This window comes from Saimiri boliviensis, chromosome 7, assembly GCF_048565385.1.
Source record: "Saimiri boliviensis isolate mSaiBol1 chromosome 7, mSaiBol1.pri, whole genome shotgun sequence".
Taxonomy (NCBI): Eukaryota; Metazoa; Chordata; class Mammalia; order Primates; family Cebidae; genus Saimiri; species Saimiri boliviensis.
The window spans coordinates 29640352-29928709 of NC_133455.1; the positions used below are offsets into that span (position 1 = coordinate 29640352).

Consider the following 288358-nt stretch of genomic DNA (forward strand, 5'->3'; position numbering starts at 1 on the left):
CTTACAATTTTTTTTAAAGAAATGCAGAAAATGGGTTTGAGTTGCTAAGTCAGAGAAGACTGTTGGTTTCCCAAGAGTTGCCAGACCTTTTAATGAGACGTAACAAGACTCAGAGTCTTTAAAAACAAGCTGGGTTTTTTCCTGGCTAGAGACATTTTAGATGTGGGTTTGCGGGGTAGGGTGTCCATTTTCTGCTGAACCTGTGATTCTGCAGAAGAGTGTCCAGTAATTTAGCTAGCCCAGAAAAAATATTTATATATTACGGGTTGTGATGAAACCTCAACAACTCTTCGGTTCTGTGCAGTCTATGGACAGCTTATGGGCAGGGTGTGGGGGTATTAAGCATTCCCATTGTTGAGCCCTGTAGACTCCTAGAGAACATTAGAACGACTTTTGTTGGAGCAGCTAAATGTCCTTGACCAGTCGGGGATAGAGATGGGGAAGAGCAGAGAAAAAATTGCTCTGAAGTTTCTAAACCAGAGGGCATGACTTTGGATTAAACGTGTCCCCAAATGGCCACCGTCCCCATCTACAGCCTCGCTCCGCCCCCTGCTGTTGGCTTGCATTACTCCTGGATGGGCTTCTCTATCGAAAATGGTTTAGAATTTCATGACGACCAGTAGGTGGAAGGGGAATTTCAGGATTTCTGGGTTCTATTACCTCCAGAACTACCCCTCCGTAGTTCCGTGGAAAATCAACCCGTTTTGATAAGCACTGGGCTCCCCCTGCCAGCCCCCCGAAGAACAGGCGCCACCCGTATTCTGACGTCGAAGAGTTCCCTAGCGCTTGGCTCCGCGGACAGGCCACAGTGTCAGACGCGAGGTGTGAAAGTTTTCTGTGGCTTTGGTGGCAGGCGCGGGGGAGGGTCTGGCGGCGAGGCGGCCCCATTGTGGTTGCCTGGCGACCGCGGGGCACTCAGAACCGCGCCGCGCCGCGTCCCCAGAACCCGGCAGAATGCGCCAGCTCCCTCGGAGGAGGCTGCGCGCGGCGCGTCGGGACAGGGCCCTCGCAGCTCCAGGTAGACGCGGGGAGCGCGGGACTCGCCTCCCGGCGGGGTGAGGCAAGGTCGGACCCTTTGCTGTCTGCTCCTCCCCGAGACTCCAGCCGCTCCCGCGAGAACAGGCGGCCGGGGAGCAAAGGCGGAGGAGCGGCGGCGAGCGGCAGAGCCGCGGTGGTCGCCGCCCCCTTGAGCTGGCCGACCCGTCCTGGGGCAGGGGGATGAGGGGCCGAGGAGCGCTTCGCCCCGCCCCAACCCCCACCCCGCCGCCTCGGCCCAGACCGAGACGCACACGCTCCTTAATCCCCCGCCCCCGGTTGCCCAGGCGACGGCCCAGACGAGCAGGTGATGCATTGACAGCGAGCAGATGGTCCCCCGCGGAGGCGAGCGCGGCCCACAATGCGCCCCGCGCGGCGTTGCCACCGCCGCCCTCCCTGCCCGGCCGGCCCGCCGCCGCCCGCATGCTAATATGGACAGGGGGAGGGGTGTGAGGAGGGGCCGGACAGGGGAGGGGCCGGGCGGAGCGGCGGGGGGCGGTGGAGGGCGCGCCCCGCCTTGCTCTTTGCAGCCTTGCTCACCTCATTTTACTGAATGCCCTGCCCAGATCTCCGCACCAGGAAAGTTTCTTTCTTTACACCAGAGACACTCTCCCTGTCCCGCTTCTCCCCCCACTTCCCCCGCCCGCTGCAGCTCGTTCCTAATTCTCCCCAAGTGGTTAATTTCTATTGAGATAAACGCTTAACCCCTCCTTCCGCGCTCCTTACCCCTATTCTGCAGCCCCTGCCCACATCTGCTCCCTGCTGGCATTTAATATTGAATCTTGGAAGACCAGAGGAATGGATTTACCACCGCCGCCCCCACCCCGTCCCTACCTCTAGAGCTGGCCTTGACACTTGCTAAATGTGTGTAGACATATTATTTATCTCACCCCCACCCCACCCCCCCACCCCCGCGCTTCAGGATCTTTTAGGCAACTTCTTTTGGTCTTCCTTTCTGGAATTTCAAAAATAAATCACTCTTCTCCCCTTGACAACTGTGCTGCCCCCTCCCGGGAAACCCTCCCATTCACATAACCTCCTCCTCTCATTCATTCGACACCCCCCTCCCTTCTTTACCCTATTCACCGCTGTGTGGCAAATTGAGGCGATCTTATACTAAGGGCATGAAAACTGCTAGGCACTATTCACAATTTTAATACTAACTTCATAGCTGTCACATAAATTCATTGCCGGGCCTACTCTATAATGGCCAAGAAGGAACTTTAAGAGAAGAAAAAAATTCTGAAGACACTGCCGTGGTGTCTTTCTTTGATTTGCAGGTGTTTTTTGAAACCATTACTACAGTAACTGCAGATAGTGTTTTCTTTATCTGCCACATAGAGTACTTAAAAAAAAAAAACAAGACCCATCCTCCTTCTTTTTATTTTACAGTAGATAGAAAATGCCAATAAAAGCTTAAAAGAAGGAGTGCAGAGAGAGAAAAAGAGACTAGTGAATAAAGTTGGGACAATACGGGGTCACAGAGCTGTCGAAACTAATGTCATAGTGTGGCTGTTGGGCAGGCATACAGAAAACTTCTTGTTTCTTGATTTTTATGGAGATTTGGTCTCAGGCATGGAGCACTCTCTGAACAGGTTTAGAACAAGTGGCAAAGAAAGAACTCTTCACAATAAACTCCCTTCTGATGGGCTTTATGCCCACAAACACCTGTGATTTACAAAGAGGCATTGCGGAGGACAAAGGGAGGCGAGAGGGCCAGGCTATTGTGGAGAAATGATGCCTCATGTACACATGGCCTTAAAAGAGTGTTGTTTTGTTTTAAAACTTGTCTTAGATCCTTGCTATGCAAACTTAGAGAAAAGAAGCATTAGACTCTCTTAGGGGCTATAATGACTTTTTCAAATGTTTCTAACTCATTTTGAGCCTTCATTTCGATAAATTCTTACACTAGTGAATATTGTACTTACTGGAATTCAAGGAAAGATGACTTATCTTGAAGGTGAAGTTAGAAAAAATTATCCAAGACTTAGAAATAAGTAGTAAGAATGTTTGCTTTGGGGGTGTATAACATTTACACTTATTTAAAAATTTTATGAACTTATTTTTTTCATAAATGCTAGTACTTTCATGCCTATTTCCTCTTAATTTATTGTTTTTTTCCTCCGTTTTAATGGTTTTTTGTGTGTGCCTCTCTTTTTAGCTTTTGCTTTTTTGTGTGTGTTTTTTTTATAGTTTTCTCCCCAATAATGTAGAGCCGTGGGCAAAAATATGAAGATATAAGGGGATAAAATAAAGAGCTGCAAGTTGGAGGTGATTCCCTTTGGTTAGTGGCCAGTCCTCTCTGAGGAAATCACATTTCAGCCGGGACCTAAAGCAAGTGAGAGCAGGAGAACACCAAGCAAGCAGAGGCATATGCAAAGGCCCTGAGGCAGAAAAGAACTCAGGGATCCTGAGTCACTGAAGCAAGGCAGGTGTGGCTGGAACATTGTGAGTGTGGAGAAAATACTGCAAGATGAGGTTTCAGAGATTAGCCGGAATCAGATCATCCAAAGCTGTGTCAGATGAGGGAAAAGACTGGATCTTATTCTAAGAGAAATAGGAAGCTCCTGAAGGATTTTGAGTGAGGGATCTATGTGATTGTATTTATATTTTAAGATCATTACCTCTGCTGTGTAGAATATGAATTGAATAATGGAAAGAAAAGGAAGTGCCACAAGTAGTTAGGAAGCTGTTAGAAGGTCGTCGTAATCCAGACAAGAAATAGCAGTATCCTGGATTAAGGTGGTATTCATGGAAATGAAGATGGATTTCGTATCTTTAGAGAAAGAACTGATGAGAGTTGATGGATGAGAGTGCTTGCATGGGGTGATGAGAGAAAAGGAGGAACTGAGGATACCACATCAGGCTGAACAACTTGGCAGATGGTGGTACACGTTGCTGAGATGGTGAAGACAATCAAGAGGGGGGTGCGGATCAAGAATTCAACTTGTTAATTTTGAGCGGTTGTTGAGTTGGCCAAATGGAGATGGCGGGCCTGGGGACAGACGCTTGACTTACCTTGTGCCCTTGTCCTTTCCCAGGCTTCTGGGGATCTATGATGTGGCGTGGCATGAAAGGATGAGCTGGGCTGTTAAGATTTCCCACTTCCTGAGTCCCAACTGGAAATATTGAGATAATCTGGCAGTTTGCCTCAGGGAAGGAATTGAAAAGTCCTGAGCTGGAGAAAGAACCATTAAAGATGGTTCTTTATGGGCTGGGTGTGGTGACTCACGCCTGTGATCGCAACACTTTGGGAGGCCGAGATGGGTGGATCACCTGAGGTCAGGAGGTTGAGACCAACCTGGCCAACATGGTGAAACCCTGTCTCTACTAAAAATACAAAAAATTAGCCTGGCGTGGTGGCAGGTGCCTGTAATCCCAGCTACTTGGGTGGCTGAGGCAGGAGAATCACTCGAACCTGGGAGGTGGAGATTGTAGTGAGCAGAGATCGTGCCACTGCACTCCAGCCTGCGTGACAGAGTGAGACTTTGTCTCAAAAAAAAAAAAAAAGAAAGTAAAGAAAAACTAAAGAAAATGATCAAATGGATGAAATGGATAAACAGAAGCCTATGAAACACTGTTGAGGGAGAGGAAATTTTTGTTAAAGGTTAAAGAAGCTAAGCAGAAAGGGGCAAGTTTATGGAAAGAAGATATTTTATGTGACTAGAGGAACATTAGGAAGAACACCTGTAAAATTAGGCAGTTGAGGTCTTTACAATTGCTTTTGACCCAGACTGCATCTCCTTTTTCAAACTATGAAACAATAACATGCAAATTGCTGGATAGTGTACCTTACCATAAAGATAAACCACAAACACATAAAAGGGCCTGGGGCGGTGGCTCACGCCCGTAATTGGAGCACTTTGGGAGGCTCAAGTGCCTGGATCACTTGAGCTCAGGAGTTCAAGACCAGCTTGGCTAACAGGATGAAACCCCATCTCTATTAAAAGATACAAAAATTAGCCAGGCATAGTGGCACACACCCTTAATCCCAGGTACTCTGAAAGCTAAGGCTTGAGAATCACTTGAGCCTGGGAGGTGGGGTTGCAGTGAGCTGAGATCGCACCACTGCACTCCAGCCTGGGCTACAGAGTGCGACTTGGTCTCAAAAAGAAAAAAAAAAAAAAAAAAAAAATCGAGAACAAGGAGTTTCTAACACTAACAAATTGGGGAGATTATGTTTGGGAAGTCAGGAATTCCTTTTTCCCTTCAGAGTCCTAGCTCATAGAATAAGGCCTATTTTGAATCAGCTTATCAGCTTTATTAATGTCCACTAAAATGACTCTGAATAAAGGGCTCCCTGATAAAGATTAAAGTTAGAAATGAGGCATGAATTTTAAGCTAGGGTGAGTTTTTCATTCTCTCCAGTTGAATTGACTGAAGATAACTTACACATTACATTGGAGAATCTGGGAGTAGAAAGAACAGTGAATGACATTTGCCAAGGTTTACAAGGTCTGATTGCCATGTAGAAACCAAGAGCTCAAGGCCTGCCATGTCTGTGCACAGGGAAGCAACAATAGAGTATGAGAGGGGAACACTTATGACTAACTCCTGCTAAATTTGGTCCATTAGATGCTAGTCTTTCTTTAATCTCACCAATTATCTCTTGAGGCAAGGAGTATTTGTTTCTATATTTTTTCTGGAGAGTACAGCAGGAGCTACTGTACCTATAATTCCAAGAAAATGGAATGGATGAACTAGAATTTCCTCTTGTTATAGTACATATAGAGATTTAAACATAAAAACTGCTCGGTACAATTCAGTGGTAAACTATGCAGTTAAAAGGCTCAAGAAATATTATTATATTGGTTGGAAAAAATAACTAAAATTAACTAAAGGAGAGATGGATGACCTGATTAGAACAAAAGTAATAACAAAGATGAAAAGTGCTTTCAAATAATTAACTTCCAAAAAAGTTCTGAGCCCAGATAGCTTTACGAGTCAGTTCTTCCAATCTTTTAAGGAAACAGAAGTTCCACATTTTAGAAATTTAAGACATAACACTGGTGAAATTTTTTTCCAATTTATATGATTGCCAAACTGGACTAAGAGAGTACAATAAAACAAAATCAACAATTTTATGCATGCATATAGATGCTAATGTTCTAAAACCCCCATGTACACATCTAATTCATCAGTGCAAGATATACTACTGTCCAGTAGATATCATTTCAGAATAGTTTAATGTTAGAAATTCTAGGAATATATTACAATAATATGGTAAACAAGGAAAATCATATGAAAATCCTATTAAATACCAAATTTATTATAAAACTACTTGTAACATTTTATAAATTAGAAACAGATAGATATTTAACATAATAAACAATTTTAATATGAAAGCCATGATAATACTTAATGAAAAACACTAGAGGACTTTAAAATTAAAGTTACAAATAAGACAAAGATACCTATCATGCCATTATTTTTTTAGATTGTTATAAAAATTCTAGAAAATTAAATAACATGTAAAACAGAAATAAGTCGTATAGCCAGTTGAAAAGAAAAGAAGAAAAATATCACTAATTGCAAATAACATTGCTCACTGATATGTGAAAATAAAATCAATGGATAAATAATCATATTGAATAAACTGATTGAATACCAAATAAATGTAAAATTCAGTAATTTAAAAATTAATAAAGATAAATAAGAAAATAAAATGGGGATTTTGTATTTTTAAGAGAATTTCAGACCAGTTATCCTATATGACTCTCTAAATTGACTAAAAACTGGATAAAATATTTTTAAAACATTGTAAGATACATTTATGAGCTGGCATAAAGGTAGAAATCCTGAGAAATAGCTGAATGCCAGAACTTAAAGGATTTCTTCTAATTGTCAGAAGCTAAGTTTTAAATTTTAATGGCAATACAGAAGATAGGCTGTTAGAAATAAAGTGGGGAGCTTAGTTGAAACATAAAGCTGGGATCTTAGTGTAAGAATGAACAATATATAAACCTGACATGAAGAATTCAGCAAAAAAGCTGCTTGATTCAACTTTCACTGTGGGTGAAGAAAAATTGTAACCATCATTTTCATAACTACAAGTCAGCTCTCATAAATGTTTGAGTCCTTATTCATGCCATGTATTTGAGGGTCTGAAAACAAAATTTCAATTGGAGAATTTAATTTAAAATGGCCAGAGGCTGGATGCTTCCTGGAAAACTGTGAGTTAAACACAGGCCTGCTGGGTGCAGTGGCTCATGCCTGTAATCCCAGTACTTTGGGAGGCCAAGGTGGGTGGATCACAAGGTCAGAAGTTTGAGACCAGCCTGGCTAACATGGTGAAACCCTGTCTCTACTAAAATGCTAAATATTAGCCGGGCATGATGGTGCACACCTGTAATCCCAGCTGCTTAGGAGAGGGCAGCAGGAGAATCGCTTGAACCCGGGAAGTGGAGGTTGCAGTGAGCCAAGATGGTGCCATTGTACTCCAGCCTGGGCGACAGGGCAAGACTCCATCTCACAAAAAACAAAACAGAACAATAATAAAACAAACAAACAAAAAACCCTCAGGCTTTTAAGAATTTAAAAAAAAATTTTTTTAGAGCTGTTTTAGGTTCAACGCAAAATTGAGAGGATAGAGATATCCCTTATACTCTATGTCCCAACAATCCAATCAGAGTGGTACATTTGCCACAATTGGTAAACCTACATACACATCACCCAAAGTCCATAGTTCACATTAGCATTCACTCTTGGTGTTTGGAATTTTACATGTAAGGTTCGAACTAAAATGAGAAACTCACTGGCCAAACTCACAATACCCACAAGCTAAGAAGTAGATGACTGAGAGAAAACAGAAATAACAGACACCAATTTTAGACCTGCATAGATTTTTGATATCATCAGAAACTATATTTAGAGGAAAAATAGGCTTGAAAATATGAGCAAGAAACAGATGCAATAAAATAAAATCAGTCATATTGGAAAAATAAACATAGAAATAGAATTTAAATTAAAAATTCAATAGGCAAATTAAATAGTAGATTAGAAACAAACTGAAGAAGAGTTTAATGAACTGGAATGTAAGTCTAAGAGATTATCCAGTGACTAGAAAGATGGGAGATAAAAAACAAAAAATAAAAAGAATGAGTTGGCTGGGTGAGGTGGCTCATGCATGTAATCCTAGCACTTTGGGAGGCTGAGTCGGGTGGGCTCAGGAGTTTGAGACCAGCCTGGCCAATATGGTGAAACCCCATTTCTACTAAAAAAGAAACTACAAAAATTAGCTGGACATGGTGGTGCACACCTGTAATCCCAGTTATTCAGGAGGCTAAGGCAGAAGAATCGCCTGATCCCGGGAGGCAGATGTTGTAGTGAGCCAAAATTGCCCCACTGCACTCCAGCCCCAGTGATAAAGCGAGACTCCATCTCAACAATAATAATAATGATAATAATAATAAAAAGGTCTAGCAAATTTAATCAGAATTCCATAAGGAATTCTGATTAAACATAAGAGGTAATATTTAAGGTGATAACGACTGAAACCCTCCTCAGAATTATTCAAAGATATATATCTTAACATACAGGAAGTCCAGCAAATCACAGACAGGATACATAAAAACAATTCACATCTAGATTCACCAAAGAGAAATTAAAAATCCACATTCATATACACACAAAAGATCTTAAGCCACAGAAGGGACAAGCAAGACTAGAAACAAAACAAAATAAAGCAAAATGCAAAACAAAACCCAACACACTGTAGAGAATAGACATTGGCAAGAGACTGACCACTATCTTTACAACAGAAATAATGAAAACTATAAGATGGTGGAAAATAACTTAAGTGGACTGAGAGAAAATAATTGTCAACCTAGAACTGCACATCCAGCAAAACTATATTCAAGCACAAGGATAAAATAAAGACATTTTCTTTTTTTTTTTTTTTTTTTTTTTTTTTTTTTTTTTTTTTTTAAGAAGAGGAAGAAAGAGAAAGAGGAAGAGGGAGAGAGGATGGGGGTATTGCTTTATTGCCCAGGCTAGAATGCAGTCTAAATATGGGTATGCCTACAATTGTCCTCAATAATGGTGACATGAAAGAAAATGAGGGAAGAGAATAACAAACAAGGAGCCAACCAAGATTTCATTTAAACCTCTAAATTGATATGATGTGGTACTGATGAGAGTGTATATTTTGTATATTTAAAGTGGAGAGTTCTATAAATGTTAATTACATTTACTTGTTCCAGATCTGAGTTCAAGACCTAAATATCGTTGTTAATTTTCTGTCTCATTGATCTGTCTAATATTAATGTTGAAGTCTCCCACTATTATTATGTGGGAGTCTAAGTCTCTTTATAAGTCCTGTATGTCTAGGTATTCCTGTACTGGGTGCGTATATATTTAGGATCTTTAGCTCTTCTTGTTGTTGCATTGATCCTTTTATCATTATGTAATGTCCTTCTTTGCTTCTTTTGATCTTTGTTGCTTAATTGTAACTTCTATTTTTTATTTATTTATTTTAGCTCTCTGTTTGGTTGGTAAATCTTTCTCCATCCCTTGTTTAGAGTCTTTGTGTATCCTTGAATGTGAGATGGATCTGGATGCAGCATACTGATGGGTTTTAGTTTTTTATTCAAATTGCCTGTCTTTGGATTGGGGGATTTAGTCAATTTAAATTTGGAATTAATAATAATATATGTGAGTTTAATACTGTCATTAGCTGGCTATTTTGTCCATTAGTTGATATAAATTCTTCATTATATTGATGCTCTTTTTGATAATTTTTTTAGAAAGGCTGATACTGTTTGTTCCTTTCATATGTGTAGTGGTTCTTTCAGAAGCTCTTGCAAAGCAGGCCTGGTGGTGATGAAATCTCTGAGTGCTTGCTTATTCACAAAAAACTTTATTTTTCCTTCGCATGTGAAGCTTAGCTTGGCTGGATGTGATATTCTGGGTTGAAAGTTCTTTTCTTTAAGGATGTTGAATATTGGCCCCAAATAAAGACATTTTCAAACAGACCTGAGAGTTTACCACCAGTTGACCCTCACTAAAGGTTATTCTAAAGGATTTTCTTTAAGAAGGAAAAGTGTAATCCCAGACAGATCTGAGATGCAAAAAAGAGTGATTATGAAGGATATTGATAAGTATGTGCATAAATCAAAATAACGGCTGCATAAAATAAGAACACTAATAATGACAATGTCTAACTTGTGGAGGGAAAGAACAGCAATTTAGAGATCTAAAATATTGGACAACAACAACTTTCAGTTTGGCAGAGAGATGGTCAGTATGAAAGATCCTTGTTTTATTTACAAGTGTTAAATTTATTAAATATTTAGATTTTAAGTTAGTATACATGTTTTAGTATAAAGGTAAAATTGTATGAATCACTTCTTTTAAAAAAAATTATTATTATTTTTTTGTTAAAAGAAAATGAGATGGGGTGTTACCATGTTGGCCAGGCTGGTCTTGAACTCATGACCTCAGGTGATCAACCCATCTCGGCCTCCCAAAGTGCTGGGATTACAGGTGTGAGCCACCACACCCGGCCTCTATGAATAGCTTCTAAGACATAGAGGGGAGAAACTAGAAAAAGAAAAAGAAAAAATAATTTAGTCAGTTATAAAAGTGTAGTCGGGGGAAAAAGAAGAACCCAAACAAAAAGTAGAAGAACCAGGACAAATAGGTAACTAGAAAGCACATATAAGATGGTAGAAGTAAATCCAAATATATCCATTATCATAATAAACAGAAAAGGGCTAACCTTTTCAGTTAAAAGAAGATTGTCAGATTGTACTTTTTTTTTTTTTTAAAGCAATTAGCTTTATGTTGATTTTAAGAAACACACCCCAAACCATAAGGCACAAAAATGTTAAAAGTTCAAGTACAGAAGAAATATGTAGTAAACCCCCAGGAAATGTAGCCCACAAAAATAGCAGTAAAAAGAGAGTTTAGAATGAATGTCTTCAGCATTTGACTTCTGTACTTCCCTTTATTCTTAAATAGAGACAGGCTAAATTTCTTTTCTTCTGTTGAGATATGAGTAGGATTAGGAAGTGACAGCCTCTTGATTATTTAAGATTTTTCCAGTATGGTATACATTTCTTCAGTTTCATAGAGAATAAGGTTTTCCTTACTTACTTTTGGGATTTTTTCATGACAGAACAGAGTAACTAAAAATACTTTTTTAGTCAAATACATAATACCATATTTTATTTTTGGACATTACTTATCACATAATGGTATAGGTTTTACCAAAACTAACAAGAAGAGCTGCTATAGCTGTAGTAACATCAGACTAAACACTTCCTTTTCTTTTTTTTTTCTTTTTCTTTTTTTTGAGATAGAGTCTTGTTCTGTTGCCCAGGCTGAAGTACAATGGAGCGATTTCGGCTCACTGCAACCTCCAACCCCTCGGTTCAAGTGATTTTCCTGCCTCAGCCTCCCGAGTAGTTGGGATTACAGGCACCTGCGAACGCACCCAGCTAATTTTTGTATTTTTAGTAGAGATGGGGTTTCACCATCTTGGCCAGGCTAGTCTTGAACTCCTGACCTCAGGCAATCCACCCACCTCGGTCCCCCAAAGTGCTGGGATTACAGGTGTGAGCCATGGTGCCTGGCCCAGACTAAACACTTTCTAAGGAAAAACATTGGTAGAGATAAAGAAGAGAGCTATATAATACAATGATTTATTAAGAAGATGTAACTCTGAACTTTGATGCAGCTGATTATAAACCCTCAAAACTATAAAAATTGACTGAACTACAGAAGAAAAATAGAAAGACCCAATACATTAGTGGGAGATTTTAATATATCTCTGTCAGAAATTAATAGACCAAGCAGATAAAAAATCAAGAATATAGATGATTTGAACATAATTAATAGGCTTGATCTAATGAACAGTTATAGATTACATCCAATAATTCAAAAATATTGAATCTAAGCATATATGAAATATTTATTTAAATTGGCTACATGGAGACTGTAAAATTCTCCTCAATAAATTTCAGAGAATTGATGTCAAACAAAGCTTATTTTTGGACCAAAATATAACCAATTTAGAAATTAATAGCCAAAAGATAATTGGGAAATATTATACGTTTAAACAACATATGGGTTAAGAAATTAAAATTCAAAAGCATTAGAAATGAGTGATAATAAAAGTGTTATATTTCACAACATTGGAAGCAGGCAATGTAATATTAGAAGAAAATACAATTATTTAAATATGTTAGTAAAGAAGACTAGATAGTAAATTAAAAACACAAGAATAGCAGAATAAGCCCCCAAAACGTATAGGAAAGAAAATAAATAATTTAAAAACACCACCCGCACACAAGAAACACTAATAAATTAGAAAATAAACATACAAAAAGAATCAACAAAGGTAAAAGTTTGTGCTTTGAAAACAGTTAATGAAATTGACAAGCCTCTGACAATATTTGTCAAGAGAAAAATGAGAAATGCATTATAAATAATATTAAGAATTAAAACAGGGACATAATGGAATAGAATTTTTTATGCTGACTAGATTAAAATATCTGTGTATTATATACATTTTAAAGTCAATAAATCTGGACATCTAGAAAATATAACTTCTTTGAAAAATGCAGTTTACTAAAACTGACTCAAAAAGAAATGAAAATATAACCCTATAATCATTAAATAAATTGAATTAATAGTTTAAAGTTTTCCCACAAAGATAACATCAGAATAAGGTGACTTTTACCAATACAGTTATTCAGTGGGGGCAAGTAATTTAAATCCTATGCAGATTCTGTCAGTGATTAGAAAAAGAGAATATTCCCCAAGTGTTTTTATGAAGCTAGCATAACTTTGACACTAGAATAAGGTAAGGACATTATCAATTGGAAAAAGGGAATTTCACTTGTGATCATTGAAGAAGAAAAAAAGCTAAATTAAATATTAACAAACAAAATTCAGCAGTATCCTGTACTATACTAAAAACAAAATACATTATGACCAAGTTGCTTTTTAATCTCATAAATGCCTGGTTCATTTAATAGTGGAAATTCTATTAATGTAGCATCACGTCAGCATCACTGAAAGGAAATGTAGTCTTCTTAATAGCTGCAGAGGAGATAATTAATAGAATTTACTATCTGTCTCTAATTTAAAACCAAAAACTTTTACAAACTAGGAATAGAAGAAAAATTGTTTCACTTGATAAATGTATCTGCAAAAATACTAAAATATGGCAAATATCATACTTGATGGGGAAATGTATGAATTTCTGTTACCATCAGGAACAACCAAGCATATCCAGCTTCTGTTAAGACTGAAGCTTACACTATTTTGGGGGCTCTGATTCATGAGTATTAGCATCTACTTACCTGTTGATATCATCTCCTCTTATGTTTGCAACTCCACACCTAATCTTTTTTTTTTTCCTTTTTCAAACCTTTAACACATCTGTAAGCAATATTCCTTGCCTTAACTTCCCTTTGGTTGAACTATCTGAAAACTCAAGCTTCAGAACTACAAATAAGAAATTATGTATTAAAATGAGTATGAAGAAAAAAATGCACAAAAAATATTGGAGACTTCGATATTTAGGTCTTTCTATTCTGAGATCTTTTAAAACAATTTATTGGAAATGCTTCCCAATTTCGCTAGACTTCCCTTTCTGTACCTAGAATACTGCAAATTCTAACTCCTTTAACTCACAGAGGCCTATGCAAATGAGGGTCTAAGCTTTATTTGCTTCCCAGGAACCTAAGCTTTATGTCTTAGAGATGTAAACTAGTACAATAAGACAAAAATTTAAAGTTCAAAAATTTGAAAAAAAAAAAAAAAAAAAAGAAAAAAGAAAGAAACAAAGCCATTACTATTACTAGGCGATACAATTGTTCACATCAAAACCCCGAAATAATCAACAGACATTTTTTTTTGGAATTAATATGAGAACTTAGCTAGCTTGCTGTTTTAAAACAATGTATAAAATTAATTTGCATGTCTGTACTTTGGAAATGATTAGAAAGATGATTTAAAAGACATCATTACAACACCCCCCCCCCCCCCCCCACTTACCCCAACCAACCAACCAACCAATCAACCAAACCAAGCACCACCTAGGATTATATCTTGCAATAGATGGTCAAGAACTTTACATAGAAAAGTATAGAGTTTTATTGAGGCCCAGATGGGAGGATTGCTTGAGTCCAGGAGTTCAAGACCAGCCTGGGCAACATAATGAGACCCTGTCCCCACACACACACACACACACAAAATTGAAAGTCACTAGCAAGAAATACTATGTTCATGGATAGGATGATTCTGTGTCTTAAAGATGTCAGTTTTTCTCTATCATTATTATCATTGCGTTGTAAACCTGCTCTTCTTTCTACATTCATTGTTTATAGGGAGTTGAACTTGTCAGATGAATATCTACTGTGATATGTATGAAGCAAAGGAAAGAAGCATTCTTGCTGACTGACTATCAGACCTCTTGCAAACAGTATGCAGGTAATGAATAAGAGATACTACATTTTCTTACCTTTTTTAGGTTAATAGGCTTGCTCCATTTCAGCCACTAATTTTTATTCTTGATTCAGTGTCACTGATATAGTTCAGCTGTTCCTCTTAGTTTCCATATTTATCCATATTCACATCATTGTAAATTACAGCATAATTTTACATACTTTCATAAATTATTATTTTTTGCCATTATTAGGGACATGTTACGTTTATGTTAGGAAAATCTGGAAATGTGTTTCCTTTGCTATTATTTATATCTTATCTTACTAAGGTAAACCCACACCATTGTGGCTGAGGCATATGTGCTCACTTTAAAGCAGCTGGTATTGTTCCTAAGAAGTTGCACAAGCCCAGGCTTTTAACTAAAGTCAGAAACTTTTCACTGACAAAAAAACTACAAATGCCCTTGTAATGGTAAGAATGATTCTGTGTTAGTTCTCTTTTGCTGCTGTAACACATTACCGCAAACTTAGTGGCTTAAAACAGTACAAATTTATTATCTTCCAGTTAGTTCTGTAGGTTCAGAAGTCTGACACGTGTCTCACTGGGTCAAAATCTAGGTGTTGGCAAGTTTGCATTCCCTTCTGTAGACTTTAGAGGAGCTTCTGTTTCTTTTCCTTTCTAGCTTCTGAAGACTGTCTGAATTCCTTGACTTTTGTTTCTTTTACTCCATCTTCAAAACAAGTAACAGAGGGTTTAGTCTTCCTCACATCACATCATTCCAACCTCCTCTTCTGCCTCCCTCTTCAACCACTATGTTGGATTTTATTATGTTGGATCCCGGATAATCCAGGATGATCTCCCTTTCTCAAAGTTCTTAATCACATTTGCAACATTCCTTTTGCCACCTGAGGTAACCTTCACAAGTTCTAGGCATTAGGACATGGACATCTGGCCAGGAATGAGGGCAAGTTCTCTAACTTCCTGTTCCTTCCCCCTGCTCACTCTTCTCTGGCCACATTGCCCCACTCCAGACTTGGTGTTCGCTTACTCTTCCCTTGCAGTAAAATGCTTTCACTCAGAGATTCTTATGGCTTACTCCCATACTTTGTTCATTTCTCTGTTCAGAAATCCTGCCATGAGCACTATACCTGAAATTTATCCTATGCTTTCTAAACTCTTACCATGTATTGTTTTTCTTCATAACACTTCCCACTTCTGTGGCTCCCCTTCTGAAAATTCATCTCCCTTAGGGTAGAAACTTGGTCAGCTTTGTTCCTCAGTGTTACTCAGGGTCTAGCTCGGTGTCTGGTACATAAGATCTATGATGCATGCATGAATCAATTTTTTAATTTCATCCCTTAACAGCACACTTTTCTTTTCAGGAAGCTGGATCACAGTGAAATCTCTATAATTTGAATTAGAGTTGAATTTCAAATTGAAGTATGAGAGCTATTGCCATTTTACTTTGTTATTTCACTGAGAGTGCTATTTGAGTAGCCAGATTTTCAACTGACATCAGTAATACTCAGTGAGATATATTAAGTATCCTTCTGTGAATACCCTACTATTGGTTGTATTCTTTTGGAGTAGGGATTGATAATAATAGTGATAAAGACAATTAGCATCATCTTTGCTAGCATTTATGGAATACTTGCTATGTGCCATTAGTAAGTCCTTTACTTACATTATTTTATTTAATTTTCTCACTCCATGAGGTCATAAAATACACATTTACTCTTTTGTCTGCCCAAGAAAACTTACCCCCTTACCCAACACTTTCTTTAGGAAACTGCTTATCTCTATTCCAACCAAATGGTTTTGGGAACATCCCAAGAACAATCCTTTGGCCTCTTGGCTGTCAGGATGGATATATGAACCAGTCTGGATCAATCAATCCTTTAGTGGGAATACTATAGTTAACACATAATCCATATCAAGCCAGAGTTCTTCCTCTCAGTTTTTGGGCTCACTATGGGAAGAGAGACTTTCTTTTCCTCTTGGGTCCAAAAATGGCAAGGATATGGCCTGGAGCTACTATGGCGAAGTAGACAGAGGAAATGGATCAGGGACAGGAGTCAGATGCCCTGACTTATACAGTACGTGGTCACATTTTCTCCACTTGATAGATGAACAAACATGTCTCAGAGCTGTTATTTTCCACAGGACAGATAGCTTGTAAATAGCTAGTGAATGGGGGGATTTGACCCCACATCAGCCTGATTTCATTATCTGTATTTTCTTTTACTTTGCTGTATGCCCTGATATCTTAGCCACTTACCCTTTCCATTCTTCCTGTTTTCTGAAAACACATGGCAAAGAAATGCATACTCTTTATTTCTAAAAATGTGGTTCTCGGACAGTTGTTGTTCATCTGTACATCTTATACTTGATGAATATGTTCACTTGTGGGCCTAGGGCTGGAATGACAAACAGGCCCCATCTTCTGTGTTAATTCCAGTGGAATAAAAGTGATTATTTACAGCTTTGTGTTGAGAAGGATTCTGAGGCTTCATCTGGCCTAGCAGAATAGGAGGAAAGTGATCTTAACTATTAAATTTGTTCAAAATGTTTCATAACTCAGATTGTACTTTGGAAATACAGAGGTATACTTTTCAGCATCCAAGAAGTGTTCAGCTTGTTTTTCAGCTCAAAAATATTTTGTTAGCTAGAAACTCAACTTGTGCACCAAACCAAATTCCTCAATAGTCTCTTCACTGTGGAATGATGACATCTTCTAATAATCATCTTCCTTTGCAAAATGCCCAGACGGTTATATGCTACAATGATAGGAACAGCAACATGACCTGAATTTAGATTCTGGAACGGAATGTCATTTATTGGGACCACTCTTTTTTTGGTGAGAGAGATGCTAAATCACAGCCACCCTGAGAAAATTGTCATGCACTGGTATTGTTGAACATTTTCTAACAATCAAATTGGGCCTCACATTTTGTTGGTTGGAAGTTCCATTTCTTCATCTTTGGTCCAAGTTACTTAGCAATGACCAATCAAACTATGTGCCCACCATATTGTTTTGCGTGTTTGACTAGAACATTGACAGATTAATAGGAAGGGTAAATAGCAGAGCACAACTGTCGGGGCCCAGTGTGGGGCAGCAGGATTGACTGCTCCGGACTTTGTTGTGTTTGCTCAGAGGAAGCCGCAGCAAAAGCCTGCTGGGATGAGGTGACCTGGGTCATGGGCATTTGTTTTTTGTCTCTATAGAAAACAATTGTTTTCTCAATGGAAGATGGCTTTTTTCTGAATCTACATGGTTCCACCGATGAGGAAGCATTTGCCATTCCAGGGTGCTTGCTAAAACATAGACATACACATAAAAAGGCCACACAAAAGTTCAAATTTACTGTATTTTTCAGAGAATCCTTTGACTTATGTTAACTAGGAGAGAAGCCTAACTCTGGAAAATTTATCTTGAGAATCTCTGAACCTTCATCTATTTACTGCTAATTCCCAATATTTGATGCTTAGAAAATTATGAAATTTCAAAATCCAGCCACGTTTTCTTCCCCCACAGGTCATGAAGGTAGAACCCATTAACGTGTAGTACTGTTGATTTTGTAAACCCTGGCTTTGGTAAAAAAATTATTTTGATTTCAAAATTGCTCTAATCTGAATTGATATGGATGAAATACATTAATAATAAAGGAAAACCTACTTTAGGTAAGATTTAATTAATCAAAAGTGGTGGCTTGATTTAAAAGCCAGAACTATATTTTTGGTTGATAGATTTATTTGAGCATGACCATTTTATATTTACAAATTTATCATAGTTCTTTAGAAAAAGGTTTCCTTTAAATAAAAGACTCCAAAGGGTTCCATATGGATTTTTGATGAATTACCATTGATCATTCTTGATGTATTTTATACATATGTATACACACACACACATACATACATGTATACATACATGCAGACATACATAGAGATAGAGACAGAGAATAGAGCTAGCTAGAGAGGGATCAAGAATATAAATACACATGTATGTGTGTATATATGTGTTATATACACACATTCCTATATATATGTGTGTGTATATGTATATTCAATCAGCCAGACTCTCTTTCTGATCTGGTAGGAAAGAATAGGGGGTCAAATGGCACTCTACGATTTTCTGTTTAGCAGAATTAAATTACCAAACAGAAAATCATAGAGTACTATTTTCCAACCTTTTCTTCCTCTTCACCTTCTCTTCTCTTTACTCCTTTCCTTTTTTGTCCTTACCTTTCCAGAGCTTAGGGCTTAGGAAGAGCATAAGAGTGTTATTGATGGTGGTTGTGTGAATCATTTTAGTTTCTGGCTGCCTACTTCAAGTCCTGTTGAGCATTTTGCATTTCTAAAACTGAGAGACCACCGTGGGATCGGGTGGTAGATGTTGGTGTACTCTAAACAAATGAAGGAAATCCCCCCTCCAAAAATCAAGGAATGAAAACCTCATTGACATTGAAAACTAAGACTGATCTGAGTATTAAGAAACATCAAGACATCTGCACTAATATTATATCCTTTTTATTCATTTAAAATTAACCAGTATTTATTATGCACATCCTCTCTGCTACTCAGAGGCTACTTTCTGCCCTCACGGACCTGATAGTCTTGGGTTGAGGCATGGGGAAAGCTAATCATCCAAAGAATTACGATATACTATTCCCAATTCCCCATAGTATTAATTACAATATAGAGAGAGGGAGTGAGACCAAGAGACTGGCACTAACTCTGTTTTTTCAAGACACAGGAAGATGCATGCCTCTGTGGTTCTGTGGCTCTTTATTTAGGCTAATTTAATCTCATTTGCAAGCCATAAAACAAATAATGATTGTCTAGTTGACACCTGTACTATAGAAACATGGTAAGATTTGGGAAAGAGCATTGGTCTATAAGTTTTGTAGGGCAGAAATTGCACCTGTCACATTCACTGTATGGAATGAGACTGGAACTCCATGAATATCTGTGGAATGAATGGATAGATGAGAAGCCCGAAGACTGAAGTTGCCACTTATTAGCTGTGTAACTTTTAGCATGGCCTGGGGTCTGAGTATCTGTTTCTTCACTTATCAAATGGCTCTGCAATACTTGCCCATGCCACAGTATTATCATAGGATCAAAGCGTATTTCTTTAGCATCTATTATATGGGAGGCAGTAGTCTTAAGGATTTTACACGTGTTGACTAATTTCATCTCTGTAACAAAAATATGAGCCAGGTACTATTATAATTATTATTCCCATTTTACAGATGATTATGTGTCATTGGTTCTTTTGTCAACCATAAAGTACTGTATTAATCAAAGAAAGGGCATTGCAATTATTATTTCTAATATTCCAAAACACGGAAGCATGCAGATACCCTCTATGAAGTTCAGTTTCTTGTCTGACTCTTGTGTCTGTCTTACACTGCAGTTCTCTGAGATTTATAGTATGAGAATATTTTGGGCATCCATTTTAATTAAGGAACTTTGAATGATATAGAATTAAAAGCCTTGCAAATCTCCTCCAGAAAGAAAGATATATCTTCATTTTGAATATGTATGCCCTGGAATTGGAACCAAAAAGCCACCAGGACCTGCTGCCATGCAACAGATGAGCTTCTCTTTGACTCCGTTTTCCCCATGGGCACAGGGCCTCTCCCTGCTTTTCTCTGAGTGTGTGTTCCATCCTTTTTTTGCTTCCACATGGCTTCTTCTGTTTCTTCATCATGTGGTTTGTCCATAATTACTATGGCCTTTCCATGCCCAATGCTGTCTCGTGCACTTATAGTTCTACTCTCACAGTTCTTTCATAAATAAATGAAAGAAAATGATGGGAAAATAATCCCATCATTCTAATTGCTGAGATTGGTCTAGCTGATTTTCTCATGCTCTGCCACATCACAGTTCTCTGGTCAGCTGATGTTATAAACATCTGGAGCAAGGAGGACAGACAGTGTCCTGAACTGTGAGCCTGGTGGGGTTTGTGACGGGTTGTTCCATCCACCAACTGAATGTAAAATATGATTGAGGAATCAATTTTATTGTTTGCTAAATGTACCAAATAGGGCTTTTTATTAAATAGTCTCATATTAGAAAGAGAATTTGTGAATAGAGATTATAAGACTTCTTTCTAATTTTAAAAATTGAGTTGTATTAAAACTTTTTGTTTTTAACTTGTAGGTAGTGACCTTCAGTTTATAAGAAGAAAAGAGTTTTGAAATAATGACCTCTCAGATTTTAAGTCAAATGGGAGAAGGTAGTGAAGTGAAGTTTTAGTCTCTGTGTTGTGATCAATTTGCAGCAGGTTACACAATCAATTTCATGGGTTACTATGTACATTTTTAGAAAAGAGAAATGGATTGGAAAAATAGAGAGGTCAATGTGCTATATACATTGTAAGATGTTCTTGTTTCTTGATACTTTTATTTCAGTTATATACATGTGGATATTTATTGGCCATGATGTAAGATGCATTTCTTACCATGGGTTATAGACCAAAAGCTTTTAAGTTACCAGTGTAGAAGTTAAGACCTGGGTTTGGGGTCCTATGACCCTGGGTCCAAATGGCTCTCTCATTTAGGGACTGTGTTACCTTACAATTCCAAACTACAGCTTCCTCTTCAACAAAATAAGTTAATGTGACTTACCTCATACAATTAAGATGCCAAATCAATGTGAGCACAGTGCTTAGCATACAATTCAACATAGCTTTTATTGTTATTTTAAACGAAATTGACCTCTGTTGGCTATTTAGGTTAAGTATGTGAAGTTTCTGGAAATGCTTTACATCAGAGATGTGGATAGGAATTATGAACTGGGATAGGAAGTAGAGGAAAAATAAAGAGCAGAGAAAACATCTCAGACATTTTCATGGCAACAGGAAAATCCATTTCTAGGTCTTTTCATGTGTTCTAGGTGACATTCAAGTCTCTTTTTCAATGCATCCGTGAAACACATTAATATTATATGTTGTTATGAATGCACTGATTCAATCCACAGAGATTCTTGAAAGAATGATGGGGACATTGGTATCTCACAAGTTGAGTAAGGAAAGGAAAAAGTGGAGAGTAATGCAGTGAGACACCATTCGTTTCACCTCTTTTTTTGCGGCACAACAAATGCTCCAGAACATAGTAGTGTAAAACAACAATTTCATTATGCTCATTAATTGTGGGAGTCAGGAATTCAGACAGAGCACAGTAAGGATGACTTGCTTCTGCTCCATGATGTCTGAGGCATTCACTGGGCAATCACAGAGGCTAAGGTTGACTCAGATGGCTGGGGACTGGAATGATCTGGAAGCTTCTTCACTCACATGCTTGGCACCTGGGCTGGGGTGATTCGAAGGCTGTGTTCAGCTGGAACTGCAAATCAGCACGACTACTCAGGGCCTCTCTATGTGGTATGAACTTCTTCATAGTACAATGGCCTCAGGGTATTGGTGCTTCTCACAGGATGGCTAGCATCTCCAAGAACAAGTGTTCCCAAAAGACAAAGAGGAAGATGCATTGCCTTTAATCACCTAGCCTCACAAATCACATAGCATCAGGTCCATAGTCAGTTGGTCAAAGCAGTCACAAACTCGCCCAGATTCAAGGGGTGGGGACAAAGATCCTTTTTCTCATCAGGAAGAATTGAGAATTGAATATAAAAATTAAAAGGGTGGTAACAAGTGAAATCTTTAGTTGTATGCTTTATACCTTCACATTCTCACCATGATTGAACCACAGATGACTCGGGTAAATAGAGAGAGACCATGAGGAGTCATTTATGTTTGATTGTAGATGGTCTCTTGAGATATCTTCAGAATGGACTGAGCTTCCTAATGATACTTTGCTTTGGTTAATTCTGAAACAACTTCATATTTGACTTCTTCCTTCCAAAAGTTAAAATTAAAAAGCTACCAGATGTCAGGAGCACCAGCCTGGGACGGTGTAAAAGCCTTGAAAAATCAGTGGGGCAAACAGCTTTACCAAACCACAGTTAAAAGTCTCCTCTGTCTCTCTATTCTTTCTACATTTCTTCTTAAAGCAGGTTCTATCTTTAAAAATCTCTAGTTAGGGACACTGGGATGAGAAATAGAAGAATTTTTGGATTTTATTCCTGAGTTCATCACTACAGAGTGGCCTGGGTAAACCATTTCACCTTCAGTATGTTCCATGCTCTTTGAGGTCACTTTCAGTATTCAGCGACTCATTTTATGGCTTTCCAAATGGCCCAAATATGTTAATTTTATGAGCAAAGTAAGCTATACATAATGCATTTTATACACATAAGCTGAAAATGTGACTTTTGATCTGTTGTTTTACCTGTCAAATTAGCACAGATTAAAAACTCAATGTTGGTGAAAGTGCATTAATAAAGGCCTCTTCTATCATGCAGCTGAACACACTATCTAATTGATGTGGCTTTTCCGCAAAGCAATTTGACTTGATATCAAATACGTTGAAACATCCATGCCTGTTGATTCCACTCCTCCTTTCTGAGAATCTATCTTGAAAACCTAATTAGAGTGGGAGACCAAGATTTCTGTATAAGGATGTTCACTGCTATGTTACTAATAGTTAGGCAATAATGGAAACCACCTATATTGTCTAATAATCTGAACCTTTTATAACTTACAGTACATACAAATAATGATATTATGTGGCCAGAAAATCAGATTTTCTTTAAAAAAGTATTCATACAAAATAAATTTGCATAAAGTAAAGTCTGTATAGAGAAAAACTGTAAGGAACTGCATCAAGATGTCTAGATACAATTACTGCTGATTTTGTCTGTGTTTGGAGGTCTTTCTGTTTTTCAAAAATCTATAATGAATGTGTATTTTTTTGTGTGTGTGATTTTTTTTTTCCACTCTGTTGCCAGGCTGGAGTGCAGTGGCGCAATCTTGGTTTACTGCAACCTCTACCTCCTGGGTTCAAATGATTCTCCTGCCTCAGCCTCCTGAGTAGCTGGGACTTCAAGTGCCCACCACCACGCCTGGCTAATTTTTGTATTTTTTAGGAGAGATGGGGTTTCACCATGTTGGCCAGGATGGTCTTGATCTCCTGACCTCGTGTTCTGCCCTCCTCAGCCTCCTAAAGTGCTGGGATTACAGGGGTGAGCCACTGCACTGGACTGCCTTCCTGAGTTTAACACTCACAAATGCTATGCCTTCTGCCCCGCACCTTCCCAAGCTCCCTGCTCCCTTGAACACCACAATTGGACGTCCCATACTGGGAACTGGATCTGAGATGTGAAGGTGCTCTGGGGATGAGAAACGAAGTCAGCTAGGAGGTCAGGTGTGAGATCTTCCATGGTTATGCACTGCACAGGCACTAGGCCACCCAAGGCCTGCATGTGGCCCCTGGTTGAAGGCTTCAAATCTACAAGGCTACTAGCTAGATTTTACTGGAGTAAATTACCCCTGCTTTGCAAGAACATTAACAAGTTACCATGAAAATGCTATCATGAGCAGCACAAATGTCTCTCAAAGGCTCACTTCAGCCAGCTTTTTTTGTCCCAACTCGTAAGATTCACTTGTTAGTTCTACAAAAAGGGAAAACTGAATCTTGAGGTAATTTGCACTTTGGGTGAATTCATCAATTCGTCTTTTTCCCATAGGGTTTGGTTTGTATCCAGGCTTATGAACAACTTTTGTAAGAAGCAATAGCAGTTGCGTGGGCACTTGAAATGGGAGAGAATTCTAAAGTCACTGCCTCCTGTTAAACAACAAGAAGGGGGAGGATTGCCTCTTAGTCCAGAGTAAAAGAGATCTGAATTAAAAACAATGAGAATTTTAACTTTAAAAGTCTGATTCTGGAAGCAACTACAGGCTACTACAACTTGTATGTATTATAGTTTGCATTTTGAAACTTACTAGTCTGGTTAATAAAATTGCATAGCAATCCCATGAATGTAACTATCATATGCATTACATTTAGGGTCCTTGGATGATACACACCCAGTGAATCCTAAGAAACCATGCACAGGTACATTTGGAATCCAGAATGACAGGTCCCAATTATGAGGATGAAAACTATATACATCAATTCCTCTTTGAATGCAAGCATTCTATAATTGTCTGATCATTACATCTAATTAAAATTTAAATGCAGGCTCAATAAAATCAAGAAGGTGATTAAGAAGTTTATTAAATAATGATATTTAACATAAATTTGTATAGGCTGAATTTACATTATCAATGAGAGTTTGTTCTTAGATTGACTCACATTCAGAAATGTTATTTTCCAAAGCACTAGAGTCTGAAACTTTATCTATTTTGTATATTTTAATTAAAGTTTGGTATTGGTACAAATTATTTCCATTCTGAAATAGATTCACCTGGTTAGGACAACCAGAGACCTAGGTAGAAAAAAAATCTAGCTTTCTAATCTGCATATAGGTAGAATACCCCGCAGGAGGGCTAAATATGTAAAGAAGGGAGAAAAACAACCCCCCAAAAATGGATACATAGAAATTCACTAAAATACAAAGAAGTTTGGTTTTTAGTAATGTCAGGAAGTTCCCCAAATTAGAATAGCTAGACCACAGCATACATGAAGTTTTGTGTCATTGAAAATCAAATCTTTTAAATTACATATGGCAATGGGCACCATAATCTTGTTAATGCTTTGAATCTCAGGATATCCTAGCCTATCCCTGCTCAAATGAAAAGGATAAGCTTAAGCTCTCTTGATATTTGGGCTTTTAAAATAGAAGTGTACTGAAGTGCATTGGCCCAAGAGAAAAAACAGTAGACATCAGCCCACCTGTTCCACCCTCCAGTGGGTCCTGAGGACGAGACCCTCACTCTTACCATCAGGACTCTTCAGGCTCATGGTTTGACATGGGATGGGTCATTGCTTTCCTTTAATTGTGTTTGGAGGTGGGAACAGTCCCAAAATGCACTGTGTGCAAAGATTTATATCCATCAGATCATTTTGCAGCCATCTCCCGTTTTTCAACAGGGGTCTTTGCCTTTCTGTCTAGTCCCCATTCTCCCCATTAATACAATAAGGATATTCTAAGTTGTAATATACAATGGTTATATAATGATTAGGTTAATATATACATATTTTATAATTCTAGTAAATAGCAAATCTTAATTTTATAAATAAAATTCTGGTAAATACATGGGTTCTCATCAGTGATATGCACAGAGAAGGAGAATGCTTTCTTATATCATATTATCTGATATGTAACAGACAATTTACGGTGGTAAACATTTGTTTTGCTCAGGTGTTTGAGAGGTTCAGCTACTTTGGTCTGGTTCTCAGCATGGCTCCCTCACATGCTTTTGGTCAGCTGTGGATTCACTAGGCAGCAAGGTTGATTTTGGCTTGGGATTGGTTGGCTGTTGGCTGATCTAGAGGGCATTGTCTGGGAAGACTGGGTGACTTAGCTCTGCTCTGTCTATCATCCTCTAGCAGGCTAGCCAGGGAATATTCTCATGGCAATGGCAGAGGGCAGGACTGAACAACTCCAATAGTGCCTCCCCTTGAAGTCTGTGCTTGTGTTTGCATTCACTAGCATCACATTGGCCAAAGCAAGTCACATGGCTGAGCCTAGATTCCAGTGGGAGGTGCCACAACGTTATATGGCAAAGGGATATGGATGCAGAGACAGGTGAATGACCCCAGCCCTAAATGCAATCAGTGTACCACATGGGGTTACATTTTAAAACATTATATGATTTATTTTGCAACCAAAAAGTGAAAGAAAGGAAGATGAAGAAAGGGAGAGACAGAAGTCTGTTTCTTTTTATAACTTATTATTAAAAGTGGTAAGTACTTTTGCTGAATTTATTCATTAGAAGTGAGGTGCAACTTTCAGCTCATACTTAAGGAAAAGTGTTATATAGGGTGTGAATCATAGGAGTGAGAGATGGATCAGTAAGGAGTATCTTAGAGGCTGCCACGACAAAACCTTCTGGAAGACTCGATGTGCACCAAGGTTTGGGAAATATTGAATTACTGTACGAAGATGAAGGAAATATTCAGGTCCTTCATCTTTGTACCTTGAGTATGTATAAAATTCTACTCACGAGGTAATAATAAATAGCCAATCAATCAAACAAACAAAAAAGTCCAGGATCAGACACATTTATAACTGAATTCTACCAGAGGGACGGAAGAGCTGGTACCATTTCTTCTGAAACTATTCCAAACAATTGAAAAAGAGAGACTCCTCCCTAAGTCATTTTATCAGGCCCGCATCATCCTGATACCAAAACCTGGCAGAATGCAACAACAAAAAAGAAAACTTCAGGTCAATATTCCTGATGAACATTGATGCAAAAATCCTCAATAAAATACTGACAAACCGAATCCAGCAGCACACAAAAAGCTTATCCACCACAATCAAGTCAACTTCATCCCTGGGATGCAAGTCTTATTCAACATGCACAAATCAATATATGTAACTTGTTACATAAACAGAACTGAAGACAAAAACCATGATTATCTCAATACATGCAGAAAAGTCCTTCAATAAAATTTAACATCCCTTCATGCTAAAAACTCTTGATAAACTAGGTATTAATGAAACATACCTCAAAATAAAAGCCATTTATGACAAACCCACAGCCAATATCATAATGAATGGACAAAAGTTGGAAGCATTCCCCTTGGAAAGCAGCGTAAGCAAGGATATCCTCTCTCACCCCTCCTATTCAACAGAGTATTGGAAGTTCTTGCCAGGACTATCAGGCAAGAGAAAGAAATAAACAGTATTCAAATATGAAGAGAGGAAGTCAAATGGTCACTGTTTGCAGATGACATGATTCTATATCTAGAAAACTCCATCATTTTAGCCCAAAATCTTCTTAAGTTGATAAGCAATTCAGCAAAGTCTCAGGATACAAAATCAATGTGCAAAAATCAAAAGCATTGCTATACACCAACAATTGATAAGCAGAGAGCCAAATTATAAATGAACTCCCATTCACAATTGTTACAAAGGGAATAAAATACTTAGGAATGCAGCTAACAAGGGAAGTGAAGGATCTGTTCAAGGAGAACTACAAACCACTGCTCAAGGAAATCAGAGAGGACACAAACAAATGGAGAAACATTCCATGCTCATAGATAGGAAGAATCAATATCATGAAAATGGCCATACTACTCAAATTAATTTATAGATTCAATCCTCTTCCCATTAAACTACCATTGACAGTCTTCACAGAATTAGAAAAAATTACTTTAAAATTCATATGGAACACAAAAAAAGAGCTCTTATAGCCAAGAGAATTGCAAGTAAAAAGAGTAAAGTAAAAAGAACAAAGCTGGAGGCATCATGCCACCTGATTTCAAACTATGCTACAAGGCTACAGTAACCAAAATAGCATGGTACTGGTACAAAAACAGACACATAGACCAATGGAACAGAATAGGGAACTCAGGAATAAGACTGCATATTTACAACCATCTGATCTTTAACAAACCTGACAAAAACAAGCAATGGGGAAAGGATTCCCTATTTAATAAATGGTGCTGGGAGAACTGGCTAGCAATATGCAGAAAACTGAAACTGGACCCCTTCCTTATACCTTATACAAAAATTAAATCTAGATGGACTAAAAATCCAAAACTATAAAAACACTAGAAGGAAATCTAGACAATACCATTCGAGACATAGGCACTGGCAAATATTTTACTATGAAAACATCAAAAGCAATTGCAACAAAAGCAAAAATTGACAAATGGGAATTAATTAAACTAAAGAGCTTATGCCCAGCAACAGAAACTATCATCAGAGTGAACAGACAACCTACAGACTGGGAGAAAATTTTTGTAGTCTATCCATCTGACAAAGGTCTAATATCCAGAATCTATAAGGAACTTAAAGTTACAAGAAAAAAGAAAACATTAAAAAGTGGGCAAGGACGTGAACAGACACTTACCAAAAGAAGACATTTTTTGACCAATAAACATATGAAAAAAAGTTCAATATACTGATCATTAGAAAAATGAAACTCAAAACCACCATGAGATACCATCTCATGCCTGTCAGAATGGCAATTATTAAAAGTCAAAAAATACCAGATGCTGATGAGGCTCTGGGGAAATAGAAAGGTTTTTACACTGTTGATGGGAAATCAAATTAGTTTAACCATTGTGGAAGACAGTGTGGCAATTCCTCAAAGACCTAAAACCAGAAATGCCATTTGACCCAGCAATCTCATTACAGGGTATATACCCAAAGGAATATAAATAATTCTATTGCAAAGGTACATGCATGTGTATGTTCATTGCAGCACTATTTGTAATAGCAAAGAGATGGAATCAACCCAAATACCTATCAATGATAGACTAGATAAAGAAAATGTGGTACATATACACCATGGGATACTATGCAGCCACAAAAAGGAATGAGATCATGTCCTCTGCAGGGACATGGATGGAGCAGGAAGCCAATATCCTCATATCCTCAGCAAACTAACACAGGAACAGAAAATTAAATACCACATGTTCTCATTGATAAGTGGGAGCTGAAAGTGAGAACACATGAACACAGGAAGGTGCCTTTTTGGGGTCGGGAGAAGCGGAGTATCAGGACAAACAGCTAATGCATGTGGGGCTTAATACCTAGGTGATGGGTTATTAGGTGCAGCAAACCACCATGACACATGTTTACCTATGTAACAAACCTGCATGTCCTGCACATGTATTCTGACACTTAAAAGAAAAAAATTTACTGATGAGGTACTGTGGATTCTAGAAGGTACAATGGAAAGTTTTAGGTCTGTGGCTCTGAAACACTTTCTTTTTTTTTTTTTTTTTTTTTTTTTTTTTTTTTTTTTTTTTGAGACGGAGTTTCGCTCTTGTTACCCAGGCTGGAGTGCAATGGCGTGATCTCGGCTCACCGCAACCTCCGCCTCCTGGGTTCAGGCAATTCTCCTGCCTCAGCCTCCTGAGTAGCTGGGATTACAGGCACGCGCCACCACGCCCAGCTAGTTTTTTGTATTTTTAGTAGAGACGGGGTTTCACTATGTTGACCAGGATGGTCTCGATCTCTCGACCTCGTGATCCACCCGCCTCGGCCTCCCAAAGTGCTGGGATTACAGGCTTGAGCCACCGCGCCCGGCTGAAACACTTTCGATAGCATTCCACATTTGGAAATATAGTTTCCATCCCATTGTAGTAACACCTCCACCCAAACTGCTTATAATGATATTTATCTCACTACATGTGATATATGTGGATATTAAATTTCCTGTTCTAGTCTATTCTACTCCATTTGATTCCATTCTAGTCTATTTACATAACTGGTATTTGTGTCTGGCTAAATTGACCTCACAACTAGTAGTTATAAAATGTTTATTTAGGGAAGTTAAGGAGAACTAGAAGAGGAAGGGTTCAAATAGTGAGACAGAAAAATCTTAACTCCTCAGTGAGTCTTGATAATCCTGGTCAGGTAATAATCCAATAGCTACCAGTTACTAAACACTTACTGTGTGCCAGGCACTGCATTAAACTTTTATGTCTGCACTTTGTTTTCTGTTTAATTTTCACAGCGATCCCAATATATATAAGTCTCGTTTTCAGTTGGAAATAATGGAACAGTTTCGTTAGCACAAGGGAAACTGGGGCTCAAATGACTTAAGTACTTTGCCGAATTTCACAAAGATAGCAAGCAACACAACCTGAATTTAAACCTGCCAGGAGTAGCTCTAAAAGCACAGCTCTTAGTCATTGCTGTGATCTTTTCCAGGATACTGCCCAGACCATGGATAAGCAATAAACAAAAGATATAAATGCATTGTTTTTATTCTGCACTGATAGGGCTTAATGAGTAATCAAAGCAATGACCCTGTCACTTCTTGAATATTTAGCCAACATACTGATGGTGCAGATATGCCTAGATTTTAACTGATGTGCAGACATGCCTAGATTTTCTATTCCTTTTTTGGTTTTACTCCTTAAACTTTAAAGGTCTGGTTGTCTTATCGAAAATGATGTATTTCTCCAATGCAGTAATGCTTTGCTTTTACGTAAAAAGCTTACTTTACTATACATTTAGTGTTTACACACATATATATTTTGTGTGTGACTTTTTGGGGGCATTCTGGTTTGGGTTGGTAAAGAAGGTGGGCTACAGCAACTGCTTATGATATATTAAGATATCATAAACATTTCAATCAAATTCTTTGGATTTAGGCTATCTTTTATAGCTTATAAAAATGGAAATGGGCTGGGCGTGGTGGCTTACACCTGTAATCCCAGCACTTTAGGAAGCCAAGGTTGGTAGATTGCCTGAGGTCAGGAGTTCGAGACCAGCCTGGCCAATATGGTGAAACCCATCTCTATTAAAAAATAATAATAAAATAATAGCCAGTTGTGATGGTACATGCCTGTAATCCCAGTTATTGAGGAGGCTGAGGCAGGAGAATTGCTTGAACCTGGCTTTTGGAAGTTGCAGTGAGCGGAGATTGCACCATTGCACTCCATCCTGGGCAACAAGAGCGAAACTCTGTCTCAAAAAACAAAACAAAACACAAAACAAAAATGGAAATAACATTCAGCTTTCTGTACTATCTTTAGATGGATTAGCATACCTGAGTCTTAAACTCCACTGTATCTGCCCTTGAGTAGACATGCCAAAGAGTCAGATATTATGAATGTGATTATTTTTCTTTGAAATGTATTATATTTCTATGGCACTTTGCCACTGACAAAGCTCTTTTCTAGATATTTTTCTTCTTTAGATCCTTAAGATAACCCTGGGATGAAAAAGGGGTAGATAGTTTTATGAACAGTTTTCTAGCTGTAGAAATGGAGATTCTGCACGGTTAAATGCAGCATATAGAATAGTTGGTATGCACTAAGTCATTTAATCCAAATCTCAGTGTTACAAAGGAGGAAACCAAAACTCAGAGAAGTTAGGTGACTTATTCCAGGTCACACAGCTAGTGTGTGTCAAGAAGTCAGTCAAGAATTCAAGTCTCTACATTTCTATATCAGCACTCTTTCTACTGCACTCTGCCACCCCATTCCAGTTTGTAAGTATAAATGTAGACATCACAAATGCAATATCATTTATGTCCACATGTCTGTAAGTGTTAATGGAAATATTTTATAATGCAAAATGGGTCTGGAAGATACTCTATGTATTTTTTTTCTTCTCATCAGAAATGTGTTATTCAACTTCTTAGCAGACCTAAAATTTCCTGACTTAAATTTCAAAGCCCATGATATTGTCTGTCCTTTAAAATGGACAATGTAATGCAGGATTATGTTGTTAGGGGATTATAAAAAGCTATTTGTCATTTTCAAAAGTGAGAGGGAGCTCTGATGTAGCTTAAAAAAAGTGAAGTTTTTTGCCTGAGCTAAGTGATTAGACTGCCAGCAGTCTTTTTGCATTCTCTTCAAGCATATGTTTCAAATGGCATATTTGCATATGTGTAACAATATAAAATAAAATTTCACCACAATTCAATAAATGGGGTTCACAAATTTTATTCTCATAAACATTGTGTTGCTTTATTGAAGGTTAATAGAAGACAGTATTTTTAACCAGTCTGTACTGCCCTAAAGCCCACAGACATAGAGATTCAACTGAATGATGTTAAGTTGTTCTACAACAAGTCTGCAACAGACTATAGATTGCACAGAGAACATCCCAGATGATTATGGTCAGTTGCTTCCTAACTTGCCTCCGACCCACTCCTCCATAACAACAGGAACTGAAGCTTGTTAGAGGATAGGAGTCAATCACCAGTGACCTTACACAGTATCCAAATTCACACCCTCTCAAAATTTTGAAAAATATGACATATGCATTTATGCTCACATATATATTTAGTTCCCAACTTACAGATGGGGTTTCTTACTAAAGTGTGTTTATAAATAGGTTGTTTATAACTCAAAACCATTTTCTGATAGAAATTCTCTGTCCAAAAACATTTACCAAGTGCCCAAAGCTGATCCCTCAAGCAGCTCCCATTCTTCTGGTTAGCTTCTGAAGCCAACTTCAGAAACCTTTAAGGGCAAAACTGCAGGTCCCATCGCACAGAAAGATAGAACTGTGGAGTGCGTCCAAGACTTCACCCTCAGGCCTCAGTACTGGACCCCACTCGGCAGAGATAGGGAGGTGCTGACTAAATCTGCTTACTTTTGCTCCTGTGCGGTCAGCTGGACTGCATTTCCCAATGCCTCTTGCAGTTTGATGTGACCATGCAGTTTGTTCTTGTCCAAAAATACATGTGGAAGTGATGATTTCCATGTGCCGACCTGGCCTGTAGTATTTTTTTGTTGTTGTTCTGTCCAATGTTTGGAAGAGAATGTCCCCAAGACCCTAGAGGTTGACCAAGCAAAGGTCCTTGAATCGTTGTGTAAAGGTTACCTGCTATGTACCCATGTGGACGGTTGGATATACAAAAATAGATTTCAAGGTGTAAAGTCACTGAGCTTTTGGGATTTATCCATCAGAACAGCAAGCCTTAATTAATACTCATTTTAATTTTAATTAATTAATTAATTTTTGAGACAGAATCCCACTCTGTCACCCAGGCTGGAGTGCAGTGGCATGATCTCGGCTCAGTGCAACCTCTGTCTCCTGGGTTCAAGGAACTCCCCTGCCTCAGCCTCCTGAATAGTTGGGATTACAGGTGCGTGCCACCATGCCTGGCTATTTTTTTGGGGGGTGGTTTAGTAGAGACCATATTTATCAGGCTGATCTTGAACTCCTGATCTCATGATCTGCCAGCCTTGGCCTCCCAAAGTGTTGGGATTACAGGCGTGAGCCACTGCACTACCTCAATTAATACTGTTTACAAGTCCTGTGCCCTTGGAGTTAAGCCACTTTGGATTGAACTTTTCAGAAAGATGTGGATGGCGGTAAAAAGGTGCAATATAGGAGGAGGCTCTGGGTGAAGGACAGCTTTCAAGGTTACTGAGGAGGCAGGCATTTTGCAGTAGAGGTTATGGAGAATGACAGGGGAAAAGGCTTCTCAGAAGTGGATAATGACTCAGCCATGAGTAAAGCCAAGCTGTGGCAAGAGCTCCAGATAGAGCAAAGCCAGTGTCCAGAAGCTCTACCTACAGTGTGCTTCATATAAAGACCCTGTTAATTTGTGGCTTTATCTAAGTGTTCCTTTTTGAAATATCTAAGTTTTCATTGAAAGTTGTATCTACAACTGTAGAAAATTGCAGCCTATTTGTGTTAGGCCATTTTTGCATTGCTATGAAGAAATATTTGAAGTGGGGCAATTTATTAAAAAGAAAGGTTTAATTGTCTCATGTTCTGCATGGTGTACAGGAAGCATGGTACCAGCATCTGCTTCTGGTGAGGCCTCAGGAAGCTTACAATCATGGCAGAAGGTGAAGCAGGGGCAGTCATCTCATGTGGTGAGAGGGGAAGCAAAAGCAGGGGGAGGTGCCACACACTTAAAACGACCAGGTCTCCAGTGAACGCATTCATCACAAAGAGGATGACACTTAGCCATTCATGAGGGATATACTCCGAGGATCTAAACACCTCCTGCAAGACTCCATGTGCAAAACTGGGATTATATTTAAACATGAGATTTGGAGGGGACAAATGTCCAAACTATATCACTAATTAAAAAGCAGTGGCAGCTATGATAATTCACTTTTTAGATCTGTGGTAAGGCCATGCTTTCCAAGGGCTGCTCTCAGCTAGTGACCAAGTATGGCAGACAGACTGAGATGAGCCTTTCCTGGGAAACATGGGATCCCTTTTATGGCCAACTTTAGCTTCAGGACTCCCTCAAGTTCTAGATACTTTCTTAGACTGCATGCCAGTCTCAGAAGCTTTAACCCACCCTTTCTTCTTCCTTTCCTCTCTCCTTCCCTCAGGCTCAGATTTGTCTTTTCTCACATCTCCCACAGATGTTTCCCCTAATAAGCTTTTTTTTTTTTGAGCGTTTAATCCATCTTGGTGTCTCCTTCTCAGAGGATCTGAACTTAACCAGAAGTCATTCTGTTATTCTAATCTTTCTGTTTGTGATTGTAAAAAGGGACAAATTCTCCTAAATTGTGAGAGATCCTGTGGTCACCTGTATAGTTCTCTGACTAGCTGAGATTCACTTACAGACCATGAGTGTTAGCCCTTGAGCAGTGCTTAGCATTTTAGCAAAGGTGTGGTTACATAGGCCCCTGCAATCCATCCAAGAAACCAGACAAGTTGCAAGAGCACTGGAAGACAGAACTTCTTGCTTTAAAACACAGGGATTCATGATGGGGATGACAGAGCAAAAATGAATGAACATTTACTAAGATCTAGCTGAGCTCGATGTTTTTCATAAGGGATCTCACTGGATTATTAAATGAGGTGCAGAGACCGTGAGGAAGGTGCCTGGCATCACACCCTGGGTAAGAGGCAGAGCTGCTATTTGAATTAGTTTTACCTATTCTATAACTCATCATACTTGTTCTGTTTCACCACACGCCTTTTCAGGGAACAGTCTTGCAGGGAATTCTTAGAAAAGTACTATTTTTTTTTTTCTGCAAAGAAGGTAGAAACCTCCTAGTTTCAGAGGCTGTGGCGAGGGTAAGTTCTCCTCTGGTTTGTTGGATTTGTTCCTGCCCCCAAAGTCTTCTTTATGTGAAATGTCTCATAATTAAAAAGTGCAGATTCTATACAGACACAGAGTCTTTTCAGTATAGACCACATTTCCAAAAGTGGTGATTATGCATGGATGTGCTTGGAGAATTAGATTTCTGTGGTCTTGACTTTAATTGCCCTGTCTAGATATGTGATTAAGTTTTTGTTCTTTGTTTCAAGATGACCAGTCAATGGAGTTGTGTAGTTTTAATTTTATCTGAAGTGCAGTTGGAGGACAGGCAACAGAGCCTAATGCTTTTCTTTTCCTCTCCTTCTCAGTTACAATGACCATTATTTCAATATTTTCAGGTCTTATATGAAATAACATTCTGTTATGGCCAAACCGTTTTAGTCCAATGTGAAGATTTTAACTTTAAAAATGTTGTAATATAAAGGGGTAAAAAAGATTGAATTTTGCTTATGCCTTGATAGCCGCCCCCCACCCCCACCCCCAAGAGGACAGAGCATATAAACATGAAGTTTCTGGGAAGTGGAGAAAAACAGTTTAATACAAAATTGTACGTCCCTGTTTTTGAACATCTGTTACTATGGCAACTGATTCAAATGCTTGAAAGTCAAGCTGCTATTTAGGCAACTTAACTAGATGTTTTTGACAGTATGGGAACTAAATGTAATTTAAAAACAGACACATGTAGATCCCCGTTTAGCTGACCTGGCTGACACAGCAGTAAGACATTGCTGTGACAACTGAAGGAACTGCCGAAAGGAATGTAGTTAAGAAACAACAGCTTTGGCCAGGAAAGCAGGACCGAGGCTGTCACTCTCCCTGGGTTCAGGAAGACGGTCCGCAAGATGGAGCTTACAGCATCCCAGCTGAACAAGTGCAGGGCATTATTACCTCGTCTTTTCTGCACTTTTAAGCCACAGATGAAGGGGCAGACTAGCAGTTTTTGATGTATGAACATGGAAAAAGAAGAGTTAATTTCTAAGAGAAACACAGTATATACCCTGCCGGTGGCTTCTTTTACTAACTGCCTTAAAAGCTACTTTCTTTCCCCTTGGGAAAATGATTTAGAAATTCAGTCGTCTCTTCATGTTTAGTTCAAATGATACACTTTCAGAATTATTCCCTTATTATCATATGCTTTAGACTGAAAGTAGAAAAGCAAACAAATAAATAAATGTTTCCAGTGTTTTAAAGTAACAAAGTCAAAGTTCTGTGAACAGAGCAGATCTTCAGTTTACATTTGTGAACTGAGAAAAGATCACAAAAAAGGAGAGGAAACATTAGATTCAAGTGGGTTGTTTTCTCTGCATTATGAATTGCTATTTAAGCATCTTAGAAATTGCATTTTTAGAACTGTTTGGGTTTAATCATCAGCATCCTGATGAAAGTTTCAAAGCGATTATTTTAAAAATCAGACAAAGAAAACATAAAGAATAAATGGCTGCATAGAGGATTTTCCTAGATTGTTTATTTATTTGATTTAATAAAGTAATACATAGGAAATGCCCTTGGATATGTGGGGAATTTCCTAAAGAAAGAAGATAGATGGGTTCAGATGAAAGAGGAAAACCACAGTGCAGTTTCTAAGGTCTACATATAAGCCTCAGCCTTTAAGCAACAATTGATTGGTTGATCTGGGTACCACATACTCAGGCAGACATCAGAGGATATATTCAATGTTAGTTTTTAAAAATATTTTGCTAATCATTGTTTTATCATGTGTGCTATGTGCTGTTTTCATAACTAGAATGGTAAACAATGAGTTAAAAGGTTCCTTTTCCTGGTGCAGCAAATGTGGTGATTTTAGCGCACTAAGACAGGCATGGAAGGTTTTATATTGACTTTTGACAAATTTCAAGAAGCCAGTTTTGCTTCCAGAAAATGTCTTATAAATGTCAAAAACCTTTATATTCTAAGGGGCTCTGTTTTAGAGACATAAGTGACAACATCTCAAGCAGACAAGGAAGAGCAGGACAGGTCTCTGAATAGACCTTGGTGACTCAGCTTTTCCCCCTTTCTTGCTTGTAGTTCTCAAGAATAACGGTAGAATATGCTAGAAATGCAACATTCGGAGATAAAGAGGAACTGGCTGGGCTTCAGTCTGTCCCTCCTAGCACAGAATGACCTGCAATGCTTTAGCTCAGTGAGTGCAGTTGTCCCCGGATATAAAACCCAGGGTATTGGGTTTTCAGGGTCCCTTAGCTGTAGTGAGATGTAGGGTATTTGCGGACAAGACTTTATCCACCCTCAGAAACTTTTCTGAGCCTTGGGGGATCATCTTGCTTAAATCCTGTGCTTCTGTTTTCCCCTGCTGCCTGTTTATGAGTAATGAAGTTGCCTCACTTAACTTGTTCTGTGAGTGTTCTGTCTCGTTGAACTCAGGTGGGAGATAGAGTAATTGGTATGCGGTGAATCTAATTCTCAGGAAAAATGTAGGTCCAGGATTCTTAGTAAGTGAAGTTTATCCTTGGTCCAGCAAAAAGGAATATTGTACAAGTGGCTGTTTTGAGTAGAAAACAAGCAACTGTTTTAGAAATCTCTAATATATCTCAGAAATACTTATTCTAAGCTTGACAAGATAAAAATTAACAAACAAGTTCACTTATTTCTTCTTCTCCTGCTCTTTAAGAAAAGGACAAAAAGGTACATGGGTTTATTCTTAAGTTAAAATCAATGAAAGTAGAAGAGGAGCCTCACACCCTCTTGTGGTAAAGTGATAAGACTTCTTGGACTGCGTTGAGAGGAACAGAGAGGAAGTGGTGACCAGGATGGTGACATCAGACCAGGATGTTGTGTATGAGAGTTTATTTGTGGTAGAAGAACAAAACAAACCTAGGAGATTAGAGAAGATATGAAAATTTAAATGAACATTGCTTTGGACCACGTTTTTCAGCCCCATTGAAACTTGGAGAGTGTTATAAAGATAGACATTTCTGCTTTTGTCACTCTTCTTTAAAAACAGTATCACTCCAGAGCTGGAATACAAGAGCCATGGCTTTATAAGCTTTATGCAAATCTCAGATTAATTCAATTGAGGAAACATTTGAAAGTGTGGGAGACTGCAGCACGTCCTCAGGTGCAGTGTCATCTCGAGTAGAAGTCTCTATGACTTCCTTTTGCATTGATTCTCTGTGTAGCCACTTTGCTATATTATCTGAAGGCTCTAAAGTTGAGAAAGACAGAATTATTTCCTCTGAGGGTAGCAATATAGTAGAAAGACTTACATATTTTCAGGGATGCTACTCCTATTACTAATAACTTATATTCAAGTGCTTGCTAACTGCTGTACATGTGCTAACTCATTTAATCTTCATGAAAACCTGTGAAGTAAAGTAACTCATTGTATCCCCATTTATGGATGAGAAAGTGAAACACTGAAAGGTGAAGGCACTGGCTAAAAGTCACTGAATCTAGTAAGAGATAATGCTGGGGAAGTACATACAGGAGTGTGAGACATATGCTGTTCAAAGTCTCAAGGCTGTTGTGACATGCTGTGAACGCAAAGAGGAAAAGCTACTGATCCTAACTGATTGATAAGAATTACCAGTGGAAATGAAGATGTAATGAAATAAACCAAAAAGCAAGCTGATGGTTTTGGCAACTGGGCAGTTTTTAATGACATTTAAGACAAGTTTCAGTAAGACAATAGAAGCAGAAACCAACATTCGCTGGGCTAGGGATAGAATTGTGAAGTAACTTTCTGCAATGCTTATGAAGTCTGGTGGTGGTGATAGGAGAGAAAGAACTGGGGACAGAAATCTGAGGAAAAAGTAGATAAGGTCTTTTTTGGATACAGAGATTTGAGTATGTTTTTGGCTGATGGGAATAGGGAAGATGGAAATATCACAAATAAAAAGAGAAATAGGATGCTTTCCAAGATGTATTACACAGTTTCCTGTCTTTCTTGGCAGAATATAAGAAAGGTTTAAAACATTTTTTGTAATGACTTAAGATTATTATCATGAATTTTCATTGCTATTCCCTGTTCTAATTCTGAAATGAGATTTTCAAGTCCTATTGAGATGTTGGTCACTCCACTTTAGTGAAGCTCTGGCTTTCCTAGGAGAGCTGTGGTGACTTGTGTTTCAAGATGGTGAACTGAGTACAAACTATAGACTTCTCCTCCTAAAATAAATCCCTAGAAATTTAAGAAGCAACATAAATATGTAACCATCTTCAAAAATAAGGAGAATAAATTACAGAGGGGCAGAGCAGAGAATTCTAAAAAAAGCAAAGCAGATGGGATCAGATTAAGGAAATTGCAGCTCAGGACCTTGTACGATGGATTGTGGCTACAGAAAGTGGGTGCAGGGTTGATGGTAGGGTGGTTAGATGAGATATCATAGTAACAACATCCGGGTGTTTAAAATTGGTGTTTTCTCTCTTTTTATTGGGTTTGTCCTGCCTCTAAGTGCTTACATTGAGTAAAGGAGTTTTGCTAGAGAGACAAGGTGGTGACCAAGACAGAAGAAAGAATCTGTGTGTTTAAGAGACAAGCTATTGTATGGAACAAGCATAGAAGGTAATTTAACAGGAAATCTGATTTATTAAGATGAGTGAAAAAAATCAAAAGTCATTCAGCCTTTAAAGAAAATTGTAATCAAGTAGAAGAGTTAAAAAGCTTAATTAATATTAGAAGAATTTACATCCAAGGAAGGAGCTAATAAAGCCACGACAGCAAGGCTTGACAACATATATAATTAATATTATCAGCGAGATAAGGAACAAAAGGTTATTAGGGAGAAATAAAGGTAAGAGCAGAAATTAATAACATAGAAAATAAACAGAAAAGCTCACTAAACCAAAAGTTAGATTTTTGAAAAGATGAATACAACAACAAAACCTTTGCCAAAGTTGATAAAAAAATAAAAGGAACAAGGAAAGAATAAATGAAAGAAGGACTGAGGATGCAAGTGAATAATATTAGGAATGAAAAATAAGACATAACTACAGACACAGGGATGAGAATGACAAAGATATATTAAAACTTTATGTTAATAAATTTGAAAACAGGTAAAATGAAAATATCCTAGAATAATATAACATTAAAAATCTTTTGTATAAATATAACTTTATATAAACCTTTATATAAGATAATAATAATCTAAGAAGACATAGAAAACCTGCATAGTCATTAAAGAAATAAAATTAATATTTTAATAAGTTCATTAACAGGGAGTTAACATTTCTTCTATGGCCGAGTTATACTATGCATTTAGAGAATTGATTATTCTAGTCTTGGGCAAACTTCTCCAGAAAATTAAGGATTATCAAATGGACTGTAAAAAATAATTCCTTTTCTAATTGTTCATTCCTTCCTAAATCTATGCCATTTGCAATATGACTTTGTAGCTTCTCCCATCAAGAGGTGGTGTCTGTTGTTTCCTTAATGCTTGCATCTGACTCAGTTTTATGATTTGCTTTGGTGATTGGAATGTGGCGGAAGTGATGGTGTGCCAGTGGTCCGCCTGTGCTTTCAGAGCTCTTTCATGCTTCCATGCTTTTTGGACCCCTGACATCATTGTGCAAACAAGCCCAAGCTAGCTTGTTAGATGTGGAATACCTGTAATCCAGTCATCTCTGTCACTTCAGCTCATAGCCAACAACTGCTGGTCAGGCTAGTAAGGACATCCTAGATGATCTAGTCCTCAGCTGATTTGTCTGTTAAGCATAGACCTATCAGTGAGCTTGGACAAGTTTGGCTACATCTGGCCTAAATCAACAGAAATTCTCAGTGGATTCATGAACTCCCAAGCAATAATAAAGACTTATTGTTTTAAGACATTGAGTTTTAGGGTGGTTTGTTACATAGCAATAGTTACCTGATGGAAAAATTGGTACCTAGAAATTGAGTGCTATTTTAACAAAAACCTAAAGTATGTAATATTAGTTTTGGAACTGGGCCACAAGCAGAGGCTAAGAAAATGGCAAGGAAGCTGGCTGCAAAAGCTGGAAAAGTGGTGATAACATTGTTATTGGAGGCTGGATAAGGGTGACATATATTATGTAATAAAGCAACTAGCAGCAGTATTGCCTGCATTAACTTTCCTAAGGGGAAAATAGACCCAACAGATGTTTGAATTTGGCTAAGTTTGTTTCCAGGCAGAATGTTGGAGAGTCAACCAACTGCCCCAAAGTGTGGATAATACACTATGGCAAGAAATAAATGAGTTTAAGAAAGGACTGGCCAGTTTGCAAGCATAATTTATAGGGCACATAAAGAGACCAAAATTGGCTGGGTTAGAAAATAAAATGGGTTGGAGGCAGCAGCTCATGCCTGTTATTCCAGCACTTTCGGAGGCTGAGGTGGAGGATCCCTTGAATCTGGGAGCCGAAGACTAGCCTGGGCAATTTAGACAGACCTGTCTCTACAAAAAAATAAAAATAACTGGGCATGGTGTTGCACACTTGTGGTCCCAGCTACTTGGGAGGCTGAAGTGGGAGCATTGCTTAAGCCTAGGAGGTTGAGCTGTGGAGAGCTATGATTGTGCCTCTGTACTCCAGCCTGGGCAACAGAGTGAGACTCTGTCTCAAATAAATAAACAAAAAAATAAACAAAATTAAATAAAAGAAAAATAAAATAGAAAATAAATTCTCTAGTGTCTCCATTTGGCAAAAGGTATTAAAAATAAAATGGAACCTGGAGGCATAGGTAAATTTGAAGTTGTGCCCAAGACTATTTGTTAAGACCTCAGCATTGCGGTGTCTCATGGCAGTTTGATATGTCCAAAGTAGACATTGATATAGAGAGAGGAAGAGGGAGATGTCTTGAAAACAGCTATGGGTATAAGTTTCAGCAAATGCATTTAAATGTAATCAGATTTATAAGAGGTCCAGGAAGTTCTTAAGTGAGTTGTATGAAAAAGCTTTGTCAACCTGAAATTAAGTGATCTGAGATTGGTAAAATTCCAAAATGGCTTCTGGGCCCCTAACTTTCTGTGGACTGAAAACAGGGTGAGAAATTTACTCAGCTGCCAGTGCAATGTACTTTTTTTTCCAAGAAACTTAGGGTTTGATGGAAAAGGAATCACATCTCAAAGGACACAGCCAGGATTCACGGCAGAACCAGTGGGTAGAGCAAAAAACTATGAAGAACAGCAGATTGGGAACTACTCCTGGAGAGTAAAACTGGAGTCTAATTAAGGACATCTTCCTAGGTGAGGGCATGGGGTTGACCTGACAACATTAGCTCAGCAAGATTTTAGAATTGCTTTGGAACAATGCTGTGAATGCATCAACAGATAACTGATGCACCTTCCCTTCACCTCAAGTTATTTGTGATGCAAGTATATCTTGATATCAAAACCAATGAAAGAAAACATAAGAGAAAAGTTATAGACAACTTCATGAGCATCAATAGAGAAAAACTGATTCAAAATATTAATAAGTAAATCCAGAACACTGAGTTTATCCCAGTAAAGCAAGAAGAGATAAACATTAGAAAATCAATTAGTGCATAATATAAATATCAAAAATTAAAAGGACAGTACAGAAAAGGAAAGTTATAGGCCAATTTCATTCATGGACATTGATGCAAAAATCCTAAACACAAATCTAGCAAACCAAATTTATCATGTGACATTTATTTCAGGAATGCAAGGGCAGATTGACATGAAGAAATCAATTCATTTACCACACTAATAGATTAAGGTAGAACTCTGAATCTAAGGTAGAAATATAAACTTAATATATTTAAGTAAGAAATCAATATATACAATCAATTCCAGTTCATATAACAGCAAGAAACAGAAAATGTAATATCATTTACAAAATCTAAAAAATCAAAAGATATGTTTTACATAAAATATTATAAAACTTTATATTAAAATACATTAAATAAAACCTAAAAAGTAGAAAAATGAAATATATTTAAATATGAAGACTTACTATTATAAACATGGTCATTCTTCCCATTAATCATAGAGTTCATGCATTTTCACTTGAGTGAATACTTTTTTTTTTCAAATGGAGCTAGAAAAATATTCTAAAGTTTAGATGGGAGAACAAGAAGCCAGGAGTGGCCAAGATACTCCTGAAGAAAAATAAACTAGGGAAGGGAGAATTGCCTTATTAGATATCAAGAATTGTTATAAATATGCAGCAATTAAAACATGATTATGGAGAAATAGCCCAATGGAATGGAAGACAGAGCCATAAATATGGAAATGTGACTTCTCACAGAGTTGATATTACACACCAAAACATATTATTATTATATTTTTTCAAGTGCTGAATAGATGATTGTTATCATGTTTATTTTTTTTAAATTTATTTTTTATTTCAATATGTTTTTTGGAGAACAGGTGGTGTTTGGTTGTATGAATAAGTTCTTTAGTGGTAATTTCTGAGATTTTGGTACATTCATCACACAAATGATATACACTGTACTCAATGTGTGGTCTTTTATCCCTCACACCCCTCCTAACTTTTCCCCTGAGTCCCCAAAGTCCATTGTATCATTTTTACACCTTTGCGTCCTGATAGCTTAGCTCCCAATTATCATTGAGAACATGCAATGTTTGTTTTTTCCACTCCTGAGTTACTTCACTTAGAATAATAGTCTCCAATTCCATCCAGGTTTCTGCCAATCCCATTATTTTGTTCCTTTTTATGGCTGAGTAGTATTCCATGGTATCTATCTATCTATCTATCTATCTATCTATCTATCTATCTATCTATCTATCTCGTTTTCTTTATCCACTTGTTGATTGATGGGTGTTTGGGCTGGTTCCATATTTTTGCAATTGTAAGTTGTGCTGCTGTAAACATGTGTGTGCAAGTATCTTTCTCATATAATACCTTTTTCTCCTCTGGGTAAGTACCTAGTAGTGGAACTGCTGGATCAAATGGAGATCTATTTTTAGTTCTTTAAGGAATCTCCACTCTGTGTTGTGTACTGTGGTTGTACTATTAATAGTTTACATTCCCATCAACAATGTAAAAGTGTTCCCTTTTTACCACATCCATGCCAACATCTATTATTTAAAAAATTTTTAATTATAGCCATTCATGCAGGAGTGAGGTGCTGTCGTATTGTGGTTTTGATTTGCATTTCCTTGATAATTAGTGATGTCGAGCATTTTTCCATGTGCTTGTTGTTCAATTGTATATCTTCTTTTGAGAATTGTCTGTTCATGTTGTTATCCCACATTTTGATGAGATTGTTTTTCTTACTGATTTGTTTGAGTTCTTTGTAGATTCTGGATATTAGTCCTTTGCTGGATGTATAGATTCTGAAGATTTTCTCCCACTCTGTGGGTTGTCTGTTAACTCTGCTGATTATTTCTTTTACTGTGCAGAAACTTTTTAGTTTAAGCCCCATCTACTTATCTTTGTTTTTGTTGTGTTTGCTTTTGAGTTTTTGGTCATAAAGTCTTTGTCTAAGCCAGTGTCTAGAAGGGTTTTTCCAATGTTGTCTTGTAGGATCTTTATGGTTTCAGGTCTTAGATTTAAGTCTTTGATCCATCTCAAGTTGATTTTTTATATAAGGTGAGAGATGAGTTTCATTCTTCTGTATGTGGCTTGCCCATTATCCCAGCACCATTTGTTGCAGAAGGCAGCTTGTTATATGGGGCTAGTAAAACTAAGAGGTAATTAGTACAAGCTACACCTCTTATTGAATAGGGTGTTTTTCCCGCTTTATGTTTTTGTTTGCCTTGTCAAAGATCAGTTGGCTATAAGTATTTGGCTTTATCTATGGATTTTCTATTCTGTTCCATTGGTCTATGAAAATTGTTTCATACCAGTCATGCTGTTTTGGTGACTGTGGCCTCATAGTATAGTTTGAAGTTGGGTAATGTAATGCCTCCATATTTGTCCTTCTTGCTTAGTCTTGCTTTGTCTATATGGGCTCTTTTTTGGTTCTATATAAATTATAAGATTGCTTTTTGTAGTTCTGTGAAGAAGGATGGTAGTATTTTGATGGGAATTTCATTGAATTTGTATATTGCTTTTGGCAGTATGGTCATTTTCACAATATTGATTCTACTCATCCATAAGCATGTGATGTGCTTACATTTGTTTGTGACACTGATTTCTTTCAGCAGTGTTTTGTAGTTTTCCTTATACAGGTCTTTCACCTCCTTAGTTAGATATATTCCTAAGTATTTTTTTTTTTTTTTGCAACTATTATAAAAGGGGTTGAGTTCTTGATTTGATTCTCAGCTTGGTTGCTATTGGTATAGCAGAGCTACTGATTTGTGTACATTAATTTTGTATCCTGAAACTTTGCTGAATTCATTTATCAGTTTTCTAGGAGCTTTTTGGATGATTCTTTAGGGATTTTTAGGTGTATGATTATATCATCAGCAAACAGTGACAGTTTGACTTCTTTATCAGTTTGGATGCTCTTGATTTCTTTTTCTTGTCTGATTGCTCTGGCTAGGACTTCTAGTACTATGTTGAATAGAAGTGGTGAGTGGACATTCTTGTTTTGTTCCAATTATCTGGGAGAATGCTTTCAACTTTTCCTCATTTAGTATAATGTTGGCTGTGGGTTTGTCACAGATGGCTTTTATTACCTTAAGATATGTCCCTTTTATGCCAATTTTGCTGAGGGTTTTAATCATAAAAGGATATGGGATTTTGTCAAATGCTCAATTGCTTTTTCTGCATCTATTGAGATGATAATGTGATTTTTATTTTTAATTGTTTATGTGTGTATCACATTTATTGACTTGTGGATGCCAAACCATCCCTGCATCCCTGGTATGAAACTCACTTGATCATGGTGGGTTTTCTTTTTAATATGCTATTGGATACAGTTAGCTAGTATTTTGTTGAGCATTTTTGCATCTATGTTCATCAGGGATATTGGTCTGTAGTTTTCTTTTTTTGTTAAGGCCTTCCCTGGTTTTGGTATTAGGGTGATACTGGCTTCATAGAATGATTTGGGAGGATTCCCTTTTTCTTCAGCCTGTGGAATAGTATCAATAAAATTGGTACCAATTCTTTGAATGTCTGATGTAATTTAGCTGTGAATCTTTCTGGTCCTTGACTTCCTTTTGTTGGTAATTTTTTTTTTTTTTGAGATGGAGTTTTGCTCTTGTCGCCTAGGCTGGAGTACAATGGTAGAATCTTGGCTCACCGCGAATTCTAGTCCTGAGTTCAAGTGAAAATCCTGCCTCAGCTTCCTGAGTAGCTGGGATTACAGGTGCCTGCCACCATGCCTAACTAATTTTTGTATGTTTAATAGAGACCAATTTTCCCATGTTGGCCAGGCTAGTCTTGAACTCCTGATGTCAGGTGATCTGCCACCCCCCGGCCTCCCAAAGGCAATTTTTAAATTACTATTTCAATCTCGCTACTTGTTATTGGTCTGTTCAAAGTTTTTATATTTTCCTACTTTCATCTAGGAGGGTTGTATATTTCCAGGAATTTATCCATCTCCTCTAGGTTTTCAAGTTTATACGTATCAAGGTGTTCATAGTAGCCTTGAATAATTTTTTTGTATTTCTGTGATATTAGTAGTAATATCTGCCGTTTTGTTTCTAATTGAGCTTTTCTTTTCTTGGTTAATTTCACTAATGGTCTATCAAATTTATTTATCTTTTCAAAGAACCACCTTTTTGTTTCATTCATCTTTTGTATTTTGTTTTGTTTCAATTTCATTTAGTTCTGTTCTGATCTTTGTTCTTTCTTTCTTTCTTTTTTCTGCTGGATTTGGGTTTAGATTATTCTTGTTTCTCCAGTCTGAGTTATGACCTTAGATTGTCTATTTGTGCTCTTTCAGACTTTTTGATTTAGGCATTTAATTCTATGAAGTTTCCTCTTAGCACCACTTTTGCTGTATCTCACAGGTTTTGATAGGTTGTATCATTATTATTGTTGAGTTCAAATAATTTTTAAATTTCCATCTTGATTTCTTTGTTGACCTAATGATCATTTAGAAGCAGTTAATTTAATTTCCATCTAGTCACATGATTTTGAGGGTTCCTTTTGGAGCTGATTTCCAATTTTGTTCCACTGTGGTCTGAGAGAGTACTCTATACAATTCTGATATTCTTAAATTTACTGAGACCTTTTTGTACCCTATCATATAGTTTGTCTTGGAGAATGTTCCATGTGCTGATGAATAGAATGTATATTTGCAATTGTTGGATAGAATGTTCTGTAAACATCTGTGAAGTCCATTTGTTCTAGGGTATAGTTTAAGTCTGTTGTTTCTTCGTTGGCTTTCTATCTTGATGACCTAAGTCTGTCAGTGGAGTATTAAAGTCTCCCACTATTGTTGTGTTGCCATCTAATTTCTTAGGTTTAGTAGTAACTGTTTTATGAATTTAGGAGCTTCAGAGTTACATGCATATTTGTTTAGGATTGTGATATTTTCATGTTGGACTAGTTGTTTTATTATTATATAATGTTCTTCTTTGTCTTTTTAACTGTTGTTGCTTTAAAGTCTGTTTTGTCTGATATAACTACTTCTGCTCGTGTTTGGTGTCCATTTGCATGGAATATCTTTTACCACTCCTTGCCTTAAGTTTATCTGAGTCTTTATGTTTTAGTTGAGACTCCTGAAGACAGCAGAAACTTGGTTGGTGAATTCTTATCCCTTATTTCATTCTGTATATTTTTAAGTAGAGCATTTAGGCTATTTACATTCAATATAAGTATTGAATTGTGAAGTATTATTCTATTCATTATGCTATTTGTTGCCTGAATATCTTCTTATTTTATTTTTTTTATTGTGTTACTTTATATAGGTCCTGTGAGATTTATGCTTTAGGGAGGTTCTACTTTGCTGTATTTCAAGGATTTATTTCAAGATTTAGAGCTCCTTTTAGCAGTTCTTGTAGTACTGGCTCGTTAATGGCAAATTCTCTCAGCATTTATTTGTCTGGAAAATACTGTATCTTTTCTTCATTTATGAAGCTTAGTTTCACTGGATACAAAATTCTTGGCTGATAACTGCTTATTTTAAGGAGGATAAAAATAGGACACCAATCCCTTCTCGCTTGCAGGGTTTCTGCTGAGAAATACGCTGTTACTCTGATAGGTTTCCCTTTACACCAAAACATATTAGAGGGCTTAGAGAGCTGGCATTACATGTAAATCACTTAGAACTGTGACTGGCATGTAGTGAGCAGTGTATAAAGTTAGCTGTTACTGTTATTGTTATTAGTACCACTACCATTACTGTAGATTGGTGATGAAACTATGGACTTATCTGTAAATGGTGCTATTCCATTGGAAAAAAGAAAATTGACTTTCACCTCTTGCCATCTACAAAAATCAGTTCAAGATTAATAAGAGACTTAAATAAGAATGAAAAATCTCTAACATTTAAAAAAAGACAATGTAGAACATCTTCATGACCTTAAATGAGGGAAGATTTTCAAAAACAAGACCCAAAGAGTACTAACTGTAAAGCAAGGTCTTGCTAAGTACAGTAAATAAAGAATTAGTTCCATTCATTTAGGTATCCTAAGAAAAACAAAATAATGGGAAGGCTCTAAGGGAGAGAATCTTTGCAATACATACAATCCAGAAAGAATATCTAGGAGACATAAATAACTCTTTTTATTTTTATTTTTTTTGAGACGGAGTTTCGCTCTTGTTATGCAGGCTGGAGTGCAATGGCACGTTCTCGGCTCACCACAACCTCCACCTCCTGGGTTCAGGCACTTCTCCTGCCTCAACCTCCTGAGTAGCTGGGATTACAGGCACGCACCACCATGCCCAGCTAATGTTTTGTATTTTTAGTAGAGATGGGGTTTCACCTTGTTGACCAGGATGGTCTTGATCTCTTGACCTCGTGATCCATCCACCTCGGCCTCCCAAAGTGCTGGGATTACAGGCTTGTGCCACCGCGCCCGGCCAATAACTCTTTATAAAAAAGCAAACTACAATAGGAAAATGGGAAAGGACACGCACAAGTATTTTACAGAATAACCTATGCTGATGGCCAGTCAGCATATGAAGATGCTTCTTCTCGTTAGTAAATCAAGGAAATGCAAATTAAATTCAAAATGAGATACCAGCAGGCACAGCAAAAAAACAAAAAACAAAAAATGTTGGTTAGGATATGGAACAATTAGAACCAGTACATATTTGTACAACTAGTTGGAGAAACAATTTGATATTATATGGTACTGAGTTGAAAAAAACTGTTTTTCCTCTGGTTTCATACCACAACAATTAACACAGACCAAATGTGGGATTTTTTTCCCCATCAATAAACAAGCAATCAGTTCTGCAGTGGAGACCAACTAAGTGTCCTCCAATTCAATTCTGACATCATCTACCTGGAGATAGTGTCAGATCCCACAAGTTGAAGGAGAAGAGAATGATAAGAAACAAACTTACATAGTGTCTGCCCCTGAGAGACGGTATGGCAGATGAGCACAGATTGGCAAGAAGTACACAGGCAGTATCAACATTATTGCTAATATTCTTTTTTATAATTTGGATTGGAGGTTCAGGTATGTTTGTTTATATTTATGTTTCATTACTTATGGATGTCTACATATATTCTATTTTTTTTTTTTGAGACGGAGTTTCGCTCTTGTTACCCAGGCTGGAGTGCAATGGCGCGATCTTGGCTCACCACAACCTCCGCCTCCTGGGTTCAGGCAATTCTTCTGCCTCAGCCTCCTGAGTAGCTGGGATTACAGGCACGCGCCACCGTGCTCAGCTGATTTTTTGTATTTTTAGTAGAGATGGGGTTTCACCATATTGACCAGGATGGTCTCGATTTCTTGACCTCGTGATCCACCTGCCTCGGCCTCCCAAAGTGCTGGGATTACAGGCGTGAGCCACCGTGCCTGGCCCTTTTCTTTTTTATAATCAAGTATTCTATATTCAAAATATCAAAAATGAATTTAAGAAGTAGAAGAAATATATCAAGGCATGTAACAGAAAGCTTGTATAACAATATTAATTTAAGGTAAAATAGATTTCAATGCAAAAGACATTTAAAGGGAAAAATAAATGGGGAAAATATATTGATAAAAGGATTAATTACTAAAGAAGGTATGATAGCATAACTTATATGTACGTGTATGTGTATGTCAAAAACTTACAAAGTAGAAGAGAACTTCCTTATTTGTGCAAGTATTTGTACAATCTTATAAGGAGAAACTAATTCAATTTGTATTTAAGTCTTTAAGACACCTCTTTCAGAAGCAAATCAATCAGACAAATAAGAGTATGGCCACAGAAGATAGAAGTAACACAATTTGCAGCTACACACATACACATGTGACTGTGTGCAAATATAAATACAAGTGGAGAATGACATTATTTAAAAATATACTTGGAAAGTTTTACCAAGTTAACTCATACACTAAGCAAAAAGGAAATTTTAATACATTTCAAAAAGTTGATATTATATAGGCCACATTGATGACAAGGAATTATACAATAAATAATGTTTTTTTTTTTTTTTTTTTTGAGACGGAGTTTCATTCTTGTTACCCAGGCTGGAGTGCAATGGCGCGATCTCGGCTCACCGCAACCTCCGCCTCCTGGGTTCAGGCAATTCTCCTGCCTCAGCCTCCTGAGTAGCTGGGATTACAGGCACGTGCCACCATGCCCAGCTAATTTTTTGTATTTTTAGTAGAGACGGGGTTTCAGCATGTTGACCAGGATGGTCTCGATCTCTCGACCTCGTGATCCACCCGCCTCAGCCTCCCAAAGTGCTGGGATTGCAGGCTTGAGCCACCGCGCCCGGCTAATAAATAATGTTTAAAATGCTTCTGATTTTACTTTAAATTTTTTATTTAGAAGTTACAAACTAAGAACTAAAAAATAACACATGAAAGCCCTTTATATTAGAACCTATGAAAGGCCACCCATGTGAGGCCCAGGGAAAAATGTAGGTCTTTATATGTATTTTATTTAGAAACAAAAAATGCTATAAAATGAACTAAGCTTTCAACTTAAGAAGCTAGCCAATTAATAACAAAGTTGACATTAATAATTATAATTAATAAAGATAAAAGAAATTATTAAAATGGGAAACAAACAGCGAAGTTGATCCATAAAACCAAAAATTAATTTTTGTATAAAACAGTAAAATAAACTTTTGGCCTATATAACCAAAAAATAGGAGACAAATGGCACAGGTTAATAGTTTTTATTTGACATTGATGATAAGATACAGGTTTTAGAAGCATTAAAATGTTAAAAAAAAGTACAACATCAAATCTCGAAATAGGTAATTAAAATTTCAGTTTTACACTTCGAGGACTCAGCCTCACTCATCCAATTTGGTGTTATCTATAACACATTTAGTTTCTTTCTCCTTCACATTCTACACCCCGAAGAAAATAAGCTTATGTCTGATCTCAACTCAATGTGACTTCTTGCACAGCCTTTTGGTACCCTTTATGGTATGTGCCAACCCAGCTCAGCAGGGTAATCTCAGTGGAGAAAAACACTGCGAAGCAGAGGTTTCAAATCAATGAACCAATCACTTCAACATTTGATTACAGATATGTTTTGCTTGACCTGCATAGTAATTTTAGTTTTTTTGAATTAATGCTAATTGAAAAAATGAAGAGATTTCACCTAAAAAGTTATATTTCTGGCATGGCAAAAATCAGAATTGCTAGGGGTTAGATGAGGCTTGTGTTCTCCCATGCACTATATCTCCAATGGGGAGTGTGGAGTGAGAGTCCTGGGGTTCAATCTCATCTCTGCCACCCACCAGCAGATTGTCTCAGAAAAGTTACCTAAACTCTAGAGTGCACCAGTTTCCCTTATTTGAAATATGGAGGAAACACCACATTTAGAAAGTGGTTGAGAAGGTCAGTAGATACTGATTAAGATAATGACCGTAAAATCATCTGGCAGCATTCTGGGCCACTGGTTGGGGGCTCGTTCTGTATCAATTTCCTCTTCTGCCTTTGTTGTTCTTCTCTACAATATAAAATTGCTGGCACCTGTCATAGATGAGCAATAAAATTATCTTGACAAAATATTCAGCAATAACTAACATTCTCTGCCTAGGTCTTTGAAAAGATGAAACTCGTGCTGTTTGATTTCACTTTATTTTAATATATGGAAGTTGCTAGCCATGCACCTCCTTACTAGCCTGAAACTCAAGACTTCAGTTCCTTTTTTCCCATATTCCATGTGGCAACTCCCTCCATTAGACTGTAATCTGCTTAGAGCACTTGCCCTGTTTACTACTTTGTTCTTAGCATGTAGAGCAAAACTTAGTCTCTAATAGGCATTAAATAAAATAAATATTCATTGAATGAATGATTGAGAGAGAGAATGTATAATTTCTAAGGTGATTTTTCTTTTAAACAAATAGAAAAATCACATTTTTTACTCTTTCATTCATTTACTCTTCTTTTGAAAAAGATCTACGTGTGACACATGGAAAGCATGTAGTGCAGTGTCTGGCACACAGAAAGCACTTAGTGTATTTGTTAATTCAAGAGTTTTATTATCTACATTGTTCTGATTATAAAGCCCTGTGATTTGGTGATTTGTTAAAAAATGATAATGCAGTGTATATCAGGATGGGAATAAAAGAGATTGTGCCAGGATGTGCAGGGAACTGGCAGAATGGATTGCTGATTTATATTGCAACAGTAAGGTGCAATGATAGAATACGCTAAGGCCCCATTTGTTAGCTTGGAATGTCAACCATAGGGCTTTGCAAGGAAAGCCTCCTTGTCTTCAATCTGCTGAAGGTCTTAGGTACCCAAACCAGCAACCTGTTGTTGAGTTGTACATCTGTGCTGTGCAGTGCCTGCAAATGTCATTGTTCACAGAACTGTCATTCCTGTGACACTGTGAGACCAAAAAGTAGATGTGAGATCATCAATCATATTGCTCCTTGCTTTTGCAAAGAAATAACAGGGTGCATACACGTTGGTTATGGTTAGTTGGTGGCATTATCTAATTGTAAATATCTAGAGAAATATATGTATGTCAGATTTCATAACATGGAATTTCACAATAAAAGTGATGATATAAAACGTTAACATTGAGAACAGTAAAGGGAAAGTTGTAAAAGTGGAGGAAAATTTGCATGTGAAAATTTTGGTGGATGTTTTAAAGGTTATGATACAGATTTTTGACTTTTTTTTTTTTTTTTTTTGAGATGGAGTCTCCCTTTGTCACTCAGGCTGGAGTGCAGTGGTGTGGTCACAGCTCACTATAATTTCAAACTCCTGGGCTCAAGTGATCCTCCCACTTCAGCCTTCTGAGTAGCTGAGACTACAGATACACACCACCAAGCCTGGCTAATTTTTAAATTTTTTGTAGAGATGAGGTCTCACTATGTTGACCAAGCTGGTCTTGAATGACTGGCCTCAATCCATCCTTCAGCTTTGACTTCCCAAAGTGTTGGGATTACAGAGATGAGCCAGTATGCTGGGTCCAGATTTTTGATTTCTAAGAGAAAATAATTTGTCTTTAATGACTGAGTTTTCTTTAAACTGGATTCAGATTTCTCCTTTTCTCAAGAGAAGTTTTTGTCATTTGAGACCACATTTCCTGTTTTCACATTTGCTCATCTGAATGTGGTGCCAGACCTGAGAGAGAAGGGATGTTATTCTGCATATCTTGAAGATGGGGCTTGCTTTCCAATGTCCCCCAGTTCTCAACTCACCACTGCCACTTTTGAGGACTCTCCAATGGTGAGCTTCAGCCATTCATACCTGACTCCATTAGGTGCTACTCACTGCATTGGAGGCTGCTGCTCCTGTGTGTCAGATCCACAGAGATGTCTGAGTTCAGAAATGAGTGAGAAAAGTGGGCAGAAGGAGGTGAGAAATTTTTGGTTATGTGAGGAAGGCATTTCTGGAAATAGCCCCGTGGGAAATTGTTCCTTAATTTTCCTTTTCCTTTTAATAATCAGTTTCAGGTTGAAGGTGTTATGTCTACAGGAAAAAATATTTCAACCATTTTTTGCAAAATTTGGCCAAAAGGTTTGAGCTTGTAGTGGTATTACCAGTGGCATTAAATCATGAGGTAGTTTGACAAAATGTAAATTTTCTTCCCCTTCTCTGTCCACTAGACTAGGAAATAAACTTTCCAATGAACTTAGGTTGGGGAAGGGTGCCTCAACGTCATGGTCTATTTGGAAAGTATAGTACTTAGGAGTCCAACTAGGGAGGAAACAATTTTACAGAGTAAAATTGGTGCTTATCAATTAAAAACAATGCTGGCCACATGTAGTTAACTGTTTGCTAAGTAAATAGTTTATTTTTAAATAATAATTATGGCATGTATTAACATTCCCAAATTCAAACATACCAGAAATATAGTAACATTTCACCCATTATTAGCCTGGAGCAATTCTTGTGTACCCTGTGGTCACATGTAATATTAATATATGCTAAGTGTAAAAGAAGGGTTCCATGGTCAGAAGTTGAGAAATGATTGGTGAAGGAATTTAAACACTTTTTTTTTCTACTGCAGAACTTGGCCTAAACTACTGTACATTGCAATTCTCCAAGAGGGAAGCCACTGTGTGGTGTTGTACCTCACCTGAAATGGAGTCAGGCCAATCTGGGTTTTAATCCTGGGCCACTCTTGACAAATCATACAACCTCTTTGAGTTCTGGTTCATCGGCACAATGGATCTAACAGCACACATCTCATGGGTTGTAGTGCACATAAAACACTCAGTAAGACTACTTGCATAATAACAAATGTTAATTTAAAATTTATGCCTCTGTTTTTCTTTCTTGAAGTTAGGGGTTTATGGTAAAGGACCCACTTGTACTAGAGTAAGAATTTGAAGAAGCTGGTCCTGCCACTTCCTGACTGACCTTGGCAAGCCTCTTAACCAAGAGAATTGTGTTGCCAATGTCTTCACTTTAAAAAACAAAACAAAACCTGCCATGTTTGATAGAGCATTTAAGAGAATCAAGTTAGTAATAAAACTCTTATAGAAATTCTCAAACATCATGCCATTTTATTCACAAATTCTTCAGGATGCATTATTAGTTGATAAGGCTATTTATATCCATATCTAAAATTGCATCTCTATGTTTCTGCATATTGACCATGCTATTATTATGCCTAGCAAAATTAAGTCATTTGTCAGCACAATGTAGTCCATATTTCTGTTTCCAAGATTGTCTCAAACATTTCATTTTTACACTTGGTAAAATTGAGTCACTATCTGAACAAGTTGGGCATTCTGTATATGTTATTATGTCTCTTAAGTTCACAGTTGTTTTATAACAATGGGTTCCTTCAACCCATACCACTCTTTTGTTAGAGAATATAGGTCATTTCTTTGTAAATGTCCCTCCTACTTCCTGGATTTTGTTGTGTCTTTAACTTGTTGTTCTATTCCCTATCATTTTACAAATGGGTAGTTAGATTTTCAGGTTCAATTAGGTATCGGTACAATTCTTAGGGAATTGTACTTCAGAGATGTTGCTATAACCTTCTTTTTGCATCACATTATGAGGCACATAATATCTACTTCTCTGTGATTTATGTATCCTGAGGTTGATCAATGAGTTCAGATGGTGTCACCATGATGCTTTCTTTGTGAATTCCTCATTCATAATTCATTAATAATTGTTCCAGCTCCATTTTTGCATTTTATCATTCTTTCTGCAATTTGTTAGCTATAGTATTTGTATAAAGAAGAACTTTCTTTCATCAATGATTTAGTTACAATAAAACACAGGAAAGGAAGGAGAAACAATTTCTTTTCTTGTGAATTTATTATGTAATGAATATTTATTGGAGGCCAGGAATTGTGCTAGGTGCTGAGACACAACAGCAAACATATCTATAGCCTACTGTTGGGAAGGTATGGCCTGGGTAAGACAGAGGAGTAAATGAACAATTACTATATAGTGTGAGATATAAAGAAAGTTTATATTTCACTGGGAGTCCTGGGCTTCGGGTTGTTTTTTCATTATGGTTTTAATCTATTTTGTATAGTGTATTAATTTGCTTGTGTTGCCATAAAAAATACAACTGACCAGATGGCTTAAACAATATAAATTTATTTTCTACTAGTTCTACAGGGTGGAAGTCTAAGATCAAGGTGGTGGCAGGTTTGATTTCTTCTGAGGCCTCTCTTATTGGCTTGCAGATGGCCACCTTCTTGCTATTTCCTCACATGGTCATCCCTCTGTGTGTGTGTCTGTGTCCTAACCTCTTCTTAAGAGGAGGCCAGGTATATCGGATTAAGACCCACTGGTATTACCCTATCTAACTTAATTACTACTTTAAAGGCCCCTATCTCTAAATAGTCACAACTTGAGGTACTAGTGAAGACTTCAACATGTGAATTTGGGAGAGAGGCATAATTCAGCCCATAACATAGAGTATTATATATTATCTCTCTCATTAGACAGCAAGCCTCTTTAGAGAGCAGAAACCTCCTATTGTATGTCATGAATTCTTCAGCACACCAAATTCAGTTCTAGAAAGCATTTATTAGTGTTATAGTAGGTAGGTAGTCAAATATAAGCAGGGCAGAAGAGGGCCCCCCTACTGCCAACCAGGAATGTCAGGCAAGCAACAGGTGATGGTCAGGCAGTTGCTGTACTGCCTGTCTAAAATAATAATTGGTTGCAGCTGGTGCCAGGGAAAGGCCGTCTTCCAATAGATAGAAACACTTAAGGCTGGTGATCAGCATCTTGTGGATAAGATCTCAGAAGTTGGGTGAGTGGGGTCAAGCATACACACTAAGAGGCAAAATGGCTGAGCTTAACTGGTGTATGATCTTATAGGAACACTTGACTGGTAAGGGAAGAATGCCTCAAGTGAGCATACGTACAGCTCCAGAAAACACACTGCACATGTGGACGGTCCACCCCAATGGAAGAAGCAGGGGAGAAGTAATGCAACCCCAGAAGCATGCAACCATATAAGACCCCAGGTTAAAGGTCAAACTGCACTTGATCTCTCAGGTTGCCTGTTTGGCCCTCTTCCAAGTGTACTGTACTTTCTTTCATTCCTGTGCTAAAGTTTTAAAAATGGACTTTCACTCCTGCTCTAAAACTTGCCTTGTTCTCCCCTGCCTTATGCTCATGTCAAATTCTTTCTCCTGAGGAGGCAAGAATTGAGGTTGCTGCAGGCCCATGATTCACCACCAGTAGAATACTTTGGTGCTATGTGACTTGGATATGTTCCACTGCTAACATTAAGAGGTTTGTAGAAAGTCAAATCATAATAGAAAATACTCATTAAAAGCTTGTGTGAATGACAGAATAATGATAGAGTGATTATTTCTTAAGCACTTAGGTGGACCAGGGTACGTAATGCAGATGTGCATATTGTCTCATTTCATCTTCAAAATGACCCTCATAGTTGGTTTTCATCATTACTGTCAGTACCATTTTCCATTTTAAGTATGAGGAGCTCGAGAGGCCAAAGTGGTTGACTTGCCCATGTTGCTGTGACGAGTTAGTGCAGGATGCAGGATTTGAACCCAGAGTCATGATCTGACTGCAGTATTTGCCATTTGTGACATATAGGAAAGTGTTTTATAAAGGGTAGATATTTATAAAAGGCTAGCTATTTTTGTGACTTTGTGGAAATAATATGGACTCTAGAGTCAAAATGCCCTCTATTTAATTTTCAACTCCATCACTGTTAGGTGTGGTCTTGGTCTCCTAAGGTCTCTGAGCCACAGTTTCCTAATTTAGAAAATGTAAATAATGATACCTCCCTTTATGGATGCCAGTAAGCATTTGGAAGATGATCTTTGGAGAATCTAGCACAATATCTGAGAGATTAGATTATTGATAAATGTCAACTAGTATTATATTCTCCTCATAGTTTCTTGGCATGTTTCTTTTTCTATTTATACTTTATGTGCAGAATGTGCACGTTTGTTACCTACGTATACATGGGCCAAAGTGGTTTGCTGCACCCATCAACCCATCATCTACCTTAGGTATTTCTCCTAATGCTATCCCACCCTTAGCCCCCATCCCCCAACAGGCCCCGGTGTGTGATGCTCCCCTCCCTGTGTCCACGTGTTCTCATTGTTCAACACCCACTTATGAGTGAGAACATTCAGTGTTTGGTTTTCTGTTCCTGTGTTAGTTTGCTTAGAATGATGGTTTCCAGCTTCATCCATGTCCCTGCAAAGGACATAACCTCATTATTTTTATGGCTGCATAGTATTCCATGGTGTATATGTGCCACATTGTCTTTTTTCAGTCTATTATGGATGGGCATTTGGGTTGGTTCTAAGTCTTTGCTATTGTGAACAGTGCTGCAATAAACATATTTGTGCATGTGTCTTTAGAATGATTTATAATCCTTTGGGTATATAGCCAGTAATGGGATTCCTAGGTCAAATGATATTTCTGGTTCTAGATCCTCAGGGAATCACTGCACTGTCTTCCACAATGGTTGAACTAATTTATACTCTCACCAACAGTGTAAAAGCGTTCCTATTTCTCCACATCCTCTCCAGCATCTGTTGTTTCCTGATTTTTTAATGATCGCCATTCTAACTGGGATGAGATGGTATCTCATTGTGGTTTTGATTTGCATTTCTCTAATGACCAGTGATGATGAACTTTTTTCATATGTTTGTTGGCCACATAAATATCTTCTTTTGAGAAGTGTCTGTTCATATCCTTTGCCCACTTTTTGATGAGGTTGTTTTTTTCTTGTGAATTTGTTTAAGTTCCTTATAGATTCTGGATATTAACCCTTTGTCAGATGGATAGATTGCTAAAATTTCCTCCCATTCTGTAGGTTGTCTGTTCACTCTGGTGATAGTTTCTTTTGCTGTGCAGACGTTCTTTAGTTTAATTAGCTCCTATTTGTCAGTTTTGGCTTTTGTTGCCATTGATTTTGGTGTTTTAGTCATGAAGTCTTTGCCCATGCCTATGTCCTGAACAGTACTGCCTAGATTTTCTTCTAGAATGTTTATGGTTTTAGGTTTTACATTTAAATCTTTAATCTATCTTGAGTTAATTTTTGTATAAGGTGTAAGGAAGGGGCCCAGTTTCTGTTTCCTGCATATGGCTAGCCAGTTTTCCCAACACTGTTTATTAAATAGGGCATCCTTTTTCCATTGCTTGTTTTTGTCAGGTTTGTAAAAGATCAGATGGTTGTAGATGTGTGGTGTATTTCTGAGGCCTCTGTTCTGTTCCATTGGTCTATATATCTGTTTTGGTGTCAGCACCATGCTGTTTTGGTTAATGTAGCCTTGTAGCATAGCTGTTTTGGTTAATGTAGCCTCGTAGCATAGCTTGAAGTCAGGTGTTGAGATGCCTCCAGCTTTGTTCTCTTTGCTTAGGATTGTCTTGACTATCCTGCTCCTTTTTGATTCCACATGAAATTTAAAGTAGTGTTTTTCTAATTTTGTGAAGATAGTCAATGGTAGCTTGATGGGGATAGCATTGAATCTATAAATTACTTTGGACAGCATGACCATTTTCATGATATTGATTCTTTCTTTTTGTGACCATTGAATGTTTTTCCATTTGTTTGTGTCCTCTCTTATTTCCTTGAGCAGTGGTTTGTAGTTCTCCTTGAAGAGGCCCTTCACATGCCTTGTTAGTTGTATTCCTAGGTATTTTATTCTCTTTGTAGCAATTTTGAATGGGAGTTCCTTCATGATTTGACTCTCTGTTCATCTATTATTGGTGTATAGGAATGCTTGTGATTTTTGCACATTGATTTTGTATCCTGAGACTTTGCTGAAGTTGCTTATCAGCTGAGGTGATGGAGTTTTCTAAATACACAATCATCTCATCTACAAACAGAGAAAATTTGAATTCCTCTCTTCCTTTATGAATACCCTTTATTTGTTTCTCTTGCCTGATTGTCCTAGCCAGAACTTTCAATACTGTATTGAATAGGAGTGGTGAGAGAGGGCATCCTTGACTTGTGCTAGTTCTCAGAGGGAAAGTTTCCAGCTTTTACCCATTCAATATGATATTGGCTGTGGGTTTGTCATAAATAGCTCTTATTATTTTAAGATATGTTCCATCAATACCTAGTTTATTGAGAGTTTTTAGCATAAAGGGGTACTGAATTTTATTGAAGCGCTTTTCTGCATCTATCGAGATAATCATGTTTTTTGTCATTGGTTCTGACTATGTGATAGATTATGTTTATTTATTTGTGTATGTTGAACGAGCCTTGAATCCCAGGGATGAAGCTGACTTGATCATGGTGGATAAGCTTTCTGATGTGCTGCTGGATTCTGTTCGCCAATATTTTATGGAGGATTTTCGCATCGATGTTCATCAGGGATATTGGCCTGAAATTTTCTTTTTTTGCTGTGTCTCTACCAGGTTTTGGTATCAGGATGATGCTGGCTTCATAAAATGAGTTAGGGAGAATTCTCTTTTTTTCTATTATTTGGAATAGTTTCAGAAGGAATAGTACCAACTCCTCTTTGTACTTCTGGTAGAATTCACCTGTGAAACTATCTGGTCCTGGGCTTATTTTGGTTGGTAGGCTATTACTGCCTAAATTTCAGAACTTGTTATTAGTCTGTTGAGGGATTTGACTTCTTTCGGGTATAGTCTTGGGAGGGTGTATGTGTCCAGGAATGTATCCATTTCTTCTATATTTTCTAGTTTATTTGCATGGAGGTATTTATAGTATTCTCTGATGGTAATTTGTATTTTTGTGGGATCAGTGATGATATCCCCTTTATCATTTTTTATTGTGCCTATTTGATTCTTCTCTCTTTTCTTCTTTTTTAGTCTGGCTAGTGGTCTATTTTCTTAATCTTTTCAAAAAATCAGCTCCTGGAGTCATTGATTTTTTTGAAGGGTTTTTTGTATCTCTATGTCCTTCAGTTCTGCTCTGATCTTAGTTATTTCTTGTCTTCTGCTGGTTTTTGAATTTGTTTGCTCTTGCTTTTCTAGTTCTTTTCATTGTGATTTTAGTGTGTCAATTTCATATCTTTCCTGCTTTATCCAGTGGGCATTTAGTGCTATAAATTTCCCTCTAAACACTGCTTTAGCTATATCCCAGAGATTCTGGTATGCTGTGTCTTTGTTCTCATTGGTGTCAAAGAATTTATTTATTCATGCTTTAAGTTCGTTATTTACCCAGTAGTAATTCAGGAGCAGGTTGTTCAATTTCCATGTAGTTGTGTGGTATTGAGTGAGTTTCTTAACTCTGAGTTCTAATTTGATTGCACTGTAGTCTGACAGACTGTTTGTTATGATTTCCATTCTTTTACCTTTGCTGAGGAGTATTTTACCTCCAATTATGTGGTCAGTTTTAGAATAAGTGTGATGTGGTGCTGGGAAGAATGTATATTCTGTGGATTTGGGATGGAGAGTTCTGTAGATGCCTATTAGGTCTGCTTGGTCCAGAGCTGAGTTCAAGTTCTGAATATCCTTATTAATTTTCTGTCTTGTTGATTTGTCTAATATTGACAGTGGGGTGTTAAAGTGTCCCACTACTATTATGTGGGAGTCTAAGTCTCTTTGTAGGTCTCTAAGGACTTGCTTTATGAATCTGGGTGCTTCTGTATTGATTGGGTGCATATATATTTAGGATAGTTAGCTCTTCTTGTTGCATTGATCCCTTTACCATGATGTAATGCCTGTCTTTGATCTTTGTTGGTTTAAAGTCTGTTTTATCAGAGAGTAGGATTGCAACCCCTGTTTTTTGGGGGGGTTTCCATTTGCTTGGTAAATATTCCTCCATCCTTTTATTTTGAATATACGTATGTCTTTGCATGTGAGATGAGTCTCCTGAATACGGCACACTGATGGGTCTTGACTCTTTATCAAATTTGCCTGTGTCTTTTAATTGGGGTATTTGGGTGTTTACATTTAAGGTTAATATTGTTATATGTGAATTTGATCTTGTCATTATGATGTCAGTTAGTTATTTTGCCCAATAGTTGATGTAATTTCTTCACAGTGTCGATAGTCTTTACAATCTGGTATGTTTTTGCAGTGGCTGGTACTGGTTTTACCTTTCCATATTTAGTGCTTCCTTCAGGAGCTCTTATAAGGCAGGTCTGGTGGTGACAGAATATCTCAGCTGCCTGTTCCTTCCTTTGGTAGCTTCTTCCCAGAATGGTGGGGGGGCACCTACCAGATGTGAGCCAGAGCTCTCCTGTGTGAGGCGTCTGTCGACCCCTGCTGGGAGGCGTCTCCCAGTCAGGAGGCATGGGGTCAGGAACCCACTTGAGGAGGCAGTCTATCCCTTAGCAGAGCTCAAATAGTGTGTTTGGAGATCTGCTGCCCTCTTCAGAGCTGGCAGGCAGGAACGTTTAAGCTGTGCCCACAGCTGTCCCTTCCCTCAAGTGAGATGGGAGTTTTATCTGTAAGCCCCTGACTGGGGCTACTGCCTTTCTTTCAGAGATGCCCTTCCCAGGGAGGAGGAATCTAGAGAGGCAGTCTGGCTATAGGGGCTTTGCCAAGCTGTGGTGGGATCTGCCCAGTTGGAACTTCCCAGTGTTTTTTTTTTTTTTTAACACTGTGAGGGGAAAAACCACTTACTTAAGCTTCAGTAATGCCGGCACCCCTCCCCCAACCAAGCTCAAGCATCCCATGTTGACTTCACACTGGTGTGCTGGCAGCAAGAATTTCAAGCCCGTGTATCTTAGCTTGCTGGGCTCCTTGGGGGTGGAATCCACTGAGCAAGACCACTTGGCTTTCTGGCTTCAGCCCCCTTTCCAAGGGAATGAATGGTTCTTTCTTGCTGGTGTTTCAGGCACCATTGGGGAATTAAACAACAATAACAACAACAACAACAACAAAAACCCACAAAAAACTCCTGCAGCTAGCTAGGTGGCTGCCCATACGGCCACCCAGTTTTGTGATTGAAACCCAGGCCCCTGGTGGTATAGGCACTCCAGAGAATCTGCTGGTCTGTGGGTTGCGAGGACTGTGGGAAAAGCATAGTATCTGGGCTGGAATGCACCATTCCTCAAGTCAGGGTCTTTCACGGCTTCCCTTGGCTAAGGGAGGGAGGTAACCCCTTGTACTTTCTGGATGAGGTTTGCTTCACCCTGCTTCAGCTTGCCCTCCGTGGGCTGCACCCATTGTTTAACCAGTCCCAGTGAGATGAGCTGGGTATCTCAGTTGGAAATGCAGAAATCACCCACCTTTTGCATTGATGTCACTGGGAGCTGCAGACCGGAGCTACTCCTATCTTGCCATCTTGCCAGCTACCCATCATATTTGTTTGTTTGTTTGAGACAAAGTCTTGCTCTGTCACCCAGGCTGATTGCAGTGGCACAATCTTCACTCACTGCAACCTTCACCTCCCTAGTTCAAACAATTCTCTGCCTCAGCCTCCCAAGTAGCTGGGATTGCAGGCACCCACCACCATGTCCGGCCAAATTTTTTATTTTAATAGAGATGGGGTTTCACCATCTTGGCCAAGCTGGTCTTGAACTCCTAACCTCGTGATCTACCTACCTTGGGCTTCCAAAGTGCTGGGATTACAAGCATGAGCCACTCCGCCTGGCCCCTGGTATGTTTTTATACCCAGTGATTTTCTTATTAGCTGCTAGGAAATCACCACAAATGAATGAAGACAAAAGGATAGTTGCAACATATTTTCATTATTATAGCTGACCCCAGAGATACAGATTCATTTTGTATATTCATTGATTAGCTCATCTTCACAGCATTTATTTTGTGCCCACGGCATATGACAAACGGGAAGAGGCACCATGTGCAGGGGATCTTAATCACTTTGGATCCTGTGCTCAAAAGGCTTCACTTCTGCATGGTGATTGATGTAGACGCATTACTACCAAGTTAAGTTGCAATGCCCTCCATTCATTCATTTGCCAAAATGGCCCAAATGTCACCCAATACACCAAATTAAAAAAAAAGAATATATACTGTCATGCATTTAATATGAAATCCATTGTCAGGTAATAGAATTGAATAAATTTTTATACTAAACAATAAAAAATTTATGTGATGAGTTATTTATAAATTTCAGTGGAAGTACTCTGGAGTCTAATTCTCAACTTGTTATCTTTAGAGGGGATGCCGAGATCTTTGACTTTATTTGGAATGTTAAATTGCCATAATTCTTTTTTTGGAACTCATTAAATTTTAACTAGAGGCATGCACTTTCTGCTCAACTTGGGGGAAAAACATATTTTACATATCTGTCAAGTCTGTCCTCAGTACTCATAGAAATATGACTAATTTTAAGTCTGAAAATGTTGATCGTCTCTGAGGAATGCTGCAAATGTCACCCAGTGAGCATGCAGGGGAAGCATACGTACAAACAGTGGAGCACAAAATATTCTCAGAAGTTTCCTGGTGCCTTAATACTGGAAGACTTGATTTGAAAATTTCCCATTCAACTCTACTAAAGAGTAGGGGATAGGGTGGGGAGAGAAAACCCACTTATCTTAAAGATTCATGATTCAAGCGTCTGATAGAATCTGCAGTTTCCATAGTGCTGGGCCCTAGATTTCCCTTTAATGTAATTAAGCCTCAAGATTTATGAATACAACAGGCCAGAACTTGATCCGTGTTCATTTTCAATTACTACAGTGAAAGGGCTCTATCCAGATGTCTCTATTTACAGCATTCAGGCAGGCCAGACCAGGGGCCAAGGGGGGAGGGCCCACAAATTGTCACACTTGTTAATTCTTCACAGAGGATACTCAGCTGAGGTCCTGGCTTTGACCCTGTGACAAAGGGCTGGGGGCCCCAGGGCAAGGGCATCAATGCTTCCAGGGACAACACGGTGACCCATGGGGGTCACTCCCTCTGCTTTGTAGGTATTTGTGTAATAATGGGGTCCATTCCTTATTTTTATTTCTGTTACAGTTCTGGGGGCATCGAAGGGAGAAAACTGGCTCCAATGTGGATGTGAAAGACAAACATATATAATGAGAGCATCAAGTGTCCCCTGGCAACAGTAACCACGATAAAATGCTACAGGGGAAATACACAGTACGCAGTGACCCACATAATCGGGCCTATTTTGGGAGCATTGTTTTATTTTTCTTTTGAAGGGTGTCGTGTTTTTTTTTTTTTTGTTCTTTTTTAATGTTCCCAGGTCTGCAATTTAGTTTTGTTGGGATGATTGGAGCACAAGTGTCCTTTTTCTTGCTACAGTTACAGTCTTCGTTGTTTTGGAGCTGATTTTCTATCATCAGATACCCACCTGCTACGGCAGCCTAAAATATTCCATTTTATTCCCTTTATTTTTGCTTTAAAAAATTTCTGTGCTTTCCATAGCCATTCTACAGGTTTCTTAGACATGTGCTAAGTGTTTTCTTACACTGGGACATTTGCATTGAGGTATCATTTTAAAAGGAAAATCCCACACAAAAGGCTTAGAAATAAGAGCCCAGCAGGGGACTCAGAACCACTAATGAAATGTACTGCATCCAGTGAAAAGCCCCAAATCCTACTCCACACTTTTCCTCTGTGGCGTGTGTCTAGTCCATCATTTTATTTTCTCAACTCACAGGCCAGAGTCGTTACCTTGTGAAAAAGAATGAATTGGGATATTGCTTTTGTTCAGCAATAATTGGCTGTTATATTAACATGTGGCCCAGTAAAATGGAATTGTTGGCCAATTCTCTTCCATTTCAGAAGGTTGTTTCTTGAAAAGTACTGCAAATCTCCTCCTTGATTAGCCCCTTTAAATCAATTTTGGGTTTTTCTTTTTTGAGTCATGACCTTTACAGGACTCAAATTCATTTCAGTGAATTTAAAGAGATTTGAATAGAACAAGGGATTGTTCAAAAATAGGGCTTTCAATCAGATTTATCCATTGTTGCTTTTCTGAGCAACATCTCTTTTCTCTTTATTTAAGGAGCGATTTAATAATTCAATACCGAGTCTAATCAAGTTCAGTACTTCATTATACATAAAGCTATCCATCTGGCTCCGATGAATACATTTTAGATACAAATAATATAATTTCTGACCATCTTATGATGATGATGAGTTTTTGGAACATGAATGTAACCAGGAATATAAGACAGGAGAATAGGATTGAAATATTTTGTGATTAGTCATTCCTTCTAGAAATTTATCTTGACAATCTAGCAGTTAATTTGCTGCTTTTGCACACACACTTGTGCAGACATCAGATCTTTATTCCTTAGTTCCTAGAAGGAATTATAGCCCAATAATATGTCTCATAACAATTGTTTTAGGACAGTATTGAAACATGACTACATATTGGAATATTAGTTCTTTTTTTGAATTTTTTCATGTTTTATTTAATTCATTTGCTACTAGGTGATCATGCTGATCTCTCTCTCTCTCTTTCTCTCTCTCTCTCTCTCTGTGTATGTGTGTGTGTGTGTGTGTGTGTGTGTGTGTATGTGTGTGTGTATTTATTGGCAAGGTCTTGCTCTGTTGCCCAGCCTGGAGTGCAGTGGTGAGATTATGGCTCATTGCAGCCTTAACCTTGCAGACTCAAACGATCCTCTCACCTCAGCCTCCTATCTGGGACCACAGGCATGCACCACTATGCTAAGCTAATATTTTTTATGTTATTTTGTAGAGACAGGGTCTCCTGATGCTGCCTACGCTGGCCATAATCTCCTGGGCTCAAGGGATCCTACTATTTTGGCCTCCTAAAGTTGTGATTACAAGTGTGAACCACTGCACACAGCCCTGTTCTTACCTTTATATTTATTTGGTTTTACTTTTCTCTTTGTCTCCTTTCTCTCTTCTACATTATCTTCTTCCCTTCTCTATTTTTTCTCTCTTCTCATTAGTCCCTGGGGCTTCTGTGTCTCTGTAGACACAAATTGCAAAGATGAATAAGACAAGCTTCTTGGTCCCCAGGACATCATTCCCAACCACACAATCTTCTCACGTTGGTGCACTGTGATTATTTAAAGGTATTTTTTGTAAGTACCTTGTACAATAAAGTACAAGATTTTGCAAATATTTTTAAAATGTTTAAGAATAGGTTCACTGTCTTCTCACTTTAACTCTCATTATAATATGCTTTCTTGAGTGGGAAGAAATAGTGGAATTAAATCCATTTTGCTGGGAATCATTCATAACCACAAATAATCCAATGGTTGTGTCAATCTACAGTGTATATAGTGCCAAAGAAACATGCAAAGTTTGAGAACCACTGCCTTAGAGTTTGCATTAGACAGAAGCAGACAATTGGTGAGCAATAAAGGGGTACATGAGGCACAAGAAGAAGGACAAAACTGGAAGCTCATTGTGAGTGTACAACTTTGCAAAGATCCTGGTATCCACGTCCTCACGTGGCAGCCTGCAAGATTCCCATGTCTTCTCAAGAGTCTTCCAAGGAAAGAAGCCCCCAGAGTGTACTTTTTCTATGAGTGGTTTTGAAAGTACAGAGGATTCAGTTAAAGGGGTACTGCAAACTCACCTAAGCAGAAAGAACCAAGTTGTTTGAAATGTTAATTATCAGGCTATAGCAATTGGAAAATACTTATAATACAATGTTACATTGAAAAAACATACATACTTTATGATGAAAACAACTATGTAAAGTATGCCTATGAAGGGCAATACAACTTTTCCCTTTTAACATTTCCTTTCCAAAGAAATGTTTTTCGAAGTGCAATTTTACATGATATCTGTATCATTTACTTGGCCACACATTAATATAATAGCCAATTATTGTTTATATAAAATGACTATATATAGTATTTTTACATAATTTTATGCAGTTAATCACAGTTATGGAAATATTTGTTGTAGAAAACCCATTGCAGAAATTTAGTTTTGTGGCAGAAAACTCTCTGTATAAAGCCCCTGCTGGAGGGAAACTGGAGGCAAATAATATCAGGGTTTGGGCCCCAGGAGGCAGAGCTATGAGAAGATATCCACAGATGGGGGCCAGGAATGTAAATGACTAGAGGGTGATTCTGAGCTGATATTCTTAGAAAAGGCCAAGGTCAAGCTGGGGAAGTCAGGTATAGTTAAAGGAGTGGACACAAATAGATCTGAAGGACTGGCAAGTGTGCTAAGCGGAGTTGGAGAATTTGAGAGTCCAGCATGGGGGACTCTGTTTAGGGACATTCAGGGAGTTGGAGTCACTGGTCTTTATAGCCATCACCACCATGGTCCATGGTGGGTTAGACTGGATTACAGGAGCAGCCCTGGGGAGGTCAAGGACTTGTCTTCCCCGCTGCTTCCTATCTTGTCACGCATCTCCCCTATGTCCTGATTCTCCTCTAGTCTGTTTTATCCCATATAACTTCCACACTGGAGCCCAAGGTGACCTTTCAAAAACCTATCTTGGATTGCTTTTGGCTAAGATCAAGTATAAAACATATTTTGGCTTAAAAATTTCCACCTTTGCTTAAAACCTGACAACTCCTCACTGCCTTCAGAATAAATTACAAACTCCTTTACAATTTTTTTTTGAGATGACGTTTCATTCTTATTGCCCAGGCTGGAGTGCAATGGCATGATCTCAGTTCACTGTAACCTCTGCCACCCAGGTTTAAGAGATTCTCCTGCCTCAGCTTCCTAAGTAGCTGGGATTACAGAGGTACATTACCACACCCAGCTATTTTTTGGTATTTTTAGTAGAGATGGGATTTGACCATGTTGACTAGGCTGGTCTTAAATTCCTGACTCTAAAATCCACTCACCTTGGCCTTGAAAAGTGCTGGGATTACAGGCGTGAGCCACTGCGCCCAGCCTTCTTTACAATTTTTTTAAGGTTCTTCACCATCTCAACCCTGCTTCCTCTCCAGGTTTATCTGCCTTAAACTCTGTTTCCTCCCTAGGCTGCCATCTGACGGAACTTGTGGTTCTCTGAATGTGACAACATTGAAAGATGATAGCCTTTGTGCATGCAGGTCTTCCTGCCTTACCTGAAGTTTTCATTTAACTTTCATCCAGATCTATGTTTGGTTGGTGCTTTATTTGGGGAGCATCCCATGATATCCCAATAATGACTTTGATTCCTCCCCTCTAGTACAGCTGTTCAGGACTCATCTGTTTAATTCTTTTTCCCTGATGGGCTGAGACTACCAGAAGCACGTATGGAAAGAACTGCAGACCGTTGTCAATAGTAGATATAAGATAAGCAAACTGTGTAATATAGCTACCAAAAAAAAAAAAAAAATTAATGGAATGTTACATACAGAAAATGAGCTTTCTGAAACAATTTTAAAAACATTTTTTTCTGCTTACAAATTGTGTATTCATTGGGGTGATTACATTGGTTTGAACTGACCCTTCTTCCTGTATCACAGTAGCTGCTCATGATCTGGGGCTTGTTGGAGATCAGATTATCTTCTTAGCATTATATATTAGCTAAGAGTAGACTATGTGATCCTATCTAAGAAGAGGGCATGCTTGCTGGTATCCGGCTTTCCTGGCCTTTGATTTGGATTCTAGGAGACTTGTGCTGACAAATTGATGATTCCAAAAACCTGAATTTTTCTGATATGAGGATTACTCCATTAAGAACAAATATTTCTTCAGTCAGTTAAAGGAGGATTTGGTTAGGTAGTACTTTAGAAATAGATCTGATTTGAGGTCACTTTAAGTTCCATTTCTGTGTTAATTGTAGAAATAAGAAGTTATTCTAAATAGCTCTTGGCCATAGGGTAGAATAGCAAAGTTATCTTTGAAAAATTTCTTTGTGAACAAAGTTGAATTAGACAAAATTAAAGAGTTAATGGATGTTCTTTTCCAGAATTTTTCAGTGTCAACTACCTTTGTAAAATCTGGTTTCTGTTACTTAAATATCATGTTAATAATGCCATTCATTCAGTTATTCATTCATCTAACCGTTGAATCCTCCATATATTCACCCATTTATCCATTGATTCATCATCTTTCTATCCACTCACTCATCGGTCCAACCACTTCTTATCTTATCCATTTCTGCATCCATCCATTTATCTATCTGGCAAATCTTGTGTAAGCATCCACCAGGTTTAAGGCTTTTCTGTTACTGAGATTATTAAAAAATAATTAAGATAGTTTCTCTTCTCAAAGTGCTTAAAGGTTAATAGCAGTCTCTTAGGTTATTAAGATTGGGACCTGGAAGCAGATAGGAGAGAAGAAAGTGGAAAGCAAAAGACAAAATATGGATGCCGCCATACACATTGGAAAGTATAAGGTGCAAAGGGAACACTGAGGTGTGTGGAAAGGTGTGTGGAAGGGAATGTGGAGGCTAAGGCTGGAGAGGTGGTTTGGATCAAAGAGCTAAAGCTCTTAAATGCTAAATGCAGGAGTATGAAGAACCTCTGGTGATTTCTGAGCTAGGGAAAATAACTTGAAGTTTTAACTATTCTTAGGAAGGTCAATTCAGATCATTTTAGGTGATGAACTGGATGAGAGCAGTATGAGAGAAGAGGGAGAAAGACTGGTTAGTTCCACAAGCTAGTTAGGTTTACTCTTTAAATCACTTACATAATGCAGACTTTGCCATAGTTAATTGGGGAGAATTTCCCCATTAAAATTACTCAGGTATTGTTCGTATATCAGGGATAGAAGAGGGAAGTTAGGCCTGTTACTCTTTTTAGTTTATATTCAATGTTGACAATCTCCCAAATATTGAAGAGAGTAATTTATATATTCAAACAAACTCTTCCTGGGCTGATACATTCAAATAGCTTTTTTCAGTGACATAGGGAAGGTATGGAGCAAAAACACAATTATCAAAGTCCATGTTTGGAAATAGGGGAAGGATAGGCCCTTTTTCTTAATAAAATAACATGAATCCATTGTCCTTGCACATATTAGTTGTAATATCTTTTGTGCAACTAGTGTAAAAACAAACATTTAATTCAGTTGCAAAACTTACTTTGAAGCATAGTATTCAGGGTACAGAAGACTAAAACAGAGATGAAGAACTCTGTGTCAATTCTCAAGGTCATTTATTAGAAAGAAGATAAAATCAGAATTATGTAAAGCATGGAACAGGAAATCCTGTTAACAGAGAAGAGACAGTGTTTGTAAAATTGTTACATAAGAGTGAAAATATCTATCTTTGTATTCCTGGAAGCAAATTCTTTTTTTAAACTGTCTACATATAGTAATAAATGCAGCATGTATGTGAATAAACATACTACTTTTTGGGCATGGTCTTGGGTGGGATGCGTTAATGCTTTCTTCAGTCTCAAGAGGATGTCTTATTCCCATGAATTTATAATTCCTGCATTGCATTGTTGAAAATAACCCATCTGAACCTCTCTGCAGAGTTGCTCTCTGGCTATCCCTGGATTTCCAAGTTCTTAGGAAAATGTGTATATTTGTCCAATATGTTGAGCCTTGCCTAGTGTGGTGGGGTACCTACTTCTCCCCAACCCTTATAATGCACGAAACCTTTTGGTTCATAGAATGTTCTCTCAGATTTTGCAAGCTTCACCAGCTCTCCAAATCCACTGAAAAACTGGGAATCACAACTCTTTTTTTAACCTACATTGTTTTTCATACCAACTTTTGTATTATGTATGAAAATATGCATACCCTTGCAGAATAACATAAATTTTGATTATAATGAAAATAAGCAATAAAATGACACCTAGCACACAGACACATGTGTTGCACAAATTGCACATGTATACACACTCAATTGCAACAAGGCCAATAAAAAAAGACACCACTAAACGAAGACAATGGTGCCTCAGTAATCACCTGCTAAATCATGTAGACCCATCTGAAAAGAATGAGGAAACTTACAGAAAAAGGCAGAAGAGTTTTCTCTTCTTAGAAACAGAAGGGGAAAAAAAAGGAATAAAATTTGGCACTTTATCAGCATGGCAGCTGTGCCTGTCTCCACAAGAAAACACCATCAAGCAATTTGTGAATTCATGTTAAATAATTGCTTTTCACGTAAGGTGACTATTGTGTTCTGTCTCTAATTATGAATATCTTACGGTCTGATTTTTGGCACATTTACTCCTGTTCAAAACCAAATTAAACTCTGAAAGCATATGTTACTGTAAAGCATGAGTCACAGGCGGTCATGATATTTTGCAGAACATTATTCAGCAGCTATCGTAAAAATCAAAAGGACTTGCTATTGATTTCTATTTTCATTCCACTGTGATCTGAGAGTGTTCTTGGTATGATTTCGATTTTTTTAAATTAATTGAGACTTACTTTGTAACTGAGCATCTGGCTGACTCTTAGAATATGTTCTGTGTGCAGATGAGAAGAATATATATTCTGTGGTGATTGAGTAGAGTGTTCTGTAGATGTCTATTAGGTCCCATAGACTTGGTCAAGCGTTGAGTTTAAGTCCAGAGTTTCTTTGTTAGTCTTCCACCTTGATGATCTGTCTAATCTGTCAGTGAGGTGTTGAAGTCTCCTAGTAGTAGTGTGTGTTTGTCTAAATCATTTCATAGGCCAAGAAGAACTTGTTTAATGAATCTGGGTGTACCACTGTTGGGTTTGTGTATAGTTAAGATATTTAAAGCTTCTTATTGGATTGTACCTTTTATCATTATATAATGCCTTTTGTTATCCTTCTTAATTCTTTTTGTTTTTTTGAGATGGAGTCTCACTCTGTCACCCAAGCTGGAGTGCAGTGATGTGATCATGGCTCACCACAACATCTGCCTCCCGAGTTCAAGCGATTCTCCTGCCTCACCCTCTGAAGTAGCTGGGATTACAGGCATGTGCCACCATGCCCAACTAATTTTTGTATTTTTAGTAGAGAGAGAGTTTCACCATGTTGACTAGGATGGTCTCGAATTCCTGACCTCATGATCCACCCACATTGGCCTCCCAAAGTGCAGGGATTACAGGCGTGAGCTACCATGCCTGGCCTTATCCTTCTTAATTTTTATGGTTTACAATATGTTTTTTTTTTTCCTGATGTAAGAATAGCATTTCCTACTCTTTTTTTTCCCCTGCTTTCATGGTAGATCTTTCTCTATCCTTCTACTTTGAGCCCATGGGTGTTGTTACATGTAAGATGGGCCTCTTGAAGACAACAGGTGGTTGAATCTTATCTTTTTATCCAGACTGCTATTCTGTATCTTTTAAGACAAAGATACCCCTCTCACCACTCTTATTCAACATAATCCTAGAAGTTCTAGCCAGAACAATCAAGCAAGAGAAAGAAATAAAAGGTATCCAACAAGGAAAAGAAGTTAAACTACCTCTCTTCACTTGCAATATGATTCTGTGTCTAGAGCAACTCTGCCAAAAGGCTCCTAGAGTTGATAAACAACTTGAGTAAAGTTTCAGGATGTAAAGTTAATGTACAAAAATCAATAGTATTTTATACACCGGCAACTTTCAGGATGAGATTGAAATCAAGAACGCAATCCCACTTATAATAGCCACAAAGAAAATAAAATATATCTAGGAATACAGCTAACCAAGATAGTGAAAGATCTCTACAAGAACTATAAAACACTACTGAAAAACATTAGACAAAACACAAATAAATGAAAAATATTCCATGCTCATAGATTGGAAGAATCGATATCATAAACATGGCCACACTGCCCAAAGAAGTGTACAGATTCAATGCTATTCCTATCAAACTACCAATGTTATTCTTTGCAGAATTGGAAAAATGATTTTATGCATCTGGGAAAGGACTGCTATCCAGAATCTGCAAGGACCTCAAATAAATCATCAAGAAAAAACCAAGCAGTCTCATAAAAATGTGGGCTAAGGACATCAATAGACAATTCTCCAAAGAAGATATACAAATGGCCAACAAACATGAAAAAATGCTCATCATCACTAATTATCAGCGAAATGCAAATCAAAATCACAATGTGATGCCACCTTAATCCTTAAAGAATGGCCATAATTCAAAAAATAAAACAATAATAGATATTGGCATAGATGTAGTAAAAGGGAACACTTCTACATGCTGGTGGGAATGTAAACTAGTACAGCCACTATGGAAAACAATATGGAGATTTCTTAAAGAACTAAAAGTAGAACCACCATTTGATCCAGCAGTCTCACTACTATCTACCCAGAAGAAAAGAAGAAGACATTTTCACACACATTTATTGCAGCATAATTCACAATTGCAAAAATATGAAACCAGACTAAATGAAATGTCCATCAACCAATGAGTGGTTAAAATTGTACACACACACACACACACACACACACACACACACACCCATGGAATACTACTCAGCCATAAAAATAAACAAAATAATGGCATTTGCAGTAACCTGGATGGAGTTGGAGACCATTATTCTAAGTGAAGTAGCTTTGGAATGGAAAACCAAACATCACATGTTCTTATTTATGAGTGGAAGCTAAGCTATGAGGACACAAAAGCATAAAAATGATACAGTGGACTTTGGGAACTTTGAGTGAAGGGTGGGGGATGGGTGAGGAATAAAAGACTACACATTGGGTACAATGTGCACTGCTCAGGTGATGGATTCACCAAAATCTCAGAAATCATCACTAAAGGACTTATCCATATAACCAAACACCACCTATTGCCCCAAAACTATTGAAATAATAATAATAATAATAATAATAGAGTCAAAACAATAATTAAATTCATATGGAATGAAAAAAGAGATTGTACAGTCAAAGTAATCCTAAGCAAAAAGAAAAAAGCTGGAGGCATCACATTGCCTGACTTCAAACTATACTGTAAAGCTACAGTAGCCAAAACAGTATAGTACTGGTTCAAAAACGGACACATGGGTCAATAGAACAAAATAGAAAACTCAGAAATGAAGCCACACATCTACAGCCATCTGACCTTTAATAAGGCTGACAAAAACAAGAAATAGGGCAAGGACTCCTCATCCAGTAGATGGTGCTTGGATAACTGGCTAGATATATGCTGAAGATACTTTCACCATGTACAAAAATTAACTCAAAATGGATTAAAGATTTAAATGTAAGAACTCAAACCATAAAAATCCAGATGACAACCTAGAAAATACTCTTTTTGACATTGGCAAATAATTTTTGGCTAAGTTTCCAAAACAATACAACAAAACAAAAAATAGACAAGTGGGACCTAATTAAACTAAAGAGCTTATGCAAGCAAAAGAAACTATTCACAGAGTAAGCAGACAACCTACAAAATAGGAGAAGATATTTGCAAACTATGCATCCAACAAAGGCCAAATATCCAGAATCTATAGGGAACTTAAATTAACAAGCAAAAAACAAATAACCCTGTTAAAAATGGGCAAAGCACATGAACAAATACTTCTTTTTATTATTATTATGCTTTAAGTTCTAGGGTACATGTGCAGAACATGCAGGTTTGTTACATAGGCATACACAGGCCATGGGAGAATATGTGGTATTTGGTTTTCTGTTCTTGTGTCTGTTTGCTGAGAGTGATGGTTTCCAGCTTTATCCATGTCCCTGCAAAGGACATGAACTCATCCTTTGTTATGGCCGCATAGTATTCCATGGTGTATATATGCCACATTTTCTTTATCTAGTCTATCATCACTGGGCATTTGGGTTGGTTCCAAGTCTTTGCTGTTGTGAACAGTGCCACAATAAACATATGTGTGCATGTGTCTTTATAATATAATTATTTCTAATCCTTTGGGTATATATCCAGTAATGGGATTGCTGGGTCAAATCTATTTCTTGATCCTTGAGGAATTGCCACACTGTCTTCCACAATAGTTGAACTAATTACACTCCCACCAACAGTGTAAAAGTATTCCTATTTCTCTATATCCTCTCCAGCATCTGTTGTCTTCTGATTTTTTAATGATCGCCATTCTAACTGGCATGAGATGGTATCTCAATGTGGTTTTGATTTGCATTTCTCTAATGGCCAGTGATGATGAGTTTTTTTTTTTCATATGTTTGTTGGCTACATAAATGTCTTCTTTTGAGAAGTGTCTGTTCATATTCTTTGCCTAATTTTTGATGGGGTTGTTTGTTTTTTTCTTGTAAATTTGTTTAAATTCTTTGTAGATTCTTGTTTTTAGCCCTTTGTCAAATGGGTAGATTGCAAAAAATTTTTCCAGTTCTGTTGGTTGCTGGTTCACTCTAATGATAGTTTCTTTTGTTGTGCAGAAGCTCTTTAGTTTAATTAGATCCCATTTGTCTATTTTGGCTTTGGTTGTCAATGCTTTTGGCATTTTAGTCATGGAGTCCTTACCCATGCCTATGTCCTGAATGGTATTGCCCAGATTTTCTTTTAGGGTTTTTATGGTGTTAGGTCTTATGTTTAAATCTTTAGTCCATCTGTAGTTAATTTTTGTATAAAGTGTAAGGAAGTGATCCAGTTTCAACTTTCTGCATATGGCTAGCCAGTTTTCCCAACACCATTTATTAAATAGGAATCCTTTCCCCATGGCTTGTTTTTGTCAGGTTTGTCAAAGATCAGATTGTTGTAGATGTATGATATTATTTCTGAGGCATCTGTTCTATTTCATTGGTTTATATCTCTGTTTTGATACCAGTACCATGCTGTTTTGGTTACTGTAGCCTTGTAGTATAGTTTGAAGTCAGGTAGCATGATGCCTCCAGCTTTTTTGTTTGTTTGTTTGTTTTGCTTAGGATTGTCTTGGCTATGTGGACTCTTTTTTGGTTCCATGTGAAGTTTAAGGTGGTTATTATAGATTCAATGGTATCCCCATCAAGCTACCATTAACTTTCTTCACAAACACTTCTTAAAAGAAGACATATAAGCAGCCAATAAATATATGAAAAAACACCCAACATCACTGATCATCAGAGAAATGCAAATCAAAACTGTAGTGAGATACCATCTCACACCAGTCAGAATGGCCATTATTTATTTATTTATTTATTTATGGGTTTTTTTGGTTGTTCATTTTTTTTTCTTGCATTTTAGGTTTTGGGGTGCATGTGAAGAACATGCAAGATTGCTGCATAGGTACACACATGGCAGTGTGGTTTGCTGCCTTCCTTCCCCTCACCTGTATCTGTCATTTCTCCCCATGCTATCTCTTCCCACATCCCCAACCCCCTGTCCCTCCCCCATTTCCCCCCAATGGACCCCAGTGTGTAGTGCTCCCCTCCGTGTGTCCATGTGTTCTCATTGTTCAACACCTGCCTATGAGTGAGAACATGCAGTGTTTGATTTTCTGCTCTTGTGTCGCTGAGAATGATGGTTTCCAGGTTCATCCATGTCCCTACAAAGGACACAAACTCATCATTTTTGATGGCTGCGTAATATTCCATGGTGTATATGTACCACATTTTCCCTATCCAGTCTATCATCGATGGGGGAATGGTGATTATTAAAAAGTCAAAAAACAGTAGGTGCTCATGAGTCTGTGGAAAAAAAGGAAATGTTTATACATTGTTGGTTGGGGGGAGGTAAATTAGTTCAGCCACTGTGGAAAGCAGTCTGGAGATTTCTCAAAGGACTTAGCTACCATTCCACCCAGAAATCTTATTATTGGATATATTTCAAAAGAAAATAAATCAATTTACCAAAAAGTCAGGTGCACTTTTATGTTCATCACTGCACTATTCACAATAGCAAAGATACAGAATCAATCTGGGTGCCCATCAATGGTAGATTAGATTTTAAAAATGTGGTACATATATACCATGGAAAACTATGCAGCCATAAAAAGAATGAAATTATGTCCTTTGCAGCAACATGGATGCAGTTGGAGGCCATAATCCTAAGTGAATTAATGTAGGAGCAGAAATCCAAATTCTGCATATTCTCACAAGTGGGAAGTAAATGTTGAACACACATGGACATAAATATAGGAAAAATAGACACTGAACTATTAGAGGGGAGAGGAGGATGGGGAATGTGGGTTGAAAAACTACCGATCAGGTACTGTGCTCACTACCTGGGTGATAGGATCTGTATCCTAAACCTTAGCATCATGCAGTATTCCCATGAGACAAACCTGCAAATATACCCCTTGTATTTACAATAAAAGTTGGAAAAACAAATCAATGAGCTATATCTGATATATGCTTATGATGTGCTGGAGGAAATACTAACTGATGTGGACTTGCTTTGGGGAGTGAACTGGGAGAGGCATGAGCTTTGCATTCAGGGGTTCGGACATGAGACCCCACTTTATCATCTCTTAGCAGGTGTAATGTCTGACTCAGTGTAGGGCTTGTTTTTTCGCCCAGAAAACTTAGGCTGTAACCTCTTTGGCTGTTCCTTCTCTGGGCAGGTCCTACATTCCCAGAAGTGGAAACTATCAAGGAACATGCCGCCTAATGGCTTCGATATCTCAGTCCCATGTTTTCATCTAGTGGCAGGGTTGACTGGTTTGACAGACAGGTGAGACAGTGTGAATGTGTAGTTATGTAACACATTAATTTCATTGCCCTGACTAGAATCTGCAAGAAAAGAAAGGAGTTGTAATATTCAGAAGTTTTCAAACGTGTATGCTTGAATTTAAAATTTAAACAAATTATTCCCCCTTAAATAGCAGTATCTTTATTTTTCTCCTCTTTTGACTATTTTAAGGAGGTCTGGACCATGAGTATGGCAGTCTTGCAGGGCTGCCCTTTTTGATCAAAGTAGGCATATTTGTCACCACCTTTCTAACAATATCATCACACTTTCCTTTGCCATATTCATTGTTAGCCATGCTGTTCCCTTTTTGAAGAAACGAAGTGCACAGAACTCATTATGCTTCTGTGGTCCAAATCATGCAAGAATTATTTGCTTACTTTCATTACATTTTTTGATACATGTGTTTGATAAATGGTGTTTGATAAATGGTTGCTTTTGTTAATATTTACTGAAGGTCACAGAGCTAGCAAAAGGAGGAAGAGATGAATAAAGTGTGTCAGGCTCCAGAGCTCATTCTTTACCCATCTTGAACAGGATACATTCTCCCATGGGAAAAGGAAAGCAACATTTGCTCCTTGATACAGAATATTAATATCTTTCAATTTTTTTTTTTTTTTGAGATGGCATCTCGCTTTGTCACCCAGGTTGGAGTGCAATCTTGGCTCACTGCAACCTCCACCTCCCAGGTTCAAGAATTCTCCTGCCTCAGCTTCCTGAGTAGATGGGATGACAGGCGCCCACCACCATGCCCAGCTAATTTTTGTATTTTTAGTAGAGAAAGTGTTTTGCCATGTTGGCCAGGCTGGTCTTGAACTCTTTACCTTAGGTGACCTGCTCGGCTAGGTCTCTCAAAGTGCTGGGATTATAGGCGTGGGCCACTGTGCCTGAACGTCTCTTTCAAATTTTATTCCAGTTTACCTGATAAACAGCATTTCATGTGTGTATATCACAATACTGTTTATTTGTTTATTACTGTTTAGTGTAGTTAAAACAATCTTAGTGTTTAGCTGAAGTAAAAATGGGCTTGGTGTTCAATATATTTCTCATTTCAATTCAATTTCATTTCAGTTCTGAACTATGACATTTTACTTGTGCCAATTCAAAGATTAAAAATTTAAACTCAGTTAAAATGTGAGTCTGTAGAAAGAGTTTCAGAGAATGTGCTTTATCCTGGGTTATCAGATGGTGTTTTGCCAACTTGGTTGCAAGTCCAGATGTGGCACCTTTGTTGAATGTAGTCTACTTTATGCTCTACAAACTCAGATCACCGTAGTTAGTTGTCAGTTGACAACCATCTTGGGCTCCTCTATAACTTATATTTAGAGTGGAAGTATGATATAGCCTTCAAATAAACTTTAAAAAAATTTTTAAATTTTAAATTTTTATTTTTTTTACCTTAGGTGTGTACTATAGGTCAATCTCTTTCTCTCTGCCTGTCTTCTCCTCTCTCTCTCTCTCTCTCTCTCTCTCTCTCTCTGTGTGTGTGTGTGTGTGTGTGTATGCATGTGCACACATGTATACATAATTGTCTTAGTCCATTCAAGATGCTGTAACAAAATACTGTAGAGAGGGTAATTTATAAACAACAGACATTTATTGCTTAGAGTCCTGGAGGCTGGGAAGTCTAAGATCAAGGCACATATAGATTCAGTGTCTGGTAAGGGCTTGCTTTCTGCCTCAGAGATGCCTTCTTTGTGTGTTCCTCCAATGGCAGAAGGAGGTAACAAGCTCCCCTGGGCTTCTTTTTCATAAGGGCACTAATCCTATTCATGAGGGCTCCAACCTGATGACCCAGTCACTTCCCAAAGACCCCACTTCTTCATACCAACACATGGTATTAAAAGTGTTTGGGGATTAGATTTCAACACATGAATTTTGGAGGGATACAAACATTCAGATTATAGCAATAATTGTTTGTATCACAAATTCACTTTCTGTGCTTTTACTTTTGGATACTAACTCTATTTTATTATACCTGACGACAAATTGGAACCCAAGGATCTTGACTCACAGATGACAACACAAATGTGTTTGCTTCTTTTTCAGACAAGTATAGAGAAGATTAAGTGTATTACTTGAGATCCTAGATTAATTGGAGAAACAATTAACATTTGGGGTTCTTGACTTCAAAATTAAAGCTCCTTTTAGTTTAGGCTTTGCTTCTGAAAATATTGTTTCCCTGGAAGTGGGTGGCTGCAAGAAACAGTGAGTTTGAAATCTTTGCAGAATTATCCAACTACTGATTGGGTGACAGTGCGGTGGGAGAGTTATGGGGGAATTCAAACATCAGCTGGCATGTTGAATTACATGATCTTTAAGATGTATTCTGGGCTCAGATTCTGAGATTCTCCTTACAGTGTCACTTAGGAATGTAATTTCCTGAACATGAAATGTCTCAGGAAGTAAGTTCCACGTCTGGGACTCATTTGCAATTAGACATTCAAGACTCTAAATAACATTCGGGTTAATTAACTTTTGCCTGGTTTCATGAAACACATTTAGTACTTCTGACCATCTTAGTATATTGTGCTCCATATAAGATTGTTAGTAGACTTGTGAAAATTATAAAATTTGGAAAATAAGAATCACTATGAAAATACTTAATACATTATTTTAAAGTAAAGGAACTGCTAGATGCATGACACGATATCATAATTATGTTTTGGTAGGGAAGAAATCTCATTTATCTGCATACCCCTCTAAAACAAGGTCTATAAAAAAGTTGACAATTTCAGATAATTCTAGAATATGAGATTTGAGAAGTGCACATCTGTCCATTTTTGACGACAATGGATGTTAAATAGATTTTCAAGTTTTTTTTTTATGGGTATCAAAGTGATGTTCTTATTGAAACTTAAAAGCCATAGTGAGCACCCCTTGTCTCCTATCCTCCCCCTTGCAGCGTTGTAAATCTAACTTCTGCCCGTCCTATTGTTCAGAAAAAAGCAGCCATATTGTGCTGATTGCTATTAAATTAAAGCAGAAAGGGAGAGACACAAATGTGGAAGCCCATCGTACCAGCAGGGATACCACAATCTTTTATTTTGCATTTTGGGAGGGTCAGAAAGTCATGACAGGCATCTGACCTCTGATAACCTCTTTGATGCTTCTGTGTGCAGTTTTTGGGGGAAGAACTTAATTAAATACAATTGAATTTCCCTGCTAACATTGCCACTGAAAGGACTCCTTTTAGATGGCTCAGTGTTTGCTGGTGAGGAACAAACAAAGATGCTTCTTTTGTTCCTCAAAGAAAAGTTAGCATATGTTAGTTAAGGATTTGTGATTTCTTTTGACTAGACTGGCGGGTTCCTAAAAATTCAATGAGTCTTCTGAAATGGTAACCATGAAAAAACATGAAATATGTGATTAACTAAAACCCTAACTCTCTTTATTCATGGTAGTTATTACTAAGGTTAATCTTTTAAAGAGTTTACTATGTTAATCTATACTTAAAAATTATGATCACTGATATGTAATGAAATTGCTGATGTTTGGATACATCAAATATAACTTATTCATCTCCTGATTTTTTAGCTACCGCAGGACCGGAAGAGTTACCAGCAGATGTGCTTTTGTGTTTTTAGCTAGGAAACAGCTAAAACAGGAGTTGACAAAAAAATATACAGTTTTTGGTTTTGATCAATTTGTTGAAACTTTAAGAAGCTTGTCTACAAGCTATACTTTAATAAAATGCAATAATCTATGTAGTCAATAGGTTAAAAAAATCCATTTTCCCATTGTTACTCTTGGGCTTCTGAAGTCAGTGGCTGACAATGACAAATTGAGGAATCAGTTTTATAATCATATACAAATAAGTTATTTTATTCAAATTTGAGACTTAGTATTTATTGAGAGATGAGTCAGGTTTATGTCTTCTTAGATTCAAAGAAACTTTTCTTCCTAGATGATTTTGTTTTCCTTGAAGAGAAGATTAGAATTAGGAGCTGATGATTTTGAATTTAAAGTTGACTATTGTCTATGTTAAGCCTACTTCCTCACCTCCACACCCCCTTCCTCTATTTCTAAACTTTCCCAAATCTCTGTAACTGTTTAGGGGGAGAAAAAGCCAACACTTGACACTGCTGTCCTGTCTGGCTGCTGTCCCATCTCTTGTTTCCCATTCATGGTTAAATTCCTAAAAACGGTGTGTGCTACACCCTCAGCCTGTATTTCCATGTCACTCTCCAGAATCTAGTTTCTATGTTCACTAAATACTATGTACTCCAGGGGAAAGTGACCACAATCAGGGCCACCATGTTAAGTTAGGATGTTATGCCTTACACAAGACTCCAAGCCAAGGGGATGGGAAGAGGCTAAAATTTTGGTGCATTTAATGGCCAAACTAAGTCCTGCCATGGGGGTTTATCTGCCAAGAGGGGGCTGCCATTATTACTATGATGATGATGTTGATGATGATTTTGTTCTTTCCCTGAAGGTTCCATAGGGCTAGCTGTGGTTTTGTTAACAATTCCCTTAGTGCAGTCTCAGCATTTATTGTCTGATCTTATTTTTCAAAATCGACCTTTTAAGAGCATGTGATCAAGAGTGAAACCTCAGTTGTCTAAAGGGCACAAAATTCTTTGTCAACAGGAGGTCTTCCCCAAGGCTGTTAAAATCTTAAATTACCATGGGATTGGGATAAATTGTAGTTGACCTTCGAACAGCATGAGGGTTGGGGTGCAGTCACCCTCTGCAATAAGAAATCTATGCATAACATTTGACTCCCCCAAACTATTAATAGCCTACTATTGACAGGAAGCGTTTCCAATAACATCACCATTAACATCACCTGGGAGCTGTTCCGGAACCAACATAATCTGGTAGCTTATTATAAAACAGGAATCTCAGTCAATTAACACACATATTTTTGTATGTTATACATTTTATATAGCAAGCTAGAGAAAGTAACGTATGTTATATGTTTTATAAAGTATGTTACATGTTTTATAAAGTAAGCTAGAGAAAAGATGTTATTAAGAAAATTATAATGAAGAGAAAATATATTTACTATTTGTTAAGTATAGGTGAACCACAATGAACGTCTTCATCCTCATTGTCTTTACATTGAGTAGACTGAGGAAGAAGAGGAGGGGTTCATTTTCTGTCTCAGGGGTGGCAAAGATGGGAGAAAAATCGCTGTATTAGTACACTTGCACAGTTCAAACCCATGTGTTAGTCAGTGGTCTACTGTATTTTTCTGTGAACTTAAAATACTAGTTGAGGGAAAAAAAATGAAGATTAGAATCATTATGTAAAAATGCAATGCCAATCTCTTTTTTTTATCACTTGCTGCCTCATCCCCTCCCCCTCTGCAGTCATCCTGATGGGAGACACCTGAACACTGTAAAGAGTCTGCAGACTTTATAACTAGCAAGGCTTACCTTGGAATTGCAACTCCACGACTTACTCAGTGATATTGCCTCGGCAGTCACTGAGTTCTCTGGGCTTCAGAGTTTTCATCTACAAAATAAGGATAAAAATAGTTGGCTCTCAGTAGTCCTTTGGTGGAGGATTAAGGGAGTTATTACAGGGCACATCTACTGTTTGACCTGGAAGCAGCTCATAGTGGAGTCAGAATGTTCTCTCAGTCTACACTTTCCCCATGATGACCCTCTCTCTGTTAACATTACTTTTACTTCTTCTTTTTCAACTGGATTTTTTTTCCTCTTTCTTCAACATTTGGCTCTTCCAAGAAGTGTTTCCTGATTCTTCACATTTATCTAAATCTTCTCCTTAGGTCTGGGAGAGGAGCTCTCCTGGTACGTTAGTCATCCATTTTCACAGCCTTTATCCTGCTGTGCTGTAATTGCACCAGGGGAGCGTTATGGAGATGATGCTTCATTTACTTTTGTATGCTTGGTGCCAAACATAGTACATGGCAAACCAATAGCTATTTGATAAGCTGAATTGTCTTGATCTCAACATCTGGACAAGTGGAGAGAAAAGCATTGGCAAAGCCATGGCAGCTGGGAAACATAGATGATTAGAAGCAGTGGTGACCAGACCCCCTTCCTTGTATACTTCATCTTTAATGGCTCTTTCTCTATTGTTTAATTTCTGATCATTACTCCATCCAGGTCTCTTCTTGGAGAAGAACTGATCTATTTCCAGGGCTTCAGTTATGTCTGGTCCTGACCATATATCCTCTCGAAAGCAGCTGTCTACTTTCTACTGATCAGTAGATCAGCATCACCTGGGAGCTGTTCCGGAAACAACATAATCTGGTAGCTTATCATAAAACAAGAATCTCAGGCCCTCCTCTAGATCTCCTGAATTAGATCTGCATTTTAAGTACTCCTAAGGTGATTTTGATGTACAATAAAATGTAAGAAGCCCTGGATTAGTAGTAGATGCCTTCAAGAATAGTGTATTCCCTGAGTTTATTGATATTTAAATGCCTTTGCTTGTGAAGTCTCAGGGAAAGGCATTGGGTCTGTTGTAAAGATAATAAAATAGTACACTGGTATATTGATGAGATCTTGGCCAAAATCAGGCAGTAATTTTCTAACCAAGTAAACTGCAAATGAAATAATCCACATTAGATTAGAACTAAGTAGACAACCTAAATATTTAAAAAGGGTTCAAATAAGTGAGAAATAAGTTTTTCATCTTAATGTCTTGATCCTCTGCTTGGATAGAAAATGAATTTTTTAAAAGAGAGACCAATCCTTTAGAAAGAAATGCACTACCCCACATCAAGGCAAACAGGTTTTTTATTTGGTAGCAGTTTAATGACCAAAGCAAGGATTTCAAAAGCTATCTCCTGGTTTCTGTTCCAACCTCAGAGGCAAAGCAAGTATTTGTTTTCAGCATAGTTGACACCCAAGCTCTTCGCAAATGTTTCCACAAAGCCAGCTGCCCTTTGTAGATCCCCCTGGGAACTTTTCTTTTGGTTACTAACCCTCAAGAGCCTACAACTCCCTATTTGTGAAGGTATTTGTCAGATGGAAAGAGGTCATGAATCTTCAGATCTTTTTGAGGAGCGTGATCAAGACTCCAGTTTGAAAAACTTGAACCCTTTGCTCAGACCTTTGGGCTCATCTGAAAGCTCTCTTCTCCAGCCTTATGACCCCATTGGAACCTGCACCTCCACACGTGCAGATACACAAAAATAGTACGTCTGTAGCATTTCTTGGGTAGTATATCGTAGGGTTGAAAATCCTGAGAAAATTCATTCCTTATCTGAAAGGTTCATTGGCTTTTAAATGCATTTTTATACTAACATTTCTGTTGATGAATCTTGTGGATGCATGGAATTTTATGTTTATTTCTTTTGCTTTACCACCAGTTCAGTAATGGTTTCTCCCTGGGTCTCACCTTTATATCTTCTATAGTACCTTATTCACTTCTCCTTTTTAAATAACAGAGTCCTGGAGTGTGTTTAATGACTGACCTCTAATGCCATGTGCTGGGTCGAATAAAAGGCTGTGGTCAAACACTCATCTGGAGAATCATGTTACAAAATCGTCAGTGACAAAGACCTGCTACTGAGATATTGTGGCCTTCCAAGGACCTGATGGTGGATTCGGTTTTTACTCCTCACGTACCTATTAGGTGGTTCAAGTGTATAGATGCGTGTGTGTGCACTTGCGTGAGTGTGCATGCCTGTGAGCATGAACAGAACAAAAACCTGAACTCTCCAGCACATGCCACCTGTTTTCACATCATTGTTGTTACAAAAGGCTTTTTTTTTCTCTTTTAATTAGCTGAGCTGTCCTATTTTTTTGTAACTTGCCTCTTCTCTAACATATGGGCTGTAACCATATTTCTTTTCATTAGACCTGAGCCTTGTTTTTCATTTATACCATACTTTTGCCTTTCTCTTTCATTTGGAAAGAAAGGGAGGCTTTTCTATTATTTTAGAGCAAAGCACCTCTGGTTTATGTGGCGACTCTTGTGGCTTTCTAAATGCACTTGATTTAGCTTTCAATGTGTAATTACTGCCAAACAAGTTAATTGCTTTATAAGTGTCCAAAATTCCCTGGTTTAATTTTGCTTTCATTTACCAACCTTCATTATACATCCACTGTTCAACATAAACACAAATGATTGTTAATGAATGCCTAATGCCATATTCATTAGAAAATCAGGTTAATGACTGGCAATGAATATCTCAGCTACTTTATTCTTTCAAGCTTTTTATTTATTTATTTTTGCCTTGTTGATTACAATAGCTTTTTTGTTTACCAAGAAATTCTACCTGTCCTGCTAGTCTGTTTCTTTCTGGACTCCTAGTCTTGCTTAAAAGTTCAAGGTTTCTAAGTTACTTACATTCCCTAATTGTTCTTTCTTCCTGCAGATACCGCCAATATATGCAGCCATTTGTACATAAATTATACCTCAATAATGCTTTATAAAAAATTTAAAAACCAAAACAATCATAATGCACATGATTTCCTTGGGCTATTGGCTACCATAAAGTCTTGTTCTTCGGAGAACAGAAATATCAGAACTGTTTGGTATAGATGGTCAGGTGGTACACAAACAACCCCAAGAGGTATTGTTTTGGCATCCCAGTCTCTGTGAATGATGCCACTCTGCTATGCCATCCACAACTTGAATAGCTTTTAGGAGTGGCACTAAGAAATCTCCACTAAAATAAAAAAAAAGTATCAGAGCAGAATGGTTTGGGACAGCATTCAGTGCGTGGTACTAACTGCCCTGGGCAAAGGTTGCCTAATTGGAAGATAACCAGATGTGTGAATGTACATGGTTTGAGTGAGTGCCAGGAAGTCCATGGAGGAGAACTGAGATGCATATTATGGGGATGGGCCTGATTTTCCCACTGGTGATTCTTGCTTTGTAAATGAAGTTTCTTCCCCTCCCTGCACACATGGGGTTGCTTTTCCAATCAAACCAGGCAGCTGAGGTTTGAAGGTTGTGCATGTGTGCCTATAACCCAACAGAGGACGATGGGTAGAATACAAAATCCAGATTCTAAAATTTGACCCCTGGCTTGTCACTACATGGTTGTGTGATCTCCAGCAGTTTCCTCATCTATCAAGTGCAAATGTTGCCAATTTAGAATTTCTTCAGGTTTTGTACCCAGTGACTCCTTTTGGGATGAGAGGAGAGTGCCCCTGCATTCTTTAAGTGCATTGATTGGATGCTTTCCATATGCCCAACACAGAGTTGATGTCAGAGATACTAGGCAGAAGACTCATTTTCTTGACCTCATGGGAGGACATATCAGGGAGGCCCAGGCGCCCCACCTGTCCTTGACAGGCAGTATAAATGCGTCACAGTGGTAGCACTACCTAGCTTCAGTGCTTTGAAATCTGTTATGCTCCCCAATTATTTATTCCAGATTCTAGTAATTTTATCTACTTCTGCCACCTGGGAACCCCTACCACTTCTCTTGTTGCCATCTGTCAGTCATTGTACTTTGATTTCAGAGAAGCTCTTGTTTCTTCTTCCATTTTTGTCTCCATTTAGGTCCCCAGTCCATCATCTAAGTCAACATGATAGTGACTTGACTCTACCTATGTCTATACCTTCATAACATTTAGTGTTATGGGAATCTTACCTTTATTTGTGTGATTCTTTGGTTACTACCTCTTGCTTTAGAATCTAATCACCTCTGGGAAATGTAGTGGCAGATTTACCATTGTTTTTCTAACATATACATTGTTTTTCTGACATAGCCTAGTGATAGATTTTTTGGGGATCTCTCCTTCATGACACCAGCCTTAACAGATTGGTTTTAGCAAATATTGGGGAACAAAGAGTCAAAGGCCCTGAAGAGCATGACTAACTAAATAAAAAGCACCACCAAATTGAAAATCAGAAATATGAAAACAAATCCTGATATTATCTTATTAAGTCAATATATATATTGGCTGTCATGCAGATGGATAAGGTTTGACATTTTAAGTCAAATTGCGAGTATGCTTCAAATCAAATGTCTGGTTTGATATTTAAGTAAAATTGTTCTCTTCCATTGTGAGATCCCAGTGGTTACCTCTTCTGACTTCACTGAGTATATTTATTGTATGTATTGTATATATGTTTCAGTCATAGGTTTCTACAATGATAATTCTGCATGCCAAGCAACTCCAAATAAGTAACTTTCAACAATAAACGTTCATTTCTTATTTATGTTCATGGGCCTGTGGGTTGACTATGGCTGCACTGGGCTCAGCTGGGATGGGCTTCAGGCTATGAGAGGTACATCAAAGTCACATGGAAAAGGGTGTAAATGTTTAATTCTATTTCATCACAATATACCACCATATTTTCAAAATACGTTGTCTCTCTCTTTCATCATACATATCAGAGTTGAAATTTACATTTATTTGTGTGATTATTTCATTACTACCTGTGGCCCTCTCTGGACTCTTGAGGATGGGAATTATGTTTTGGGCTCACCATTGTTCCCAAAGCACCTATGACAGTGTTCTGGGCAATATTGCGTACTCAGTGAATGAACAGCCATGGGTTGAAAGAATTAACTTCTGATCTACCTAAAAACCATATCAGGAGTGAAAATGTTTCTTTTTAAGAATCACTGAAGTGATACTAAATGCCTTGTTTCTAATCTTTCAGAAATCCCCTTGCTACATTCCCATTGTGAGCAGTGCCACCCTGTGGGATAGAAGCACACCCCATGCAAAGGTGAGTCAGCGGAGTGCTATGTGCAGGGGGGCTCCATAATGCCATCCTTTTGGGTTCAGTTGCTTTACACATAAGAAGAATTGTTCCTTTGTATTTTTTGATTTTATAACTAGTAAAGGATTTTTTAAATTTAGAAAGTCTTGGATCTCTGTTTGAGAGTCATGCTACCTCCTTATTCTTTACACACATGTGTACACTAAGAAAAACCGGTATCATGCATCTGATGTCTAAGCATAGAAATCACAGTGCATTAGAGGTCTTGACAGTGCCTGTGTGTGGCCAACATACAGAAACTAGGGCAATAATTTTATCTTACCATCATGCATAGAAATTAACAGCTGAGTTCACTAGGCACAAAGTTGACCTGTTAGTAGTGCTCCTCTCTTGTGCCACCTTCTACTAATTGGTTGCTAATGCTCTTTTTCTTGGTGAGAGCCAAAGTGAATGTTTGTCCCTACAATGTGCATATGCATGGCTGTAAATGACTACGATGTGAACATGGAGATGGTCACCATGGCTGGCCAGTCCAGTTGTCATGGAGCTGTGGTAGCTTTCCAGACTCAGTCTCACTAGAGCTTTGTTTGCAAAAGCAGGATTGGGATAAAAAGAACCATTCAGCCAACACTGAAATTTACATCCTGAGGGCTTTAATCACCTTCATTTCCTTCCTATTTATCATGAAGGGAATTGCAACTTCCTCTAAAAAGGACCACGCAGCCCAGCAACACTGATGAAATCGCAACATCCCAAGCACATGAGAAGATAGTTTTCTCGTCTATGGATTTCCATTTTCAAAATTTGTGAGCAAGATGGGCTTAAATTACAGCTTGCAGGAAAGTAGCTTATGGTGGCTGGAAATACAACTCAAGAGTAGCAATCAAAGATGTAGAAAATAACATTTTAAGATTGATGAAAAAGGCCAATAGTAGAAAAGATGAAAAACATGACCTAGCTGAAAAACGTGACCTGGTTTTCTTACTGTTCTTACTTTGCCCTAAGCAGAGGAATATATCTAAGTAAGGCACTTGCAATATGCTGTTTCATTATATGTTCATTTGGACTTCAAGGATCTGTGTAGCTGAGGGATTCCATAACTCCCAGAATGAACTGTGTTGGAAAGGAAACAGGACCAGCCAAGTCCCTTTATTGCTACAATTCTGCAACTGGTATGTCTAGGCTCTTAGAAGGCAACACTTCATGAAAGGGAACCACAGATTCATTCTCTCTTCAAGGAGTAGTGCAGGTGACAATGAGAGCTGGCATTTAGCTCATACCACAGCAAGATGATGCCTCTGTAGCTCACAGACCAGTGCCCCCTGGGTGCCTACTCCTTTCTTCTGATAGTTTAAGTTAGAACAGGGAAGTGAGTGCTGTCCTATATGGATCAGGGCTCGGCATTAGCTATATCCTCTTTCAAACTGCGTTATCTCTTCCTCTCTCTTTCTTCTCTCTCTTCCTTTCTGTGTTTTTGTGGCTTTGGAGGAATTATAGAAGTAGGACTGAAAAATTTTAAGATGTATGTCTTTAAAATACTTTAATATTATTTGTCCTCGTATATACACTGTATATTGACTGCCATACACTTTATTATATATTATACATTATATATTATGCATTGTACATCAGATATATAGCATATATATTAAACATATATTATTTATTACATACTACCATGTATATCAGATAACCTGTATTGTGTATGTGTGTGTGTCTTTGTGTGTCTCTGTGTCTGTGTGTATGTATTCCAGTATTATATCTTATATATTGTATTTAATGACCACCTTACAATAGTCAGATACTAAAAGCAACAGTAAAGAAAAAAAATCTTTCTTTTTAGGAGACTATCAATAGTGAACAACATAAATAATGGGAAATTATCAGATAAATGTCAGGTAATTCAGATAATTCCAGAAAACCACTGTACTATAAAAACTGTAAATTGGTGGTAATGAGGTTGAAGGTCACTTGGGGTGGGAGGAGGATGCTGCTTTTGCTGGGGCAGTGTGGTCAGGAAAGGTCCTTCTCCTCCCCTTCCTCCTCCTTTCTCCTCCTCCTCCTCCTCCTCCTACTTTTCCTCCTCCTCCTCTTCCTTACCTTCTTCTTCTCCTTCTTCTCCTTCTTCTTCTTCCTCTTCTTCTCCTGAGTTTGCTGGATCATATAGTAATTCCATTTGTTTTCTTTCCAACTTTCATTTTAGGTTTGGGGGTACATGTGCAGGTTTGTTGCATGAATAAATTGCATGTCATAGTTTAGTGTGCAAATTATTTCATCACCCAGGTAATAAGCATAGGACTCCAGAGGGAGTTTTTCAGTCTTCACCCTTCTCCTGCCCTCCACCCTCAAGTAGGTCTTGGTGTCTATTGTTCTCTTCTTTGTGTCCATGTGTACTCAATGTTTAGCTTCCACTGACAAGTGGGAACATGCACTATTTGGTTTTCTATTCCTGTGTTAATTCACTTAGGATAATGGCCTCTAGCTCTATCAATGTTGCTGCAAAAGATGTGATTTTGTTCTTTTTTTTATAGCTGCCTAGTGTTTGGTGTATATGTAACACATTTTCTTTATCCAGTCCACTATTGATGGGTATTTAGGTTGGTTCTTTGTCTTTGCTATAGTGAATAGTGTTGCAATGAACATACGTGTGCATGTGAGGGAGGATGATATTTGAACTATGAGAAAGAGGCAACCAGGTAAAGTTCTGGTCGGCAGAAAGTTTGTGGAGACAGATTGCTCTAAGCAGGAACACCAGGCAGTCTGAGGCAGGCTGAACCCAGCATGATTAAGAGCAGGAGAATGTCAATGTAGCTGAAAGTGTAGAGCAAAGGAGTGGCTGGAGGAATTGGCAGGTATCTGATTACATGGGGCCTGGTGGCCAGTGAAAGGAGTTTTGTCTTTTCTTCTGGCTTTCAAGCAGAAGCCATAATCAAAGTTCATTTTAAGCCAGATGTGGAATCATCTGATTTGCATTTAAGAGGTTCAGTGGCTCCTGTATTCAGGATAAATTTTCTGGAAGAAAGAGATTTTGAGTCCTATAGGAAGTATTAGGATATTCCAGTGAGGCAGTGGTAGTTAGGAATAGGTTCGACTTTAGAAAGATTTTGGGGGCAGAGCTGATAGGATATTGTAATGGCTAGGATGTGGGATATGAAGAAAAGAGGAATCAAGAAAGACTTCTAGGTTTGTGGCTCCAAAAACCTGGAGTGGAAGGAGGTGGAAGTAGTGGGGATTTTGAGAATAGATTTTTGGTGGAGATCATCAGTAGTCGTGCTTGGAGAATATTTTGAGTTTGAGGTGCTTAGTACTTCATATCTCATTTGTCAAAACTTAGTCTTGAGGTCAGACTTAGCTGCAAGAGAGGCTGGGAAATATGGTCTATTAACTGGGCACATTGCTGCCTCAAACTTAGGGTTTTGTTACAAAGGATGAGGAGAGAATGGACATTGGGTAGCTGAATAGCATCATCAACCACAGAAATCAATAATAATATTACCCCAAATACTTTGTAAGTATACATATATATGTATTTTTTTTTTGAGACAGGGTCTTGCTCTGTTGCTTGGTTCAGAGGGTCGTGGCATGATCATGGCTTACTGCAGCCTCAACATCCCAGGATCAGGTGTTTGCCTCAGCCTCCTGAGTGCAGGGACCACAGGTGCACACCACCATGCTCAGCTAATTTTTAAAAATTATTAATAGAGACAGGGTACTCCTGTGTTGCCCAAGCTGGTCTTGAACTGCTGGGCTCAAGTGATCCTCTCGTTTTGGCCACCCAAAGTGTGTGGATTGCAGGCATGAGTCACTGCGCTAGGGCTAGAAATAATTTGATTATTACTTCAAAGAAGAAAAATGATGAACAGGAGAAAATGCTTAGAATTAAATGATAATATTACTAAAAAAGTGAGATGCAGCTGAAGTGGTTCTTAGGGGTGAATTTTAATATTACTAAAAAAGTGAGATGCAGCTGAAGTGGTTCTTAGGGGTGAATTTATACCTTAAATTTTATGTTAGAGAGAAACGAAGGTTGGGGACTAAAGAACTAAGTTTTTAACTTAAGGGCTAGTTATTCAAACTAAGAAATAAATCCAAAGAAAGCAAAAAGAAGGAACCAATAAAGAGAAGAAAACACCAAAATAGAAAACAAAAATACAATTAGAGATAAATAACAGAGCCAAAAGTTTGTTATACAAAGGAGTGAATAAAATAGGCAAACCTAATAAGACTGATTAAGGGAAAAAAAGGGAGTACAACATTATGACTGAAAAAGGAAATACGAGTACAGACACTGTGGAGATTTAGAAAATCGAGTCAATACTATGAATAACTTACATTGTGTTAATAAGAAAACTGAACCAATGATTTTCTTTTTTTCTTTTTCTTTTTCTTTTTCTTTTTTTTTTTTGAGGCAGAGTCTTGCTCTGTTACCCAGGCTGGAGTGCAATGGCATGATCATGGCTCACTGAAACCTCTGCCTTCTGGGTTCCAGCAATTCTCCTGCTTCAGCCTCTCGAGTAGCTGGGATTACAGGTGCCTGCCACCATGCCCGGCTAATTTTTTGTATTTTTTCTTTTGGTAGAGATGAGGTTTCACTATGTTGGCCAGGCTGGTCTTGAACTCCTGACCTCCTGATTTGACTGCCTTGGCCTCCTAAAATCCTGGGATTATAGGTATGAGCCACTGCACCCAGCCCAAACCAATGATTTTCTACTACTTAACTCTCAAAACATAGCACTTCTGTAACTGGATGTGTGTGAGATTTTTCCCCCATCAGCCAGTTTTCAAAAAACCAGCTGGATATCCTACACTTCAGTTCAACTCTAACACTGACCAGAGTTTGCGTAGACCTTCCTACAGGTTAAGGGTACAGTCCCACAGGACTGTGCAGGTTAAGGGAATAGTACTACAAGGCTGGCCCAACTTCAGGTGCCAATTACAAGTCTCAGATTGTCATCTGTAGTTCTGATCAATGGCTATAAATTAGGGTTCCCACAATCTCCTATTTGGGGTTGATTATTTGCTAGAATGGCTTACAGAATGCAGGAAAACATGTACTTTTATCTACTGGTTTACTATGTAATAAAGGATGTGATAAAATATGTAGATAAATAGCCAGATGAAGAGATACGAAGGGCAAGGTATGGAGGAAGGGGTGTGGAGCTTCCATGACTGCTCTGAGCACACCATTCTCCCAGAAATTCCATGAGTTCTGCAATCCAGAAACTTCCTGAACCCCATCACTCAGGGATTTTTATGTAGGCTTCATTACACAGGCATGATTGATTATTAACTCAGTCTCCAGTCCCTTTTTCCTCCTGGAGTATAGGGGCATGGGGAGCTAAAAGTTCCAAGCTTCCAATCATGGCTTGGTCTTTCTGGTGTCCAGCCCCCATCTAGAAGCCTTCCAAGAGTCTTCTCATTAGGACAAAAGACACTTCTATCACCCAGGAAAGTCCAAGGGATTAACTAGAAGCTCTCTGTCAGGAACCAGGGGCAGGTACCTAACATATTTCTTATTATGTGATATCACAGTATCACATATGTCAACAAAATAGAAACACTCTTAAGTCAGTATTCAGAAATTTCCTTTGTTCCTGTAACAGCATGCCAAGAGGATTTTGTGAGTTTTCTTAAAACTTCAAATGTTAGATAATTCTTACATTAAAAAAGAGAAAAACCCACATAATTAATTTTCTGAGGTTAATAAAACCTCAGAAAATGAAATAGGACAAACTATGAATCAATCTAATTTATGATAAATATTAAATGAAGTACTAGCAAAATTAAATCCATCAGTACATACAATAAAATACGTTATAATTATGCAGGGTTAATTCTAGGGATGCATTAATAGTTTAACATCAGAAAATCAGTTCATTAAATTATTTGTTAATAGATTAAGGGAATAAAATAATATAATTATTCAGTTGGACACAGACTTCAACATTAGTTCATGGGAGAAAAAATAATTTAGAAAACTAGGAATAGATGGGAACTTTCTTAACCTGATAAAACATCTATAAAAATCTTATAGAAAAGAATATAGGCTGATGCTATGGCTCACACCTGTAATCCTAGCACTTTGGGAAGCAGAGGTGGGTGGATTGCCCGAGTTCAGTAGTTTGAGAACTGCCTGGGCAACATGGCAAAACCCCATCTCTACTAAAAATACAAAAAATCAGCCGGGTTGGTAGTGCACACCTGTAATCCCAGTTACTGTGGAAGCAGAGGCACGAGAATTGCTTCAACCCGGGAGGTGGAGGTTGCAGTGAGAGCCAAGATAGCGCCATTGCACTCTAGCCTGAGTGACAGAGTAAGACTCTGTCACAAACAAACAAAACATAGACTTAATAGCGAGGCTTTAGAAACATTTTCCTTAAAATAAAGAAAAACACCAATGACTACTATTTTTGTGCCTATTAAAAAATGTCCTGGGGGTTCAAAGCAATAAAATATAGGGAAAAATGTATAAGAATTGGGGGGAAAAGATAATATTGATTATCTGCCTGGAAATTCTAAAGTTACCTCCAAATTATTAACATTTACAAATTATTACGACCCAAACTATAAATTACTTTGAAATAAATTTTAAAAAATTATAAAACATATAAATTTTTTTATTTGTAAAAAAAAGTACAAAACATTATTTTAGGATGTAAAAGAGGGTGCCCAAATAAATGAAGAGATAGTATGCATATGAATGAGAAGTCCATTGCAGTATTTTTGGTGAAGTTAAAAGTAGACCCATTCTATAAGTTAAATGAAAGATCAACTTATGATCTTTCAGTTATAAAGAAGAATAAAATATGGGAAGTTCTTTTACCAGATACGAAGACTTTTTTAAAGCCATAGTCACTAAACAGCATGCTATTTGCTCAAGGGTAGGCCCATGGAACTGAATAGAATACATAAATCTGATACACAAAAGAAAGGATATTAGATACTGATGGGAAAAGGAAGGACTATTCAATAAATGAGGTGGGGATAACTGGCTATCCCTACATTAAAAAAAAGGTAATATTATATATCTATTCACACTAAATAGAAAAGTAAACTTTAGGCAGGTTTAAGAAAACAGTAACTTTCAGAGAAAATGCAGAATATATTTTATGACGTGAGGGGTATAAAAGGGTTTCCTAAGGGATAAAAATAATAATCTTTAAAGATATATTCTTAAATTTTACTACATTAATTTGCCAAGCCTTATTAAAAAATAAAAGACAAGTTACAAGTTAACAACAAATGTTTGGAGAGCAAATACTAATAAGGAATTTATATCTAGAATTTACACAGAATTCCTACCAATTGCTAAGGAAAAGATAGTTAACTGGGTAGAAAAATGAGCAAAGGATATGAATTGACAATTCAACAAGAGGAAACCTGAATATCCAATACAAGTATAAATAAATGTTTTCGCTTACTAGTGTCAAGGGAAATGCAGATAAAAACTGGAATGAAAGATTATTTCATACTCATAACTTGACACATGAAAAAGTCTGATGATTAAAAAAAGTGTTGACAAAGGTATAGAGAAATGGAGAATTGCACATAAGCTGCTGCAGAATCACTTTAGAGAGCATTTTTATGATCTAACACAGCTGTAGAATGCACTTTTTAGTTTTACTTTATTTTTTGATACAAATATTTGTACATATTTGTGTGGTCCGTATGTGATATTTTGTTGCATGCACTGACTGTATAATGATCAAGTCAGGGTTTTTGGGGTGTCCATCACCTTGAATATTTATCATTTCTATGTGTTGATATCATTTCAGGTCCTTTCTTCTGGCTATTTTGAAATATATAATATATTGTTGTTGTCGATAGTCACCATACTCTGGTATTGAACATTAGAATGTATTCCTTCTATCTAAATGTATGTTTGTACCCATTAACCAACCTTTCTTTATCCCTGCTCACACCCTTATATGCTTCCCAGCCTCTAGCATTCATCATTCTGGAATGCAAACACATTTGACTCAACAATTTTCAACAAAAGATATGAAATTAGAGACTGTGTACTCAGTGAAGACATATAGAGCAGCAGTCCCCAACCTTTTTGCAATCAGGAATTGGTTTCATGGAAGATGTTTTTTCCATGGACCAGAATGGGGTTGGGGAAGATGGTTTCTGAATGAAACTGTTCCATCTTAGAAGATCATCAGACATTAGTTAGGTTCTCATGAGGAGTGTGTAACCTAGATCCCTTGAGTGAGCAGTTCCCAATGGGGTTTGAGTTCCTGTGATAATCTAGTGTCACCACTGATCTTAGAGGAGGCTCCCCAGCCTGCCACTCACCTCCTGTTGTGCCGCCTGGTTCCTACTGGCCTGGGGGTTGGGAACCTCTGACATAGAGGACTGTTTTCTGATGCATCGATTTGTGATGGAAAATTAAAAAGAACATGTTCATTAACAGGAGTGTAGATAAATACATTGTGGCCTATTTTATACAATGATCTGTTGCAGCTAGTTTAAAGGAATAAATTGAAGCTATACAGACCATCAAGGATAAATTTCAATAATCTGATGGTGAATGAAAGTATCAAGTTACAGAATTACTTACATTTTTGGTATGACAGATAGTGCCATTTAGAGGATAAAGTTATACACCTTTGCTTTTCCCTCCTAGTTTAGAGCCATTAGAGATGTAGACACACAATCAGACAGATGGTGGTAAAATATATTCCAGGTCAAAGTTGAATTGAAGAACTTAGTAATGTTTCTAAAAATATTAACAGATTATATCATTCTTCTGCTCACAAACTTCCAGTGGGCTTTGATTTTACTCACAATAAAATCCAAAGTCTTTATCATGGCTCCAAGACTACATCATCTGGATCCCACTACCCTACTGGCTTCCTCACTTATCTTTTACACTCTAGCCCCTCCCTCTGCTCAGTCCTCTGAGCACACTTCCCTCCTAGGTCCTTTGCATTGACTGTTTTGTGTAAATGAATGCACCTTCTTTCAGGTCCTGAGCCTCACCTGCCTCAGAACTAGTAGACCTGGTCTGAATGTACTCAGAACCAGTACATCTGGGGTTGGCATTGTCCTAAGCAAACTCACCAACTAATGCCCAAGGATCTAAAATAATGGTGTCCAAATTTTAGTTAAAAATGTCTAGCAATGATAAAAAATTTAGTGCCCATATCTCATATACTTAAATTTAGATATATATGTACCACTCCATTCATTAAAATGTTAGCAAAGATATTATAATGTATTTATGTTAGTATTAGTTCGTTTTCACACTGCTATAAAGATACTACCTGAGACCCTTGTGAGACTGGATAATTTGTAAACAAAAGAGGCTTAATTGACTGACAGTTCTGCATGACTGGGAAGCCTCAGGAAACTTACCATCATGGTGAAAGGCAGAGGAGAAACAGGTATCTCTTCACACGATATCAGGAGAGGAAGAGAGTGCAAGGGAACCTGCCACTTTTAAACCATCAGATCTTGTGAGAACTCCCTCATTATTATGAGAACAGCATGGGGTAAACTGGAATACTATTTTATAACTATTATGTTATAATGTATATGGTATAAAATAGTACTTTATATCTCATTTATTCAGTGGGATATCCCATTGAATTTAAACATAAATGAGATCAATTATAAATGATTATCTTTTCATGTCTAATCAAATGCTTTCATACTATTTTTAATGAATATGTCAAGAAATTTATGGGAATTACTCATGCAAGGGATCTAGGTTCCACACCCCATGATCACCTCCCACCAGGTCCTTCCCCCTATAGCAATTTGAGATGAGATTTGGGTGGGAACACAGAGCCAAACCATATCAACTGTTAGGTTATAACTATTGTTTTACAATATAATAATAGTGATAAAATAATAATATAAACTGTTTATACAATGTAACAATAGTGATAATGTGATAGTATAAACAATAGTTATAACCTAATAGTTGGTATATTATACATATAGTATATATATTATTTTGTAACTATGTTTTATATATATATTATGTTATAACTATGTTATACCATAACAATATATAAACACTATATATTGTATATAATGTGTATATATACACTATATATATATTATATAATGTAGTTGTAGTATATGTAGTTATGAATAGTATATATAGTATATTTGTATTGTTATGACTATGTTATAACTGGAATACTACTTTATAACTATTATGTTATAATGTATATGTTATAAAATAGTACTTTATATCTCATTATTCAGTGGGATGGCCCATTGAATTTAAACATAAATAAGATCAATTGTAAATGATTATCCTTTCATGGCCAATCAGTTGCTTTCATACTATTTTAAGTTAATATGTCAAGAAACGTTAATACACAAGGGTAATTGTAACAATAATGGGTCTAAAGCCACATTTCCACTAGTCTTCTTACTCAATTTCAAATATTGTGGTCAACTTGAAAATTTATTTGAGATCATCATTCTTTTTACTTTGTAATGTGGCAGAGGAAGATATGTTAGAATAAAGGAAGTGTGTTGGCTCAGTCATTTTCTTCAGTTGATCAACAAATATTTATTCATACCTGCTGCATGCTAGAATGTAAGCTCCATGAGGACATGGCCTAGTCTGTCTTATTTTTTGTTGTGTCCTTAGCTCCCAGAAGGATGCTGGTACATTGTAGATCTTCATTTGATATTTATTGAATAAATGAATGAATGAGTGAGAACTTTGCAGGTACTGGAGGTACTCTGGTGAGCCCCTGTTCCTGCTTTTCTATTGCTGTGTTAGTTTCTGTTCCTGGAATGACCTTGAGTTTTCTCTGGAAGCTTCATCTTAGTACCGTATCTCCCACCTGTCTTCCCTTTGTTCTCAGTGTGCAGCTCCACTCTGAATGGAATTTCTCTACCACAATTTGGGGTCGGCTTCAGATATTAGGCCTCTCCTTAGGGAATAGGAGTGGAAAGGGGACCTCATCTGTACCTCCCAGTGAGCTGCCCACTAAAGCCACCCCTCCACTGCTTGCTTTCCTGCGGCTCTGCAGGAGCCCTTCTTGATTGAATTGTTGGGAAACAATCATTAGTATTTCTGGAAAAAAAAATTGCTTTCTGAAAAGTATGCTTTCAGTGGTTCCATGTTTCAAACTCACAGTGAAATCAGTGATCATATGTTAAACATGTATTTTAAAATTATGTAGTATGCAAACCAAGGTTTTCATGGAGGAGACACAGGAGAGTTGGTCATAAACAAGTTTGTAACCTTGGACTGCATCTTTTCCACAGCAAGTGTTAAAGTGGACATTTTAAAGAACAAGCCAGAAAGTATCCAGTTCATGGGTGACCTGAGGACTCTAAGAAGTCAGGTAAATGTAGGGCAGGTCAGACAACTTGTGGCCTAGAAAAGAGCATCATTTTCTTAGCAGGTGTGAGTTAGATTTGTACAGAAAGGCATTTTAACATGTTTTATAAGACAGTAATTTGAGAAACTGCATGTCTTCATCTCAGCATGACATGGCACTGAACTGATTCTCAGTCTCTTCTCTGATTTTAGCAGGGATTAACTCCCGCTGTAACTGAGATGGTCTGGAGACACCTTTTGTATTCAACTAAGTGCTTCTTTGGGCATTTAAGTATGAGCATGGGAAGATTTTAGAAATGTTTTTTTCTCATATCCAGTATGAACATCTGAAAGAAAAAGTGTCCATTTACTTTGGCAAAAGTACTAATAATTTGGCCTAGATGATGGGTCACAATTCAATGTCCTATGGAAATGATATGAGGAGCATATTGGCATACCTGGGAAAGATTCCTCTAGGGATATCCTCTGATCTCCAGGAATTTGCTCTGCCTAGAGTCAGAGTGTAAAGCTAGAAAGAGTTGCTTTTTAGAGGTGGAATCATAGGTACAGAGTTATTAATAAACATCATAGGTTTTCATTTCTAACAGATATGTGCTGTTGTCTGGGTTAAATTAATAAGTACTAGGTATTTCATTCATTCAATAAATTGCATTAAGTGCAATATATACTAGGCATTATTTTAGGCATATAGCAGTGAACAAAAAACCCTGACCTTATGGAGTTTTCATTCCAGTGTGGGAATCAGACAACAAACAGATGGTCCAGATAGTGATAAGTACTATAGAGAAAAAGCAGGATAAGGGAGTGGAAGCATGTGTCAGTCTTGATATTTGTCATATAAGCATCTTATTTGCAAGCAACAGAAGCTAGTATAGTTCTAATGTTTCCTTCAAATTTCATGTTGAGATATAATCCCCAGTGTTGGAGGTGGTGGTGGGGCATTGTTGGGAGATGTTTGGGTTATGGTGGGGAATCCCTCATGGCTTGGTGCTATTCTTGCGATAGTGCGTTCTTGCAAGATCTGGTTGTTGTAAAACGTGACACCTCCTTACCCCTACTCTTTCTCCGTCTTGTTCTGCTTCTGCCGTGTGAGATGCTTGCTCCCTTCTTCCCTTCCCTCATGACTGTAAGCTCAGAAGCCCTCACCAGAAGCTGAGCAGATGCTGGGGCCATGCATTCTGTAGAGCCTGCAGACCCCCATGAGCCAACTGAACTTCATTTCTTCTAAATTACTCAGTCTCAGGTACTTCTTTATAGCAATGCAAGAATGGGCTAACGCAGAAACTGATTCTGGTTGATTGACCAAAAAAAGGAATTAAATAAAAATAGCATTGTGTGCTTTACAAGATCATCAGGAGGAGTAGGCAAGATGAACCAAGGATGGACTTCCAGGAACAGTGTCCAAAAGGACACTTCACAGTTGATCTGATGCCTGCTACCACCACTGAGAATGAGATACCACAGCTTGTACTGCTGCCACTTCTGTGACAGGGACTTGAATTTGGAGTTTCTGCTACAGCACAGCTGATAGAAAGAGAATGAGAAAGAGAATTTGCTGCCCTTTCCTCATGTATTACTAGTTCATGAGTCTGGTTGCTAATGCAAGTGCCTGGACATCGACAGTGCTACTTCACAGCTTTGTTTCAAGATTAAGTGAGTTAGAGCTAATAAACAAACCTAGCAAAATTGCAGAAGAGTTGACATACAAAAATCAGTTGTATGTCTATGCACTAATGATAAATAATCTGAAAATCTTAATTAAGAAAACAATTTTATTTAAAATAGCATCAAAAATAATAAAATACTTAGGAATGAATTTAACCAAGGAAGCAAAATACTTGTATGTTGAAAACTGTAAAACAACTGAAAGACAACAAAGATGATGATGAAAATAAATGGAAAGGCATTCCATGTTCATGGATTAGAAGACTTAACATTAATATGATAATACTACTCAAAGTGATCTATGAATCCCATGCGATCCCTATCAAAATTCCAGTGCAGTTTTAAAATTTAAATTATTTAGAAATAGAAAAAGGAATCCTAAAATCCATGTAGAAACTCATAAGATTCCCAAATAGTCAAAACAATCTTGAAAAAGAACCAATTTGAAGAGTTCATACTCCTAATTTTAAAACTTACTACAAAATGACACTACCTGTGTTACAAACCTGCGTGTTCTGCATATGTACCCCAGAATTTAAAGTATAATAATAATATAAAAAATGCAAATAAAAAAGGAAAGTAACACTAAATGTGTTAAAAAAGCAAAAAAAAAAAAAAGCAGAGAGAAAAGGGAAGGGACATAGATTAGAAAAGTGAGAGGAACATCTCAGCACTTGGAAAAGGTGTGACAGCAGAGCTCATTTTTGTTTTCATTCATCTGTTTATTTGACAAACATTTTTGAGTACCCATGACATGCTAGGTATTGTTCTGGGTATTATAGATAGTTAGCAAGAAGGAAGATAGGTTTCTAGTCATGGAGTCTGTGTTCTAGTAGGGAGAGACCAGGCCACTGCTAGGATATCTGGAGCCTCTGTTCAAATTTACAATGGGTAGAAGGGGACACTTTCTCCCCTTTGATGAAACCCCACTCCTGGTTGACAAGAGGGATGTCAGCTTGAGGCCAAGCGCTTAATCTTCCACTTGGCAAGGCTTGTACTAAACAATTATATATAGAGGTTCTGGATGAGACAGGCAATACACAAAATGTATACATAAAATAAATGGCAGTTTGGTGGTAGTAAAGAACCCAAGGGAATAGACATGAGCATGTCTATGCATGTGCATGTGTGCATGAGTGTATGTGTAGGATGGTAACTTTTAAAACATGGTGGTCACTGGAAGTTGATAATAATATTTAGCAAAGAGGTGAAGGAGATGAAGGATTAAGTCATGAAGATATTTGGAGGAAGAGTGTCCAGAGAGAGGGAATAGCAAGATCCTGAGGCAATAGCAAGCCTGGTATACTGAAGGAACAGCAAAGGAGCTGGACTAGAGCAAGTGAAGGGAAGAGAGTAGGCGATAGGTACGTGGTATATCCATATTTACTTAGGACAATTCAGGTTTATACCTGAAATTCCAGAATAATTATTAGTAGGCACCCCTTTCACACTAAAAAATGTTTCCAAATGGTCAAAGCAGTTCCAGATCCTGTTCAGCCTGGTAGGAATCCATTGGAGAGAGTACTCTGAGTGGGATGTGGAGCTATAGGAGGGCTGTGAGCTGCAGGATATGACTTTGGTTTAACAGGAATGTCCAGGCTGACTTCCTAGAGGTGGAGGAAGAGCTAGCGGTTAGGGATTTCTCCCAGGAGATTGGGGTTCAGGTGCATGGGCAGCCTGCCTGGTCCTCCCAGGTCTAGCGCTTCCAGTCTCAGTAGTCCATCAGGCATGTGAGTGTTCAACCACTTCAAAGCTACCTGCACCAAAAGGAAACTGGGGAGTGCAATTGCAGTCTGCTTGAGTCTTTAGAACAATCCTATGTTTCGAGAGCAGTTGCTGTATTTTGGATCATGCTAACCCTCAGTAGCATAAACTTTTCTGTGATAAACTCTATGCCTAGAATCACAAGATTACGTTAAAAATGATTTCAGGAAGACTGCAAGTGATAGAGGACTTTGAGCACTTAACCAGTCATTCATTTCCCCATGGTGGTTGTAACGTTAATTAGATGAGTTTTAGGGCTTAGCATTTTGGGAGAGCAGAGATAAGTTCATGTTAATAAGCTGGAGATAACAGGATCAGAGCAAGAAGTGTATTGAAAAGGCCAGGTCAGTTCCAGAGTAGAGGTTGGAATTGGCAGCGAGCTCTTATCTGTATTCCACATCACCTACCAATGTGATGCTGAGGCTGCTGGCACCTGCTTTCAGGTGGCTATTGCTTGAGTGGGTGACAAATACAAACAGAATAATTGGTTGAGGATAGTGATTATATAGAGACCCTAGGGTCAGACACCCTGAGTTCAAATCCTGGCTTTGCCAATTTATGTCCTGGGATTTTGTGAGAAGTGTCTTATCTTTCTGCAACTTGGGTTCCTCATTTGCAAATGTGGAAATAATAGCACTAACCCCATAAGGTTGTTGTGGGAATTAAATGAGTTAGATGTAAAATGCCTAGAACCATGCTGCCAGGCATACTAGCTGTTATCATTGTATCTTTTGACCAATGTTGTTTATATTTGTGTCTCTTTTTCATGAAACTGAGCCTTTTTGATCACAGTGATCAGCATGCTGTAGTCTTTCTGGTTTGGGAAGTAGGTGAATGATTTCTTTGAGGTTCTCTTTAAATTCATCAGCAAAGGTTGATTTTAAGCAAAATGTGAGGTAGCTTCCATGGCAAGCTTAGCCTTTGTCTCAAGTTACCATTCTCTTTTAAAGTATGAAAAAAAATCAAAACTAAACTTGGATCAAATTTCAAACTAAAACTTTTTAAGATTTAAATCTAGGCAAGTGAAATTTAGAACTGTGGTAAACAAGAATGGATCGTTCTCAGAAAAATAAGGTGAAATTCTCCAATAAGGAAAATGATATCATTATAATTTATTACAATTTAAAACTTTGTTGAATATTAAATGGATGTATTTATGAATCCTCTGAGAAGCTTTCATATGCTACTAATGGGTTAGCTTTAACACAAGAATAAGTACATCTCAAGGAAGACCATATCTGGATTCATTACTCATGTATAATTATTGTTTAACAATATTATGAAGGGCTGGTGATGAGACGCAGGTGTTTAAACATGCAGTGCCAATAGATTTGACATGGTATTCAGTTCCAACCTATACATTTTTAAAGATTTCTATTCATCAAGGGAACAATAAAACTCCACACAATGGTAAGTATGTTTGCTAAAAACATAGTGACTGGTTAATTTTTAGTCTTTAGGTTTTAACAAGAGGTATTTCTTTTTCAGCAATAGTGTTTCTTACTAGTCTATACACTATATTTTAGGGTAAAAAAATGAAACATGGATATATTGATCAAGTCCACCAATCTGGGGGTTTCAAACCGTCTCTGGGTTTTGGAACAAGCTGTATGCAGTTCAGTTTCAGACTGCACAAATAAAACACAAAGCAGAGGCTTTCACAAGCATTTTTACCTGAAATTTTCGGTACTTAAGAAAGATGTACTGCAAACCTCCAGCTTCCCAGATGAGAAGACTGAGGCTGCAGAAGACCATGATTTGCTCAAGAAAATATGGCTGGTGGTCCAGACTTTTTAGACACAAACCTGGGTCTCCTAATGTTTATGTCTGAACTCTTCCCAGTGTGTTACCATGTCTCCTATTAACCCTGAGGTTCTAATTGAATTCCTGATTCACTGTATCTAGTCAATAGACCTCTTGGAGTAGCTATTATGTGCTAGGTTCAGTGCGTGTTCTAGCTCTGGGATCACTGTGTAATTCCTGGACTTAATTGGATGTAAATATTCTGCTCTTTAGTCTCTGATTGGTTCATGCTTTCCTTGATGTATGCATGTTAATGTTTTAGAGTTTAGTGTCGTGTCTTGAATGGTTAGCTCTTAGTAAGGTGTGGGAGGAACCATCATTTACTTAATACTGCTGCGTATTTTACATGTATTACCTTCATAAAAAGATTATGAAGCTAGTACTTCACCCTAGACAAAGATAAGCTAAATCACTTGAGAAGGTTAACTATCTTTTAAATGACAGTGTGGTAGGTTGGCTCACCCCCAGCTTAATATAGTGCCTGGTATACAAACCATTTGAATTTAGTTGAATAAATCCTGGGCTTTAAACTCAGGTCTACATGGCTCCAGTGTTCTTTTCACCATATTTAGTTGCCTTTTTGTTTCTCCTAGGGTCAGTAACACACAGTTTTTCTTTTTTTAATGTCACTAAGCATGTAAACAGTCATTTAATAAATACCTTTTGCTTATGGTGCCATAAAAATTCCTCAGTGCGTACATAGCTGCTATTACAGATGTTTTAAGAACAAGAGATTATGTATCTGTAAAATTCATTTTTGAAGTTGTCATTGGAAGATAAAGACAAATAACAACACTTTGAATAGTGCTGTAAATACCATTCAAAACACTGGAGTCATGAAAATCTACCCCCTACATCCCTGTAACCACTGCAGTGGGTTTGAGACATCTCTTTATGCTTTGCGGATCTCAAACACTTCGTTGATTTTGCGGATCTCAAACACTTCGTTGATTTTCCTTGTCCATGATATGATCACAGCACCCAGGCGCTGCTTATTTAAATGGTTTACATGGATGAGTTATTTTAGCCCAGTCATGATAGCTTACATTGCTCTGGACTAGGCACCTCATTGATATTATCTCATTTTAGTCCTTTCAACAGTTTTTAAAAATGCTTTATTATTTTATAGGCAAGAAAAGTTGAATTCAGGAGTGGTTAAGTAGAGGCAAACTTCCATAAGGCAGGCTGAACTGCTACGTCATTTATGTTGGCTCTGGTTTATTGTCCGACTCCCAGTTATTTGCTCACTTATTCAATGATTTTCAAAAACGTGTGTTAGTTGTTATTATATGATGCTGAGCCAGAGAAACACAAATCAATGTTTGCCAAGAGTGCGTTTGTACTCTCTCACATGTAAAGAGATACGTATACAAGATTTATTCATTGAAGCATTTAGTTTTTTTTTTTTTTTTAATGATAGTAATAAGCCAGAAGCAACCTATATATTTAACAGCTGGGGATTGGTTCAATGCATTCTTAACTTTATAGAATACTATGTTCTTTTAAAAAGAATGAGCCAAGGAGTGATAGCTCACGCCTGTAATCTCAGCACTTTGGGAGGCCAAGGCAGGTGGATCACCTGAGGTCAGGAGTTTGAGACCAGTCTGACCAACATGATGAAACTCCATCTCTACTAAAAATACAAAAAAAATTATCTGGGCATGGTGGCAGGCACCTGTAATCTCAGCTACTTGGGTGGCTGAGACAAGAGAATTTCAGTGAGCCGAGATTGCACCACTGCATTCCAGCCTCAGCAACAGAATGAGACTCCATCTCAATAAATAAATAAATAAATAAATAAATAAGAAAGAAAGAAAGAATGAATGAGTCAGAACACTATATCTTGAGGAGCAAATTTATAAATACAAGAAACATGGCATAGTCAGTAAGTATCATATTGTGACACAGACAATATACATACAAGTGCATATTCCTGATCTTGACCTCTCCTGAATTTGACTGGCCTTGAAGAGCAAAGTGACTTTGCGCTTGGGCCAGCCATGTCAGGTTGGTTTGTTGGGTTAATCCAGTAATGGGTATAGAGAAGAACTGAAACAACTCCAGAAAGGCTAGTGACTTTTGAGTGAACTGAAGTGACCTAGGAAAGAGATAAACATATAGGAAAGGCAGGAGGATAGAGGGGAAAGACTAGAACTAGAATGGATTGAATTTTGAAGAGACAGATTTTTGGGATGGAAGAGGAAAAAGAGGTGGGAAGAGGCAGGGGGAAAGAGTAACTGTCCTTTGACAAGTTCAGTCACCTACTTTCAGCTATAATTTCTGCACCTGTGAAATAGGCACTGTGCTCTTTATTTCATGGTATTGTAGCAAGCGTTTGAGGAGTTAATTTAAACATCTATCTCACTGACATGAAGGTTTAGGTCTATTTCTACTATATTTGCTCTTCCTCTTTAGTATATTTCATCAGGGTCAAAGCAAAGGCATACGGGTTAAGGCCGGGGATTTTGGGGCAGGAAATACAGTGCTCATCTGCTTCTTTTTTTTCAGCTTTGTGTCTGCTACTGACTTAACTCTTTGGTCCTCTGCTACTACTGACTTAGCATCTTTATAAACATAATCTCCATGAGTCCTCAAAGTCATAATAATCCAACATGGTTCCACAATGCTGAAGTGGACATTCTGTTACTAAAATATAAAAACAATAGAAGGTAGATGAAATTAGCCACATAAACGGTGAAGCACAATTTTCTGTTCTAGTCATTTGGGCAAAGTAGAAAAAGAATTACTAATTTTTTATAAGGATTGAAAACAGAAACAAAGAAAAGCCATGATTCCATCTTTTACTTTGCTGGTACAATAACCAATGGATCGGTGACACCTGCTACTCAGAGCTCTCAATTGTCTATATTTAGCAGTGATTCTGCCAGGCTACTCTAAATTCTCTGTGAATATTGTCGTTTAATTGTCACAACCAATCCAATCAAGTAGAGACTATTATTATCTTCACTGTACAGATGAGGAGACTTAGGCAGGGAAAGATAAAGCAGTTTGCCCACGTGCCAGATCCAGGATCCAATCTGGGCAGTCTAGCTTCAGCGTCTGTGCTTTGGTTCACTGCACACATTGCTTCTCTGTGCTGATGAGCACACCCATTTATTATTGTTGTTGCTGTTGTCATCATCAGCAATGCTTTTTCCTTTCTTTCCTCTCCCCAGAATAAACCTCGGCAGCAAGTAAGAGCTCAAAAGAAGAGTTGGGAAAGGTGGGGAGTGTGCTAGTTGCTGATTCTAAGAGCTTTGCTTGGGACACCTTCACCTTCCACTTTCACCCTTTGGCAACTGCATTGTCCTGTCAATGTGCTCAGCTTTACAGAGCATTCCATACTTCTCAAAGATGTTTTGGATTCTCCATGCTGTCTCAAGAACCATGAGAAGTAGGCAGGGAAGGAAACATTGTTCCCTATTGTCTAGTGTTCAACAGAGAGTTTAGCGATTTACTCAAGTTTGGGGAGTTGATAGTGCCTGAGCCAGCAGTGTAACTCCTCTGTCAATTCCTGATACATTTCCTATGGCTTCAGGATGGTGTCTGAGTGAATATTGCTGTGATACAGAATAAGTTCTGAGAACCCAGAGGGAAAAAATTATTTGTACTAGGGGTTAGAAGTTTGAGAGATAGAACCAACTCAAATTACAAGAATGAATAAAATCAGGTATGTATATACAATTTGGAGTAATGGGAGCCAGATGGACAAGTTATTTAACTTCTCTGTCACTCATTTTCCGCATCTGTAGGATGGGGATAATAAAGTACTGATTTCCTAAGGTTATTGTGAGGATATGATGAGTTAAAAATGTCTGAAGTGTTTAGAACAATGCCTGGTCTGTAAACAGGTACTCAGTAAAATGTTAGTTGCTGTTAGTATATAATAAACAAGAAAATAAAATGTATCTTTAAATAAAATAATATACCTAAGGACAATAATGTTATTTTTCTCTTTCAAAAGCAGTTGCTTCTTAATGGTTTAGAGAATCTTAGCTAGCTTACCTTGCAAATTTTACTTGATTTTACTTATTCTCATATTTAGATTTGGTTTTATACACCAAAGTTCTAACTTCTCGTTTAAATAATTTCCCCACTCTGGGTTTCCAGCATTTATTCTTTATGATACATACTCACATTACTTGTATTTAGCAATGAGCACTCTGACACCATCCTGCTTTTGCCAAGAAGTGCTTTTCAAATTTCAGATTTTTCCTGTAGCATAAAATTGAGAGAAATAAGAGTTTTTTTTTTTTTTTTTTTTTTTTTTTTTTTTTTTTTTTTTTTTAATCTCACTACAGAAGCTTAACATCTGTTTGTACAATGACCTCAATAGATAGCTTCGAGTCCCCTTTGGTCAATTTTGTATGAAAGTTCTGGCTGGTCTACTTCTTATTTGTTAGAAATAACTTTCACTGGAGGAAATCAGGCCAAAAACCTTGCCAGCATATTTAACTTCTTGTCCTTTAAAAAAATTAAACTTAGATTTTAGAGGTTCGACTTTGCTAGATAATGAAATTATCATGGTGGAACAAGCCATAGAAATAATAAATACAGTACTTCTTCTTTGCCTATTGTGTGCTTTTGCTATTCATAAATTTTAGGGCCTTAGATATTAGATACACTTACGTAAGGCCTCACTAACGGTAATTATCTTTTGACCAAAGAAAAAGCCCAAACGAATGCTAAGCTGCATTATCGCTTGGCTTCTGACATGAGCTGATAATCAGATTTTCTTTCTTAAATCCATGGTGCTCGAACAATGCTACCCACTGTCTGTGCTTCCCGATATTACCCTTAATTAGAAAGAACAGAAACACAAATCTGAATTATTTCAAAATCTGGTTTCCATGGTCAGTGGTTTGAAGGGCTTAACTTTATTATAAATAAACCTGGCTTTATTGGCTAATGAAATCTGAAATGCGAAGCCTGGGATGGAAGGGAGGGTAATACTCTGATGTTTACACATCCAAATATCCAGTGTGGGCAAAGTGTATTATAATAAATCATGGGATAATTGAATTATGATTCCTTTGTCCAAGCATGATCCAAACCCCATCACTACAGAGAACCTGGAAGGAACTTGAATTTATGTTTTCTTGAGAAGCAACATCTTTAGGTCTGATAGTATATCTATCAATAGCTGTCAAGGAGATGTTGATCTATTTTATATTTTCTCCCACATTAGTATTTTTTTCCTTTGACACCTTAGAGCACATAGTTAGAAGTGTGTGATGGTCTGGTCCTGGACCCATATGCATCTTCATTGTATTATTCTCAAATATTCACACTGGGCTCTTTTTACAGCATAGAATAATGTGTGGGCTGGTGTCTGAGGGAGGCATATAATGAGATGGGACATCAGTTGTATTTTTATTTATGGTCTTGTAAAAAGAAAGCTAACAATAGACGAGGATGGCTGGTCCCATTTGGATGGATAATTAATAACTAAGTGGAGATAGTAACTTTGTACTTCCCTTGGAAAACAACTTCAGAAAGCTAATTTCTAGAACTGTGATCACATATGAAACCTCAGATGATATTGAGTATTGTGATATTTGTCTATATTTATATTTATATATCTATGTATCTCCTGCTTCTCTGTGGGTGGGGACCTGAGCGTCTATGTGTGTGTCTGTAAACTGTAGCACCGTCCTTTTTTATTTACTGTTTAATTTTTTTAAGACTGTATCTTTTCTTCATTTGCAAGTATTGTCTTTTCTCTTTCAATTTTCATTGATATTTTCTTTCTATTCTATTCTTTCTTTCTTCCATGCTAGGCACTTTGTGTTGCTTTTCCACTTAAACACTCATAGCAACAATTGTTACCCTTAAATCTTGTTTTCCAGATCAAGCTATTGAAGCTTAAGGAGCTTAAGTAATTTTCCTGGGGTCACATAGCCAGTAAATGGTAGAGGCAGGGTTCCAACTCAGGTATGAATTCCAAATCTCATAAACTAGAGCATATATTATACTTCTTTTAGACTCTTCCCTTTGTCTTTATTCTGTTTCATTGGATGAGGTAGAATCCCCTCTCTCTCCAGTGACCAGAGATCAGGCTTAATGTGTCTCAGGCCCAGGTACCTGCAACTTAAGTGATTCCTCATGGGGTCCAGGATTTGCGTTGGATGGGGGTAGGGAGGTAAGAAGCATGGCCTTTACTACTTTAAGAGAGAATAATCAGAGAGACAAGTTGGTGCCTATGGTGATCCTGGTGAAGAGGATTGGGAGGATGCCTTTTGAAGAAGCTGGATGGAACTCAAGGACCACCAGATGGATAGCCACAAGAAAAAAAAATACCGTCCAAACCTAGACAGTGTAGATGAAAAGCAGTGAGGGTATCTGGTTGAACATGGTAGAGTGGCCATACTTATTTATATCACTTTCCCTAAACTCTGTAAAATTAGTGGTGGAACAGAGTCTCTAGATGGTATGCTACAAATAGGTTGCATGTGGGCAGAAACATAAATTTATTGAGCCCTGTCAGTGGTCATGTAGGAGGTGGAATAGCCAGGTCAGCTCAGGCCAGTTTGCCCTGGTGTTGAGTAGTTTCATCCATTTACCCCAGCATTCCCTACAACTATTATCCTTTTTTAATGATACATGATTTTGAAAGACTGAAAAGCCCTGCTTTAAAACAAATTGCATTCACTCACAAGGATAAAGACAAAGGAAGACTATACTAGGTGAGCAATTTCAACAATTTTTGGAAAGCTGTAAAGTTGGTTAAAAAGGGATAACTCAGTTAACAGAATGAGGTGACTCCCAACTTCAGTCTACACAGAGCCCTGATGAGGAAAAGTGAGTCTATTCATGCTGTCCCCGCAAAAAACCTGGATCCTGAAGGTTCTCCAGATCTTCTAAATGAGGGAGTGCACACAGGGCTCAGAACAGGGGCCTGGTGAGGGACTGGGTGAAGAGTTCTGTTTCCTTTAGGCTCACCCTGCAGAGTCTGGACAAAGATTTATTCTCTGGCAAAATTAGGCTAGAAGGACTTTCAACTCAGGAATAGGGTGGGGGCTCCAAGTAGGAGTTTCTTGAAGTTTTATACAGTGGCCTGCAGGACACTTGGGCTCTTTCTTCCTGCTCTCTTCCCAGAATGCTACCAATATGGTACATACATTCTGGAGCTGGTGCTTAGAGGACACACCAGAGGAAAGCCTTTCCCATTCTAACAGTGAGGAACCTGCCATTGAGAAGATTGGCTGGCTACCCCATCATGCTTCAGGGAAGCCCACTGGTCATAAGCCCTCCTCGAGTGAATCCAGAGCTGCAGTCAGCCTTTTAGTGCTTTACTGTTAAGTATGAATGGCAGTCAAGGCTCTCCAGAATCCTTGACGAAGCCTTTTAACATGAGATAAATGAAAACACGCAGGAGAGAAGCTCAGAGGACATTGAAACAACACAGGGAACCAAATGATATGAACACAAATCTAACACTACTAAGGCAAGCTCAAATCCTAAGATCAAAATACTCAGAAATAAGAAAAGAGTGAACATCCGTTAAGTAAGAACAGGATGCTATACCTTAAAAAGTGACAACTAGAAGAAATAGACAGGAATTAAATGTGTGAAAACCAAGATTTTTAAAAAGAGCAGCCAGCGTAAGCGTAAAAAGGTAAGTTAAAGGAAGCCCCTTAGAGAGTAGAAAGAAAAAACTTTAAAAATGGAAAGGAGAGAGAGAGAGAGAGAGAGAGAGAGAGAGAGAGAGAGAGAGAGAACGAGAACACAGAGGGGAGAAAATTATTCCTGAAAAAGAAAAAATATTTATAGAATTGCAAGACAGTAATTTCCAGACTGATGCAGCTTGCTTAAGTGCTGTATATAATGAAAGAAAACCCATGCTAAGACACTTTGTTATAAAATAATTTTGATAGCAACAAAGAAATAATAAAAGTTTTCACAGATGTAAGAACAAAGAATACAAATAAAACAAATATCTCCCAGATAGATCACAAACAAAGCAACATAATGGTATCAGACTACCTCAGCTTTTGATGCTAAAAGACAGGGAAATTTTCTTTTGTTTAATTGTTATTTTACTTTAAGTTCTGGGATACATATGCAGAATGTGCAGGTTTGCTACATAGGTACACGTGTCATGGTGGTTTGCTGCACCTATCAACCCGTCATCTAGGTTTTAAGCCCCGTATGCATTAGGTATTTGTCTTAATGCTCGCCCTCCCTTTGCCCCCTACTCCCCGACAGGCCCTGGTGTGTGATGTTCCCCTCCCTGTGTCCATGTGTTCTCATGGATCAATTCCCACTTATGAGTGAGAATATGTGGTGTTTGATTTTCTGTTCCTATGTTAGTTTGCTGAGAATGATGGCTCCAGCTTCATCCATGTCCCTGCAAAGGACATTTTTTATGGCTGCACATTATTCCATGGTGTATATGTGCCACATTTTCTTTATTTGGTCTATTGCCAATGGGCATTTGGGTTGGTTCCAAGTCTTTGCTCTTGTAAATAGTGCTGCAACAAATGTGTGCATGTAAGGCAGGGAAATTTTCAAAAACGTATGTGCACTTATACAAAGAAACTTCTGTCTAACTTGAGGCAATATATGGCCAATTGAAGACCCTCAGTAGATGTTAGATACTATTTTCTTTCCAAGTGGCAAGGTTTTGATCTCATATTTTAAACTTTGGTAGGAAGTGATTTTGCAGGACAGGAGAAGGGCTACCTCCAGATGTCATGAATAACAAATATAGAATTTATTCATCTGGCTGACAGCCTTTGACCTTGTCCATTTGACTATGAGAATGTAAGGCTTAGCCTGAAAAATTGTATAGATACAGTTAGGGCATCTACATAATTTGTGGAGCTCAGTGTAAAATGAAAGCAGGAGAAAGGACAGTTAATAATACTAAAATATAAAACTTTTTCCCATTTTTAACTATGTTATTAACTATAAAATGTACTAGGGGTAACAGCAGTACATGAATGACAATCTGAACCTACAGCCTGAAAAAATTAATATTTTGGTGTTATAATTGTATATGATGCAATAAATAATAATACATTGCTATATGATATCTTAACTGATCATAAGCCATTTTTGGGGGATTGCTTTCTGCACATTCCTTTACTAGGTCAATATAAGTTATACTTTTAGCAATTTCATCTTTAAGATTACAAATAATTTTTGATAATTATTACTTTGAGAAGAATCTTTCTACTGATACAACTGTCCCTAAAACTGTTAAGTATTTAATAGACTCCAACAGCATTGGTATACATTTCTGATAAATTATTCTGAAACGTAAATTTTACTACATCTAGAACTGATGATTCTTACAGAACACTTTTTCTAAAAAGATTTAGCTTTTCATTTAAATCAGTTTTGTGTAACTCTGAATTTAAATTTAAATTTATAAAATGTCACTTTTATGTTTCTTCTGACATTTCCTATAATTTTCAAGTCTTATAAGAAGCAGAAAGTGGCTTTATGATTTATATATAATTTAAAGCAATTCCATGGCGGTCTTGCTAGTCCAGTGCAAATGGAGAGTTACTTCAGCTTATTACTTATGTTGGCAACAATAAAATACTTCATTTTAGTTGTAAGGGTTATAAGTTGTAGCAAATATCATCTCTTTCATTTTTGGAATACATAAATTACCTAGCATTTTTTGGCTTCACTGTTTGTTTGGAGATTGATGCCAACTAAGACAAAGTGAGCATTGTCCTTATCAGAATCATCTTTATCAGAACTGGCCAGTTTTATCTAGGGCAAGCTTGTCCAACCTGCTTGCTCTAGTTGAACAACAAGAGCAAGCTATACATGGCCCAGGACACAGCATGGGCCACATGCAGCCCAGGACAGCTTTGAATGTGGCACAACACAAATTCATAAACTTTCTTAAAACATTATATATTTTTTTGTTGTTGTTTAGCTCATCGGCTATCATGTGTGTTGGTGTATTTTATGTGTGGCCCAACGTTGGATACCCCTGACCTAGAGTGGATTAAATTTCCATAAATACAGGCTGCACTTTGAATCATCATCTCACAAATACAGGTATCTTGACACCAGGCAGAATAGGCAAGAAGATATAGCTTACCCAGCTCAAACTGGATTACCAGAAAAGTAATTCAAAGCCAAGAGACACTTGCCTCATGCTGGTGAAATAGGTGCAGCAGCCACAGACTCTGCCATCTCTCACAATCAAACCTTAATACTGGAAAGCTCAACAAAGTCCCATTATGCCTTCCTTGTTCTGAACTCCAATCCATGCAGCCAATAGAATGTGATGTGCTTAGATCTGGGCATTTATTTTTTACAAATTCTATGAATCAAGAACTGGGGAAGGGTAAATCCCCAAATACTTGTTCACAAAAGTAGAATAAAAGTATGTAGGGAAATGAAAAGTGACAAAAGTGGTGGAGGTAATAGAGGTTGTAGCATTCCCTTTGAATTAGAATTCAGCTTAGTGTAACAGAGTGGCTCCAGATTTACACACAGATCATTTGTCTCCAGACCCAGTTTACCATCTGAACTGATCAGATCACAATACTTGGCAGTAGGCTATTTCATTGTAATGCTACATTGCATATGTCTCAGTGGCAAGAGATTAAGAACCATGATTTAAAAACACACAGGGCATGATGATACCACATCAAATAGATAATACTTCCTGTAGAAGAAATAATAGTTTGATTCAACATTTATATATTTAGACACTTGGATTTGTGTATCTAGTGGCTATTCTCAATCACAAATTGATTTTCCACTTGCTGAAATCCCATTCTTATTTTATTGTCTAGATCTTACTTTTCCATTAAAGAATGATTCTGGATTTCAGCAAAACCAATTTAGAAAACTTTCTGCCAAATAATAAGGATGTTGAAGAAACCTATACTTTTGGTTTGGCATGCAATGGTGGTACATTTTTCATGATCATATGAGACGAATACTGAGATGGAGAAACTCCAGTTTCTTTCCCTGGCCTCTAATTACAGATGCTGTTAAGTGTCCTGAAGTTGATGCTTCCATTACATATTGCCAAGAGAGAAAGAAAATATGCCTTCATTGGCTACTGTACTTAGACTGGCTCCTAAAACTAAGCAAGAAAACCACAGTGTTCTTGGCAGGCAAACAATGGAAATGTACAGGTGCTGGGAGTGTGCACAGCCCCAAAATCAACATGACTTGGGAGGAGAGGGGGTTAGAATACAAAGAAAGGTGCTTTTCATTCAGAGAAATTTATTTCTTTTAAATATTTGCAATCTGCAGCCGATAGCACATGAGGCCACTTGGCATTATTTCCCAACAAAGGGGAGGGCTGGTGGTAATGAGCAGATGCTTGAGTGGCCTGGGGCGTGAGGTGCACCATCCGTCAAGAAGATCAATATTTACTGTTCTTGTATCTTTGTGGTGAAAGTTTGCTCATCTTAAAAAAAAAGGGTAGGGGTTGTGCTTTAATATATAGAGCATGGGTTTGATTTCAGGCAGTGAATCAACTAAAAGTCACAGGGTCTTCGCAGAGAGGAATCAGTACCCATCTCCCCTGCCCAACGAAGAAATGTAAGGTGTTTTAAGGAGTAAGATGCATCTGGCCCATGATGTGGGCTGTCTTTGTCTCCATTCATCCTTTTTCATTTCAGTAAATCATACCCTGATGAAAGGTACGGTTTGAATATGATACTGCATGTCAAAGTTTGTTTTAAAACACAGATTAATTCCATTCAGTTAAATTCAACATGTATCAATGAAGCAGCATGATTCATGTAATAGGGACTGTGCTAGGCACTGGGTTGACCAAGATGAAGAAGATGAAGCTCACTGCCTTAGCTTTTTGGTGCCTCAGTTTTCCTACTTTGTTATACTTGTATCACAGAGAAGGCAGTCCTGTTAGATGGGGTTAGGGTCAAGAGATAAATAGATGGTGGGTCATGACCAGCCTCCTACACCATAGAAAGGATTTTGTGTTTGATTCTTTAGGTCAGAGTGTGATGGGCTGGAGATTTGTTAAAATTCAGATCCTGATTCAGTAGGTTTTAGGGTGAGGCAAGAGAATCTTCATATCTAACAAGCTCCCAGGTGAGGCTGGTGATGCTGGGTCCTGAGCCACACTTGGAGAAACAAGAAATTGATCACTTGTATCAGTCACCCAGGATAACTGCTAAAAGTGCATATCCCTGGGCTTATCCCTTTAGACATATGTGAATCAAAATTTGCATTTTAGCATGTTTACCAGCTGATTTTTGTGCATGGTATAGTTTGAGAACCACTATTTAAATGGTGAGAAATCAATGAACACTATTAAGTAGGCCAGCGCCATATTTAGACTTGGGTTTTAGAAAGATAATGTGAGAAAGAGAATTCCATGAAGGTGAACTGCAAGCAGGGATGTGGATGAAGATGTTAATAGGTGGCAGAGGACTGCAGAGGAGGGAATGGGACCGGGGAACACTGAGAGAGTGAGGTTGACAGGAAACGGTTGTGCATAGATTTGAAGAATAAGGGAGGAAGAGGAGGCCTGGATGATCTTCTAGGTTCTGGTTTGGACACTTTTATTGCTGGCTGTGCTGACTGTAAAATGAGGAAGCACTATGGAATGGGGTTAAAAACATGGGCTTTGGAGTAGGAAAGAGTGGATTTGAAACTGGCTTTCAATACTTACTAATTCTATAGCTTTGATAAGTTACTTAGTTTTTCATCCATAAAATGGGGGTGGTAGTTGTTGCAGGATACCATTAGCCCCATTTTGCAAAGGTAGAAATAGGAATAGCGAAGGTAAGTTGTCCTAGCTTGTATAATGAGCGGGGTGTGGAGATGAGACTTGGATGTGGGCCTTCATGATTCTACAGCCCCTGCTCTGAATTATCCCCTCCAAGATTGCCCATGCGCAGATACTGTCTAGATGGACAGTGACTCTAACCAAGTCAGGAAAATAGATTTTCTCTCATTTTACTTTCTTTCAAGGTCCCTCTTGGCATCACTGCTGTTCCTGTGGTTCTCCTCTCTCTTCAAAATGGTAGAAATTCTCTCCTTTTCACTTATTTTAGCTCATCTGTGATGATTTTTAAAAAAGACCTTACTAAATATCAAACAAATATAAAGAAAGAAAATGCTAGCAACAAAAAACTCTTATGAAGTGTAGGTTTCTGACTCTTCCTTAGTTAATCTCCCATGCTCCGTGACTAGTATAACTGGACTGGGTCTTTCACGTCCCAGCTGCTTCCTGCCGTTTAAGGGGCGTGTATCTTCTTAAGCTTCCATCTCTGCCTCCTTGGTCCACAGTCACGGAAAAGAGAGAGAGTTCCTACTCCAGTGCCCTCCTAGGACCCTCCCACTTAGCTTATAGTTTCTGGCTTGAGTCACAAACATTTTCCTAAGGGGATGGGTAGAGTAGGATGAGTGAGAGGCCATGTGAAGTGACAAGATGAAAACCTTACCCTTTCGATAAGATACTATTGTTCATGAAGTCATGATTTGATCTTGTACAGACTTAGTAAGTTAATGCTATCCTGAACACATAGTATTCATAATATCTAAACAGCACTATCCATACATTAATATCCAATATCCAAATCTATATAAATCTAAATTGATAATATCTAATTATATCCAAACAACAAAAATTACACATCAACACTCATGAAAAGTTGGTTCTGATTACATGTTTAATGAGTGGTTTTTATTTATTTATATTATTAATTTTTAACTTTTATTTTAGTTCAGGAGTCTATGTGCAGGTTTATTATATGAGTGAACTGTGTACCACAGGGGTTGGTGTACAGATAACTTCCTCAGCAGATAATAAGCATAGTACCTCATAGCATATTTTTTTCTGATTATTTCCCTCTTCCCCCACTCCACCCTCGAATAGGCCCTAGTGCCTCTTGTTCGCTTTCTAGTGTCCATGTTTTTTGTGGTTTAGCTTCCACTTACAAGTGAGGACATGTGGTATTTGGGTGTCTGTTCCTGTGTTTGTTTGCTTAAGATAATGGCCTGCAGCTTCATCCACATTGCTGCAAAGGACCATGGTAACATTCTTTTTTATGGCCACATAGTATTCCACAGTGTATATGTACCACATTTTTTTTTTTATCCAGTCCAACAGTAATAGGCATTTGAATTGATTCCATGTCTGCTATTGTGAGTAGTGCTGCAATGAAGATACACTAGCTTGTGTCTTTATGTTAGAATGATTTATATTCTTTTGTGTATATATATCCAATAATGTGATTGCTGGATCGAATGATAATTCTGTTTTAAGTTCTTTGAGAAGTCACCACACTGCTTTCCACAATGGCTGAACTAATTTACACTCCCACTAGCAGTGTGTAAGTGTTCCCTTTTCTCTGCAGTCTTGCATCTGTTATTATTTGACTTTTTAGTAATGACCGTTCTAACTGGTATAAGATAGTATTTCATTGTGGTTTTGATTTTCATTTCTCTAATGATTAGTGATGCTGAGCATTTTTTCATGTGCTTGTTGGCCACATGCATGTCTCATTTTGAAAAGTTTCTGCTTGGATCCTTTGCCCATCTTTTAATGGAGTTGTTTTTTGCTTTTAAATTTGTTTCAGTTTCTCATAGATTCTGGATATTACACCTTTGTAGGAAGCATAGTTTGCAAATACTTTCTCCTATTCTGTATGTTGTCTGTTTACTTTGTTGGTTATTTCTTTTACTGTGCAGGCTCTTTAGTTTAATTAGATCCCATTTGTCAATTTTTGTTTTTGTTGCAATTGCTTTTGGTGTCATTCTCATGAAATCTTTGCCAAGTCCTATGTGCAGAATGGTATTGCCTAGGTTATCTTCCAGGGTTTTTATAGCTTTAGGTTTTAGAATGATTAGTTTTTAATTTGAATCAAATCGGATCCTTATTTATGACCTTATTTCATATTATTGATCCAATATCTTTGTGGCTCTTCCTCCTCTTTATTTTCTGTTTTTGTTATTTCAAGGTGGCAAAGCTTGATTTAAGAGCCTCCTCTTTTCCACCTTCTGACCCCCTTCCCTATCCCCTGCCTCTCCACTCTCTGATGTGTACACTGGCTCTTCCCAGTGCTTGGAATGACTCTCATCTAAGACCTCACATGGCCACTCCATCTCTGCCTGTGAATCCTTGTTTTCATGTCACCCTGTCTGAGAAGGTATCTCTTATTTTTGTATATAAATCATTGCATTTCCCTAAACATTTTTCCAATCCCTAAACATTTTTCCATTCCCTTTAACTTCATCATGTTTTTCATCTTAGCAATAGAAAAATCACCATCCAATCTATTATAGATATATTTGTTTATTTTTTGTCACCCTCCACTAACATGTCAATTTCATCAGGGCAGAGACTTCACTCTTGTATCCCCAGTGTCTAGAATAATATCTAGCATATAGTGTAACTGAATAAGATTTTTTTCAGTGAACAAAAAATTAAGTTAATTAGCTTCTTTAATGAATACACAACAGGAATGTGCATGTAAAGGAACTAGAGTCAACTGTGGTCGTTTCAGGATCGTTTCATTTAAAGAATAAAGAAGCGAAAATATTTTTAAAATATCACTCACTTTAGGGAAGTAAGAGTATAAGGTGGCATGAATTATTTTGGAGCCCTTGACGTAATTTTATTTTGTGTATTTTCCTCCTCTATCTTACAGCGCATCCCTTGTTATGAAAGAACTGCAGTGCCCTGCTCCAGATTCATTAATCACATGAAGAATTTCTCTGAATCTCTTAAATTTCGTAGTCTACAGTTTCTAAATTCTCCTGATAAATTAAGACATAATCCCAAGAAAGACCACAGTTTCTGGAGAAACTCTGGAACATGCACAGGTAATAATCATAAAGATTTTATTGAAAAACTCTTGTGCTGTGTTTCAAAATGGCAACAAAAGAGGGAATTCATTGGCTCATGAAGTCAACAAATCCAAGGGTGGACTGGCTTCAGGCATGGCTGGATCCAGTGTTCACCAATAATACCATGATTTATTTCATTTTATTGGTTTCCCAGTTGTCTTCACTAAGTTGGGTTTATTTTCAGAAAGGATAGCAATAACATGACCCGGCAGCTATAGGCATATCTGATTTTTAGAATTTGTAATTTCAAAAGTACAGAACCCCCCTTGTTTCATTCATCTGTACAGTCTTCACTGCTTATCCAATGGCTCTGATTAGCCAAACTTGGGTCTTTTGTTCACCCTTGGAATCTGGGTAGCTGGGAGAATGGAATACACCAGTCAACTTTCGCTACTTCTGAGGCAGCAGAGGTGGGCCACTTGATTGATAGCTGCACTTAAATTACACAATATGTGTGTGTAAATTGTGTGTGTGTGTGTGTGTGTGTGTGTGTGTGTGTGTGTGTGTGTGTAAGAGAGAGAGAGAGAGAGAAAGAGAGAGAGATAAAGAGAGGAGAAGGATGATTTCCCTAAATAAACTGATACAGGGCAAAAAAAAGAACATCATTTTGTGTCAAGCCAAAATGATATTATATTAGTTATATTCCCCATAACACTGGCACCATAGATGATTTTTGATAACTTGGGACTGTCCATAAACTCCATTTTTAGGACCATTTTGCTGACCTAAAAGGATACATTTAAATGTACCTGTTCAATTTATTACCTAAGAGAAAATGAAGTTTTTAGGACTACTAATAAAGAAGGTAACTGCTACATTTTTATTTGAACAATGCCTTATTTTATAATGTATTTATTCATTCACTTATATTTATACATTAATGAAATTCATTGCATATGTATTCATATCAGGGCCATTAAAAGGTTTTGTTGATTTTTATAATGGTTTCAAACTCTTGGAATAATGTGATTTGAATGAGTTTTCTTTTTGAGAATCACATTATACTACACACTCAAATTCTACTTAAAAAGAACTGAAAAATTTTTTGGGGGGAATAATACATTTACATGGTTCAAAAATCAAAAATATAAAGAGGTATATAGTAGACAGTCTTTTTCCTACTTCTGCACCAGTCTGCCTCATTCCCCTTTCTCCCATACGGAGACACTTTTACTGTGTTCTTGAGAATCCTTCAATATTTTCTCTAAGCAAATAAAAGTGTGTTTATGAGTGAATGGAAATGTGCAGGTGAGCAGCAGTTTTCTGCACCTCACAGTCTTCACTTATCACTGATCTTGAGGCTCTTCCTACATCAGTGCATTGAATGCTTTCTTACTCATTTATCTTTTCTTTTTTTTCTTTCTTGTATTTTTTCTTTCCACAGGTTTTTGGGAAACAGGTGGATTTTGGTTACACGAGTAAGTTCTTTAGTGGTGATTTGTGAGATTTTGGTGTACACATCACCAGAGCATTATACACTGAACCCAATTTGTAGTTTTTTTTTTATCCCTTATGCCCTTCCTGCTATTTCCCACCAAATCCTCAAAGTCCCTTCTATCATTCTCATGTCTTTGCATCCTTATAGCTTAGCTCCCACTTATGAGTGAGAACATATGATGTTTGGTTTTCCATTCCTGAGTTACTTCACTTAGAATAATAGTCTCCAATCCCATCCAGGTTGCTGTGAATGTCATCAATTCGTTCCTTTTTATGGCTGAGTATTATTCCATTACATATATATGTATATATACATATATCTCAGTATAAATATGACAGTATATATGTAACAGTATATATAACAGTATATATAACAGTCTGTCCACTCATTGATTGATGGACATTTGAGCTGGTCCCACATTTTTGCAATTGTGAATTGTGCTTCTGTAAATAAACATGTGCAAATATCTTTTTCATATAAAGAAATAAAGAGACAACTGTGCGTTGTCTGTTTATTCTGCTTACTGTTCCTTTTGCTATGTGAAAGCTCTTAGGTTAATTAAGTCCCACCTACCTATTTATCTTTGTTTTTATTGCATTTGCTTTTGGGTTTTTGGTCATGAAATCCTTGCCTAAGCCAATGTCTAGAAGGGTTTTCCTAATGTTATATTCTAGAATTTTTATAATTTTGGGTCTTAAGTCCTTGATCCATCTTGAGTAGAGTTTCGTATAAGGTGAGAGAGGAGGATCCAGTTTCATTCTTCTACATGTGGCTTGCCAATTGTCCCAGCACCGTTTATTGAATAGGATGTCCTTTCCTCACTTTATGTTTTTGTTTGGTTTGTGGAAGATCAGTTGGCTATAAGTATTTGGGTATCTCTGGGTTTTCTATTCTGTTCCATTGGTCTATGTGCCTATTTTTTATACCAGTACCTTGTTGTTTTGGTGACTATGGCCTTATAAGTATAGTTTGATGTTGGGTAATGTGATGCTTCCAGATTTCTTATTTTTGCTTTGTCTTGCTTTGTCTATGTGGGCTCTTTTTTGGTTTCATATGATTTTTCCAATTCCGTGAAGAATGATGGTGGTATTTGGATGGGAACTGCATTGAATTTGTAGATTGCTTTTGGCATTATGATCATTTTCACAGCATTGATTCTTCTCATCCCTGAGCATGGGATGTGTTTCCATTTGTTTGTGTGATCTATGATTTCTTTTAGCAGTCTTTTATAGTTTTCCTTGTAGAAGTCTTTCACCTCCTTGGTTAGGTATATTCCTAAGAATTTTATATTTTGCAGCTACTGTAAAAGGGGCTGGGTTTTTTATTTGATTCTCAGCTTGGTCACTGCTGGTGTATAGCAAATCTACTAATTTGTGTACATTAATGTTGTATCCTGAAACTGCTGAATTTGTTTATCAGTTCTAAGAGCTTTCTAAAGGAGTCTTTAGGGTTTTCTAAGTATACAGTTGTATCATCAGCAAACAGCAACAGGTTTCACTTCCTTTTTACTGATTTGGATACCCTTGATGTATTTCTCTTGTCTGATTGCTCTGGCTAGAACTTCCAGTACTATGTTGAATAGAAGTGTGGAGAATGGGCATCCTTGTCTTCTTCCAGTTCTTAGAGGGAATAGTTTCAACTTTTCCTTGTTCAACATTATGTCGGCTGTGGGTTTGTCATAGATGGCTTTTATTACATTGAAGTATGTCCCTTGTATGCTGACTTTGCTGAGGAGTTTAATCATAAAGCGATATTGAATTTTGTCAAATGCTTTTTCTGCATCTATTGAGTTTATATGAATTTTGTTTTTAATTCTGTTTATGTGGCATATCATATTTATTGACCTGGATATGTTAAACCATTCCTACATCTCTGGTATGAAACTCACTTGATCATGGTGGATTATCTTTTTGATATGCTGTTGGATTCAGTTAGCTAGTATTTTGTTATGGATTTTTGTATCTATGTTCATCAGGGATATTGGTCTGTAGATTTTTGTTATGTCCTTCCCTTGTTTCGGTATTAGGGTGATACTGGCTTCATAGAATGATTTAGGGAGGATTCCCGCTTTCTATCTCTTATGGAATAGTGTCAATAGGATCAGTACCAATTCTCCTTCAAATGTGTGGTAGAATTCAGCTGTGAATCTGTCTAGTCCTGGATTTTTTTTCTGTTGGTAATTTTTAAAATTATCATCTCCATCTCGCTGCTTGTTACTCATCTGTTCAGGGTTTCTAATTCTTCCTGATTTAAGCTAGAAGGGTTATATATTTCTAGGAATTTATCAATCTCCTTTAGATTTTCTAGTTTATGTGGGTATAAAGGTGTTCATAGCAGCCTTGAATGATCTTTTGTATTTCTGTGGTGTTGGTTGTAATATCTCTCATTTTGTTTCCAGTTGAGCTTATTTGGATCTTCTGTCTTCTTGGTTAATCTTGCTAATGGTCTATTAATTTTATTTATCTTTTCAAAGAACCAGCTTTTTGTTCATTTATATTGTATTTCTTTTTTTTTTTTTTTTTGATTTCATTTAGTTCTATTCTGATCTTTATTTCTTTTCTCTGCTGGATTTGGGTTGGGTTTATTCTTGTTTCTCTAGTTCCTTGAAGTGTAACCTTAGACTGTTTTTTTGTGCTCTTTCAGACTTTTTGATGTAGGCATATAAGGGTATGAACTTTCCTCCTAGTACCTCATTTGCCGTATCCAGAGATTTTTATAGGTTGTGTCACTATTATCATTTAGTTAAAAGAACTTTTAAATTTTCATTGATTTCATTGTTGACCCAATGATCATTCAGGAGGAGATTATTTAATTTCCATTCATTTGCATGGTTTTGAAGGTGTTTTTGGAGCTGATTTCCAGTTTTATTCCACTGTGGTCTGAGAGAGTACTTGATATAATGTCTATTTTCTTAAATGATTGAGACTTATTTTCTCTCCTATCATATGGCCTATCTTGGAGAAAGTTTCATGCACTGATGAATGGAATATATGTTCTGCAGTTGTTTGGTAGACTGTTCTGTAAATATCTGTTAATTCCATTTGTTCTAGGGTATAGTTTAAATCCATTGTTTCTTTGTTGATAGTCTGTCATGATGACCTGTCTAGTGCTGTCAGTGGAGTATTGAAGTACCCCCACCATTATTTTGTTGCTGTCTATCTCACTTTTTAGGTCTAGTAGTAACCGTTTTATAAATTTGGGAGTTCCAGTGTCAGGTGCATATATATTTGGGATTGTGATACTTTCCTGATGGACAAGGCCTTTTATTATTATGTAATATCCCTCTTTGTCTTTTTTAAAAGTGTTGCTTTACAGTTTGTTTTGTCTGATATAACAATAGCTATTCCTGCTTGCTTTTGGTGTTCATTTGTAGGGAATGTCTTTTTCCACTCCTTTAGGTTAAGTTTATGTGAGTCCTGTGTGTCAGATGAGTCTCCTGAAGGCAGAAGATACTTGGTTGGTGAATTCTTAGCCATTCTGCAATTCTGTATCTTTTAAGTGGAACATTTATGCCATTTACTTTCAACATTAGTATTGAGATATGAGGTACTAATCCACTCATCATGCTATTTGTTGCCTATATACCTTGGTCTTTTTAAATTGTATTTTTGTTTTATGGGTCCTTTGAGATTTATGCTTTATTTAAAGTGGTCGTGGTTTGATGTGTTTCTAGGATTTCTTTTAAGATTTAGAATTCCTTTTAACATTTCTTATAGTGCTGTCTTCTTAGTGGCAAATTATCTCAGCATTTGTTTGTTTGAAAAAGACTATCTTTCCTTCATTTATGAAGCTTAGTTTCACTGGATACAAAATTCTTGGCTGATAATTGTTTTGTTTAGGAAGGCTGAAGATAGGGCCCCAATCCCTTTTAGCATGTCAGGTTTCTGCTGAGAAATCTCCTCTTCATCTGATAGGTTTTCCTTCATAGGGTACCTGGTGTATTTGCCTCACAGCTCCTAAGATTCTTTCCTTCATCTTCACTTTAGGTAACCTGATGACAGTGTGCCTAGGTGATAATCTTTTTGCAATGTGTTTCCCAAATGCTCTTTGAGCTTCTTGTATTTGGATGTCTACATCTCTAGCAAGGCTGGGGAAGTTTTCCTCAGTTATTCCCCCAAATAAATTTTCCAAACTTTTAGATTTCTCTTCTTCCTCAGAAACACCAATTATTTTTAGGTTTGGTCATTTAACATAATCCCAAACTTCTTTAAGGTGTGTTCATTTTTTGAAATTCTTTTTTCTTTGTCTTTGTTAAATTGGGTTAATTTGCAAATCTTGTCTTCAAGCTCTGAAGTTCTTTCTTTTGCATTTTTGATTCTATTCCTAAGACTTTCTGGAACATTGTGCATTTCTCTGAGCATGTCCTTTATTTCCTGAAGTTTTGATTTTTTAAATCATGCAATTTCACTGAAGATTTCTCCCCTAATTTCTTCTATCATTTTTTTTTTTTTAATTTCCTTAAATTGAACTTCACCTTTCTCTGGTGCTCCTTAATTGATCTTCTGATTTCTTTTTTCAGATTAGTCAGGGATTTGTTTTTGGTTTGGATCCATTGCTGGTGAGCTAGTGTGATCTTTTGGGGGATGGTAAAGAACCTTGTTTTGTCGTATTACCAGAATTGTTTTGGTTCCTTCTCATTTAGGTAGGCTATGTCAGAGGGAAGATCTGGGGTTCAAGGCTGCTGTTCAGATTGTTTTGTTCCATGGGGTATTCTCTTCATGTAGTTCTCTCTCCCTTTCCCTGGGAATGTGATTTCCTGAGAGCTGAGCTGTAATGATTATTATTTCTCTCCTGGATCTAGCCAGCCAGCAGGGCTACCAGGCTCCAGGCTGGTACTGAGGGTTGTCTGCACAGAGACCTGTGATGTGCACCTTTTGCAAATCTCTCAGCTGTGGATACCAGCACCTGCTCCAGTGGAGGTGGCAGGGGGGTGAAATGGACTTCGTCAGGGTCCTTAGTTTTGGTTGTTTAATGCACTGTTTTTGTGCTGGTTAGTCTCCTGCCAGGATGTAGCACTTTCAAGACAGCATCAGCTGTGGTAGTATAGGGTCTCCTGGGTCCTGCAGGAGCAATCCACTGTCTTCATAGGGTCTGTGGATTCTTTCAGCTTTTCTGGTGTATTTCTGCAGTAGTTCTGGAACAAAAGTTCATGATATGAGTCTCCACATGCTGCTCTGTCTGTCCAAGTGAGAGCTGCAATCTAGTCCTACCTCCTATCCACCATTTTTCTCCCAGATCCCTGTTAAAGTTTTGCAGTTGGAAACTGAAATAGTGCAAGAGTGTAAACTGGTAATGGAATCCAGAGCCTCATTCATTTTTCTTACAGCTTCAGAGTAATTTATTTTATGGGTATACTTTAACTTATTCTGCTTGTGCCCTTTGATGAACATTACTGATTTCCTCAAAGGGCCCAATAAAATCATATGGATTTCATATTTCATGGCTTTGATGACACATACTAAAAATTGATTTTGACCTATCTTGCTTTTGTTAGTTTTGTGGAAATAGTAATTTAGGCTTATTTCCAGCCTACTGCAGTAACTCAGCAAAATAAATGCCAATTTCTTTATTCTTTTCAAAACACAAAGAGAAAATAATTGCTGCTATTGCTATCTGGAAAATGTATAACTTTAAGATTTAGTATACCAGGATTTTGAGAGTTGAGATCATGGGTATAACTTTGAGAAATAACATAGTTTATAATTACGTGATTTGCTCTGATAGCCCTAAATTCCTTGATACTTGACATTTGACTTAAATTTGGAGAAATGAAGCCATTAGGCTTGGTGGCATTGAGGAGGCCCTGATGGGCGGGATCAGGAAGACAACACAGGAACCCTCCAGAAATGAGGGACTCACTTAGTTGTAGGTGGGACTCATCTTTAGGACAGATGAGCAGCATTTTGGTTCTGAGAGCCATGTCTGGATAGGAGCAGAGTCCTGTTGATATGGGGCGATTGGGGTGGAGTACCTGGGAATGGAAAAGAGCCATAGCTAGGTTGGTTACTAGGCAATGGGAACCATTACTTTTTAATGTGTACCACTTTGAAACATGTTTTTTCACTCTTCCCATTAAGACATGGAATTTATTTCTCCACCCCTTAGATCTCAGCTTGGCCACATGACTTGTTCTGGCTAATGAAACATTAAAAAAATACTTGGCCGGGCGCGGTGGCTCAAGCCTGTAATCCCAGCACTTTGGGAGGCTGAGGTGGGTGGATCATGAGGTCGAGAGATCGAGACCATCCTGGTCAACATGGTGAAACCCCGTCTCTACTAAAAATACAAAAATTAGCTGGGCATGGTGGCGCATGCCTGTAATCCCAGCTACTCAGGAGGCTGAGGCAGGAGAATTGCCTGAACCCGGGAGGCGGAGGTTGCGGTGAGCCGAGCTCGCGCCATTGCACTCCAGACTAGGTAACGAGAGCGAAACTCCGTCTCAAAAAAAAAAAAAAAAAAAAAAATACTATATAAGTAATTAATTTAAAAGTTTTGGAATTTGCCATCTCACTGATGGAAACCCTTCCATCATTCTATGAATGAGCCTAAGATGATAAGAAGCATGAAGTCGTCATCCCAACTGACAGCAGACATGTGAGTGAAGCCCCTACTACACCAACCAGTCTGTCAATTTTTAGACATACAAGGGTTATCATCCTAAAATATCCAGCTTAAGATGAGCAGCTTCAAAGCAGGGCATCCCAGTCAACCTATAGAATAATGGAAAATAATAATTTTTTAAAAAGTTATGTTTTAGAATGGTTTATTATTCAGTAAAAGCTAACTGATAACACCACCCAGAGTTTTAGTTGTGGTTACCAACCTCAGATTTACTGCTGCCTAAATTTATTCCATGGATAACATTGTTACTCTGCATTAGAGCAAATGTAGCACCTGACCTAACTGACCAATGCAAGGGGTTAAAACTGATCCACAAAAGAAACTTGGAGTTTTTGGTGAAGATTGACTCCATGTTATGCCCTTATCAGTGGAGTGTCAGCCCCTGATTTTTCTCTCCTGGTTATGATCGTGATGTCAGATGCCAGGCCTAGTATGATGGCAATGGTCAAAGAAGGAGTTTTCAGAGTCCCAAATGGCTGAGCAACTGGAACCTTGCCTGCAGCAGACAGATGGAACATTCCTCTTATAACATCCTTGACCCTTTGGTTAAAAGCAACAAATCTGCATTTGCTTAAAATAACAAATAGGGATTAGATTGCTATTTTTGCATTAAATAGCCACCCAGGTGGCATGAAGAGAACAGAAAATGGAACATTATAAAGCTATATCTAATTTCTTATCAGCTGAGTAGAAGTTAACAAAGGAGACCATTTTACCTAATACTCCCGAATAGATACAGACATTCCAGTGGGCATGTTTAAAGAGGTTTTTATTTGTGACTTAGAATTGAGATCCAAGCTGGGGTAAAAAGTTTTGGAGTCTTTAGGAGGCGATAAGGAATTCTTGAGAGTAAATGAGATGATAAGAGAAGGGAGGAGACATAAAAGGGAAGAAGCTGAGAAGCCATGTGACCTAGAAAGGTTGGGAAGGCACAGAAGGTAACAGGAGGCATTGTGGTTAGAAGCGCCCAGTCTGGAGTTAGACTTTGGAGTTTTAATTCCAAATTAACCATTGACTTTGGGCCTAACTTCTCTGCAATTTAGTTGCTCTGAGTTAAAATGAGGATCATGATACATCTAATTTCTAGGACTTACTGTGAGAGATAAATGTCACAATATAGTTAAAGTCCTTGAAACAGTGCCTGTCTCATATTTAATGTCCAGTAATTACTAGTCTTTTTACAGCAATCAAAGGATTTCGTGAGTTTCAAGAGAAGGAAAAGGATAGTTAGCATCCAGTACTAAGGGAGGACAATTAAGACATGTACTAAGAGTGCCCATCTGATTCAACACGTAGGATGTCTTGCAAAAATTGACAAGAACTGTTTTTCTAGAGTCATGTTGCTCAAACTAGTCTGCTGAGACTTGAGGAGCGAGGAGGTGATAAGGCCATTGGCAATCCAGGCCTAGCTCAATCACTAGCTGTGTGACCTTGTACAAGCTGTCTAACTTCTCTGGGTTTATCTCCTTGGCTATACACAGACTAGGTGATCAAATTCCCATTTAAAAAATATTCTGCAGTCAACGGATGAGAACCTGGATGGTCAACAAGCAGAATGTTGTAGAAATGATTTATTTTTCCTTTCAGATGGGAGGGCTGATGACCAGCCAAAATGCAAGGCATCTTACTTCTCATTTTCCTTGGTGCTGCTGTCTTCAGAGCCAGACACATACACCAATACAGAAGTAGATGCAGACAAGAGTGTAGGCATGTATGTGCAAATACACCTACACATACAAACACAAATCACACTCTTCAGAGATCCATATGATAAGGCTGCTCATAAGCAGATTAGGCCACAGACCACAGATTCAGCCAACACTTACTGACCACCTGCCATGTGCTGAGTGCTCTGCTAGAAGCTGGGTACACACAGATACATTGATCACAGTGATTTTTCTCAAAAGGGAAATACTCTAAGGACAAGGGAGCTGGCTGACAAGTTCTGTGATACAGTTTAACAAGTATTTATTATTTATTATTTATTTTTAATGGGTGCAGTATAATTGCATGTATCTGAGGGGTACACTGTGATGTTTTAATGTCTATATTCATTAATATATGTTTTAATATATATATTCATTTAATGACCAGTCAGGGTAATTAGCTTATCCATCACTCAAACATCTATCATTTCTTTGTGGTGAGAACATTTAGAATCCCTTCTTCTAGTTATTTGATAATATACAATACAACATTGTTAACTATAGGCCAGGGATTGTGGTTCACACCTGAAATCCCAGCACTTTGAGAGGCCAAGGTGGGGGGAATCAGTTGAACCCAGGAATTCGAGACCGGCCTAGGCTGTATAGTGAGACACCATCTCTATAAACCAAAGCGAAACAAAACAAAATTCTTAAATTTAGTCACCCTACAGTGTAATAGAACACCCCAACTTATTTCTCCTGTTTGTCTATAATTTTATACTCATTCATCAATCTAATAAGTATTTATTAAATGCTGACTCTGCACCAGATACTGTTCTGGGTACTGGGGGCAGCTATAGGAAAAATCTGGATAAAGTCTTACAGTGTAAAATTATTTCTAAAAGGGAGACCTCACACACGTTCAGATTGCTGATGGACTGCATTGATTGTTATCAACCAAGTGATCTCAGAATGTTACCTGGGAGGTCTCCCAGATGCTGGCTTCAGTCTTTGCAGTAATATAGGGACCATGACATAGAGAATGTGGGCAGATGGGAGGCTGAAAGGTGAGGGGAGCTGAGATCTCATTTACTTGGGCTAGTCCAGTTTCACTTGGAAGCCATAATTCTCCCTAGAACTGAAAGCCATGCACTTCTCATGTTTTCAAATGTGCTTTGGGAAGCCTTCTGTGACTATTACCATTCACCATCATTCTGCTGGAGCTGGACCAATAGCAGCCTCAGACTAACTCCTTCCTTGAAAAAGTCTCAAAAGATTGGAGACCGCTATATTGTACAACACGGAGGTTTTGTGTAGATGACTCAATGTTGCCTCTCCCAGATAGAATAAGAAGAGATGAAATGGCTTCAGAACATCTTAGTTTGTACAGATATACTTCATGCTAGGTTTCAGAATCATATAGGCAATGGAAAGCAGTGAAGCCAGATTGAGCCTTGCTGGGTAACTTTCTCTCTCTCTCTGATTCCCTGAAGATTTATTTCTCTTACTTTGGCATATCCAAAGACTCCCATTCCTCTCACACTAAAGCTTGTGAGAAACCTCTCAGATGCTGACAGGACTCTTTCGGGTTGCTCACTTTTGTGAAGGGCTGGTGGTTCCCACTGGACCCTTGACTAGTCCTGCATCATTCTCACCACTGTTTTGCAAAATGCTTGGAGTAGGATTTTTCTATCTCTCTCCTTGGTGAAAACACTTTTCATGAGTTGACAGAAATTTGCATTTGGGGGCAATTTTTAGTTGTTCAGCTTTTGGGGAGAAATGATGCAAATACAAACCCAGGCTTAGTTCTTGGGAAATTCAGGAAGTGTCTCCCAAAAAGGGAGGGGGAGAAGGACATTTGTCAAAGTACCTCTGCTGTGGGTCCTCACATATACGCTCTTTCTCTTTTGTTTGTGCTGGACCCTGAAGAATAAAACTCAAGCACAACTGTCATTTCTTTGTTCTTTTTCTTCATTAAAGATGGGCTTCTCAAGTTTGTTCTGCATGTTGGGATTCTGCCAAGTACAACTAACAGAAGCTGTCATGCCCAGCATAGAGACCCTGCCCTAGTTTCTTTCCTCTTCTCAAGATGGCCTCAGATTCTAGAAGAGCTCCCTTCTTGTGTCAGTGAGCAGACTCTTCTCAGAAGCTCTCAGCAGACGTCCCCTCAGATCTTATGAACTTTAACTAAGTCATGTGATCTCCTTTAAACTAATCACAGCAAGAGGAATGAGACTACTATTAGTAGAGACTTTCCCTTGAGCTGGGAAAAGGATGACTTCCTTGAGGTATGGATATGGAACAAAACGTGGTTTCTATTTGTGAAGAACATGATTTCTATTTGTATCAACAGTGTCTTCTGTATCCTCCTCACTATTGATTTGATTTTTTTATTGTGTTGGTTATTCAATTTACTCATCCATTTGCTATTGGACATTTAATTTCCTTGCAATTGTTCCTTATCTCACCCTGCTCTGTTTTGTCTCTGCTGATTGGTCTTTGCTGTGTATCCTGTTATTTTTAACCATCAAAAGCTCTTATACTGCCATCTTATCCTGTTCTTTTCCTGGTTTCTGTTCCTGTTTAGTAAGGCTATGTCTTTTGTATAACATTGAGGATGCCAAACTCTTTTTCAAAAATTCCCAAAATGTCTGGTTGCAGGTTTCTCTGGGACTTCAAGACAACCTTCTCTGTTTTGCTATAGAAAAGTACCTACTATGCTTATAAGTAGCTTTATATGAATTCATATTTTTAAAAATCTTTGAACAGCAGTCTCTCTGGTCCTTGGTGTTTTTTAGAAGACATATTGTACAGGTGTCATTTGCTTCTTTTCATTGTCCACTTGGAAGTTATTTGAATCTTTCTTCAGTTGATACGTATAGGCCGGACCTGTTCTCAGGGTTTTGCCTACATCCATCTAGTGTTGTTCTCCCACAAAAAAGGTGGGATATTCCTCCATTGTCTTGTTTTCTGATTCTCATGAATTATAAGAAAGTTTACAACTGCAGCAAGCATTATTACCACTAGGCTTCTCACTGGCTTAATGCTTCACATGTAGAGCTCTAGGTTCTGGGAGAGACTGTACAACTGCCATTCTTATCTCTTTCTTATACATTCCAGCAGGGTTCAAGGGCAGGGACTGGAGTAGTACATGGCCTGCTTTACATATCAGTGTGCATAATACATAGGATTATTGTGTAATAAAAAAATCATAGGGGCTATGATTTTTTTTATTTTGTTTTATTGATATATTGATATATTTTGTTTCTCTGTGTACATAGTTATTATCATAGAGTAGTAATCATAGGGTACTTACAATTGCATAATTTACCTTAACTTACCATTACATCATTTTTTCTATATTGCTTCATAGTTCAGTTCAATAAACCCATTTCCATATTCTTTTAATGGCTCAATGATATTATACCCAGTTGACTTTAATTAACCACAGATCTTTGCTTTCTAGGGTCGGGTGTGTGGGCAACTGGTTGGGGTAAAATCTCTCCCCCCTGTTTTTTTAGTCAGTTGGGGCTCCTTTGTTATTCTCTCAGAGTATGGCTACGTATGGCTCTCCACCTTGTTCTCATTCCAATTCTTTTTAATATAAATGCCTTTTAGAGTCCAGCATAGCGTCTTTCTCAGGCTTAGATTTTAGCAAGAAGCGGGAAGAGGCTGTGCCTGGGAATGATGGCTAGTAGTTGGCACTGTTCTTCGAATAGTGAATTTTCACTTCTGTTGTTGATTTTATGGAATTTTGTGATGTAATCTTGTCTACATTTCGTAACATCTTTCATAAAAGTGGTAATTACAAAAGATGGTGCAGATTGTCAGTGACACTGTGATGTCAGATCTGGGAGGGGCAGACCAACAAGCTGTTCCATATTTCTCATCGTGTGATAAATCATTTCTTTATTAACAGTAAGCTTTTTGCTGCTTTCCTTAAGACTATACAGCTAAGCAAGAATGCATTTTTGCTATTATGTAGTTGGAAATTTGTTTTCAACCATAAATACCTCATGCACTAGTCTTTGCTTCAACTTGCAGTTCTGTCAAGATGGTACCTGGCTTTGGAATAGAATCCACAGGGCTGATAGCACATGAGAATCTGGATACAGGAGGCTTATTGTAGTGCAACTATGTGACTCTGTTGCCAAGGGGTTCTGCTTAGGTTGGGCAAACCACTGAAAACAGATGCCTTTGTACAGGAGTGACTCTTGTGGTCACATTGAGGCTTCCAGAGAGGAGTAACAACTTTTCTCTGCTAATTACATCTACTAGAGACTCACTTTATTTGAAGACTCTCTTGCACAGCACAGAGATGATTTGGGAAAAGAGTGTTCTGCTATACATCAAATGGCATGACTTCGCCATTTCACAATGTGTTGGAACATCATATTGTAAACCTTAAATATATACATTTTTTACCCATAGCTTAAAAATATATTACAAAACAATTTAGAAAAAAAGTAAAAAGAATATTCTTTGTTTTATATGGTTAAATGCTCATGTTAATATGTTTATTCATTTATAAACCAGTTATGCACTGTATTCAATTAGAGTGGAGATAACCTTCTAGTTATAGCAGTAATAACATTATTTATTTAAAGATTTGACCAATTCTAATTTAATATTTAATGGCATGCAACTAAGAAAAGTGATTACAGTCAAACTGTGGATGATTATAATCTGCTTCCTCTATGATGTAGAAAGAAAAATAAACTCTTTATGTATTTTCTTGTCATTTAACATTTAAGGATTGTAATTAGTAAGAGCATGCTGCAGATACTTGACAATTATCAGGAAAAATTCATTTTAGAAAGTATGGTCAATGGAATGAGAAGTTCTTCAGTTTCCATAACTTGACAAAACTTATCATTGCTTTGAAGGCTTATTACTCCATGTGCTTAGTTATCATAAAGAAGTAATCATAGAGTATTGACAATTGCATATTTTGTCTTCATTTTTTTCTATATTTCTTCATAGTTCAGCTCAATAAACCTATATACATATTCTTTTGGTGGCTCAACGATATTATACCCAGTTGACTTACTATAATATTATTGAATTAAATGTTTATCTCTTGTGGGACATTTAGGTTGCTTTTATTTATTTATTTTTCCTTTCATGAATAAGTTTAAAATGCTTGCTTCCATAAAAATTCAAGAACCATATTGAAACTAACTGTTGATCTGGCTGCATATTTAATAGGAATATCAGTAAAATTAGTCCTAATGAAGCATCCAAGATTTACAAAGTTCTACACAGAGGCAAACATAATCCCATAATTTTCTGATTAAGAGGTTTAATCTTCAAAGGTGGTGATGGTAAATGTGCTGCAAAGTCCTGGATGGCACTGGAATAATGATAATAATGATGAACACGGCATCATCAACAACAATCATAGTTATAAAACATTTACTGAGACTTATATGCCAGGCACTCTTCTGAGTGCTTTCTATATATCAAATCATTTGATCTTCACAAGAACCCTGTGAGTAAGGTGCTGTTATTATCCCCATTTTATAGAAGAGAAAACATACATAGAATGGTGCATAATTCCTAGTTATTATAGAGCTAATATTTCTTGGATGCTTTATGTTAATGACTGTGTAACTGATTTACATGTATCCTTTTATTTAATACTCCCAAAAATCCTCATGAGGGATATAATTAATACTCTAATTTTGTAGGTGAAGTATTTGAAGCCAAAAGGGGAAAGTCAGGTGACTGAGGTCATAGTGCTTATAAAGATCAGAGGCTCAAACCTAACTCTGCCTAAACCCAAAAGCCAGGCAGAAGCTAAAGTCTTAGCTACTAAGTTGTATTGCCATCATGGGACCTGAATCAAGTGTTAAATGATTCATCCTGTGAGCAGTAGCTGTCCTGTACTAGAACCATGTCACTTCTCTCAGTTCAGTGTTCTTTTTAATACACTGTTGTGACTTCTCTTTTTTCTATCTCCCTTTCCCAGAACTGCATCTCTCTCTCTTACTCTCTCCACCTGTTTCACTCTTCTCTTTCTGTAGACCAGCTTTCTCTGCTGTTTGTACATGGACAATCAGAAGCAGCCCAAAATGTACCCTTGTTTCCTAGGTCACCACTTTCCAGTTAGTTGATGTAGCCCCTGTACCTCAATTTCAAATTTTTGAGAACGAACACTTTAATTGATCCAATCAAGCCCAGGGCTTACTCAGTCACCTGTGTTCGTGTATGTGGGGGTCACATGGTACGAGGCTATGGGTGAGTCAGTTTCTCTAAGATGCGTATATAGGCAGCAAAGCAGGGACTGACATGTCACTGTGACACTGATTGGAACCAGGCAAAACTCCAGAGCTTTCTAAGTAGGGAAAAGGTGCTGTATGTGTCTTGTCATCCACTGGTGACTTCACTGGCCAGCCTGTGTACAGAGTTCTCCTGTATTATTCTGCATGGAGGGGTTTAATGTCTGGTAGTGATCCCTCCTCTGTCATCTCCATGGCCATTTCAGCAGCTGTCCTCTTTGCACCATGAAGACACAGCTCTGGGAAGTTTGAATTAGATTAATTTTCATCTTTGCTGGTAAGGTTGGGAGGACTTCTTTGTTTTGATCCAAGATTCAGCTGCCCTGCCATCCCTCTTTATTGTATAACAGTGATGAAAACAGCTAAAATGACTTAATTTTGTAAAACTGTAGGATGGCCTTCAGCCTTTTTCTAATTTGGTCATATTAGGTGACATTTGGTTACATGACAGGGCTTGGCTACTGCTTCTTGGCTGGACTGGAAGATGAAAAACATAAATGGCTTTCCTTGTGGATATGTACATTCAACACACATGGATACACTAATTGATAGTGCTTAATATGGTGTCAATTCAATGAATTTGTACCATTAAAACTAACAGCTCTGGAGAAAAACAGTGGACTTTCTCTTCATGTTTTACTTGGGGCATTATTAAAAATTCTGGCATCTGAAATGCTATTAAAATGTATCTCAGGAAGTGTCTTTTTGTTTGTTTGTTTGTTTGTTTCTGAGAGGAAGTTTCACTTTTGTTGCCCAAGCTGGAGTGCAATGGCACAATTGCCACTCACTGCAACCTCTGCCTCCTGGGTTCAAGTGATTCTTCTGCCTCTGCCTCCCAAGTAGCTGGAATTAAAGGTGTGTGCCACCAGGTCCGGATAATTTTTTGTATTTTTAGTAGAAATGGGGTTTCACCATGTTAACCAGGCTGATCTCGAACTCCTGACCTCAGGTGATCCGCCTGATTCAGCCTCCCAAAGTCCTGGGATTACAGGCATGAGCCACCACATCCAGCCTCAGGAAGTATTTTTTTGCGTTGGTTCCAGTGCCTCATCTGACTTTATTGCTTCTTTTAAGATCATTCAACTACATAATGATTTTTATAAATATTCTTGTTGAAATGAAAAACTTTGTAGTCAAAATTTAAAAAAAAATTTGATTTCAGCATGTTTCCCATTTTAAAACAAGGTTTTAATTTTGCTGCACTGAATTATTATTTTTATGAGGGAAAAATAGTAGTTAATCCAAAGGAACTGATTTTGTGATTTAAATACCTATTTAGAAAAAAATTAAAGGAAGATATTAAATGTCTCCATTTCTTATGGAAAGACATTTGGGGGAATAATTTTGTGGGTTTCTTGGGTGTGGATGTGGTTTGTTTTCATTTGTGAATGTTAGAATTTTAAATTTTGTTAAATCACATTGGCAACAAACATTGATATTTTGAAAATGAATTATTCCATTTGGATTTGTGCTAAAATTCTACTACTTGCATATTTTCTTTTTCTTTATTAAATGGTAAAACGGCTCTGACAGTGCCTTAAAACTCTGCATAGTGGGTGAAGTGTATAAGCTACACACAGGGTGAGGAGGTAAAGGGTTCTTAAATAGCACCCTTCCATGTGCCCAGGGACTTGTCTGGTTATTTTCTTTCTGACATCTGGAAGAGCAGCAGAGACTTCTGTGTTAGGACAATGAAGTTTTTCTATCAATGTCTACTGACCTTCAGAAACTGACGTCATTGCCCTAATTTAATGCAGTTCAGCTGTCCTTGCATTTTGTAGCTTCTATCATTAAGTTTTGCTTAAGAGTGAGTTTGTTTTTGTAGAAAGATGGGATGGGAGTGGGGAGTGAATATATAATCTTTGATCTAGGTTTGCTTTTTATCTTTTTTAAACTTAAAAGAGCTAGTATATTTTCTAAATTACAGGCTTTCTGACGAACTTTGCTTAAGTGTCTTCCTTAGTCTGTACAATGGGGTAATAATACTACACTCGGTCAGATTTGAGGATTAGATGAGCATGTATACATGGGACACCTAGTGTAATGCCTGGCATACAGTAGGACCTCCATGCATATTGGTTTTTCTCCATCCCTTTTCTCTATTTGAGTACCTTCTATGCTGGGACCCAAGAAGGCATTAATCCTTGTTTAGGTCTTTGCAAGGGTAAAATAGCATATCCCAGATTAGATGGAATAAGAATTGAAGTCTTCAGTCACTTGATATCTCTACATCCTTTAGCTGTTAGAAAAATGGTTCTTTCGTTGAAAGGTTGAGGAGCTCCTAAATTCAAGTTTTGAGTCTTGTCATGCGTCAGAGATATCTACCTCTGCACCTCACTACCTAGAGGGTCTGTAAAAATGCAGATGTGCTTGCAAACTGGTCAGCTTGGTATAGATATTTTATCTGTCTCTCTATCCATTTCGGTATCTGTCTATTTATAATATGTCTTGCTTTCTTTCTCTCGATTCTGTTAGTTGAGGTTCTTCAGAGAAACAGAACGCATAAGCTACATATAGATGTATAAAAGAGGAGATTGATTATAACTATTGGCTTACATGATTATGGAAGCTGAGAAGGCCTCCTTATAATTGTTATATAATTTTATTTGTCTTTAATATTTATGTCTTTGAAATATACTTTTACATTAATATAAGGCACTCAAGATTTCTTTTGATTATGTTAGCGTTGGCTATCCTTTTCTATGTTTTTACTTTAATACTACTTATGTCTTTATATTTAAAATGCATTTTTGTAGGCAACTTGTAGGTAGGTCTTGCACTTTTTAGTCAATGTGACATCTCTGTCTATTAATTGAGAGTGTTTAGGTCACTTACATTGTGAGTATTACTTTAGTTAGGTTTAAGGCTATTACCTTATTTGCTTTCATTTGTCTCATGTTCTCTGTTCTTTTGTCTCTTTTTGCTGTCTTCTTAGGAGTTAATTGGTATTTTATGGTTTCATTTTATCATCTTCATTGGCTCATTATCTGTAAATCTTTTTGTTTTTTCAGTGGTGCTTTTGGGTTTATAGTATTCACATTTAACTCCCTCTTTTGTGACCTCAAATTGCACATATATTGGACTTCTTGATATTCTTACTAATATTTTTAATTTGGGGGGAGGGTTTTTGCTATGTCACCAAGGCTATTCACAGGTGCTATTATAGTGCACTATAGCATTGGACTCCTGGGTGCCAACAATCCTTCTGCCTGTGCTTTCTGAGTAGCTGGGACTACAGACATGTGCCAACATGCCTGACAATATTTTTAAATGTTTAAAAATTATTTTTTCTATCTGGAATGTATTTTGGATATTTTTTATTGCTGTGTCTTTAGCTCTACTAACCTTTCTTTCTGCAATGTCTAATCTGCCACCCAGACTAATTTTTAACATTAGACATTCTAGTGTACATCTCTAGATCCTCAATTTGAGTCTTTTAAAATGTCTTTCTATCTCTACTTAACAATTTGAAGTTATGGAATAGAGTTATAACTGTTTTGATGTCTTTGCTAATTCTAAGATCTATATCATTTCTGGGTTCACTTTGATTAACTGAGTTTTCTCTTTATTTTGTTCTGCTAATTCTAAGATCTATGTCATTTCTAGGTCCACTTTGATTAACTGATTTTTCACTTTGATTAACTGAATTTTTCTTTGCCTCCCTGGTAAGAATTGATTAGATGACAAACATTACGAATTTTACACTTTTGGATGCTGGGTATTTTTGCTGCCTTGTAAATATTCTTGTACTTTGTTTTGTGATGCAGTTAAGTTACTCAGTAACATTATGATTCTTTTGGGTCTTGTTTTTGAGAGTTTTATTGAGGCAGGACAATAGAAGCAGTTACTCTTAGGTTAATTCCCCATCACTGAGCCAAGACGCTTTTGAGCACACCATCCAGTGCCCCATGAATTATGAAGTTTTCCAGTTTGGCTGGTGAAAACAGGCACCATTCCTGGCCCTAGGTGAGTTCCTGCTAATCCTGTTGGATGGGTTCTTTTTAACTTAGAGTAGTCTCCTCACTGCCATACACTGATCAATACTCTGCTGAATACTTGAGGGAGACCCTCTACAGACTCCCAGAGAACTCACTCTCTTTAGCACTATTCTCTTCAGTGTGTTTCTCCAAGAACACTATCCATTTTGCTCTCCCCAGCCCTCCTCTTTCTCTTCAACTCAAGGAGTCCATGAGGTTCTGCTATGGTTCCCCTCCCTGTGTCACAGCAGTAAACTTCTTTCAAGGGGCCAAGCTAAATAATCTTAGGATCACCTTATTTCCTCCTATCTCTCTGGATTCACTGTGCTTTTAGATTAAAATGCTAATTTTTTTTTTTTTTTTTTTTTTTTTTTTTTTGGTAGCAGCTGTTAAGAATGCTTTTCTTGTTTCTCAGAAACTTTGCTAAATATTTTCTAATAAGACAGTGATTTCTTTTATTTAAATTCCAAGTGAATTGAATACAGATGAAATTCGGAATATAACCTGAAGTTCCAAAATGATATGATCTTGTTAGAGTATCCATAGCACCCAAGTGAAATATAACAAAAGCGTATTTGGTTTTCACTCCTACCAACAGTGTATAAGTGTTGCTTTTCTCCACAACCTCACCAGCATCTGTTATTTTTTGACTTTTTAATAATAGTAATAGCCATTCTGACTGATGTGAGATAGTATGCCATTGTGGTTTTGATTTGCATTTCTCTAATGATCAGTGACGTTGAGCTTTTTTTTTCATATGATTGTTGGTCACATGTATGTCTTCTTTTTAAAAGTGTCCGTTCATGTCCTTTGCCCACTTTTTTATGGGGTTGCTTGGACATGGATGGAACTACAGGGCATTATCTTTAGCAAACTAACACAGGAACAGAAAACCAAATATCACATGATCTCACAAATAGTAGCTGAATGACGAGAACACATGGACACATAGAGGTGAACAACATATACTGGGGCCTTTTGGAGGGTGGAGGGTGGAAGGAAGGAGAGAATCAGGAGAAATAACTAATGGGTGCTAAGCTTAGTACCTAGGTAAAGAAATAATCTGTGCAACACATCTCTATGACGCAAGTTTGACTATGTAACAAATCTGCAGTTGTACCCCTGAACTTAAAATAAAAGTTTTTAAAAAGTGTATTTGAACTTACCCAGTAGCATATGTTCCTTAATGTCATCCTGCCTTAAAGAGCCCAAATGCAAATCATATTTACATTTTAAATTGTTTTTATTGTGAAGGTTAAGAAAAGGAAAGTCTTCTAAATCTAATTTATTTGTGGTTTAAAAATCAGTGAATGATGAAACATGAGCAATTATTTATGTTAATGTGAATGAATATTCCAGGTTGCTTTTTTATAGCAGTATACTTTTTGATATATCTTTATGACAGGAGCGAGATATACTTGTGCCTTGTGGCTAGGTGGCTGTGTCATAACAGAAGTGAATTCAGTTCATGATTTGGTAAAGTGCTGACATCAGTCAAAATGGCTCCTCTCTTCTTCCTTCTCTCCTGCTCCCACTTCTGCAGAACTGCATCTCACTCCAACCCCTTTCTGCAAATGCACACGTGAATAGTTTTTTTGACCCTGGGGATCAACCAGAGAAGCTATAGAGTATCTCTCTTATTTAACAAGTGTCAAGGGCATAGGAACTGTAGGCAACAGAATGAATCTATGCTCTTAAAAAAAAGGGTGAATATGGTGGGAAAAAATAAAAACACTTTAGCAGGCTCTACCTTGTGGAGTGGCTCTGCAAAGATATATAATCTGGCAGGAGATAATTGTAAAGATTGAATGCACTGCAAGAATTGCAAGTGGCCAGGACAGCACTTCTTAAGGTCTTCTTAGGAGTGCATGCTGTGTAGGAGCCAGACATTGCTCCAAGCTTTCCCAGGAGGACTTCAGTTTCAAGTACAGAAGCACAGCAGGAAAATGCTGAATCTGAAATACTGAGTTTCAGGTGTTGGTGAGAGAGCTGGTGTGGAACTTCAGAGGGAAATTGAAAACATGGGTCTGTTTCTCAGTTCTGTTAGAGACCTGTGGTCCTTCTTTGAGCAGAGGAAATCAGCAAAGCTTTGAGAGAGGTGATACACAAAAGGCAGAACTTTATGGCCGTACCACTGGATATGGTAGCCACTAGCCACATGGAGCAATTTAAATGTATATTAATTAAAATAAGTAAAATTTTAAATTCAGTTCTTCAGTTGCACTGGCCATACTCAAGTGTTCAGTAGCTACCTCTGGCTAGTGGCTACTATAATGGAAACCTATTTCCCAAAATTTGGTGGTAAAGGGAAAGCAGAAAGTAAGATTGCACCTAAATAGAACTAAAAGGGTGTAGTCATTTATAGAGATAAAATAAGAGTTCAAAATTTCCAATAGAAATATGGACAATTAGTATGTTGTGGCCTTGGGAGAAGTATCAAGGGATGAAATGAGGTCAGGTAGAGATTTGATTGAATCTTGGCAAAGAAAAGAGCACAGAAAAAAGAAGTGGGTAAGTGGAGACAGAGAATAGAGGGGTGTAAAGAGGTTCATACTAAGTGGCTTGCTCTTCTTGGTGGTGTAAGGACTGGGCTGGGAATGAGGTTTTGTTTTGAGGAGAACAGAGAAGGTTTGCGTGGCTACCATACCAGGATGTGTGTGGCTTTTTAAAGGATACCCACCTAGAGGGATATGGTCCATGTCTTATGCTAAAACCCCCTGCCCCCCGGTTTTCTCTGTCCTTTCTCACAGTCTCAGACTCTTGTCCCCAGATCTCCACTGGGACTTATAAGCTGTCAGATAGGAGCAAACTTTTCAGCTGTGCACAAAGGGGCAGAGAGCACATAAGACAGACTATGTCTGCAGGCAGTTACTTTCTAGTTTACAGTTGACCTTTATTGTGGCTTCTTCTTGAATAATTTTTGACCATAGACCAATCAGAAAAGCAGCTCCGCTTCAGTCAAACATAGCAAAATTTAACCATAATTTTCTGGATGGCATTTTTTGTTTAGGTAGCAGAAGTATTTCCCTTAAGTACATTTTCATTGGTGAAGCCACTTCACCCTCAGAACATCCTTCTTCCTTCAAGGGCTATATCTGGAATTAAGTTTGACACCCACCAACTGGCTGAAGGCGGAGTGCTAGAACCTTAGAACCCTTTGTTTAACCAAGTGATTGTTACGCTCCTTAGGGTAGGGCGCAAAAGGGAACTCATTTCTAATGCATTGGTTGGGCCATAAAGAGAGCCACTTCAAGCTGTTTATTTTTCCCAGAAATGCATTTTTAGTGTTTGATGAGTTGATGCCTATAAAAAAAAGCTTTGCTTAAATTAAGAAGGTCAATCTCTAATCAACTCCCTTTATGTTCCTGGTCAGTGCTTATTAATAGTTCCTTAAAATTTAAAGCTTTTATGGTCTCCAGGATTAAGTATATTTGATACTTTTAGGATATATTCATTGATTGACACTTAAAAATAGCCACATTCTATAGGAGATCTACTATGTGTCAGGGCATCTTACTTTTTAATTCACAAAATGCTGCAAAAGAAGGATTATTTTTTCCTCCTCACTCTTTACAAACAGATGAGCAAAAACTGAGACTTAGAGGAATGAAGAAAGAGCTAGTCAGTGGCAAAGCTTGGAGTGAATCTCAGGATGTATGATTTCTAAATTATGCCATTGTCCCTAAGTTCTCTGACTAAAAATGTGTGTAAAATACCAGATCAGTTGCTTTTTTGATCAAAAATGAAGGCTGTATCTTCTAAAATTAAGATTTTAGCCGAGAAAGACATAAAGACTATAAATATAGGCCAGTGATAGGCAGGGAGACAATACTAATTAGATGAAATTAAAGATGCTACTAGGCGCTGTGTTCGGTATCACCTTACGGTGCCCACTGGCAAAGGTTCTCCAACCGTGACCTATAAAACAGCAGTATTTCCTAGGATGGTCTCTTATAATATTCAAGATTGTTTAGAGTAGTTAAAGTATTTACTCAACAAATACTTGTTGAAAGTTTTTACATTGTATTCCCAACATCCAGTTGGGTACTGAGCTCTAGGTACTGAGGACACATTGTGAGCAAAATAGAAAGAATTGTATCCTCAGTGTGTTTATAGTCTAGAGAGCCATGCAGATATTATTCTAATTGAGTCAAATATAAAAAGAAAATAACAGTTGTCATTTTGTCTGGAGCTAATTCGCATTTTGCTTGTGAGATTCTTCTTGGCTGCCTCATTAAGTCAGCACCCCTCTACTCATTTATTCTGGTGAAGCATTTCTTTTTCAGCCACAAATAGGAGGGAGGATCTTTGGGGACTTCTGCCATGGTAGGATGGTCTGCAAACTGAAGATATTTGAGAACCACTGACCTATAGCAAAATTCTTTGAGAATTGCATTAGGGAACATTTCAATTCCCTGTCTCTTTTTCTCAGGGTTTGTATGTCTGCAGGCAGAGAATGTGAAGGCCAAGTTCAGAAAGCAGTTAGCCTCAAACTTAAGTGGGAAAAATCAGTGCTGCCTGATTCCAGAAAATGCAAAAATGGATACAAACTTAGGTATTTTTATCTTGTGCCGCATGCGTTAAACAAATGTTTATTTCTGACCACACAAAAATCTTTCCCTCTTGAGAGCAATTAACTGTCTGTTAAGGCTTCTATTATTGGGATAGTGAACTTGAAGCCTTAACTGGGCTCTTAAATCTTTATGCTAAAAGCATCCTACGTATTTTCCAATGGAGTGTGAAGGTAAGTGCTTATTTGAAGAGGCCAAAAGGGTGCATCCTGCTTGAGCACAGGCACTAAAGATATCACTATAAATAGTGATATTTATACTCACCTCTTATGCATCAGTGGCAGAAAACACACTCTTCCTCAGCTCTGATGTCCCAGTCTTTATATGGACTGAATTCATCATTTTGAGAAAAAGAAGATTAAAGATACTTTCTTAAAAGAAAGACATTTGGCTGTTAAGCCCAGCATCTCCCCATTGGATTGCAACCTCTCATAAAAAACAGAAATAAAAATAAAAACAAGGCAACAAAACGTACAGTTTGCTCCTAAATACTATGGACTCGAGACCGTCACCTACTTGAAAGGGGGCAAAGCAAAAGCGAGGACAGAGCTTGAAGCTAGAAAAGAAAAAAAAAATCAGAACTTTTGTTAATGTATAGGCATTCAACTCCCACTGTTCATTAACACACATAGTGCTAACGCTTGGCAATGAAGCGGAGATTTTTCTTGAGTGGGGTCGAAAAACTAATTATTCGCCATATGGTGGTTGGCTCAGCAACAATTGCTGAAGCCGTGGAAGCAAAGGGAAGTTGGCCGAGCGATTTCTTTGGGCAGTTTGCACAGCTCTGACTCTCTTGACATATGCCATTCACGTGGCCTCTGGAGAACAGATGGGCCGGGGCTGGGAACGCAGGGGAAATCGTGGCTGGGATCTAGTAGCAGCCCTGTCTCTTTATCCTTCAGAATGACTTGGAGTCACATGGTATGTGAAAATAACAAGTAGGGGATTGTACTCGGAGGATTTCCCTGCCTTCTTTTATAAAGCCACAGCGTAATTTTGACTGCCTTTTCGTATTTTGTTTATTAAAGGGATCAGGGTTTTAGATGAAAGAGATTCTTTGGTTTTGGGTAGGGTCTGGCCTATGCCAATGACGTTTGCTCATTGTCAGTAGGAAAAATGCTGGCAGTTTGATAAGGGATAAGAAAATAGAGGGGTTTTTAAATTAAAATTTAAATTACTCCTTATTTGTTCTCTTCCTGTTTGTAAATCTCACATAGGCAGGTTAAGATAAGAGCTGGTTTAAACTCAGGATACTCCAACCTCCAGAAATGAGTTAGTGTGGGTTATTGTAATTTTTTTCTTCTTCAGAGGTTCTGATGCAGCAAAGTTGGAAGTAATATGAATGATTTTACATTGTCCCAAAAGAAACAATATGGAAAAAGGAGGTGAAAGTTGCCAGTTAGAAATTAACTCAGCATTCATATGCATAAAAGTACAGATTAAGCTAAAATTGTTCACACTCAGCGACTTAAATTTTAATTAAGAAGTAGCGCTTGAAGTTAGGGCACTGAAGTTACAGCCCCAGGCGGGTACTTATGCTGCTACTATAGCTCTGGTTCTTGTAGTAAATATGAAGCATTGTTCATGGTCTTAATTCTGGAGACTGATTTCCAAAGCTAACTTCCCACAAAGTGAAAGAGTGTCCTGGATACTGACTATAGTGATTCACATTTTGTGTGGTTTTGAAAGCAAAATGGCTTGATTGAAGAATTACAAACCTATTTTTTTTTTTTGTCTTTTTTCATTTTGAAATTCTATCACTGAAAATTTGGTCCTAGTACAACCAGATAACATTGAAAGAGGACCCTGATAATTTTTCAACTCATCTTGGAAGTGATATTCTGAGTTTTTAGAGCCAGCGCACAGATTACCTGCTATAGCTTCAAAGGGAAAAAATGGTTTTATTCTTTTATGTTTCTTCCTGGCTTCTGAAATTTATTTTTAACTTTCAGGAAGTTTAATATAATTTAACTGTTTGAAAAATAAAGCTGTGTTTTTCTAAAGAGTGAGCTTTATAGTTCCTTGTTATGTGAATTAAAGTCAGGTAAAATTCTGGTTTCTGATAATAGCAATAATGACTAACATTTATTGAGCATTTACTATGTAACAAACACTCTTTAAGAACTTTATACATATGATCTCATGTAATGATCACAATTACACATGTGGACATTGAAACCAGAGAGAGTAACTAACTTGCTCAAAGTCAGATAGCCAATAAGGAATGGAGAAGCAGTGCAAAACTAGGTTTGTCTGATTTCAAAGTTCATCATCTCAATCACTCTATTATACTGCCTCCTTTCTGAAGGAAAAATGTGGTGACATTAGAGGCTGTAGTAATGAGATGTAGAACCTGCTCAGATAGTTATTAGGCATACGTCCATCACTCTGTTCTCAAATTTGTGCCATTTTTTAAAGACCTGATGGGACAAGCATAATCAGCATTTTTCATCTTCATCACTTACTATCTGAAACTCTTCGCTTTGTGTACCAAGCCTTCGGCTTATGTGTTACACAGTTTAAAGTGGTTTCCTAAATGTTCGTTTGATTCTCAAAACAGAGGGGCAGAACTGCTAATCCAGGGTCAGCAAACTTTTTCTGTAAAGGTCAAGATAGTAAATATTTTAGGATTTGCAGGACACTAGTGGACTGGATTTGGTCCATGGGCTGTAGATTACTAACATCTTAATTACATCTGTAAGGACCCTATTGCTAAATAAGGTCACAGTCATAGTTACCAGCAGTTGGGACCTTTACATATCTTTTGTGGGGCCACAATTCAACCCAGTGCACAGCCTGGGACAGTCATTACTGAAGATATGGTGGCAGACAAGCTAGACACAATCTTTCCTTTAAGAAGCTCCTGTTGAATGGAGATAGACAAGCTCATAACCGAAATATTTTCAGGTAAGGAAGAGTGCTATTAAAGAAAATCAAACAGGGTCACAGCATTAAGACTCAGGTGGCTATTAGAGCTGGTTTGTTGAGGACTCTTAAAACAGCTGTGTCAGCAACCTCTCTGTGGTGTTCTCAGTCTCCCATTTCAAATCCCAAATATACCCTGCACTTCACTGTCTAAGAAACTGGCTCAAACAACTAGTTGTACCACCCTGACTTATGCCTTTGGGAATCAATTCACATGGTGTTGGACAGGATACCACTTACTTTATGAACTTGGAGTAAGTTACTTTAAAAGAAAGCTTCAGTTTTGTTATGCATGAAAACGGATGATGGTGAAGGTTAAACAAGCTAGTGTGTGTCAAGTACTAAGTCCAGATCCCCGACTTAGGTCCCCAGTGAACAAGCACTCCCCATTGTGAACATGGTTTCATGTTGCATTTTCATTCTCTTCTATACCTCCTTTCCTTATACTTCCTTTTGCTCAACTTGCTCTTTCTTTAAGGAATTCATAGGCTATAGTAGATATAGATAATCCTTGCAAACAAGAAAGTCGGGTAAGAACATAGATGACTAGAATTCAGGATGATATAGGCTGTGAAAAGTAAAGCTCTGTGGGGAGTTAGAACAGAGAGGGCCACCAAAAAATAATACTGCTGGAAAGCAAGAGATAAACATTTGAGAAGAGTTGTGATAGTGGACAAATGGCCTTTGTTCTTTCACATAGAGTCAGGCTTTTCATGGCCAGCTGTCTCAAAACAAGTTCAGACCCATATACTGCCGCTGTATTCTGAACTCAAGTAGCCAACCACTTCAGGTTATAGCTAATGGTTACAGATTATCCAGAATTTAACACCAAGGGATTTATTGAGACGAATGAGACTAATCCTGTTAGAACTCCCTGTGTATCCCTGGGAGTAACTCCTTTACCTCCGATGGAACTTCCTCCTCATTCTTAAATTTGCAAAATAAGATAAAACAATATGACAATTATTAGTGGTATTTAATACAGATGTAGTCTGTAAAACCAAGAACCACATCCTTTGTACACAGGTTCATCTGGAGTTGGATAGGCTTATTAAATTCTTTTAAATGGTTTATTAAAAGTAACTGATATTAATCCCAACTCAGTACTATAAATGTAATAAATAGGTGCTTGCTGTTGGTCTGAATGTGGAGAAAGATATTATAAAATTATGTGAGGGTTATTTGCTAATTGTACTTCATATAATACTTCATATACTTTTATAATTGGAGGACTAAATGAGCAAAGGAGGTCCCACAACATTTTTCTCTCTCCAAAAATCTTAAAAGAATATTTATTGGCATGGAAAATGTCGAATGATGTGAAAAATAGAATACAAAATCATCTGTATTATTATAGGTATAATACAGATATGTCTGTGGACATACATATGTATCATACAATTTATATATATTAACATATGTTTATCACAATTATCTACTAGGATTTGTCTATTTGTAGCAATAGAAAAGAGGGAGGCTGGAATAAAAATTGTGGGTAACCCCCCATATAGACACCAAGGAATGAGAGCTAAGCAGAACCCTGGCACAGTTAGAGCTTGAAGAATATCTCACTTTATAGTGTTACTAGTCAGCTATTTCCCTTTATATAATCCTTTACATAATCATATATTAGTTTATAGAAATAGGGCTTGAAGCATCCCTTTATATAATCCTCTATATATAATCATATAGTAGTTGATAGTATGAGTGCCTAAAGAATATTTCCCTACATATATACCTATAATTATATCTTAGTTCATAATCAGAGGAATGCCTAGAGTGGACACAGTACAGAGCATGAATTAAGGAATAAGCAGCTTATAATCAGAGGAATGCCTAGAGCAAACACAGTGCAGAGCATGGTTTAACGGACAAACAGTTATACCAGGACAAGAATCCATGGCCCAGGCGGCAGTGTTCAGTATCATAAAGATACTCGCTGTATGGCAGGCTTGGTGCGAGGGCCACTCTTCCTGATAAAGGAGTTGTAGCACCTTGCTCCAGTTCTTGTGGAAGGCTGCCCTCAGACCGGCAATCCACCATGATGACTGTGAACTTTATCAGCTTTTGCTACTGTGCTGCTTGAAAAGCATCTTCCCATAGAACCCATTGGAAGCTGCCAGAAGGTGGCGGTAACCTTGACAGCTCTGTCACTGCTATGTGACTTAAAGCATCCTCCTATAAATCTTCTTAGAAGTAGTTTTCCCATAGATAGATGTATCGCACACTGCACCCTCTTCACTGCGCACGGCCCACCTTCAAGCCTCGGTGACCTGTGGACCCCTTACTGCACACGGCCCTTGCCTTCATGGGAACGGGCCCCTTGCTGCGCACTGCCCACCTCCTGGCCTAGGTGACCTAATGGGGTAGACCCTCATGTTTTATTGCTCACGACCCTATTACTATCCTTAAAGATGATTTCACTCACTGCCCTGCCCCCTAACCTATTCACAATAAATACTCATGCTTCTGGACATTCGGGGCCTCGCCTGACTCCGCTTATAGGTGGCGTGGCCCCCTGAACCCAGCTGCGTTTTCTTTGTACTTCTGTGTCCTGTCTCTTTATTTCTTGGATCCTGCGCCTCAGCACAGCATAAGGCTCACCCCACGACCCTGTGGGGCCCTCAGCCCTACAAAGAAGAGCACAAAAATGCTTATAGTAGTTATGTACTTTTCCCCCTTTTCCATGTCTTTTTTTTTTTTTTACCAGATTTTATACAATGAATGTGTAATCTTTTATCATTAGAAACCTAAAAGCCTTTATGTTTTGTAAAGAAAAGCAGCATCATTTCATCGCTTTGGGACCTTTCTTTCTTTCTCTCTCACTCTCTTTCTTTCTTTTTCTTTCTTTCTCCCTTCCTTCCTCCCTCCCTCCCTTCCTTCCTTCCTTCCTTCCTTCCTTCCTTCCTTCCTTCCTTCCTTCCTTCCTTCCTTCCTCTCTCTTTCCTTTCTTTCTTCTTTCTTTCCAGGCCTGCATCCATGTTCTTAACACACAAGTGAGACTTTTATATCCTTTTTAATTTTAATTTTACTTTAAGTTCTGGGATACATGTGCAGAACGTGCAGGTTTGTTACATAGGTATACATATGCCATGGTGGTTTGCCACACCTATCAACTTGTCATCTAGGTTTTAAGCTCCACCTGCATTAGGTGTTTCTCCTAATGCTTTCCCTCCCCTTGCTTCCCATCTCCTGACAGGCCCCAGTGTGTGATGTTCCCCTCCCTGTGTCCATGTGTTCTCATTGGACTTTCTTAGCAATCATTGAAACTGCAAGGTGACACAGTGGAAGATGTTAAAAATACTTTCATAGGAACGTATGGCCCCTGCATGAAGAAAAGGGTAAAATGAGAGCCTTCTCTGTGTCCCTGATGGGTAATGTACCACCTCCTCATGCTGCCATAGCTCTGAATGCATGCCTGCGTCTCTGCGCTAATCACGGCAAGTCACCATCTCCTCTGCATTTTTTCCCTCTCACTAGATCAGGATATTCTGAAGGGCAGGAACTGTGCTTTAGTTATCTTTTTATCCCCAGTATTTGAAATAGTACCTGGAACAGAGTAAGGGCTCAATCATTATTTTGGATTCAGAAATGTTTGAGAATGCAGAGGAGGCACTTCTGAATCCTTTCAAGGTACTGAACTTCTACTGTTGGAAGAGTCTTTGGAATTAGGTCAGTTTCACTTTCACCCAGACAACTCCCTTCCTCAAACTTCTTTCAATAATATGGCTTGTATACTCCTGGAGATGGAAACCCACTGCTCTGAGAGGTCATTCATTCCACTATTGCCCACTTGTATTTACTGGAAAGGTTATCTTTCTAGAGAATAAAAATGTTTTCTGTTCAATAAATGCTTTCACTCAATGGAACTGAACTGTGTGGAAAGGATTGAGTTTTGTGGGGGGAGAGATACATCCTCCTATTGTGAAAGAGGAATTTGCTGAAGAAATGGTGAAGGACGTACTGGATGAGGATGACTTTAATAAAATCTTGTTATCCTATATGATGCTATATAATATAGTGAACATAGATTGAATTTGGATATAGGACAGTCTGTTAGTTTTATCTGCTCATTTTTTTTCAGGTAACATCTCCCTCCTCCCTTATTCTCAGTTCTTATAACTTGAGTGGGCTGAACCTACTCCTAATTTCCAGCAATGAAATGAGCACATAACTTAAATGAGTCCTATTAAAGCATTTAGTTCTCCTTACATTGCGATATTGGGTTAGGGGTTGATATCTAAAGGCAGGCCATAAGATGTTACCTTTGCATTTTTGCCAGAACTATTGAAAAAGAGGGATGTTTTTCCCATGATGAGATTGCTCACATGTTATGAAGTTGATCTGGAACACTGGTGACCATTAATTACCATGAAGAAGGAGGCTGCTGGAAAATTAGGCTGACATGAAAAAAACAGTGCTGAGAGATGGAGCTCAATCCTAATGATATCACTTCTACACACTTGCATTCAGCCATTCTTGAGTTAAGACCTTCCTGGAATTTTCAGTGCAAAATAACAAACGTAATTTTTTGCTCAAGCCCATTTGAGTTGGATTCTGGTTACTTGCAGTGAATGGAGTCCTGTTTAATACAGAGGAGGTCTGTTCTTACTCTTTCCCAGTTTCTGAATTTCTAGTGTTGACAGTGTCTTTGGAATTGACATTTCCATTCTCTCCCAGAACATACTCCCATCTTCAACATTCATTTAATTATTTTAACAATATGGCTTGCATACTCCTAGAGATAGACGCTGTAAGAGGTAACCCATTTCACCATGGCCTATCTGTATTTATGGTAAATATGATCTTTCTCCAGATAATCAAAATATGTTATCTGATGACTTCAACGTCTGGTCTTAGTTCTGTCCTCTAGAGCAACAGAGACTAGAGGTCCTTTTTCTTCCTATATTTATATGTCAGTATGAATCATTACCTTTCCTCAACCAAACTTAATTTTTCCGGACTGCATATCACTTGTTCTTTAACACAGTTTTTCTCCAAGTGTGGTCCAAAGACTGTTTTCAGACATAAAACAGTTTATTATTCAGATTCTTTTGGTATGTCTCATGCAATATATTCCTGGTTTTTCTGAAATTCAAGTTTAACTTGGTTTCCTACGGAGTTTTATTTGTTAAATTTGGCAACCCTATGCCCAGACCACCTGGATCAGAATCACCCTTGGGGCGTCCTACCCAAGAGGTCCTGACACAAAAAGCTGTACTCTTGTTCACTGAAGTTTGAAAATCACTTTTTTAAAACTATTTCTTATACGCCTACATATCATATTTTGGGCATTCTGTTATTGGTTAATGTTCCAAATTTTTGAAACTTTTAAAATAAAGCCATTTCTAGCAATATGTATTGAGTACTTTTAATATGCTGGACACTGGTCTAGGCAGTAAACAAAAATACCAAGGACCTTTGCCTTATGGAGCATACATTCTGGTGGGGTAGCTAGACAGTAAAAAAGTAAATGAACAAATATAATTTTAGGCAGTGCTAAGTCTTATGAATAAAAGTAAATCAGGATCAGGGTAAAGAAAGAGCAGTGCGATTCAGAGGTGTCATTTTATAAAAGGTGACCAAGAAAGCCCTCTCTGAGGAGGTAAGTTTTGTGCGACTTGGAGGAGAGAAGACTGAGCCAATGTCATTGTGTGAAAATAGCATTCTAAGCAGAGGGAACAGCAAAAGAATGGAACCTGGGCGGGAGCAAGCTTGGAGCAGTCAAGAAGCAGGAAGAAGGCCACTGGCTAGAGTGGAGTGCAAAAGGCAGAAGGTGGTAAGGTATGTTAAGTAGAGAGGTAGGAAGGGGCTAGATCATATAGGGCCTTGTGACCAGAAAAATAAATCTTAATTTTTCTGTAAGTCCAATGGGAAGCCATTGGAAGGGCTTGGGAGAGGAAGTAATAGGATCTGATTTAACTTTCAAAGGATCCCCCTGGTGGCTCTATGGAGAATAGACTGAGGAGTCTATGAGTGGACACTGGAGCTTGGTTGTGAGGTTATTGCAGAAGTCCTGGCTTTTGCCTTTGGCAACCTGATCTTGTCCTGCTGAGCTTCTTCCAATTCTTTCAAGAGCCCCGTAACATAATGGTGAAAGAATATTTGTTCTGAAACCCAGTCGCCTTGTGTTTGAATCCCAACTTTGCCAGTTAGTGAGACATTGGCCAAGATTCTTAACCACCATGGGCCTTGTTTTATTTGAAAAAAAAAAAAAAAATGAGGGTAATGATAACCTCATCAAGTTGTTGTGAGGAAATTAGTTAATATGAGTAAAATAGTTGGAACTGTTCCTGGCATATCATGAGTATCCAATAGATTTTTATATTATTATCATTGAGCACAATATACTCTTTCTTGCCTTAGAATGCTATTGTTCATTTTTCTCTGATTCATCAGGCCAATTTTTGCTCATTCTCCATGCTTTAAGTTGTCATAAGAAGCCCTCCATATCACTTCTGCCACATTCTCTTGGGCAAAACAAGCCACAAGTCCAGGCCAGACTAAGGAGGAGGAAACAAGCTCTATCTTAATATGAGGCAATGTCACAGTGCAAAGGAAGGGTGAAGAATTAGGGCTGAAATTACAATCCACCACCACAGATGCCAAGACAACCATGCTGAGAGAACAGTTGACAAATGCATGCTAAGGCACATACTTATGGTTATTAAGGGACCCAAAGAACCTTGTCCCAAGACAGCTTCAGCATCAGGTCATAAACTCCACCCTTAGTATTGCAAGACTCTGCCTTCTTATCATCCAGAATACTGGCTGTTTGCTGAGCTGTACTTGCTACCTTCTAAATGGTAAAGTTGCCAAAAGCAGTGTGGGAGGATGAGGATGTGAGAGAGAACCTGTAGTTGAGCAGGCACATGCACTTTGAACCACATAATTATTTATTGGTAGAGACAACCGGTTGGATGCCAGATCTGAGCCATGTGGGGCAGCAGAGCTTGAGGTCTGTAATCATCAGATGCTTTCAGTGCTGCTGTTCTGGCTTTGCCACAGAGCGTCACTCAAAAAGGGAGTCCTTCCCTCTGCCCGTGAATAAGGCCTGCCTGCCAACACCAGTTCCAGCTGTGAACATGTAATCAGCTCTTCTATGGCCCCAGAAGGGTGGTCCCAGAGGCCTAAATTTAATTTTCATGCATATTTGTCTTCTCCCTCTACTTTATGCAAACACTACTTAGTCGCCAACACAGGCACCAACTGTTTGGTTTGGATAATTGCTGGAAGTCAACCCCAGCTACCAGGAGCTTCCTTTTACAGAAAGCACATTTTGCTTGATTTTCAGTTAACCAAATTATATCTTCCTTCATTACTTCCTTCAGGGTTTCACCAATGATTTCTGCAAACATTTGATTCATTTGAAATAGTTTAACACCAATGTCAGGTTTATTATCCTCCACGCTAGGTCATTGGAATGAGCAGGGAAACAGGAACTCTGCAGCCCCACGGATCATCTGCCATTGCAGTTTTTCTTCCACATAATTATCTATTCATCTTGCCACAATCAGCTGGTCCTAGAGTGGCTGTAAGACCCCAAGTGGAGGTTTGTGGCCATAATAGGGATGAGGGGACAGGGAAAAATGAGCACTTGTAAAACAAAGATCTTATTTTTATGGAAATGAATAGAAACTCTGAAGTAAGGATGAGACATATGGAATCGCATAAAATATGAACAGAACATTTTAAAATAGCAGGTCCTCAAAAATACTCCATATGGCCCAGTAGTATTTAAGGTAACAGAAAGCAGTTCATGTTGCAGCTGCGAGCGTTTGTTCCTGGGATTCAGGACTCAGTTCACAAAACTATACTTTCCAATTTGTTTTCAAGAATGCTTCCTTTGTCTACCTCTTGGGACTAACTCTTTTAGGGTGAGTGGGAGAGTTAATAAGTTATTCATTACGATCTGTAATTTTAATTAATTGTATTTTATTCTTAATAGAGTGATAAATTACTCATACGTTACTATCTCTTCTACTCTACTGAATTAGTAGTTATGAAAAATGCAGTTTTAGAGCTTATTTAGAATTTATAGGCTCTAAATGTTACAGCATAATAATATTACAAATGCTTATGATTAAAACATAAATCTAAAAATGATATAGGATATTAAAATGACATCTCCTAAAAGCTCAGTTGACACGTATACACTTCAATGCTAATCAACAACTACTACCTAAAGAGTAAAAAATTACACATTTTAAAGAAATCCTCTTTAAAATGATTTTTCTGATTTTGCCACAGTATTAAAGAGGAGCGGGAAAATCAGTGTGAACACCAGATAAATTTCATTATGTAGAACTCTCTAGAGATAAAATACATCTCAATATACTTTGTGTCCTATAGAAAATAAGGTAATATTTAATTCACCAAATATGATACTAAGTCATGTTGAATGACTGCATTATAATATGTTATATGCCAGACTTACCAAAGAGAGTATTTCTTTTTAATATCCTGGGCTGGGGTGTGACTCAGTTCTTTGGATACTAGCTTTCTTTTTTCTTATTTTCATTTTAAATTTGGATTCTAAAAATAGAAATATCAGAGGAAAGAGAGAAACATATACTCTCACACAAATTTAATGAATCTACTTTTACATATTCAGTAGGACGTCTACTTCTCTGATACTGAGCATCAGAAGCCTCATTCTTACTTCTTTCTTTAAGTTTGTAAACTCTGCCAGGACTATAACTGTGCTATTGTGTCGACATTCATTTCTTCATTTTATTTTGTCTGCACATTCCTGATCTGCTAATTTCATTTTTCCTGTTGCTAAACTGTATTTTTTTTTTTCTGAATTGGCTGTATGTTTTGCTTTGTGTAGACATAGCTGCACTGTAAGTTGGCCCCCTAATTCAATAATTCACCATGAAGACTGGTTTTCATCCTTACTGTGTTGAACAGGCATCTAATCAACCATTAATTTCCTTTTTGTTGGATGGACATAATAACTATTTCTGTCTTTCTTTCTGATGGGAAACAGAGGCAGAGAGGATCATGGGTTGCCCTAAGTCAGAAAGGGAGGCTATAGAAATCAGCTTCAGGAGTTGTCCTGATAGCATTTAGGAGCGATATAGCAGGAAAAGGCCAGAATTTGGAGGTAAAACAAGAGTTGGAGGAAAACTAATGGGTATATATATGCATCTACAGGACACTAGACATAGTTCTAGGCACTTTATAGCCAGCCTAGAAGATTGGTTTTACCAGCGAAAAGTTGGGCAAATTTAATTTCTGTAAGCCTATTTCTTCATCATCTGCAGAATGGAACAAATAGAGTGGAACTGAGCAATATTTTATAACCAGTAGGAAATATGCAATTATGCATCATTGTTACCTGGAGCATTGTCATTGTTACTTTCATTTTTTTGAATTCATTAAGAGATGGTAATAAGTTTGGCCATATTTATGAGGATAAAACAAGTCTTCACAACTTATCAAAGTATCCTTTCTTAAGCATTCTATTTTTTAAGAGAAATAACAGACGAATCTAATGCATTCTTATGAATTTGGACGTTTGTTGTGGTGAGGCAAGTTTAAACATTTATAAAAATGCAGTTTCAGTTAATGAAATACAATAATAGCAACTAGTTAGTTCATTTCAATTAGACATTACAGAGATTTATCTGAACTACACTGCTGAAAAGAGAGGTGGCTGATATATCCAAAGCACATGGAATTTGGGATGAGGTTGGCCTCAGCGAGGCTCTGAACCAGTATCTTCAGCAGTCCTAAGACCTCCATCTGTGCTGCTTATTCTTCCTGCATGTCATCTTCTGCTCACTGTAGCCTCTATCGTGAAAACAGTGAAATATGAAAACATGGCCCCCAATAGCTGCCAGCTGCCAGCATCTGCCTCCAGAAATGAACTGAGATGTGGTCTGTCAAGTCCTAAGGGAACAAAAAAATCCATCAAAGGAGTTTCATTGTCCAAGTATGAGTCAATTACACAAACCTTGACCGATGACCTATGGTTAGGGGTTAGGGTATCACCTTGGGTGATTTTTCCCATTTCAGCCAGAGAAGGGAATATAAGACTAAGAAAGTTACCTCTTAGAGTCACAGGATCACTGACTTAAAGAGTGTGTGTGTGTGTGTGTGTGTGTGTGTGTGTGTGTGTGTGTGTAGACAGAATAAAAAAAATTACTACATAAGTTTAATAATGCATTGCCAACCAGAAATTTTAAAAAAACCTTCCTAAGAATATAGAATGGTTATTTTTATGTGTTAATGCATTTATTTAACAACTATAGAACACTCACAGAGTGTGATATGCTAGGCACTGGGCTGGATTCAGAAAAGCATAAAGATGCATGTTCTTCCCTCTAAAAATTTGCAACTTTTTTTTTTTAACAAAAAGGTATACTCACCTAAGACATTCAGTCATAACGTGTCCAATGAGGATACAGGAAGAAATAACTGGACAGGGAGATTTTTGTGAGCATAAGCAGCAGATGAGATACGTGCTTATTCACAAATCTTTTCTTTGTATATTTTTTGTAAATCTCTTAACTAGACATAAATACCAACTTTTTAAAAAGATGATGTTTAATGGCCAGAACCCCATATCTCTAATATTGAATATAGAACTGTCTCTAAGCAGAATTGTCAGTTGACAAAGTTTGCTATCTGCTCTTAGGTTTAGTATTGAAATCATGTGACATAATTTAGCTCCATTCAGTTCTATCATTATAGTTTGCTTTGTATAACATTTAACCAAACGTGACATTGTCAGTAAATTCAGGCCTTTGAGTAAGTTCTCTTTTACCAACTGTATCGATAGTCTAAATCTTACTGATAGAAATTTCACGAATTTACCGGTCTTTACTATTAAGAAGGTCCTTGATGATGCTGAGGTGTTAAAATATGTGATTTCTCAGTGTGGGAAATTATGCCTGTTAGAAGGAGATACCATTTGGTGTAATGATGACATGTTATTAAGTTAATATTTCAATTGGGTTGCCTGGGTATTCCAACCCCCTGTGGCCTGGAGGTATATTCTTTAAACATTATCTTTCACCATCATGCCTGCTGCTGCTTCAAAGTGAAAGGATGTTTGTTGTAAGAGGAAATCATCACTCAAGATCATCTGCCTTGTTGGTGTCACCTGCCAGCCTAATACATTTATGTGGACAACAGGAGATTCTGACAGAACTTACAACGTTTTCTTTCTCGGTTGTGAAATATGATGGATGTGCCATACCGGTGACCTTTACACAAGGCCACATGTTAATATTCAGGACCTCCCTTTTGTTGGCCTTGAACAATGGCTGTCATTAAGAAAGCTTGGTTTGCCAATATGCCCTCTGTTAGGATGCTGGACCACTCCTGATTGGTCACCAGGAAGTATCATGTGCCTTTGATGGAAATGACATGGAAGATGTATGGTCAAAGTGCTGTGCTCAGCACCACTGCTGTGCAGAGGAGAAAACCACTATGACCCAAATAGCCCTGCACTCAAACAATGTCGCACCAACCAAAGACAACATATTGGGAAGAAAAATGCTTGTAAACCGCGTGTGTTAGAAGATGTATTGGCCAGACGGCCATAGGGCAATCTTTGAACTATTGAAATCTTTAGAAATATTGTTTGGTTCTGAAACAATACTTACAAACCTAATTAATCAAGCATAGATGGTTTATTTTCAGGCTTTCCACAGTGTGTTGCTTTAATTCAAGAATAGGGTCTGTCGGGTTCTTTTGCTGTTTCACAGAGGCATTGCAAAAACTCAGCATGGGTATTCTTGTCATACAAGTTGAAGCTCTAAATTTCAAAATAATATCTATGTAGATCTCTGGTGATCCCTTCAACAAAGACTAGGGTTGGGGGGTAGCCTGGATTTCTTTTTCAATTGTTTCCGACTCCCTGTGTGACTTTTTTTCCACTCTTCTCCTTAATTTTATTCATCAGAATTATTTATCCATAGAATCATTTAAGAAAGGTCACCATTTCTGTTGAATTCTCTAGCATGAGGGGAAAACATTTTAGCTTTTTTTCTTAAAGAATAAACATAAGGAAGGGTTGGTTTTCTGAATATGTGCTATTGAATGATGTGATTTAAAATGTTCACATGTACAGCCCTTGCCATCTTAATATCAGCCCTTTTCTCACCCTAATATGTTTTAAAAGAATCAGTGAAAAATTGTATATTCTCAACTGGGGAGAATGAAACACTTGGAAACAGCCTCATATAAGAAAGCTAACGTGTTGTCTGGACTGATAATATAGGCAGATAGCACAAGCCTCTTGTGTCTCTAGGAAGCAGTGGTTGACATAAGTTAATCATTTAGATGAAACAATAATGCAAGTACATAATTGTATGCAAAATAGTGCTTCACCAGAGTTTTAGCACGATGTGAAATATTTCACTGGGGCATAGCAGTTGAATAGTGTGAGTACAATCCCTGAAGGTCAACTCCTGGTTATTCATTTAGAGGCAGATTATTGACATTGTGGATTCTCCAAGAGCTCCCCACTGTGTCCTCCAGGGCTAGTCACTATTTGCCAGCTGGTTAGAATACACGGGGCAGGAGAAAGGAAAGGGACTGAAACTCAGCCCACAGTTATATAGTTTGTAAGCAATTCGATGAAAGATTTAGTGGGAGGAGAGATGCTCAAGTTCATTCTTTGTCAGGAAAATAAAAATTAAAACCGCAAAGCAGTATCATTTTCTACCTGACAGAGGCAAAAATTCAAAAAGCAATTCAGGTAATAGCAAGTGTTGGCAAGGATATGGAACAACAGAAAACTGTACATACTGCCTATGGGAGTGTAAACTGGTATAAACATTTTGGAAAACAATGGGTATTCTCTAATAAGACTGAAGATATGCGCACCCCATGACTTGGTGCTCCTAGAGAAACTAAGGTACATGCACAAGAAGACATATACCAGAGTGTTCATAGAAGCCTTGCTTGTAGTACTTTTTTTTTTTTTTTTTTTTTTACATGGAGTCTTGCTCTGTTGCCCAGGCTAGAGTGCAGTGGTGCGATCTCACTGCAACCTTTGCCTCCCAGGCTGAAGCAATCCTCCTAACTCAACCTCTGGAGTAGCTGAGACTACAGGCACGTGCCACCACACCTGGTTAACTTTTTGTAATTTTTATAGAGACTGAGTTTCACCATGTTGCTCATGCTGGCCTCAGACTCCTGGACTCAAGCAGTGTACTCACCTCGGCCTCCCAAAGTGCTGAGATTACACACATGTGCCACCGTGCCCAGCCTGTTGGTAATATTAAAATGAAAACAACATAAAACTGGGATTCACCCCTATGTCTGTCAATAAGAGAATGGACAAATACATTGTGGATACTCATATAATGAAATTGGGTGAGTCTGGGGCTTTTTATTTTATTTAAACTATGTATATGGTAACATGCGTATGTATACCTTTTTGTACATATGATATTAAGTTGTAATATGTGAAATTGCCTATATTTGACCATTTTTGACCTATAAAATAACAATTTTATAGGTAACATAGTGTTTCAAAAAGTAAATAAATGAAGTTCATTAAAGAAAAAATTTCAGTGTAGTTTAAAAAACTACTCAGAAACTCACAGGCTTATTAAAGTTGGAGAAGACTTTGTTGATAATTTTTACTTTTCTATAGATGGGGAAACCAAGGCCTAGAGACATTCATTCAGTGAATCAATGCATCCACTAGAACCAAATGCTCTGGCTTTCAGACCAGTGTTTTTAAAATTATATCTCGTGTTTGAAACAATTTGTAGTCTAGCCCAGACATTTAAAAATAAAACATTCCAATATAAATCTGTGTCCCTAGGCTGGAGATTTTCTGTGATTTACATGCAACTGAATAAGGCTGATGATGTCATGGGGAAGAGGCGGTATTGTGGGAGGAGGATGAACTACATCTCAATACTCTGCAGTCTTCTGTTGCATGATGGGAGGCTGAGCCATGCGTCTCTTTACTAGGAAAGTGGGGGTGGTTGAGTGATATTGGGAGAAGGAATATCCCTCTCTCAGGAAAGGAAAAGGCACTTTTTTTGCAGTTTCTTTATTTTTATTTATTTATTTATTATACTTTAAGTTCTGGGGTACATGCACAGAATGTGAAGATTTGTTACATAGGTATACATGTGCCATGGTGGTTTGCTGCATCCATCCCCCCATTATCTCCATTGGTTATTTCTCCTAATGTTAGCCCTCCCCAATCCCCCTACACCCTGCTATCCCTCCCTAACTCCCCCAGCCCCTGACAGGCCCCAGTGTGTGATGTTCTCTTCCATGTGTCCATGTGTTCTCATTGTTCAACACCCACTTATGAGTGAGAACGTGTGGTGTTTGGTTTTCTGTTCTTGTGTCAGTTTGCTGAGAATGATGGTTTCCAGCTTCATCCTTGTCCCTGCAAAGGACATGAACTCATCCTTTTTTATGGCTGAATAGTATTCCATGGTGTATATGTGCCACATTTTCTTTATCCAGTCTATCATTGATGGGCATTTGGGTTGTTTCCAAGTCTTTACTATTGTAAACAGTGTCACAATACACATACATGTGCATGTGTCTTTATAATTGAATGTTTTATAATCCTTTGGGTATATACCTAGTAATGGGATTGCTGGGTCAAACGGTATTTCTATTTCTAGATCCTTGAGGAATCACCACACTGTCTTCCACAATAGTTGAACTAATTCACACTTCCACCAACAGTGTAAAAGCGTTCCTATTTCTCCACATCCTCTCCAGCATCTGTTGTCTCCTGATTTTTTAATGGTCACCATTCTAACTGGCATGAGATAATATCTCAATGTGGTTTTGATTTGCATTTCTCTAATGACCAATGATGATGAACATTTTTTTCATATGTTTGTTGGCTGCATAAATGACTTCTTTTGAGAAATGTCTGTTTATATTGTTTGTCCACTTTTTGATGGTGTTGTTTGTTTTCTTCTTGTAAATTTAATTTCTTTGTAGATTTTGGTTTTTAGTCCATTGTCAGATGGGTAGATTGTAAAATTTTTTTCCCACTCTATTGATTGCCAGTTCACTCTAATGATAGTTTATTTTGTTGTGCAGAAGCTCTTAAGTTTAATTAGAGCCCATTTGTCTATTTTGGCTTTTGTTGCCATTGCTTTTAGTGTTTTAGTCTTGAAATCCTTACCTATGCCTATGTCCTGAATGGTATTGCCTCGGTTTTCTTCTAGGGTTTTTGTGGTGTTAGGTCTTAGGTTTACATCTTTAATCCATCTGGAGTTAATTTTTGTTTAAGGTGTGAAGAAGAGATCCAGTTTCAGCTTTCTGCATATGGCTAGCCAGTTTTTCAAACATCATTTGTGAAATAGGGAATCTCTTCCCTATTGCTTGTTTTCTTCAGGTTTGTTAAAGATCAGGTGGTTGGAGATATATGGCATTACTTCTGAGGCCTCTGTTCTGTTCCATTGGTCTATATCTCTGTTTTGGTACCAGTACCATGCTGTTTTGATTACTGTAGCTTTGTAGTATAGTTTGAAGGCACATTTTTACTTAGCAGAGTACCTAAGCTGTGACAAATACCTGTTCCTTTTGTAGCAAATTTACTTTCCCACATCCATGGCAGACATCAGTAAATGCTCCATAAACCAAGACACAGTCCTAGAATTCTTCTTGAAAATTTGGTGCCACAGCCAAGCTTGGGGAACTGGTGTTTGAGACAAAACTTGTTTGCCATCTTTGACTGGGGCAAGCCACTGTGGTGACTAGAGCTGGAATGAATGACTATGATAAACTGAGCAATGTGGACCAATCTCTGAGGAAAGAAAAGTGAAGTGGTTTCCTCAGAGAACTCTGCAGAAGAGAGTGGAAGCAATGTGGTGACATGGAGAAGGGTGACACTATAATACTGAAGAGCATTCATTGGAGAGATGAGGGATTCATTAATTCATTCCTTTTTTTCCAGTATAAATTTTTAAGAATTTACTATATGTCAAGTGCTTAGGATATGACTCAGAGCTGGTACTTATCTTCATGGAGCTTACACTCTAGTGGGGGAAATGACCATTAAACTTGTAAACAGTTACACTTATGGTATATTGTTAATCAAATAAAAATAAAGCAGGAAAAGGAGACATGATGGAGGGGACAGGGGGCTTTTTTTGGAATGAAATGGGGAGTAAGCTCTTTTAGAAGGAGTTCCCTTTTTGATCAATCAAGAAAAAGACAAAAAAATTTCATATTATTTATTCCTTCTCCAAGTGTTTTCTTCTTTATGTAGATGAATTTATGACCTATTTTATTTTCCCTTTCCCTGAAAATCTTCTTTTAACCTTTCCTTTGGGCAGGTAGGCTTGCAATGAATTTCTCATTTTGTGTGTGTCTAACAGTCTTAATTTTTCTTTCAGTGCTGGTGGATAATTTTTCCAGATACAGAATTCTGGGTTGACATTTTCTGTTTTTCAATATTTTAAATATTTTATTCCACTCTTTTCTTGCTCTCATGATTTCTGATGAAAAGTCTACTGTAATCTCTTTTCAATTAAATTTTAAATTGACAAATAAAAACAGTGTGTGTGTGTATACCATTTATATCTATCTATCTATATATATATATACACACACACACACAATACTGTATACATATATGTATATACTGTATCTGTACTGTATATATATATATATATATATATATATATATATATATACTGCACCAGTGTGTGTGTATATATACATATAAAAGAATTTTGTGTGTGTGTGTTTATACATATACAGTGTGTGTATATATACATATAAAAGCATTTTGTATGTGTGTGTGTGTGTTTATACATATACAGTGTGAAGTGTGATATTTTGAAACATATATATATATACCTGTGGAATGGTGCAATCAAATTAATTAAGATATGTGTTATTTTATATACTTATTTTCTGTGGTGACACCACTTGGAATCTGTTCTCCTAGCAATGCTCAAAACATAATATGATGTTATTAACTGTAGTCACCATGTTGTTCAATAGGTGTCTCAATGTAAATGTTATTCTTGTTCTATAAGGTGCGTGTCTCCTCTAAATGTTCTAAATGTCCTCTGAGATGTCTGGATCTACTGTTTTGTGTCTGTCATTGATTTTGGAAACTCCTTAGCCATCATTACTTCATACATTTTTTTCCTGTTCCATTCTCTCCCTCTGTTTCTCCTTCACGTATTCCAATTATGTATATGCTGCACCTTGAAAAATTGTCCCACAGTTCTTGTATGTCCTGGAGTTTTTTCTTCTCTTTCCATTTTAGTTTGGGAAGTTCGTATTGACCTGTCTTCAAGTTTAAACCCATTGAAGGCACTTCTAAATTTCTGTTACAATGTTTTTTATTTATAGCGTTTCTTTTTGATTCTTAGAGTTTTCATCATTCTGTTTACCTTGCCATCGTTCTTTTATTTTGTCCACTTGTTCTATAGAGCCCATATTAATCATAGTTATTTTAAATTCTGTATTTGAAAATTCCAACATTTGTGTCATATCTGAATCTGGTTCTTAGGCTTGCTTTGTCTCTTTAGGATGTATCTTTTTGTGCCTTTGGTATGCCTTGTAATTTTTAATTGAAAGCCAAGCATGATGTATCAGGTCATAGAAACTGCGAGAAACAAATCTTTAGTATGAGGTTTTTTGTTAAACGAGCTAGATACTGAGTTGTGTTTAATGTTTGTTGTAGCTGTGGGGACCAGAGGCTTCAGACTTGCCCAGTGTTCTTTCTTTTTCCTATCCTCTAGACTCTGAGATTCCCTAACCACCCTTTCACACAGAGAGGCTGCATCTTGCAACATGTTTAGCTGCAATCCACTGTTATTACACTGAAGCCCTGTTGGTGTGATGATAAGGTGTAGTTGGAGGGGAAAGAGTCTATAATCTTATGATTGAATCTCAGTCTTTTAGTAAGTGTGCCTGTGACCTTCACAAGTGTTTCTCAGCATTTCTTCTCCCTCTCAGGTAAATAAGACAGAAAGGTTAAAGGTGGCAGGAGTGGGAAAGATTCCCTTCCCTCAGCTAGAACAAGGCCCTAATATGCTTTTGTTATGAAGAATTCCCTGGGTGTATTTCACAATGATTCCTATTCTCTTCCTGCTGTCAAATCATGAAGGAATCTTTTTCAGATTTTCACCTTGGGAAACTGGTGGCGTTCCTTGAGGCAAAACTCCCTAAAATATAGATTCTCTCTAAACCTCGTCCCCAGAAGTTTTTTTATTCTCAGGCTAGTCTATAACTAGTCTCCAACGGCTCATCAAATTTACCTTTTAAATACACCTACCGGTTTATGGTTCCAGAGGCTTTTGCTCTAGGTAAACAGATCTTGGTTTGACTGTATTCACTGTACAAAACTATCAGGCACACCAAAGTTGCCATCACCTTTCACCTGGTGACTGCTGACTGCCTTCTAACTGGCTTCTGCTCTCAAAACCCTTGATTGCTTTCTATCGCATATTGTACAACATCCCAACACCTCTCCTGCCCTTTCCCTCCAGCCATCGGGGCTGCTCTCAGTTCTGAAAACAAACACGTCTTAGGCCTTGTCAGGCTGGCATACTCTTTTTTCCCATTCCTGAAATGACTAAACCCTTTTCAGCCTTCAGGTCAGTCTCAGATTAAATATCGTCTTCACAGGTCTCCACTCAGGTTTCTCTGTTTCAGCACCTTGTTTTTCATTGATATCACTCACTACTATTTATAACCACGTAATTGTGGCCTGCTTTTGCCATCTTCCCCTGTAGATTGCAAGCCCCATGAGGGCACACATTTGCCTTATTCTGGCATATCTCCAGGGTCAAGTACAGGACAAGGCACATAGTAGTCATTCGGTAAATATTTTTGAATGAAGAAATGTGTAAGATGAGGCAAAGCCTGGATGGATGAAAACTATATAATTTTCTACTTGAGTCCTTGCTACTGAAAGAGGTCATTCAGGAGCTATAGAGGGAGAGAGGGAGAAAGAGTTTCAGTAGCAATAACAACAATAATATAATAACAGCCAAGACTTGCTGAGTATGTCCTATGTGCTAGGCACTGCTCTAAACTCTTGTTTTTTAATTCATTTAATCTGCATACCAATCCTGTGTGATAGGCATTATTATTATTTTTATTTTATGAATGGGAAAACTGAGGCAGAGAACACTTAAGTAGCTGGGCCTAGGTAACACAGCCAGGAAGGGGAAAAGCATAGATTTGACTTGAGCAGTCTGGGTTCTGTGCTTGTGCTCTTGGCCTCCGACCTCTGCCACTTCTTGGATGTGGTGCATCTCAGACTCTTTCTTTCTTCACTTCAACCCTATTAGCTTAAAAATGACTTAAACGCCTCAGCTAGCTGAAAAGCGGAATAGGAGATAACAGCCTTCATTAAACCCCATTATGTGTTCTAAGAATACTTTTTAAAGTGTAATACTGGAGTTTTAGCATTAATAGAAAACCTATTTGAGGTTTATGTTAGACTTTAGATATGCTGGAGATGAAATCAATTAGCTTCAAGCTCTTTTTTTGGAGGGGGGATGGAGTTTTGCTCTTGTTGTCCAGGCTGGAGTGCAATGGCACAATCTCAGCTCACTGCAACCTCTGTCTACCAGGTTCAAGCAATTCTCCTGCCTCAGCCTCCCAAGTAGGTGGGATTACAGGCATGTGCCACCACACTCAGCTAATTTTGTATTTTTAGTAGAGACGAGGTTTCTCCATGTTGGTCAGGCTGGTCTTGAATTCCCGACCTCAGGTGATCCACCTGTCTTGGCCTCCCAAAATGTTGGGATTACAGGCATGAGCCACTGTGCCTGGCCCAACTTCAAGCTCTTATTTGTGCCTAGAGAAAAAGGCAAAATGAGCTTTGGGGAACTAATTGTCTCTGTTTCACTTCTCCTTTTGGGAGGGACAATTGCCTCTAGTTTTTTCATAATATGAACATGCTAGAGTTACAAGTATGACAGAGAGGAAAAGATGGAGTGAAAAAACAAACACATTGAAGTTCTTTTTTAAGGGATAGCTACAAGAGGCGGGTGTGATGTGGTCAGCTTCCTGGTATCTTAAAGGGGCTGAAAGTACGAGAGTTACCATGCTTGTCTTTTTCTATTGAATCAAAACTGAAAATGAATACATCAGCTTTTGTCATGATTTATCATGAACTGCTCTATAGCTCAAAGGGAATGATAATTTGTTTCCTTAAAATGCATTATTTATCTTATTGTACCTTGAAATCTTCTGCCACAATATTACTTCAAATAAAATTGGCAACAGATGGAATTCCTGTGCTGCAAAATAAGACACAGAGATGCTTACATATTAAAATAACTGGCAAAACTTGAATATTGGGAAGAATTTTTTAACAATCAACACACCAAAAAACCCCCCAGGTGTATCAGTAGTTGGGAAATGTTGTGCCCTTGAGTCAGCAGCCTGAGGAAGCTGGAGGAAGCAGTTAAGAATGTTGGCCCTTGGCTGGGCACAGTGGCTCACACCTGTAACCCCAACACTTTGGGAAGCCGAAGCAGGCGAATCATGAGGTCAGGAGTTCAAGACCAGCCTGGCCAACATGGTGAAGCCCTATCTCTACTAAAAATACAAAAATTAACTGGGTGTGGTGGTAGGCACCTGTAATCTCAGCTACTTGGGAGGCTGAGGCAGAATTGTTTGAACCCAGGAGGCAGAGGTTGCAGTGAGCCAAGATTGTGCCACTGCACTCCAGCCTGAGTGACAGAACGAGACTCCGTCTTGGAAAAAAAAAAAAAAAGAATGCTGGCCATTAAGAGGCAGATGGTTTAAACTCTGATCCTGCTCATTTTATTCATTGGAACTTTGGGCAATGCAGAGAGTACTTGACCTTTAAAAGATACCATTTCTTCTTCTGTTATGTTAGAAATTATGCTGATAGCATTTTCTATGGGCCAAGGCATGGACAATAGAGCAGGGCCTGGCCGATGGTCAGTGGTCAGTATTTGTTAGTTGTTAGCACCGTGACCATTAGCACCCACCTTGCTTCATTAAGCCCAGTTCACAGGAGTCATGTGTGTCCTCTGGCACTACTGGCATTGATCGTGTAATAGAAAAACAAAACTCTCCCCAAATGTTAAGACCTGGGTCCTAGACTCAGCTTCTTCACTGCCTAAGAGCAGGGGTGTAACAAGATACTTCCTCTATTTGAATCTCCATTTCCTCCTCAGTAACATGAGTAAGCTGGAAAGTTTTTTGAGGCTCAAGTGGAGTTACTGGTGTGAAAACAAAATGTAAAGGAACATGCAAGTTAAGGAGCAAATAATGCTGGTTTCTGAAATGAGGATCATTTATAGAAAGAGGCCAGAGGAGAAAGACTTTACCAATTCTATAGCTCTAGTATGTTCATGGTCGTTTCACTGAATAAAAACAATAGCACCTGAAATCTCTGATGAGTGACTGAGATTGGTAGCTCCCTGCCCTCATAATGCGTTTTCATCACAGAAGGACTTACCATGAACAGATACTGGGGTCCTACTGTCATTGATTGGTCAAGGGTGGGAGGATGTGTTTGTATTTTTAAAGCATGGCAGGTATTGTCTGATATGCAACAAGCATTGAGAAATACTGTATTCGATGCAACAGATGTGTCACGTAACAAAAAGCACCAGACTTTTAAGTCATGGGGTATGGATTTGGGCTCAAGTTCTGTCACTATCTAGAATGGTAGGTTTGAAAAATTATAAAGAATACTATTAATAAAAGTCATTGGAGATTGCAAAAGGACTTTCCATTTCCAATAGTCTCTGTTTCTGGTTGTTTAATGCCAAAACAATTGGTTGCTCTAGCCACTTGGGCAACCTGGTAGTTGCAGTTATATCATAGAGGTAACCCAAAGTTCATTCAGGGGTCTGAGAGACTAGAAGGCTCTGGTTTGCTGTGCTGAAGTTTGCTGATTTTGCAATAAATCAGCTGTTCAACTTAGTCTCAAAGTGATCCCTTCTATTGGCCTGGGTAATCATATAATCACTGGGTAGTACCTAGTATATGGTAGAAGCTATAAATATTGCTTGAAAAAGTAAATAAATAAGCACAATCTCCACCTGTCCCAACATCATATCTAGTGGCTTTAACAATTATTCCCCATACTTAAGTATGGGGAATACACACACACACACACACACACACACACACACACACACAGAGAGAGAGAGAGAGAGAGAGAGAGAATGAGAGAGAGAGGGGCATGCATGCACACACACACAGTGCCTGTTAATATTGCAGATTCAAAGTTACTTTCTCTTCTGAGAAAACAGTGAAATTCTTTATTTATTTATTTATTTATTTATTTATTTTTATTTTTTATTTTTTTTGAGACGGAGAGTTTCGCTCTTGTTACCCAGGCTAGAGTACAATGGCGCGATCTCGGCTCACCGCAACCTCCGCCTCCTGGGTTCAGGCAATTCTCCTGCCTCAGCCTCCTGAATAGCTGGGATTACAGGCGCGCGCCACCGTGCCCAGCTAATTTTTTGTATTTTTATTAGAGACGGGGTTTCACCATGTTGACCAGGATGGTCTCGATCTCTTGACCTCGTGATCCACCCGCCTCAGCCTCCCAAAGTGCTGGGATTACAGGCGTGAGCCACCGCGCCCAACAGTGAAATTCTTGATGCACAAATCATAAGATCCAGTTCCTGGAGGTATTAAAACAGAGGTGGATATTGAGGTTGGTCGAGGCCCAGCCTCAGATGTCCTTTAAGATTTCTTTCAACCCATAACTCCTGGAACGCAAAAGGGTATAAAGTGCCTCAGGCCTTCCATCTTGTTCTTGATATTTGAACAACAGAACAAGGGCAGATAGAATGCTATTGGTCCTAGTGTTGTTTGTTTTCCTTTAAGATCGAGAGATCCAGTGCTACTGTTTTGAAAAGTTCTAAATGTTTCTCTGCATTTGAGAAAGGCTGCTATATTTGTCTACCATTTCAAATTCTGGTAGACATTTTTTAAGACGAAATGAGGCAAGCAATTAAAATGAAAATGAAGAGCCTAACATTTTGGAGGTAGACCAGATTTCTAGAGTTCTAAAATCGGCTTGTGCAGAGGGTTTGCAAATGCATTCCCGCTGTTCTAAGCTGAATATTTATAAAATCATGTTCTGGGGTGAAGATTCTATGAAAGGAGGTAATTGATAGTGTGGCCTTTACAAGGCTGGCATAGGCAAAAGACACAAATTGGCGGCCTGTGATGATTCCAAAAGCAGTCGTGCTTTGTGTATCTCACACTACATTAAAAAAAAAAAAACCTGAAATGTTACCAACATTTAAAAATCAGAGGTTTTCACATGCATACAAATATTTATTTCTACTTTTTCTGAAAAGAAAGACTACTATGCATTGCTGTAAAGAAATACCTGAGACTGGGTCATTTACAAAGAAAAGAGATTTAATTGGCTCAAGAGAAGGGGAAATAGGCATGTCCCATGGCAAAAATAGGAACGAGCGAGAGAGAGAGAGAGAGAGAGAGAGAGAGAGAGAGAGAAAGAGAGAAAGTAGGGGAGGAGGGAGGAGGGGAAGAAGTGCCACACACTTTTAAATGACTAGATCTCAGGACAACTCACTCACTATCACAAGAACAGCACCAAAGGGATGATGCTAAGCCATCCTCCTACCAGGTCCACCTTCAACATTGAGGATTGCAATTCACATGAGATTTGGGTGGGGTACAAATATATAAACTATATCAACTGTCTACAGTGGACCCACATTCTCTCATGGCAATGAAAGACAGGATCTGAAGGTCTCTGACCTCTTATCCTGGGACATATCACCCCAGGGTATCTCCACCTGGACCCTTATTTCATTTGTCATCCTTCTGGCCTCTGAAAGCATTTGCTTTGGTCTCCCCTTTCAGACAAAGCTGTAGCTCAAGAGGAGTGTGTCTGGACACCTGGCATGGCCAGGACCCTCTTTACCATCTGACTGTGCCCTCAATGCAGAATACGTGTCTTGCTACAAGTCATTACATGCCAGCATGGTCGCTTCTACCTGGTAGAGCTCAAGAACTCTAACCTGTTCCTTCTTCCATTTCACACCTACCAGTTCCTGGTTTTCCCTCTTTTTAATCCCCCAAATCTAGACACTTTCTATTTGAGTGAAAAGGGCTGATATTAATAATTACAGTTGACCCTTGAACAAGGCAGAAAGTAGGGGTGCTGACCCCTCATGCAGTTGAAAATCTGCATATAATTTTTGACTCCCCTAAAACTTAGCTACTAGTAGTCTTCTGTTGACTGGAAGCTTATTGGTAACATAAATAGTCGATTAACATATATTTATTATATGCTGTATTTTTCAATAAAGTAAGCTAAAGAAAAGAAAATGTTATTAAGAAGATAATAATAAAATATTTACTATTCATTAAGTGGAAGTGGCTCATCATAAAGGTCTTCATCTTTGTCTGCGTGATGAGTAGGCTGAAGAGGGGAAAGAAGAGGAGGGGTTGATCTTGCTGCCTCAGGGGCGGCAGAGACAGAAGAAAATTCCCATGTACGCAGACCTGCTCAGCTCCACCTCGGATTGTTCAAGGGTCAACTGTGCTCTGGGACAACATGTGTAAATTGAAACTATTGTAGGTAATTAGTTTTCCAGGGCTGCCATAAGAAAGTACTATAAAGCACCTGGCTTAAAACAACATGAATTTATTTTTTTCACAATTCTGGAGACCAGAAGTCCCAATTTAGGTATTAGCAGGGTTGCCTCTTTCTGGGGATTCTGAAGGAGAAAGACGCTCAGCGCCTCTTTCCTAGCTTTTGCTGGTTGTTGGTGATACTTGGTTCTCCTCGGCTTGTAGGTACGTCCCTCTAATCTCTGCCTCCCTCATCACATGGAATTCTTCCTGCATGTCTGTGTCTCTGTTTTCCTTTCTTAATAGGACACCAGTCATATTGGATTAAGGACCACCATTTTTGCTTAGTTATATTTGCAAAGACCTGATTTCAAAATAAGGTTACATTCACAGGCACAGGAGGGTAGGACTTCAACATACCTTTGAGGGAACACAATTTATACCATAGCAAGCCAGCTCATTTGTTCATGCTACCTCAGGCCCAGTGCCTTCCTGCAAATTGCCCTTTATTGTCCAGACAAGTCTGCTCAACACTTCACCCAATCAGATCCCAAAGCTCTAAACATTTATCCTTCCTCATCCTGTTCCCTCCATGACTAATCTCTTTCCATGTTACTGTTAGGTGACAGGTCATTTGATTAAATAAATGGTAAGGAATGCTAAACTATATTGACTCTCTAAAGTGTATCTGCATTGTCTAATTAAAGATAATTTCTGAATTATAAGAGTAATACATATTCAGTGCATAAAATTTGAATATTACACAGAAGTTACCCAGAGTTTGAACTGTACCTCTGAGAAACAACTGTTAATTTGATTTTCTTCCAGTTTTTATTCTTTGCCTCTTAAAAATCAAAATTGTATAATTTTATGTATCATTATAATTAAGCATTCTTCCATATAAACTCTAGTATACTATATAATGTGCAACATTTGTTAAGTGTTTCCTAAATGCCAGCTATTACCCTAAGCACATTCTGTGCATTATCTAATCTACAATTAATATTTGCAATCTAGAGGTAGATATGATTATTCCTATTTTACAAATGAGAATCTGAGGCAGAGTAAACCTAGAGACTCTTGTCCTGGCTACGTATGCAGTATTTTGTAGAATCAGGATTCACACCCAGCTCACCAAGCTTCAGAGCTTGCATTCATACCACTGTGAAGAACATCTTAACTTAGAAACAAACCATAATTCATTTTCATTTATATGAAAGCAAGAATCTCAAAAAGAATTGGCTTAGGTAATAAGATAAAGGCAAATGAATCTTGTATCTTTTCATTCCTTTCACAGTACCCCTCTCCCCAAAAGAGATCTCGACACTCAAATCTCAATCATACATTGGCATGTACACACAAACACACATACACACACATGTGCACACACGTGCACATGTGTCTATGTCTTCACATGGTGTTCTCTGTGTGTCTCAGTTTTCTTTTTCTTATAAGGACTCTAGTCTTATTGGATTATGGCTTACCCCAATCCAGAATGACTTCATCTTAATACATCTTTGAAAACCCTATTTCCAAATAAGGTCACATACACAGGTGAGGGGGGTTAGGACCTTAACATATCTCTTTTTATTTTGCGGGGAGGAGACTGGGTGAACACAGTTCAACCCAGAAGCCTCAAAACTAGCTTTCTGACCTGCACAAGAAAGATAATACTATCTGCTAGATATGGTTCTTGCAAGGATTCAGTGGCAAACATGTCTGGGGCCTCACACAGTGCCTGAGTAGAACTCAACACAAACATCCCCAATCTTCTACCTCCCTTTCCAGACCCTCCCCTCCTTGTCTCCTACTCAGCTGTCTCACTCTGTCATTTTTATTTACTCAGAGTAGAAACACAAATCAATCAATCAAAGGTTTGCATTATTACCTGACTTCATCCTTCCTGCTGTTAATTTAGCAGGTGTTATTGAGTGCATTTTTCAAACAAATGTGTTTGCCTTTTACAGTATTTTCAGAAAGGCCTCGGAGTTCAGTGGAGTGTAAAATACTACTTTCTACTTGCCAGTACATAGTCCCCAGGTCTTCTGTAAGCACAGTTTCTTGTGATGAAGAAAGCTATGAAGAACTCTGTTCCTCTTCAGCACCATCCAGTGAAACTGATGAGGCCCCACTGATTTTCACTGTTAGAGGAGAAACTGAGGGGACAGCCAGAGGAACACCCAAGCAAGCTTGGAACAGTTCATTTTTGGAAGAACCAGTAAAAAAGCCTAACTGGGCGTACTTGGTAAATCCTGTTCACCTGGAGGCTGAAGGCATACAAATGCATAGACACACAAGACCTATGGGCCAGCGCTTGAGCCAACCCAAGAAAAATTCTAGTAAGTATCATGTAGTGATTACTGACTTTTCTTGTTTCAACTGGTCACATTTTGTTTTAAACTTCAATATAAACAGAAAACATATTGACTTCATGGTCAGTTCTATTCTAGAAGGTATCATGAGAACTGTAGTAGCCATTCCTCAGTGAAAGGCTGCTTGTTGCCAAGCATTATATTGGAGGAGAGAACAGGTGTGAGTTGATAACAGGTAATTTGCTGATTCAGTTATTGTATATGACAGTAACAGCTATTATTATCATCACTATTCCAGCCCCGTTTGTTAAGCTTTCACCAGGTGCTAGACATTGTGCTAGGCATTTTGTATTATTTTATTAAATCCTCATATAACCAGGCAGATCATATTATTATTCCCATTTTACATATAAGGAAGTTGTGAATTCATAGCACAGGGTAGAGGAGGGGTGATTCAAAGGAGGTGGCCCAGAAGGGATAAGCATTGAAACCAGAAAGAACTGAGATCACATATCAACTCTCTCCCATCTCAGCTCTGTAGACACCGTCAAGTCCCATAAATGTTTTTGGAGCCCAGTTTTTTCATCTGTAAAAAATGACAATTCTTACTTCAAAGATATGTTATGATTAAATGATTTATATAAATAAAATTTCTTGAACATAGTAAGGGCTTAATGGTGGTGGTGGTGATGATAGTGGTGGTACTTTTGGTGCTGATGTTCAGACTAGAGGAGATAAAATGTAAGGAAAAAATGTGGATCTCCAAATATTCTAGGAGCTGTCATATAGAAGGAGAGACTGATGTGTAGTCTTTTCATTTATAGCAAGCTTGTCCAACTCATGGCCTGTGGGCCTCATGCAGCCCAGGATGGCTTTGTATGTGGCCCAACATAAATTCATAAACTTTCTGAAAAGATGAGATTATTTGTCAGTTTTTTTTTTCTCATTAGTGTTAGTGTATTTTATTTATGGCCCAAAACAAGGCACTTTTTCTTCTTCCGGTGTGGCTCAGGGAAGCCAAAAGATTGGATACCCCTGCTTTACAGGGACCTTTTGGGGTAGGTTCCCCTTCACATGTTTATATAGTTTGTTAGGATTGACCAGAAGACAAAAGAGATAGATTTTGACTCAATAAAAAGGAGAACTTTCTTTGAACTAGGAGAGAATGTACTGCATGGGCAAGAAGTGCTCAAGCAGGGGGCTGGGAGACTTTCTTCCAGAAAGGCTGAGTCAGAGTCCTTTGTTTCTGAGAGGCTGGGCTTGATGATGGGAAACAGAAGATGCTGGTTGGTTAACACTTTTGGAGTCTAACTATGAACAAGGCAATTATGTGGAAATTGGAATGTACATCTTCAGTTTTGATCCACGTGACCCTCCTCTGAGATAGAAGCTATTATTTTCTCATGGTTTAGTGCAGAATCCAGGTCAGAGTATTTCTATATGAAGGTTCTAAATATGACTATAGTAACTCTTGGGTACTGAGCACTTGCCATGTACTTGATGTTTAACGTTTTGTCAGGTTCTTTCCTCAGATACTTAGTTTCCTTCCTCGTTTCAAGTCTTTGACTTGAAATGTCACCAACTTAGGTCTTTCTCAACTTCCTTTCTCAGTTTATTTTTCATCATAGTATTTATTACCAGCTGGCACTTAAAATTTATTCATTCACTTACTTGTTAGTCTGCTTCTCCTCCCTACTTTTTATTGCCTGCCATGTTCCCTCTGTTCCCCCAAGGTCTAGAATACTGCCGAACAAGTACCAGGCATTCAGATATTAAGAAATGAAGGCACAAACTTAATCTCACTAGCAACCCTGTGAAGTAGGTAATCTAATTCTCATCTTTCAGGTAAGGACAAAGAGAATTAGGCCAGGTAATCTGTCAAGATTTGAATCTATGAAGTCCTGATCCCAAAGCTTTATTTCATTATACCACACTGACCCTTTAAGACAGTTTGTTGCAAAATGTATCATTATTAAATTGCTTTCAGGGAAGGAAATTCTATTTTTTGGCTCAAGATATAGGTGAGCATATCCTGTCTAGGTCATGCCCTGTTGCTCCCAACTCCAAAGCTACATCAGTGTTCCCTGGTGGATTCTTCTTACACTGAATATTAATGGCAGTGCATGGTTCACCTGACAGTGCCAGAAATCCAAATCAACAGCTATTAAGCACCTCGTGTTCACAAAGCAACACACTGGAGATACTAAAATGCCATTCCACCTTTATTTCAGGAAGTGATTCCTGCATTGGAGAATTCAGATTCACAAAAAAATTTCATCATTTGACTTGGGCATGTGGAATGTGCAGTGGGAGGTGCTCAGTACATACTAGACACAGAACAGAGTGTGATGAACTAAACTGAATTACTTAAAGATAGACTGGCTGTTTGACAGCCACTGTTAGGATGGTACTATTCATTTGAATTCTTTTACATATTTTTTGAATTTTGGAATGATCTGAGTTGCTCCAAATATTCTAGACATTTACATGCTATTAAAAACCTTTTGAAAGTTTCTAGAAAGTGATTTAAAGCACATAAATTATCTTAAGTCACTACTGAAGAATTAGACTTTGTGTAGGTCAATGGGCAGAATTTCTCAAGTAAAGCTTCATGACATCTATGTATTTATATGTACATCTTCAAGTTCATATATGCAATATATATAATATGGAAGTTTATATATATATGAAAATGTAGGTAAAATATATGTATATGAATATATATATTCATACACACACATATACCAGTCTTGGCTATGTTGTAAAAAAATGCATCTTTTGAATGGAAAATGATTTGGTTGGGCAAAGAAAGAAAAAATGAAACAATATTAGTATTAGTGGGTATGTGTGTGTTATGGAGATCCAATCTTAGGTTATTTTGCTGTTTGTTTAAATCTTCAGCTGGTATGAAGTTTCCAATAAAACTCATGAAGTAACGGCCTCTTTGTATTTAAAAAAATCATCAGTTGTCAGTCTAAAGGGGCTGGAGACACATTTGCTTTTGTTTATCTATTAATAACTCCACTTGACAATTTTCCATTCACACACTTTCCCCTCATTAAAAGTTCGGGCCCTATTTTAGCCACCGATTCTTCTGTGTCCCTCTCTTTAGAAGGTTTGAACAGTTTTCCCTGAAATATAGTTTTCTGAGGATTCTGCAAAAGCTATTTTTTGTTTTTGAGGCATTGGGGAGGTGGTGCGGTGGGGAGGTGGTTTCAAAGAACGAAAAGGAACAGACAGTATTTTCATTTTCTTGAAGAAATGTGGGGAGGCAGGTTAGGATCATGTCAGGGTTTTTGTTTTGTTTTGATTTTCCTTCCCCTCCCACGCCAGCACATTACAAATGTTGATTTCTCGGACATCCAGTTGCCCCAGGGAGCTGTGTGGCCCCGCACCCTTGAGCCTTAAGCCTGCCCTGCTTTGCCTCCCAGGTTCCACCGCCAGACCTTCCACTGCTATCGGCCTCTGCAGGACGAGCCGGACCCCCTGCGCCCAGCAGAGCGCCGGCCCGAGTAACGCAGAGCTCAAGCCAGAGGAGAGGACGGCAGCCCCCGCAGGCGCTCGGGCACACCCCGACTTCCAAAGCGAACTCCTGGGCGCGTCCGGAAATCCCGTCAGAAGAGGCGCGGTTGCCATGGCGCCGGAGATGCTCCCCAAGCATCCTCATCCCCCGCGGGACAGGAGGCCTCGGGAGGACACCTCCCTCCATGGCAATCTGGCAGGAGCGCCCCTTCCTCTGCTGGCCGGTGCTCCCACCCATTTCCCTTCCAAGAGGTTAATAAAGGTTTGCTCCTCAGCACCCCCCCGCCCAACCCGGCGTTTCCATACGGCTTGTTCACAGGCCCTTTCTAGGCCGGTGGTGAATGCTCACTTACATTGACCGCTGCGAGGGAATTGTTCGGCGAGTGCTGCCCATCTTCAAATCAATGCCGGCTCAGAACAACAGAAAGGGCCTCAGATGTACTGGTTTCCACAGAACCATTGTTAGGCTTTTGTGAGGCATTTTTGAACCTAATAAATAATGTCAAAAGTCCCTAGCGCAGCCAAAAATGTTCCTTTTGAAGCATTTCTAATAGTATTTTTGTTCTGTGGTGTCTCCCAGTGTTACAAAGAATTTGTGCCTCACAATAGGGATGGGGTACATCGCGTGCCACTTTGCAACGTGCCTCGTGGGATTGCGAGGACCCCTCTTTGTTTTGCTGTCGCAGGTAAATGGTTTCACTTGCCAACTTTGCCTTTGGCTTAAGCATGTTTTCTGAGGGCCTTTAGAATTTCTAAATAAAGATTGGGAAAACATAATTGAATGTCTGTAATTTAATAATTTACACGAAATCTGATTACTCCTGATGTGCCCAAGGGAATTTTTCATGTCGCGTTAAGGTTTTCATGTCAGAAACCTGAAGCTGGATCTCAGTTTGAGGCCCTGAAACACTTGGAATCAAGTTTAATGTAAAAGAGGTGCTGAATTTGCTGATTTGTAATAGACAACACTGGAGCAGCTTAGGGAACATTGTATCAAATTGGTAATTTTAGGCAATACCTTTTATTTTGGTTTAACTTAGCTTTTCATTGTAATGGGGTGCTGAGACCAACTTCATCAATTGATTTTATGAGTTTAGTTTTTCTCTTTTTAATATACAGGTTTTTTTTTTTTTTTTTTTTTTTTTTTTTTTTTTTTTTTTTTTTTACTTCAGAAACAAAGAGAATTGAGCATACCCGGTATGTTTATATGCAGTTTTGCACTCAAATTCCTTGGAATTACCCCACAAGCTTAGATCCATAGAGTTTGATAGACGGAGGTTGTCATCTTACTGCATGTAACAAACTTGGTTTTCTTTAGTTCAAATCAATATACATAGTATGTTTACATTTAAGACATCATAACGTCTCAAGTCCAAATGTAAGCCTCAAGGTTTTGAGAGGAATGAAATGCTATCAGCAGTAGCTTCCTAACATTTAAGAGTCTGTGTAGCCCTTTGAAGACTGTTTACTTCTTTCTGCACTTTAAAGAAAAGTGCTATCCCTAAACTTTAGCGCTTTCTTGGTACCAGATTAATATGATTTTTAAATAATAAATATGCTTTCATTTTTACTTATTTATTAACATGGTTTAATTATAAGACAATGTCGAGGTTATCAATGTTGATTGCTATGGTTTCCTGAAGATATAATGGCATCTGCTCATCAGAGTTCATATGACAATCATAAATTCAACTTCCTGCCATTTGGTTGGACATAAGTGTGTAGGCAAACCTATGGGCTTATGTAGAAGTTTGATTCTGGAATATTTTAATTTGATATTTAATTATGAATTAACACAGCTGATTTTTTAGGTCAATAAATCATTAAGTTATTTCAAGACAATTAACCAAAAATTTGTAATGTTTAATTTCAAGAATAGAAAATGCACTTGATATAGTAGATGGATTCCTTCAGCTGTAGAAGGGCAAATTACTGAATTTATTAAAAATGTAAAACAGAAAGAGAAATCCTGTTCAAAATTGAGAAAAGGGATACAGGCTAAAGATGTCAAATATATAGTATTCTAGAAAAGTTTCCCAAAGTGTGTTTTGTGAAACACTAGTATAGGAAAGTTTGTGAAATGGAGAATCCATAGATAAATATGTCTGAGAGATGCTCACCATGCACCCTCTTAGAGAGTCATAGTAGCATTAGGTCTCTGAGAAATCTCATAATAAAAAAAAAATCTGATAAACTCTGTTTAACCCAATATCTAGCAACTTTATTTAATCATGGAATCCTGATAGATTTGGGTGTGTGTGTGTGTGTGTGTGTGTACACATGTATGTGTTTTTGAAAAAATCCTATCACTATTTTGTAACACCAGTGTCCTATGCAACACACTTGGGAAAGCATTGCTCAAAACTCGGTTCTAAATATACCAAAGTGTCTGTAGACTGGAAGGGTTCAAAGTAAGGACTTCTTTTCAAATTAGTGAGGTAAAAATCAGGGTTAAAGAAAGAAGCACTTTGAGACCCCATCCTTCCCTGGAGCAGTGTAATGAGCTGTCTCTGTTTATTTGTCCTCATTTTGGATGCACGTGTTTGAGAGAAAATTAGTTGATCCAGCCCTGACTGTGCTCTTTAGTGATGGGTGAGAAGCAGTTTCAACTCTGACTGTCATCGTCATGCACTGAAGGGGTACAAGCCCTTCGTAATGACAGCTTCCTTTGTACTAGAACTTAGACACAAATGCACCAAGGTAAACATAGTGAATTCTTTCCAAATACCATTTGTTCTGAAAACAGTGCTGAATTAAACAGTCATAAATGAAGATGAATCAATTTAAGGAAATAAATAATATATTTTTATATATAGCACAGGCACTGAGGACTAGAACAAGGCCGTATTGTATAAAACAATCCTTTCATAGGTTCTGAGTTACAATTTGCCTTTATTTCTTTAAGTCGTTTGACTTATGGTGCATTTGTTACCACAAACTATTAAGTATCTTTTAAGGAACATAATATGCCACTTCATGGAAAAATATTTTTATGAAAGTTGCATTAGAAAACAAGTATTGACAGATATAAACATTTGATACATTAAAGAAATTAAGTATTTAGGATAGTCTGTAGTGAATAATGTTTACAAATAAGGAATCTTTTTATAATATATAAAATAATAATTATAATAACAGCTAATATTTATTGTGTACTATATACTAGAGACTGTTCTGTTTAATGTGTATTCATTTAGTCCTTAACAATGGCTTCATGAAGTAGTTACTATTATCTCCATTTCATAGATAAGGAAGCCTCGTTTTTAATGATAATAATGATAACATACATATACAAATATTTTTTAAAAACTGCATGTTATTTTATATACTGTATTATATAATCTTATGAAAACTAGTGTATATGCATATATGAATATGTTCTGTTTCACTCACATCTATAAATCAGTTTTTATACCCTGCTGTTGTACATAAGTGAGGTGAGAATAGAGACTCTACTTAAATCCCCTCACCTCCTGATGATGTAGTAGAAAGCTGGAAGTGATAATCGTGGATTGACAACATAGTATACATTTGAACTCTTTGAAGAGCAAAGCATAAGAGATTATTGTCACATAGTTCTTTTTAATCAAAACAACATCATCCCTGTGAATGAAGCCTCGGAAAATAAGGGAAGGAAAGGTTGTTTTGAGGGTTATGAAAGACAGCAGCACTTTTAAGATTGTTGGAGCTGACCAAAATCAGACTCATGAAAGGCATGGGATGTTGTAGTGGGAGCATTAAGGAAAAAGCTAGGGTACTAGAGCTGATCCAGATCTCAAAAGCCAAGGGTGAGTTCCTGTAAATGTGACCTGAACTCAGCATCACTCGTGCCACTTGGCCAGAGTGTCTTCACTGTTAAATTGGGATTACATGTTTTGTTTACTGCAAAGGATAACTTGGGGACCAAATTTGCTATCAAATCAAAGCATTTTGAAAAGTAAGAGTAGTGTACAAATTCAAATCATTATTTCATGACTAATATCAATAATAATTAGTACATATATTATCATTGTTTATGCAGGGCTGATAAAAGATGTTATAGATCTAACTGCCTTATACTGACATTGAGCACTATTTCTGCTGACTGTGTCATCATGTTCCTTTCAAAGAAGTTTTTATATGCTATATCCTTTGCCTTCATTCCAATAATATGAGGTCAGTAGTATTATCCCATTTACCAATGAAGAAACTAAAACACAGGGAGACAAAGCAATTTGGCTAATGACTGCTTCCATCACTCATGCTTGCAAACATTATACTACAATGTCTTATTCAAAGCAAGTTTTATGTTAAAAAACAATGTATGCAGTTGATAAATTTACAAACTATTCCATTCAGAACCTCCAATTTAGAAAAGTTGAGTTTGGGGTACAGTTTGGATGCTATGTGGTATCCTCCAAATGTGATCTTTCAGTTCAGCTCTTGATAAAAGACTCTAAAATGATCCAGACAAGGAAAGGGATAACGTAATGTTTTTGTAACTACAAATGTGACGTTGAGGATTTGAAGTCACGCAGGGACCCAGCAAAGAGGCTGTTCTCAAGAGAAGACTTGACATCAAGAAAAATGCTCTAACCCTTTACCATGGAGTACTATGTAGCCATAAAAAAGAATGAGATCATGTCCTTTGCAGGAACATGAATGGAACTGGAGGTCATTATCTTTAGCAAACTAACACAGGGACAGAAAACCAAATACCACATGTTCTCAGCTATGAGTGGGAGCTAAGTTATGAGAACATGTGGACATGTAGAGGGAAACACCACACACTGGGGCCTTTCACAGGGAGGAAGGTGAAGAATGAGAGGTGGGAGAGGATCAGGAAAAATAATGGATACTGTTATGCCTAATATCTGGGTGTTGACATAATCTGTACAACAAACTCCCCTGACACAATTTTACCCATGTAACAAACCTGCACATCTATCCCTGAACTTGAAAAATGCTTCAGAATTCTTAAGGTGTGCAGGGTCCCTCTTGCACAGTCCAAGGTCTTTGTGAAATATAATTCCCCGCATCCATTCTTTTTCACAGTTTTTTTTCCATGTTTAGGCTTCCCACTCCTGCTTCCTCCATTCACCCATGCTCTGTGTTTTCCCTCCTCTATGTAAATCAATCTGATTTTTTAAGTCAGCAATATTGGGATCATGAAGTGTTAATTGGGTCCTTACCATCCTAGGTACTCTGCGAGAGATTTGAGAAATCTGATTCAACTCAACCAATATTTATTGTTCTCACCACGTATAAGGCACTCACTGGCTTTGGTGCTGGGAATGTCTACTACAAAGGACAGAGTCTTCTTCCTTGAGTAGCTGAACCTAGTGTGAGGCTTAGTTCTTTCATTTATTCATTCTAAAATATTTACTGAATATCTGCTATGTGCTGGATGTGCTTTACTGGAGACAGAATAGTGAAGTGCCATTTTAATGAAGTGAGACCTAGATAGTGAAACATGAAATAATGGCACAATGATATTTAGGTCCTTTGATGATAATCCTTTAGCCACAATTGTGAGACCCAAATCTCTGAAAATTAAAAGTTCATTTTTCTGTCAATTATGAGCCAAACTGAACACATGAGTATTCTTACTTTGTGGGAATATTCATGTATTTCAATGAAGACATAGTAATATATCTGATTATGTAGTACTGCCTTGAACCCCCATGGATAGTGTTAAACAATACATAATTTATGTACCATTCCATAATATGTAGCTTATGGCCATAAGATAGAAAGAATTCTAAATTCTAAATTCAACTAGTATGGACGGCTTTGAAAAAGGGATTTTGAAGTTTTAAAGTGAATAAGTGCAGTGGAATCTTAGAGGAGGGAGAGATCAGTTCTTGGAATAATCGTCGAAGGCTTCCTCTAGAAGAATTTGAACTTGATTTTGAAACCTGGAGGATTTAAAGGGACAAGTAGCAGATAAAATGGAAGTTGCAACCAGGGACTTTTATGGTGCCTGAAACTCATATGTTTTGAGGGGAACTCTTTCAGGAATAGAATACAACATTATAAATATAGTTAGATGGAAGGGTTCTTACAAATAAAGGACCCTTTGGCCCATTTATTTGATTTTTAGTAAATCCATCTCTAAGCAAGGCAAAAGACATGGGGATTTACATTATAAAGTGAAATATACCTGCAGATATATGTTGATTCCTGGAGGAGAGAAAGAGGAGACCAGAGATGGATTCCTGAGAGGAAGGGGAATTAATCTTCTTTATTTTATATTTGAATTGTTTGAGATTTTGGAAATTGATAGCCAAAAGAAGAATTTAAAAAAAAAATTGGGGATAGTATATGTGACTTTTGGAAAATAGTCCAAAGAGATTTTAAAGAATGAATCAATTTTTCATTGAATTCATTTCAGTGAATTCTTTGGTCTTTTTCAGAGTGTATGACCTTCTTCAGTTTTTTCACATTTGACTCTATAACTAGTCAATTGCTAAAATGTAAATATTTGACAATCATAATTATTTTAATATAGTTAAATGGAAAACTCTTCAAAGAAGAGAAAAAGCTGCATTTCATTTTGAAGTTTACCTTTTTAATAGACTATTTAGAAATAGTTTTTTTTTTTAGATTTCAGGTTAAATGCATGAATTTTAAAATACATTTAAAGATGAATACTTTAAAATTAAAATGGACATTTAATTCTTATTATTAGTCAGTATACCCAGCATTACTCTTTTCCAAAGCATTTCCAAAACTATACACAATAATTTATATTTACTCAAAAATAAAGTGACATCATTGAGTGGTGTTAAGAATCAATAAAAGTAACTAAATAATACTGATAGTGTTGAGTGTGTCCTTACTGTATGTCAAGCACTATTTTGGTTTCTTTATTACAGAAATCTTGCTTGCTTCCTCCTTTTTTGGTCTTGTTTTTTAAAGCCACAAGGTTTTGATCATTATTCTTGCTTCATTACTTTTATTTTATTTAACATCTTTATTGAGCGATATTTGTATTTCATATAATTCACCCATCTTAAGTCTACAGTTCATGAGTTTTTGGTATATTCACAGTTACGTAAATTTGAATAGAAACCCTGTATCCTTTAGCTGATACCCTGCTTTCCTCTGCAACACCCAGACCCAAGCAACCACTATTCTACTTTGTCTCTCTAGATGTCACCATTCTGGACATTTAATATGAATGAAATCGTATAATATGTGGTCTTTTGTGACTGGCTTCTTTCACTTAACATGACTTTTTAAGGTTCATTCATATCATATTGTGTGCCGGTACTTCCTTAATTTTAATGGCCAAATAATATTCTACTGTATGAACATACCACATTTGTTGATGGACATTAGGGCTGTCATGGCACCAGTGGGAGTGTCTTTTACCATGTTAACGTATTATAATTAGCATATAATGAGCAGTGAGAGCAACTAGAGGTTACTATCTTAGTTTTAGCTGTTTTCTTTGCTGCATCCTGTTTTAACCAGACCTTGTTTTGATCAATGGGGCCATGACAGGTGCTTGGAAAACAAGTCCTGCTGATCTCCTACCTCAGTACTGCATGCAAAGAGAAAGGAAAACATATGTCCACACAAAAACTTGTACTTGAGTGTTGACAGCAGCATTATTCATAATAGTCAAAAGGTGAAATGGTAAAAGACACTCCCACTGGTGCCATGACAGTTTACAAATGTCATGGAAATACCCAGAAGTTACCTTATATGGCTTAAAAGGGGGGAAAACCTCAAGTTTGGGAACTCCACACTCCTTTTCTAGAAAACTTGTGAATAATTTGCCCCTTATTTAGCATATGATTAAGAAGTAGCTATAAATATAGCTAGCCAGAAGTATTAGTGCTACTCTGCCTATGGGGTAGCCTTGCTCTGCCTGTGGAGCCACCATTTTCCTGTGCTCTGTTGCTCTAATAAGCTTGCTTTGGTTCGCTGCTCTGTCAGCTTGTTCTCGAATTCTTTCCTGCATTAAGCCAACAACTGTCCTGGGCTGAGGCCCAATTCTGGCATTCCCCTCCATTGGTATCTCCTTTAATTTTCTCAATGCATCCAAGGTGTATTGTTGTGATCCTCTTCTACAGAACAGGAAACTCAGAATAAAGAGGTTACTTGTCCAAAGTCACGCAGTCTGTTGAAGGCAGAGCTGGACTGTAAGCCTAGGCAGGCTGACCAGAATTTGCCATGCACCTTTTATCTGTATCAGAATTTCTCAGATGGGCTTATTATAAGTTTTCTTTTCTTAGGCTTTCCAAGAAATTGCACAAAAATTTACTGTTTAAATATACCCACCCACCTCTAGCCATTTACCAGTTATCTGACTAAATACTATATTTTCTTTAAAAAAAAATTTTATAAATTTAAGGGTATAAGTGCAGTTGTGTTCAATGCATATATAGCATAGTGGTGAAGTCTGGGCTTTTAGCACATCCATCACCCGAGTAGTGTGCATTGAATGCAATAGGTAGTAATTCATCCCTCACCTCCTTCCCACCCTTCCTCCTTTTAGCATCTCCAGTGTTCATTATTCCATTTTGTATGTCCATTCTAGACATACTTTCTAAAGCACATCCAGAAAATAGAATTCTTAAAAATGTATGACCTGCATGGAATTAGCACCACTTAGATATTTTACATCTTTTTTTAAAAATCATATTTTCTTATTTTACCCTAAATTGCACTTCTGTTTCTGTACTGTGTGGATGGATGTTAGAATGGCAAAGCCCATCCCCAAACTGTCTATTAATTCATCGTCTTGGGGTAGGTTCCCTCCCCACTTAATTCTTTGGGATGAAATAAGAAATCAGTATTGTGTGTTAGTTTCTTCCTTCCCACACCTCCTCTAGGTTAAAGTTGAATTCTTTGAGATCAAGATTTTTTGTGTGTGCGACTTTAACAATGTTCTCTTCACATGTCCTTGCATAGGCCCAACAATTGCTTGTTGACCCATTTTAACCTCTTTTGAGCGTCATCTTCAAAGTGTAACTGTCCTTGACAATGAAAGAGACCTTCCTATTGTCTGGTCCTTCCAGGCAATCTTTAGCATGGAGCTCAATGGCTTTCAGATGGAGGAGTTGGCTAGAGGAAGGAGACAAAGTAAGCTGTTGTTCCTGAGTGACTTTGCTAAAGTTTCCCTTTTCTCTCTTAGAATGGTGCATTTCTATAGAAGATGACAGACGTTTTGACAGGTGCAATATGCTTTGAACTGTTGTGTCTGATAATTCTTTTGTCTTGGGTTTTCCCAGCAGAGTGGTACATCTTAGGATGCTGATATGCATATTGTTTGCTTTTCATTTAGTTTGGTGAAGCCGTCCTTCTTGCTTTCCCTTCACTTCTCTCTTTAGACCCTCTGCGTGCATGTCACTAACCCAGATGGGGAGGAAGGCATTAATGCAGAAATCTTTCCCCTATCCTTCCTTCTCCATTTTTCTCTCAAAATGGAAATAACTTTTTACATAGTTTTTTCATTGTTTACAGAAAGAAAGAGGAAAAAAAAAGAAATTCCCAAAAGGCATTAAGAAGAAGCAGAAGTTATTTATAACTTAATAACCCAATGACAACCACTGTTTACATTTTGGAGCATATCCTTTCATACATTTTTCTTAGCATATTCACATATAGAACTATTTGTGTAAGAATGAGCTCTTACTACACACATTGTTCCATAAGCTGTTTTTTTCCTCATCACAATGAACTATTGACATCTTTGTAATATCAGCTAACAGTGCTAAACATTAGCATTTCAAACACCTACAGAAACTTGTATTGCATCATTGTAGTATAATTTAATTAACCAATTTAGTATTTTGAACATTTTAGTTATTTGTAAATTTCACTATAGTAGCTATTTTTATGAAGAGTGTGATGAATATATTTTATGTATAATTGTTGTCTACTTTTCTAATTATTTTTATAATGTGAATTCCTAAAAGTAAAATTGCAAAATGCATGCAAGGTTTAACTTTTGGTATCTTTTCTGTCCAAATATATTCCAAAGTATTATGTCTATTATGTTCTCTGACTCACAGAACTTTAAAAAATGATATTAGTTAGAAAATATTTGGTCTGAAACAAAAATGAACATCAGAGATCCTAAATAACATGATTTTGCCTCTTTGTTTTGTCATGATGAATTAGATCTACATAGATTTTTCTGCTTTGGTATAAAGTGGGAGAATTTTTATCTGACAAATTAGAGGACTTCTCTTCAGGCACTAAGTAAGCCTGGGGGCTTCCAAATCTATAATAGATTCGTACTACCTGTTCTATATCTAAACTAATAAGAAAGTAGAACCTTAACATTGCCCAATTTGTTTTTCCGAGTGACCTTTTGTGTATTTCTTGTTTGAATGATGTCTAAAAACAACAGGCTGAACTAAGGTATGAAGAAATTGTTATGAATAAAAATAGCCCTACTCTTTGTAATAAGTGGTTTTACTTTTTTCTGTTCAAGTTTATATTTTTTTTTTAGTAATAAAAATTTCTAGAATCTGGCAAAGAATGAACTAATGAATAGGGAGTTCAGGATTTGGGGTTTTTGCTAATAAAAAGTAGTTAGAGGAGATTTTGAGATGTTTATCCATCATTCAGAGCCTTCTAAAGACACTCTGACTTATAAATCAAGTATCTTACCATGTAAGCAGTATAAGGAAGTAAATGAAGGGCAAAACCTTTTACAAGTCTAACATAGATTGATGTGGTTTACAAAGCATCTGAAAAAAATAAAAATATTGGGTTCTGTGGAAAATGATGGAATGTTAACATCTGTGTTTTGGATTTAAAAGGGTGAAATTATATTTAAATATTTATTAAAAATGACAGTTTAAAGTACTTGCAGTTTTCAAACAAGGACACGTCAAATGAGGTAAGGTGCTCAATGTAATTTTTATTTCTAACTTAGTTGTTTATTGTAAACTCTATGATCAGTTTATCCCGTTTATTTGGTAGGTACTACCCTTCCTTTACCAATACCCTCTAGATTTTCTTTATTTTACTCAGGCTCTACACAATTTGCATTGAACCCTTCTTATGAAAAATCAACTGAGATCGTGACTTCTGTTAAGTTACAAAATTCCTTATGCTTTAGTTTAAGCAGCAGGACACCAGGAGCTTGGAGTGCTGTGGGTCATGTGATCCACTGACCTCTATCTGAGTTCTGTGATTCTGCCTAGTAACAACTGATTAATGGTGTATGGTAACTTTGAGAGAATATCTCATCAGTTCCTGTGAATTTGAAGCCTTCCTCATTAGCTTGGTCCTTTCACTGCTGCCCTTAGAAAATTTTACTCACAAATTAGGTTGAACAAAGTCTTCTCAAAGAAATTATTTTTACTGTTTGGTTATCAGGGAGCAGAAGGCTTGATGGTCATTTACAGCATTGAAAAATGGTAGGGGAGGCAAGTGGCCACTAGAAAGCAGGGACGTCATTTAGGCTTCCTTCCTCTTTGCTCCGCCTCCAGGCTTTCATAAGAAGCAATGTAACAAAAACTATCACTCCAGTGGCAAGTTGGTCTCAAACTTTGTCTCTGTCTCTGTCTCTGTCTCTGTCTCTCTCTCTCTCTCTCTCTCTCTCTCTCTCTCTCTGTGTGTGTGTTGGTGTGTTGGTGTGTGTAGGGTTAGAATTTCTGATTTTTGTATGGGATAGAGGTTATAAGCACATTTATTTATTGAGTTTTAGTATTCAGTAGCCACCTAAGTTCATGACAGGCACTGTTTTGTTTTTTATCCAATATCTATTCTTCTCTTATTATTAACAGAATTTCAGTTTTATTTGGGGCAACAATGTACCAGGTTTAAAACATTCTCCTTGTCACACTTTTTTTATAGCTAGAGTCACTTATTAACCTGTTCTAGTCAACTGGATGTAAACTGAGCTCTACTGGAAAAGCTCTCTTTTTCCTGATTAAAAGGAATGAATTCAGCTGGTTTGTTCTTTGTCCCTTGTTTTTTCTCTTCTTCCTGCCATGACAGATGCAATGGTCAGATGTGGAGCAGCTATTACCTGACCATGAGGATAACAACCATATGCTATGGACGGTGCAACTGGAAGCCGGATGGAAACTGGGTCTCCCATGACTTCCTGAGCTGATGCACAGTCCTGATTACTCTTTAATTTCTTGTTATGTACGAAAAAAACCCTTACATTTGGTTAAGCCACTGAAATCTGATTTCTATTACATATAGTTGATGTAGCCCTGATTGACCCTGTTCCACTTGAATGATACTTTCTCCGACATTTCCACTCGTCTGATACTCTCTGAACCTCAGTTTCTGCATCCACCAAGTGAGGTTGAAAATCACTGTCCCGAGCTCAAAGGATAGTTGTGAGAATGAAGTGAAATAGACAATGCATACTGAGATCTTATAATAAGATCTGACACTCCAAAGGTCTCAATATGTATTATTATTATTATTATTATTATTAGGGTTTCAGTTCTGGTAGCTATTGCCTCTGACATGCCACTGTGTCTTGTCCCTCTCTAACGTTCAAGTTAATTCCATCATTTTAGGACCTGAAAGATGATCATATATTTATGTATTTGTGTTGGGAAGCATTTAACACATCACTTATCTCCCACCTATTACATATATACCTAGTCCATGGACAAATTGCTAAATCAAAGACACAAAGTCACATCTAAACTACTAAATATTGGATTATAATCTCTGAGGAGTTGATATGGTTTGGCTCTGTGTTCCCCCTGCAAATCCCACCTTGAATTGTAATAATCCCCACATGTCAAGGGTGGGACCAGGTGGAGGTAATTGGATTATAGGGGCTCTTTCTCCCATGCTGTTCTGGTGATCATGAGTGAGTCTCACGAGATCTGATGGTTTTATAAGCGTCTGGCAATACCCCTGCTTGCACTTACTTCGTTTTGCCACCCTGTGAAGAAGGTGACTGCTTCTCCTTTGCCTTCTGCCATGATTATAAGTTTCCTGAAGCCTCCCCAGAAATATGGATCTGTGTATCAATTAAATCTCTTTCCTTTATAAATTACCCAGTCTCAGGTATTTCTTCATAGCAGTGTGAGAATGGACTAATACAGTAGTTGTTTCTGTTTCCAGGGGAAAAGAAACTGGGCTTTTTCAAGTGGAAACAAGTCATGATTTGAGCCCAGATCGCCTGAGTATTTACTGAATTAGAGATTCTCTTTTGTCATCAGGGGCAAGGAATCAAGAGTTCAGTTTGTGACTGAGTTCATCCTAAAGGTAATGAAGGCTTTTGTAAGCAATGTATGTCCATCAGGCATTTGTGCCGTTCAACTAACCAAGAAGCTTTGGAATTCTTTGTTAATACCAAAAAACTTTTATTTAGTAACTGTTTTTATGCCAAGATGGAAGGACACATACATGGTGAATGCACAGTAACTGATTTCACAAATAATTATAGACTATTTTAGGTATTTCAGTCCCCATTATCCTTAGCATGAAGTTTTGTAACAACGATTTTTAAAAATCTGACATGGGCTTTAGGAGACCTAAGTTCTAATTGAAGTTCTGTGTTATCATAAGTAAGTTATTTAACTTCTCTGAGCCCTTCTTTTCTCACTTACATAATGAGAAGGACTTCTAGAGATGATCTTGTATGATTCTGCACTTTTCCCAGATTTACCAACCTCCATTTACTGTACCCAACTCATTCCTGTTTAGTCTGCTTTCATTTATTCATGACCATCCTCTTTTTGCTAATTCTTAGGATATATCAACTTACTCCAATATGCTTCCATATTCTATGATCCATTTCATTTTATCTTTATGTCAGAACTTGTAAAAGAGGGACAAGTATATATTTTCAATACAACAGAGAGAAAGCTGGCCTTTTGCTTCTGCCTGTATTCAAACCCATAAGAGGCATCAGCTTTAACATTTCAAGCTAACATTTCAGGAAGAGTAAAATCATCTTTAACCACATACCTAGTCATTATGCTAACATCTCATTCCCTGCTCTCTCATGACACTGATTTTTCTCTGTCAGTGATTTCTGATAGGAGCAGTGAGCTAGCACGTATGGAAGGCAAGCTCCTGGGGAAACCAATTTTGTTAGCAATTTCTCTTTCTGCCAGCTGTAGCTTCCAAACATTGCCTATATTTTGGCTTTTATTTCTATATTTATTTTAAACAAACATAACACAATGTATATATTAATAAGTATATAAATACATATATACATATATAATAGCTTTATTGAGATATAATTCTAATAGAAACCTTGAATATATTTAATGTATACATTTTGATGAGTTTGAATACATGTATACATCTGTGGAAGCATTAGCAAAATCAGTGTAATAAACATCCATCACCTCCAAGTTTTCTTCTGCCCACTTGGTGTGTGTGGGTCGGGGGACAGTAAGAACAATTAACTTGAGATCTACATTCTTAAGAACATTTTAAACATACAACAAAGTACTATGAACTATAGGGACAATATGGTACAGAAGATCTCTGGATCTTATTTTGTCTTGCATCATTGAAATTTTATACCTATTGATGATGGAATATTCTTCAGCCTTAAAAAAGAAGGAAATTTTGCCTTTGGCAACAATGCAGATGAACCCAGAGGAGATTAGGTTAAGTGAAATAAGCCAGACAGAAAAGGACAAGACAGAGAAGCCACCTTCCACTTATATGAAGTATCTAAAGCAGTTAAACTCAGAGGCAGGGAGAATACGGCTACCAGGAGCATGCAGGAGGGGACAATGTGGGGTCTCTACATGCCTGTTTATCAAAGCCTGGCTGTAGAGTGCACGCATGGTGGTCGTACAGAGAGAAACCATTGGATTTATTTCGGAGGAATTGCTATTACATTCTTTGGAAGGAACAAGCTGAAAATACTGAGTGAATTTTCCCACTTAGAGCCCCTGTGAAATGCCCACATTGCTATGAATACATGAGCAATGAAAGAAGAGCCTGTCTTGTTCATGTCTCCTGCCTGCTGTTTTGTGTCAGCACATAGCAAATGGCAATGAGACTGCTCACTCAGCTCACCTGTGCTGACTGGCAGGTGCCACATGCCCATCCAGAGCCCAGTGGAGGAGTACAGATGAGCCGCCCCCATTTTATCCCAGCAACTCTCTACAACGCAGACCCTTCTAAGGCTCCTGCCATCTCCGTCCATATGACTGGGCAGACCCCAGCTCTACAAATTACTGAATGTCCGGTCTGCAATATTACACTCTTGGGCTTTTGTTTTTGTTTTTGTTTTTACTCTTTTGTTCTCTTTTAGTGGAGAAAAAACAGAGATAATTTTTTAAAGTGTATTTTGGTTCAGTGGAGGAAAAAATGATTTCTAAAAGCATCTTTTGAAATTAGCTAGTTTGGTTTTCACAGAAAACACACATGGCTAAAGTGAGTTATTAAAAAAAACCTTGATATCTGGTAGACATAGCTCCCCCATTTTTGCTCCCACACCGTATTTGTTATTTGAGTACATTTTTTCTAAGGTTTTCATTTTTGAATGTTTGTCAAGTTCTCTTCCTCCCATCCACTCATTGTTCTCAATAAAAAATCTTGCTGGAATTCTGATTGCAATTTCTTTTTTAATATATTGAGCGATATTCAGAAGAAATTTACTTTTAAATATATTACATTAGTCTATCCATGAATGTAATTTATTCTTCAACTTATTCAGGTCTTTTCTATGTCCCTTAATAGAGTTAAAAAATTGTGCTCTTCAAAGTCAGATGAATTTCTATTATATATCAGTGGTTTTCAAGTGTAATTCAGAAACTACCAGAGATCCCTAATACCCCTCTGAGGCATCTGTAAGATAAAAATAATTTTCCTATTTAACTTAAGAAATTATTTAACCTTTTATTCTCATTTTCCAGAAGCAACCTCTAGCTGAGACATGGCTTTCTTATGGCAGAGGAAAAAGCACAATGGCAGAACCACAGGATAATTGTTAATGCTCCTCCATAGAGATGGGATGATCATATTTGCGAACAATGGGATGGTAAGTTCACTCTTGCCAGAGTACCAGGGAAGAGTTCTCTAGAGGTGGGCTGAGTGCAGAGGGTGGTAAATAATTAGGAAGGACATTAGAATCTTTCACAAACACTAGGAAGAACAATAATTATGGGAGTCATCAACTTTGTTTCCATCCTTAAAGAAAATGAGTGAAAAAATTTTAAATTTAATGCTTGCTGCAGGTTTTTGGTAGCTTGCTTATTATCATGTTACAGACCTACTATTTGTAGTTTTAACTTTTTAAAACACATAGTACCTTGACAATAAAATTTATTAGAAGTTTTCCCCCCGTATATCTACTAAGCTTACTATGCAATTTTTCTTTTTTAGTACATTAACATGAATTAAATGGAATTTTGCTTTCTAGAGACAGAGGCTTGCTCTGTCACCTAGGCTGGAATGCAGAGGCACCATCATACCACACTGTAACCTTGAACTCCTGGGCTCAAGAGATTCTCTCACCTCAGCCTCCTTAGTAGGGATTACAGAAGCATGCCACCATGTCCAGCTAATGTATTTTTATTGTTAGTAGAGACAATGTCTCTCTATTTTGCCCAGGCTGGTCTTGAACTCTTATCTCAACCTCCCGGGTCACTGGGATTGCAGGTGTGAGCCACTGTGCCCAGCCAATGAAATGGATTTTTAAAAAGTTTGTCTGTCTTGTCTGTCTTGTTTTCTGAGTTAAAAGAAAAAAAAACAACACCCCTACCTGGTCATAATACTTGATCAGTATTCCATTGAATTGATCAATATTTCAATCAATCTGATCAACTACTTGATGAATATTCTATTGAATTGTGCTAGCTAATATTGTGTTTAGGATTGTATGCCTATTTATTAAATGAAATTGGCCTATAAGTTTTCTCTATTTGTATGCCCTTCCTTGATTTTTGGTATAAAATTATAGCCTCATAAAATGAATTGGGCTGCTTTTCTTATTTTTCTGTGTTGTAGAGCAATTTCGCTAAGGTCAAGATTACTTGTTCCTTTGAAGTTTGGCATAAACTATCTCAGTCTAGTTCATGGAGGGGAAAAAGAGGACATTATGTATTTAATTTCCGTGTATTTCATAGCTTTGTGCACTTAACGTTTTTTGCTTCTTGTGTCAATATTGGCTTTTTACATTTTTTCCCCAAAATTAATGTGTTTATTATAGGTTTCAGAATTACTGGTGTATGACTGTTCGTGATACTTTTATAATTTTAAAAACATTTGTATTCCATTTTTTAAACTAATTCTATCATTTATTTTTCCTTTTTGTAAGATTTTTCAGCAAAATCAGTATCCCTGAAGCTTTTGAAGATTATTTACTCATAGGAATAAGGTTCTGCTTTTTGAGTTATCAATCTCAGGTCAGTTGTAGGATATGTTAATAAAAATATAAATTTAGTATTTAAGGATTGAAATTCAACTGGATTTAGGCAATGCATTTACTATAAGGTTTATAAATAAAATATCAATGAATAAAAAGAGTTGTGGTTTTTTTTTTTTTCTCCAAAGGTCATCTCTTTTCTCATGAATGAAGCTTTACAATTGCTAAATATAGATAGAACCAAGCAGTGAAGATATCAGGAGGAAAGATAATTCAATTCTGGCATATCAGCTAGGAGCTTGAAAACTAAAGAAAACCAAATTTAAACTGAGCATAAAGTGTTTGGCCAGATTGAAAGCATAGCAGCTGGAAACTTTCGTTTATCAAATTTGAACAAGCTGTATTTCTACTTTTTTTTTTTTTTTCAGGCAACAAACGCTGAACCTTGAGAAGGATTCATTTATTCAGTAAATATGGAAATAAAGTTTAAAACAAGAGCATGTTCATATGCACATGTACATTACACACACAGACACACACACAGGCAGACACAAACACTAGAAAAGCAAAGTGACTTTTTCTATGCCCATATGAATCAATGTATAATAAACTAGGTTCCCAAAATCAGCCACAGTGAGAAAGGGTAACAAATGAGGAATCATCTGTAAGAAGAATTCTAGCTCTGTAGGCTGAGAAATGGAGAGATTTAAATGGAGACTTCTAATAGAAAGAATAGAACTATTAAGCCCTCCATATATACTAAGTATCATACCTATTTAACACTCACTACAACCCAGGGAGGTAGGGTTTACTGTTCTGAGTTTAAAGATGTACCAACAGTTAACCGTTTCATCTGGGAGGGACACAGGAGCATCTGATTTCAGAGTTCCAATTCCATGTTTAAAAGCACAGACATCTCACACTGTCTTGAGTTTGAATCCTGCTCTGCCCCTTAATGGCTATGTTGCCTTGGGTGTATTACTTAGCCTCTCTCTGCCTCAAACTCCTTACCTGTAAAATAGGTTACTAACGGTCCCTATTTCCTAGGGTGTCATGAGGATTAAATGAATGAATACATAATAAAGCCCTTAGAGGGGTTTCTGTCTCTAAGTAAGCCCACAGTAATAACTTATTGAGTGAGTGTCTGAAAGGCAGAGAGGAACTGAAAAAGCAGGGCAGGCAATAGGAGTGCTCTTGGGAGGATTTTTCTTGACCCTGGACAGCACACTGAGCACTTTTCTGCTTTCTCTTCTTGGACTTCGGCTTTCTAAGTGGAATAGCCACTATGAGGAGACCCACTGTGCGTGCATCAGCTGAAACTGCTGATATATTAATGCTGACTCAGACCCATGAAGTCATCAAATACAAGACAAAGGCTTCTCTTTCTTTGTCTCATCTCTTCCTCCTCCCTCTTTTCCTTCTACTTTTTCCTAATTTCTGGTTTCCTGAAGTAATTTAATTGTACTATATCCATACCATCTTCTTATTCTTACCTCTTGAGTCTTTAGACAAACCTACCTGTATATTAATAAACTTGACATGGTATTAGAAATTTAAGAGTCCAGACTTTTCATTTTACAGGTGAGATAATGCCAGGGGAGTTAGATGGTGGCTCAAGATTACAGAGTTGGTGGTGGAGGTAAAAGTACATAAATTGAATGTGTCCTCTAGTAGTTGGAGTGATATATCCTCCACTACAGTCTAAAATGGTCAATATACAATGCTGTGTTTATTTTTAGAATAACTATTTAAAGCAATCATTATGTCCATTTAAATTTTCTTTGCAGTTTTGATTATGTAGTGTATGTATGTGTGCTCAAGACATTCTTATAATTTTTGTTATTGCCTTTAAAAAAAAATCCCAGTGACCCTACATGAAAAAAGAAGGCCACATTCCTTCTTTTCTAAAACTGAACCTGGGCAAAGGCCTCCCAGTGGTGACCTAATAGGTTTCTGGTGAATCTAGACTGAAAATATGGATTCTAGCTTCCAGATGGTCCCAGACTGAGTCATATCAGCATAGAAAGAATGACTAATATCCTAACAGCTAAATGTCATCAGGTGTTGAAGATGTGGGAGGAAAACAACCTGTTAAAAGTGTTCTTCTACTTCATGTGTATTAGGAAACACATAGGTAGCATAGAAATAATAACTGGAACAAATGAACAAACTAGTCTTTGGTGTGAACATAATGAACTTGCGATTTGTTGGAAGTGGAGAGTCTGGCAAAATACTGAAGAGAAAACACACTTGGGAGACATTCAAGAGACAGAAGCAGATCATGTGGTAGGAGGCCTGAGCATTCCTTCTTGCTGTGGCCTCTAACTAGCTGGATGTCCTATAGACTTAACATGCCTCCCTGGGACCCAGTGTTCTCCTGCGTGTTCAGAAATGTTCAGATTTGCTGGTTTCTAAATTCTCTTTAGAAGAAGAGACTCTCAGTGATTCAAAGTCTAAAATTCTGTCTAGTCTTGGTCTTAACACTATTTTCCATGACCTCATTTTCTCTGAAAAAGAAACCCACTACCATCTCTGTGTCAGGTGTCAGAGGGAGTGCATTAGAAAATAAGGGTGCTCTTTCTTGAAAATGTATTAAATGAAATCTGTTTTTCAAAACAGTTTCTCACGAGGGGCAGCTCAACATAATGGTCATGCACTCAAGCTGTGGAGGCAGATGCCCATCAGTAATAAATCAAGCGATCTTCATCAAGGGGTAAAATCGCTTTGTGGGCCTCAGTTTGCTCAGTGGTGCTGAGTAGGGAGTAAATAATTTTGCACAGTGCTTGGCATATGCTAAGCACTAAGTGTTCCCATCACTCCCTTTATTGGTCTAAACATATTCAACTGAGCAGATTGCCTGAGTGGCTCCTTTAATAGCTTGCTCTCATTCTTCTAGAGCTTCCACTTACTTAACACTTTCTCAGCTTCCATCACAGTGCTAAGTGCCTTACCTACTCTGTCCATTTACTCCTAATAAAAACCTAGTGAAATTGGCATTACTGTCCCCATTTTACAGCGGAGGTGTGTGTGGGGGAACTAAGTCACAATATCTTGCTGGAGTCAAACAAGTAGTGAATGGCAGAATCAGGATCACAGCTGATGGGTCTCACTCCTTCCTGTTGCACCTCCCTGCCTCTCACCCTGTATGAAAGTCACTGTCCAGGGCTCCCTGTTTGAACACAGCCACATATGGAAATTCAAAGAATTGTCTTTTCCACAAGTGAAAATTGCATCTAAACATTGAATCCTCCCAAAGACAATTATTTCATAGCGCTTTCTTTGTGTGGCTGTCGTAGTTAAGCTGCTGTTGTACTTGAAGTAAACAGTAACTGATTCTTAGAGCGCACACAACACACCTTAAGTAGGTAGGTAGGTGTTAAACCTTAAAACCCGAGAGGGCCTCCCAGTGCCTCACTTTTCAGGGGCCACTGCGGCATCCAAAAAGTCACACAGCTGTTGCCTGATACATAAGAAGGTGCTGTTCTGCTATTTTAGAGATGGGAACAAAAAAATTCCCCAAATTACTGCATTGCCCCTGGCAAAGCAAATCGTATAAGTCACATTTCTGGATTCTTGTTATTGTCCTCTATTTCATAATTTGTAATACCTTGTTCTGGGAACCTGTCAAAATTATCCCATTCTGATATTATCGTAACTGAGGAAAGGTATTATGTTATATTTTGATAAAGTGAGTATACATTACAACTCCTTTATTTATCAGTCAGACAGATTTTGGAAGTTTTCCATTTTTTAAGACCTAGATGTTTCAGATAATTAACAACAAAAAAATCAGTAATAAAAATCTAAATCTAGTCTAAGTCATCTAAATCAAATCAAGGTTTTCTTTAGATCTTCACAGCTTTACTGAAGTGTGTTTACAATCTTTTTTCCTCGCCTTGCCTCGCCTTGTCCCGCCCCGCCTCCCCTTCCCCACCTAGCCCATCTAGTAGAAATGCTCTCCATTCCCTCTGTGCCTGGAAGCTCCTACTGATCCTCTCAAACTCATCTCACATGTGGTTTCCTCTGGAAGCATGGACTTACCCACCTCTTTTTCTGTGTTTCTGTAGTACTTAGGTCGTGTTTTCAGCTCAGTGTTCACTATATTGTACTGTAAGTATTTGCTACGAGATGTTATTTGATCACATGGCTCCCCTGCTCAAAATTCTTTAGGGACTTTCCATTAATGTCAAAGTAAATTCGAAACTCCTTAGTCTGAAACACAGTATCCTTTGTAGTATAAACCTTGAGACTCTTTCAGTTTCGTATCTTACCATCTACATATTCATCCTGAGTTCTAGACATAAAGCTGGAAGGTTGTAAAGGGCTGTGTTATTCATGTCTACATCTCTAGTTCACTCTTTCCCCAGTGCCTTGAATATGCCTCTTCTCCATCCTTTTTCATTTCAGATGTCACCACTCCTGGAAGCCCTTTCTTGCACTGCCTGACTCTTCAGGTGAGTCTTCCAAACTCTCCTGTGACACTCGTTGCATCCTTACCATAGCACTGAGCACACAACGCTGAATTTGTCTCTCTCCACTAGACCACGAGTTTGAGGGGAGGGACTGGGTCTTTTATCTTTATATCCCAAATATCCCCCTGAGTGCCAGGTACACTTTAGGGGCTTAAGAAAGTCTTGTTGAATTTAATAAATTAAGAATAGTCCATTGCCAATGGTGATTGCAATCGAGTCACTGATGAATATTCAACACTGATTGATAAATCTGTAATAGGATAACAGAAGTCAACCTGCAGGCAGGAGAAATTAATAAAATAGACTGATTCCAAAAACCATTATTATGATCATGACGATTGTTACTCTTTTTACTCTTCTGAGTTTTGGGAAATGAAACACAATATGAGTATGCTCCCTCAGTGTGGTTGATCTGGGGCAGAGTGCTTCCTCGAAGTCGAGCCCCAGTGCTCCCTCAAATGAAGCTTCAGTCACATTTCACCGCTGCTTTATGTCATCTGTCTACTTACATCATTTGCTTCCTTCCTCTGAACAGCTCCATCTCAACTCTGATTTTTAAATTTGACCTCAGCAGGTGTAATTGAATATTTTGAGGCAGTACATGATTGTTTTAAAATAGCACTTTGTTTTGTAAGTTGTAAAATGAACAGAGATCCTCCAAATACTAAAAAGCTAATGAAGGCAAAAAGTAAACATCTCTGAAGTTGTCATCAGAAGTTATTTCCCTCCTTGTTTCTGGTTACTCTCCCTCCCAGTTCCTGGCAGCCCTGTACTTGCAGAGCTCTGGTCGCCAGCACCAAATGGTAATTTATCATCTTTCTTGGCAGGTTTCCTGCTTCATCCTGCACCTGCCTTCTTGAAAGAAAACAAGACATCAGATACTTATTCAAATAATGGAATAGCTGATCAACTGGGTCTCCACACAAAAGAGAGTTATCCATGATAAAAGAACAACTTTTTCATGCATTATATGTGGCATAAGCATGCTTTCTCTTAAGGTTTATGAACCCATGACTATTAGTATTGTTAATATAATCAAACCTTTTGCAGCCTTACTCTAAAGCTTAAACTTATTATCAATTGGCTGATAGAGGGGAGTCAATCAATTTCATAAGTGCTTAAACACCTGCACTCTCTTTGAATCAGGGAGAAAAATCAATACTAAGTCCTCATTTTTTCCAAGTACATAATGCAGCCAAATCTTGCTTACAAGTTCAAGAGGATTTGTGATTCAACAGCCACGCTTTAAAGACGTCATGAGCTTGATCCTGTGTAGTGTTTTTTTTTTTAAATGAAAAATTATTAATTCATTTCTAGATGCTAATGAAAAAACAGGTCACTGTGGGGGAAAAATAAAAGAGGCTCTGCTAATACTGCTTAGGATTAAGTCCCCTGTTTGTGGTGTGTGTAGGTGTGTTTTGTAACAAATACAAATCACATGCCTATTAACCAGGCATGGTGCCAGTCCCTGAATATAGAGAGCTGGCTGAGACAGACTCCTGTCTTCAGGATGCTCATAATCTATTGATGGAAGAAGATGTATAAACAGCTTACTCTAATTGTTACACAAAACAGTAACTTAATTGCTGCATAGGGGGATAAAGAAGAGGAGACAGAGAAAAGGAAAGAAATAAAAGAAAAAAGAAAAAGGACAGTGTATTAGATGCCTATTGCAACTGGCCAGGTTAGAGCTTCCAATTCTATGATCAATCTTTTTTTTTTTAACAATATGTTGATTTTTACAATATGTTGTGAAAAGACAGAGGGAGGTGTAAGTATTTTCAAAATACTATTCATTTCTTTTTTGTTGTACATTTTTCTTCTTTGTTATTCTAATACAATTTAAAAAATAGAGTTTAATATAGAAAGGACTATTTATTCATCACAATAACTCAACGAAAATTTATGTTTTGCCTTCTCTGCTTCAGATTTTGTTTAAATATAAGAACTGGAAAACCACAGGTAAATTTGAAGTCACCTTTGTTCCCATTTCCTATCCCATTCTACTTCCTCTCTCCCTGTTAGATGCTACTCCTTTCTTGATTTTTAAAATTTATCCTTTTTGTTTATGTGTTCATAAGTTTTATCCACTTGCTCACTTCTTGGCTTTGTCATCTGTAAGATACTTTCACTGAGAAACGAAGTCCTTCGCATCTCATGGACCTTTTTTTGGGCATCAACTAAGATGGCTGATATGAAATGTTTGTAAGTTATAAATTAATTACTTCGAAAGGTTTATTTTTATTTTATTAATTCAGATTGTATTTATATTCAATTGTGATACTATTTGTGTGCTTAATTTACATAAATTGAAATACACATGTAATTTGTATAATTGCCCATATATACACACATTGCATATGTTTATGTGTGAATACATATATGCTACAATTGTCTGTTTTTCTCAGAATTGACCTTTGATATTTACCTAGATTAGTGGGTATTACCAGAATAGTGCCTGGTCCACACTTAGCACTCAATCAATATTTGTTGAATGTGTAGGGTCTCTCTTTCCATGAGAACCTCAGCAACTTGAGGCCAATGTCTCTTTTCATTGCTGCTGATCCCTCAATACCTGGCATCGTGTTGGTGAACAATAACTATTGATTGAATTGACTTGAACCAGAGAAAGCTTCCTGGAATTGATGACCTTTTATGTGACATCTGAAGAGCATGAAGGATTTACACAGGTGGGTGAAGAATGGAGCAGCCCTGCATGCTGAGGAATAATGTGAGCCAAAGCAAGAGATGGTGAAAATAGGTGCCCACTGCTTCTGCTCTACTGCCTGTGCTTCTTTCTGGATTTGGAAGCTGTGACTAATTAGCACATATCTCCCTAATATTCATAGTTTTTTGTAGTCAAGTTTTAAAGAAAAATGGCTGCCATAGGTTAAAATAATCACTGTCTGACCTTTCTTGGAATTTTCCCCAGCTACCCTAGAAGGTTATTTTTCTACTTTTTACACCTGGTGTGCTGTTTGATAGTGTGACACCTGGTGACTGGAATTTTCTAACTCCCCACCTGCTCACAAAATATGTTATTTCTTTGATCTAAAAATACTCTACTTTTTAAAAAAGATGTAGAACAGAAAGGAACCAAATTAAAAAGTTTAAATAGTCAAATTAAGCAAGAAATATTCAAGGTTAGCCTGGACTCCATCTGCCTAGTTTGAGTTTTTGTACAACCTTAGATATGAAAAAAAAAAAAATGGAAAAGCTATCTCCCACTTTTACATACGCTTACCTTGACCAAGTTGACACTCCTTTTCTTTTTTCTTTCTTTTTTTTTTTTTTGCTATTTCTTTTAATTCTTCAGAATCTAAAAACCACAAGGGGTACAGACATAGCTACTCCAACTGTAGAGAAAAAAAGTCTTGCAAAGGGGGCTGATTAGATCAAAAAATATAAAATGAATTCTCCAATTCTCCATTTCTGACTCCTCTGATAACAAAGTTCATCTACATTTTTCTAAATACCGTCGGCGGGAAAGTCCGTGGCTGGTCCATCCATTTCTAAAATAAAGATACAGACACAAATACAACTAGTCTTGCAGCTTTTATTTTGTGTATCTTTCTCTTTTCCTTCTCTTTTGGATATCTAGTCCTTGGAGTGTTGGTATCATTTCCAAATACACTTTTTCTTATACTTTGACTATCATAATTGATGTTCAAGACACCTCTTCAGTAATACACTTAAAATGCTTTTAGAAGCATTTGAAGTGGTTAATAAAAGGAAGACACATTGCTTGTCCTCAGAGAACATAAACATGACCTCAGGTGACACTGGTAAACTTTTACAGGCAATGATCATCTTCTCTCCTTGCAAGGGTGTCGATTCCAGGGGTAGACTATGCTGTGAAAGAGGTCTTCCCACTAAATGCGCATGAGAAGGTTATCCATTTAAGAACATCAAAGGAAACTTGATCAACGCAACCCTTAGACAAAAGATTCAAGCATGGCAGTTAATAGTTTTTGCAGCAGTACATGCCCATTGCAAACAAAACAAAACACAGAACAAAACAGCTTAAGAAATTTCCAAAGTAGTGATGAGCAGTGTGCCTCAACTGTATTTTCCCATGAGATGCTGGCTCCTGCCTTCTCTCCCTGATGGTTTCCAGGTCCCCCAACCCATGTGAATTTGTTTCTGCGGGTCCTTAGAATGGCTTCTGCTAATGCCATGAACATTTTGTCTTTGTCATCTGTAAGATGACATTAGAACTTGTTTCCCTTTCTATTCAGTGGGGCTTTTCTGAGCATCAAATGAAAAGCTGAATGTGAAACTGCTTTAATATTTTAAATTGCTATTAAAATATTATTTTTATTATTTTATTATACAATTCTAATTTTATTAAAGTAGAACAGAATGAAATAGATTCAAAATAGGTAAAGCAGTTTTCTATAATTTGAGTAGAAGGTAAGCAGGTCAGGGACGACATAATCAGTCATGGTTATTGTTGCATCCCCAGCACCTACCACAGTACTCAGAATATGGAAGACATTTAATAAATACTTGCTGAAAGAGAGCAGGTACTGCAAGCATTATGTTATGGACTGAATGTCTGTGCCCCTCTAACATTCTTATGTTGAAATTCTAATCCCTAATATGATGGCATTAGGGGGTGGGGTCTTGGGAGGTGATTAGGTCATGAGGGTGGAGCCTTTATGAATGGGATAAGTGCCCTTGTAGAAGAGACCATCTAGCCCTCTGTCATTTGAGGATATAATGAGGAGTTGGCAGTCTGCAACCTGGAAGATAGTCTTTATTAGAACCTGACCATGCTGGTACCCTGATCCCAGACACTTTCATCCTCCAGAACTGTGAGAAACAAATTTCTGTTGTTTATAAGCCACCCATTCTATGGCGCTTTGCTACAGGAGTCTAAACTGCCTAAGACAGAGTGAGTGATAATGCTACTTAGGACCATTCTCATAGGTAGCCAGATAAATAAAGGAAAAGAGGAGAAATCAGAAGATGTAAAAATGATTGCCCACTCAAATAAAAGTGCCATATATGACTGGAGTGTGCACTAGCTTTAGAGTTTACTTTTGAAGTTATAAATATAATTGTTTTTTAGCATTTGTTTACATCTGTTTTGTATTCTTCTATGGTACAGGCCCTACAAATTCCAGTCTTTCAGTAAACCACTCAAACCAAAAAATAAAATAACATGCTAACTTATTATTTGTTGAATGGGAAATGTTAGGTTGCAGGAATGTATTGGCTAAACAAGTTTGGTATATGTGGCATGGCATTAAAGTCCATGAATACGCTAGCAAATAAATACTTACAGGGGCCTATCATGTGCCTGGACTGTGGAGGACACTGCAGGTGCCAAGGCCATAGGGCTACTTGTCTGGCTCATCAGAAGTTGTCCTACTTGGTTGGTAGCTCATTTCTTTTACTTAATTCTCTGGGACACAGCAGTCAAATGAGCAGCCCACTCTGAATTAAACCTCTTTCTCTTCTAACCATCTCAACAGTGATTAAGGAGAATATTTCTTTTATTTTACAACGCATACCAATGACAGAATACACTTACAGCCACAGTACTGCTCTATGACCTGAAACCAGGACAATCTCTAAGTGGAGGATTACTCCTGATACACATTTTAGCAGCATTGTTACTTTCTCAGGTTGGACACGGATATTGCAAGGCAGTAAGTAAATATTTTCCAAGACAGGATATATTCTGATGGCATGAACGTCACAGGACAAAAAGGAAGAGGAGGAAGACAATATTTTGTAAGTCATAGTAAGAAACAGAGAGGAAATGTAACTTACATTTTGGGCCCAGTGGTAAAAGGTGGAAGAGAAAACAGCCATTCTCTACTAAGAACTACTGAGAATGGCCCCAGACATCAGCCAGGTTCCAGTTAAAGAACATAAGTGAAGGGAGTAATTGATGATTGACAGTGTATATACTGATGGAGCAGGATGGTTGATGATGTAGGATATTTGCTGCTAACTAAGCGGACTTTCCTAGGCTGCAATGAAAGGATTTGGGATCTGAAGGAGTGTGAGAGGCTGGATCAGTTACATATGAGAGTCCAGATTATATGGGATGACTTGAGATCACGCATAGGGATGCAGGGGCATGGTGGGATTCACCTTATGGTATCAAATGCAGGTTAGGGTGATAAGGCTGAGCACGTGTGGAAGGAGAGCAGATGGAGCGTGTAGGGCTCCATCCCACCAGTGACCAGGCTGCCAGAAACACTATCTCCTTGGAGCATTCAGGGCTCATGGGTACTCCTTCCTCACCGGACAGGACAGTTCAGGTAGGAAAGATAACATAATGGCACTCCAGTAGTGAAACCATCACTACATGTTTAAAATGTGCACAGGGTTGGAGGTGGTTTATGGCTTCACTCAAATCAAACTTTTTTTCTTGTGGGTGACTGTTTAGCTTGGCCATTTGCTGCTCCTGCCTCAAATAGAAGGTATTCTTTTAAAGATAATGTTCCCTTTCTCTCCCCTTATTACACATGCATACATGTTTATTTTATAAAGTTTATTTTATAAATTTATACCAAAAACTTAATAAATAAAAAGAAGAAAATCAAAGTACTGATAATTGTAGTACTCAGAAATAACTAGAGTTATAAATTTGGTTGATTTTCCTTGGGTTAGAATCCACTGATACACACATCCAATTTCATTTTACAAAACTGAAATTAAACCATAGGCAATGTACCTTTTTAAAACAAAATTATACTAAGTATATTTTGATACATAATTACACATTCTTTGAAACTGCATAGAATTCTACCATAGAGGTGTATCATAATTTATGATTAGACATTTTGATTAAAAGCCTGCAATAAACAGTTTTGTACACAAATCTTTGTCTGTATCTCTGTTTCTTTAGGATAAATCCCCAAAGTAGAATTATTGAGTCAAAAGGTACAAATAATTTTAAGTTTTTTAATTGTAATCCTAACCATTCTTAATACAGATTTATTTCTCTTCTATTAAAGTAGTACTATTATGATAAGTAGTGACTAGTAACAATTTCCAGGTACAAACCATGATATATTCTTATGAACTTCATATCTATAGCCATACTTAACATAAAAAAAAATAACTCATGACAGAGCAAGTCCTGGCAGCAAAGTCAACAGGTCTGGCTGTTAGTGTTATTTCCCTTCTGCACTAACCAGTTATTTTCCCTTCAGCTAAGCTACTCACTCTTGTAAACTTACTTTTTCAAGCTCTTGCAAAATTTCTTCATCTTCTCTAATATAAGTGTGCTGAACTAGGAATCCTCAAGTCTCCTAACTGTAAAATTCTATTATTTTATTCTTTGTAATTTTGTGATAAAAATTGTTTCAAAAGAAATACAATGTTAATATATTTCTGAAACAAATTACAGGCTCAATAAATACTTGTTTAATAAGGGAAAATGACAATTATAAAATACAATATATAAAATTAAGTTAAATATTAAAAAATGTAATTAAACAAATTCGATTGCACTCAAAGAATAATTTACTGAGTGTATCCTTTGGGTAATAATCTATGCTAACTATTATGGAAGGCAGAAATATAAACAGAAAGATAGTTCCCGCCCTGCAGTATTTTTGTAACAAGAACCATACTTTTTTTTTTTTTTTTTTTGAGACAGAGTCTCACTGTCAGCCAGCTGGTATGCAGTGGCACAATCTTGGCTTACTGCAACTGTCACCTCCCTGGGTCATGTGATCCTCCTGCCTTAGCCTCCCAAGTAGCTGGGACTACAGGCATATACCACATAGCCCAGCTAATTGTTGTATTTTCTTTGTAGAGATGGGATTTCACTGTATTGTCCAGGCTGGTCTCAAACTCCTGGGCTTAAGGGATCCACCTGCCTTGGCTTCTCAAAGTGCTAGGATTTCAGGCATGAGCCACTGCACCTGGCCCCATACATTAATTTTGATAATATAATTTAAAAATAAATTTATAAATAAATGGAATTATACCAATTGCTCTTAAGGTGTTTGATCTTATAAACAGACCCAAAATTTGTATACTCAGATGAAATAGCACTAACAAAATATCAAGAAAAATTTTAAACAATTTTTAGTCTTAAACAATACAACTAAGAAATTTGTAGGAGGTTTTGTTTATCCTAAGTGCAAAATATCAGGATAAAATATCAGAAAAAATAACAGAAACACTGTTCTCAGTCTTAGTAATTAGACTACTCAGGGGACCACTAAGAAAGCCACAGTTCCTATCAGAGTTTAGTAGTACCCCTGAGTCGGAAAATACACCTTCACACTTAGAAAAAACTAAGTGGCAAAACTCACATTTCAGGTATCTTGGAAATGGTTTCGGGATAAACTATGCAAAAACCAGATATGCATTTGCATGGAATGCTTGATTGTCAGTTTCCTATTCTGCCATTGCTCTGAAGATCTCTTTGGCCACATTCAGTGAAAACAACATGATATTCAGCAAGTTAATCTCCTGGGTGTTTTAATTTGAGCTCTTGTGGTTTATTCCTGCTGCTAATAATTTTTAATTTGCTAGGTCACTTTGTGCTCTTTGCCACTGGCTAGCATATCCTAGTTTTCCCAAGAAACACTTGAGTACAAAACCATTACTTAAGACCTAGCCCTAATGCCCATGACTTAGAAGGTTCACTTGGAAGCCAAAAGAGCAGAACTAATATACAAAGCTTGGTGTATCTGGTTGCCGGGCAAGTCGACTTGCCTTGCGTATGTGAAGATATTAAATTCCTATCTAGTTAATTAAAAAGAGCTTCTTCATGTATCAGTGCAAGATCTTCTCCATAAACAGAGCATTAAGAGTTTACTCTTGTTTCAGGAAACAGGATTCTCTCCAAGTTTCTCAGACTTTTCAAATTTGTTGTTTTTTAGAGGTATCTACTGGTCCTCATGTATATTTCTTGTTGGGAAATTAAATTAAAAAGAAGCCAATTTATTTTATAAAGATGTTTCTGAGAAATGTAATTAGTTGGTTTTAATTAATTTGGATTGCACTTTTTTCTTCTATTTTAAGGCTGAAAATGTTTACTAGTTCAATTTCAAACAGGTTAATGACAATATTTTATAGAGAGTCATTGTGGAGTAGATATTAAGAGCCAAGGTGCTGCTATTCAACAGACACAAATATAAATCCCAACTCCATTGCTTCTTTTTTACTCTCTGATTGACCTGAACCTTGGGAAAGTTATTTAACTGTTCTAAACCAGAATGTGCCAGACATAAAACAAATTGTACCTGCCTATATAAGGTTGCTTCCAGAATTAACGCCTATAGTCCATGCACTGCAAGGATTTGGTCCAGTGTCTGGAGCTTGAGAAAGGCTCCAATAACAGTTATTATTATTACTTACAACCATAAGGTAGAGGGGTATGTGCGAATTTTTGAAGTGCTTTTATGAACATTATTCATTCCAACTTTAAATGAGGAAAGAGGAGTGGAGTCACAATGAATCACTGACAAAAGGCAACACTGACATTAATATTCCCTGCCTGCTATGCCAAAGTTTTCTCACTTTGTCTTATGAATAAACAAAAGCCTATATAAAAACTGAACATCCTGAGATTAAAGGTTTTTTTTTTGTTTTGTTTTGTTTGTTTTAATAAATAACAAGGTAAAACAATCAGGTGCAGTAACTAACGCCTATAATTCCAGCACTTTGGGAGGCTGAGGCAGGTGGATCACCTGAGGTCAGGAGTCTTTAGACCAGCCTGGCCAATGTACTGAAACCCCATCTCTACTAAAAATACAAAAACTAGCTGGGCATGGTGGAAGGTACCTGTAATCGCAGCTACTCAGGAACCTGAGGCAGGAGAATTACTTGAACCTGGGAGGCACAGGTTACAGTGAGCCGAGATCGCGCCACTGCACTCCAGCCTGGGCAACAAGAGTGAAACTCTCTCTCAAAAAAAAAAAAAAAAAAAAAAAAAAAAAAAAAAAAAAAAAACCAAAAAAAACAAAAACAAAAAAAACAATCAACATCAAACAACAACAACAACAAAAAACCAAGATAGGAGTAAGACAACAAACTGACTCCAGGACAGCAGTTCTTGTTATAATCCAATTTTAGTTCAGAGTCTTAATGTAGTGAAATCTGAGCCCTAAGAAAACACTGAATTCCAGACACTAAAACAAAATCTACTAAAATACAATTATGGCTTAGGCTTCAAATTTTTAGTTATGTGTCTCTGTTTCTAGGTTCTTTGCCCTATTCAATTGGTCTGTTGCTTATCCATGTACGAAGACCACCTTATCCTAATTACTGTAACTCTCTATGCCTTGTAGTGCAAGAACACCACCTTGTTTTTAAAAATTTCTTGGCTATTGTGTATCTCATGTGAATTTTATAATCAGCATGCTAGTGGGGTTCAATGTGAAATTATGTCATATTGGCAGATATTTGAAGAGAACTAATATCTTTATGGTGTTGAATCTTCCCATCCATGAGCATAGTATAATTCTCCACTTATTTCAGTCCTCTTTTGTGTCTTTTGATTTTTCTCTTTATTAAAATTTTGCACAACTTCAGTTATATTTGTTCCGAGGTATCATATAGGTTTTGATGCTATTTGCAAAGGTACCTTGAAAGAAAACATATTCTGATTGTTTTTGTTGATATACAGAGAGATATGTTTCTTTATTCATTGATCTTATATCCAGAACCTTTTTGAATGTTTGTTAGTTCTAACGGTTTGTGTAGTTTCTTGGACTATCATGTCTGGATTATAATGTCTTTTTTTTTTTTTTTTTTTTTTTTTTTTGAGACGGAGTTTCGCTCTTGTTACCCAGGCTGGAGTGCAATGGCGCGATCTCGGCTCACCGCAACCTCCGCCTCCTGGGTTCAGGCAATTCTCCTGCCTCAGCCTCCTGAGTAGCTGGGATTACAGGCACGCGCCACCTGGATTATAATGTCTTATTCTCATTTTTTAATTTATCTCTTTCCATATTTTTTCTCTTTCTATATATATATATAAAAATTAAAAAGCAAGACAAAATATTATAATTCAATATATAGATCTTTGCACTATTGTGCTGGCTTGGGCCACTGACATAATGTTGGTATGGTATTGGGGCATCTTTGACTTATTACTTTAAATTGAATGCTTCATCATTAAGTATACATTTGTGGCAGAATTTTATTAGACAACATATCTATTTCTATTCTGATTACATTTTTAAGAGAAGCTTACAATATCAACATGATTACAACATTCATCCATTGCCTACTACTATACTCTCTCCTTAAGCTATTATTTAGTCTTAGTTTTCTATTTTGATTGTTTAAAACTTAGTTCCCTAGTAAAGTACTTGGGAAGGGCTCACTGGAATAATATTCCATATGTTCTTAAAAGTTATGTGTATTTTGTATTCTCTAAAGTCTATTTTAATGGATATAAAATCCTCAGCTTATACTTCTTTGTTTTAAAAAGCTTACTGATACTACTCTATTTTCTTCAGAAATAAAATGTTGCTGTTAAAAGTCTGGTAGAAATCTAATTTTATTTTCTTTAAAAGTTACATGACCTTTTTTGTAGATGACCATAGGATTTTTTTTTAATCTTTATTAATTTCACTATAAATTTTTTGATATTGGTTATTCTAGGTCAATATTCTCAGGTAGTATGTTGTTGCAATATGTTGTTTTAAATCATTTTTTTAAATATCAGAAAAGGTTTTTTTAAATTTTTTTTCTTCTTGCTTTTTGTTCTTCAGGGACTCCTAGTACCTCTATATTAGATATTTTTTGCTATGTTTGTATTTGTTACATTCTCTTGAACCCCTTTTACCTCATTATTCCTATTTGACTATAAGAAATGCTCCTTTCTGCCTTTTGTTTTTCTGCACTGTAGCCTAGTTTAGTCTTCATTTTTGAAATGATATGTTCTTTTATTTCTAATTATTTTCTGTCACTTCAGTTCTCAGCTTTGACGATTCTGATTTATATTGTTTCTTCATGTCTTGTATAATTTTCTTTAATGTCTTTGAGTTTATTTTGAAATGGCAAGTTGGATTTTTATCTGTTTCGTGAGCATAACTTTTTAGTATGCTTTATTTGTCTCTGGAAATAATATTGAGCTCCTTATTGGCTCATTTCTTTTTTAACTTTTGTTTTAAGTGCAGGGGTAGATGTGTGGGTTTCTTAAAGTAAACTTGTGTCATTGTATCATGGAGTTTGTTATACAGATTATTTCATCACCCAAGTATTAAGCTGAGTACCCATTAGCTGTTTTTTTCGGATCCTCTCTCTCCTTTTACCTCCACCCTTTGAAAAGCCCCAGTGTGTGTTGTTTCCCTCTACATGTCCATGTGTTCTTATCATGTAGTTCCCACTTTTAAGTGGGAATATGCAATATTTGGTTTCTGTTCCTGCAATAGTTTGCTAAGGATAATGGCCTTAGCAAATGTGAAGGACATGTTCTAATTCTTTTTTATGGCTGTATAGTATTTCATGGTGTATATGTACAACATTCTTTTAACCCAATCAAAACCATGATGAGATACTATCTCACAGTCAGAAAAGCTTTTTTTATTTTTTTTCCCCTTACTCATAAGTTCAAGGCATCCAGAAAAGCTATTATTAAAAAGTGAAAATAGGCCGGGCGTGGTGACTCACACCTGTAATCCCAGCACTTTGGGAGGCTGAGGCGGGTGGATCACGAGGTCAAGAGATCGAGACCATCCTGGTCACCATGGTGAAACCCCATCTCTACTAAAAATACAAAAAATTAGCTGGGCATGGTGGTGCGTGCCTGTAATCCCAGCTACTCAGGAGGCTGAGGCAGGAGAATTGCCTGAACCTAGGAGGCGGAGGTTGTGGTGCGCTGAGATCACGCCATTGCACTCCAGCCTGGGTAACAAGAGTGAAACTCTGTCTCAAAAAAAAAAGTGAAAATAACTAACAGTTGCTGGTGAGGTTGTGGAGGAAAAGGGAATGCCTAAATACTGCTGGTAGGAGTGTACATTTTATGTAGTGTTAAATAAAAATGACTGCTTGTTTATTGAGATTTCTTGATTATCTTCTCCAACCAAGAATCTTCTGTTTTAGGCTCTGTTTTCCCCAATATGTTCATTTTTTATTCTAGTTCTAGTAGTTTCTCCACAGGTGTTTCCTGTATTAGAAGGGAGACCATTTTAGTTTTAGATTTCACAATAGTTAAGCGGCTCCAACCCCTTAAATCCTTATTTCATGCTCTTTGAACTTACATGGTATTAGGAGAGAAAAATCCATTTTCAGTTTCATAGGTGTTCTCAAATTAGCCCACTGTAATTTCAGTAAATTACTATTGGCTTTTATGGGGATCCATTCACCTTTAAATATGGTACCATTTGATTTCCTTTGCTTTCTCCCTGAATAAATGCAAATACCATGTGGGGCCTTGGGCTGTTGGTGGTTTGTTTCCATTTGTTTGTATTAGGGCACGTACCTTGTTGCCTAGTTTTGTTGTAAACATGGATTCTTTTTTTTGATTTACTATTTAATTGCTCTATTTCCTTTAAAGTGAGGATTCAAAAAGATTGCAAACTATACTCTCATTATTATCACGATCTTCCCAGAATCCCTAGAATGGGCTTAAAATGCAAAAACTACAACTGCTACAATAAATTTAGTTATATATTCTTTATAAGAAATACAATATGACATATTTAAGTAGAAACTTTTGAAGTAAAGGGATAGAAAAAAATGTACTATGCAATTTTAAATCAAAATATGGATGGTTTAACAATATTAATTTCAGACTAAATAGTCCTTAAAACAAACAACAAGTAATTTTAAAAAAGGAAGAAAAAGAAATAGTATCATTACATAGAAAACAATTCACTGAGTGTATATAATCATGAACTTGTATACTTCTAAGAAAATAGTTCTTAAAATATATAGAGCAATAAATGGATAATTTCAAGGAGAAATGAACAAATCTATAATTTAAATGGGAGGTTTTCACATGCTATTCATTTAATTGTATATACATACACACATTTTTTATGATAAAAATTAATAAGACAACAGAAAACGACAATACAATGATCAAAGTTGATGTAATGAATATATTAATAGAATCTTGCGTAAAAAACAGAATACATATTTTTTGAAAAGTGCATGAAACATTTACAATTTTTAAAAAATTTTTATTTTTATTTGAAGTCCCAGGATACATGTGCAGGATGCGCAGATTTGTTACGGAGATAAACATGTGCTATGGTGATTTGCTGTACCTATCAAACCATCACCTAGGTATTAATTCCAGAATGCATTAGCTATTTTTCCTAATGCTGTCTCTCCCCCACACAGTCCCCCAACAGGCCCCCATATGTGTTGTTCCCCTTCCTGTGTCCATGTGTCCTCATTGTTCAGCTCCCACTTGTAAGTGAGAACATATGGTATTTTGTTTTCTGTTCCTGCATTCATTTGCTGGACTTGAAACTGGACTCCTTCAAGGCTTAAATGTAAAACCCCAAACTATAAAAACCCTAGAAGAAAATCTAGGCAATACCATCCAGGACACAGTTTGCTGAGGATAATGGCTTCCAGCTCCATCCACGTCCCTGCAAAGCACATGATCTTGTTTTTTATGGCTGCATAGATGGCTGTAGATGTGCTATCTTATTCCTGAGTTCCATATTCTGTTTCACTGGCCTATGTGTCTGTTTTTGTACCAGCACCATGCTGTTTTGGTTACTGTAGCCTTGTAGCACAGTATAAATGAGGTAATATGATGCCTCCAGAGGCCACCATCATCCTGATTCCAAAACCTGACAAAGATGCAACAAAAAAAGCAAAATTTAAGCCAATATCCCTGATGAACATTGTTTTTTTAAAAAGTTCATGCTACTTTAAGTTCTGGGATATATGTGCTGAATGTGCATGTTTGTTAGCTGACCTTTGATAAACCTAACAAAAAAAAAGCACTGGGAAAAGTGTTCCTTATTTAATAAATAGTGCTGGAAGAACTGGCTAGCCATATGCAGAAAATTGAAACTGGATTCATTTCTTCTTATTTAAAACTTAACTCAAGATGGATTAAAGACTTGAATGTAAAACCCAAAACTACAAAAACCCTAGAAGAAAATCTAGGCAATACCATTCAGGACATATGCATGGGCAAAGAATTCATGACAAAATCATGAATTCATGACAAAATCAACAAAAGTAATTGCAACAAAAGCAAAAATTGACAAATGGCATTTAATTAACTAAAGAGCTTCTTTACAGCAAAACAAACTATCATCAGAGGAAACAGACAACCTATAGAGTGGGAGAAAATTTTTGCAATCTATCAATCTGATAGAAATCTAGTATCCAGAATCTACAAAGAAATTAAACAAATTTACAAGAAAAAAACAACCCCAATACAAAGTGGATAAAAGTTGTTTATCAGCCAAAGGAGTTTTTGGGCTGAGACCATGGGGTAAGAATTTGACTGAGGGGCATAAGACAGGGACGAATGGGGCAAGTTTTAAAGCAGGAGTGAAAGTTTATTTTAAAAAATTTAACTTCAGTAGAGTCTCAGGATACAAAATCAATGTGCAAAAATCACAAGCATTCCTATACACCAAAAATAGACAAGCAGAGAGCCAAATCATGAGTGAACTCCCATTCACAATTGCTCCAAAGAAAATGAAATACTTAGGAATACAACTTACAAGGGACATAAAGGACCTCTTCAAAAATGACAACAAACCACTGCTCAAGGAAATAAGAGATGACATAAACAAATGGAAAAAAGTAAAAATTTCATGCTCACGGATAGAAAGAATCAATACAATGAAAATGGCCATACGGCCCGAAGTAATTTATACATTTCATGATATTCCCATCAAGCTGCTGTTGACTTTCTTCACAGAACTAGAAAAAAACTACTTTAAATTTCATATGGAACCAAAAAAGAGCCCATATAGCCAACACAATCCTAAGCAAAAGGAATAAAACTGGAGGTGTCATCACACTATGGACTTCAAACTATACTGTAAGGCTACAGTAACAAAAACAGCATGGTATTGGTACCAGAACAGATATATAGCCCAATGGAACAGAACAGAGACCTCAGAAGTAACACCACACATCTATAACCATCTGATCTTTGACAAACTTGGCAAATGGGGAAATGATTCTATATTTAATAAATCATGCTGCAAAAATTATTTAGCCATATGCAGAAACAGAAACTGGACTCCTTCCTTACACCTTATACAAAAATTAACTCAAGATGGATTAAAGATTTAAATGCAAACAGCAAACCATAAAAAATCCCAGAAGAAAACCTAGGCAATACCATTCAGGACACAGGGATGGGCAAAGACTTCATGACTAAAACACCAAAAACAATGGCAACAAAAGTCAAAATTGACAAATGGGATCTAATTAAACTAAAAGGCTTACACACACCAAAGTAAACTATCATCAGAGTGAACAGACAACCTACAGAATGGGAGAAAATTTTTGCAATCTATCCATCTGACAAAGGGCTAATATCCAGAATCCACAAGGAACTTATCAAATTTACAAGAAAAAAATAAACAGCCCCATCAAAAGTGGGCAAAGCATATGAACAGACACTTCTCTAAAGAAGGCATCTATGTGGCCAAGAAACAAGAAATAAAGCTCATCATCACTAGTCATTAGATAAATGCTAATCAAAATCACAATGAGATACCGTCTCATGCTAGTTAGAATGGCGATCATTAAAAAGTCAGGAAACAACAGATGCTAGCTGGCAAGGATGTGGAGAAAAAGGAATGCTTTTACACTGTTGGTGGGAGTATAAATTAGTTCAACCATTGTGGAAGACAGTGTGGCAATTCCTCAAGGATATAGAACTAGAAATACCATTTGACCAGCAATCCCATTACTGGGTATATACCCAAATGATTATAAATCATTCTACTATAAAGACACATGCATGCATATGTTTATTGCAGCACTAGTCACAATACTAAAGACTTGGAACCAACCCAAATGCCCATCAGTGATAGACTGGATAAAGACAATGTGGCACCTATACACCATGGAATACTATGCAGCCATAAAAATTTTTTTGTGGGGGACAGAGAGCATTAGAACAAATACCTAATGCATGCAGGGCTTAAAATCTAGATGATGGGTTGATAGGTTCAGCAAACCACCATGGCATATGTATACCTATGTTACAAACCTGCACATTCAGCAGATGTATCTCAGAACTGAAAATAAAATAAAAAAGACTGTTTATTAATATACCTTCTGCCCCCAAATAATTGCTGTCTTTAAAATGCACCTTGGTGGCCCCTGTTAAGAAAATGCGTATTTTTATCTTATTATACAGTGATAATCTTATATGCTTATATATAGTGTCTGGTCTAGTGCAGTGTATACAGTACATAGCAATAAATGATCACTAGTAGCAATTGTGAGGATTAATTGATCTATATGAAAGAATTTAAAAAATTATAAAACACTGTAAATGTGAAGGATTGTCATGATCAATACTGGTACTTTAAATCCTAGTAGATGTCATACTATGCAGGCCACATTCAAAATTAGTTGAGGTAATAAGAGTACATGGTCAAGTTCCTCTTCCTTTGTTTGAGGAATCTCTTTTCCTTTCTATAGAAGGTATGGTAGGAGATGTAAAACATACTACTAATATATAAAATCCTTGGGTTACAGACTAAGCACAAGGACTGCAATTATCGGTGAGGGTTCAAATAAGGAAGCAGAATGCTATATGAATAATATAGATTAAGGAATGTATTATATAAATTGGACTTTCTTCAATGTAGAAAGAGCTGGGCATTAAAGTTTGTGTAAGGGAATTAGAGGATCAAAGAAGAGGCACTAACCAGCCATCATGAGGAAAAGATGGCAATGAACAAATGAAAGCTTGCAGAGAGCTCTGGAAGCTAGGCACATCTAGCTGCAATAGTGGGGTTGGGAAAGAGGGATGGTGTAGAAGTTGGTTGCTGTTTGTAGGCACTGACTGTAAATTTCCAATCAATTGTCTGATGATGCTGGCCTTTCATGACAGAATGACTAGCCCATGAGGGCAGGAACCACTTCTTGTGTTTGCTTTGTTGACATGCTAGCATATTAAATAGTAATGACATATCATAGTTGCTTGATAAATATTAGGTGAATGAATGAATGAATGAGTGATTGTCTCTTAAGTGCCCCAGAAAAGGGGTGGTCTTTGGGAGTACCAAACAGGGGTCTGAATTTGAAATATGGATTTAAGTAATGTTTGAAGTGATGGGAGCAGATGGACACACACACACACACACACACACACACACACACACACACACAGAGAGTAATAAAATAATTCCAAGGGCAGAACCTTGACTTACAGTAGTCAAGGGAACAGATGGGAGGGAAAAATCTTGTGAAGGATTCTGAGAAGTAATTAGAGAAAGAAGAGAACCAAGAAAAAGTGGCATTAGGGAAAACAAGAAAGATAGTATTTTAAAATAAAACGTTGTATTACAGTCACGTGACTGCTTTAAGTCAATATCTACAGGAATGGTGAACTTTTTCTCAACTAACATTTCTTGAAGATCAATTTGATTTGCTTTTACTCCCTCCCTCTGTCCTTTGGGGAACTCTTGAACATGTTTCATGAGCAAGAGCACTGGATATTCATTGTCTTGCCCTTCCCTGGCTTAGCAATATTTTGCATTCCTGTGGCCACGATGATTGGCTTATTCAGGTTCAAAACTATACCAATTGTACTGCATCTCTGCTTTAAAATGTAGGTGTTGTTGTAGAAAAGGCTTGTGCTTTTCTACTGGATGTGAAGGTGAAAGAAGCTTTGGGACTGTGAAAGCCATCTTGCAACCATAACATGAGAAAGGAGCCAACATGGAAGAGAGAAACACTGAGAGACAAGAAAACCAGGGTCTTGTGATATAATTGGAACCCTCCAGTTAAGGCATTCCTGAAGCAAGGCCTACCTCAGTTATACGAGCTGATAAACCTCTTTGCATTTTAATCTCAATCTAAAACATCCTAAAGGACATTCCAAGAAATAAAATATGCTAGATTCCTTTAGAAAATTAAACATGCATATAGACATCTTTGTTTTCTTAAAAGTGGAAAAATTGTTTGTATCAACCAAGATCATGAGTCTAACTGCAGAAACTGATGTTCTATAGGGAATATTGTCATAACTTGAACAAAAACCTTAGTGGAAAAAACATGACTTTCTTTTTGAATAGCGACCAGCCCTGGTGAGTCAATGTTGACATTTGTAACTCTTTCCTGGAAGGTTAGAATATCTAAGGATTGACTGGTTTGCTCACTCACCCTGGCTTTTGTTTCCCAACGAATGGTAATATTAGTCTTTCAGCATGATAACATAAAGCAGACTGATTTGCATCACTTGGTATTGTCAGCCTTGTGTGTTTGAGTTTGTTCTCTTATTTAATATGTGCTTTACTGAAACTGGGTAGTCCCTGTTTGTTCAGTGGCCTCTTGTGAGTGCCTGCCTTCTCTCTTGGATTAAATTGAACCAGGGAAAACAGATATGGGATAGTGCAAGAATAGGAGATTTTAAAAAAATTTATTCCCAAACTTTTCACCACTCCAAGGACTTCCCATAGGACCTCTGATATCTTTAGAAATCTAGACTTAGTCTAGAGTTGAAACTGAAATTATTTTAGTTTCTTCCTTCACTTATGTTGAGATTCTGGCCCAGCTGGTGTTAGTCAACTGTTATCCTTTGCTCTGTTTGATTCATGATAGCATAACAATGTCATCTTTATTTATTTTTTGGTATGCATATGCATAAATACTAATAATTACTCTTTAAGTCTTGCCTTCTCTTTATCTGGAAGGTAGGAACAGTTATATGTAACTTGAATGGTTGTTGTGAGATTTAAATAAAATTAAAAAAACATAAGTAAAGTAACCTTGCTCCCAATATCCATGAGTATTCACATGCTTGGATTTGTTTCCCCAAACGCACTCCAATCCTCTGATCTTTGAAGACTCCTCTTAAGCTTTTCTCTCTAATATGCCTCCTTCAGGGACCTGACTCGAGCCTGATTCCTCCCTCCATGCTGTGCTCTTCTCTATAGCAGCACATCTAATGTTGTGTTTTATTTGTTGGTTTTCTGATCATTCTTATCCACTTGTAGGCTAAACTGTATCTTCAGTCTATGTATTCCCAGAGAATGAACCATGTCTAGAACATTAGTTGGAGTTCAATAATTGCATGTAAAACTTTCAAAGGAAAGGAATTAACATTAAAAAAGTCAACCATATACCAAACACCATGAAAGGCACTTTCACATACATAATCACATTTAATACTTACCAGAAACCATTTTTACAAATGGAGAAATTAAGACACAAGAGGTTAAGAGGTTTGTGCAAGGTCTCACAGCTAGAGGGTCTTGGACCAGGATCCTATTCCATTTCTATTTGGTTCCCAGAAGCCTGCCTTAAAAAAACTACAAATTCACTTCCTTAATGCCTTCTCTAAACTTTGGAATTTTTTCAATCACTCTCATGTCTCTCTGTTTTCCAAAGGGTTCAGAAATACATGTATAAATATAACATATGTATAAATATGTATGAATATAACATATACATGTTTAAAAACATTTGAAAGACAACTTAATTTTTGAATTAAAAATTTTTTTCACGTAAAACCTTTAAATCCATAATTGCCTTGACTTGAGTAGACTATCTGAATTATTCTTTGTCTCTGAACACTCTGCTTTAGAGAGTTTATGTCAAATTATTTTGAGTACTTTACTATTGACTGACTGTAATATCAGGTCATAATGTTTGCATTGTGAGTGTTACAACATAATCATGTTGATTTCCACAGATGTAAATAAATAATGGTGGTGCATGCTGACAATTCATTGTATCATGGTAAATATTTGCTAAGAAAAATGGATTCATAGCTTTACAAAGAAAATGAAGTTGTTTTCTTCACATAAATCCTTCTTATGAATTTCAAATTTATAACTGAAAGAAATTTTAGGTCTTAAGCACAGAATAAGATCCTAAGGAAAAGAAGTATACTACAGTGATTAAAAAAACAGACTCAAGGCAGAAAGATCTGAGTCAAAGTGCTTTCTCTCTCTGCTAAGTATTTGCAGCATGACTTTGGGTGGACTGCTTATCTTATTCAAGCCTCAGTTTCCTCATTGGTAAAATAGGAATAATAATAGTGCCTACCCTATAGGATTATTGGGAGGATGAAATGGCATCGATGTAAAAGGGTTGAGCACAGTGCCTGGTCCCCATTGAGCATTTAATAGCTGTTAACTACTGTTTATCTTCATAACTAAGTCTTAAACAGTTAGTTATAGCTTCTCAACCATTTAAAAAAATTTTTAAATTCTCAACCAGGATGGACAAATCTAACCACTAGAGACACGTACAGAGGAGTCAGGAAGCTTGGCCCAGCTAGACTAGGGACAATTAGTGTGAATCTCATACAGAGGGTAATGAGTAAAGTGAATCTTAAAGGGAGGATAACTCATTAGAAAGGAAAAGAAGAATTGGAGTGGGTGTGAGAAGGACAAGCTGGCCTAGGACTATTCCTGGGCACTAGAGGGTCAGAGATCTACTTTTGCTTATTTGTTTCAATCTCATAGTATTTAAACATTTTATCCCTAAATAGAATGATGACTACTTCATTTTTGAAACTGTGTAAAAAATATTGATGTCATAAACAATATCTTATTACATATAAAATTTTTTGACATAAAATGCACAGAATGTTAGATTTATTTACCAGGCTTAATATTGTTTTATGAGGTCTAGAACAAATGAAAAGTTTGTTTCTGCTCTATTTTTTCAAGCAGGAATGAGTCTGAGAAACTGCCAAGAAATTTGTTGTTTTATGTTTTTCTATAATACTTACATTTCATTATATTTTCCCAATATGATTTTAATTATATATTAACTCAAAATATTAACATGACTATTGATAATAATTTTTTTGAAAAAAATGGTACTTGTTGCAGTGAGAACCAACTTAATTCATAGTCTTGAAATTTCTTATCAAATATGATTTTATTCTTGGTTCCTTTTTAAAAATCATAAAACTTTTTTGTTTCTTATAAAACAGTTTTATAAAAATAAAATATTAAAGGAATTGAAATGGATTATTACAAATAGAGAAAAAATATGAAAATCTTATTTCAGTTTTTTAAAAATTAACTATGCATATTAAAAATCAAGCATACCAACTAGGAATAAATAATACAGACGAGCAATTTCACACCCAGAGGATTTTTATGTTTCCTTCTACCTGAAATAATGAGCCTCTGGGCTCACACTGAGTAGGGAAGAACACTTTTAAAAACATAGTCCAAATGGTCATTTTAAGCTCTGCATTTTTATTCTTCTCTGCTTTCTCCTTCCCAAATTCAAGGCCTCCATCTGTTGGGCCCCAAAGTAGATTGTTTACTCTGACCATATGAACAGATAATCCCTTTCACTCAGGTCTATGTCTTTAAAAAGATATTAAATCTTTGCACGGTTGAACTACTTTTATGACTTCATTTCCAATATTTAGAACGTTTAGGTTCCAAGGGTTATATCCACACTGTAGGCAAACAGTGACATCTTTTCTTTTTGAAATCAGTTTCATTAAGTTTGATCACATATGGTACAAAGTCATATGGCATAAGATCATTTAAATATATTTTGGTATTCTTCCAAATCATTTAAATCCAGCCCTGTTAAAATAGAATTAATTACCAAAGAGGTAAATTAATGTATGGTAAATGTTTATCCAGCAAAACTTCTCTCAGTAAAACTCACTTCGATTTCCAGTTGGGTTTACTTAAAATAAATTGACAAACAAACTTGATTTGGTATTGGGAGTGTTGATATTCTCAATGACATGGCATCTTTCTGCTCCAAGTATTTAAAGATAACATTTCTTGAAGTTACATGGAGTGCTTCCATGTGTTGAATTTTAAAATATTACTTTATTTCCATTTACTTTGACTGAATCTGTAAGCCAGAACCAGATTGGCAACTTTGGAGTAACTCATAATAATTGATTAGCAAGCTAATACTGCCAGTCACTGCTATTCTGTGAAAAATGTGGCCAAATTAAATGAACTTTGTCCATTATTTCAGCTACTTTGTTGACTAATTCACATCTGTCATCCCTGGATGTCTTTCACTCACATGTTGGCCTGTCCAGCTCCTTCAAGGTCCGGCTGAAAGGTCACCTCTTCCCTCTGGCCTCTGTATTGCTCTAGCTAGACATTCCTTCTAGTATCTTAATGGGCTTGGTTTGGGCAGTTAGCAGGCACTTGAGAGACAACAGGCGACCTGGTCCAATAGTTAGGTGTGTATGTGTCCCGTGTCTCATCTAAATCATAACTGATTTAGGGCAAAGTAATGTTGCATACATTTGTTTATTTCTGCACATTGACTTCTATGTATCAAGCCTTAATGAATGTTTATGGAAAAAATTAAGAATCTTTTGGCCCAGTATTTGGCTCTTACAATTAATTAGTCATCTTTGTGGCAGCTCCTAGTGTTCTGAGAAATAATAATCAATATCAATTATCAAGTGCTTAGGGTGCTCCTGGCATCTAACAGGGCATTTTATTTATGTTATCTCATTATTTCAAAAATAACTCTCTATGTTAGGGTTTATTTTCAATCTTTTTTTCACATGAAAAATGTGAAGATCAGAAAGGTTAATTGACTTGCCTATTATTATTCTCCTAGTGTTCAAGGTAAGTGGAATTCAATCACACATCTCTCCGATTCCAAAGCTTGTACTTATTTTGTGAACAAATAATTCCCTCAAGAATGATTACTACTGTACAGATAAGAGAACTGGAACTAAGAGAACTTAATAATCTTGCCTAAGGTTATACACAAAATAACCACTGCTGAAGCTTGGGTTCATTTTTCTTCACTTGGTAAGTTGTTCTCAGTGCCTGTTTTCAACTGAATTTTCTTATCTCAAGATGATAGTATTAGTTACCTTTCATACTGTTGGAATGGGGCTCAAATTTTGAAAAGTACATTATTATATTCTCTTGGATTATTTAAACAATTCTATTCATTTTAGATGTTTATTTACTACATTTGTTTCTGATGCTTGGTGAAAATAGAATAATACAACAATATCCTCTTTCCTTGTTTTCCCCCTTTGCTTCTGTTGACTCCTTATCATCAAATATGTTCTTTAAAGAGATGAATTAACATATGTGCTTCTGATATCACCACAAATAAAAAGACCTACAGAGATATCCATGTACTTTGGAATTATCGTTAGTTGTTTAGCAGGAATGTTAATTTAAACATGGTGTATCCATGACACAATGGATAGTTTTCAAGGAGGAAATGGAAGGAACATTAATGACAAGATAGGGAGTCAAGAAGGAAGTGAGAAAAGAAAGTGAAAAGTACATTGTATACAAGTGAAAAATAAGTTAGATATATGGCCTTTGAATCAAGATAAAGAAGAGGGGAAATTCCATATGTGGTTATTTGTGGCATAGTTGTATATGTTCATGGGAACATTGTTGATCAGACTGCTATGAATTTAGAGATTTTATGCCAATTTTGAAAGTTTTCTTCTCTCTCTCTCTCTCTCTTTTTTTTTTTTTCAAAGAATGCTGAACACTGCTTAGGGAAAGAGGCGTATTTCCAGTTGACAGAACTGTCAGAACAGGTCTTTGGGGGCTCAGCCTGAACCTGGGGGAAGATTCCTCTAGTTCACGGAGTACTTAGAGTAAGTACCGTCACTGCCCGTGTCTAAGCATCTATTCCTGAGTCAACCTACCCATGGACCAAAATATCCTGAACAGGTGATTTCAAAGATGCCATGCTACCAGTGTGAGTGCTTAGAGCAGTTAGCTCTTGTCTTTTTAGAGGGTATTTGCCATTCACTGCAAGAGCCCTTGTGAGGTTGACATCAGCCCAAGCCTCCAGCAGGCCAGGGGTTCAGACCCGTGCCTGTTATGGGACTAGACAGTTCATGTCCAGAAGATCCAGGTGGCAGAATGTTTTCTTTGGTAACATCATAAATGTGACCTACTGGAAATGAGACATATAAAGGCAGTCAGAGATCAGATTCCTATTTTCCTCTGGTCTACCCTAGTAGACCTAGTTTTTAACTAGGTCTACTAGTTTTGCTCTAGTTTTTAACCTTGGCTACACATTGGAATCAATCTTGGAAATTTTAACAAATAAGGATGCCTGGGCTACACTGCCAGATATTCTGATTCAATTGGAATGGGGTATAGCTGTAGAATGGAATTTAAACAATCTCCCCAAGTAATTTTAATGGGCAACCAACATTGAGAGCCTCTGCCCTAAAGGACATCTTCCTTCCTGATATAACATGTATTTATTTTGTTTTCCTTCCTTGCTGGCATGGCCATGGACAAACATAAATTTTTCTGACAAAGCACAAGTGACTTGACTTTGTCCTCTACAGCTGAGAAAAAGGGATAAACCTGAGCATTTTCATAAAATTAAGTGTAGCAACTACAAATAATTACCAGTACACTGTTAAACTTATTGTGGATAAAGTTTTGCTAAAAAAGAGAAGCATTTTCTATTTATGAGAAAGACATCATCAATCATTAAATGTATAATTATAATATTAATGTGCCTTTCAGGAAGATTTTAAAAAATGCAAATGGTTGCATTTTTAAAATGCAAAAGGCACTTAATGAAACAGGGCATTACTTCCTATCTAATTAAAATTATTTTAACAATTACAATAAGAATATGGATACTGTGAATGTATTTGTGAATACAAATACATTGTATTCTGGGGCATATATAGCATTGGAATGTTGTCAACTACATATCATTTTGATATTTTCCCATTTTTACTTACTCTCACATACATTATATAATAATATTTTCTAGCTAGGAACAGTGGCTACTACCTTTAATCCCAGAGCTTTGGGAGGCCGAGGCAGGAGCACTGCTTGAGCCCAGGAGTATGAGATCAGACTGGGAAATATAGTGAGAACCCATCTATAGTATGTGCCTGTGGTCCCAGCTACTCAGGACACTGAGGGAGAAGGATCACTTGAGTGCAGGATTTCAAGATGGCAGCGAACTATGATTGTGCCACTGTACTCCAGCCTAAGCAATGCAGTGAGACCCCATCTCTTAAAAGAAGTATCTCCCGTAACATTCGTAGTTTAATTATATTAAAGTAAATGGCAAGTAGTGAAGTAACAATCATGAAAATAATGCTGGAGATTGTGCCTTCAATATTACACAAGTGCCACAGAAATTGGATTTTCATAGAATTTTTATTAGTAAACTTCCTTTCAATGTACTAGGAAAATCCAGTATAAATTTTATTTTATTTTGAGTATTTTTGTAAAGTGAATCACTAAAAATACATTTTTGCATTGATTTGAATTTCTATCTACTTTTTTCAAAGTAATTATTAAAATATTGTTTTTCCTTTCTTAAAAAACATGTTTAATCACCTATTCCAACTTGATTGCCACTTATTTCTATTCCAAATATTAGGGTGGCAGTATCCTGTGAGTGCACATCTGATACTTATTTTATTGCAGATGGTTGGTGGGATAAAATGACTTCTCAGATGTTAGAATTTTGGTGTTTTGTGACCTTTTAAGATTTGTTAGGTAGAAAATAATTTAGAAAGTGTAAGAAACAACTTTTTAAAAAGACAGGCTGAAGTATTAAAAACAATATTTCATAGACTAATACATTTTCTGTGCAAACCATTATTTATTTAAAATAAAAGATGTTGATGTGGTCTTACCAGTGCAGAAAACACAACTTAGCTATTATTCTAGAAGTTTCCATTGTAAAAATTAAGGCTGAATTGAATCTGAGAAAATGCTTCATAGCACAACTGAAAGAAAATAAATTTAGGTCAAACACAACTACAATCTAGAGTGTCCTTACCTTTTCTCTCAAGAGAAAAGGTCTTTTTCAGTCTTACAACAGGTGGGTCTCAGAGCTGGGTTCTGGTGCTGAATTTGGAAAGTGCTTAAAAAGAAAGTTAACAATTAGTTCCTTTCTGGGCTCTCTTAGATGAAATTCATGTTCTGAGACTTGGAAGAGTTGTTGACTCCATGAGCCAATGAATGAAAAGAAAGAGAAAAAAAGACACATGCAATATGAGAAAATGCTCCTCTCACAGCTGTCACTTTACCTTGTCCTTGGAAGAGCTTTCCAAATTGCTTAGGATTCAGCAGGTGTTTAATTAAATAAATGTATCAGCACTAAATCTAGAGGTCTTAGTTATTATCTCCAGGTTTAGTACCTATACATTTATTTTAAAATCATTCATTGAAAAATACTAATAACATAGGCTAAATAGATAGTCTTAAAACAAATGAGTGTAACACACATGTTTTTGGGCTCCCTTTTGACTTGCTATTTGTTTTAAGCCTGAGACGGAGGAAGCGTGTTGTCTGCCCCTCTCTCTCCCACGATGCCTTGCAGAGTGTCTTACTCAGACTGGGTCTTGATTAATTGTACATTCATTATCAAATGAATGAAGGCAAATTTTAAGGTTGGAAGGACATTTATAAGTAGCTTAGTCTAACCCTCTTATTTTAAAAGCCAAGAAAATGAGACCCAGGGAGGAAAATGACCAGCCAATGGTCACATTGCACTTAAGATCAAAGCTATGGCTGTGACCTAAATTTCCTAACTCATGTCGCAGTGCTGTTTCTACTCCACCTTTATAAGGTAAATAGAAAAATTTGCCAGATATTTTTCAAATTGCCCATGGAGAGTGGTCCAAATGGCAGGTGCAGCCACCGGACGTGGTTACTTGATCTGTTCAGTTGTATTTACCTTTCAACATGTTTGCTTTCTGAACAAGAGAGGCCAGCTCCATTAGGTAAATGACTAATCCACTAAAATGGAATCTAAATAAATGAAGTGGCATCTTAGAGCTGCATGCTGTTATGGGGTGGGGTCTGTCAGGGACAGGAGAAGGAGGACTCAGGAAGAAAAATCTAATCATTTTTTTTAAAACAAAACAGCTATGCTTTTCACAGAGGTTTGAAAACAATACCATTGTGTATTTTGAGACCAAATTATTTTTATAACTTTTTTGTCAATAAGTATGCCCTCTTTTTCTAGGAATATAGGTTAATAGAAATCTAATTAGACATTTACAATTCTTTTGCAATAAATTTATCTGACCATCTCTTTACAATGATTAAAAGATGTTGCAGCACTGCATTCTGCTCTGAGCAATTTGTTTCATCAACCATTCATTTACTTTTCATTCATTAAGCAATACATGTCATGCTTTAAATATGATATTAAGTGCTTGGGATACAGAGTGAAGAAAGCCACAGTCCCTGACTTCTAGGACCTTACAGTTTTCCTGGGGAAATGTACATTCACATAATTTCAATGCAATGTGAAGTGCTCTTTGTATTAAAGATGGTGTGATGCCAAGTCTGTGTATCAGGCAGGGTAGAAACACTTAGGGAACATTGCAAAAAATATAATATTGGAGTAAATTTTAAAGTAGGAATTGATTAACATTTCTGTTAGCCTGGGACACAGAAACAATGGTCCTGGCAAAAATAAAGACTCCAACTATAAGCCTATACGTAATCCAACTACTCTCGTGTCTCATGAGTGCACTATTACTTTAGTTCCCATGACTTCAGGAACAAGTGTGACTCTTCAGAGCTGTGGAGTTTGTAGGTAGGCACATGAGAACTCTGAAACCAGATGGTTTGGCCTCAAATGCCCAGCATTATGACTTGCTAACCTGTGTTTCTCCTTTCTCCTTCTGTGTTTTAGTTTCTTCATTTACTAATGGTGATGACAATAGAAGCTATGTCTAGAGCTGATGTTGATCCCATGCACAAGAGCTACCTGGGACTCTAATAACTTTGGATTCTTATTCTGATGGTGATCATAATGGTGACAACGAAGATTATGATGATGACAATGATTATAACAATAGGTAACATTCCATGAGCGTTTTATGTGTTTTAGGTAATATTTTAAGTCTTTATGAGGATTAACTCAAGGCTCACAAGAAATCCATGAGGAAGGTTTTATTTTATCCAAATTTTGTAGAATGCCCATTTGTAGCCTTACAAAAGCTCCCCATATGCACTTGTTCTTACTCATATACCCTTGAGAAAGGGGATATCCCCAACTAAAAGCCCAAGAAGAAAACTAGAGCAGAGACTGAGCCATACTCCTAAGTGCAAGCCCAATGGCCCAGTCACAGTTGCCCCATAATTCTTCCCAGCTGTCAGCTATGGTCAACATCTGCAGTAACAGGGTTAATCCTTGAACTGGAATCCCTTATCCCCTTTTGACTCTGTCGAGCTTATAGAACTGGCCGCTACCACCTTGATTCAAATCATATCCCTGGCTGTTCCCTGATCCTACTTCCTTTAGTTTCTCAGGAATTAGAGCTCAGTCCTGGCCAACTGATTCGGCTGGGGCACCCTACAGCTTCATTCTCACCTCATAGGGCCTTCATTCCCCTCTGTTTTCCTAGATCAAGGGCATAATCTCTCCCAAGGATGGACAGAGCTTTTGGTAGCAGCACAGCAGTCATGCTGGCTCCAAAGAAACAACAGTTGTTGGGTGTTCCAGCTGGAGTTTATCCTTTCAAGAATTATCACTGGGACTCTTCCACTCCTCAGATTATATCCAAGCAGCGTAGCTGCTCTCTGGTGCAGTGCTGCTCAAACTCTAGTGTGCATTATCTGGGGGATTCTTGTTAGAATGAAGATTCTGGTACAGTAGACCAGAGATTCTGCATTTCCAGTAAGCTTTCTGGCAATGCCAAAGCTGCTGATCCACAGACAATACATGAAGTAGCAAAACTCTAGAGACAACTCTTTCTCTAAAGAATCATAGCGTTTTAGGCCCTGCTGGCCATGTCATCTGTGTTACAACTACTCAACTGTACTGTTGTAGTGTGAAATCAGCCACAGAAAGTAGGCTAAAAAAAACCAAAAAAAACAAAAAAACATGCAGCCATGTTCCAATATGATTTTACTTACAAAATCAAGCCATGGCCATATTCATCCCATGTCTCTCCCTGCTGTACTCTGGGGAGCAGATTTATCTTTCTGTTGTGGCAGCCACAATCTACCACATGCTTCCTGCAGTATATCAATTGTATTGATGGCCTCCCTATATCTACATCCATTGCAGTATGATGTTGCATGTTTCTTCTTCAAGAGGTAGAATCTATTTCTCTTTTACTTGAATCCAGAGTTTCCCTGTGACTTGCTTTGCCCAGTGGAACATAATAGAAGTAACATAGCACCAGTTACCAGCTTGGTCCCCAAGAGGCCTCTTACCTTCTGCTCTCTCAGAGTCCTTTCTCTCCCAAAGGAACAAGTCTGCCCTAACCAATGAAGGAGGAGAAAGGACAAGGAGAGACAAGGCACCCCAGTAACTGCAGAAGCAGAGCTGTTGACAGATGCATGGGGGAGTCCAGCCAAGACCAGAATTGCCATGCTGAGCCCACTCTAAATTGCCAAATTTCAGAATCAGGAATAAACAAAATAGCTTTTACTTCATGTCACAGAGCTTGGGTTGGTTTGTTATGCAGTAAAAGCTAACCAATACACCTACTATGTGATAAACAGGTAGATTATCAAGGGTCTTCTGAACTACCCTATATTCAGTTTTATGTCTATTTTACAAATAATGAGACAAGGTTCAGCTAGTAAACTTGTCAAAGGAAACGTAGTGAGTAAGTGGCAAAGCTTGGATTCTAACCGACTTCAGACCTTGGGATCTTGTCACTGTGTCAATATTGTGTGTCATCTCAGTTAGGTTTGATATCTCCCCATTTATTTCCATCCTCATCCCAGCATCTCTCTAACGTACCACACATACTATTGTTGAAGACTAGAAGTTCAAGTCCACCAGGAAAAACAGCCAACAATTAAATTGAGGGAGTTTTGTAAAACAACTCTACAGTTGTGTGATACCTCTTAGGCCAGATTGCCTGTGATATGTTTCAGAGCAGGCAAGATGTAACCTCAAATATAGCCAAACCAACATGCTAACAAGCTACTTAAGAAATGTTGACATTTGTATACTATTTACAACTTTAAAAAATGTATAGTGCTTCCTTGAAAGAAATATTAATGCCCCTTTTGCAGAGTGCAGACTTTGGATGAGGATGTGATGCTTCCCTAGACACCCTACCTATGATATGCTGCTGAATTTGCCAGGTCTGTAGTCCTTTTTGTGAGGAGGATTTTTGGTCTCACAGATTTAATGAAAGATCGATTTCCTTCTTTCCTTGACAAGGATAAACCTCATGAAATGGTGATTTAATTCACAACACAAAAGCATGAAAGCCCCCTTAAAATTAAAAGAAGTCCTCAAACAAAAAAGCAGGTTCATTCACAGTAATGTACCACTTTACTTTTTTTTAAAGGCAATAGAACTTTGCTAATTCTCACTAATGACAGAGGAGGCCCATTGTAGAGGAACCAATTTTACTGATTACTGAATCGTATAAAATATTCTGAGAAAGAAATGAAATCTTGGTCATTCAAGACCCTCCATGTGTCTTGCTGAGAAATATGCACCCACTGCTGTTTTAATTGGGAGAATAATCAGGTTTGCAGTTTAGTGAACTGAGATAATCACAAATACCATCCAAGTGCAAACCTACATTTCAGTCATGATTAAAGAAGACACTTTCAGGTGATAAAACTGAGCAGCTCACATGGGGTAAATCAACAGCTCACTGAGTTCAAGGTAAGTGTTTTCAGAGGTGTGTTTAATTTTTCAAGCCATTGAGGGAACAAGGTTTTCTGTGGTTATTGAAAGAATTATTCATCTGGCAAAATGTGACCCAGTAATTTATTATCTCAGTTTTACACTTAAGCATCTCAGTGTTAAAATAGCATACTGACATGTAAGATCAAAACCAGCTGTCGACTTAGAATACACACCAGGTTCACAACGCACTTAATAGATGACTAAGATTCTGAAAAGTGACAGGTCATTAGAGTATTTAAATGAAATTCATTTGTTCATAAAACAAAGAAAAACAATAAAACGCTTGGGAAATACAGAAGTTCCTAAAGTGCAATCTCAGAGCATTTCAACAACAGTGGCAACTGGGCTGTAGACAGAGCAGATAAATTATCTTGCATGGCTTACCTTATTTCCAGAACCACAAGGAGCATTTCTGAGCTATATGCCAACATAAGTCACCACCATAGTTGGCGAGAATCTTAAACGAAGTTATTCCAAAGTTAGTGCATGCATATGTCTTAAGGTCAAGTTTCTTTGTGACTTTATTTGAAAAACACATAGATTCATCATGTAAACAAGAGGTAGTTATAGTTGGATCTCCAAGCACAATATTGATACAGTGGTAGTGGTTAAACAGCTACCATGTGAAAGGCATTGCTCTAGAAACTGCATATATGAACTCCTCTGATGCTCATTTCAATGCTATCAGACACGAACTATTATTAAAGCCACTTAGAGATGGGTAAGTCGAAGTGCAGGGAAGTTACATATATACATATAATACTATGCCTAAGCACATGAGGGAGTTATATGGATAGACCATTTTATAAATCATAAAGTATATGTTAATAAGTTTCCAAAATTAGTATACAAACAATGAACAAAAAGAAAATATACCATGACCTATTGGTAAATATCTCAGGTATGCAAGGCTGGTTCAACATTTGAAAACATATAAAAGAATTGAAATGCAGGATAAGAAAAGTTTAAGTTGGAGAGAAACTTCTAAAACAATCATTAGGTTACAGTTTTCTTGACCCTGATTTTGAATCTCTCCTGGTTTCTGTACCTTTAGCCAGTTCAAGTTAACAGAAAATAGGGGTATATCCAACTGAAAAGGAAATGCAATTATTTCACTTGTCACAAAGCCTACCATGGGTGTAAACTGAGCTGCCCAATTGATTCAAGTTGTTTTAGCACAACAATTCTGGAACATCTGGGTCTTGAAATGTGTAACAATTAGTATAAAAATGCCAGAAGTATTTATGGAAGCCTATTCACAGTTAACTATTAGTTTTCTATAACTCAAAACATTCATGATGTTCAGGCTGGTAGACACTTTCAAAGTAATTTTTAATAGTGAAATTCTTGCCATGAAACATTTTGCATTTGAATATGGAAATTTGCACATTATTTTAACATTTATATATTAAATTCTTCCTTGGTAATGTTGGGGCTACAAAAATGAACAAGATTAAGTTTCAGACGTCAAGGTTCTTAATAATCCAGTAGGAGAAAGAAAGTGTGTTCGTGAAGATTATCATGCGGTGTAAAATAGGACAATTCATAATTGAGCAATAAAGTAAGTGCTATGGATGCTCAGAAGGAGAAACCTGAAATGTCTCATAAAGGACCTGGCAAATTTTAATATGTATCTGTGGGCTGGGGAAGGACATTCTAATAGGAGAAGAAGAGGGAACTGCCGGAACAAAAGCAAGACAGAATTAGAAAACAAAGCAAGTTAAGTGGTTCAATGTATTAACAATTTTGGGAAAAAAGTCTAAGAAAGTAAATTTAATGTAAGATGTAGTGAGAGCCATATTCCTCCAGTGCACTAAGCAGTAAATGGGATATGCTGTGTACCAATGAAGTAGGTATGAGCAGGGTGAGAGTGCATTTGGCATTGTTCTTACCCAATCTTTTTTTGAAAGAATGTAACAGTCATACTAAGAACTCTTTCCTCAGTTCTCCTGTTCCCTCAGTGGCCACAATTCACAAAAAATCGCCATGACAAATCTCTTTAGAACAGTAATCACATACAAAATTATAAGATACAGAAAATGAAAAGAATAAAATTGATACACTTATTCTAATAGGCATAAATGTATTATTGTACCTAAGCACATGAAGGATAGTTATATAGATGGATGACATCATAGATCATAAAGAATAAAGCAACAAACTTTTAAAAGCTAGTATATTGACAATGTTTAAAGAGAATTATACTTCATGACCAAGTGGATTTATCCCAGGGATGCCAAGCTGGCTTAGCATTCAAAAATCAATTAATGTAATCCATTGCATCAACAGACTAAAAGAGAAAATCTACATGAGATATGAATAGGTTCAGAAAAAGCATTTGACAAAATTCAATATTCATTCATGATAAGAACTCTCAGTTTCTACTTATATTGAAACTATAAATAGAGAGGAACTTCTTTAACTAGTTAAAGAACATCTACAATTTAACCTACAACTAGCAGTGTACCTAATGGTGAGAAACTCAAAGCTTTCCCACTAATATCAGGAATAAAGCAAGGATCCCTCGTTTTGCTACTGCTTTTCAATATTATAATGAAAGCACTAGCTAATGCAATAAGATAAGAAAAAAATAAATGTATACAGGTTGAAAGTTAAGAGATAAATCTATCTTTCTTTGTAGGTGACATGATTGTTTCTGTAAAAAAAAATCTGAAAAGCTCCTGGACAAAAACTCCTGGCAAAAAAATCCTCTGGAACTAAAAAGGTTGCAAGGTGGGAGGTTAACACATAAAAGTCAATCACCTTTTTGAACACCAGCAATGAATAAATGAAATTTGAAATTAAAAACATGATATCATTTACATTAGCACTCTCCCTAAATTAAATACTGAGGTATAAATCTAACAAAATACACACAATATCTTTATGAGAAAAACTACAAAACTCAGATGAAGGAAATCAAATAAAGAAATAAACAGAGATATTCCATGTTTTTGGATGGGAAGACCCAATATTGTCAAGATGTTAGTTCTTTCCAACTTGATCTATAGATTCAATTCATTCCCAATTTAAGTCCTCAAAAAATATTTTGTGGATATTGATAAACTTATTTTAAAGTTTATATGGAGAGACAAAATACCCAAAATGGCCCACATGATACTGAAAGAAAAGAACAAAGTTGGAGGACTGATACTATCTGACCTCAAGACTTACTACAAAGCTACAAATCAAGACAGTGTGATATTGGCAAAATAAAAGTCAAAGAAAACAATGAAATAGAAGAAAGAGACAAAAAAATAGAGCCATGTAAATATAGTCAATTGATCTTTGACAAAGAGGCAAAAGCAACTCAATGGAGCAGAGTTAGTCTTGTTAGTAATGTTAATTTATTGCATAGTTCAAAGTTGCTAGAACAGCAGGATTGGAAGACAAATGTTTGAGGGACAGATATTTCAATTACCAGATTAGATCATTATACATTATGTGCACATATCAAAATATCACATGTACCCCTCAGATAGGTACAACTATTATGTATGATTAAAAAAACACTCAAAACTTCTTTTAAAGTTTTTCTTTTTAAAAAAATTCAAAATATTTTTTAAGAAACCAATGATGCCAAACCAACTGGACACTCAAATGTTTTCAAATGCAAAAGGAATTAATCTAGACACAGACCTTACATCCTTTAGTAACATTAATTAAAACTGTAACATATGCATAAATATAAAACACAAACTATCAAACTTTTAAAAAATAACAATGAGAGAAATGTACATGGCTTTGGATTTAGTGATGACTTTTAAGATACAACTTCAAATGTGCAATCCACAAAAGGCTGTTTAGCTGGATTTGATTAATATTAAAAATTTCTGCTCTGCTAAAGACACTATAAAGAGAATGAAAAGACAAATCACAGACTGGGAGAAAATATTTGATAAAAGCATATCTGAGAAAGGACTGTTATCCAAAATATAGAAAAAATTCTTAAAACTCAATAATATGAAACCAAACAATATGATTTAAAAATTAGCCAAAGACCCAAACAGACATATCACCAAAGATATCTACATGGCAAATCACCATATGAAAATACGCTTCACATCATATGTCATCAGAGAAATTCAGATTAAAACAATGAGATACCACTACATACCTGTTAGAATGGCCAAATCTGAAACACGACAACAGCAAATGCTGACAAGGATGTAGAATAACAGGAACTCTCATTCATTTCTCATGGAAATGCAAAATGGTACTGCCACTTTGGAGGACAGTTTGGCAGTTTTCTACAATACTAAAAATATTCTTACCATATGATCCAGCAACAGCACTTCTTGACATTTACTCAAAAAAGTTGAAAACTTATGTCCACATAAAAATCTGCACGCGAATGTGTATAACAGCTTTATTCATAATTGCCAGAACATGGAAGAAACCAAGTTATTTTTTAGTAGGTAAATGGATATACTGGTACCCCCAGACGATTGATTATTATTGAGTGCTAAAAAGATATGAGCTACCAAGTCATCATAAGACATGGAAAAAACTTAAATGCATATTACTAAGTAAAAGAAAGCTGTTTGAAAAACTGCTTACTATGTGACTCCAACTATATGATGTTCTAGAAAAGCAAAAGCTGTGAAGACAGTAAGATTATCAATGGTTGTGAGGGGTAGTGAGGAGGAAGAAATGAATAGGCAGAGCACAATGAATTCTTAGGACATGCTACTCTATATGATACTATAATGGTGGATATAGGTCATCACAAACTTGTGCAAACACATAAAATGTACAGGACCAAGAGTGAACCCTAATACAAACTCTGGACTGTGGGTAGAAAGGATGCACCAATGCAGCTCATCAGCTGTAATAAATGTACCCCTCTGGTGAGTAATACTGATAATGGTGGAGGCTATGCATGTGTGAAGGCATGGGTGTATGGGAAATGTTAGTCTTCTAAAATCTTCTACATTTTCCACTCAATTTTGCTATAAAACTAAAATTGCTATAAAATGTGAAGTCTGTTAGGACTAGAAATACCATTTGACCCAGCGATCTCATTACTGGGTATACACCCAAAGAGTATAAAACATTCTACTATAAAGACACATGCACACGTGTTTATTGCAGCACTATTCACAATACCAAAGACCTGGAACCAACCCAGATGCCCATCAATGATAGACTGGATAAAGAAAATGTGGCACATAGGCACAACGAATACTATGCAGCCATAAAAAGGATGAGTTCATGTCCTTTGCAGGCTCATGGATGAAACTGGAAACCATCGTTCTCAGCAAACTGACACAAGAACAGAAAACCAAACAAACCACATGTTCTCACTCAGAAGTGGGAGTTGAACCATGAGAACAGATAAACACAGAGAGGGGAACATCACACACCAGGGCCTGTTGGGGTGTGAGGGACTAGGGGACGGATAACATTAGGAGAAATACCTAATGTAAATGACGGGCTGATGAGTGCAGCAAATCATGATGGCACATGTATACCTATGTAACAAACCTGCACGTTCTGTACTTGTACCCTAGAACTTAAAATATCATTTAAAAAAGGAAAGCCAAAAAAAAAATGAATGTTTTAAAGGATAATTTAGAAAACCCCATACAGTTGTAAATTTAAAATATGCTTCTAAATATTTCATGGGTATAGAAGAAAATATACTGGAAATTATACTGTAAATATTATATGAATAATAAAAGACAGTATCTATAAAAACTTGTGGGATACAGCTAAAACAGGGACATTTATGGCCTTGAATGCTTAAATCTAGAACAAGAAAGGTTAAAATTATGAACTAAAATTCCAACTCAAATTATAAAAAGAACAGCATAAGTCCAAAGAAATATTTTAAAAATTATATTTAATATAAGAGCAAAAATAAATGAAATAGCAAATCAACATATAACTGAGAGAATCAACAAAGTAAAAGTTAATTATTTTAGAAGACTAACATTTATGTAGCTTGTAGGATTAATGGAGACAGAGAAGGAAAACTTCAATAATTTAGGAACGATTAATGAAGGAGAGGTCATTGTTCTCTCGTGGTAGTGGGGGTCAGGCGAGAGGCCTTGTCAAGTGTGGCATCTTTGAAGACTACTCTGTGGTGGACAGATGTTAAAATAGTCCCTATGATTCTTTCCTCCCAGTTTTCATTTCCCTATGCAATTGCCTCCTCTGAGTGTGAGTGGATCCTGATACTTTTTTCTAAGTGATAGAATACGGCAAAGATAAAGGGCTATCACATCCATGACTGTATTTCCTTAAATAAGCCTCCTCCGTTAAATAAGAGTAGCCAGCTTGCTCTAGAGTAGTTCTTTTGCTTGGTTGCTGGCTTTGAAGAAGGAACCTTTTACGACTCCTTCAACTATAAAAAAATTAATTCTTTCAAAAAAAAATTCTTCCAACCACCCAAGGGAGCCCAAAAGCAGGTATTTTTCTCTGCCAGGCCACCAGATGAGAATTTAGTCCTTGCTAACATGCTGTTTGCAGTCATGTGAAAAACAAGCAGAGAACCTAGCTAAGCTGTGCCTATATTCCTGGTTCATAGAAATTGTGAGATAATAATTGTGTGTTGTTTTAATTCAATATGCTTAATAATTTAAATTCAATTTAATTAATATTTAATAATTTAAACACTTAGACAACAATTTGTTTTACAGCATAGAACAGTAATATATGTTCCATAAACTCAAACTTCATCAACTTGTCAGGTTTACAGACTTTTTCATGAGCTCTGGTAAGCTTCATGGATGTGCCTCAAAACTCTTACTCCTCAGATGTGGTGGCTTCTTGACATTTCTTACAGGGTTCAGTTGTCGCTAATTTGTCTAATAAAATACTGTTTATTGCTGAAAACAAATGAACTGCAGCTATATGCATTAGCATATATAAATCCCAGAATGTCATGCTAAAAAAACAAGTCGAGTCATAGAAGAATAGAAGTCAAAAATGAGATACAGAATTATTCAATTTACATACAATTCAAACATTCACACACTTCCATATAGTAATTCCCTCTGGGAGTCCGGATGGAAAATAAAAATGGGGAGGGAAGCACAAGTGACTTCAGAAGCACTCTTACGATGGGTGTAGTTATGAATGATCATTGTATTAATATAATCTTATGTTTATTTTCACAACAAATGGTAAGACTAAAATAATATATACCCAAGTACCCACAACCAGCTTAAATAAATAAATTATAAATATTTTATATTTATATAAAGATTTATATATTTATATGAAGATCCCTGCTTACTGTTCCATTCTCTCTCTTCCCTCACCTTCCCAAATACAACCACTGCCTTGCCTTTGTGTTTTTGAATTGCTGAGAGAATCTCACAGGAAAGCAAACAGAGCCTTGGTCATAGTCTGCCTGGAGCGTACCATCGCTGGGCTTCCTGTTATGTGAAATAACACATTTCCTTATTAAGAGGCATGATGAAACCATCCAAACTGATAAGTGAACACCAGAAATATTGTCCTCTAAGACAAAAGAGAAGAGACAGGAAGGAAGGCAGATGTGGAGAATCATAATGAAGACAGGGACACTGAAGTATTCACATCAATTCGCTTTGATCCCAGTGAGAAAGAAGAAGAGGATATCTGCTTAAAGCGATGAAAACATATGTTGTTGAGGGTGAGGGTTAATAATTTTTTATGCCTTGTGTATAGTAGATGTTCAACTAATGTGAATGATTGAATGAAGAAATGAATGAATGAATGGAAGAGATTATAGCATGTTTGTAGATTGAATGGAAGAAGCCAGTAAAGAGAAAGAGACTGAAGGTACAGGAGAAGATGAGAGAAATAACAGAGCAAGATTCCTAAGTGAGAAGTGAGAGTGGCAAAGATCTTCTGGGCTTGATCTAGCCCACTTCTTGTACCCTACACAGGGTGAGCTCAGTATTGTATTAGTGGTTTGATATGGGACATCCGGGTAGAGATAGAGTGTAGATCTATCCATACAAAGATAGGAGAAATTGTCCTTATAGATAAAATATAGCAAAATATACTCAGTACAAGGGCAGTAAATTTTCATTTGTATAGCAAGTATTTCAAATACAGCAGGACAGAACCCTTCCCTTCATCCCTAGTCTCACTTCCTATACTCTCACCTGCAAGGCCCTGATGAAATTGTCCACTCCTATCAGTCTACCCCATGAACACTGGTGGCTGCTGAGTGACTCAAAAATATCCATATGACGTCTTGGACCTTCTCTCATCTTGCCCTTCCTATGACTTATCTCCCAGAACCATGTTGATTCCTATCAAATTGTTCCTTTTCTGCTTCACAAACTTCTAGTCTGAGTTCCTTTCAAATGTGTAAACCTTTACTGCAGGGCACTGTGTTTGTTGACACTGTGTTGAAGATTCAATGAAGAAGACAAATCCTGTCTTCAAGGTGGTAAATTGGGCAAGGGTCCCTCAGATTTGCTATTCTGTCTCCTTGCCCTGAGATCAAGGAATCACAGACTGGCATTGGAAGGAACAATGGAAAATAACTCTCCTCATGTTATAAACGCTGAAAGCCAAAGGCTTACTGACAGATGGGTTTGTCCATAGCCATAAAATGAGGTAGAGCTGGAGCCACAGCCCCTGGTTCCAAAACAATGCATTTCTCTGTATCATGATACTTAAAAGGAAGAGATACCCTTGAGTAGCTAACATATAGAAGATCGATGTGAAACAATAAGGGATGGTAGAGAAGGAAGACATAGTCTTCGTCCTTCAGGGTCTTGAAAGTAACATAGAGTCCTAAGTAATTTAATTGCTTTTTTAAAAAAGGATCAAGTGCTGAAATGGGCTTATAGGTGAATGCAATAGAAGACTCTTGAAACTGGGACTGGGCTTTATTCTGGCACGGAACTCAGCACCTGCTAGATATTCAATAAATGCATGTTATGAGGATTTGTAAATTACAATGTGCTCATCTCATAGAGTTCAGCATTCAAATAGACATTTATAGATTTTTCTTTGGGAAAGGAGGTTTACTAAAATACAATACTTTAAAAATTAATGGTGGCTTTAAAAACGACAGAAATACAAATGTCGATAGAGTTGTCTGTGTTAAACTCTATCTCTCTGAAATGTTCTATAATTCTCCCTGTGTAGCACCTTTGTCCAAGCTTATTTCAAACATTTATATGGCTTTGGATAAAATAAGACAAGTATTTCCTGAATCGTTTGACATTCAGCTGTTGCTGAAGATGTTAGAACTACAAGCAAATCTGCTAATCATCAACAACAAAGCAGCTTAATCCTGGCTGACTGGTGATTTGTTTGGGAGCCTTTGGAGCAACAGAGAGATTCAAGTTTATAAAAAGAGGTAAATAGTCAGTTAGAGATTAGAAATGAAAAAAGGAAAAGACTTCTTTTCCCCAGACCACACACTGACAGGGAATCTTCCTTGAGCAATTGTTCAAGAATGTTTCATGTTTTTCTCCTCTCTTCTGCCCTTGGCTTCTCCTCTGCCCTTTCTCCCCCTCCCTCAGCTGCAGAAGGCTTGATTGGCAGTTGTCACCACTGATAGAGAGAGGAAGATGCTTCAGAAAAGAGGGAGGGAACAGGGGGAGGCCGACTCGTCAAAAGCAACGGTCCTCAAAAGATGATTCCTTCTTTCTGCGTGTGTTTTGTCTCTCTTTAAATTATTCAAATCTGGGTGGCATCTAGAATAATTGGCATTTTGACACAGCTTAAAGGATTGTCTCATGAACGCTATTGAACTGAAGCTGCCACTCTTTTAAAAAATGTATAAAGAGAGATCTTTGGTATAATCTGATATGTCTACAAATGAAAGACAGTCTCTTGCAAAAGGCGGTAAATACGTATTTTTATTGCTCTATTATCTTTATTGGCCAGTCTTCCCCTTTTCTACCTATTTATTTTATTATATGTTAAGTTTTGGGATATATGTGCAGAACATGCAGGTTTGTTGCATAGGTATACACGTGGTGGTTTGCTGCACCCATCAACCTGTCATCTACATTAGGCATTTTGCCTAATGCTATTAGTTCCCTAGCCCCCCACCCCCTGACAGGCCTTGGTGTGTGATGTTCCCCTCCCTGTGCCCGTATGTTCTCGTTGTTCAACTACCACTTCTCTGTGAGGATATGTGGTGTTTGGTTTTCTGTTCCTATGTTAGTTTGCTGAGAATGATGGTTTCCAACTTCATCCACGTCCCAGCAAAGGAAATGAACTCATCCTTTTTAATGGCTGCATAGTATTCCATGGTGTATATGTACCACATTTTCTTTATTCAGTCTATCATTGATGGGCATTTGGGTTGGTTCCAAGTCTTTGATATTGTGAATAGTGCTGCAACAGACATACATGTGCATATGTCTTTATAGTAGAATGATTTATAATCCTTTGGGTACATACCCAGTAATGGGATTGCTGGGTCAAATGGTATTTCTGGTTCTAAATCCATGAAGAATCACCACATTGTCTTCCACAATGGTTGAACTAATTTACACTCCCAACAATAGTGTAAAAGTGTTCCTGTTTAGCCACATCCTCACCAGCATCTGTTGTTTCCTGACTTTTTAATGATTGTCATTCTGTCGTAAGATGGTGTCTCATTGTGGTTTTGATTTGCATTTCTCTAATGACCAGTGAGGATGAGTTATTTTTCATATGTTTCTTGGCCACATAGATATCTTCTTTTGAGAAGTGTCTGTTCATATCTTTCACCCACTTTTTGAGGGGCTTGTTTGTTTTTTTCTTGTAAATTTGATTCAGTTCCTTGTAGATTCTAGATATTAGCCCTTTGTCAGATGGGTAGATTGCAAAAATCGTCTCCCATTCTGTAGGTTGCCTGTTCACTCTGATGATAGCTTCTTTTGCTATGCAGAAGCTCTTTAGTTTAATTAGATTTCATTTGTCAATTTTGGCTTTAGATGTCATTGCTTTTGTGTTTTAATTATAAAGTCTTTGCCCAAACCTATGTCCTGAGTGGTATTCCCTAGGTTTTCTTCTAGGGTTTTTATGGTTTTAGGTCTTACATTTAAGTATTTAATACATCTTGAGTTAATTTTTGTATAAGGATAACAAAGGGGTTCAGTTTCAGTTTTCTGCATATGGGAATGGACTAAATGCTCCAATTAAAAGACACAGACTGTCAAACTGGATAAAGAGTCAAGACCTCTCTGGGGGTGGGATCCACTGAGCTAGACCACTTGACTTCCTGGCTTCAGCTCCCTTTCCAGGTGACTGAACAGTTCCGCCTCACTGGCATTCCAAGGGCCACTGGGGTATGAACAAAAACTCCTGCCGCTAGCTCAGTGTCTGCCCAAATGGCCACCCAGTTTTGTGCTGGAAACCTAGGTCCCTGGTGGTGTAGATAGCTGAGGGAGTCTCTTCTATGTGTTCAGAGATTGCATAACAGTGTTGAGGTAACAATTCAAGTGTAAAATGGCAGTTAACAAGATTCTTGCTAAGTTTTTTTTTTTTTCAATTCTCATTTTGTAAATTGGAAAGGTCAATCTACTGTGGAAATTATCAGAAAGTACAAGTAGCTTTTCTTATTTTGTGCTTCATCTTTCTCCTTTATTGGTGCATGTAACAGAGATTGTTGTATATAGTCTCCTTTTGAGTCAAAAATGGAACCACTTGTCACAGTCCACAGTCTGACTCCATAATTCAGATAAAATGTAGACACCTCTGCCTCTGCAATCTGTGTCTTGGTGGTACCAGAATTACTTAAGGCAGACACAAGAGTCCAGTGATGCATTTCCCAGAGTACTGGGGTTTTGCAATTTGCCAGTGGCATTTTAGTAGTCCCAATTCAAATTCCTATGTTCAGTACCAGAGAGGTCAAAGAATGTACAGAGAGTAAATATTCAGAGTCCATCACTGTCAACTTGAAATTATTTTATTAAGTGCCAACATTGTGCAACTATTGTCTGTAGCTGAAAACAGGTATAGTCTATTTTCCCTGACCTCAGGAGGAGTATATTCTAGTGAGGAGATAGAAACGTTTTGTTTTGGAAACAGAGTTTGCTCTTGTAGCCCAGGCTGAAGTTCAGTGGCAAGATCTTGGCTCATTGCAACTTCCACCTCCCAGGTTCAAATGATTCTCCTGCATCAGCCTCTTGAGTAGCTGGAATTTTAGGGGCACACCACCACACTCAGCTAATTTTTGTATTTTTAGTAGACACTAAAATACAAAAAGTTTTGCCATGTTGGCCAGGCTGGTCTCGAACTCTTGACCTCAGGTAATCCACTTGCCTCAGCCTCCCAAAGTGCTGGGGTTACAGGCGTGAGCCACTGTGCCTGGCCGAGGATTTCGTTTTAATAAGTGAAAAAGGATGATGAGATATGCAAAGAGACAAATGAATGGTATAGACAAGAAATGTGTCAGGATTTCAGCAGAGAGTGAGGTAACCAGGGGCTCTGATAAGAACAATGTTATCAAGGGTATCCTGGAATCACACCAGGAAGGACTAGATTGATGCAGTATGAAAGTAAGGGGCGCTCTCCAAGGAAGGAAAGACTGTGAACAAATGTATAAAAATATATATAAAGAGGACCAGCAGTTCTTTCTTTGTGAAAATCATTTCACTGCACACTAAGCTGCAGACTGAATTTTGTAAGCAGCAAGTCTCTCATTTTGAGCAGGAAAGTGGCCTGCACAGCATGGGGGATGTGTCAGTGATCTGTGGGGTATTCCTGAGTGAACAGTAACAGCAGTAAAAAGAGTTACATCTAATGTTTTGGAAGAAACTTCTTTCTTCTTTTTCTTTCTTTCCTTCTTTCTTTTTTTTTTTGAGACAGGGTCAAACTCTGTCACCCCAAGCTGAAGGGCAGTGGTGTGATCATGGCTCACTGCAGCCTCGACCTTCTCGGCTCAAGGGATTCTCCTGCCTCAGCCTCTCAGGTAGCTAGGACTACATGCATGCACCACCACACTCAACTAATTTTTTGTTTGTTTGCTTGTGTGTGTGTGTGTGTGTGTGTGTGTGTGTGTGTGTGTGTGTAGAGACAGGGTCTTGCTATGCTGTCCAAGCCTCAAGTGATTCTCTTGCCTTGGCCTCCCAAAATGCTGACATTACAGGTGTGAGCGACTGCACTCATATAGGAAGCAGCTTTTTTAAACAAACATTTTTCAGTATTTCAATGTGTTCTGGACCAGAATTTTATAACCATGTTAATCAGAGAAATAGGTCTTGGCAGCCAAGAGTGGTGACTCATGCCTGTAATCCCAGCACTTTGGGAGGCTGAGGTGGGAAGATCATTTGAAGACCAGGAGTTTCAGACCAGCCTCACCAACACTGTGAAACCCCATCTCTACTAAAAATACCAAAATCAGCTGGATGTTGAGGCAGCCACCTGTAATCCCAGCTACTCAGGAAGTTGAAGCAGGGGAATCACTTGAACAGGGAGGCAGAGGTTTCAGTGAGCCAAGATTGCACCACTGCACTCCAGCCTAAGCCAGAGAGCAAGACTCCATCTAAAAAAAAAAAAAAAAAAATTAAGAAATGAGGTCTTGGCTTACAATGGAGGACATGGTGTTTGTCCTCTGTGTGACCTTGGGTAATGGACATGATCTCTGGGTTTGCTGCATCTGAAAAATGGCACCAAAATGACATACACTGCCTTCCTTGTTGAATTCTATATTGTTAAGATAAATTTCAATGATCTTACAAAAGTATTATTTTCTATCAGAGAGAATTCTGGGTCTGAAATTTCACATTTTAAAGTGTAAAAAGAAATAATAGGACACTGTTTATTATATGTCTGACCCCAAATCTGCAAAGAAACCAATCTATACTCCCTAGAGCTGTCACCTCAGAGAGAATCACATTTTTAGTAGAATCCAATAATCGTGTTGACAAAGACCATAGGCTCGAATTAGAGAGAAGAAGGAAAGACAGAGAAAATTAGTCTTGTTTTTTTTGGTCAGTAGGTATACCAGCTAGTCCAAACTTCTCTCTTTGAGTCTGTGATCCGGACTTTGACCACAATTGGGAGAACTCTCGCTTCAAGAAATTAGCTCAACATCATTTTTGCCATTTGATGTGGTGGGCTGGCACGACATGAGAGAATGAACTCTATTAGAATGAACTCCATTATCTCCTCTCTGAGAGGGAGACATTTGAAATATTTCTGTCTTCTTAGAAGATTTAGAAATTTGCAGCAGAGGAAACCTTATTTCCAGGTTTTCTTTCTCATCCAGCACATTCAGAAACTCTCATTTCTATTTCCCTTTTGAGTATTGTGTTCCAAGGCCTGGGCATTTTCAGTCTGTTTGAGAGTGGACATCACAGCGTCAGCTTTGCTGTGATAGAGCTAGGTTGGAGGGTGCACTTCACTGATCATCAGATGGGCTGGCTTGCTTTCCCCTTCAAAGGCACCAGCCCCAAAATCCTGGCCTTTACACAGAATGTGAAGGACAAAGAACACTCTCTTATCTAGGATTATTGCCTTTTATAGATGGTGTCTGGGCAGAGAGAGATGAAAAGAGAATAAATCTTCAGGGATTATAGCCTTTTAATTGATCAGAGGCTGTTACCCCCCATCCATGAGGTTACCCATTCCTTCTCCATGGAGAGGGATACAGAAGGGGCAGGGTAAGAGGCCAGGAGGGATACTCGAGTGGAGGTCCTTCCGTGCAGAAAAACCCTGAGAAATATTTTATTAGTACCAGTGTCAGCATCAGATTTGTGTTAACACCTGTATTAGCATATATATGAGCTTTGGTATTAACATTAGTATATGCATTTATATTTGCATCAGTATTGGTATAATCATTATTATTCACATTTAGTATCAGTATCAGTGTCAGAGTTAGTGTTAGTTTTAATATAATAAAGTGTTAGCATTAATATAATAAAACATCTATAATAATGTTTTAGCACAAATAGGAGTTCAAGACATGTTTATTTCCTTCCCTTGCATTGAAATTTCCCCTTTTGTTTATTGGGAAAGATTGATGCTTTCTCTTTTAATAAATATTTATTAAGAATCATTTTACTAAATCAAATGAACTGCCTCTGCAGAGTATTGTCTTTGGTATATAGAGAAGCTTCTTGGTCGAGAGGAATGTTTCGGAGTAGATTTATTCTTGGGAACGTGGTGCAGACTTCTGCAGAGAAGGAAAACTAGTTTGACAATTTTGGTGAGGTTTGGTCTAGGAGAGATAAGCAAAGAAGTCAGGATGTCCGGGGATGGTGATGGTGGCATGACATAAACAAAAACTCCTTCCCTCCATGGGCCAGACTTGGAGAGATACAACAGACATAGTGATAAGCAATCAGTAAGACTCATCCAGCTAAGTGGGCAAGAATCTCTTGGGGTTTTCAGTGGACTCCCTTAACTGTGACAGTTGTTTCCACACAAACAATAATGGCAATGGAGACGTTTTCCCTTAAATATCTTCCCTAGGATGGACCTGCTCTTCTTGGGATGATCTTGATTTCCTCTTACATCAGCAATCTTATTACTCAGAATACACTTTTGAAGTAATCAGCTTGTTGGCCCATTTTTAAAATATAGAATGTCACTTCCTGGATAAACCAGATCTCTGTGTAGGGAGAACTGAGCTGGTCCCACTAAAGTGGGGTGGGATCCAGTCAGTAGAAATTGCATTTGTCAGTAATAGGGAAAGGGGGATGCTCAGACCATTGTTCTGTACCTCAGTTTCTCCCTCACAAAGATAGACATCATTCAACAAGCCTTCATGAAACATCTCAATAGCTCCGAAAACATCTGTACAGGACAAAAAGAAAAGGAGAAACTACAGACTTGTACTAACGGACTGTAAAATGAGATTTTTCTTTTCATCTTCTGTGATATCAGACAAACCTAATATTCTAAGGCACAAGCATCCAGTCATGGAAGCTATGGTGTAACTATTCAGAGAACAGACTCCTTGTTTGAAGTTGATGGGGCCAAGTTCAGTATTCGAGTTCAATATTAAGCCACCTGAATATTAAATGAGATACCACACATAAAGTGATTAGGAAAGTGCCAAACCCCGTTAAGGAAGTACTTAAAGAGCATTAGCGATCATTGTCATTGTTCATCATGATCATTGTCCTTTCATCTGATCATTGTTGAACAAACAGGACATAAAAATAAACTGGTCCACTTTTTCTCAGCTCATATGCTGTGTACCAATCCATGGAAAATGATATTCATGAAATTCTGTCCTATCGACAACGCCAGACTCAGTCCAAAGGGAGAGAACTCAGATTTTAAATACAAATTATAGGGAAAGGACAGCTGGGGGGACTCACAGTTTATGGTCCAAAATGAAACAGTAAACTGCAGCATTTGGAAACTGGTGAGTTTTTCTCAGCTCCCTAGATTCCTCTGGACAGGTTTTCCTATTTGATTCTTGACTTTCATTTTTTGCACCAGCATGTTGAAACTCCTCAGGAAAACTAAAGATGGCACAACCGCATGAAGATCCAAGGGGGAGGAAGGCGTGCTGGCCAGTGTTCCTGGGATGGCTTCCGTTTTGCTGGCACTGAGGCCATATGCTTTGCTATGCTAGTGAAGCATATACACTTATGCTTCAGACATGCAAGCTTCCCTTTGGACATAAAAATGCATATTCCCAAATTAATTCAAGCCCTTCTTGAGTCTAGCTAGCTGATTTGGAGAGAGATGTTTAATCTCTTTTCAATAAAGAGATTTACGAAAAATTTTGTGTGATTGAAAGCAATGATAATCTTGAGTAGGATCTGGAGTTAGTTAGACACCCTGGGTTCCAATCCTGATCCTATCACTTACTTGAACTTGAGCAAGTAATTCTCCAGGTATCAGCGTCCTCTTCTGTGAAATGGGAATGATAGTAGCAGTCTACTATTGTTAAGAGGATGACATGTCTTATGCAAAGTACTTAGTGTAGTACCTGGCACACGGTAAGCCTAAGGATTCTTCAGCTTTGAGCAGCACTGCCTTTGATTGTGATCTAATATGTTTTTTGAATTCCAGCATTTTATAATAGTGACTCTGTCATGAGAATTGATAAAAATATCCACAGTTTGCATAGTATTTTCATTACTGTATAACTGTAATCATATAATCACTTAAAGTAGTATAATTATCTTAATTATATATATGCATACATATACCATATAGTGTGTGTGTGTGTGTGTGTGTGTGTGTGTATCTAACTTCAGAATAGTAGATTATCAATGTGTTTCAAACATATCTGGGGCCAAATATTTATTGTTAAAGTCAGGAGGATGCCTATGATATCACATACATTGTGTTTCAGGATAGACAAATTGGATGGGTAGTAAGGACAAATGTTTTTTTCTTTTTTTTTTATGGAAGTATTCCAGACAATAATAATAAAATAATAGAATTAACATCCTACTTTGTCTCAACTCCTAACTATTTAATGAACATAGACAATGACTTTTGGTAGCTGCTAACATCTCAAAAAGACAGACAAACAGACATCAAGTGCCTCCTAATGGCTATACCCAATACTACCCATGAAATAATTTTGCCCCCCCCGCAATTTGAACTTGAATCTCATCAACAAATTCATTAAACATATAGGGAACTGAGTAACACATTCAATACCACCAGCAAGATGTACCCAGCAAATAACTATTTGAGACTTTAAAGAACAAATAACCTGTTTCTTCAACAACATTAAACAAAAAAGGTAAAAGAAAAACATATATATGAAAAGAGGAAACAAACACATCAGTTAACTGCATTGTATGGACCTCCTTTTGATCCCAATGTGAACAAAAGACTGTGAAAAAGAGAAGCACATTTATAAAACAATCAAGTACGAACATTGACCAGATATTTGATGATATTAAAGAATAATTATATTAAGGAATAATTGTTAATTTTGGTGGGTAATAAGAATATTAAAGTTATGTTTTAAAAAGGTAACACATGGTTATCTTCATGGAAAGAATAACATAGGTAATAAACATTAACCCTTATCTCACAGCATACACAATATTTAGTTCAAAATGAATCAAATATTTAATTATAAGAGCTACAACTGTTAAACTTCTAGAAGAAAATGTAGGAGAAAATCTTTGTTTAGGCAAAGTTTCTTATATAGGACATTAAATGTGCTCTATGAAAGAAAAAATTGTAAACTGTACTCTGCAATTTTAAAAATTGCTTTCAAACAACAATATTGAGGAAGCAAAAGGGACTGAGAAAAATATTTGCAAAATTTGTATCTGACAAGTGCCATGTATATTAGTTACCTATTATTGTGTAACCATTATTCCAGAACAAGTAGCTTAAAACAAGCATTCACTACCTCCCTTTGTTTCTGAGATTCAGGAATCTAGGAACAATTTAGCTAGATTGTTTTGACTTAGGGGCCTTTCAGAAGATTGCAATCAAGTTGACTTCTCAAGCCTTAGCTTTGTGATTCTCAAGGCTGGAGAACTGAACTTCCTATTCACTTGCATGGTGTCAGGACTCAGTTACTCTCTGGATGTTGGCTGGATGCCTTTATTACTTAGCACATGGCCAGCTTCGTAGTTTGCCTGGCAGCTGGCTTCTCTCATGGCAAGTGATTTGAGAGACAACATCTAAGAGGGAAGCCATAGTTTTCATAACTTAATCTTATTATTAACAGGCTGTTGAATTGGGTTCCTCTAAAATTTATATGTTAAAACCTTGACTCCAAATGTGACTGTATTTGGATAGGGCTTTTAGGAAGTAATAAAGGTTAAATGAGATCATAATTGGTGGCCTTATAAGAAGAGCAAGTGTCACCAGAAATTGCATTAGTTTGTTGAACATTTTTAGGTAAACAAAATCTCTGCATGCCCAAAAAAGCTTTTTATATACCTTCTATTAGAAATAGAGGGTGTTATACCAAGATGAGGAGAATGAACAGTGGTAGCAGAAGAGCTGTGTTCATAAAATGCGATGTAGCCCATAAAAAAGGCAACCGGATCTTCGACAAACCTGACAGAAACAAGCAATGGGGAAAGGACTCCCTGTTTAATAAATGGTGTTGGGAAAACTGGCTAGCCATGTGCAGAAAGCAGAAACAGGACCCCTTCCTGACACTTTACACCAAAATTAACTCCAGATGGATTAAAGACTTAAACATCAGACCTAATACCATAGAAACCTTACAAGAAAATCTAGGCAAAACCATTCAGGACATAGGTGTAGGCAAGGACTTCATGACCAAAACGCCAAAAGCAATGGCAACAAAAGCCAAAATAGACAAATGGGACCTAATCAAACTCCACAGCTTCTGCACGGCAAAAGAAACAGTCAGTAGAGTGAATCGGCAACCAACAGAATGGGAAAAAATTTTTGCAGTCTACCCATCTGACAAGGGGCTGATATCCAGAATTTACAAAGAACTAAAGCAGATCTACAAGAAAAAAACAAACAAGCCCATTCAAAAATGGGCAAAGGATATGAACAGATACTTTACAAAAGAAGACATACAGGAGGCCAACAAACATATGAAAAAATGCTCATCATCACTGGTCATCAGAGAAATGCAAATCAAAACCACATTGAGATACCATCTCACACCAGTTAGAATGGCGATCATTAAAAAATCGGGAAACAACAGATGCTGGAGAGGATGTGGAGAAATAGGAACACTTTTACACTGTTGGTGGGAATGTAAATTAATTCAACCATTGTGGAAGACAGTGTGGCGATTCCTCAATGACCTAAAAATGGAAATCCCATTTGACCCAGCAATCCCATTACTGGGTATATATCCAAAGGATTATAAATCATTCTACTACAAGGACACGTGCACACGAATGTTCATTGCAGCACTGTTTACAATAGCAAAGACCTGGAACCAACCCAAATGCCCAACGATGATAGACTGGATAGGGAAAATGTGGTACATATACACCATGGAATATTATGCAGCCATCAAAAACGATGAGTTCACGTCCTTTGTAGGGACATGGATGAACCTGGAAACCATCATTCTCAGCAAACTGACACAAGAGCAGAAAATCAAACACCGTATGTTCTCGCTCATAGGCGGGTGTTGAACAATGAGAACACATGGACACAGGGAGGGGAGCACTACACACTGGGGTCTGTTGGGGGGAAATGGGGGAGGGGCCGGGGTTGGGGAGGTGGGAAGAGATAGCATGGGGAGAAATGACAGATACAGGTGAGGGGACGGAAGGCAGCAAAGCACACTGCCATGTGTGTACCTATGCAACAATCTTGCATGTTCATCACATGTACCCCCAAACCTAAAATGCAATAAAAAAAGAAAAAGAAAAAAAAAAATAGGCAACCGGGCAAAGGGTTTTCTCGGGTAACAGCAATGAGAAGTTCCCTGATGATGGCCTCTCAGAATGAAAAAGAAAGCAGCCTCCAGGTGAGGAGAGCTGCAAGTGGTAGAATATGTACGTATATGACTGTGTGGGAAAGAATACTAGGAAGCGATTTACAGTTCAGTGTGAGTTTGGGAAGAATTGCAATTACAGAAATATTAAAAATTTTGCAAACGGAAAATTGAAATGGTTGCTTCAAGGTAAAGTTTAGGCAAACAGAAAAATAGAATTATTTAACAACTTGACTCAGTAAAGAACATTTACCTAGACACAACAGTATAAATATTCCATATCAACTTAACCAAAAATTGTGATAGAATTATAATTTGGAATAATGGGAGAGGAAAAACAGGCAGGAGGAACATAAAAGTGGAAAATTGTCATCTTTCACTTTAGAAACACAATAGAAAATGTCTGAAATTGACATAGTATAAGATACTTTTTATTTTTATTTTTTTTAGAAGTATGGAAGAAAGAGCTAAGAGGCCAGGAAAGGACTGTCTTTAAAAAGTGGACTGAGAACAGTAAGGCAGGAAACTTCCAGGTTTTGTTTAAACACATTTATTCTATTTATCTTATCAAGCTACGTGTGTGCGGTTCTTTGATCAAAGCAAAATTTAATTACATGAAGATAGAATTTGTTTGGAGGATACAAACTGAAAATCAAAATGAGAAAACATTTCTTTCCATCTTATACATGGACATGTGGGTATTGAACAGAAAGTTCAAGCCAGACCAGAAGGCTTGACTGGCCATGCACAGTGAGGAAGACCAAGATGGAGACATCATCAAGGGAAAAGCTGAAAGGTTGAGACTCTCGAATCTGCTGGGAGATAATTTTAGGAGTGAGTTTCCTCAAGGATTGTCTTTTGAGAGCTGTCCCTTGAAAAACTGTCCTAATTCTGTGACTCAATGCTGGCTGTTATGTGAGTAAGAGTCAGACTACGGGCATTTTAGAATAGATGACTCTGGTAGAGTTTCCTTGGTTTGCAAATCACCTTTTATTAATATTATACTCGAACAAATGTGTAACACACACTAACAAAGGGTGATCAGAGAAGGAAATTTTGCTGAAAAGGTGCTGAAAAACTTATACAGCTTTCTAATTAATTATGTAAATTTTAAACATCAAAGCAGGAGTCTGTTCTGTTTTCTGTTGTGTCTCCTCAACCAGGTAACAATTAAGACATACGTATCTCTCACATAATATAATCAATAAATTGGAAACTATTGACATTTGAGGGAATCTTTGTGAGTGAGGTAAACAACTTTCCTATTCAAATATACCTCATTGGATATTATTTAAATTACATCATTATATAAATACAGATGTCAAGAGTACATTCTGAAGAAAAAAATTTCTTTTTTTTTTTTCTGAAATTGACATTTCACCTTCTGCTGGTGACACCTCACTCCCAAACCACATTGGAGTTGCATTAATGATTCTTAAATTTGATTGTTTATTCATTCTACTGTGCTTTTACCAAACTTGAGGAGAAGCACTGTGAAGGGAAATTTCTTGATGAAACTGGTTTAAGACATTAACAGTCAAATGGGAAACTGATAAAAAAGAATTTGACTTTGTTTCTATGAAAATGAGAAGATTAGGAAAAGGAAGAAACTGTTCATGAGGATAAGTCTTTCTCATTTTAAAGGCTGAGGGTTTTATAATGAGGAACACTAAGCCCATTTTACATGACATAGAATTTAACATTGCACCTGCTTAGAGTGAGAGTAAACTGAGAAAAAGTAACAAAAATGAATGCAAGAAGTTACCCTAAAGCAGGCCTGAACAAAGATTAAAGTGAGGAAAATAATAACAACACATTTTCTCTTAGAAAAATATGGGTGAAGAACGGAATGGCTATTGTTCTGCAGGTTTTTCTAAATCAAGTCTGACCAGAGTCCAAGAAAAATGTTTCTAAGATAATGCCCCCAAATTGCTTTTTCTGGGCAAAAATGAGTCTTAATTCCCTTTGTCATAATGTAGTGCTTCCTCTGATAGGGTTTTCTTTGGTCAACAACGTAAAAACAAATTTACTGTCGATCCGAAAATTGTTTTTTGTGGGGCTCAAAAACACTTTGCGGTTTATATAAATGTAGTAATTCTCTAGATTACCATTTCATGGTACACTGCACACCAAAGAAAGCAACCTGTGTCTTTCGCGCAAGAGTGTGGGTGGGTGGGGAGATCTGAAGGGGGGCAGTGCGGGGAGCCATCAGCCCCAGAAGTAATCAGATAAAGCTAGTGGCTTGGTATTAGTGTGTTAGCTTTGTCTAAGTCCCAGCATCTTCAATGGGCCAGCCCCTCTTCATTTGTCACCCCAACGCACCTTTTGTGCAAATAATTTCCCATTGGTATTACCCAGAGCTTGGAGTCGATAGCCGACTAGCCTCTTTGCTTGTACCATTATTTCCAGCAAGCTTGCTACATCTGCAATAAATCCTGGAGGATTTGTGGGTGGACCGAGGAAGTGTGAGTGACAGAATGAGGTGATAAGGAGTGGATTCGGCTGAAACAAAAGCTCTTCCATTCTGGCCTGATGTGGCAGAGTCACAGCATCTGAAGATTTGATTTAATCAAGTTTTTACCAGCTGTCATGGGGAGTTTAAGCAAGTTAAAAAAGAAGCCCATGAACCTTTCCTTTGTACTCCATTAAGCTTGCCTGTAAGCACTGGTGATGAAAATTATTCTCTTTTCTTAGCCTGTTTATACTGTGGTAGTGGTGGAGAACAAGGATCTTCAAGAAGATGGGTCAGATGTGTCAAGGAACTCTTTTAAGTGGTAGGCCCAAATGAAAAGACAGGCTCTGGCTTTATATAGCAGTCACTGGCAATTTTCAGGTGTCGGGACAAGAAATGTGGTTTAATCAAAATTTCTCAGCTTGGTTGCAGAGGGGCTATGATGAGCTTTTCAAAGCAGAGTCATTTTTCAGCAAGATCAAATCCATGGCTGTCATAATATATAAATATATATTTTCCCTTCTGGGTTTTTTTTTTCTCTTTTATCCAGAAAAGTTTAACTTGGAAGTGATGTCTACTTAGCAGCAGCAGTAGCTTATTATGTCCATGAAGGTGTGTGTGTGCACACATTTCAACATACAAATGAAAGGAGGCAACGTGGCTTCTGAAGAGCATATTAAATGAGAATCTGGGCAGTTACTCAAAAATTTCTGTGCAGTGCTTGGGTATCAGGATCCCCTGTTAGGACTCTGTCTCAGTAAGAATAGTCTGAGTTATGTCTTTATAACAAACAACGCTAAATTTTCAGTGGATCATAACAAAAAATGTTGATTTGTTAATCATGCTATGTGTCTATCTTGGTCAGGTATGCTCTCTGCCATTTGTCTGAACTCTAGGACCCAGGTGGAGGGAGCAACCTTTGTCTGGGACATTATTTCTTTAATGGCAGAGGGACAATTACAAATCCTGCATTGACTCTTAAACCTCTGCTTACAAGAGACATATGTCATATTTCCTTAATGAGAACATGTTACAGAGCTACTTTTTCATCATTGGGGTGGGGAGAGAGAAGAATTCCACAAGAGGGAAACAGAACTGGTTGGAGGCACAGTGACATAATCTCTGACAGCCCTCAGTTTCTGCATCTGTAATGTGAGGGAGTTGAAAGTCTCTGATTCCATTTAGTGGCACTGTGAGGCAGCTGTTTTAGCTCGGAAGATCTGCTGGAGGTGCTCCAGTGCAGAAAACACTCCAGGACCATCATAATGTGGATGGTGAATATGAAACTCACTTGGCTGAATGAAATTGTGTGTATCACAGCAGAGTAGTAGTTGTGGAAAAAAGAAGGAAAAAAATCAATGAAACTAGGAGAAACTGTTTTCAAATATTACTTACATTTTATTTAAATTAAAAATAGCAAACTCTGTGCCACTATACTCTAGCTTGGGTGAGACAGTGAAACCCCATCTCTGAAGTTAATTGATTAATTAAATTTGTTTCTCTGTCTATGAGAGGACTGAAAGTCACTTTTTAATCACTTTGTGTGCGTGTGTGTGTGTGTGTGTGTGTATGTGTAATAAAACTTGAAGAAAAGATCCAAAAAGATTAATGTGATTATAGAGATAAAACTTATACAACTACCGCTGAAAATATAGAACGTTGCCAATAGTCCAGAAGCCCCAGAGTGTCCCTTCCCAGTAATAACTCCCTCATTTTTCTGCAGAGATAACTAGTAAAGGTTGTCTTAGAGCTTCCTGCAAACAGACTCTAAGATGGAAATTGCAGGCAGACGGTTTACTGGGATATTCTTGGGAGAAACAACTGTAAGAACACTAGAAAGGCAAAACAAGTAGAAGAAGAAGCCGGTTCACAGTGGTTCCATCAGTGGCTGTGTCAATCCTACATGGGTTCTTTGAGTTGAGCCAACTCTTTGGCAGTGAGTGCTGGATCTTTATATTCCTACATCAGCCAATCACTAGGCACTGGACCCTAGTTACTAGCCAACCTGAGAGGAGGTGTGGCCTTGGGTGAAGAAGTTCCCTGTGGCCAAGAGTAATTCCCAGTTTGTCACTCAGCTGTAAGCCATCATCAGAGAATATTCTCAGCAGCTGAGAGTGGAGCATGGCATGCGAAGAGGAGATCCTGGCACCATAGTATCCATAGGACTATATAGCTCCTTCTTTTATACACTTTTTAATTAGAACACTTAAGTATGCCTCTTATGTATGTTTTAAACATCTGGTTTGTTTACTCAACATTGTATTTTTAAGGTTCAACACTGTTGTCTGTGGTTGTAATGCACATTTATTTTCATGTCAATATTGTATTCTATTTTATGATTATACCCCAATTCACCTAGTGTATTGTAGAGAGACATTGGGCTATGTCCTGCCTTTGGCTATATATACAATTCTGCTGTGAATTCTGCTGTAAATGTCTCTTGGTGCACATGTGTATGTATGTGTCTTGGGTAGATAAGCAGGAGTGGCATTGCTGAGATATGGGCTGATATCATTTGACTGTATTGCCACCCAAAACTCATCTTGAATTATAGCTCCCATAATCCCTACAAGACATGGGAAGGACCCAGCAGGAGGTAATTGAATCATGAGGGCAAATTTTTCTAGTGCTGTTCTCATGATAGTGAATAGGTCTCAGGAGATTTGATGGCTTTATAAAGGGGAGTTTCTCTGCACATGTTCTCTTGCCTGCCACCATGTAAGATGTGACTTTCTCTTCCTTCACTTTCTGTCATGACTGTGAGTCTTCCTCAGCCATGTGGAACCGTTAGTCCATTAAACTATTTTCCTTTATAAATCACCTAGCTTTTGGAATGCCTTTATTAGCAATGTGAAAACAAACTAGTACTCGGGCTATACATACTTTTGACTTTCTAAGATAACATTGAACAGCTTACTTTCCAACGAATGGCATTGGTGTTCCCATGGTTCCACATCTCATTAATACTATTTTTGCTTGTCATCCTTTTTGTTGTTTGCTTGTTTTTAATGTAGCCAGGTGGTAGCTATTCAGCCATGTCTCATCATGGTTTTATCTTCCACTTCCCTGATGACTAGTCAATTTGAGCACCTTTTCAAATACATTTGTTTGTTTGTTTGTTTGTTTTAGATTTCCTTTTTGTGGAGGAGCTTATGTTTGCCCATTTTTCACTTCCTCTTTTTCTCAGTGGATTAAATAAGATCTTTATGTATTTTAGATATATAAATACTATAAATTAGGTCAATATTACATATATTTTATTCTACGTTATGGCTGCCTTTTCATATTTATCATGTCCAAAAGTTTTAAGGTAACCAAAATTTATCAACTATTTTTGTCTTGTGAAATGTTGTAGCCTTGAGTTTGTATAAGTAGTTTGGATTTAGATACCCTGAAACATATAGATACAGTGAAATATACTATCTCATTCAATTCTGTGATGAGAAGATATCTTGTGCTATTTTTTCTAAAAAAGCATTTTGAGTGTCTGGAAAGAGAAACAATTTGCTTTGCAAAATAAATTTACCTTCATTTTAACTCCAGGTTCCTTTCATTTTGACCATTGAATACACATGGATGTGCAGCTAGTTATTTAAATGAAAGACAGAAGTCAACCTGCAAAGATATAAAAATGTACAAATTCAAAGTCAGCTAAGTTTCAAAGTTGCAACCTCTTTTCAGTAGACATGATCATTGCAGTAGTTGAAGGAAAGAATTGGCAGGAGACAGCAAAGAAAATCTGTCATGTACAAGCTGGAAAAATGAAAAGGGTTTAAGTGAGTTAATGGACTGATGGTTTGGTAATGGGATTATTTAAAGAAGTTGAAAGTTTTAGGGTCTGTCCATAACCTTTTAAGAACTATGTCATTTAGGGGAATGACTTGCAGCAGTTCCTTAAAGCCATCTCATTGGCCTTTAGCAAGGCTATTTGACCCCAACATATTTCAAATTGTGAATTCCCCTTTCCCACATGCATCTCCTGGGGCCAAAAATGTAGGCACAAATTTAAGATGGTGGAGATTGAAGCTGTGCCTGCATAGTGGGAGTCTGACTTGTATATCTTGCTGGTTTTGCCAGCTGAAGAAGTCATTTTATCATCATAGAAGCTGGAGTTTATAGGGGAACGTAACCTGGTCCTGGGACTGGGCTTCTTCAATAATGTCCTTCCTATCAAAAATAAGTTTATGCTCTTCTCCTTTACATTATTGTCATTCTCTGGCCTAAAAGGTTGGGTGCTCATCTTTCCTAGCATTACATCTCAGTTGTTTCAGTAGATGTTTGGTTACACATAACTGTGCTAAACCCCAAAGTTGAGAGTCTCTGATATCAAGGAACCACACCTCTCCTTTTGTTGCTAGCTAGATATTTGGTACTATTTAGTGACTGGCCACAAAAGGGGAATTGCCATGCTCTTACGTTTGGGAAACCCAATTTGTCATTGTACTGCAGTATTGCCATTGGTGATGTGTTATCTGTGTGTCCTTGTCCTAGGAAAAGGTCCCATCTGAAAAGTTAATTTTCCATTTTCATGTCCAGTAAGGATGTGAACAAACCATAGCTTCCAATTAATTAACTCAGAGACGATGTTCTTTTTAAAGTAATTATGAGCTTTAACTGCTCAAGTCTCCAAGTTTTGATAGGTTAACCTACTTGGCTTCAATAAACACCCAAAATCAGTATTTCCTTTGCATGGGTCCAGTAAACATTATTCTTTTTCACTGCATAGGTTTTTATCAAAATTGAAAAAGTAAAACAAAACACTAAAGGAACCATGATAAAAATCCTGTGACAACATGCCCTGTGAGAAAGCAGGATTGGTGATCAGGGGCAATCCCCCATCCAGCTCCCTCTCTCAAGTTGCAAGGGTTGAGTGACACAGAGGGAAGGGTAAAGCTAGGTGCGGAAACTTCAGACAACCACATCTTGACAAATGGGGAAGTGAAAGATGGATCTCCATATCCCTGGTATTCTCCTGGCCCAATATCCCTGAATCAGTATGACAAAACAAGTATCAGATATCTGGGAGAGCCTGAAGTTGCTGCCACCACCCTGCAAGTCCTAGTCAGGCACAAAACCTTGAGTCAGTCATCCTCAATGGCGTGGTGCCAGAATAGATTTAGATCACAAATTGGAACACCATAACCAGGTGCTAGGACAAATTTAGATCATAAATTGAAATATCAGCTAGCTATACAGATGTACCTGATTATTCCATCAATCTCATAATAAACTGACTGAAAATCCAACAACTGAATTTTTTGCCCCCCCCTCCCCCCACCAACTTACTATGTCAATACAAGGTTTTTACTATCTGTCTTATCAGTGAGGACTAAGTTGAAGGAAGTTGCTTAGTTTGAAACAAAAAAGCTTGCTGCTTGAGCCCTAGAAGGAGACAGATTTATCCACCAGGCAGAAGCAATGCTCCTCATATTGGAGTCAGGGAAAAGGCAACTGGAATAAGACTTGTGGCACAGAAAAGCAGAAATCTTCCTGTGACAGCTTCTCCAAAGGGGAAAACAGAAGAGCTGAGGCGAGCATACACAGTTTATTCTTCCCAGATTTTCTAATTAGACTCACTGTTAATACTCAAAGGTCTTCTGTTAAGCAGACATATACTAACTCCCTTACAGGTATTTTAAGGGTGCATGACCTCATATCCTTGTCCCTCTACACTTACAAAATCTTGGAAAGTAGCAGTATTTGCAGAGATTCATATGAAGAATGGGTAGAGCCATTCTTTTTTCTGGGTAAATGGATCTCAAAAGGCTTTTGTTTGCACTCTTTAGTAAAATACTTTATTTCAAGTGAAGTATGTGAATAGCTCCAAGAAGAGACTGGAGATGGAGTGGAACTCTGGGACACAGATCCCTCTTTACTTGTCCTGATTCTTGCTAGCCCTGGAAAGTTCCAGAGATCATTGGGATCCTCCCAGGACTCCACAGGAAATCATAAGTTTAGAGAAACAAAGTTTGCTGGATTAATCCAGGGACATAGAAAGCGGGATTCCCAGAGTCTGTGGTTGTAGACCCTGGTAGAGTTACTTGGTAACTAGTTTTTTGCATGGTTGAAGTTTGCTATTTGACATTGGAATATATTCTTAAATAAATATGGTAATGTTATACATCATTTTAATGCACATTTCTTGCTTTTTTTTTTGCTAATGACTTATTACTTGCTTATTTTATATTTATTTTAGACGATGGAAATAATGTTAGCAAAAAGAAAATTTGTGTGATGGCCAGGCTGGAGTGCAGTGGTACAATCTTGGCTCACTGTAACCTTTGACTCCCTGGTTCAAGCAATTCTCCTGCCTCAGCCTCCTGAGTAGCACAGACATGTGTCACCCTACCCAGTTACGTTTTGTATTTTTAGTAGACACCATATTTCACCATGTTGGCCAGGATGGTCTCAGTCTCCTGACCTCGTTATCTGCCCACCTTGGCCTCCCAAAGTGCTAGGATAACAGGCGTGAGCCACCACACCCAGATGACTGATTTTCTTATTCAACTTCAAAATGGATCATAAAGCAGCGGAGACAACGCACAACATCAACTCGTTTGGCCCAGGAACTGCCAATCAAAGTACAGCACAGTGATGGTTCAAGAAGTTTTGTGAAGATGAGAGCCTTGAAGACGAGGAGTGCAGTGGCTAGCCATCAGAAGTTGACAACGACCAGGTGAGAGCAATCATAGAAGCTGATCCTCTTACAACTATGTGAGGAGTTGCTGAAGAACTCATCGTTGTCCATTGCACAGTCTTTCAGCATTTGAAGCAAATTGGAAAGGTGAAAAAGCTCAATAAGTGGGTGCCTCATGAGCTGAGTGAAAATTTTAAAAAAACATTATTTTGAAGTGTTGTCTTCTCTTACTTTGTGCAACAACAATAAACCATTTCTCGATCACATTATGACGTGTGATGAAAAGTGAATTTTATAGGACAACTGGCAATGCCCAGCTCAGTGGCTGGACCGAGAAAAAGCTCCAAAGCACTTCACAAAGCTAAGCTTGAACGAACAAAAGGTCATGGTCACTGTTGGGTGGTCTGCTGCAGCTCTGATCCACTACAGCTTTCTGAATCCCAGCAAAACCATGATAGCTCAGAAGTGTGCTCAGCAAATCAATGAGATGCACCAAAAAAGGCAATTCCTGCAGCCAGCATCGGTCAGCAGAAAGGGCCCAGATTCTCTACATGACAACACCTGATGGCATATTGCACAATCAATGCTTCAAAATTTGAATAAATTAGACTATGAAGTTTCAATATATCTACCTTACTCACCTGACCTCTCGCCAACTGACTACCACTTCGTCAAGCACCTTGATAACTTTTTGCAGAAAAAAACGCTTTTACAACCAGCAGAATGCAGAAATTGCTTTCCAAGAGATCGTTGAATCCTGAAGCACAGATTTTTATGCTACAGAAATAAACACACTTATTTCTCATTGGCAAAAATGTGTTGATTTGTAATGGTTTCTATTTTGATGAATAAAGATGTGTTTGAGTCTAATTATAATGATTTAAAATTCATAGTCTAAAACTGCAATTGCTTTTGCACCAACCTAATACTTAACTATGTTTAGTTGTAACGTCTTCCACTTCCACTAAGAGAAGTTATTGAAACCAATTCTACTTATTGTAAGGATGTTATTGAGAATGTTTACTGCCTTAAATAATGTTCTTTTTTCAAATTCAACATGCATAATTAATGTGTACAACTTGATGAATTTGGAGCTGAGTATACACCCGTGAAGCCATCACCTCAATGTATGCCATAAACCTATCCATCACCTCTAAAAGTTTCCTCCTGCTCTTTTTAATTATTTTTTGTAATAAAAACATAATATAATATATGCCATTTTAGGGTAGATATTTTAAAGTCTACAATATAGTATTGTTAACTATACATACTATGACTATACTACTATGGCAGTAGATCTGTGTAATTAAATTAAGTTGTGTAACTTTTGACTAATATCTCTCTGTTTCACTGTTTCCCCAGTCACTGGTAACCACCATTCCAGTTTCTACTTCTATGAGTCTGACTATTCTAGATTTATTATGTAAGAAGTATCATATAGTATTTTCCCTTCTGTGTCTGGCTTATTTCACTTAGCATAGTGTCCTCTAAGTTCACCCATTTTGTTTCAAATAAGCAGGGTTTTCTTCTTTTTTAAGCCTGAGTAATGTTCCACATATGTACATACCATATTTTCTTTATCCATTCATCTATTAAGGGACATTTAGATTGCTTCCATATCTTTGCTATTGTGCAGATATCTATTTCAGATCCTGATTTCAATGTGTTTGCATACATACTCAAGATAAAATTCCTGGATCATATAGTTGTTCTACTTTTAGTTTTTTGAGGACCTCCAAGCTGTTTTCCAAATTGGCTGTACCAATTCATATACCCATTAACATTGTAAAAAGGTTCTTTTCTCCAAATTTTCACCAGTATTTATCTTCAATTTTCTAAAATAAAAGCCATCCTAACAGGAGTGGTACCTCATTGTATTTTTGATTTATATTTCTCTGATTATTACTGATGCTGGGCACCTTTTTATGTATCTGGTCTTCATTCGGGTGCCTTCTTCAGAGAAATGTCTGTTTATTCATAGTTCCTTTGCCCATTTTAACATTAGGTTATTTTTTTTTTTTTTTTTTTTTTTTTTTTTTTGCTATTGAGTTGTAGAATTTCTTTACCTCTTTTGGGTATTAACCCTTTATCAGATACGTGGTTTGCAAATATTTTCCCCCTCTCTGTCAGATGTGTTCTCATTTTGTTGACTGTAAGAAAGATTTTCAGGTTGACTTATCTAATTTTACCTATATTGCCTGTTTTTTGTGTCATATCAAAAAAAATTATTGCCAATGTCAATGTCCAAAAGCTTTTGCTTATGTTTATTTTCAGGAATTATGTAGTTTCAAATATTGTGTTTATAATGAATTATTATTATTATTCATTTTGAGTTGATTTTTAGGTCTGGTGTGAGTTGAGGGTTCAGTTTCATTTCTTTGAATGTGGATATCCACCTTTTCCAACACTTTATTAAAGAGACGATTCTTCCCCCATTATGTATTCTTGGTATTCTTGTGAAACATCAGTTGATCATATATGCCTGGATTTATTCCTGTGATCTCTATCCTGTCCCATTGGTTAATATGTCTGTTTTTCTCCCAGAGCCACACTATTTTGATTACTGTAGTATAATATATTTTGAAATCACATAGTGTGATGTTTCCAGCTTTGTTCATATGGCTCAAAATTCCTGTGATTATTTGGGGGATCTCCTAATATTGTCTCTTGTATATCTCTAAAAATTGCTATTGAAGCAGCACTTTGGCTGACTAGAAGCAGCCAGGAAGAGCTGCCCCCACCTGGAGACTATATCCAGAAGACTTGAACATTCTGAGTAAATACTTGGAAGGAAGGCATTGAGAGTCAATGGAGGGAAGATGTAGACCCTGGGATCATGGGGGAGGAAGCTGGGAACCCTGCATGGGATTGCTAAGCACCAGGACTTGTTCCTAGTCCTAGCAAATCCAGGGAAGGGGTGAGTTAAGCAGGTGTAAGGTAGCACACTCTGGCCACAGACTTCAGGAATCTTAGCTACAGGAAGCCCCATGAACCCCATGGACATTTAAGCTGGAAGAAAGAGCTGCTTGTGGAATTTGACAGGGACAGGACCGCAGCCTGTGTGGAACCCTTGAGACAAAGTACAGATGCTTTAAAATGGTGGCTGGACTCTCCACAATGCAATCCACTATTCTTTTTCCTCATCTAATCCCTTCTTTTTCTGTCCTCACGTTTTATGCTCCATGCCTACTGAACTGCTAATCTCTCTGTCTTTTTGTCTCTTTGTGTTTTCTTTTGTGCCTCTTTGTCTTTTCTTACATGGCTCCTTCTTCCAGAAATGTCTTTCTCATTCCGTTAACTGTTTTATTATTCCATATTTTTCAAATTTCAGCGCATTCTTCACTGCCTTGAAAAAAAATTTCTGAAAGTCCCAGATTAGGCTAAAAGTCTCCTTCTCAATGACCCCAAACTACTCTGGGTTTCTTTTCATGGCATTACTTTAAATCTTGTCTGTCTCCCACGAAATCTCAAACTTCTTCATAGCAGCAACCACCTCATTTTATCTTTCTCTCTCCAGAAACTAGCAGAGCTCTTGGTACATGACAGATCTTCAATAAAAATGTTCACTAAACTAAACTGAATTCCCCTTTTCAGGTTTGGGGTACAAATTAGTATTAAAATGGGCTCAAAAAAGCAGGTGCTTAGGAAGAAAATAGAAAGAAATCACAGGCCTTGATTATCCACCAATGGGGTAATTACTTCTAAATAATTCAGATTGAAGCAGAGTTGTTCCTGAAAGATGCCAAAACAACTGGTCAGTTCATTGGAAAAGTCAGCCAGTTGGCATCATGGTGATCAAAACACTCAGGGAGTCATTTCACAGGACTTGTGGCTTTCCAGCAGGTGGCTACGCAGCCTGTGATAGAAGAAGTTACTGACCACTCTTTGTTTATTTCCACTTTCTCCTTCTTCCTACCCTCTTACACCCCCCACAATTTATGCTGGTGTTTTAACATCTACTTGAGAATATAAACACAGAAAAACATTCATATATGAGCAAGCTTCTCAAACTACCTAGAGAGCAAACATTGTCCACATGGAAAATCCCACATATGAAAAGGCAAGTTTAACCACGTTGCTCTACAGCACTAGCCCCTTTCAGGTTTTGGACACGTGGCCTCTCTGGCTGAATGGACAGAAAGTCTGAATGTGTAAGAGCAGCTCAAAACAACAACCACCCAAACAAGACAGCCATTCTCGCTCCTCTCAGACCACTGCTCCGAGAGGCTTGCTCTCCGACGGGTCCTACATGCTAAATAACTCCTATTCTTAGTTCACGTTGACTTGGTGGCTCGAGCCAGGTGAAAAGACAATTGACCCAAACAGCCAAACTGAACTCGAAACTTCACTAATGAGGTGGCTTATTTTATAATCCCAGTCAGCATTGTAGAGGACTGCGTGAGTGCCGCTTTCTGAAAATGTGTCTTTTATGTAAAAGAAAAAATTATTAAAAGAAGGTGGGGGTGGGTAGAAAAGGAGTCCTTTAATGGACTGTTTTACACTTTTGTTGTGTTGTGTGCTTTCTTGCAGGCGACTTTTTGGCAAATACTGCATCTTCAGCCAGGAGAAGTTGGCTTAGTACAAAAGGGCTTTTGAAGCGGTGAGTGTAAATTCAGGCTCCTTTTCTTTCTTCCTTCCTTCCTTTCTTCGCCCTCACTCTTCTCCTGTGTCTGGAGACCACTAAGAAATAATAAGCACCATTGCTTGCAGTACACGTTTCATGAATTACCCAAACATCAAATGTAACTTCAGAAAGGAAACACGCTTTATTCTTTTCTGCAAGTTTCCCTATCCATTCTTTATTTACGTGTTGTCGTGCCGCTAAGGGATGCACAGCAAGTTAGAACGCAGACACACACACACACACACACACACACACACACACACACACACACAGAGTGCCATTAAACAGATTAAAAGGGAATGAGGATGACTAATACAGTACTTTCGGAATCTCCAATTTGATTAGTCTGAGTTTAATACACAAAAGCAGCATCCGAGAAGGAGGGGAGGCAAACTGCTCTTTAATAACCTGTACAATTAAATTATGTGATGAATTTAACTATTCTGTACTTCTTAAAAGAGTCTTATTATCTGACTGCTTGTAAAAGAAAGTCAGTTTTTCAGCAGGGTTTCTGGCCATGTCCTTGGAAGGTCCATGGTGGCAGCTCTGTGCTTTAACAACAATTTCTTTCTCCCTTATAGAACTGCTTTTCTGTTTCTCAAGCTTTGTCGCAAAAAATTATTCCAGCAGTTTTAGTTCCTTGGGAGCCCTTACCTTTCTCTAGCTCTTTGGAAACCTGAAGTCAGAAAGGGTAGTGCAGTGAGTAGGGAATGGTTCTTCCTTTGGTAGCTGTAGGTAGGTACTTTGCGGTAACTTTTGGTCAAAGGCCTTTACACAGTTTAGATTGTGGAGAGCATTTTGTTCTTATATTATGAAGGCTCATTTTGCCTCAAAAATTCAGTCACATCACTAAACATCCAAGGGCCATTGTGTCAGAAGCTGAGATAGTGTGGCCTGATTTTCTAGGGATCAGGCTGCTGTATTTGTTTTCCTCTTGGGAGTCATTATTCTGTTGTAAAGCAGGGTGTGAATATCCTTCCAATAGAATTTTTTTTCCATTTGCCTTTACCCAGCAGTTATTGTCCAGACAGGTGCTATCCTAACAGAAGAATATCCTACAGTTCAGGGTATAGTCTCATAAACTGTTGAATAATGAACTAAAATGGAGAAAGGGTCACAGACAGAAAGTATGGGGAGAATGTTTTAATAGCTGGCCTCAAACATAGCTTCTATTAGACCTCGGTTCCTACTAGAAAATCAGGTCTACCTGTTTTCACCTAAAGTATAAGTAATGAACAGCAACTACTCATGGGGACATATTTTTCAACTGCAAATGGTCGCAATGTCTTATTGGCACCTAAGTTCTGAGAGCATCCCATATGATTTTCCTGTGTTGTTGACAGATTGGACTTTGTTTTGAGGTAGTACAGCATGCAGAGGAAGAGCACAGATCCTGCAGCCCCACAGCCTACCTTCAAATCCTGGTTCTGCAACTACTGTCTTCAGTACCTCACCCATGTGATACACCTCTCTGTGCCTCAGTTTCCTTATTGCAAAATGGGGATAATAGTGATACCACAACAGGTTGTTGTGAGAGTTAAATGACACATATAATACCACAGAATGGGACCAGAAAATTAGAAATTGGGCCAGAAAACTGGGATTCCATTCATTATTGAACATTTACCTGTGTGCCAGGAATTCCGATATGTGTTATTATCTCATTTATACAATAAACCTAAAATTTAGTTGTCATTTTCTCTGTTTTGAGGATGATAAATTGAGCCATAGAGAAGTTCAACCACCTGCCCAAGGTCAGAGGGCTAGATAGTGATAACTCATAGAATTAGGACTATAAATGTGGGAAGTCTGACTCTAAAACACATGTGCTCAGACATTTTCATACAATGTATATTTGAGATTATTTTCCTGGTCCCCAAGAGTGTCTAATCCAATCAGGGACCGAATAGAAAAACAATTAGCCAGTTAAGTCAGTCCAAGGGGTAGTACTGAATGGGGGGGAAGTGGAATAGAGCATGGCAGGAAGAAGTAGAATAAGTGCCACATGGTTGATGAAGCCTGCAGGACAACAGGCATCTGGCGCATGCGGCAGCGGCAAGCCATTTCAATGGTCTTGATGGAGGATCGGTGTCCAGTGTCCAGCATCCAGTGTGCTGATCTAAAGAGGTCAAAGCTTAATCATGGGGAAATGTGCCAGCTGTACTTATCCTGGCTGCTTTGTCCTCCCTTTCATCTCAGTATGTACTTACTAATTGGCTGACTTAATCATCCACTTGGTTTGGGTCATGGTGCCCGGTCACCTTGCTAGAGATCAGCATTAAGAAAATATTCCAGGGCAGAGTCAATTGATAAGTGCCACCTCTCTCTCATTATCATATACCCAAATACAGCCTGAAGAGTTGTGCAATGGTTTGTTAGGTTTCTCCCTATTTTCGTAATCCATCTGGAGAGGTTGAAAGTGGAGCGTAACAGGAAATTATTCCATTTTTTTTCCCTTTTGGATTCTAAAACTTGGTGGACCCCTGAACTTCACGCCACTCCTTCTGTCAGTCAAGGGCACATAAGCCCCTTGGGCTTTATTTTCACTATGGTGAAGATGGATGTCAGATTTTTAGAGCATGTCAATTTTAAAACTTCCAGTTTGGCAATTCTTGGCTAGGGTGACCTTTGCAACATTTTCTTGTTCAACTGTCCTTTCATTGTGGTTTACTAGATACAATGTTGAATAAATAGTAGGCTTGCCCATGAATACATTTTGTCTTTACCTTGTATTTATAACTTGGGCTAAGAGTGACTTTGCATCTCACCTCACCAATATTAAGAAAACAAAAGGGAAATCACATAGACCATTTATAGAGATTATATATAGAAAACAGTCTGGTCTGCCATTTCATTTTTTGAATAAAACTGATTAGAAATTTTCATGCCATAGGATATAGTTCTCTTTCCATCATCACTTCCCAAATCTGTGACTACCTTGAGTGAGAGCAATATGAGTAAATACAGGGTATGCTTGAGTTCCTGCAGTAAATGAATTTGGTAGAACAAGATGAGAGAGAAGAGAGTGGGTGACAAAAGTGGAGAAGGAACCACAACATTAAGCAGGAGACAGAAGTGAGAATCAAACCCTACGCACTAAATGAAAGAATCATAGGGAGAGGACTTTCAAGAGGGAAGAGTACATTTGTTTAATGCAAGGCATTAATACAAGAATAAGGAGTAGAAGTCTAATGAAAGTTACAAAGGGCCTGTGGTGAATTTCTCCACAAAGGTCTAGGATACAATGAAAGGCAAAGGTGATCTTGCTACAGTATGAGGCACTCAGACCTGCATGAAAAACTTGGTAAGATCTCAGAAAGTCTGCAAGCAGGGGCTTTAAGATTCCTCAGATGACACCAGAAATCATGATTTAGGAAGTCCAGAATGGGAAGGAGATTTTCTTTTTTTTCTTTTTATTTTATTTTTGTTTTTGTTTTTTGTTTTTGAGATGGAGTTTCACTCTAGTTACCCAGGCTGGAGTGCAATGGCGTGATGTCGGCTCACCGCAACCTCCGCCTCATGGGTTCAGGCAATTCTCCTGCCTCAGCCTCCCGAGTAGCTGGGATTACAGGTGCGTGCCACCATGCCCAGCTATTTTTTTGTAATTTTAGTAGAGACAGGGTTTCACCATGTTGACCAGGATGGTCTCGATCTCTTGACCTCGTGATCCACCCGCCTCGGCCTCCCAAAGTGCTGGGATTACAGGCATGAGCCATTGCGCCTGGCTGACATTTTCTTTAAAACGTGAAGGTGTTCATGAACTCTATTTCGAGAAACATCGTCCCATGTGAAATCTCCAAGTAGGAAATTGGGTGTCCAACTTTTCTGCTGCTTTCCCATGTGAACTCAGAACTATCACTTAGACTCTCTGAGCCTCTATTTCTTCATTTATACAGTAAAAAAATTAAAATGGATATTTTCTGATCAATTATATTTCATGTTTTATATATAGGCTATTTAGATCCCAGCAAAAATAAATAACATGGATTTAATAAAATGCACAAACAACTCTGAGCTCCTAAACAAGTCACTAAACTCTTTGGTTTATAACTAAGGAGATTTGGTCTATAAATAAGGAGCCTGGACTGGCTTATCTCTAACAACCACTATGGTGCTAATTTCCATCCCCCCGTCACCCCCCACCACCCCGGCCCCAGCCGAAAACATTTTTTTCCTAGAGAGGAGGACACACACTTCAAAACCTTGTTTGGGAGAAGCTTTGTCATTGGGGGTAAATTATTGGGCAATATAAACTAACAAAACAAACATACCTCTGAAGGTTATGTGGTGAAAACTTTAATTATTAACTCCTAGGGTACGAGTTCAAGAGATACATTTGATGAAGTTCAGATTCTAGGCACAAAGGAGGCTGGTGTTAGTTTTAGTATTGGGTTATTACACCATGTTTTCTTTTGGATAAAATTCTAGGAAAAAAAATCGAAAACTGCTGGCAATATTTTCAAATATCCTTGAAATAGGCCAATAAAATCTGGGTATAATTTATTAGGAAATACAGTGATGTCAGCAGAGGACTTTGTGGGTTTGCCACATGGCATTGCAGTGAAATAGCTCCCCTCCAACTTAGAGTTGGTCTGGGAAGTGTGGTGCTTTAGGCAAGCCTTTTGCTTCTCTGAGACTCTATTTCCTCATCCATAAATAATAGGGGAGTATTATATAGTCATATAGCATTACAAGGAATGAGATATATTAGAAAGGGAAAAAAGTAAGCAGACCAAAGGGAACTGATAGCTCTGTAAAAATATTATAATTATTAGTATCATCATAATTGTCCTGCAACTGTGGGCTGCTTATCTCTGGCTCATTCCATAAACTTCCTGACTCCCATCTTGTCACTTAATTACTTCACCATGTGCTCATGAGCTAGACTTCCTTAGGGCTATTTCTTCTACTCACTCAGCTCCCCACCTTTCCTGCTTTCCTTTATGCATATTACTCTCTCCTGTTTTTCCTGTTGTCACAGACTGGGAAATTTATGAAAGCAGGAGACCTGTCTTATTCATGAATTTAGGCAGGAGGAGCCGCCCTCCTGACTACAATTTGGGAAATGAATGAAGGCTTGTATCAATGGTGCCCATTCTTAGAAACAGACTGGACTTGGCTTTTGCCTCTGGACTCACCGTTCTGCCCTTTCTTGTGCCCTACCTAATTCATTCTGATTTCCCAAACAAACCCTTTACTTATTGCAAGTTTCTACAGTGATCAACATATAGACACTGGTCTTTTACATTTTCTCCCTGAGTTATCCCAACCACTTTAACCTTTCTGTGCCATTGACACTGGGTTCCCTTTGTCATCCCACTAACTAACCCGCCTTCAGTCCAGTACATTCTCCAGTCCTATAATACCAATTACAAAGAAGAGGGAAGGAAGACTTTTCTCCTCTTCCCCAGACCTTGGCGTAGGTGGGCCCCAAGGCTTCATCTTTGATCTTTGTTCTCTCTTTTTTTTTTCACCTAGTCTGAAATCTTACCAAGTCCCATTCTTCAATACCACTGTCTCTCTAATGCCTTTAATTTCTCTAATACTTAAATTTCCCAACTCTTCAATTTCTTAAAAATACTGTTCTTCCAGCTCCTGGGATTCAGTATCTTGGTGCTCTTTTTAACTCTTCCTTCCTCATTGGTTTCTCAGATTCAGTCAATTGTGAGAGTTAGAAAACATGCCTTCTCAACAGTCCTTCCTTCTATTTCATCCTTTACTTATACTTTGAAGAGTTACTTCTCATGCCTCTTCATTTGTTCGTTCACTTACTCATCCAGTTTTTTATTCAACAAATATTTATTGAGGGCCTCTTAGTGAACAAGGTAGACAATGCCTCTGCCCTCATAAAACTTACTGTCAAAGGGAAGATAGACAATGAACAATTAATAAGCATATATCAGGTATTTATATAATCTCAGTTATTGATAAGTGATATAATGAAAGATTGTGAAGGGTCAGTGGATAGATGGCATTGAGATGGCTGCTAATTTGTGGTCCTTTTGAGTTAGTGATATATTAGCAGAAGTCTCAATAAATAAAGGTGACAATCTGGGATGAGAGTTATCTAGAAAAGCTAGGAAGCCCCAGGAGAAAAGGGACTTGGTATATCTTAGACACAATACAGAAATCTATGTGGCAGAAGCATATAACATAAAAAGTAAGTGCAACCTCAGGAAGGTCACTTTATCTCTCTTGATTGAAAGAGTTGAAGTAGATAATATGTAAGATATCATCAGGCTCTAAAATATCTTATCAGCTTCACTAGTGTGTCAGTTATTGAGGGGAAAAACTAAGTCATATTTATGTTTTCCATAGATCACAAAGTAATACTATATACTGAATAAATTGAGTACATGGAATATAAATTAATAGATGGTTGGATGGATTGGTGTAAGCAGAAGAAAAATGGGAGGAATCTTCTTTAGATAATACACTCTGGGTCTTGCCTCTTAATGTACATCATCCTTAAGTTTAAACACTTCCATTGTGGTGAATAAAAGTATCCATAATAGTGTAATCATTTCCTTTTTTTCCCATTCTCCCTTACTCACCAATAAAGAGATACATATACATATTAACATAGACAATTCAAAACATGGAAATTATTTAGAATTCAGTTGGAAGACATTGCTATTTCTAAGCATTTGCAGTACACACACACACACACAAACATACACACACGCACACATACCCCTTAGAGTTTATTACATTTTTTTTCTGTTTCTAGCTTACTTTTACCTCCATTTAAAACACATTTTTTTCACTTACTATTGGTTTGTCTCACTACTTTAAAAGTTTCTCAATAATAAATCTCATTTATTTTTGTGCTGTTAAGTGCTTAAAGAGATACTTCATACTAAATGGTTATTGAAATTAAATGTTAAGATCCCTTTCAGTGGATGGAAGAGATGCAACAGGAGATCTTAGTCAATAGTGAATGAGGAGCAACATATTTTTCCTGGAAAAAAATCCACTGGGTTGAAACAGTAACCCAGCCAGTGGTGGGGCTCCAGGTTGAGAGAGCTGTTAAGAGCTAGGAATTTATATGGCTTCAGTGGGTTCAATAAAAGATTCAGTTTAGAGAGATGACTAGTATACAAACCAAGGACTAGGGATTTGTAGCCTGAGCCCATGTTGAGGGGATTAGTAGGAGAAGCTTCAATTTGGGGGAATACAAAATTGTCCAGTGAATCTCCAGGAACCCTATGGTTCAGGCTTAGGAAAGTAAGCCTAAATATCTTCATGACTTCCTGGTGGAGATGCAGCTCCTAATCTCCTGCCAGACTTGGTTCTCTTTGGAACAGGACCATGGTGAAACTGACGTGGGTTTGAAGGTCTATAGTACCTGGAGCTGAGCCAAGTTGAAGCAGGCTAGAACATACACCTGGAAGGATCTAGATGTGAAGAACATGATTGCACAACCACTAAGACTATCAGGGTAAGAGAAACCTGTCTGATCTGAGATGTGATGTGATGCACAGACCATATGTACTAGTGAGAAGAGCAATTTATTTCAAAGGCATGAACATTTGGATAACAGCAAGAAGAAATTTCACTTAGGACTAGAAATATCAAAATGTTGTCAGGTAGATGTTTTAAAAGAGTCGGTAAAGATAAAGACTAATAACAATTATAATAAAAACTAATTTTCTGAGCCATTAATAGGCGCCAAGCTCTCTTCTGAGCTGTTTGTGCTGCAGAGAAACTTAAGGAAAAAAATGATGGATGAAATTTTGCCTTAAGAAGTTAATTTGCAGGTTGAGAATAAAATATTTACCCATCTCATCATAACACTAAATTGAAGGGGTATGAAGAGAAAGAGCAAAGACAGCACAAGAAGAAAGAAAAGGATAAATATGAAATGAAATATCTCATTTCAGGTGAGAATTTTAAAAATGAAGAGAAGGGTTTATTTCCTTTGAATTCAATAATTTGTTAAATCAGGATTGGCTAACTGAAAGAACATGCCTTTTGAGAAGAAATAGACCTGGATTCAAATTCTGACTCTATTTATTATATGACTATAACTAAGTTATTTAAAAATATTTTTCTTGTCCATACAATGCACACCTACATCATTAGGTTGTCATGAAAATCAAGTGGAATGAAATAAAATACACAAACTATTTATGAGAGTGTGTCATTCTTCAGAGTAAGAACATCACCTTTCTTTAATAACATTAATAGCTAACAATTTTTTAACATTTATCATTTAATAGGAGCTTCACTAAATTCTTCCATTATCTCATTATATATTCAGAACAAGCACCCTATAAACCTGACCCTATTTTCTTTGCCGTGTAACTGGAGAAAATGAGCCACAGGGACATTCATATTACTTGCACAAGGACTCAGAGTCCTTGCTGAGAGCAGAGATTCAAATCTAGACAAGCTGACTTCACGGCCTATGTTCCCACCCACACTGCTTGTGGTTTCTTTCTTTATGTGCATGCTGATGTCTTCAGATGATAAGCTTCCTAAGGGTAGTGATATTGCCTGACTTTATGGCTATTTCTACAGCCCTTAATATGGTACCAGGCACATGATAGGTTAAAAGACTAACCTGTGTGATTTTTAAATGGCATTTGTTAAAGAAAAAAAAAAACAAAAAACAGGAAGGAGATTGTACATTAGTTGGCTAAGTTACGTGAGTTTGAGTCTCTACCTGCCACTGTTTCTATATGCCACCTTGAGACCTAGTATTATCTTCGGCATATATTTGCAACCCTCTCCCTCACTTCACAGGCAAATTTCATCATGAAGAAAATTGAACTAGAATCCACCAAAATAATTTTCTTTTAAAAAGGGAAAAGAGACTTTATTACAGTTAACAGTTTGCAAACCTGGGAGATGCAGCTATGTTTCAAGAGAACAAAGAGAAGGCCTGTCTTTTATAGGAAAAGTTCCTGCCCAGTTCCCACTTTGGTTTGCTTATGTGCATAAAGAATGCAAACTTGCTTAGTTCTAAATGGTTGATGCTTCTTGAGTTCTGATTGGCCAGTGCGAGTCATTGGCCATTGGCTGATTCAGGTGGCATAAATAGGAACAGACAGCTATACAAATCCCAAAGGTAAGTGAGCATGGGGGATTTCCAGGAACACAGAGTATGTATATGATCTCTATACAGCAAATGGCCATTTCACTCTATTTTGAATTTAGGCCCAGCTAGCCACTCAGGATCCAACTTTAAGGACCGGCTCTTTCAGGGTTCACATATGTGATAGTAAATCGTAATTTGTCTGATAATATTTGTACTACCTAAGTATCATGGTTTTCATTAAATTATCTCAACTCTGAGCATATTTTATCTTAATATCCTAATATTCCACATTTGTGAGTATACTGATACACAGGGGTTGTCTGGCAATTTATCTTGTCTCTCCTACTGAACAGGTATTGAATTCAATATGACAAAATCAAAGCCTACTCTTGTCCAGGGTGTTACATGTAATAAATAAAGGAGTATTCATCATGGTTTTCACTCTCCAAGAGCTTAGAGTCTGGATGAAAACAAAAGGTTTACAAAAGTAAATAAACAACAATGCAAACTTGAAAATATTAGCATGACTATTTGGAAAATGTTGATATGCTATGTAAATTTCTTCAGGACAATGTCTCTTATACTGTTACCCACCCTCTGTGCTAAGGCAAGCAATTCCCAATTCTTGCATGGCAAATAAAGAAACACTCGTTTAGTTAGTCATTCATTTGTCCAGCAGCTGTTTACTCAGACCTTACCATGAAAATGTTAGGCAGTATTTGCATTCAAGGAGCTGCTGCTCAAAAGAAGAAAGAGTCATATATAAGTGGATAATTTCTATGAAAGGGGATATGAGAATCTATAAGTATACAAACAGCTGTGATGTCAGAGAACAAGATGTGACTACTGAAAGTTTCCTAAGACTTAAGCATGGTAGCATAGGATACATGGAGATACGAATAGGACTGTTGTTGTCTGAAGTAACACAGAGCCTCTTTTGGAGTCTCTTATTCCACTATGGTCAGCACCATACATTGGTGTTCATTGTCTAGGTTGCTTTTGAGAAGAGAAATGATATACTGGATTTCCTTTTCCTTTCTATTTTACAGATCTTAGCACAGAGCATACAGCACAGGGCATATAACGATTGCTTCTGATGATTGCAACTTGACCTGGTGGAAGGTTCATGGGCTTTGGTGTATAGTAAATCTAGTTTGGACCCCCCATCAACTCTGTGACTTATTAGTAAGGACTGGGATAACTTGAGCTCTCTGAAGCTTTTTCCTCAGATGAGAATAAGAAGCACTGTAACAAGTGTTTACTAATAATTATCACATTTAATCCCCTCCATGACCCTATGGAGTAGGCAGTTTCACTATCTCAATTTTACAGATGAGAAAACTGAGGCTTAGGGAGCTAAACTGACTTGCCCTGTATCACACAGCTAATCACTGGGGGCTGGGATGAACATCCAGGCAAACCTACTCAGTTATACTTGATAACTGACTTTCCAAGCCTGTAGTATGAAAAATAAGTTTGGAAGAGATTTAGTTCAGTGCTAGGAATGTAGAAAGTCCTCTCTGCTGTTGTTGTTTAATTAATTGCCAATGAAGTGTCAATTACAGACTTGACAAACTGTGGACAGAACAAAAGACACAATGTCTAGATTAGATTTCTCTAGTTCTCTCTTTCTGAGCCCACTGCCATCCAGCCCTCAGCTCAAACACAAGGGCAGTCCTGGAGCACAAAATTCAAGGGCATTGGTGTTTAGGGGATAATAAAACCAAAACAAAATGGCATTTTTACTCCTGAAAGCCAGACCCCTACCCTAGAAATAGTTGGCTGCCTGATTCCTTCCCCTCACTTCACATCACACCTCAATCTGCCATTGATTGGATCTAGATGAAATACCTTTTCTATGGAGCAGGATCAATTTAACCAATTTGTCCAATTTAGATGCTGCTGAGATCAGTTCCTTGAAGCCCAGGACTGGCAAAGAGCAAACCTCTTTATGCGATTTCGTCTTTAATTAAACTTCTCCTTGTTCAACTAGTAAAACTCTTCTCGTTGCCAAACCCTGATGTGAGCAAAAAGTGACTTCTGAAGTTGGGCAATTGATGTTAAATGGTGCTACCAGGCAAAAAGAGGGGCTCCTGGGAAAAAGAAGGATTTTTCCTTCTTCAATGGAAATGGATTTCAAATGTAATTTACTGTTTCTACCCGGTGGAAGAGCATCTCTCCTCATGAATCCATGGGATGCTGAGAGAAGCACCATTTCTTTCCAGAAGGCCATGTTTCCAAATTAACTTGTTCAGATGTGAAGCAGAAAAGCTGCCGTGCTGCTAGGAGGAACAATTACTTTCCCTGGGTTGCCTACAGACTGGTTCATTCAGCTCACTTGGCTGGGTCTGGAATGGTGGTTCAATACTGTAGGGGCTTTGAGTTTTTATTTCAGCCAAACTAGTGACACAAAAAATGAGAGCCTGGTGGGAATCTTGTAAGATGCCAGGTTTGTGCAACCTGTCTTTGGAGTCATGCAGGTTGACTTCCAAGAGCAGAGCTAAGAAATACAGGGTACTTATTAATGGGCTTCTCTCTTCTTGGGCATACAGACGTGTGCTTACATATGCTCCTGCACACACACATGCACACACACATACACACACACACATCGGCTTGTTGGCTTGACATCTATGTAGCCTCACAGTTGTAATTGAAGGTGCCTTTAAATAAAGGACCATTAAACTGTGGCTACGGCTTCCCCCAGGCCAACCGTGCAAAGTGGTCCCTGTAGGGGGTTTGGACCTGAGCACTCTTTCCATGGTATTGTCTGGTGAGGCAGCAGTCTGCCCCAGTGGGTACTGAGCTCAAGGTAGAGGTTGACAAGGATGGGGGTGGTGGAGAGGCCCCTGCAGGCCTGCTCCATACTGCCACTGTCACTCCTGATGGACCAAAAAGTGCCACCTCTTTACTCAGTTCGGCTGATGCCAATTCACTCTCAGGGGACATAGGACAAAGGCGCATGCTGGATCTTCACATTTTAGAATGAGGATCATCAATCTTACTCCATGTATAGAACAGAGCCAATGTTGGGGAAGAGCAATAAACCCTACCAGCTGCTCTGGGGCATTAGAAGGGGAAAAGGAAGGGGGGCTGGGGGATTGTAGGCTTCTTTTTTATTCCCCAAATCTGTGGGAACAGATTCTATAGTAGATTACTACACAAAGAGAGTGCGAGCAGGGAAAACAAACTGGTGTAGAATGGAGTTCGATGATCAGTTTTCTAAGAAAGACACTTTTCTTCTGAAAAATCAAAATCAAACTCAAGCTATTAAGAAGTACATAAAGTTCTTCACAGACAAACAGATCATCTTTGTGTACATGACCCTGGTTACCAGGGCAGTGTGATCAAGACCTCAGGTATTCAGATCTAGGTAAGATCACTCTGTGAAAGGAGAACTTAATTGTGCCCAGTACTAATTACAGCACAATGTTTAAGATTTTATTTTTGGTTTTTTAGAGTTTGGCAGAATGGAACGCTAGGTGTTTCCAGTACCATCATTTATTGTTGACCTTGACTCCATTTCCAATGTGTTTTTCTAAAAACACAAGTTCCAAGATATTAACAAAATATCTGTGGTGAAATAATGGCAGAAATACTGTGTGAGATGATGCTGAACAGGTTTCTTTTCTGCATGATCTTTTCATACCTTTAATATGTTGATGAATATAAAAATCTACAAGAGAGGGAAATGGTAGGCAGTAATTTTTAAAAATGTATTTAATCATGGGAGAGTTTTCTTGAGCATTTTACAGAACTAGTCCTAGGCAGAACACACTTTGGGACATGCTAGTGAGAAGGCTGATGCCCTCAAATTACTTTAAAAGAACACATATCCCCACCTTTCAATGATTAAATATTTGGAGGTTCTAAGTTCCCTTTTCTAGTTTGGGTTTCAGGATTAAGCAGTGAAGAATTTCCTCAAGGCTTGGATATCTCCAGGGGAAACTCTAAGAGTTAGAATTTATGAAATCATAAGAGTGGAAAGCCTGCCCACTTTGGAAGGATATGGTCTCCATCACACATTTTGCGTCTGAGATCCAGTGGAGTGGGACAAATAATAATCGAGCACTCAAGCGTGCCAGATGTTACACTCAATGTTTCACACAGGTTGTCTAATTCAGTCTTCAAAATAGCTCAATCACGGTTGTTTCTACCATTCCACAGCTGAGGAAACTGAAGTTAAGCAAATTACTCCACAGGGTAATTGTTCTGTGAATGATGAAGCTGGGACTCAAACAAATCCAGTGAATCCAGAACAAAGTAAGGCAATCTGAATTTTAGCCACTACACCATGTTGATATATCTAGATAGGCTGCCTCATCCAGGGTCACAGTTTAGTTGTGTTCCAGAACTTTATTTTCCCAAAAGGATGGAAATCATCTGTGAAGGCTAGCTTAGAAGGAGTCTGTCTTGGGAAGTGTGGTCTAGGATTCAACTAGAGATTGGGGTGTTGCAGTGTTTAGTGGCTACTAAGCAAGGGATTTTATTAGCAAATGTAGAGAGCCTCCATTTGCTGTAGCCTTGAGGGCTCTCCTTGAGGAATCCATCTCATACCTTGTAAATGGTGATTTCATGTCCCACTCCTGCTTACCCTTTGCTTTACTTGGGAGGAAAATTGTATTACAGAACATTGGAGGATTAATCTACCCCACAGGGTAACTTTTATAAACCTTTAACATTAACCTCTGGAAGAACTTGACACTTTCTAGGAAAGGAGGAATGGAATGGAATAGCCCTTGAGAGTTTTGCTCACAAGAATTCTACACAATTCTATACAACTCCCTATGATTCTAGGAATTATTCCACTCTACTTTGTTGTAGAACCTCTGGAATTTTTAATATCAGGACAGATTCTAGGGAGAATCAATGATTGATTTTTCTTTTAATTCTATCTGACTTTTTCTTTCACTGAATTAACTTTGGCAAGGAAAGCTCAATGCTCATTATCAGTTACTCTTGGCCTCTGACTACATGTCAAACACAATGAGGTAAATACCTCCATTGAATAGTGTGCCCTGTTGTTCCACCTCAGCTGGCCTCATCCCAGAGTAACACTTCTGGATTAGCCAACCTGTTTTGAAACATGGAATAGGGAGTCTCAGAGTCATTCAGTTATATAGTCAGTTGGCCAACAATACTTTCTAAGCTAAATTGACTATTCAAACCAACGCCCAACAAGGCATTCTAAGCATGCACTAACTGAAAGTCAGGGGTCTCTGTCTTCAGAGAGTCGGAGAGATGATGCATGTGCACACACGTGTTCCTAGGATACAACTGGAGGGGACCATGAACGAAGGGACAAATGGAACAATGAAAATGAGAGTGTGATAGCATGGGGAGAAATGACAGATATAGCTGAGGGGAAGGAAGGCAGCAAATCACACTGCCATGTGTGTACCTATGCAACAATCTTGCATGTTCTTCACATGTACCCCAAAACCTAAAATGCAATAAAAAAAAGAAAAGGAGAGTGTGAAATTGAGTATGAAAAGTAAATTAAATGAATGGCAAACGGTGTTTGTTGAAGAAAACAGGTGACTTGTTAAATAAAGGTGCAGAGAGGGTGGAAGTTGGAGGGCTGGGTTGAGGCAGACTTTTTCTCAGACGGCTTGGTCCAAGTAAAACCAGTGGTTCTCCAAATAGTCTATTGATTCAGGTAGCTTGAAGGTGATTTTAAGGGTACTGGGCCCCAAATCCATTAGTAACAAAACTGGAAGTTTTTTGAAGGCAGGAAAGACATCCAACCTATTTTTGTAGCCTCAGCATCCAATACATAGAACATCTAGCATATATGGCAGCCACTCAGTAAATTTTTGATTAAGAACTAAATTAACCTGTGTCATCACTAGTATTAGCCCAGGAACTCACTCTATAGACATGCACTACTGGAGTGGAAGTAAAAGTCATGTGACTGTGGGGAAGAGGTAAAGGGGAAGAAGAGGTGTGGGGAGAGAAGTCTGTCTATAATGCAGTTTTATCAGCTTAATTTTAGTCTTTGAGTACATTTAAAAGAAATAAATGTAAGTAGCTTTACTTCCTTTTCCTCTTGCAAGGAGACAAATAAATCCATCCTTTCTTTTCTCTACCAGGAGGGTTTAAAAGTTTTGCAGAGAGTTTCACATAATAGTCAAATAGGATCTATGTTTTGTGATAGATTATTGATGAAAGATCATTTTTTTTCTCTTAACAGATAAAACTGTATCTTCTACCACCTTTCACTCATGTCTCCTTATTTTATTTCCTGTAATTAATGTAAAAAATCAGCTTAGGATATCTAGACTATCAATCCATTTTTTCAAATTTTTACAAAGCCAAAGATGAAATTGAATCTCCAATACATTTTCATACTGCTCCAAGCTCTATCTAAGTACTTAGAAGGGATATTAACTCAGGAAGATAAGGTTAACAACAAAAATTTAAAAATCCACAGCCTAAGTATTCCTTAGGAAATCTTAGAAATGGAAGCAAAGGTGCTCCTAGTCCCTAGACTACAGTGCTGAGTGGTCAGCACAGAAGCTGTCTTCATGGTATATTTTGATGAACTGATGCTGTCGTGAGAAACAGATGCATGGGCTAAAAAAACAGGTTTGGGAATGAAACCTGACATAAATCTACGTGGACTTGGGAAAATTAAATAAAGTGTCTGAGCCTCAGTTATCTCATCTGCAAGAGAATAATAAAACTCATCTCACCAGGCATTGAGAATATCAGAGATAATCCAGGCAATGCTTGTGACATGTAACAAACATTCAAAAACTGGTAGTTGCTATTTTCATGATTGATATCCTTACCATAGAGTGAAAACACTTTTTTACTGTTTCTTAATATCCTCTTTTAAAACATAATAGAGTGAAAATTAAAACAAAGAAATCACAATCAAGCAAATATTTCTTTGTGATAATGAATCCAGAAACTTTTAGAGTATAACAGAATTGTATGAAATTACTTTTTCTAAATTTCCATATCATTTAACATATATAGTTATGTTTATGCAAATCATTTATAGAAAAAAACTTGAACAAAATATTTTTACAAATTTTTACTTTTTACTGGAGTGTAATATTTCTCAGATACCTCAGAAATAACACCACATATCTACGATCATTTGATCTTCAACAAACCTGCCAAAAACAAGCAATGGGGAAAGGATCTCCAAATCAGTAAATGGTTCTGGGAAAACTGGCTAGCCATTTACAGAAAACTGAAACTGGACCCATTCCTTACACCTGATACAAAAATTAATTCAAGATGGATTAAAGACTTAAATGTAAAACCCGAAGCCATAAAAACCCTAGAAGAAAACCTGGGTAATACTATTCAGGACATAGGCATGGGAAAAGACTTCATGACAAAAACATCAAAAGCAATTGCAACAAAAGCCAAATGGACAAATGGGATCTAGTTAAAGAGCTTCCGCACAGCAAAATAAACTATCATCAGAGTGAACAGGTAACTTACAGAATGGGAGAAAAATTTTGCAATCTACTCATCTGACAAAAGTATAATATTCAGAATTTACAGGGAACTTAAACATATTTACAAGAAAAAAAAAAACAACAAAAAACTCCATCAAAAAGTGGACAAAGGATATGAACAGACACTTCTCAAAAGAAGACATTTATGTGTCCAGGAAACATATTTAAAAAAGCTTGCCGGGTGCGGTGGCTCAAGCCTGTAATCCCAGCACTTTGGGAGGCCGAGGCGGGTGGATCACGAGGTCAAGAGATCGAGACCATCCTGGTCAACATGGTGAAACCCCATCTCTACTAAAAATACAAAAAATTAGCTGGGCATGGTGGCGCGTGCCTGTAATCCCAGCTACTCAGGAGGCTGAGGCAGGAGAATTGCCTGAACCCAGGAGGCGGAGGTTGCGGTGAGCCGAGATTGCGCCATTGCACTCCAGCCTGGGTAACAAGAGCGAAACTCCGTCTCAAAAAAAAAAAAAAAAAAAAAAAAAAAAAAAAAAAAAAAAAAGCTCAACATCACTGATTATCAGAGAAATGCAAATCAAAACTACAATGATATACCATCTCATGCCAGTCAGAATGGTGATTATAAAAGGTAAGGCAACATTACATGCTGGTGAGGCTGTGGAGAAATAGGAAGGCTTTTACACTGTTGGTAGGAGTTTAAATTAGTTCAACCCTTATGGAAGACAGTGTGGCAATTTCTCAAGGATACAGAACCTGAAATATCATTTGACCCAGCAATCCCATTACTGGGTATATACCCAAAGGAATATAAATCATTCTACTATAAAGACACATGCACACATATGTTTATTGCAGCACTATTCACAATAGCAAAAAACATGGAACCAACCCAAATGCCCATCAATGATAGGCTGGATAAAGAAAATATGTTCTATATATACCATGGGATACTCTGCAGCCATAAAAAGGAAGGAGATATTGTCGTTCATGGATAAAGCTGGAAGCCATCATCCTCAGCAAACTAACACAGGAACAGAGAACCAAATCCTGCATATTATCACTCATGACTAGGAGTTGAACTATGAGAACACATGGACACAAAGAAGGGGAAACACACACCACTGCCTGTTGGGGGCTGGGGGATGAGGGAAAGGAACTTAGAGAATGAGTCAATGGGTACAGCAAACCACCATGGCACACACTTACCTGTGTAACAAACCTGCACATTCTGCACATGTATCCCTTTGTTTTTAGAAGAAAAAAAATTCACTTTTTATTGGAGTGTAATATTTATTCACATAATTGCACATTAAAATACACAGCTTGGTGAACTTTTACAATTAGAATCCACTCATGCAATCAGCACCCACATTGAAAACGAAGTCCACTACAGCACTCGTGAAGTCCTGCCCCCACCTTTATGCCCCTTTTCAGTCACTACCACCCCCAAATTGAGACCACCCTCTTGAGTTATAACACCATAGATTAATTTGGTCTGTTTTCACCTTTAACTAAATAAGAATCATACATTAGGTACACTTCTGTGGCTGGTGGAACAACTTACATTTTTAAATGTCCAGAGAAACTGTGTGACCTGGTCACTAGAACATTCAAATCGATTCAAAAAGGATAATTTTTCAGATGTGACCTGCCCAGAAGGCAGAAGGCACTTGTCTGTGAATAAATACAGAATATAAATTATAATTATACCATTACATAATAAAAATATAACGAGGTCAGGAGTTCAAGACCTGCCTGACCAACATGGTGAAACTCTGTCTCTGCTAAAGATACAAAAATTAGCTGAGTGTGGAGGCATGCACCTGTAATCCCAGCTACTTGGGAGGCTGAGGCAGGAGAATCACTTGAACCTAGGAGGCAGAGATTGCAGTGAGCCAAGATCACACCACTGCACTCCAGCCTGGGCAACAGAGAGAGACACCATCTCAAAAAAAATTGCTATTAATAATTATTCATAATTAATATAAAATAATAACACATGTTCATACAGTAAAATTTTTATGCAGCTAGCGCTCGACTTACGACCATGGTCAGGACCGTGGAATGGTGGTAACACGATGTGGTCGTAAGTTGAGTAGGCTATATGTACAGTTGAAATGGTGCACGCGGAGATGGTAGTGCTGCCAGAAGCTGCTCCGCACTGTCATATGCCCAGCTGGGCAACGTTTGCACTGCCAGATGCGGAGCAGTCGTGGCTAGCGATTGTGGTCGTAAAGTCGAATGGTCATAAGTTGCATAGGTCGTAAGTCGATCAATGCAATATATATGTATATATACACATACTGGTATACGTATATGTACTATTTTGTACTATATGTACATATATACATATACTTGTATAAGTGTGTATAGACATAGGTATATGAAAATATATGTATACACACACACACACACACACACACACACACACGCACACATACACATAAAATGGTGACCCACTAGCAAGTAGTCTTAATAAATTCTTTAAAATAATCTGAATTAGTCATGAATTAGTCACTTTGCTCTCTGGGAGAGGGCGAGGCTTCCAAACAGAGCAGCAGCTCCAATGTGTCCCCATCATTATTCTGCTGTGAAACCCATTTATGTGCTCATAGAATCAGCTCACCATTGCGAGTTTTTTTCTGCAGTCTTTGTTATTAGTTGCCTTATAGTTTACATACAAGACATATTGGAGGGCCCAAATCAACAAATTTGTAAATAGACTTTGTGTTTCCCCATTGAATAACCACAAAAATGTGACATTCCCAACAGCTCGAGGTCTCATGCCAATTAGAGATGCATACCAGCTACCACCAAACCCACCTGTTCAAATGGAATTCTCCACTCAAGAGCTGTGACTTGGCCATGGCACTGGGAGAAAGATAAATTACTGGCAAGAAAATAATTTAGGAGGTAATTGTCCAAGCATTATCTTAAAGGGCCTAAATTAAGGAAGGGGCCATGAGCATAGAAAAGAAAGACTGGTATATTAGATACATTTCCAGCTAAATTTCTAGTTCCACGCAAATTTCTGCAGTGGGCTTCATACTGACTTACCACAGTGAAGAGAGGAGTGGGAAGGTTTACAGCTTTGGGCACCAGTTCACTGATAATACACAGGACTAAGTATTTTTTTCAAGTAGTAGTGGTATGAGGAGGGTGTTTTACTCCAAACACATGAAAATTAAAGTAGAGCCAAAAGCCAGTAGGCCACTGAAAATGTATAATCCATAAATTGAACTCACTATTTAAATAAAAAAGTTATTTTTAACCAGCAAAGAGTATGTCAAACATTATTTTTTCTCTTTGGTTTTTCAGAGCATAATGTTTCTGTCATATGCAAAAAATGGAATTTCCTCTTTTATTCCCTCATAAAAGTAATTTTCCCCAGTATGGAAAATTTGCAAAATATAAATGAGTTGAAAGAGAAAGAATCTACCTTTTTATACCAAAAACAGTTGCTATTATTATTTTGGTATATTTCCTTTCATGCAACATTCCATCATAAGTATTTTCCATGTTACTTCTTCTTGATATTTCTTCTTTTAATTTACATTTCTCAGAGTACATGTTAGGCTGAAACTTTTTTGTGTGTTTTGGATTTCTGCAAAATTTTTTGATAAAATGTAAAACTAGGATGAAACCTCTTATCCAGCATGGATGAGCTGCCTTCTTCTGTAAATTCATGATGCTGATGGGTACCTGAGCTGCTTCCAAGGTGTTGGTTTTTTTGTTTGCTTGTTTTTAAGTTTTACTTTTTATTGAAGTATAATATTCCAACAAACAGGCAGACATATCACAATTACACAGCTTGATGAATTTTCACAAACAAAACCCAGCTGAATAACCTGTACTTACATTAAGAAATAGAGCATTTACCAGCATCCCAGAAACTCACTCTCCAACTTAATACCCCATCCAATCACTCCCTGTTTACAAGGGTGGCCACCAGCTTTGCATTTATCAACAATAATCAGCTATGCTATTTTTTACTTTTTACATAAATGGAACCATATAGCTTGAACTCATGGGACTGGCTTCTTTTCTTCACATACATTTTTGCTGAGATTTATCCACACTCTTTTATGTCTGTGTAGACTGTTCCATCTTACTACAGTCTAGTACTGCATTGCATGAATATACCACAATTTACTTATTCATTCTGCTGTTGATGGAGATTTTGGAAGTTATAGTTTTGGACTACTATGAATAGTGATGCCATAAAATATTCTGGTACTTATTTTCTGGTACATATATGTATGAGTTTCTGTTAGGCATACAGTTAGTAGAGGAAGTGCTGGGTAAGAGAATATGTAGATATCTGGATACTATAGATACTCCCAAACAGTTTGAAAGATGGTTGCACCAATTTACCATCTTGCTATTACTGTATTAAAACTTCAATTGTTCTATATCCTTTGAAATACTTGGTCTTTATTTTTTATTTTAGTCATCCTAGTGGGTATGTGCTAGTTTTAACTTGAATATCTCTGATTACAAATGAATTTGAGCACTTTTGCATAAAGTTGTTAGCCATAGAAAAATCTTCTTTTAAAAAGTATTTGGTCACGTTTTTAGTTTATTTTTCTATTGGGAATGCCTATTTTTAAAAAACTGATTTGTGGATGTTCTTCATATGTTTAGAATATGAATTATTTGTTGAATATATGCATTGAAAATACCTTCTCCCACTAGTAGTTTGCCTTTTAACTGCTGTATTTATGTCTTTTGAAGAACACAATGTTTTAATTACAATATAGTTTGATTTAACAGTGTTTATCTCTTAGCGTTGCACCTTGTGTGTCATATCTTAAAAATATTTGCTACGCCCAAGTGAGAAAGATGTTCTGCTGCATTTTTTTCTCCAAATGCTTTGTAGATTTTTCCTTCACAATTAAATCTGCAATACAGCTGAAATTTAATCTGGTACATGATGTAAAGTAAGAATTAGGACACATTTGTTTTCTGTAGTGCTATTTAATTGATACAGAACCATTTATCGAAAAGACCATTATTTTTCTACCTAGCTGATGTGTGAATGTGTGACAGTAACTTTTTTTTTGTTCTTTGGACTTTTTTGCATTTTCATATGAGTTTTCAAAATAGTTGTAACCAAAAATGTAAAAACTGCTGGAATTTATATTGGGAAAGCATTAAGTACATAGGTTAGTTTCTTGGCATTTGATAGTTTTACAATACTGAGCCAATTCATGAACATGATATGTCTTGCTATTTATTTAGGTCTCCTTTAATTTATTTAAATATTTTATAGCTTTTAGTATAAAAGTCTTACACATTTTTCATTATACTTTTCATATGTGGCTGATTTTTTCATGCTATCATAAATAATATTTAAAATTTTTTATTTTCCACTTTTTGTTGCTTACTAGCCACAAAACACAATTATTGTATTGCATATAAGAAAATAAAATTATTGTTGTATATTTACATTGGACTCAGCAACCTTGCTATATTCATTGTCAATTCTTAAAGTTTGTAGATTCTTTTGGATAGTCTACTATTCTAGGTGCACAATCATGTAGTCTGTAAACAATGACAGTTTTATTCACTTTTTCAATATTGTGCTTTTTATTTGCTTATTTTTTTAATTTGTTAGGATGGTCAGTACAGTAATAAGTGGAAATAGTGAAAATGAATTCCTTATCTCAGGAAAGTCTGCA

The 288358-nt window shown here is 37.6% G+C and overlaps 1 protein-coding gene across 3 annotated transcripts; it reads left to right on the forward strand.

Moving 5' to 3' along the window:
• Positions 1 to 556: 556 nt before the first annotated feature.
• On the forward strand, positions 557 to 179887 carry C7H12orf42 (chromosome 7 C12orf42 homolog). 3 transcript variants are annotated; one of them, XM_010340230.3, is made up of 6 exons: positions 557 to 822; positions 14373 to 14475; positions 88532 to 88600; positions 120755 to 120929; positions 174908 to 175279; positions 178684 to 179887. In XM_010340230.3, exons 2-6 carry the CDS (start codon positions 14470 to 14472, stop codon positions 179130 to 179132), a joined length of 1071 nt encoding a protein of 356 aa, XP_010338532.2. In that variant the 5' UTR covers positions 557 to 822; positions 14373 to 14469; the 3' UTR covers positions 179133 to 179887. The 3 variants fall into 3 exon arrangements, with proteins under 3 accessions (XP_010338532.2, XP_074258422.1, XP_074258421.1); XM_074402320.1 differs by lacking the exon at positions 557 to 822 and adding an exon at positions 837 to 1018; XM_074402321.1 differs by lacking the exon at positions 14373 to 14475.
• Positions 179888 to 288358: the final 108471 nt, after the last annotated feature.

Excerpts from the sequence above, each read along its gene's own strand:
- C7H12orf42 (XM_010340230.3), top strand. Across the intron at positions 88,601-120,754 it reads GAAGCACACCCCATGCAAAG|CGCATCCCTTGTTATGAAAG; the intron begins GTGAGTCAGCGG and ends TCTATCTTACAG. Across the intron at positions 120,930-174,907 it reads AAACTCTGGAACATGCACAG|TATTTTCAGAAAGGCCTCGG; the intron begins GTAATAATCATA and ends TGCCTTTTACAG.